Source organism: Ammospiza nelsoni, chromosome 1 (genome assembly GCF_027579445.1).
Source record: "Ammospiza nelsoni isolate bAmmNel1 chromosome 1, bAmmNel1.pri, whole genome shotgun sequence".
NCBI classification, from domain to species: domain Eukaryota; kingdom Metazoa; phylum Chordata; class Aves; order Passeriformes; family Passerellidae; genus Ammospiza; species Ammospiza nelsoni.
The window spans coordinates 55,072,815-55,356,026 of NC_080633.1; the positions used below are offsets into that span (position 1 = coordinate 55,072,815).

A 283,212-nucleotide genomic window follows, 5' to 3' on the forward strand; every position below is an offset into this window, starting at 1 on the left:
GTTTTAAAAGCTTAGCAAATTTGCATAATTGACAAAAATCCCCAATTAGAGACATAAGTGGTGAGGTAATTCCCACACGGTTCAACCTTTTCTAAATTCTCCCCTCTTAAAAAGGAACTAAACTTAGTTTATAAAAATATGTCTCAAAGAGCTGGTTTCAACCTTGGCTCCCAGTAAGAACAAAGATGGGATAGGGGCCTTGGAACCCCCAGCTTGGAGCCTCTAAAATGTATTTTGTCTTCCTGCCTATCAGGGTCAGGAAAAGTAATGGGGCTAGCTATGACTACAATAATGGGCTACAGAGCTACAAATTTATGTGTAAAGAATATACAGAATATATAAAAGCAAAAAAGGCAAAAATCAATTTGGCATCAGCTTGATACTCACATAAGGCCAAGATGACCTCATAAATGATGGCTTGCTGTTAGGATTAAAATAAATGCATGAAAAGTGTAGAGGGTCCAGCCAGTACATAGGCCTTAGGTCCTCTTCATGTGCTTTTTTCAAACAAGTCAATATAACTCTTTGCAACTTTGTTTATGTGTTCAATTTCTTTCTATCATGTGACTGAACTGTAAATCTAAAATCAAGAATCAACTAAAAATAACAATAATTTTTAAAAATTTTGTAAAAATGCGGGTACAAATACATAACACAGAACATTACTGGAGTGATGTGACAGTGGTCACAATGGTTCTTGGATAAGGAAAGGCATGAGAATGTTGACTCCATGTTCAGAAGGCTTGATTTATTATTTTATGATATATATATATATATATATTATAACTATACTTAAAAGAAATAGAAGGAAAGGTTTCCTCAGAAGGCTAGCTAAGAACAGAATAGAAAAGAATAATAACAAAGGCAGCTGGCTTGGACAGAGGCTGAGAGCAGCTCTGCCATGAGTGGTCAGTAAATCCAAACATCCACAGGAGACCAATCACGGATCCACCTGTTGCATTCCACAGCAGCAGATAACCATTGTTTACATTTTGTTTCTGAGGCCTCAACTCCTCAGAAGGGAAAAAATCCCAAGAAAGGATTTTTAGTGAAAAGATATCTGCGACAGGGTGAAAGCAAAATCTCTGTCTTGCACTCTGACCTTGGAGCAACCATACCAGAGTGAGGTGGCAGAAATCCATATTGTGGAGTGATTTCTTATTACTGAAAAACAGAGAACAGCTAGGCTGGCATCAGAAAGCTGCATAGTGTGAGTGGAGCAAAGCAAGTAAAACTGATGATTCAGTGTCTACTTTACAGATGCTGTCTTACCTGTCTTGCTTTAGAATCAGTCTAGTTTGGTTATTTGGGCTGTGCACCAGCAGTCAACTGGAGCAAAAAAAGAAGTCAACTCTGGAAGCACATTTTCTGGTTTAGTCACATACAAAAGGAATCCATTTTGCATGTTGTGACTGCTAGAGGCATGAACTGAAGCACTGTGAATGGGCATGCTTGAAGAATAACCTACAAGAATAACACAGGTGAGTGACAATCTGTGGTTGAATTCTCCACCTATGAGGACAAGATAACAAAACTCAGCCAGAACTGTGTGGAAACTTGGCTTGGTTGATTTGTAATGCTTTTTAGGGAAAAATGGTAAGGTAGATTCATACCTTATATGGTAACATAGTTAATTTGGTTTTATAGATGTGATCTGTTAGATGTATTCAGTTTTATGTCTGCAATTTGTTGTTTTTCTGGACTCCATTTGTACAGAGTGTTAAGCTTGTAAAGCAAGAATTACGAAAGCAGAACCTCAATAAAGCAACAGTTAAATTCACTGCAGCAATTTTCATATTCAAGATTTCATCCTTATTTTCAATACAATACTTAAGCCTAATTTAACTGTGAAAAGCAACAGAAAAAACCTATACTGTCTTACTCAAAATATATTTGATTGCTTTTCTCAGTTATGTATTTTAAGAAGCAAAAGGGGGGTGCATAACCAGCTATAGCACCTCCTCTTAATGTTAATCTGTTTATGAGATTGCCTCTTTGTGTCTGCAAAACACTTACACCTCAAGCTGCCAGTGAGTATTCTGCCAGAGTGCAGAATTAGCCCTGATTTGCAAATTAAATCAGTTTCAGTTGAATATCTTAGAGAAAATAAAAATAAAAATGTGTAAAAATATTCTCGTGATGCATCTTTCATATGATACGTTTTTATTCACACATAAATTCATTTTTCATTTAGTAACCTTTTAGCTTCTCAATTAAAGCAGAAATGGGCAGGGGAAAAGCATTGTACAAGCATTGTCATTGCTTCCAGGATTTTAGTTTTATCTTACATTTCTCAATGCTCAGTACAATTCAGGTGGAAATCAAATGATCAGATCTGGAGATCCTCCCTCAAGTGATACTTCTGCAGTTTCAGCTACTAGCATTAATGAATGCATAATGTGCTCTTTTCAGAGCAAAGGGTGTGTTCCAAAGTGAACTTGTTTTGTCCAGTTTATCCCGTCATTCGAATCCTCTCCTCTGTTACCTGCAGTGCACTGGTCAATAAATACATTGACATCAGTAGTTCTTATCAGCACGTGCCTTGTGTTCTTATCTGCACAATACTCAAAAAAAATCACTGGATTATTTACAAGGTAGTTCCAAGAGCCTCACTGCCAGTAAACCTCAGTCAATAAACCTAAGATCAAATTCACACAATTTTAGATAACTAATAAAATCTTTGTGATAATTCAACTTTTCAATTTCTCCATAGGCAGATGAATTACAAAAGACTGGTATGAAGATTTTCCTAACGAAGTTAATTATGCACTTTAGAAGGATCTCTGTAGGGATAGGAAAAATAATACTGGTGATCAGCTTGCTGCCTTTTGTTGTCTTGCTTATTCTGACATCGTACCAGTCCTCAGTCAGCTGCCTTTCCTTTTTCTGTGGTAAGTCATGCACAGCATCTCTCAGGATTCATCACAGCTGTTCCAAGGATGTTCCTCTCATTTCTGATGTTCCAGTATAGTCATAATCTGATTTATATACAGTTATGACCTGATTATTAAGATATTACAGTTATATATTGGGACTGCTTCTATGACTACCTTACAAGGGATGCACAAAGTATCTGGAATTTATGAAGGCAGTGGTGTAGCACATGTGAGGGTCCACCAATGTAAAAACCATGGCATCAAAACTATGTTGGAGATCCTGGGACAATGAAAAAAAATTTTAAAAATTTAAAACTTCTGAACTGCTGGTCTTCTACAAAATTTGTATGGCTTCATGTTGACATCAGCTTTACTTCTGCTTCCATTACAGTTCACCTGCTATATCTCTTTAAATATTCATTGTGGCCATCACCCTGAACTGTGCTGACTGAACTAGACACCATAGCCTCACCTGATATGCATCCCAACCTCTCCTCTTTCTTCCCTTTCATGCTCTGGTCTCTCGGGCATTAAGCAGCATCTACCTGCCTTTTACTTTGAATTGGTGACTTTTCTTGGTGATGACCTTCACTCACCATTTTAAAATGTTAGCTTTGAAGTTCACAGCAGATATGCCATAGGCAACTGCTGTCATTTGCTTTAGGAGTGTCCACCCATCCACTTGTCTAAATAGAATCTAAATAGAATAATTTCTATTCAGAGGGCTGCAGGGAGGGGACATGAGACCCACCATGAACAATTTGTGTAAAGGCTTACAAAAGGAATTTGATTTTCTCAATAATCTTAAACCCTGGCCTTATGCTTTAATTTTGTTCCCTCTAGGATGTGATACCATTGGAGGGATTAGATTTTTACTTCTGTTTCAAACAGAGCATGTTTCACTTTTACTTAGTGACACTGTTTTACTAAGATGTGTCTTTAAACTCACATTAAAGACAAATTAAAAGCTGCAGAGAAACTTCAAAGCCAAACTGTTCATCATATTTCCAAAGGCAACAGCATTAATGTTGGGTAGTACCAAAGCCTATGTTAAAATAAAGTGGAGTTGTGTTGTACAGAGCCAAAACACATGGATGTGGCAGCAGCTCTCTGGCCACAGAGAGCATAGGACAACTTTCCCAGGCATTTTCCTGGGGAAGGCTGTAAGAGGATCAGAGAAAAGAATTAGAAAAAAATCTTATCTCCACTTGCTGCACCTGTTGCCGAGCACATGTGGAATGTGTAATGGAGATTTGTTTACCAAAGGGTGATTTCTGAACTGGACATTGCTGATGATGTTTTGATTGATTGACCAACTGGATCCAGCTGTATCAGACTGTCTGTAAGGGTGATGGGTTTATTAATAAGTATAGTATGATATAGTATAATAAAGCAATGGATCAGTCTTCTGCAATTATGGAGTCAATGCTAATTATTACCCAGCTGGGGGCCTGCAGCGACACATAGATAGATGCATCCTCTGCCTCAGAGAGTGAGATCCTAAACCAAAGCATATTCAAGATAAACATCAGTTTTAATTTACTTTGACAGCAACTGGGACAGGCCTTGAAGCCCCAGAACTTCAAGGAAGTTTTGTAGTCCCCTATGACTGAAATGAAAAAACCATGAAAAGTGTAAGCAATTCCACCTGGTCCTCTACCAAGGGCTGCCTCTTGATCATTCCAGATTACAAAAGAGACCAACATTAATAGGGCATTGATTTGGTTTTGAGAATCAGGCAGTAGGTTTGACACTCGTAACGCTCATTCATGTGATCCTGTAATTTTCACTCCCTGGGAAAGCTTTTGGGAAAGTTATTTTCCTCTCATTTTAATTTTTTTCTAAAACAATATTCATACTATGCCAAAGCTGTGTATCTTATTTAGAAAAAATTATAATCAATACAGAAAGCAGATCATGTTCAATTGCATTGTGATATGCTTCAATAATAGCATAGACAACTTCTCCCTCTCTCTGGATGAGTGCTGTTAACCTTCTCCAAACTCTTTACGTAGGGGAGATTTTCCAAAGTAATGATGTTGCAAAAGATTATGTCAGCAGAGAGGTTTTGTTGGTTTGTGCTTAATGATAAATGATACCATCTTACTGCTCTTCTGACATCCACAGGCTAAATTTAGAGCCCTGGAATTGGTAGCATTTTTGGATCAAGGTTTGAGTTATATCTCAAAGCATGTGGAAATGTGTCATGTAAATTCTACATGTTGAGCAATATATTGATGAGTCATATAATATAAAGCATGACTTAAAATATCTTTTCAAATCTACATTACACCAATCTGGTTCAGTTTAGGTCTGCTCATCTTTATCATGTTCCATTTCTCCCTGAAAAATCCTGCATCTCCATATGTTGCCCTCACCTTTCATTAGGCCCAGATGCAAATAAAACCTCAGCAGCTCAGTCCTGCAAATCCTACACCGCATTGCAAAGTTGGATCTAGAGGGACTAAGACAGTTTCTGAAATTTCCTGAGCCCTGATGTGTGAAAAAGGAAGAAAAGACCCAATAACTATGCAGCCCAGACTCACTCTCTTCAGGCAGCTCTAACCATAAGCAGAGGGAAACTAACAGCAGGGTTAAACACAGAATATCCCACACACAGAGGACAAATAGCAAAACAGTTCACTGCTGTCTAATTGACTGGGGGGTTGCTGAGCCACCACCCCAGTAAAGCACTGGATGAATCTTACCAGGCCAAGAACAGGCCTCCATTCCACCTTTTGAGGGGCTGAACCTTCACTTATCTTTTCGTAGTCCTTGTTTTTTCCTTTTATTTAATATCTTTCCAGGTGACTGTTTTTCCAGTGAAATTTCCTTATTTGCTGCTCACCCTAGGCTCAATGAAGTTGTCTTTGCCTGATGTTTTCTTTTGCATATCTCTAGCCAATGTGCTTTCTCACAATGTCTCTTCACATCTCGAGAGCCTGAGCCCAGATTGTGCAGCTGGACTTCATCATATTCAGACTTCAGGTTCTGCAAGGCCCCAGCCTGGGAATGAGGATTGAAAACAGGCTCCTCACAGAAACTCTGACTGTGGATGCATTTCTGCCAGTTGCTAAGAAATTCTGGAGACGGGGATGTTTTTCTCATGTGAACATGGGCGTAGGTAGGCGTCTTTGTGAAACCAGGACTCAGCACCTGATGCCTTAAATCATGATTTTTCTTCTCTGGGTAGGAAGAGCAGGAGGTGAGATTGCTACCACCCACTTGTCTAGTAATAGTCTAGCATTTGGAGCATCTACTCTGCAAAGGGCAGTACGAGGTTTGGGACTTGCTTAAAACCTTGTCTCTCAGATCCCATGAGAGCGCTGTAAGCGGCAGTCTGGAGGACAGTTATTCTGCAGTCTGTGGCAACAGCTGTTCCTGGATTTTCAGCGGGTGCCTGCACACATAGGGCAGCCTTGACAGAGCTCATAAACAGCTTTAAAACAACCCGTGTCCCAGTATGGCGCTCTACAGGGCTATGGTGAAGACTATGAGGGAGTCTCCTGGCATTAGGCAGATCTTACTTCCCCACTGTCCCAAGGAAATCCTACAAATAGACCAAAAATATGCAATCAGGCTAGAATTTCTTGAGTTTTACAGTTTAAGTTTTACATACTCAGAAATCTGAGTATGTTGGCCTTCCAAGTCTATTTGACAAAGGTTGGAGGGATCATTTTGGGGGGAAATTCAGTATGAATGGTTAACAGCTTTAGTCCTCATGAACAAAATTGGTATCCCTAACTATCCCATGAATTCTTAAGACATTAAAATATTATTAAAATATTTCCTCCAAGTTTTTAATCCTATTTCTGTCCCAGGGTTTAAACTGAAAGGACAGAAGTGCCTGGTCATGCTATGGATTTCTTCCCATGAGCATCTCAACATGGGTCTCAGGGCAGGTTCAGGCACTTGAGTTCTTCCTGCAAAATGGAGCTCCAGACAGTTCAGTTCAGTTCTCTCTGCTGCCAGCAAGGTGGAGTAAGAGAAAGTCAACTTTACACCGAGTCTGAGGAGATGTAATGAGAAAATAGATTTCCCAAGAAGATTTCTTCCTTTTCAAAAATATCCTTAACTTTTCAAAAATATATATTTCAAAATATTTCAAAAATATTTTCAAAAATATCCTTAACTTTTGGAAAAGCAGAAGTAAACAACAATCCAAGCTTGTTTTTGGATTTTATTTTAGCAGATACTAGCTAACAGGAGGAAGGGTTTTTTTTTGGCAGACATGTAGAGAAAAATCAGAAGAAACTTGTTTTTTCCTTGATATACAGAAGAGGTGCAGGCTTCAAAGACTTTTTCATGGGTAGAATACAAAGTATACTGCAACAGTTAGCTTTGTGTCTGTCATGGCTTTGATCCACACTGCTGCACCACTACTCAGCAGTCCTTTCGTTCTCCTTGTTAAGGTGCATGTCAACTGGTGCATGTCAGCTCTGATGTATTGATTACTGACAGTCTACTAACACTCCTAAATTTATTTATTGCTCATCTACTATTCCACTAACCTTGATTAAAATTTCTTTCTTTGACATTGAAAATTTTTCCCTTGAATTGAATTCTTCCCTTGGCATGATTAGATCTTCTGCTTCAAAAGAAAAGTAGGATGGTACTTGAAAATACTGGGTTTGAACAAAGCTACACTGAGGGGAAGAGAAACTTGTGCACAGTGAAAAATATTCCAGCAGGTTCTGCTCATGTATTTTCTGCAAATCCTTACCTCATCTACAGAAAACCCTTATTCTAGAACAGCACCAAGAAGAGCTGCCTCAACCTTCAGTCTGCTTTTTAACCTCGATCCTCATTTTCCTTGGTATGACAGATTTTATTTTAGTTTCCCTGTTTTACAGGTGTTCAGGGACTACAGAGTAGTATACTAAGTCCATGACCTTTCTCTACACAGCAATGCATTCATTATTGATTATACAAGATGCATTCATCTAAAGGCATTGCAGTTAAAAAAAATTAATGGATATGTCAAGGTTATTAATTCATTGGTAGTTAAGATTTACCAAAAGCTTTCCTTCTGAAAGCCCATTTTTGAAACCTACAGTCAGGAGATATTATTGTGTAGTTAGCTCTCTCGTCTTCTGCATGTCATTTCTGAGATACAACAGAGAGAAGAGTAGCAATCTGTGAACATTTCTCAACACTGTTTTGAAGAGGGGAAAAGGAAAAGAGAAGGTGTTGAAATTCAATTTTCATTTTTAACAAGGCTGCCTCTGGTAAAAGCTGCAAGAAGCTGCAAAAAGATGCCTCTAAAATAAGACTAGCATAAGATTATTAGCTAAAGACTTCTTTTCAGTGTGCGAAAAATCAGTCTTGCATGCCAAGGACTAGGAAGAGTTTGGTTCCTATAGCGACTGTTATAGCAACTGTTAGCATCCAAAGTGTCTTTTCATCTAATGATAGAAATAGTTCAAATTTCTTTCTGGAGATAGTCACTGGATGAGTGGAGTGTTTATTATGCATACATTTACAATAAGGTGAAACAGATCAGAAATGGAGACTGGGGGAGGACCAAAGAAAGTTCTGCTCTAATCCTGATGCAAAGACTATTTTGCCTCCACTCCCCGCTGTTTGTTTGTAGCTCTTCTAAATGCTGCAGAAACCTTTCTGGGGAAAAAGAACAAAACAAAACAAACAAGCTAAAAAAAAAAACAAAACAAAAAACCCCACCAGAACAAGAGAGATGTGGAACACAGCTTTTCATATATGCTGAGGACTACACTAGCCACAGCTAAATAAGAATCTCTTAAGCAAGCCAGGCCACTTACAGGTAAGACTATTTTATCTGATTCCATGGATTACTTCTCACAGCATCTGTCTAGGACACCACTGGAATGAATAATAATAACAATAATATAGCTGGAGCCGCTGTAAATGAAAGATTTTCTTTATGTAAAGAGACATGTATGTTGCAACTTTTCAGTGTGCTGCTCTTCCTAATTTTGATAAGGGAAGTGCTGGCATTCCCAAAGTCTTGATGGAGGACAGGCATCAAATTCAGTTTGGGATTCCTTTGAAAAATTTATGGATTGTTGTAAGAGAAGTCAGGACAAATCTAACTCAATTAGAAGCAAATAATGTACTGAGAAAGAAGAGTGGGGATAGTTGAATAAGGATCCTTGATAATCAACAGCTGGGATCATCTTTGGAGAATGCATAGATTTAAAACCTGACTTTTGACTACATGATTTAAAGCAGCAGAACCTACAACTTGACAGAGTCTCCAGGGGTGCCTTTCTGAAGTTTGGATTAACTCTTTGCTATGTTATATGGTATTCATGATGAAAGTGCCTCTCCTGTAGCCAGAAGTCACATTATCCCTTGCAGATCATGGCTTTTTGGGACATGCCTGATGCATCTAGCACTAGTAGCAAGAGTTGGGCAGTGCTGCTTTTGCAAGCCATCTTCTGTATCCATGCAAGCAGGTCCCTGGTTGCTCTAAATAGTTATTGCTTCCTTGAAAGCAGTGAGTGGCAAGGCCAGAAGAACTGCTGCAGGAGGGGAGGCCTCCACAGTCTAGCTTCAAGTGACTAGGAAGAAAAATTTCTGATATTTAGAAAATTACATGTCAGACACTAAACCAGCACAATCAACTCACAGTGGTTTACATGCATCTATCTTCTTGAAGAAAAAAAAATTAATTGTATGACCTTCATGATTACATAAATGTATTCATTATTTTACATGTATATATTATCTTTTCATGGCCTTTCTAAATTAGGGACACTCACACAGAATAGATACAGTTAGTCATTTTTCTCCAAATTCTAAAAAATTCAAGATTAGGACTGCACATCTTTTTGCTACATCCCTCCTTCTAGCCCATATAAGTGGTGGAAGCAATGGCACTCTGTAAGTGTGTGTTAGCACGAGGAATAAAAGCATAGAGGCTAGATTATGCTATGTGATGTGTGCATGATGCCATTAGCAGCCAATTCATGAGCAAAGAGTAGCTTAGGGAATCATAGTGGTGCCATGCATGCCAAGACCCCTTCTCAAGTGCCTAACCTGAGAGAGAAACTCACCACTGGTGAGGCATTCCCCAATAAAAGGCAAGATTGTGCTGGAATGGCTTTAAAGAAAAATGGAAAAAGAGAGAGACTAACTGTCACAATGTTAGTTTTTATTGTTATGAAAACCAAAAGGTGTGCATTTCTAGATAATACTGTAAATACTAGGAATTTTGTAAATGTACTTGATGGGAAAGAGAAAAAGAGGGAAATGGAAAATTGCACATGGACAAATAAACTTTTTAACTGAGACTGACTTTTCTTTCAGGGAAGATCCAAAGGATGTTCTACAGAAAGTCTGTCCCTTTTACCTGACAGTTAAAAAGGAAGATATTTCTGGTTCTGGCCTGTGTTCTTCTGACTGAGAAGATAAAATGTGCCAAGCACATTTAAGTCCCAATTTTTCAAAAGCAATTTTCAATGATCTTTTGATGCTGACCTCAGATAGACTAAGGAAGCCTGAATTTTGGCTAAAAGAGATTGGTACTTATTGTGTGGTGGGTGTCTTTCCTATTTAGGTGGAACAGCTCATGTTATCAGTATAATTCTCCAAAATTCATCTTCTATGTAGCTCACTGTACTTTTAATCACAAAGAGCATCGGGAGGAGGCCGGACAGAGCACAAGTATCTTGATCAGCATTCATTCCTAATGCTGGAATCAGTACTGTATGCACAGCCTATCAAGGCACTGTTGCCATCTAAATGATGAATAGAAAACCAATTTCTTGGCACAGGCCCCTTTGCAACAGGTCCAAATTGCCAGTTATCCTCGCTGAGGGAGGGAGGGAACTGCGGATCCTTGCAGCTCTGTCCATGCTGAAACTCATTTCCTGGATCTCAAGAAATCTTGTCCTTCTTATCACCCTAGTCTTTTCCTTAAGTTTGTATTTTATTGACACCAACTGTGTCAAAAGTAAAATAGGCTGGTATTAACTAAGTGATATTAGTTATTCACTCCTCCTAACCCCACCTGCCAATCCTAAAGGATTTTTGATTTCTTGTCATGTCTTCTTATCTACTTGCACTGCTCCATACCTGAAAAGATTCACCCAAAGGCAGCAGTAATTCCAGGAATTCTCTCTCCAGAAGTTTTGGGGTTTTTTTCTATTTGAAGTTAATTTATCTACTTCCTGTGATTTCAGGGAAGAGGACGTGGAGGAGGGAAGGAACACAACCTCCTCCCCCAGAAGTCCAGCATGTACATCCATGCCATGGAATTAATTTCTTATGGAAACATCACTGGTGCTCATTCTGTGAGCGAGCTCTGCAGCCCTTCATTACTCATACTTTCCCAACTAAAGCTCATTTTATGTAGTTTCGGAGCCTGGGGTGTCAACCCAGAAATTTGCTGACTGAAGTCAGCAGGACAGACTTTCCAGAGGAAAAAAGTGAGGCCCTTGCTGAACACCACCTACCTGTATGTAGCTATATGAAGCCAGATACAGATTCAAATAATAAAAATTTCAGATTCAAATAATGAATTTGAAAGCAAAGGGTACCTTTCAGGTAAAATGCTTTCCCGTGATGTAACTGGTGTTCTGTGTGGAATGTAAGTACCAGTTCAACATATGTTAGCACTTTAATGGATGAGAGGCGTTGATCTGAAGGTAGGGTAAAGAAGGAAAATGTAAAAAAAAATTAAAAATCTGTATTTGTCTTCAATAAAAAGAATTTTTATTAAAAATAAGGGTCTAAATATTAAAATATAGAACATGTATGGGTTTTAATTTAGGATGTTTATTAAAATTTTCCTAGATTTTTACAGGATTTAGAACTACATTTATTTTATGAAAATATTTTTCTTTTGATGCATGTTTTCCACTGTGTTCCTTACTTTCCTTTTCAGTGAGACAGACAGCTCTGCCCTCTCTGACTCACATCCAAAAGTCAGCAAGACTTACAGAAACTGCCCAGATAATTTAGACAGTCTTTTGCTGCCCATTACATGCTGACCTAAATCACAAGTATAGTACCAAGTTGTCACATGTAAAAGATTTAAAATTCAAATCCTGTACACCTGAAACCTTTCATTTTCTCATATTGTTTTCCCACGTTTGCTATTCTATTAGTCCCATCTCGTCTTGTATTTTTTTCCTTACGTTCTGCCTCCCCAAACCACACTACAGTGTGACTTCAGCTCCCAGGCTGTCCTGCAATATCATTTCCCACTCCAATTTTCCACTTCACCGAATACTAAAGTGGTGTGCTTATAATGGGGATGTCTTTTATTTGCCATGTCTGTAGTGCGAATTCTGAGTGTCCATATGCTGTTATTTGTAAAGGTGCAAGTCTCTTGTTACTCTGCAGCAATTGATATCTGTATTTTAATTATTATTGCAATGGAGATGGCTGCAAGATGCCTGCCATTTTTTTCTATCATCAGTATTTTAAAATTTACTCCTATGGATCAGTGTCTTTTAATTTTACTGCTTTATACAAATAAAGAGTGATCAGAATAGGAGAAAGGTTGCAGGAGAATGGATTGCAAGTAACTTTGCCCCTGATGAGTTGCAGCTGTTCTAATTACCAAAGAGGAGGAGCAGCCTTGCCCTTAATGGGTCACAGCTATGTCCAGTGTGGATGGGTGTTATAGAAGAGTGGGTTAACCAGTTGAGAGGAGGGTTCATTGTGAGGACAGTCAGGGCCTGCTGGTGAGAGTCTGTTGGCTGTGCTGTGAGGAAGGGTCAGGTGGTTGTAGAAGGGACAGGAAGGATTAGGCTTGCTGCTTGAAGAAACAAGCATCCCATCTCATTTCTACCTCCAATGTGAGGTCTACAGTGACAAAATGTGTGATGAGAAACCGTGTTGTTGATGAGCCAGAAATTATCCAGATTTCTTCTTTTTCTGACTAGCATTTTGGTTGAACAGGAATCAACAGCTGGAAAAAGTGGTGACATAGCAGTTGTACTTACATTTACTTTCTTCCCTTCCCTTTTAAAGATTTTATATTGAAAAATCACCATTCCCTTAGGAGCGTTTTTTATGAATGACTGCTATTCAGGAGGGAAACTAAAGTAAAATTTCATTTTAAAATAGCACCAAATAAGCAATTACAAGAAAATAGAGAGAAAATCGGGTAAATTGTAGTAAAGGATTATTCATTTTTAAATATCATCTATTTCAGATTAAAGCATGAACAATGCACAGAGGAAAATTTGCTTTGAAAGACATCTTAATGGAGAAATTTTCTCTGAAGTATTAATTACAATGAATGTTATATACAACAGACAGAGAGTATGGAGAGAACATTCTGATCATTTGCTGATAATTACTTTCCAGAATCTAGTTGATGGAGAGCAACACACACACACTGATAAACTAGCTGGTGAAAAAGCATTGGCTGTAGTCAAAGGCCATTAAATGTGGCAAAGCCAGTGCAGGACAACTGACTGAGGAGGAAGAGACTGGCTGTCTGACTGAGTACACATCTTCATTTTCCTCACCCACTGGCATAAAAAACCTTTTTTGGGCTTGGTGATGAGGGTTGTACTACTATATCAGACAAGAGGAATCTAAAAAGCACAAGAGAGTTTCCTCCCTCCCTCTCCTAACCCAAATGAAACCAAATGCACTCTGTTCTGCCAATACTTCCTTTGTTACCCTTTGGTGAAGAAAATGCATGAGTAATCAGTTAAGAGCACTTCTTTTCATGATTTTTTAAAATAATTCTTAAAGTGGTGGAATCAGAAGCCAAACTTCCCAGAAAGAGATACTCTGAAGATGTGAAAAAATACTTCAAAGAATTTGGGAGCCCTATGCACACAGGGATTTTGTTTTTTATCTTTCACCAGTTTAACAGCATTGTAAAACACTATCGTAATCTTTTAGACAAAATTATTTCCTTGATTGCTGTGATATGTTTTCTTTGGTTTTCTGCATTAGTTTTGGGTTTGGAGTTTTGGTGTGATTACTTTTTTCTTTCAAAATAGTATTAACATGAGAATTAAGTAAGTACCTACTCTTAATAAACATTACTACTGCTGCAGTTGGCATGCTAAATCAACTTCTTAATAGTACAGGAAAATGTGTCAAGCACATGTGGGACAGCACATGTCAGAAATACATAGGCTCAGGAAGCACAGCTGGACTCACTAAATGTATGAGACATTTTCTTTTGGCAGTAGAAGACGTTCTGATCTGTGTTTTGAAAAATCAATGAAAAGTATTATGAAAATAGGACAGTTCCCCATAGAAGGATACAGGCTCAGGGTAACAGAGTTGAGTTTCAGTGTTTTGCTTTGTCTTGCTTTGCTCTGTTTACTGCTGGATTTCTACTCTCCCTATCAAGGAACTCCACATTTGGGCAAACAGCAGAAATAAATGCCAGGAGTGAATTTGGGGCTTGGTATCTAGGAAGGATGACTTTGCCAACCTTGAGTGACAGGTGCTGTATGATCTCAAGAAGATTTTGGGGTGCTTGAGTGTCAGGGAGGACAGAGTTTTTTTTTTATGACTGCCCTTCAATTTTGACTTGAAGTTGTAATTTCAGAAATAAGATCAAAACCACAAAACCAGTCTGGAACCAGTTTACTGCTGTTGGTTGCTATACTGAGAAATGAGTGAGGAATGGATGGAAGGAGGATGTCGAGAGCAGAAGAACGGCAAGGCAAGCGTAGCACATTCAGCAGCACGGGCATGGTAACCGCAGAACAGCTGATGGCTGTGCTAGGAAGCCCCGTTCAGGCCGAGCTGGGGGGCGCAGGTCCCTCAACCGCAGCATCCATTACTGCACGTGATGCTGCAGCCCCCAAACCAGGGAAAAGTGTTAAAGGAGCTCAGACCTGGGAGTGACTCTGACTTCGTGGAAGCTTCTAGGGAGTAAGCAGGTGCCTATGGTTCTCCGGCTGTACAAGGAGGCTTGTGCCAGTAGTGGACGCAGCCATCAGCTGCGCTTCTAGAAATCCTCATCCCCATTATCCCTCTGGATATGTTTTACAATCTAGAGGAACTGCCTCACCTCCAGCAGACACCGGTACCCGCCCTGCGGGGTCCGACAGCCGCCTCCCCGGGGCCGGGGCCAGACCAAGGCGGGGGACCCGCGCCTCACCTGAGGCGGCGGCGGTGGCCACGCCTCTCCCTGCTGTGCCTCTAAAGCCCTCCTCCTCCTCTTCCTCCTCCTCCTCTCCATCCCTCCATTCCTGCCTCGCCGCTGCCGCTCGTAGCTGCCGGGCTCTGCCTCGCCCGCCTTCTCTCCCCACCCTCCTAATCCCCACCACCAGCCATGGCCGACATGAAGACAGGTATCTTCGCCAAAAACGTCCAGAAACGCCTCAACCGCGCCCAGGAGAAGGTGCGCTCCGGGGCGGGGGAACTGCTGGGAAGGGGCGGAGGGGGATGAAGAGCGCGGCGGCGGTGCCCGGGGTCGGCGAGAGGATGCGGCTCCGCTCGCCCCCAGCGCCCGCCGCCGCAGCTCCCCCGGTCCGTGCCCGCGGGGCGCCGGGCCGGGGCCGCCGGCCTGGTTACGTAACTGACCCATTTCACCCAGCGCTGCCCCGGCTTCCCCCGGCCGCGGCTCCCGAGCGCGGGGCTGCGGCGCTGCGGGCGCTGCCGGCGGCACCTGCCGCAGGCCCAGGCCGCCGCTGCTCCCTCGCCCTTGAGGCGGCGCGGGGCTGCCCGCGGGGGAGGCGCCGCTCCGCGCCCGGCGTGGCCGCGGGGCTGCCCCGGCCCGCGCGGGGAACGCGGGCTCGGTTCGCCTCGCTTCGCCTCACCGCCCGCCGCCAGCCCTCCTAAGAGGATTGCCTTTCCTTTAATATCCGCGCCGATTCATCCCCGGCTGCGGCGATCCGCCTTGCTGCAGCCGCGGCGTGACAGACACCGCTGCGTGTGATGACAGGAGCCCGCGGGGGCCGGGGGCTGGCGCAGCCCGCGCCTCCTTCGGCGGCTGCTGCGGTTTTGGGGAGCTGCTCAGGATGTCATGGGGCTGGTCGAAGTGTCCTGCAGCTGACAGACAGCTTGTGCTGCTTATGACAGTCGGTCCCGATTCTAGTGCTGTCGTAGCCTGGAAATGACCAACGGGCGAATCAGGGAGAATTTGCAGGAGTTCCTGATCAAAGACGAGGGCTTTACGAGCCACTTTTTGTTTTGTTCATCTTCATTAATGAAAGCTGATAGGTATAAATGTTCCGCACAAATAGCTCCTGTGTAGCTGTTGGGTATCTCAAAACATAATCATAGATACAGATATTAGGCCCAATAGAAAAGCATTTGTGTTTGACTGTGTGTAGCAGGTGTGTCTGCTGTTAGTACAGTTTGCAATAAAACTATTGCCAGCATGAGTTTTGCAGACATAGTTGTCAGTACGTGTTGCAAGTCATCTCTTTTGAGGGTTAATAAAACCTTTATACCCCTCTATCATATATCCTGTATTGTTATGCAGCTTAGGAAATAGGGCTCTTGTGAATTAAGAAAGATTATTTTGTTAGCATATTTCTTGTACTTCACTGCCCATAAATCCGCACTTTCTTTTTGGCCACACATTGAATTCTGTGGAGCTCCAGCGGCAGAAAAAAACGCAGTAATTAATATGTCTTATTCATAATTGCGTTATTATTTAAAAATCTAATAGTTGAGGCTGTCACAGACTAGTGATTAATTTTCCCTTTCAAATACTCCTGTCTAGCTCACCAGGTTATAAAGTACTAGACTTTTCAACACCAAAGTCATGATGCGTTTCCATTCTTGCAGGTTTGGCCTGTAACTGTTTTCAGGTAAAACACGTAAAGCCTCTGTAATAGTTCAAAGAGATCTGATGACTTTATGGTGTGATTGAATTGACTTGAGTTCATAGTTGGAGTCGAGGCCTAAAAATACTGTTTGTTTCCTTGTGTCTTTGTCAGTATGGTTATGATTAACCATCTGGAAAAGCACTGGTGCAAGTTGTAATCACATGTACTGCTTCAAGCTGTGTCTGTTCCAATGTGTGGAGTCCTGCTCACAGAAATGTGTGGGCATACTAGAGAGAACATCTTAATGTGAATATCTGAGATACCCTGTACTTCTCAAAGGTTGTTCATGCACCAGCCCCAGGACAGGTGCCTTGAGTCTGATGGGTGCCTTGGGTGCAAACGAAAGATGCTGTTGGGCTCTGACAGATGGTCTGCTCCACCTCCACTTTGGTGATCAATCATGCTAACAAGGGGGAAATTTGTCTGGTTTGACTTTCATGTATCAGTCAGGCATCTGGCAATTTTGGCTTCCTTATAGTATCTGTGGTGTTAATTTCTTATGTCAGTGGTCTGCAAGTTGCTTATTGACAGGGTTATTTACAAGACATTAGTGGCCTCACACAGTCATAGTACCAGTGGTCTGACACAGAGTGGGTCACAGTACCATGTAGCTCTGTATACTTGCCTCCTCCTTCTTGGCCCATGTGTTGTTATTGCATGAGCTGTGCATGTATACTCTTTCATGTCTATGTTTCTGGTTAGCTTTGAGTTCATGTATGTCTGTATAACATAAAATCCTTCATTATTTTTGCAGAAACTTTACCAAAAAAAACCAAAAGAAAACAGGCCCCAAATGGGAATGATTGAGTTTTGTTTGTTTGTTTTGGGTACTTGATGACAACAAGTAAATTTTGTCTAGGAGTTGAAAATGTATGATTGGTCTGATTCTTGATGGTGTGAATAGGACAGCATTGTGACAGTGCTGTCCAGTGTAATATCACACTGGCTTAAAGAGATTTTAAATACATTGAGTTGTTTTTATCTTGATGCTTATATTGGATTTGTGCACCTTCAGTTTACTGAATGTATTCTTATATATCAATGCTTTCATAAAGCATTTTTGCATTGCTTTCTATTATTTATTGATGCAACAGATGTATTAAAAATATGGAGTGGCTCTATAACATAGACCTTCATTTTGGATTTCAGTAAAGCTTTTGATACTTTCTCTCACAGGATCCTGCTGGATAAAATGTCCAGCCCATAGCTGGATAAACACATTGTGCAGTGGGTAAGCAACTGTCCCACAGGTTGCTATCAAAGGGTTACAGTCAATGGGGTGACAGACTGGTGAGCTGTCACTAGTGGGGTTCCTCATGGCTTCATCCTCAGCCCGGTGCTCTTCAACATCTTCACAAATTACTTAGGCATAGCACTGTAAGGGATTCTAAGTAAGTTTGCAGATGCTAGAAAACTGGGAGGAGCTGTTGACTCCTGTGAAGGCAGAGAGGCCCTGAAGAGAGAACTTGACAAATGAGAAGGCTGGGCAATCACCAACCATATGAAATTCAGAAAGGGCCAGATTCTGCACCTGGGATAGGACAACTCTGGATGTATGGACAGACTGGGGAAGAAGAATCTGGAAAGCAGCCCAGAAGAAAGGGACCTGGGAGTCCTGGTCTACAGGAAGTTGAATGTGAGGGCCATGAGGGCCAAGCATGTCCTGGGTACAATCAGGCACTGCATCACAAGCTGGGCAAGGGAGGGGATTGTCCCCTTTGCTCTGCACTGCTGCAGCCTCACCTTGAGTCCTGTGGGTGGTTTTGGGTGCCACAATATAAGAAAGATATTAAGCTATTAGAGAACACCCTAAAGGAGAGTTAACAAAGGTCATGAAGGGCCTTGACAGGAAGTTTCAAATATGAGGACTGGATGAGGGAGACTGGAGCCTGGAGAAGGGAGACTGAGGGGAGATCTTATAGTAGTCTATGACCTATTCATGAGGAGGAGAAGGGCAGACACTGATCTTTTCTCTTGTGGTGACCAGTGACAGGAGCTGACAGAATGGCCTGCGGTGGCATCGGGGAAGGTGTAGGTTAGATATTGGAAAAATGTTCTTCCCCAGAGGGTGGTGGTTGGGCACTGGAGCAGGCTCCCCAGGGAAACAGTCACAGCACCAAGCCTAAAAAAGTTCAAGAAGTGTTTGGACAATGCTCTTGGGCACATGTGACTCTTGGGGATGGTCCTGTGCAGACCTGTGAGTTGGACTCAGTCCTTGTGGATCTCTTTGAATTCAGTTTATTCTGCAATCTCTGATTCATTTTTGTAAACTATTTTTCTAATAATGCCACCATTATCTTCAGTATCTTGCTGTCTAGGAGAAATTTTAGTTGTACAGTGAGGTAGTGTGTGTGTCTAGTCACTATTTATATGATAAAAGCTAAATAACTGCAAAATCTCATATTGGCCAGATCTTGTTCTTGCATTAGAAGCGTTAATCTAAGAGTTATTTGGAAATAATGATTGGACACTCTATTTTTCACATCATCCAGGTGATGGTGCTCTATGTGGTAGCATATGTGCCCTGGCACCCTGATTTTGAATCAGAGTGTGCCATCTATTAAAATCCTCTGGTCATCACATTTCCTCAATTACTTTTGCCTCAAAATGCAGGAAGTGTGGACATGCTGAGCTTTCAGCATCTGTTAAAATCTGCCAAAAGTCAGCTGAACAAACTGGATTAAATTTTTATAAGGACCAGATTGATTTAGGAGACTACATCCCAGCCATAAAAGTTAATGAAATACCAATGTATTTAAAATGAAACCAGAATACATGTTTTGGTAACCAAGGTTGACTGAGTCAATTCTAAAGACAAGGTTACTTGAATGAAAAGGCTGAATTTGTATCCCCAGGTTCCTCTGGAAAAATCCATTTAAGCTGATAACCCAGTGTATAACACTAGTTATCTCCTTGGCCTCTCTTCTATAACGTTGTGCTGGTTGAAAGCAAACCAGCAGGGGATCCCAAGTCAGAACTACAATTTAGTAGGAAAATTAAAAGAAAATGCAGTAGTACAAAAACAATAATAGAGTCAGTATACAACTTGACTGGGTTGGTCAGGGTGTTGGTAGCAGTCCTATTAAATGGTGGCTGCAGTCCTCCCGGAGTGACACATGTGGTTCTGTTGAAGCAGTGATCCTGTCGAAGGGTGTAGTTTTCCTCTGAAGGTCCAGGGTGGTGTAGATGGATCTGGTCTTCCTCTGAGAATCCAGTGGGAGAAGGTGGACTGTGGTGTTCCAAATCTCAGATTTTATCTAGGTAGGATTGCTCCTCCCCCTGGCTGGAGCATCTCGCAATGGGATGATGTAATTTTACCAGTCCTGCAGTGAGGTACAATGGCCCATTAAGAGAAGATATCCCCCTGGAGGGAGGATGGGTCATGGAAGAGTTAAAGAATGCTGCCCCACTTGGTTTTAACAAATGGTAATAGAATACATACTTTTGGTTACATCTTGCATTGCAACCTAAGACAAGCCCAGCCACTGTAATTGAATAGCATAGAGACCGAGTGACCTCCTAGCCCTAGTGCCTGACCATTTCAGGGCTGACCAAAATTAAAGCTTGGCTTTAAGGGTACTGTCCAAATGCCTCTTCAACAGTGACAGGCATGGCTGGGGGAGACATCAGCTACCTCTCTAGGAAGCCTACTCTGTGTTTTGGCCACCCTCAGAGTAATGAAATGTTTCCTCTTGTCAAGTCTGAACTTCTCCCAGTGGGCACAACTTGGAGCCATTCCCCATGTGTCCTGGGACTGGGAGAGAAAGAAGATCTCAGCACCTCCCATTCTGCTTCCCTCCTCAGGAAGCTGTAGGGAGCAGTGAGGTCACCCCTCAGCCTCCTCCTCCTCTCCAAACCAGACAAGCCTAGTGCCCTCAGTGCTCCCCAGAGCACATTCCTGCCAGCCCCTTCCCCTGCTTTGGTGCCCTTCTCAGCACATGCTCAAGGACCTTCACATCCTTTTTAAATAGTGGGGCCCAGCACTGCACCCAGTGCTCGAGGTGAGGCTGCACCAGCGCTGAATTCAGTGGGATAATCACCTCTCTTGGCTGGCTGCTGATGCTGTGTTTGATGCACCCCAGGATGAGGTTTGCTCCCTTGGCTGCCAGGGCACACACACTGCTGATCCCATTGATCTTCCTGCCAACCAGCACCCCCAAACCCCCTTCTGCAGGGCTGCTCTCCAGCTGTTCCTCTCCCACTTCAGACTTGTGCCTGCAATTATTCCGTCCAGGTGCAGAATCCAGCATTTGCTTGGTCTTGCTCAGCTTCATGTCACTGGTGACTGCTCAATACTCCAATCAATCCAGGTCCCTCTGCAAGGCAAAGCCTCTTATCCCATGGGAGAGTCAGCAGCACTTGCCAGTTTGGCATCATCACCTAACTATCTGCACATTCCCTGCAGCCTCCAGATCACTGATGGAGAGACTGAACAGAGCTGCCTCTAGACCTGAGCCCTGAGGAACACCACTGGTAACTGGTCACCAGCCACATGTCCTGTTTGCTGCAATAATTTGAGCCCTGCTCTTCAACCAATGCTTCAGCCAGTGCACTGCATACCTGCTCATCCCACTGTTGGAAAACTTGTCTGGAAGGAGGTTTTGAGGGACAGTATCAAAAACCTTTCTAAACCGCATTAAAACTGGGGGTATAAATCCCGTGTCTTCACTTCGTCCAGGCAGATGTGAAAAACACACCAATCACTTGTTTTTAAAGTTTTAAAAGTTTATTAGTAATAAAATGGTTATAAAAATAGTAATACAATTAGAGTAATAATAATTTGGACAATTTGAATCAGGACAATATGAGACAATAGAGACAAAGAGTTACGGATGTCCGGGTACCTCTTTCTGGGCAGCATGTGCTGGGAGATGGTTATGGGTATTCAGTACCTTCTGCTAGTGCAGGGCTGGAAAGAATTGTCTTCAGAGATTTCCCCAGTGTGTACTGGTAGGGAAAGGAGCAGGTAGAAGAAGATGGATTTGAGTAGAATAAAATAGTTCAATTTTAACAGACCTACAACACTCATCCGGTCCCACTACCTGATCACTTCAGGGCTGACCAAAAGTGAAAGCGTGGCCTTAAGGGCACTGTCCAAATGCCTTTTCAACACTCATATGTTGAAAGCGAAGGGAGACGACCCATCCTTGTTGATCAGCATCGAACTCCAGATTTATTGATCCAAAAGGCACGTTTTTATAACCATGTTAATTAAGATCATACATATTGCAAAACTTGAGCTCACCATAGGCTACAGAGCAAACACTAACCCCTCCCTTTGTTTTCAATACCTGTGGTTTGTTTATTGAAAACAAGATTTGTGTTCTCACCCTGATATGAAGGGTTCTCAAAACCTCCATGTCTGTTCCCAAAACAGCCAAGGACAGAATGTTTACCTGTTATGAGAAGACTGTCTGAGAATCCTGCTGTTTATAAAAATGTGCCTGAGAACCTAGTTATTTACAGAAACAGGCTTGGGAACTGCTACTTTACAGCTGCCTTTTACTTTTCCATCAGCTGTATATTTTCATGGCCTCTTTCTTTAAGCCATGTCTGAGCAAATTTCTCCAACGCTCATAGACATGGGTTCATTGACCACATCTCCAAGAGGTCTCTTCCAGGGTTTGACACCATCTCATAATAAACCCAGCTGGTGCTGTCACAACATTTCCGAAACTCGATTTCAGTAAGGTTTGTTCCTGGGCATTTCTTGCATAGCTCCTGAAAATCAAGCTAATGTGGTTTTGGTGTTTTAACGTCTAAGTCAGTAGTGTATGTGGTTTCATCTGAAATTTAAGCCAGTACATACTCCAGTTTATGGGAACTTGGGAGGCATTACAAGCGTTGTAAAGGAAGAGATTCTATGAAGGAAACAGTAAGCTTCCATTTGGAAGGAAATTTTGTGGTTCTGTACAAGTTCTGTTCTGTAACTAATAACATGTGCTCTGAGGCAGGAGACAAGTATGTGGAAGAATATTATTGTGAAAGGCGTGCTACATCTATTATAGCTGTGCTGACCTGCTTGCAATGTAATGACATGGTTCTGGGAGCTGCAGGTCCCTAACAGCCAACTGCTGTCTAATGATTTAAAATGTTGGCCACACAGATATTGTAAAATGTTTTGTACTCAAGTCATTACAGTATTAAGACAGGCCTTGACATTTGGGGCCCTGCTGGCACAAGTACACAAAATGATGAGGAAACTCCACCTCTGAAGAGCTAATTCTTAATCTCTGTGTTTATAAACAAAACCAATAACAAGTCAATCATTTCTCATATGGATAGAATGGTCTAAACTATGCAGATGATATTTTTCTATCTTCAGGGTCAAGTATAATGAAAACTTGAATTTCGTTTTTTTAAAGGAAATTTTTTTTTAGTTCTCTTTTTTTAACATAGAAATTATAGAAAGAATGGAGTGCAGGTGGTCATCTGGCCATCCTACTAAATGAATGTGGAATCAACTGTACTTAAAATTATTCCTCAGGAATTATTTTCTTGCCAGCCTTTTAAAGTTTGTAATGGTGGAGATTTTGCAGGTTCCCTAAATTGACCTGTACCTTTGTTTAGGCACCTCCAATCAGAAAGTTCTCTTCTCATAGAATGTAAATGTCTTTTTTTGCAGTTCAAGTTTCCTTGTTGTAGAGGAACGTGTTCTTTCTTCTTGCCTCAAAATTTAGAAGTGTTTTTCATCTTTTGTCAGCACTCCCTCTGATCTAACTGGAGTTATCACATGACTCTTTCAATCAGGTGAAACAGTAGCTCTTAATAAAATATTGATTGCTTTCACTTATTTTAGTTTCTAATGTACAGGTTAAAAGGTAGAGGTAGATTTTGGTTTTCTGGGTACAAAGCATGAAAGAAAGGGGAGAGAAAACCCCCAAGGCTCCTTCCTGTTAGGTTCTCTTATGATATTTTCCCTGCTTTGTAATCTTTGTAAAGGAAATCTATTTCTTGTTTCCCAGTTTTCCCCATATATGTAGTATTAACCATGATCCTGCAAGTTGTTACATAATACACTCTTTCTCATTGTTACTCAGTTTCCACAAGACAAGGAAGTGCTGATTCTTAAGTGTTAAGGGGGTCCATAGCTCTGTGTTCATTGGCTGAAGCATTATTACTATCAAGGTGGCCTCATCCTCTCTTCTTGCTTGACAGTTTCATCTTTTCTCTCTTATTCTTTCTCATTTCCTTTTTAGTTTTTTAGCATGGGTCCCTTCCTCTACTGTTCTCTCTAAACTTCACTTAAATCCTATCTTAAAAATAAAGTAAATTTTTTTAAAATCTGCTAAATTGTTTGGTTTGGTTCTGGACTGCCTTCTTCACTACATCTTGCCCATCTAGCAGATCATCTGTTTGTCATTGTTATATTATCTAAAACCTAATGTTTCTGACAAGCACTGCCCCATGGTAGCTGTCAGTGGTCTGCAGACACTGCACAGTGCATGCCACCTTCCTGTTGTGATACTATTAAGAGTGAGACTTTATGGGCACATAGAGGAGAAATGCTGAGGTGGTGATAACCTGTGTATCTGGAAATTGCTGGAATTTCTGGTCTGGATTGATCACCAGTGCCTGCCTCTTAGGATGTGCTCTGAACCCTGGTGCAACCAGTTGTTGTAGATGGCAAAGGGTGAGAGAGCAGTAGATGAGGGCAGGAAAGGAGAATACAAGTTGCTTTTCAGCTCAGTGGCCCAAGTTTTATCCACTGGCTAGGAGGAGCAGTGAAGAAAACTGGCCAGATCTGTCATAGCAGGATATTTCAGTGGAGATAAATGGCAGAGAAAAGCAGGCTAGGTATAAGGTGGGGGTGAGCATGGAGAGGAGAGCAGTATGCCTGTGCTTGCCTTTCCTGCAACACACCTGTCCAGGCTGTGGGGAGCCTCTCTAAATGGCTTGTCAAGCCAGTGTGGGATGATGGACAGTATACTGACCTTGGGAGAAAACAAAAATAAAGAGCGAAAAATGCCCTTTAACACATTTTTTGCAGTTGCCTATGTGAAAAGGATTGTATCTCCCTGAACTCGCCTAAAGATGGCAGGATTTAGGATTTTTCACTTGCCTAAAGTTTGCACAGGGGGATTCAGCCCCACCCAAAGCCTGATCAGGCAGCAGTCACTGCCTGCTGTGCCAGTACCCTCACTCACCTCAGGGATTGCAGTGTGCAGGGAGAAGGAGTAGAAGAAGGTGGCTGTGCTGCTTCAATACAGAGGGCATCTTCTCTAGGGAGCAGTTGTTTGGTTTAGTTCATTGGGCTCTGCTGCAAACTCAGCTGCTAGGAGCTTCCAGTCCAGAGGTTTCGAGTGCTGGGTCACTCCTCCCTAAATGTTCTGTGGCATCAGCATCAGTGCTGTGTGACACTGAATCTTTGCTGTTCTCGAACTCTAAATCATTTATTCCAGAATTAATGAGTAGCTAGTTAGTCAGTAGTGGTCAGAATGATAAACCAATGACCAACTCTGGAAAGCAACTGTGTCATGTTTGGTCATGTTGAGTCTCTGCTATTCGAAATTTATTAATCTGTTTAAGAGGGCATGGTAAAACTTAGGCTGCCATAAAGACACATGGAACACATTTCTGCTTGTGCTGTGAGAAAGCTAAGCAGGAAATACCCTGTTCCTCTTCCTGGTGGCTCTACCTTTCTTTCTGTTGTCTCAATAATTATTCTTCATTATCTGTAGGACATTAGCACATGTGAGATTCTGCAGAACTGGGGACAAAACCAAGTGAATAATGGTGTGGACAAGCACTTAGTTGGTCAAATTCTGTATAGCCAGTTTCTCAGAATGTTGGTAGGATAGTGGGAGTGCTCAAAGGCCTTTCAGTGGGCAGGGTCACAAAAAAGTCAGGGATCGTACCACACTTCAAGGCTCTGGGCTCAAACTCCCAGTGCCCTGCTACTACTCTTTATTGTTATACCTTCTTTTTCTTACTACTTCTTTTCTGACAAAAAGCTCCTGCTTACCCCCAGATAAGATCCTCTGCCTTGTTCTCCCTGTTTCTGTAGCAGATTAATTCCTTTGATGCTCCCTGGAAGTCTCTGCTTTCTCACTTCCTAACCCCACTTCTTTGTACCCACAATATTGCTAAAGCTCTGATTTGTACAGATACAGAGGCCAGTGCTACAGTCTATGAACTGCAGTCTGTCCTCTTTATCTGTGATATGAAAGTGGAGAAAATGTACATGTGAGCCTGCACATGCTTGAAAGACACTGACTATCCTACTTTTCCCAGGATAAATTGAAAAACATGCTAGGAGTTAGGTTTTATTTTTAATGTTTTTTAAAGCATTAAATTAATACATTAAATTTAAAGCATTAAAAATTAATACATTAAAACACTATTTTAATGCATTTTTAATGAAGTAGAGGTTTGAGAAAATAAAAGTTGCTAAAGAATACCGATAATCTGAATTTTCTTTCTAGATTGTGATAATTGGTAAGCATTTAAGTTGTGTCTTTATAGAAGTATAAGGGGTTAGCAGTATGTAGCAGAGGTAGGTGGTCGTCTGTAACGCCATGAGAAAGTTATTTATACTGATGATTCATGCTTTATGGCTCACCAAAGCCCAGTTAAAGGACCTACATGTACAAGGGTTAATACATATTTAGCATTAAGGAAGGAGATGAAACACTGCATACAGAGAAGATTAAATGTAGGCAGTCTGTTTCCTGTGGAGAATACTCAGACTTTGAGAGCTGAAAAATGACCCTGATTTTTCACATAAAATGCATGCATTAGTTTTTAGATCCAGGAAAAAGTTTAAAGACTTATTTGCATGTAGGACATGCAGAGGAATAAATTAAAATATTATATTCCTTTTAAACTTGCACAGATCTGTGTGTGGATGCTGTTGCTTATATTTAAACTAGGCTTCCTGTTGTTCAGCTTGCTATTGTAACTGTGAAAAATGCCGATCATTTGTTTTTAAAATTTTAAAAGTTTAATAGTAATAAAATGATTATAAAAATAGTAATACAATTAGAGTAATAATAATTCGGACAATTTGAATCAGGACAATATGAGACAATAGAGACAAAGAGTTACGGATGTCCAGGTACCTCTTTCTGGGCAGCAGGAGCCCGAAAAAGGACCCCCGTTAACAAAGGATTAACCCTTAAAAGCAATAGCCTGTTGCATATTTATACACTTCATACATGATGCATAAATTCCATTCAAATACAGGATTCTGTCTGATCATTGTCAACTTCTTCCTCTGAATCCTAACAGCACCTTCAAGGCAGGAAGAAGTTAGTTTCTTCTGATTAGAGGGCAATAAATTTTTTTTCTTGGAAAGATTTAGGTGCCCTGTGGCTCCTATCTTGCTGTGAGTCCTTTCTTAGAAAAAGTATCCTACCTAGCATAGTTTCTATTGTAACATTTTTTATAACCTAAAACTATATTTAGCACACTACTAAAGAGAATTAATACAGCATTACTTTCTAACACAATGCATATAATATTCATTTTAATATTTGTGAAAAGGGAATCATAAAATACGCATTTTTCACAGTAACCTAAATCCTTGTTAGTTTTTGTGGGTGTTATCTTTTCACACTGATAAAGCCGCCCTCTGCAGTTTGAATGAACTTTTTAAGTACAGAAGAGAAACTGCTGAAATGGATCTGGAGAGTACGATATATTTTTTTTCAAAATAATGTTGCCAGTATTTTTAACTATGGGACAAATTTTAGTCCTGTAAAAATCATAAGGAGTGGTTAATGAGGGTCATCAGAAGGGAAATAATTTAATTGATTGCCTCATGTTTTTCAAATCTCTACTAACAAAATTCTTATCACAGGGGAGACAGAGGCTGTGGATGAAAGGCGGAACACAGAGGAAACATAAGCCAAAGTTCATAGGTATACTGAGGCCTGAAGAGAGGCACAAGAGCATGGCTCAGTCTAGAGGCAGACTGATCTGGGGCAGGCTTAGGACAGCCATTCCCATGGTTTATCTTGCTCAGGAGAGAAACTCATTGAGAGAAAAGTGCACAGTAGTAACTGAAGACAGGCAAAGGATGGTTGGCTGCTTCTACCACAGCATCGTCCCTGCAGAACACATTCAGGAAATGGTAAAGGAGTGGATTCATACTATGTGAAGCAGTGAGTGGGAAACAAGCACAACAGAATAAGGTTAATGTCCATGGTTAGCTGAAGGCCAAAAACAAGCAGTGCTTTGGAGATGCATTGATATGAATTGAAAATTCGGAATTTGGATTTAAAGAATTTTGGAAATCTTAACAGTGCAAGGAAATTTCTTTGATTTTAAAAAATGGCACAGACCTCCTTCTCTATTCTCCAATGGCTTCTAGATTTATTAGTAAAGAAATGAATATACTCCTTATGATGTGACAGTCTTGCAGACTACCAAAATATGATTTTATTGATAATATATCTCTAAACATTGTTCTGTTTAAGTCTCAGCCAAAATGTGCAGGCAGAGTTAGTATCAGGAAAGTTGTGTCTTCATGTTTGTTTAACTTCCCTTTTCCTTCCTTATCTCTCTCTCTTCTTCTGTCGTCCTCTCCTTACTGCTTGCTCTTTCCCTTTCTCTTGTACATCTCACCACACAAGCTGTTGCAGACATAACCACCAAAGCCATTTAAAAAATTATTTGACTTCTGTTACTTGATAGGTGAGCCCAGCTGCACACTTCAGATTGTTTAAAAATCAGTTCTGAGCCTCCAAACGTTGTAGGCTATGAAAGAATACCGAATGTTCATTTTGTTTTATTTGTCTCCTGTTGTGCACGAGAGGAGGGACAGATGGTGCTGCTGGAACAAGGCTTTATCCCCTCAGGGTCTGCAGGGCTGACCAAGGTCCTCCCTGCGTGGGGGGAAAGCTGGGAATAAAGTGACAGCACCTCACACAGGTAGTGCTGGGTATCTGGAGAAAAACTAAAAGACAGGGAAGGTGAAATGGAGAGCTAAGTTGCCCAATAATTAAGACAGTGATTAGGCACTCTGAGAACTGCAAATGTGCAAGCTGAAGGAGCCTGCAATGGGCTACATTCATAAGCTATGTTTTTATCAGGACCTCCAACTAAGTTCACAGGAACTTCACCCAACTTGTCACCTTAGGGTTAAGCCCAGCAGTGCTGTCACTCCAGATTCAGTGAAGTCAAGGTGCTGTTTGTATCCCAGGGCTTTTCAACTTACTCCTGCTCCCTATGCTTGTACTAAAAAAAAATTCCCTCATATGAGATTTGTGCTTCTAGGGTCTGAAAAGCCTGTTTCAGAGAAGACCAGCTTCACTTATATTTTGCAGAGCTGAACAGGGTTTTATTCTTAACACCGCCCTGGCATTATGTTTTCCTGTACTATCAATCCAAGAACATAGCTGTTGTAAACATAGTGTCACCATTGCTTATGCAAAGTTTCATATAAGGGTAAAAATAAACAGTAATTCAGAAGCTGGCTGAGAATCTGCATTGATTTGACAGCCAAGCTGAGAAGCAAATCAGGAAGAAATTCAGGCAACCCTTAGGTGGCAAACACACACATGCCATTTGAATGGCATCTTAACTCCTAAACAAGTCATTCCTCCAAAAGTCATGACTTAGCACTTTCTGAAGGAAGATGGAGGGGAACAAGCTCCAAATATGGTTCAAATATGGACTGAAAAATATTTTGGATGAAGAACACATGTTTACAGACTGCAGGACAAATGCAAACTTGAGTACAGTGTGTTTTTCTCAGCATTTCAACTCGGATCATACTGATTTCTGTAGTGAGGGCTTTTTTCTGTAGGCCGTGTTTATCTGGAAAAATATTTTAAAAGTATACCCCATGAAAAATGATATTTTAAAAGAGGCACTGTGCAGTATTGGGATTGCTAAGTCACTTCTCTGAAGGCCATGTTTTTGTGAGCAATAAATAATTTTTTCCCTCTAATATCCCATTTCCAGTTTGTCTCAAAGTACTTACACCAATATTGTTTTGCTAATGCCCATCAGTAGCCCATCCTACCAAAGCCTTACCATGAAGTATGTGATTAATACTGGTGTTGGATTGCTCAGTAGCATCTGTTATCAGAAGTGTTAGTGGGATTCAAAGTAGTCATACCAACCTGACTCAGACTTTTCCCTTCTCTGACTCAAAGAAGGATATTTTTTGCACTCTTTTATACAGAAAGATTCCTTACTTGCATAGAAGCAGTCACCGATCAAGCAAATTTTATTACATATTAATGCATCTTTTGCACATTGAATGGATCTAAAAATGAAGGCAGTGTGAAGTCATTCTCAAATGCCAAGCACTTGCTATTCCTCCTCTCTCACTCTGAAGCATAGGTTATTTTCAGTTCTTCAGAGGGGTTGTTATCATTACATGTTGAACAAAAAAAACCAAGATCACATCTGATGGATTGTGATGGATCTCTGTCTTTTTTTGTTAAGTCTTGTGAGAAAAAAAATGAAAATAGCAAAGGGTTGTAGAAAGGCTTTCTGAAAGTGTCACAAACCCATTTCCACCCTAAGATATGTATACTATCACATACCAACAGGTTATGTCTACATTAAGCCAGCTTTTGCTATACCAGTAGTGAACAGATGTTTCCAATCGCACTTTTACTTGCTGTACTAATAGAAGTGTTAAAAATACAGTAAGTTTTGTCCAAGGTTTTTAAGCTCTAGGACTTTCAACAGAGCTCAGTTCTCACTGCCTTTCTATTTCAATTTCAAGTTGTTGGTAAGAGCATGCCTTTCTATGCTGCTAGCACTTATTCAATTGTGATTTGGAGAGTTTCCGCATTGTACCCTTCACTTATCTAGAAATCATGACTCTGGGGAGACACAAAGAGTACAGGTTTAGGTTCCTCAGGAAAAGCATGCTCTGTTGTCTGTATCTTATCTCCATCCAGTGTCTCCCCTAGTGAAACGAGTTCTCCAGGCCTTCATTTGGTGGAAGGTCCCATGAAGGATGGAAAGTGCCATGCCTGAGCAGGTGTATATCTCTATGCACTGCAGGACAGTGAGTTAGCACTTGTGTTCACCCAGATCTTCACCCTGAACACAGTTTGTGTGGTCCTTATGGTATAGCAAAGTAAGTTGTTGAGAGCACATAATTTTCCTATCCCTAACCTAATGCTTTTGTGCACAAAGTCTTTGGGGCCAGTCTAGTTTGACACACAACAATAACATTGTTAACAGTTACAAATCAGGGACATGTAAAAGTCAAACACTTGATACTGACACATGGTCAGACTGTGCATCCATTGAAGTGAAAGAAAGTAGTCACTGGAATCATTGGGAAACTAACTGGATACTGCTCTGCCAAGGGATATTGGGTGCAATGGGAAGCTGTTAGAGAAGCAATATATGGTTAAGATAAAAAACCATTGGGTAAGTTCCCTGCTTTTACCACATTTTCTTGAGGTTCCTTCTGTCCTGGATGGGACACACACAAACTTTTCTTTGTAGGTCATCCCACAACAAAATACAACTCCTATCTAAAGTTTTAGTAAAACATTTCATATCCTTTACAATTAACTTTTTCATATTATTTAGGTACTATGATTTTAAAAAAAGTATTTCACATAATTTTATGCCAATATGGAGAGTAAGCACACTCAAATTTAATATAAATTGAACCCAAACAGATGGCTGGATAGCTGTTTGATGCTATGAGAATTAAAGAACTCAGCCTTAAAGCACTTATAATTTATTATACAGTTAAGAACCTGTGTATGATACCCACAAGATACTACTGATAAAGGACTAAAGTGACACAATAGTTAACAAGGGCCAGTGCCTCCATATGAGAATTTTATTTTTAGTGGGGCTACGTGTTTAAAATTAAAGGGAAAGCATCTTACTGTCTTTCCACAACCTAAAAAAGAGGGAGAAACGACTGGTTGTTCAAATATGTATCAAAATCAACACTGATGTGTTTGACATAAAATATTTTATAGCTGTATTAGAAAAAAAAAAAAGACAAAATTGTTAAGATTCACAATTAGTGTGAATATTTTTCAGAAGAGTATGTCTATTGTAGAATATCAAACCCAGTTACTCTTTATATTATGTAAACCTGAGTGATACTAAAGAGCATAATAATTTCAAAACCTTTTTTTTTTCTAAACCTAGATATGTGAGTGTGTATTGTTGCTTGGTCCATAATATCTGCAGTAGCTAACTTTACTAGAGACATGAGAAAATGCCTGTACTCTCATCTGGGAATCTCACTGGTCTTTTGTCCTCTGACAAACATAGGAGTGATAGAGCTCTTCCTTCCTCACCCCTCAAAAGAAAAGACAGTGGTTGATATGTATTTCATAAATCTGGGGGACAATCCTTCATTGATTTGTTTGCTTGTGATTCATACTTATACTAAGAGGTATTTTACTCTATCAGTGACCTTATGGAGATATACAGAACTATGTGGATTATTCCCATCTACATATAGCAGGAAGAAATGTGCCAAAAACAGTGTCAACCAGCTTTCCACTAAGGCTCCATTTATTCCATTTTCCTTTTTTGATGTTTTAAGTTGTTTCAATACAAAACCTTTTTATTTTTAAAGAATTCAAATCAGAGCCATGTATTAAGAAATGTCAGTTACATCCATCATAATATTTTAGGATTTATGCCTATTGCAGATTGTGATGAACTTGATATCAAATTTTAGTAACATAGTGCTTTTAAAGATCTGATTTTACTCATGCCAATTTTATTTGTAGCAGGGTGAGGCTCTGCAGGTTAAATATAATCCAGTTCACTGTGCTAACACAAGATTTATTACTACATATACACTCTGTACTGGCTCTGTATGGGCCTGGATTTAAATTGTTGCTCATTGTACAGCTTTCTGAAAATCACACTTGGGAAAATCACACTTACAGGTGTAGTAGTGTGTATACATATATTCTGGGGCAAGAGGAATTTTTACTTTGAGGATGTAAGAAGACGTCATGGCATCTGAAGCAGTTATAAGCTGGGGTTTCTCATTGCTTTGAGAGAGTTTACCTGGCTATGGCAGCAGCAAATCTATTCTGGGATCATAAATTTCTTGGCTGACCTCTGTTTCACCTACCTATGGCCTGCATAAATCAATACTTTCAATTTGCTGATACTTTGAATTTTGTAGCTAATTATAACTCCTTCAGCAAATTTGAGTAAAGCTGCAAACTACAGCATCCACTTGAGGGGAGATGCCTGACACTGACTTGTGCCAATGTTTTGCAGGGGTTTGCTTGTTCAAGCCTTTTTCTTGCTCCCCTTACAACAGCCCCCTTTGCACAAATAGAGAAGGCTTAATAGATCAGTCTGGGGCTGTCTGTCACTGGTTTTAATCTCACTAATTTTTCCTTGCCTGTTTGTACCATGCAGTTTGAGTGCTCCCTTTCCTTCTAGCTCACATCAACACCTTATTTTATCTGTTCGACTTGAGTTGTGGCTGAATGTGTGCAATATGTAAGCTAGACCCAAACAGTTACCAGCCTAAAAGACTGGTAAAAGTCTTTCTTCCCCTCCTTTGCTATTTTTTCAGAATAATTGTAAACTGTTTATGTTGATTTGTTCAATTAAAAGCAATAGAAAACCCATAAAACCTCCCAGCATTGTCACAAGATTCAATAAAGGACAGTGTACCCGGCTGTTTTATTCATATGTGAGGGAAAAAAAAAAGTTGGAATTTTTAATATTACAAAATAAAATGACCTTAAATGGGCTTTTTAAAAATGACAGCAATTAGTTTCTTCTCCCTTCTCCTTGTTGAGCATTTCTCAGTGCATTCCTCAATCACTGTACAGTCCCCATTCTCCTGTCTCTTCCTCTTATTTTAATTAAGACAAGCAAGTGATCCTTTATTCCAAAACAGAATAGTATGTAGAATAAAGTATGTTGGATGAGATCAGGGGATGGTGACTCATCTACCTCCCACTCAGAGCAGGGACAATCTCAAAGCTTGGGTAGGTTGCTAACAGCTGTGTCCAGTTGTGTCTTCACTATCTCCAAGGTTGGAGGTTGCCCAGCCTCTCTGAAGAGTCTGTTGCAACATTTCACTATCTCATCGTGATTTGTTTTATCCCCTCATATCTGCTCAAAATTTCCTTTGTTGCAGCTTATGACTGTTGCTCTGTCCCCTTCTCTTGTGAGCCTTTGAGTAGGGCTTGGGTCGTTCTTTTAATGGGTGGTAGGGATCTGAAAATAGAAAGCAGGTTTCCTTCCCTTATCTTTGTCTTTTCCTGGCTGAAGAAATCCAGCTCCCTTCCCATGCCCAATGCTCTGCTCCAGCCTACCGAGCATTTCAGTGGTCTTCTGCTGGATTCCTTCTAGTTTTCTCATGTCTTTCTTTCACTGGGTAACCCAGAAGTGGAAGCAACAGTACTCTCAGTTCCAGCTCATTAACTCCAAACAGCAAAGGGGAACTGTTGCCATTGACCCCTGTCTACACTGTAGTTCTGAGTCTAATCCTTGCAAGGGAGCTCATAATTCTCAGGGCATGATCCTCAGCAGTGGAGAACAGCAGCAGTTTTCCTTGGTTAGAAGAACTTAGAGTAAGGAGAGACAAATATGGAGGAGGGAAAAAGTTACTGAGTACCTCAGTACATCTTTGTCATTCATTGTTTTTGGGCTGACTTACTGAGAAAGATCCCTGAAATGCCTACATGAAATCCAGGGTCTGTGCTGCCCCTTTGCCAGCTTTTGGCTCAAGTATGCCAGTTCTCTGGAATAATTTTGAGACAACAGAAGTTAATTCAGCTGTCACACTTGTGGGTTTGTCTATTTTTGTTTGTTGTTGTTCTTTTATTTTCTGTTGGGTTTTTTGTTGGGCTGTTTGTTTGCTTGTTTTTTTAACACGTCAGTTCATCTCAACAATACCATTTGCTTAATCAGGGGCTGAGTTGGTCCTTCTTTATTAATGGCTTCATTAACAGTTCCATTGAGAGGCAAGGCAATAGACCCGTGGAGAAGGTCAGGATTCAGACACAGATCCCCTTATTAGTCAGCCTGCAGGGCAAATTAGTAGAGGGACCATGTGGGGTGGGTCAGTAAATACTGGGACACGCTTTGCACACTGACTAAGTGTCCTGGTTTAGGGTAAACTTGTGAGAAAACGGCAATACGAGCATCACAAAGTCACTCCAGGACATTAAGAAATCTTAGGAATTACTTCAAGGTATTTTCAGCACCTATCAACTTTGCAATGTCTGTGGTCTCATAAGGTTTCTGGAGAGTCCAATAACAATAAGTAGCATCCTTGCACATATGATATACCAGGTGGAAATGTTATTGTTTCCCACGGCAGGGAGAAAAGGCTCTCCCTACATACACTTCTTTTCCACAAAGATATACTTTATATGGAGAGCTAGAGATATTTTACATTTTATTTGAAATTTCCTGGAAGCATTTACTGTGTGGGAGTAAATTTAGGCTAGATTTTTTTTCTATGTGTACTGTATGGCTGATTGGTAAGTGTAAGCTGTATTGATGTATTCAACTCAGGAGCACATACTTTCCTTCCTGGGAACTCTGGACCCAGAAAGATTGTTTCTTTAGATCTTGCCCTTACCTGCTGTGATGCTAGATTTCTGCTATGGAAATGTTTCCTGTGTACGTTATATATCAGAATTAATAATTTGAAGGTAACGTGGTGCAACCTGAAGGGGAAATACAGGAATATATTCTCAGATGCTGAAAACTCATGTCAGCCTGGTGGCTTCATTGGCTTTATGCTGGTTATCTTACACAAGTGAAAACCTGGCTGACTGCTGGTGACTTTACCTACAATAAGTGTAATGTTCTTGCTGCAGCAGCTTCTGTGCCCTGGGAGAGTCCCACAGACATGTGGAGCCTTGTTGAAAATTTATTTAAGCATCACAGAGGTAAACACAGCATTTATAATTATACATATGACCTGCCTACCTGATTTCTAAGAATCACGCTGCCTTCAGAGATAGATGTTCAGTTATCTGGGGCAAGCACTGTTTCTGATTCCAAAAGCATCAGATGAAAAAAAGGGAAATGCAAAAAGCATCCAAACAAAAAATATAATTGTTTCAGAGTAATTCACAAAGTCACATCTGAGTAAAGACTTTGGAAACATGTTTATCCATCTTTCATGTGTGGCTACCACTACTTGCATTATTTTCATCTTACCCATGTGGACTCTGGGCCATCTCTTCACTGGCTTCTTTGTTGACAAGGCATTTACAATATTTAATGCAGTTGCCATGGTACTTGATACATGACTGATTATGTTTTACAATGTGGCAGTGGATTGCATGTAACTTCAGCTGTCTAAGGAGGGAATGTTACTTAAAATTGTCATACAGAGGACTCAAGCTGCTACTGATATACCTGTAGTCTGTTATAGAGAAGTCTTCTCTGGAAAGGGGCATTCTCAGGAAGGGCTCCAGTCCATGATCAAGGATGAATCTAAGGTAGCAAAAATTCATATTGGTCTGCTTTCTTATATGGATCCCAAGCACAGCCTTAATAAGGTGTGCTTTGCTTCAAATTAGAAATAATAAATCAAAATACTAAAAAACCCCAAAACTGTCTATGCTCACGTTCGATGAATTTAAAGCTAAGTGCAAACCAAAGAGTTTGGCTGAACCAAGACTTTATGGCTCACAATAACTGTGTCTTTGAGAGGATCTTGATGCCAGAGAAAACACATGCCAGGGGCATTAGAAGGCTTGTACTTCCTCTTTCATTCTTCTCTTTTGGCAGGTAGTATGACTTCATGTTTAACTATTTACATGTCTAGATTTTTAATATATTCATGCTTTTGTGGTGTATTTTTCTCTCAGTTCTATTTTACTTTTATTTTGGTTTACTTTATTTTCCTGAGTAAACAGATACACTAAAGCACATGACAGACCCCCGTATCTTCTTTATCTAATATTTTTTTACTGACTTTGCAAGCAGCATGTACTTTGCAATTTCTGTTCTTTTGAGTGTTTAATATGCAGTTAGCATATTGAATGCCAAAATGGAGACCAACTGTAAATCTACTGGTAAAGCTCTCTTCTGCTGCAGCAGAGAGGTCTGGAGATCTGCATTTAAATAGTCTGTGGCATCCTTTCACCTTCAGGATGTTAGCAAATGAAATGGCTATACATTATCTTTGAAACGGTTTCAAAGATTTGTTAAAATTACTGGAATATTTTGAAATATTAAGAGTATGCAATATATGGTTTTGTCCCTTTGATCAAAGCATAAAAGAGTACATAGCATATAACTATGTACTATGTCATATTTATCTTACGTTTTTTCTCCACCCTCAAAATACATGGATGGGAAAGAGTGGGCACAATACCCTTAAGGCTAGGGCACCTCAAAAAACAATGTTTTTTATTCCTCTCTTGAGTAACGCTGTCAGTCCTTCGGTGAAGTTTCATATGAAAAGCTCAGGTTGATTCCAGTGACAATCAAAAAATGCCTTTGATATTGTGTGCTTGCATGCATTTTCATTAGGTGTCAATATTTTTCTCTGTGGACAGAACAAAAGAGGCAACAGAAAATTGTTAACCCTACACAGCTTACATGATAAAAAGCTAGTGTCAGCAATTTTGCCCTTACAGGGCAGACATGTCAGGAAATCTTTAGATGTCACCAACTTTAGAAAGACTTCATCTTTGTTACCACTTCCCCGCCACCCCGCCACCCCCTCAGTTCCAAGCCCTATTTTTCTAGGGTTCTGCAGGTCATCTTTTGAGATGTGCGAAAATTTTTTCTTTTTAATTGCAATTTCAAATCACAGCACAGTGACAAAGTAAATTGAATATTCTACAAGTAGTTCTTGTGGTATATGTTGTGAGGAGTACAAAATTACTATGGGTGGTACACCTTTTCCCACTGAAACTCTTTTCTAAGTTGAGAACAATGTTTTAAACTGAAAAGGTCCCCTTAATGCATAAAACATTGAGAATATTTTTTCAATTAATTTCATCCTGTCCTGAAATTATATTCATTATACTATTAATTCCCAGCAAAATCAACAAACTAATTTTACTTCTCACTGTTTTGTGAGCCTGAGCCTAACCCTAACCCTTATTTAAAAAGCCTGAGTCTCTAGTATAAAGTTAGGTATTTAATTTTTCTAACTTTAATAAACCATTTCTACTGGAAGTTAATCTTCCATTTAACTTCTATGCATTAAAGAAAATACTTCAGCACCATAATTTAAAGTCCAGAATAACATCTATTTTCAAAACTACCAAAAATACTATTTTCCCCTTTCAAATCAGAAAGTTTCAGGTAAAAAAAAAAATCTCTTATCTTTTCAAGTAAGGGATACTGTTAGGTAAGCAGCAAAAGCTCAACAAAGGCCTACTTCAAAATATAGGTAGCTCTCCTTTCTTTGCTGTCTTATGTTATTTTGTGAAACAAGGTCTGCCATTTTGCCCTTATTGATTATTTGTCTTACATTAAAAAAAAATAATTTCTATGTTTACTTTGCAATTTGGTTCGCTCCTCTGTCTTTACTGTTGTCTCACGCTTCCAATGGAACTTCAGAGTGCTTGGCTTAGTGTTCTGAGCAGTGTTCAGGCAGGAGGCTTGCCCATCACAGCTGCCCTACAGAAGAATCCAGGTGCAACTTTGAGGGAAGTTAATTTAAAAATGTAGATATGAATAGGGAGTTTCAAGCAGGGAAAAAAGTAAAGATTAACCAAATGCTGAGTTGCAACATTATGAATCAAACAAAGGTTTTAATGTATGCTGGGCTGGATGGCATATAGCTTAGATATGGTATATAGTATCTTGGGCAAATACACATGCTTCTTCTAGAGCCCTTTTGGCATGAATACTCAGAAGATGACTTTAAATTGCCTCAAGTTATGAGTTACAAGGGATAGGTGAGCTGGTATAGGAGAACAAAGTCTGAATATCGCTTCAGTACCTTTGAAAGCCACCTGTGTATAGAAGTTATTGAACATATCTCAGAACTACTGACCAAAAATTTGTGTTTGTTGTGAATACAAAAGCTCAATGAAAGAAACAATATTTACATCATGTACCTGTGAAATGGAGGCCTAAAAGAATGAGTGTTGGTTAGTGAACTGTAAAGAAAACATCAGCTGCATTACAGGGATGCGGGTAAACTCAGGGATATCAGAAAACCATTGTTTTAAGGAGGGGAGAGTGAGCAGAATCAAAGAGGACATCTGTGTAAATAAATGCTTGGTGCAAACATGCAGATAGATCTGTCTCTGGCTAACATCTGGCTGATATCTCCAACATCATGCCAGCTTGGCCCTGCAGCTATCAGTCCTTGATGGAATAAGCAATCTGTTTGACTGACTTAACACTGCTGCAGGTTTCCCAAGGTAGAATGGAGGATGGGATGAGAATCCAAAGTAATCTTGCAAACAGAACCAATAAAGTCAAATTCAGTAAAAATGAACCAAAGCCAACAACAGTACAAGGTGATACCAAGGAAGAATTTCACTTTGTCATGTCCAAGAGCTAGTGGAGAAATGTTTTTGGAAATATGGGAGATTAATTACTCAAGCCAGAGATATTGACATCTCAGCTGTTGTCCTTTGTATAGCTTTTGGCAACAATTCTTTGAAAATACACAGAAGATGTACACAAAATTTCAGAGAGAAAAATGATAAAGTAAAGGGTTGAGGATATTGAGTTGTCTTAGAATGGCAAATACCAAGTGCAGATATGGTAAGTCTCAAGTGTGAAAATCCTTGCTTTTGCTTGCTTTTACAGATGGTGGTGATCAACTGTCTTCATCTAGCTGTAGGACAAGGTGTAAACAGCTTACTGTGAAGAAAGATTTGGGATGCTTATTACAAAAAAATGTTCCCTTTAATGATAACAAAGCACTGAAATGGGCTACTGAGTCATGAAATATTTAGATTGTGTTTTACTTACTTGTGTTTTATAGAACAAGCCTGGCCAAGGTGTCAGAGTTGGTAGGGATATGTGTTTCCTGTTTCAGTGCAGAAGTATGGGAAAAAATTAATGTCTTGAGGTCTATAATTCCGTATGATTTTGAGGTACAAATTAATCTTTAACTGAAGGGAAAACTCAGAGAGCAATAAGGGTAATTTAAACATAAGTCTTTTCACAGCTTTATACTATTTAATTTAGAAGACCAAACCTTTTTTACAGTCTGTCAGGATGGATCAAGCTCCCATATAGGAAGGTAGATCAGGACCTCTTCCAAAGTGAGCTTCTCTAAATGCTGTAACCTGCTACATAATATAAAGTATAAAAAGCATATTAGCAGCAAAAATCAGATTCTTCATATTTGCCAGTGGCAGGAAAATCAGGCTAGTGGACATATATGAGGGATGGCAGATACCACTGGACTCTGCCTCAGTTCAGGACAAGATTTGGGAAGTGGGTGAAAATCTTTGAATTCTCTGTGATTGTATGTTTTATTTAAGAAATATTTTTTTTTTACTTATTTCATTACTTTTCTTGAAATATCAGTATTGTTCTCTGTTGGAAAAGATGTTGTGAGGCAAAGTTGTGATAAGATAAATGTGCTCTGGCAGCCTGCTATTTTATTTTCTTCAAAGCAACATATGTGCAAACTCTAAGCCACCTAGATGACATGAAACAAAAGTGAGCTATGCATACAATGTCTGAAAATTTCATTAAAATATAAGTAGTTTTCCCTGGGAAGGGAAAATTGCCTGAAAATACAGCTTTTGACCAAGCAGGTAAAAAGCAAAATGGTATCAGTAGGACAAAACAAACCATTTAGTTCAGGCACAGAGGTTCTGTCATAATGCCACAGATGGTAGCCTTGCACCAGTGGCTCTCGAGTTCTGCACATACCTCAGATGTTTATATACACATATATACATAAACATACACATACACACATATATAGATATACATATGTATATTTATACTTACTTATTTAGCCAAAGAAGCTATACTTAGCTATACTTATTTAGCCAAAGGAGAAAAATCAAATTTTGTATTAATTATTGCTTAGTAGTGTGTGATGTGGTAATAGCAAAGCCTGAAGAAATGCATCCTCATGTGCGTAGGATCAAAGCTGCATCGCAGCTTTTAATGCATGTGAAAATATTTTCTTGGTGAAGTTATTGGACCTCTGGGGTCTCACAGTCACCAGAAATACTGAAGCTTCCTTTCCAGAGGGCTTGTGTCTCTTGTTCCAATTCATTGGTCTGTGTTGTGATGGATTATGCCAAAGTTCAGCCTGCAAGAAAACCTTCATTTGCACCACCCAGGAGTCCAGTGAGTCCACTTGTACAAAAGACCTTGACTGAAAAAGGAATTGCTCTGTTTGTCATAGCACAGCTGGCTTGTATCTGGACAGATAAATCTGACCCTAAACAGAAATCCAGTTTGGCTCACCTAGTTCAGGAGTAAACATAGGATAGATTTGAACTCAACTAGGATAGATTTGGGAACCTCAGCCAATCCCACTCCATCCTGAATGCAGGCGGAGAGCTGGGCAGTGCAGAGACCCCAGCCAATCAGTTGTTCAGGCATGGGAATTCAGAACCCCCTATAAAAGAGGTTTGAAACAACAAACCAGGCTATTTGTCAGTGACTACAGGTGAGTCCTGTTTGTCTCCAACCTAATGTAGTATCTATTAATGGAAGCAATAGGGATATTGGTAAGGGAGTTTCTCTATGTTGAGTGTTGATTCTTTGCTGTTTCTAAGAGGCACAGTTGCACATGCTCTTTGCTCCCTTAGGAGAGCTGTAAAATTTGTGTCTGCTGTCACAATGAGATTCAGACTATTTTCATTTAATAAAGAGTATTTCTGGTTATGGTGTTTTCTCAGAAGTCTTCTGGTTTTCTTACAGAAGCAATTGTGAAACCAGAATAAAAATGACAACCTCCCCAAAGTTTGACACCTTGATTGCACACTTTATACAAGCTAATGAGTCTGTCAGATGACATCTCAGTATCCATTCAACCCATGGGAACTCTATACATAAAATTTAATCTTCACAGAAAGGTGAAATTTTGGTCCATAAGTTGTGGCATAAGGATTGTATTCACTGCAGTGATTTTAAATGGGAAGGAATTAAATCTCATCAGTTTGAGACTGAAATAAAATTGGAGTTCATTCATAGCCTGAACCATTTTGTACGTTTGATGGATTCAATATAGAAAATAGAGAAAATCCCATAGTAATGAAAAGTGCATTTCTCTATCTTCTTAAACTTCAGATTTTTCATTCTCTAAACCACTGTGGTGGTTTGCTAATGAAGGCCTGTTTTACAGTATTGCAAGTTTCAAAAGCCAGTTTATAAATATTTATCTTGCACAGTCTTGAATCTGAATGCTGGCATGAATACATTTATGAACAAAGTTAAATTTTTGATACTTTTAGGCAAAATGTGAGCCACTGGAATTGCTAATGCCTGAAGGGAAACATTTTTTAATATTGTTCAAGTTCTTTGATTTCTGCTGAACTCTTTTCTTGCTTGGATGCAATGCTCGTTCTTGCTAGACTGAATTTTTGAGCATCCACAAGGAGGCTCTATCTTACCTTGCTCCTGTAGAGGGGAGAGGGATAAAACAATAGTATAACATACCCTGTCATTTATGATACTTTTGTCATTTAGAGACAGACTGTAGCACTTATTAAATAACACTATATTAAATAACACTTATTTCTCCCTAAATTTTGCTCAGTTGGGCAATATTAGTATCTCTCACTACTTGTCACATACAAAGCTAGAGAACATGTAACACACCTTGATCTGTTGTGACATGGCATAATAATGTTGTCAAGGTTTATTCAGGGGTGGAAGTAGGAGGATCCAAATAGAAATTCCCAACCTTAAGATGTCATTTTCTAGAAGTGCTATCTTCAGTTACAACCAGCCTCAGTAGTTTGCAGGTGGCATACACTTGGTTTCTTATTCACAGAACAGTGTAACACTTCTAATGGCTGTTTGTTTGCAGTGTCTGGACTGTGGGTGAGATTCTTTCACACCAGTAATGAGGAGAAAAGGACTTCTTCGAGCCTGGTATCAGCAGCTTGCTCTACTCAGACAGTCCTCGGAGGCTGCAGAAGGTGCCAGGCTTGGTGGAGTACTGTGAGCTACTCCAAGGACAGGACTCTGTCTCAAAGCACAATATAGCCCTTAATTATTTATATTGAGCACTACTGTCTTCTGCCAAGACTGGAATGATTTTATGTGTTGATTGCTCACAGCTTTGCTCTCAGTCAATGATGTCAGAATCCAGGGAACATATTTTCATTTCAGTGAATGTGTAATTCCCAGAGAGAAGTGTGTGGGCACCAGTAACAGGATGAACCTAAATGCCTAAGCTATAGACACAGCCAGAGGAGTGAGGTATTTATTGAACAAATTCTGTCTTTGTTGTAAAGACCACGGAATAAAGCCCATGGAATAAGCTGAGGAAAAGCGTGTGATGGAATACTAAATACATGCCCGTATTGAGTCTCATGTTGCTCTGAGGTATCTATGCTGCTTCACTAAAGCACGCTGGTGTGATGTGGTTATGGGGGACCACCCTATCCAGCTGATAACCCCATGTTGAAGGCTGTTAAATGGCTGTGGTCTTAAGTAGAAAACATGCTCCAGACATTAAACTAACATGTTTCTCAGTACCACCTTACTTAAGGACTAGATGTGCTTGCTTGCTGACCCCAGTATGGTCTTGCTAAGTCAGGCCCCTTACAAATGAAGTTTATTTCACAGCTCCTTGTTACTCATATTTTCCCAGCATTCCTGTAGTTTCTTTCCTCCTGAATGGGAAAAGGAGTTGAATAAAAGTGCCATGACAGAAGTCAGGTGGAAATAGTAAACATAACTGGAACAACTATGCCTTGAGCAGTGGTTTGTATAAAACCACTGTGTGTCTTATGTTACTGCATATGTATTTTCTGAAGTGAAATATAATTGAAAGTGTAAATTTTCACTGTAGTTTACAGTACTTACCACCTTCTCCCCTTTCTTGTAAATGTCAAAGGCAAGTGAGTCAAATTGAAAAAGTTCATATGAATAAAACCTTGTGATCTTGAAACAACTATCTGTAACGATATTTGTTATTTCATTTTCCACTAGTTTGAAGAATTTTGTAAGCCTCTCTTCAAATGCCCAGGTCTTTATTGATTTGATTCATGTGGATTTTCTTTATGTTTTTAAACAAAATTATTCAGAGTCCAGTAGAAAATAAGGAGGAATAACAATTCATTGGTGGGATGCATTTAATGTACAGATACGCACTCTTGAATCAGCACTGAGCCTCCAGTGAACGCTGACTGAGCAGTGTGGGTCTGTCTGGAGCACTGTGGTTCCGCTGTGCCTGAAATCAGAGGTGTAAAACACAAAGACTAAAGCTGGTGGAGTTAAACAGAAGAGGAAAGTATCACCTCCTACAATCTATCTCCTCATTTTGCATGTTCTTTCCACCTGGCATCCCGAAGTTGAATTATCTGGCACCTTGTCTTCAGTTTTTTTCCAGAAGCCTAAAAACATCCAGGGTTCTGTATGTGTCAAAACATTTCTAGTAGGCTGCAAATACAATTTGTAAAATTGTATTCAAATGATTTCATGGCAGTTTTTCTTCAATATCCTCACATATCCAAAGTGGTCCTTGCTGGTATGTGTCTACCAAACACTGGAGTCCAAGCCTGCTATTTCAGGAATGTGTTCCTAATACCTGTTTGGGATTGCATTTCAGTTTGATTGTTTTTCCTAAGGCTCTTAACACATTGTTCAGTGAGTTTTAAGATAAAGCAGTGATTTTGTCTCTAGGTTTCTTTGGAGGTAGCATCTGTATTGGAAGAGCATGTTAGCTAGGCCGTTTGGGGATATCTGCTGTGTGCTCTGCAGCATTGTGTGGTGTATCCAGCTCTCTTTACCAGTGTCTGGGAACCCGCTGTGCTGTGGTGATGAGACACCATGCTACTGGGTCTCTAGGTTTGCTCAAATACATCAGAGTGGAGTTACGCAGCTGCTCGTGTATTCTGCTCAGTATAATCCGCCACTGATGAGAAAAGGCTTACATTTTTAGAGTGTTGGCTCACATCATCCATAAATTCCTAGAAAGCAAAACTATTATCTGAAAGTATATAAACTTGAGTCACAAGTCTGTCTCCCATACCCTCTCTTCTATGCTGCCTCAAAACTTTGGACTCTGATGTTGTCTTGGTTTAAGAGAGTCCAAGGGGAACAAACACTCTACAATGAGTTCTCCCTAGTTTTTCAAACCAATCCCTTTCCACCAATAAGGGGAAACAAAATCCCAGTAGATAGAAGTGAAAAGAGTAACACTTTAAGCAGCAGAAACAGCAGCAGGCAAAAAAATTACAGTAAATAATTGCTGGATTCAAAACTGCTAAATTTAAATCTCCCAAACACCGCGGGAACAAAAAGAAACTTAAAATGCTGGAATATCCCTCCCTTCCAAGACTGCAACCTCCGCAGGTGACCACCAGCAGCAGCAATTCCATCAGCAAATGCGACTGGCACTTTCTAGTGGCTGGAGCTCAGCTGGGGGCTAGGACTGGCTGGGACCTGGCATTCCTATCACAGCCAAACAGAAGCAGCCTAGCTGGGACTGGCTGGGACCTGGCATTCCTATCACAGCCAAAGAGAAGCAGCCCAGCTAAGACTGGCTGGGACCTGGCATTCCTATCACAGCCAAACAGAAGCAGCCTAGCTGGGACTGGCTGGGACCTGGCATTCCTATCACAGCCAAAGAGAAGCAGCCTAGCTGGGACTGGCTGGGACCTGGCATTCCTATCACAGCCAAAGAGAAGCAGCCAGCCAGGGTGGGCCGTGTGCTCCTTGGGGCCACTGCAGGCGGAGGCAAGAAGAAACCAGAGGCAACCCGAGAGATTTTGCCTGGGTTCCTCCACATTTAGAGAGCATGAAACACCCCTCCACCACCCCACCCCCGCACACCTTGTTTTAATTTTTCAACAATAGGATATTAAAAAGACAGTGAAGATTTTTGGGCGCAGATAGATACGGAATAAAACATTTTGGGTTACCTACAAGAGATGGGCTGTTACATGGTTTTGCAAGGGTTCCTCAGGGTGAGAGACATAGACGAGAATCTTGCTTCATGATCAGAAGGCTGGATTTATTATTTTATTATATATATTACATTATGACTATACTAAAAGGAATAGAGAGAAAAGTTCAGAAGTTGCTAAGCTAAGAATAGAATAGGAATAGATCAACAAAATTCTGTGTCCAGGCAGAAAGCAAGGACAAACTCTCCCGTGAGTGGTCAGCAAATCCAAACACTCACAGAAGACCAATCACAGATGCACCTGTTACATTCCACAGCAGCAGATAACCATTGTTTACATTTTTCTTCTGGGGCATCAGCTTCCCAGAAGGGGAAAAATCCTAAAAGAAAGGATTTTTATGAAAGAATGTCCGTGACAATGGGCATTGCCCTGCACATCTCCTCTCACCATGCTGTGTTCCTGTTGGGTTCGTTGTTAAATTTTAGCTTCCATGAAGGAAGAAAACTTGCCAGGAAATCATACCTGCATTTCTCAGAAAAGACTGCTCACTTGAACCCTAGATGTAATTACATGAAAAATATTTATAAAAATATAGTATGTGGGAGGCTAATGTATAGACAAACCTTACTAACAAATAGCAGTATTTTTTAATTCTGTTTTAAATAGGTTTAAATATTCCTCTGTGTTTACTAGGGTTTGAGGTTGTATTTAAAGGAATAAATGCTTTTTGAGATGCAACTTAGGCTATGTCGAAGTGAGATAGTAAAATGTTGAGATAAGCCAGGAAAACTGAGATAAGTTAAATGGAACATTTTTAAAAATTTATTATTATTTACTTTTTCTAAACTGCTCCTGACTGATTTATACACTGCTAATAAACATCTGTGATTAATTAGCAATTAGTGCTTCATAACTTGTTAATGAGGAATAGAAGCTGTATATTGCTACCAAGGATTTGAAAGCCTTGTGCCTTGGTCATTCTGAGACGTGATAAGTTCAGATAAAGAGCCTGAAGCTCTGATTCTTGTATTTATAGTCTCTACTTCAAAGGAGGGGGGAAAAAAAAGAATGGTGCAGGAAATGAAAAATAATGCAAAGACATTCTTGGATAAAGTTTTCACCACAGTTTGTAATGCAATTCCCAGATCAGGCAGTTATTATTTGATTCTATTAAGAATCAAATGTGTTGATCATTACTAGGGGTGGATTGATGCTTAAGCTTTTTCTTTTAGAGTTGTCTTCACTGTCCTTCCCAAAAACTTCTTTGTTGTTCCAATGTGTGGTGAGAGATGCACAGCAAGAAAAGCACTAAAGCCAGATTTCCTCCTTAACTTTAACTGGATCAAACAGTAGCAGGCTATTCCTGAAAAGATGCAAGCCTCCTGTGACTTATTCCCAAGAGAGGCCTTGGTAATATGAAACTGTTTAACTCTTGCATCACTACGGGAGTGATTCTCAGTCATGAGAGGCTGGCTGGGGATGCTGTGATTGCACAGGGAGGAGGAGATGACATCAAAGGCTGAGCACATATCTAGTTACGGCTGAAGGAATTATTCGTGTGAAAATAATGTATATTTCTGAATTGAATCTAAATTTTTTAATATTTTGTGTTTTAGAACAGATTGTAAGGTAGTTATTGCTCTAGTGCACTTTTAAAAAAGATCTTCAGTTATTTTTCATTCAGGTTTGCTAACCTCCAAATTAAAAATCTCTCTGTTGTATTCCATGGTCCCTCGCTTGCTATAAACAGACAATAATTTTTTTTAAATCAATTTAAAAAATAAATAGTTTAGCTAGTCATGCAGCTTTAAAATATTTAATAAGAATAAATTAGCAGTGGGAAAAATATACTGTAATTAAACTGGGAAGAGATGTTTATTGAGCTGGATGTGTTATTAAGAGCTAAACAGTTATGTCTCTGGTCATGAGAGGTGCTTTTGTTTAATTGAAGCAATGGATCTAAGAAGTAGTACCAAGATAGATTGTGTAGCAGAGATTTTTAGTTGGAGGTCAAGAGCACTTGTTCTAAAAGAAGAGGTGATTCAAAGTAGGTAAAAGGAAAAGAAGCTGAGAAACTACTTCTTTGGAGAGAAAGGAAGAAGAGTTGCACTAAGGACAGAGCATGAAAACAGAAATCTCGGGAACACTGCTACAAAACAAAAGTGTCACACAAAGAATAAAAGTGAAAACGTACGAGAAACAACACTCACTTTTAAAATTTCAAAGGTTTTTTAAAGGTTTATTAAACCTCAACGAAAATACAACAAAGAACTGAATAAGGAAAAGTTACAGCACTGGGAGCCTCCATGACCAGCACCCACATGCTCATTTAGAAAATGGATGCTCTGCCTTTATACCTTTAGTCCCTCCCAAAGTTGTTTCAGTCAACTCCTTCTCTGCTGTCCATTGGTAGAGATACTTTCTTACATCTTGATTGGAGGTCAGGTGCAGTTATGCTGCCCCTCCTGGTAACAAGCTGGCCCTCCCCAAATGCCCTGACTACCAAGGCTATTACAAGGGGGAGAGGAAAGAGGACTGTGGGAGGACATACCACAATAGCATCACTATGCATCTACAAAACTTCTCTTAACATACACATAATACCTATCTCTTAACTGTGAGAGCCAGCCATCTCATTGTTCATCTGTAACAAAACCTAAAGGCAATGTTTCAAGGGAAACTGTTAGTGGAGCTGCAGCTGGAGAGAAAGGGGCCGAGAGCAGAACAATACATCCCGTGCCCATCACTGATTACTATCTGTATGCATGTTTAATTTGGGAGGGTGACAGTTGCTGTCTCTGAGAAATGCTGACTAGTTTCAGTTTTCTCTCACATGTTATACTTTAGGAGCTTGATGCAGTATTTCACTCTTGCATAGGAGTATTTATAAGAGGACAGAAAATCCTGATGTAACCTTGTATACTACCTGTTTGTCGTCAATAAGACTTCTAACAAATAAAAGTCGTGATTCACAGGAACAATTGGTGTGCTGTATTGTTAAGGGCTCCTTGAAATATAATCTGTGTTAGCAAAGGTTACTTTGCTAAAACCCCAGTCATCATAGTTTCCTTAAAGCCTGTTGTAACATAAAATGTTAATTTCCAAAGGACTTGTATCTGCTTACAGTTGCCTTTATTTTTACACTTGCCACTCCTTTCTATAAATACTTCTATTGCTAGCATTTAACCAAATTTGTACCCAAGTGTGCCTGTGTAGCAAACTCAGTGCAGTGATACCAAACTATGTTTCAGAGAGCTGACAGCCTTGTAGCAAGCCCACCAGAGCTGGAGAGGGATTTCATTAGTCAGGATGGAGCTTCAGCTCTATCAAAGTTACAAAAGCCCACCCAAGTCTGATGTCTCTGTGCACACTTGCCTGTACGCTTTTGCATCAGCCATCTGGCATTCATTGAGCTGTTATATCTGCCTCCTTCCTTTGCTGCAACACCTTCCAATCCTCTAAGTCAAACAACAACTTTAGACATTTGACAACGGGATAATTGAAATATCAATTTATAAGCAATTAAAAAAATATATATATTTGTAATTGTAATTTTCTGCAGCAATCTGGTCTTTCCAATGGCAGAAATAATGGGATTTATTTTATAAGAAAACCAAGGGATCAGTTCACAGATGAGTATCAATTGAATGCTACATATTGCTAGCAGTACAGCCAGTATCTTTTTTCAGGAAGAAAATGCTCTCATGTTCTTGACAAAAATCAGTGTGAATATTTCACCCTGTGAGTCACTGGTATACCATTGTGCACGAAGGCTCTCAATATATGTCTGGATTTGTGCTCCCCTGTGCTTTTTTAAATATAACTAAGATGCAGGTAACCTTCAGTGAGGGCTTCCAGCTAAGCTCAGCTGCTCATAAATTTTCTTCCTGACAGCATCCTCCTTCCCACAAGATTCCATAATCAGTGACAGTGAGTAAATTTCCATTTCCATACTCAGCCTTTTCCTGAGCTGGCAGTGAGGGGACTCACCTTGCCCAGGGACACGGTGAGTCAGCAGAACAGCTTGGTGCAGAGGAGCTGAGCCACAGCAGCAAACACTGGGTGGGCATAGTTGTGGAAAATATGTTTATTTACAAAAAGCCCTCTCATTTTTCAAGAAAGAAAAACAACTGAGCGGATGTTTCAGTCCAACAAAATTTCCTTTTCAAGAGTACATTTGACTTACATCTTCCCATCAGAGACTATATTATCATCTGGGAAGTGATTATCTAAAGAAAAGATAAAGAAAATTAAGATACACTGTTCTGATACCAGCTCAACCACTACAGATGTATCAGAAGACCCTTCTAACCTGGGGTCTACAAGAACAGTCCTGTAAATTACCCAGTAAATGTTAAGAATGCATAATAGAGGTTTCACTGTATGTCCAGATGTATTTTCAGTTTTCCAGTAACATTCTCCTGTATCTGTTTTCTCCCTCTACATGTGAAAAGCTCATCAATTTGGACTAATCTGAACAAGAAAGAAATTCTAGAATTTCTTTCAAAGTTTTTCATCATATTTCTCAAGGGTAACCTGTCTCAATTTACAATTTTAAAAAAGGCAAAACCAAACAAGAAAACAAAAGCACCAAAATTTTCCAGGACTAATATATTGATATACACAACCCAAACTATAGGAATTAAGCATTTGTTGTCATACTCATTGATGATAAAATAGACTTTTCAACCAGAATTTATCTTTTGAAGTCTATGGGGAATTTTAATGTAAAATACAATGCAGTTCCCCACTGGCACAGCAATTCTAATGAAATGAGATATAATAATTATATTTTAGAGGGCAATGTTAGACATGCTTCTAGAAAGGCATTGGAAATTGTTCTAAATAAGGAAGTCCTTTATTATAATCACATGGTTTTAATCACATGGAAGCTGCACTTACTGACTAAAAGGTTGATTTAAATAAAAGTGGACTTCAAAAGTGAAAGCCTTGTAGAGAGCAAAGAAAATAGTATCCAGCATTGAATAGGGGAATCCTGATTATCCTTCATTATGGACTCTTGATCGGTTTTTTCTAGATTACTAAACTACATTATATTGGAGGACCGGACAGATTTGTTGTTCTCAAAAGAATGTCATCCCTGAATTACTCAGCTCTCACCTCAAATTACAGTTAAGATTTGTATATGTCACTGTAATGACCTCTGTGCAGCATACAAAGATCAAGCTCTGAATCCAATGGAAAAAGATTATAGCACGCAGTAATAAAGCAGTGTGAGTTGGCACTTCAGGACAGTACCATGTCCATCATGTCTCTCTCACCTAACCAAAGTTGTTCTATGTCCCTCATGTCTCTCTCACTTAACCAAAGTTTTTCTATCCTTGGGCTTAAGGGATCTTTTTAAGACTGTAGTTTGCTTGATATGTAGCAGCATATTTATATCTGATCTATGTACACTACAGTGCTTTGCAAAAAGAGAAAGGAGGAACTCTGACTGCAATAGGAGACCTAGGTCCTGCAAGCTTGGAAGAAATGCCGGTGCTGGTGGTGAGCAAGGACAAGATAGAGTTTCTCCTTATCCCTTGCTGTGTGTATAGGATGCAATGTATTCTCCTGATGTGGGCATCTTGTGACTCTCTTGAGGAATATCTATTTCCTTTAATTTAGGCAAGTTAAAAAGTGAACTCTGAAGAGTTGAATGTTTATTACCTTTCATACCACAGCTATTGCTAAGGTTCTTTAACTGTTTGAAAGCTGTGTATGAGTTTCCAGTTTTGTGATTTGGAATGATGTGGTGAAAATGGAAGAAAATTCCTCAGATAGTAAGTTTCTTGAAGGTGAATATTTAGGATGGCTCTGTTATTTCAGATTAAACCTTGTGAAAAATCTCTGTTCACAGAATATTCACTTTCTTCATAGCTAGTTATCTACAGTAAGTCTCACTGAAGTATGTTCTGAGTATTAATTCACCTCACAACAGAGAAAACTGGCAACACATGTTACACCTTTTGTACAGGTAAAGGGTTCCAGTTTATCTGATGGTCAAGTTTTTCTGTCAATTACTGGACATCAAGCTGCCTTCCATTTAATGTCTAAATATTTATTAATGCAACTCAACTTCAGGTCACAGAAGCGTGGGTATGGAAGTGTCTAATTATGTTTCAGTCCTCATCTCTTTCTTTTGGTGTCTTTACTGGCATCTTTTTATAATGTAAAATCTGCTCACAGGAGAAATAATTGCATTGAAATTATCTGGCAGTGATTGCGTGGTTGTTTGGGCAGAAATTAGATGAGGTAAATGTTGGAAAGTTAAAGCTTAACATTTAGTGACATGTTGTGGAAAACATACTTCATTCTTTCACTTAATAATCTCTCCACTCCTTTCTGGACTTTCTGTCCTGTAAGAGGGTAAATTCCCCTGCCGCTGCCTCAAATTCTTCTCTAAATTGTCATGTAGGCAGAATTGCCTTAATATTCCTAATCTCTTTGATTACTTGATTGATTCCCTTATGATACCCCTTAAATGTAATAGTGATGGCTTTCCAAGTTGTCCTGATGTGGAGGTGAAGTTTTGCAGGGCCCACTCTATGCTAAAAATACATTTGCCGGGGTTTTGTGTTTTCTTTTAAATTTTAACAGTATTCCCCAGAGGAGTTTTTTTTCTTTTTTGGTTTTTTGGGTGTTTTTTTTTTCTTTTTTTTTTTTCTTTTGTTTTTGTTTGTTTGTTTGTTTGTTGGTTGGTTGGTTGGGTTTGGCTTGGGAGTTTTGTTTTTGTTTGGTTGGTTTTGTTCTTTGTTGGAATGGACAGACTCACTGCTATGAAAAAAAATATTCTTAACTACTTTTTTCCTTCTGAAAGGATATATATTGACAAGAACTCCAAAGCATGATAGTGTTGAGCGTGCACTGCATACTAGGAAGGGGAGGTGTGGAATTGTTGGAAAAATCTTCTCTGACCAGAGACTAGTAGACTTCCTAAGGGTCATCATATCCTAGAATATGCCCAGCACTTCCCAACTGCTCCTGAACAGCACAAGAGCCATCCTACAGGATGCAGAATAACACAAGAGCCACTTCTCACAAGGAAGTGCCTATCTGGGGACCATGCTTAGGCTGAATCTGAGACAGGTAATTTAGTCTGGATGTAGAGTGCTTGATTTTGGAACCCAAATTCTACAGTAAATTGTTCTTATTTACACATTTCCTCTCTCAAAAGAAGCAAAGAAAAAAAAAAAAAAAGGAAAAGTAAAAAAGAGAGAAAAGAGAAAGGAAAAAAGACACAAAAGCACAAAAAAGGGGGGAAACAGAGGGGAGGGGTGCGGGGGGAAGGCAGCAGCTGCTGGGATCTCTCTGCATTGCACTGATCCTTTCTGTGGATTTTCCGTGGGCTGTTAATACCTGACTGTGGCCACTGTGACGAGGCTCCTGCTCGGCAGGGTGAGGGGAGCAGGCAGCCATGGGCAGGTCACTTGGCGCCGAATCCTCAGAGATTTGTGCTCAGCAAAGCTGCCTCTGGCTTACGTCCTGTGAGCGCAGAGCCCAGAGCGGTGCGCAGCGTTGCCTGCAGCAGCAGCATCACCTCCTAGTGAAACTGTCAGTGTTTTTTCTCTCTGTGGAAAGCCTGGTAGATGTAGGAAGGTGGTTTTAAGGAAAGAAAAAAAAAAAAAAAGCTTTTTGGTTGACAGAGCTTGACTCCTGTTAAGGATAATTGGTTTTTACAAGGCTGCTGCTTCAAGCAGTAAAAGTCGGTCTATTTATATGATTTCTGAACACTTCCCCATCTTTTTCAAGGGACTGAGAAATTCTTGCTCTGGTCTGTGATTTTTAATAGATTTCATATACTTTCAAATGTCGCTTTCATAGCTGGTAAGGAAAAATATTCCTCGTCTATATTCATAAGGAGTATTACCACAGTATCACTGTGGTAAAACTGTCTATTTTTTTCTTACCCAAACATGACCCTGAAATGTTTATATTTAGACCAGCTTTGTAATCCATGTGCAGTGATTTTTCCCAGAAGTGTGCCACTGTGATGCTGAGAAAGATCTTCGGGCATTCAGAGATGCATATTTATTCTGAAACAAAAGTCTAAGTCGCTGAAGGTTAGAATGAGAAGTTCTCTATCAGCATGCTTCTTTGAATCTGAAAAATTTACTTAAATCATTTCATCCTAAATTCAGAGCAGATTTAGAAACAATTTAGTTAGTTATGGGAAGAGAAAGCATTATGACTTGTATTTGTAGCCCTGTTAATCACAGGTACTTGTACTTAATTACAGTTTTACATTAATCACTGGCATTACATTTATATTGTCTTACTGTCTGCAAGGACTGCAGTGCTTTGTGCAGACACCATTTCAGGCACTACTGAAATGCAACTTCCTTTTGAAGAATGTGGCAAATGTATCACAGTCCATAGGACTGCTGACGGTGGCTGAGGGCAGGAAGAGAAAGACAAAGTTAAGAATAGTAGAACATAATTACTTGAACCATTTTATTCTCACTGCTATGAAAAATATGCTGTGAACCTGAGATTATCAAGATTTAGTTTTGCTACTTTTATAAAAAGACATCTCTGATTACCTCCTAACAATCTGCTGAGATGCTGAGATTAATTTAAATTTGAGAAAACGATGGCCAAACATCTATCAAACAGCTAACATGATTTCTTGCAGCACCCTGAATTTCCATTGTAGTTATCAACCTTAGTAGGTATCTTGTTCATAAAATTCCTCTCACAAGGAAAACAAAAAGATAAAAGTTATAAAAAGACATAAAGCTACAATATAATAAATAATAATAATAATTATAATTATATAAAAAATCTGTCATTTTACTACTTTGCATTCTATGAGCTTTTGATATATAATCCTGGGTTTTAATAAAGAGGAGCATGGGAGTAACTTGGCAAAGGGCTATGCTTAGAGGAATAGTGTCATTATTCAGGAAACCTTCCCTTTAGGGGGCATGTTTTCAGCTTTAATTGCTTTAATACTGTCACAGTTTAGGAGTATCTCACATAATCACCTTCCCTTATTTTCATTGATCTGCCTGCAGGGCTATAGGATTCATAGCAGTCAAGAGCATTGCATGGATTACATTAGTGTGAGTCACATTGAAATTACAGTGGAGGGGGCATAAATATACCTGGAGTCCTGATATAAAAGTCTTGTCCTAAAGGTTTATCACTTAATAGCATGAAGTCTAAAAGAAGCATGAGATTTTAATGCGTATTTCTACGTAATATCACAAGAAATTTGATAATGAGTCAATGTAAGTTCTCTGTCTCATAGCTCTGTGATTATTAGTAAGAATTAGGAAATTACATCTCTAAAATTACATTTACTAACAGCCGATTCCTTCAGTTTATAATGTGTATTAAATAAAGCTTTTCCCACATTTTAATTTATTAATGGAGTCAGATGAGGCTTTTGTGTGGTGAAGTTACATTTCCTTAATGTCAGAGTTCAGGTTTCAGTACGAGTGGAGTTCTTAGCATTGCAAAAGGAAGTGTCATTCTTTTTTCTCCAGGCTAAACAACCCCAGCTCCCTCAGCCTCCTCATATGACTTACTCTCTAGACCCTTCATCAGCTCCATTGCCTTTCTCTGGACTCTCTCCAGCATCTCAATGTCTTTCTTGAAATGAGAGGCCCAGAACTGAGCACAGTACTCAAGGTGCAGGCTCACCAGTGCCAATCACAGCGCTGCTCCTGCTGGCCACACTATTGCTGATAAAGGCCAGGATGCCATTGGTCTTCTTGACCACCTGGGCACACTGCTGGCTCATGTTCAGTTGCTGTCAACCAGCATCTCCCAAGTCCTTTCCCATCAGGGAGCTTTTCTGCCACTCTGTCCCCAGCCTGTAGTGCTGCAGGGGGTTGTTGTGGCCCAAGTGCAGGACCCAGTACTTGGCTTGTTGAAGCTCACATTGCTGAATTCGCTTCCTCTATCCAGCGTGTTCATGTCCCTCTGCAGATCAACACTTTTGCCCAGTTTAGTGTCATCTGCAAACTTACAGATGATGCAGTCAATCCCCTCATCCAAATCATTGATAAAGATATTAAACAGGATTGGCCTAAATACCAAATCTTCAGGATCCCTACTAGTGACTGGCCACCAACTGGATCCAAGACCATTTACTACATCTCTCTGGGCCCTGCCATCCAGCCAGTTCTTAGCACAGCCCAAGCCACGGGCTGACAGCTTTTCCAGGAGAATGCTGTGGAAGACAGTGTCAAAGGCTTTGCTGTAGCCCAGGTCAACCCACAGCCTTCTCTTCATCCACTAGGCAGGTCACCTGGTCACAAAAGGAGGTCAGGTTGGTAAGGCAGGACCTGCCTTTCCTATGCCTGTGCTAAACTGGGCCTGCTCCCCAGTTGTCCTGCATGTGTGCTGTGATCACATTCAAGATCTGTTCCATCACCTTCCCAGACACCAAGGTCAGGCTGACAGGCCTGTAGTTCCCTGGATCCTCCTTCAGACTCTTCTTGCAGGTGGGCATCACATTGGTTAACCTCCAAACATCTGGAACCTCCCTGGTTAACCAGGACTGATGACAAAGGATGGAGAGTGTCTTGGCAAGCTCTTCTGTCAGCTCCTTCAGTATCTTCAGGTGGATTTCATCCAGCCCTTTAGACTTCTGAGTGGCACAGCAGGTCACTTTACTACTTCCTCCTGGATTACAGGCAGTCTGTTCTGCTCCTGTCCCTGTCTACCAGCTCAGGGAGCTGGCTGATAACCCATGTTTCTGTTGAAGACTGAGGCAAAAGGAGGCATTAAGTGCCTCAGCCTTATCCTTGATTACAATATTCCACTTTGCATACAATAAAGGATGGAGATTTTTCTTGGCCATCACTTTGTTGTTAATGTGTTTTAAAAAAACACTTTTTTTTTAATCTTTCACAGCAGTGGCCAGAATGAGTTCTAGCTGAGCTTTCCCCTTTTTAATTTCCTCTCTGCATGACCTAATGACATCCTTGTAGTCTTTCTAACTTGCCTGCCCTTTTGTCTTTTTTTTTTTTTTCCTGAGTTCCAGCAAAAGCTCCCTATTCAAACAGGCCAGTCTTCCCTGAGAGCTTGCCTTTTGGCACATAGAGACGGCTTGCTCCTGCACCTCTACAATGTTTCTCTTATGTCCAGCCTTCCTGGATCCCTTTGTCGTTAAAGGCTGTTTCACTAGGGAATCTCAGAACCAATGTCCTGAACAAGCTGAAGTCTGTCTTCTGTAAGACCAAGGTAGAGGTTTTGTTGACCCCTTCCTTACTTCACAGAGAAGGAAAAAGCATCATTTCATAGCCACTGTGCCCAAGACACCTCCAACCACCACATTTGTCCCCAGCCATCTACTCTGGTTTAGCAGAGCACCACCCATTGTTAGGTTCACTTACAGGCTCTGCCAGGAAGTTTCTTCCACACAACCCAGGAACCTTCTGCAACCTCCCAAAAGAACTAGGGCTAGTGATATTGGAACTTCAGCCAGCTGTTTATAAAATGTTTCATCTGCCTCTTCATCCTGGTTGGGTGATCTATAACAGACTCCCCTTAGGATGTCTGCTTTGCTGGACTTCTTCCTGATTCTTACCCAGGGACTTACTCAATATTACCCTCACTTTCCTGAAGCTCTATCCAGTCAAAACTCTCCTTAATCTACAGAGCCACCCACCTCTCCTTCCTCACCTGTCCCTTCTGAAGAGCTTATAAACATCCTCTGCAGCAGTGCAGTCCTTGCAGATTTATAGCCTTGTGTTTACACAGTCTATCCCACATGCAAAGTCAGAGCAGGTGTGATCCCAGCATCTTGATCTAGAGCAGGGACTTGCTGTAAAGTATAAAAGTTCACTGTTTAATATTCAGACTTCTCCTGTGACAAGAAGTCTGTGTAATGACCCCATTCTAAAGTTTGCACACTTTTAGCTATCTCAAGTACCTGTTGTTTTGCTGAGAAGAAAAAATGCAGTCTTTGCAGAAAGGCATTAAATGCTGCTCATTTTGAAGGAAACTGGGTGTCAGAGTACTGCTGCAATAGTTTCATTTCATGGGCAAGGCAGGGATTAGTTAATTGGACAAAATCCAATCCAACACTTTGCACATTTAACTCATGAGGAAAGAGCTGGCCTGACAACTTTTTGAGACCTCTGATCCATGATCTTAAGAGTGTAAACTGCCTGCAGAGTAAGCAACTTTATCACTGCGAATACCTAGAAGACCTTTTTTTCCTCACACAGAGAGATTTGGCAAAGAATATCCCATGGTCCTATGATCAATGGCTCTGATCCTGTTTCAGTTTGTGTTTTGAGGGTTTTTTAAGGAAGTTTCCTTCCTTTTCTATAAAGTTGTTCATTTTCCTCTTAACTTGCAACAGCATAAGGCATCTGATAATCAGAATATTCATCCTGAGTGTGAATACTATGAAGTCTTTGGTGTAAGATTTGATTTTCTAGGTGCCCCTCCTGCAAGACTGGCAGACTTTGATTCTGCTGCACACGGGCTGAGGCCCAAACACCATTTCTCTCTACATGGTTCATCTCCTTGGTCAAGAGACTCCCGAAGCTACCTGAGATAAATACCTCCACACAGACAATTTACCTGGCAACTTCAGTTATTTTATTAAACCAGCTTCTGTGCTCTTACAATGCATGAAGTCATTCATCTTTGTTAGTCAGAAACAATGTATCTATATGTTAAAATAACAAAACCAGTAGGTTTTAAAGTCACCTAAAAACGTCATGAGTTTCCTAGTGCTCCTAACAGTCTTCAGCACCTGTGGGTACTTCTGTGTTCCTAGAAAAACTCACTTATATTTATATAAATGAACAAAATGTTATGACTGTGGTGCTTTTCTAATCTTTTAGTAGCTGCCAGAAGTTAAATTTAGATTTATAAATGCCTACAGTTCTACTTGCCTTTTAAAGCCATTATAGTTCATTACGTGAAAAGCATCTATTTTGAAAGCATTTAATAAGAAGCACTTAAAACATGTCTTTGTTAAGAAATTACTTGCTGCAGGAGCTATTTTACACAGCTGAAAGTTTTAGAGCCAAAGGAAAAAAAAATAAAATCAGTCTTTACACTTAGAGAATTTCCAGTAAGCTTTGATTAAGTTGGTTTTGAACCAGTATCTTTAAATTTTAACTTTTTCCTACATGAAATATGACAGTTTGAGTAGGTATGATAGATAATATTAAGTAATAGCTGCCATATGTTTCAGTTTATTTTGGAGAATGGTAAAGAAACTAATCCTGCTTCTCTTTCTCACACATTCAGATCCACAAATTTAATTACTTGAGTGAAATAAATGAGATGTGGACCTTCTTATATATTTCTTATATTTGCTTTTTTAGTTCTTTTTGTTGCTCAGTAGTTGTTCAGGCACAGTGTTGATGCACAACATCTCCATTAAAGCTGTCCCTTTGATATATTGCATGATTAATTAAAGGCTGGCACAGCTGCTTAATCAATTCCTGTACCTCAGTTTTCTCCTCCAGAAATTAAGGTGTTATAATCCAATCCTGAAGTGATTTTCAAAGGTGCTTGTACAACAGTTATTTATTCTGGTGATCATAGTGGATAGGGTATATAGACTGTATATTTGAGTGCCAAATAAATGAGACACTGAGGAATGGGTAACTTTTTCATTAGACATGTGCAGTGGTTTTTTTCTTAGGATTTAGTTCTGAATATCAAACTGCTGTAGTTTAATATTTTTTTCAGGTCAGTCAATATTTTCTGATCCATTTTCACATGTAAGCTGATTTTCAGTGCTTAACACATTTCTTTCTACCTCTGATTTTAAAATGTATCAAGCAGTTTTAGGCATATTATTATAAGAGAAGCTGGAAGGAGTCTAGACAAAAGCCAAGAAAAGAGTTGAACATAAGTAAACTTGGCCACAATGGAAGGTTGAAGTCAAAGCATTTGGCTAGTATAGAAAAGCAGTGACTGAAGGCAGAAATGACAACACTCTTTAAAAAAGAATGGTGATCATTTTTTCCAAATTTTTGCTGCTGGATGTAGGACACGAGAACAAGAGAAAGACTAGAATTCTTTGCCACACTCCCATGCTGTTCCATGACACTTAATGTGCAAATGAATATTCACTTAGCAATCTGCTCCCCACAGCTGAATTCACTATATACCAAATTCCCAGTGGCTTTCATAGCCTCTAGCCTGTGCCAATTTCCTTCCATGTTATGTGTGGTGAAAGATTTCTGTTGAGCTGTTCATTGACACATAGCTTCAGTGTCAGTTTGCTTCTGAAGAGCCTAACAGGGCTTGCAGCACCACACTTGCTGATAAGGGTTGCTAAGGCTTGTCTTTGCTGCTGCTGTCTCACCAGCATGCCTTGGTGACCACACTAACAAGTTATAAGGCCACAGCATCCCACTGTTATTTTATTTTCTCTCAGTTATGGAAGTTATGTTTTCCAAATCTCCTTACATCTAACTGAATTTGTGGCATTTTTTCTTACCTGTCCCAGTCCTCTTTCTGTATTGAAAATGTTTTTTGTCCAGAACCTGAATTTTTCTCCTTGTTAATCTTGCTCTCACTATGGTATATTCCTCTGACTTGCTGTTTGTCTTAATAAGGACCATCAAAAGGCATCAGAATGTTGCTCCAGATGAACAGTATCCTCAGAAGAACATTGCTTCTCTTGCAGTAAAACAGTGTTCCTCCTACCATTTATTTTCCATCATAGGCAGATAGGCTCCTTTTCTGGACCTCTTTTTGCCTGGAAAGTGTGACTGTTAGAGAGCTCTTAAATGGGTTGTTTTCACAGCAGCACAGGGGACTGATGTTGCCTCAGCAAAGAAAAGACTTCTCTAAAAAGTGGACCCTATATGTACTGTGCATGCTGCCGATGTGAGCATCTACTTCCATGTTCAGCAGCTCTGAAGGCTAATTCTGGAGCTTCATTCCCCAAGCTCCATGGGAGAGGATGAAGTCCTACTTGTCTGCAGTGTCTCAAATGTCAAAGCTGGAGCACTGGCACCTCCACTGCTGGTAGGCCTTGATGATCTCGGCATCACTTCAGTGCTTTTTTCCTTTTTGATAACTACAAGTCCATGACCTGGGGTCAGCATGAAGAAATGATACACATAAACTCCTGAGAACAGGCAAGTTTATCCTTAATAGAACTTAACAAGAAAAGTAGAAATATTCTATGTTGGCTGAGCAGCCTTAGATTACGATAACATTACAATATTTGATCTTCAGTAATGCAAAAATGCTGAATAATTCTGAAAAGCAATGAGAAGGAAATACGGTCACTTTCTTCAGAAATACCTGGCTAGCACATAATGCCAATTTAATTATTTCTTCAGAAAAAGAAATTTTAATTTAGATTCACCACACTGTCTGTTAGGTATCACTGCAGAGGACTTTGGTATAATAAATTGTCTTGGTTAAGTTGCTCAAGGATGAGTCTTAGTGGCCCTTCTGTACAGGAGAATAAATTGTTTATTGCATTGTGGCTGCTTCCAGCTTAAAAAGATTTTTGTTCTAAGTGGTTTTGTAGTTGATTTTTATGTTCCTCTGACAAGATCTCAGAAGCATATTTTTAAGAAGTTCTATATAGGCAGTTATTTAATTTTAAAATAACAATCCAAATCGAATTTGAAAACTTTCTAATTGAAGTTTTGTCAATGGCAATAGTTTTGTATTTGATTCTGTGCTTTTTATTTCTTGCAAATATGGTGGAAGAAAGTTTATCAAGGGGCTGCTTAAGCCTTTTTTTTCCTCAATCTTAAGGACTAGGAGTATCAAGTAAATAGCAAAAGGACTAGCTGGTCACCAGGTAAATATAGCCATCAGAGGTTGAATTATAATTAAAGTTTTTTGGTAGGATCTTCAAACAAGTTGAGAGGATGGTCTCCTTGTCTTCAGTGCCATAAGGGGCAGAAGTTAAGATAGACAGTCTCTTGCTTTGAAAAGCTTGCAGCTCAAAAGTTAGTAGATCAGGTAAATTAAATTGTCATGTGAACAAACTGAAACGCTATCAAAGGCAGTAAATAAAGTATTTCTTGTAGTGTTGATGTTTATTGGAGGAAGCGGTTTTAAGGAAAGTGTCTGCTCAACAGTAAGGGCAGAGGACATACCAAAGGGTGGTAGGAAAGTGGAGGAACTGGTAAGAGGGACCGAAATAAGAAATAATGAGGAGAATCTGAGTGCACAGCTAGTATGGCAAAGGCTGAGACACACTGGTCACTTTTGGGAAGCTATCTAGTTACTTTTCAGCTACATTAGTAAGTGCAGGCAGAAACAACAAATGACAGTATTTTTCTTTTTCTTTTTTTTTAATTCAGCAGAGTAATTTTTTGCTTTATTTGGGATGCAGTAAAGGACACGAAATTCAGCTGAGGATATCACTGCTAAGTTAAATTTTGACCTTCAAATCATAAGAATCATAAGAAGTAATCAATCATAAGAAGTAATCAATTTTTTCAAGAAGTATGAGAGCAACTCATATGAAGCAGAGAAGGGCAAAGAGATTGTCTTTGCAGTTCTTTGAGATTCCTTTTTGTCTCATTCTTTCTCTTCTGTATAGCTCTAGTGCAGATATTCTGAACACTGCAGATTTCTGTACTGCTATTCACAGGAGGATGGCCCAGAGGTTAACATGCTAGTCTAGAATAATCAGATTTTGCCATATGATTATAATTCTCTGAACTTGGTGTAGAAGTTCCTTGCCTTTTCTGTACTTTTTTTGCCCAATGGTAAAGGGACCAAAAAAATGCACTATTATTGTATTAAGCAATTTTGTGAGGAAACAGAAAACTCAAAAGTTTGAGGAGCGTAGGTGTTGCTGTGCTATTAATAGTTCATTTCAGCAGCCCACACATAGGCTGCTTGAGTTATATCCTGCCTTGCCTCAAGCTGCCATCCCATGTCATGTTTGCCACCTGCACAGAGGTGTTTGAGGTATCCTGGGTGATCTGAGATGACCATGGGAAGGCAAATGAATCAAACCAGTGATTTCTCAAAGTTGATTGTTTGTTTTCAGCTTGGTCTCTATTCTCTCATAATTGTTTCACTTCTGCTTAATTCCTTCTTTGATTTCTCACTCTTTTTTCCTCTCTGTATTTTGATCTATGTTGTTTATTGTTTCTTTCCATTTTGTTTTCCTGTTTAACCTACAATCTATGAAAACCACCTGCCATGCACCATTCCAGCATCTCTACCTTGATGCTGTCCTCTGTTATATATGCTATCCTCACACACAGTCTAGGGAACGGCTTCTTTATTGTTCGAACCTGTACAGGTTTTCACATCCACTGGAGATAAGCACTGTTCAGGATACAGACAGAGAGTATCTGATGAGCCATTGTATCACGTGGGACCCCATAGCATTGTCTTGTGAAGTTCTTGAGAGAAAAGCAGAAGTCCCTAGCAGTATACTGACATAGCTGTCAGTATTCCTTCCCTTCTCATAAGCAAAATGAGGCCTTTGTAAACTTAAAAGCTCATCCTTCCATCTCCTTGTAATTCTACTGCCCAGCTAAGTTTTACTGCTGCACTTCTTAGGGTCACACTTAATGCTGAACAGTAACCATCTGCTATTGTGTTAAATTTTGCAAAGGTGCATACTTCCAGTAAAAGAAATTATTTGCTGAATGTTGCAAAGAAAATATTGTGGTACACTGCAATATGCAGGTCAGCGTCCTCTGTAAAGTTCTTTCTGCTTTTAACCAAATGACCAAGGACTAAGGTGGGAGTCTGTGGCTTCATTCCAAAAACAATCATAATCTTGTTTATTTTGTGGATCTCTTTAGAGAATTTTTACATTATTTGGGCAATGACGAACAATTAGATTCTGTGATTTGCAGAAAGGTTACTATGATCATCTCTCATTGCATAATGTTCACATTTGTCATTTAGGCTGCATTTCCCTCTTAAATTTTTATTTATGAGAATGTAGCTTATCATAGTGGTTAATGCTTGTCTGGATATTATTCAGTATTCTTCTCATTTTTTAAGCAAACTGTTCCAATGCGTGATGGTATTTTACAATACTCAAAGCACCAGCAAGCAAAAGCTTACAAAAAGTTAACAAAAGAAAAGCATTTGTAAGAGAAGTACACCTTTTTGCTTCTTTAAGCAGTGAATACCTTATCAGAACTTCACAAATAGCATAACAGTCCTTCAATAAGAAAAATCCACTGGGTCTATAAAATGTGAAGAGACAACATCAATTCATTTAAATTCAGTTTTAGTGAGAGAGAGGAGGTTGGGAGAAGGTTCTGAAGTAGCATCGCTGTACAGTTGTCATGTGTCTTCCCTAGTCATCTTCTTTTGAGGGGGTTTGGAAAGAGGTTCGTTAGAGGTTAGATCCATATTACATGGACAATTAGTCTGACCGGTAGAGTTGTCTTTATGCTCTTCCATACTGGAGAATGCCTAGTACCTTGCAGCTTCCCTCTTCCATTACTTGGGCCATATTTCATGCATTTGTGCAGTTCAGGATATGACTTCTCTTTGACTTTGTACAGCAGAAATTGCCTATGTTACATAGTAGAATAGCAATTGTGGAGCTGCATTAATCTACTAAATGATACAATCCCAAATGCAGTTTACTGTGATGGCCTTTATTCTAGGATATGATCCACTGTGTAAAACTTGAGCAATAAACCTCAACTGTAAACTGTGGACAAATTAGCATTATTGTGCCCAGTGTAAGAGAAGATCTAGGAGGAGTCTGGGGGACCATTACCAGGACAGTAATAATACAGGACAGTGAAGATTTTTCTGTAATTTGATGAATATTCAGTTGTTCTGCGTGTCATTAGTAGTGCCAATGTGTACAGAAAAAAGAACTGGTAACCACAGATGGCCTAAAGCTGATCTGGAAACCTGAGCTAAGGTAAATAATTTTGTAAGATTAGTAACAGAAACCAGAACGTCACAAAGTAAGTGATTCTAAGTGAAGAGCTTAATTGTAGTGTCTTTTCTTTGGTAAAAATTTTATAGGAAAATGCTCAGAGTTCTGTATTAATCAGGTTTTCAGGCTTTTGAGAGTCTGTCAATGACAAAGGGATTTTTTTCCACAACTTTGCAGCAGATATTAATGAGAACAGAGGGTTCAGCAAACATTTCACTGTCAGCTGTTGTTTTTGCAGTAATGCAATGGTGAAATAGCAGCAGGAGTACAAGGGCAAGGCTGTGGTTTTGGGAAGTGTGTGACTGTGTAGTATGGAGAGTATGAAATTCAGTCAACTGCTTAGAGAAGAAAAGCCATTGAGCTTGTTGCATTAAAGCTATGCTGAGATCAAAATTTTCATAGCAGAACTGAAACTGCACAATACATTATGGTATTTCAGACACAGGAATCTTAACTCTGTCATAAAATGGTAATTTATACTTACTCGATGTGTTCAGCACTAGAGAAAAATTAACAGTTTTTTAAAAAATCTACTATTTTTCTAATAATGAAAATCCATCCAATTTTTAATCCTACAATGTAACAGTATTGAAAAATATCTTAATGCCCATCTTCTTTTACTGACCATATTTTGAGATTTCAGTGCTGAAGTGAAATGGACACAGGAGACTGTAGACTTCAACATCATGACAGAAAAAAACTGTTTTTGTTTTTAAATGCCACCCAACTAGATCTTGAGTGGTTAGATATGAATGTTACCTCTTTGGAGAGGAGGCTTTCTATTAGCTGGACTAAACAAATAGGTCCATAAGGTTAATTCTTACATATGTGTAATCTACTGCACTGTCTCTTCCTGTCCCTCTTTGCAGCAGAACAACTAAGCAGCATCTTTGCAATGATTCTCCCTGTTTTCACTTCAGCATCCAATGTGCTAACTTGTGAGGAAGTCGGAATCTTGTGTGGCTTCAATGACTCTTGAGTATTCTGTTTCTTGTTTTTAACACCTTGCTGTCATGCTTGAGTGAGAGCCAGTATATAAGTTTTGAAATTATTTCTGTACTGGGGTTAATACTTCTATGTTCTCTTCCTAGATAGCTTGTATTTCTGCAACAAACAGGATTTCTTAAACTTTGTTCCCACACTTCTCAAATCCGGGCTGAGAATCATGGACCATTTCTACTTTGACACTGTTTTATAGTTTTGGATATTGGTCACTTTGTGTAGCATCCCACTGAATGAAAATAATTGTCTTTTTAAACATGGAGGTGTTTGTGGTGCTTGGGTAGGGTTTTTTGGTGGGAGGAGATGGCTGGCTTCTGGCAAGGCGAGTGGTGGGGTGGAGTTTTTTGTCTGTCTGGAATTACTGTCAGGCTCTGGTAAAGCTTGGGTCTGTGAGAAACAAGGCTCACTCTTTAAAATTTTTAGAAGTTTAATAAGGGATAAAAGGGACAGTATCCAGCACTGGGGTGCTCAGCAAGCTGCCAGAAGCACACCTTTAATTATAACAACTCTTCTTATGTACTTTCTTATTGCATTGGTCAAATGCATATAAATGAAGTTTACACATATTCAAACATTCCTTTGAGTTTACATGTTCCAAGAATTCTGTATCTTAGTTCGACCCCTGACCTTATCTTCTTAGAGCATGTGCCACAAAGCAGATGTGATTCTGAGAGTCTTGTACTTTATTTCCTCACCAGGGTCTGTGGTTCGACAGTTACTGAGAGCCAAAGGGTCAGTGTTAGATTCCTTTTTGCTCTTTGGGTGTTATTTGCCTAGTTTGTTCACTGTTATCATACAGACATTCTGGCTGTCTTTACAAGTACTTTCAATCAACATTAGCTATTTCACTATTGTCAGTTAGTTACAAAGATAAAGGCGTTAGTTATTACTTCACAAATACAATTGCCTCTGAAAAAGTTAATAAAGTTGATGTTATTATACACAGTACATATCTTTATTTTAATATTTTGCAGAAGCCTAAACTATAATATATATTTATCACACTAAGATATACAATCTATACAGAGATTAGGGTATCAACCATAAAAGGCTGACAAATTATGCTATATCAAAAGCAGTTGAAAAGAGATTGTACTATATCAAAATAATTTACAAAAGCTAATAATAGCAAAAGATAATAACTACATAGTTGTTTATAATAGGGCCATGAATTTTTCCTGTATGAGTTGACGTATACTACTTCATAGCTGATTAAGTTAAAATACAGTCATGCTTACTTCAAACTTAACCCATTGTTTTTCTGGTTTTTTTTAAATCTCAGATAAGCATTGCTGTGTATATAAGAAACTCCTTTCAAAGCTTCTATTTTATATTGGCCAAATGCTTCTTTAAATTTTGTGAGCATTTGCTGATATCCATATGATGTTTTGCACTAGGGTAACTCTAAAATTAATTCTCCTGCATGGCTGGTTTTAATTTTAACCAATTTCTGCCCAGAAGTACCATCTTGAAACTCCTCTGGAAGATTGCACATATTAGTCATGCAGCCCTAGTATTTCTTTTGCAGGTTAAAGAAGAGTATGGTATTAGGGGAAAAAAAATGTTATGGAATGGTGTTGTAAAACTGTTGTGGAACAGTGTTATAGATGCATGAGTATGCTCTTCTTGAGATCCAGAGCACTTTACTGTTCTCAAAAAAATTTGGACAGAGAGTCTATGACAATGGTTTTGAACTCCTGTGTTTGTCTTGCTTTTCTGGGGTTATTCTGTTATACCCTAAATTGTGCTACTTTTGGCAAATTAGTTTTTTCAGGATTTTAATGGTCCTGTGAATTTCTGATGAAGTCTTCTCCTGAAGACTTTTCCTCTGTCTGAGCAGTCAGATCTTCCTGCCCTGAGTGGTTTTAAGGATGTTGGTTGTTCTTTAAGAGTACTGATGTGTGCCTGAGGGTGATGTATCTTGGGATGTCTGATGAAGTCAGTTCCTGCCCACCCTGCTGCTGCCCTGCAGGAAGCAGAGCTGCCCTTGAGGCAGCTCCTGGGTGGCCTCAGCTTACATCAAAGAATCAGTTTCAGCATTGGGTTTTTTCTTTCTTTTTGTTTTTTCTTTCCTTGAATTGCCACAGTCTTAAAAACTTTTTTAGGAGATGAGGCTAGGCCTCTCAGGGTGGTAGTTTCAGTAAGTAGTAAAACACTCATTCTTGCCTCAAGGCAAGAGTTTTCAGTGTAATCAAGCTTTCTCAGGCTAATCTGTAGTTTATTTTACTCTATTAGTTTCTTCAGTATGTTGCACACAACAACATTCACATTACAATTATTCTAAAATTGCTCAGTTGAATTCAAGATCCTCATAAAACTGAATGTATTATAAGGTAAATAAAGGCACTTAAGATTAAAGGCATATTGTTTAATCTTACATCATCTGAAAGTTCTTTTGCAGATGCAGCAACCCCAAATGGAAGTACTCTTGATGACATTTATAAATTATATCAGACATGATTGATGTTCTTACTCAAATTGTGTGTCTTAGTGTAGAATCTGCCCTATGATATGCCAGTACCACATTTCCTGGCAATTCCTCTCTACATGTTTTTACTTGACCATATCTAAATTTACCATTGTATTAAATTTAGCTTTAACTTCATTCTCAATGCTAATTGGAATTAACTATTTAGTTCATATATTCTTAGCAACATGCTGGATGAACACTGATACTCATTTTAGGTACTTTTAAAAAAATCTTTTATTGTCAGTTTAAGAGAGAGCTTAGTGGTAGCTGAGTTAATTTAATTATATGAAATTAAGTAGCTTTTATCCTGTTTTATTTTATTAGGGTGAACATATTCATCAGCTATTTCATACAGTCTTCAGAAGGTGACAAAAACTTGAATATAAAACATATACGGAGATTCAGTTTGTGTCCATTTCTTTAATTTTTAAATTTTATTTTATTGTAAATGATACAGACTGTTCATACACATTGATAAGATGTTCTCAACCTCAAATTTTATTTCTCTGTATGGGTGTACTAAGAAAAAAAATGCTAGCCACTTGCCTTCACTAAGTTATAGATTCACTCAAGCCCTTCAGGCCACCACATATTCAAAATCTTTGATTCCTCTGCTTTCTTTTTTTCTAAAGGCAGACAAGCCTTCATCCAGCTTTAGCCCTACCCCAAAAACACCCTATAGGTTCTGACCTAACTGAGCAAAAGTAAAATATAAACTATAGACTTCTATTGACAAGCAACTTCCACTTTGGGACAGAAGAGCACAAACAAGAGCTGAAAGGTGGGTCATTTTCTACAACTGTCAACCTGGCCACTTTTCTGTTTAACTACCAGTGGTAAACTTGTGAGTAGGTTGGTTCTAAAAGGCTGAGCTACACATTCATTAGTCCATGGAGTTATATGGGTGGGATCTAAAAGAACCTGTGAGGAATAGTTTACTTTAGCCCCAGTCTGCTCCACTGTCTCTATATGGAATTGTGGGGATGGGATTAGGATTGCTTTTAGCAAAAGAATAAGTGAACCCCAGTTATCTGTGTACATGGCATGAGCTGCAGGACTTCCATGAGGGTAAGTTTCTTTAGTCTCTGGCTTGGAACTTTTAGATCCAACCATATGACATATATATTGTTCTGATTTGGATTGGGAAAATTGAGAAACTGTGTTATAAATTATCAGTATTAAGATTAGTGTTGGTGTTTGTAGAGGCTAAATTGTAAGACTGCATCTTGGTTCAGCTAAATATCTGTATACAAATGGAAAGTTGGAGATAGGATAAAAAAATCCCAAATCATAGGATGTAAGTGCTGTGGGAGGTTGTTCCTTCTGAGCCTTGCACTATTGGGCCTGGGTGCACATTTGGAAATGTGGATGTGTGCCATTGATATGAAAAGAGTCCATCATGACAACTTTTGAGGCTTTAGTCTGTGATCTATGTTATGAATGCTAATGCTACAGTTAACATGCTGCTTGCTCCCAATGTGGTTTGAATGCATTGCCATGGTCAGGAGGCTTACCTGGCCACCACCTCTTTGAAAAAAGATGCGTTGAATTTTCAGCAAGCCCCCTGGTGCAGATCAGAACTGTGCCACGGTTGTAGGCAGCCTGTTTGGCTCATTGGTGACAAGGAGCAATGTGAAGGCCTGTGATGATTCAAAATATTAAATTATTTCTCTTTATAATTTTCTGTGATACTTATTAATATTTTATGAAGAGGTTGGTGATAAGAGTGTATGAGGTTTTTTTGACTTTTAACTTTCTTACAAGCAACTAAAAATGAACATAGGTATTGGCAGCAAAAGGCTAGTCTATATCTTTTTTTCTTCTCTGATATCATTCTTTCAGTCTTTCTGCAGTAATTATGACAAAACTTATTTCATATGCCATGTCCACAGGTGGCATTGCATCACCTTCATTATTATCTTGACCTCTGGTTTCCACAGTAGCAATGCTCATCACTCCTTTGTGCAGCCTGATTTTGTGCTGTGAGGCTGGCTGGACTTTGGAGAAGAAGAAAGAGGTCTGAGAAAGACTGGTAGTACTGGAGCTGTACATTCTTTGTTTTGAGAAGAATACATTATAATGTTTATATGTGTATTCATAGCATCTGCTAGTTGCTACTGTTTCAATTTTGTGGGACTTCTGGGTTTTGTTTTGGTTTTGTTTGGTTTTGTTATTAACTGTGCAAATAGATAGTTTTGTCAATTTGTAATGGGAGAGCAGTCAATCTGTGGGATGGTTCACTCCTACAAGCAAGTACTCTGCAAAGATTTGGGGATTGCTTTATAAATAGGGTGAAGCCTATTTGCAGCTATGTTTAAGTCTTCAGAATTATAATGAATGGATAGCAATGGGATTTAATAATAGAATGCATTTATTGTGGTTAAATGCAGTGCAAGGCGTCAAATTGCTTTTGAGATTGCTGATTGAATAGCCCTTATTGCTGAATTATTGTAGCATGCTTATTATGTAGTGGATGACAATCTACTCATGAATTAATGAGGGGAGCAAAATGAACACTATGTTTTAAATAGGCATCAGCCTTACAGTTCTTTAATTTTTATGACTTTATGTTGAAAATCATGCAGATAAGAATAATGTTAATACTGTTCAATGCAATGAGAAGAAAAAACTGATGAGGTTTTCTTCTTTCTTTCTCTGAACTGGAGGACAATTTGTAGTGCCAGCAGAATTCTCTCATTCTTTCTTGCTTTGAAAAAACAAGAACCATTCTCCCAAGGACACCATACTTGGAAGTATATTTACACACAAACACACACACACACTCTCCATACTCCTGCTTTCATCTTTTTTTTTTCTTTTTTTTTTTGACAGAATAGTTTCTTGTGTGAATTTTGGAAATAGTAGAGCACAAAACACTCACAAAAGTAAAATGCTATTTATGTCTAACTGCAAGAACAGAATGTTGAAAGTAGCAGATGTTTTGATTTGTGTCATAAATATTAAATTATTCCTGATTTCCTTCATTCCAGGTTCTTCAAAAATTAGGAAAAGCAGATGAAACTAAAGATGAGCAGTTTGAAGAATACGTTCAAAATTTCAAACGGCAAGAGGTCAGTTACTTTTTCACTTTCTTTAATTGTGTCTTAAGAATGCAATATATTTAACTTGCTGGTTTTGAAGGTGTTGCAGGGAGCAGATAGGATTCTATTTTTTCTTGGGTACAAAATTTTGTTCTGCAGTTTTCAAACAGAGGTGACAGTTGCATTTGTCCATGCAGAGCGCTAAAATACGGGCTGAAAATAAAAGGACAGTTATTGTCATATGTAACATCACCACGCTTAAACCGCTTGAGATCAGAGTGTCAGTACAATTTCACCAGTAATTAAGAATAGAAACCAACCTCAACTAAATGCAGCTCTGTGGTTGCCTTGTTACAAAGCAAGAGAAGTATTTATATGGTTTCATTTTGTGAATTACTTTAATCAATGCTATATAATAATTCTGGTTTTATAAGAGTGAGTAGATTATTGTTTCAGACTGCACATATGTTGTGAAGTTCCCCATGGGTGCTGAGGTCTGTGGTGGCAGTGCTGATGAAGCATAACTAGGCAGCAATGCTCAATTACTCCTAGTGTTATAAACACAACACAGGAAACCAAAGGTGCTCCAAGGAGTTTATAACGTAGTCCCAGTGCAATCCTAAATTCTAACCCAAATTACTTGTTGCTTTGTTGGACACACTTTTTGGCTCTGAGGTGATGAGTTGCAATTTAATATACAGTACACCTTTCTAGCACAAATTAATACCTCCCATGAACTGTGGTAATACCACCAAGAAAATAGTCTTGTTACATAAGTATGAACTGACCTATCTGTCGTCTTTGTGAGCTGTTATTTAGAGCTTCTATAGAAAAGAATTGGAGAGTGAGAACTACTCCCACACGTTTTACACAATCTAAAATTTGGCTCATGTCAGTGTTTGCAGTTTCTGCTCTGAATCAGTCCTATTCTACCAAATGCACTTCCCTCCTTTCCATGTAAACATAAAGCCAGCATCCTGACTGCTAGAATGCTTATTAACTCTTCTGCATCTTATTGTCACTTCACCTTTATGTTCCTCTCAGTGTAGAAGAGAGGGAGGTTTCAAAATCTATTGAGCTTTCCTTTTCACCAAAGAGAAGAATACTGGGAAGTAAAAGAATCTGTATCTCTGAGATGGGTAGTTCTTTCCTCAAATTTCCCAAGGTCAGGAAGATGGTGGGATTTAATAGAAGTTTTGAAATCCTACAGAGATGTTATATTTTCCCTTTTCTTCCCTTTCCACTTTTCCAAGTCTTCTTGACTTGACCTTTTGATTATTTGATGTCATGGCTTATCCTTGTTGTCCGTATCCCAGCTGTTTCACAGCTAGTGACTGTGTAGAAATATGGTGCATCTCTGAGGAGTTTCTTCAGTGTAAGAGCAAATGGAGCATCTCCATGAGGAAACTGAATTTGTGGTATTTTTTTAGTTCAAAATTCTGAGACAAAAAAGAGGGGAAAGAAGAAAAAAAATCCTTTTAAGCAAAATGATATCTCAAGTATTTCTGTCCTTTACCAAGAATTTTCTGTAATGGTGATTTTAAGCTGAAAATCTTGCTTAGATCTAAGGAGGATATTAGCATTACTTTCTTTTTTATTTCCTCATCCTTTGATGTACATAGAGGCAGTAATAAACAGTAAAGGACTCTGCAGGAACTGCATGATGCTAAATCCTAAATGAGCATGTGAGTTGCGACCAGAGAGAGAATTGGGTAGGGAGGGGTGACTGCAAAGGGAACTACTACAATTGTCATGACAGTTGCACTGACACACCAATTGAGAGAGACTTTATTTACTGAACTAGTCACACATGCTTACTGTGCTTTCAAGAAATTCTGTTGTGCTCAATTCTTCAAGCAGGGAAAATGCTGCAAAAGCACTGTTTCTGCCATGTTCACCAATAAGAAGCATATAAATAGTTTAATTTTTCTAAGTTTTGTCCATGCTTTGATCTACAATTTAATGCAAAGATATGAAGCATTACAATGTACATCTGAATTATCACTCATACTGATTAATGTCGTGCAGAACTGCTGTCTCCTGTGAACTCAGGCAGCCATCTCTTCTTGGTTTACATTCAGTCCTGCTTTCAAGTTCATTCTGCAACTCTAGAGGCTTTAGATAAAGTCAAATTCTAGATATTAAAGTATAAAAAGACAATCTGGTGGATGTATCTCTGTGCTGAAGCTCACCAAACTGTTGCTGTGGGCTGTTCAGGAAGCTTGCAAGAACAACCAACCCTGTTAGTTGTTGTTGTGCCATCTTTTCATCTTTTTCAGTTTTCCCCAGGATTATTTATCTCTGTGATGGTCACTGACCTAACAAGGCCATGGCAGAGGAAGTTGGAGAGGAGGTCCAAGCATTACTTTGTTTCTTGCAATCTCACCAATGATTTGTGTGTTCCCTGGCCACCCCACCTGCTGTCAGTTCATTCTGAGGAGCACTATCACTTCAGTTCTTTGTCTCTTTACATGTTCTTTGTTGCAGCTGGTGCTATGTGTGCCCTGGAGATCCTGGTAAGCTGAAAGCTGTGAACATGATCTGTCTATCTTGTTTGCCTGCATTACTGAGCATGCAACCCTTGAGAGGTCAACTAACCTTAAGGATAGAATGATCTTTTTGTTACTACTCTCCAAAGATAATAAATAAGGACTCCCAGTTTAGCCCACTGAAAGGATAAAGGAAAGAGCACAGTGCTCATTATCCAGGAATCAGAAAATTGAAAAGCTGAAATCTTTGCCTGACTAGTAGATTAGATGGTGGGCCTGTACCAAACTCAGAAGGCAGCTATTTGTAAGGATACATGCATGTCATGGTTTGATACAGGCACCCACAAAAGCCACTCACTCACCCTCCCTTGCAACAGCTGTGCAGAGGAGAGAAAAATTTAATGAGTGCTTCATGTGTTGAGATAAGGACCAGGAGAAAACACTCCAAGGACAAAACAGGCTGAGCTTAAAGGTACAAAGTGAATTTATTGCTATCAGAGTCAGACAAGGAAAACTAGAAGTAAAATAAACCCTTAAAAACATCTTTTTCCCCCAACTCCTCCCTCCTTCCCACCGACAGCACAGGGAGACATGGGGCTGAGGGTTTTGGTTAGTTTGTCACCTGAGGTTTTCCTCCACTACTCAGAGAGAGGAGTCCTTCCCCTGCTACACCATGGGGTCCCTTCTCATGGAGACAGTTCTCTGTGAACTTCTTCAGCATGGCTCCAAATCACACAAGCAGCAGTCCTGCCAAAACTACTGCAACTTGACTCCTTCCCATGAGCAAACAGTCCTCCTAAAACTGCTGCTGTGTAGGTCACTCTTCCATGGGGTGCAGTCCTCCAAGGACAGGCTGCTCCAGCCTGGATGCAGGGGCCAGCTCTCTCCACAGTGTCTCCCGCTGGATCACAGCCTCCACCAGGGCATCTCCCCATTCCAGTGTGAGCACACCCCCATGGGGTGCAGGTGGATCCCTACACCCCCTATGGACCCCCATGGGCTGCAGGGGCACAGCTGCTTCACCAGGGTCTTCACCACAGCCTGCAGAGGAATCTCAGCTCTGGTGCTTGGAGCACCTCCTGCCCCCCTTCTCCACTGACCTTGGTGTCTCCACGTTGTTTCCCTCACATGTCCTCACCTCCTCCTCTTCTCTGGCTAGGACAAATCTGTGCATGCACACTTTTTAAACTTTTTTTCCTTAAATATGCTATCACAGAGGCATTACCAACATCTCTAATTGGCCCAGCCTTGGCCAGCAGTATGTCCGTGTTCAGAGCCACCAGGGATTGGTTCTGCAGGACACAGTGGAAGCTTCTCACAGAAGCCGCCTCTGGCTGCCAAAAAGTAGACCATGTAAAACCAATGCAGTGCAGCAGATCTATAGGGGGAAAACAGTCATTTAGATTCCCCACTCATCCATTCCCATCTCTTTCTGAATACGGTTGGATTAGAGCCTCTTCTGGACTTGACAACCCAGAGTTGAATTACCTAGATGAATCACCATGAAGAAACTGAGTCATCCCATGTCCAGAGAGAACAGAGCACAGTTGCTTTGCAGAGCCCCTGGACTTTCTCTATCAAAACCATTTAACTCCTGCAGCTGATGACAACAGAAAAACATTTATACTTTAAACAGTGAACACAACTGGTTTTCGTCTTCCACTTAAGCTGTAAACTGAAAATTCCCACTCTAAATCAAAACTTGTGGAACATATAAACTCATATATGACATTATGACAAACATTTTCATTTTCTTGTAAGAAATGTCTTGAGATTTAAACATTTATCTCTGCACAGCTAATTGTAAATATGCTCAGCCTCTTAATCGACTCTTAAGTTCAGAATGAGTGAGAAAAGAAGAGAATTTCTGCATAATTCTCTCATTTCTGTTGTGAGGTTATCATCAAAGGCCATTGAGGATTTACCAGAAATTCCGTCTGTATTCTGTTTTTCAAGCAATTGCATCTTACATGTTCTTCATTTTTACAGGGAGTACAGTAGCAATTACCTTTATCTCTATGTATATTTTAATGACTCATGGTCATTAAAACATTTAATGACATACTTTATTGTTCTAAGAGGGCAATATACTATTTCATGTATGTGCATATTTGCCTCTATTTTTCTTCTTGTAGTTATGAGACTTCTTTTACTTTACATGTGACAGTTAAAATCTATTTTAGTGCTTAAACCCATAAATGTTATGTACTATATATATACACACAGGAGATAAAACAGTTACTACTACAAAAGCAGCTTCCCATGGCATGTTGTCAGAAAAAAAGCAAAATGTCAAGGGCTGTTGTCGATAGCTTATAGAATTAGGTGATGAAGAACGTTTTTTACTGTAGTTGAGTGATCAGTACCCGTTGCTGCAGATCAGTACCCGTTGCTGCAGATTGTTTTACTGACGCCATTACCTTGTGCACAGGTGGCCAAAACTCACGCTGGAGCACCCCCTGCAGCCACGGGGGACTCATTGCGCCCGCCCTGCCTGGCCGGGAGCCAGCAGCGCCCCTGCCGGCTGTGACCGTAACTGCACCCAAGGGGAAAGCACTGCAGCCCAGTGAAGGCTGTTACTGGGCTCTGGCTCTGTTTGTTGCCACTCCCACTGTTGCCTTTTTATCCATATACATACTAGTAAGGAACTGTTATTCTTTTTCTTATATCTTTACCTGAAGGCCCTTTAATTTCAAAATTATAAGAATTCAGAGGGAAGGGGGTCATATTGTCCATTGCAAGGGAGGTTCCCACCTTCCTTAGCAGACACCTGTCTTTTAAACCAACACATTGATGAATGGTAAAATAGAGTACTCTGGAAAGAAGATAGACTTTATATTGAATTACAGATTTGTCCAAGTGCTGTCATTATAGTGCAAGAGTTTTATTGTCATTACATTGCAAGGGTTCCACATTGCTAGAATTTCATACCTCCTTAATGCTTCTTGTAGGCAGCCCCTCTAGGCACTGACTCTTCCTTGTCCTCACAGTAGCCAGCTAACTCCAGCTCCCCTCAACCAACCAATCTACTCTTTTATAACACTCTTCTTATTGGCTACAGCTGCGGCCTGTTAACATCAGGCTTGCTCCTAATCCTTAATAATTGGCTCAGCTGCAACTCTTCAGGGGGTAAGGTTACTTTCTATATTACCTTTATTTACTTATGTTCTATCCTCCTACATCCAAGTAGCCTTTTATTATGTTAAGCTTCTCCTAATTTAATAGTTATTTTCATTCATACTACATAGTTCTGGGAAAGACCTAGCAGTAAATAGTATCTAAAGTGTTTATGAACAAGAGATAGCACTGCTCAACACTGTGTCAAGTAGCAGCACATTATAATAAAGCATATCTCCCAGGTGATACAGAAAATGTTTTCTTTTCAGCTATTTTTCCGATGTCTTAGCGATAGAATGACAAAATTCCGGTATTAATCAGAGCTGCATTAATTGTAATTTTTAATTGTTGTTGTTATTACTATTGTATTTTTTATTAATTACCCTGTGCTCCAGTTTCAATATTATTAATGCTCTTGCCTCTCACTAAATTGGAGTGATATATTTGGGCTTTGTATGTCATTCATGTGCTGACCTTTCCTGGAAAGATGTATTGTGTTTACATCCTGTATGTGACATGATAGAAAAATCAAACTCTTCTGTTCTGACTGGAAAGCTGTAAATTTGTGATTCCTAGCAAATAGGACATCCAATTACAACTCTTATAGAGGCAAGGTGGTCTTTAATTTTTGAGTGGATGCAACAGATTTTCTAATCCATCCAGAAGCAAGAGCTGGTTAGATGGAAACTATGGGGTTTTAGTTTTCATCATTAACTTTTTTTAGGTCTTGTCAGTCTCACAGCCAAAAGTGTTGTGGCTCTTTTTCTTAACTTCCAGTGCTAAGATATGCTTAAATACTACAAAGTTAAAAGAAAACCGAAACTAAACATACCCAAGAATCAATAGTACTGAAAAGGCCTAATGCTGCTCTCAGAGTATGTAAGGCCTGTGGTTGTAGAATGCTAGATCCCTAAACACTGAAACTTCTTATCTCACCGAGTGCATATGTCTTTACCAGCTATATAATACTGACTGTATGATGAGACCAGAGAGTAGAAAGGTGATAGGCTACATTGATCAAAGCAACAAACTATTATTTGGGACATTGTTGTGAAGAGCTGTGTTGACTTTCCCAAAAATGGATGTTGGTTTGGGTTGTTGGCATGCTTCCCTTGCTCTTATGTAAAGTTAAACAGGATTATGTACTAGATTTTTGGTGATTTGTGTACTGAGTTTGATCAGGTGAGCTAAGAGCACTGATTTTTGGTGCTGGAGTCTGGTAGAACATGCATAGTGTTATCAAACAAACTGGTTGTAAGAAGTTTGTTATTAACACTTTCCTCTGGAGTTTCTTACATCTTATAAAACTGACTCATTTTGCTGACTTACGTAGAATAAATGAAAGACATTATGAAATTATAAAGGAAGCATCAGCACTCTCTTGGGAAACTTCTTTTCAGAGGGATACAACGTTGGTGAAAGGACAGCTACCTTTCATTCTTGTCAAGAAGCTGCATCTCATTTAACAAAATTCATGGCTTTAATGAAGATACTTGGAGCAGTGGTTTCAGAGCTACTGGATGTTTTCATTTGATAGACCAGAAAGTAGAAGGAGTGTACCAGTAAACACTGTAAAGGGACAACATTACAGTCTTTCAAGAAGTACTTTTTAAAACCTGTATGTAACAGTTTGCATGATGCCCATAGTCAGCAATGCAGTATTTTCACCTTATTAATCTGTTAGGTGACTAAAGTATATCTGTCTTCACTAATAATGAGTTTACTATAGAAAATGTGTAGACCAGATGCACATTTTTCAGAATTCACAGGGCTGAGGGCTTTTGATGTTAATTTTTTTCTGATATTTTTAGAAAGGTCTAATTTTGTTGCCATTGAAGCTGAGAGAATATCTCTTAGATTCAGTAGGAGCTGGCCCTTGCTCATGGATTTTTCAGTGTCACATCACACAATTGATAATGAGGGAAAAGTCATATGACTGTATCATGTTTAGATATTTCAGGTGTTTGTGGCCTGTTAATAACCTAGACTGAGGGAGATCCATATTAAAATTATTATTTTGAATGAAGTGTCAGAACTCATAACAGCACAGATGGCAAAATGTTTACATCATGTTTTACTACTTTGACTTTTTCTTACACATTTCCCGAACAGCAGGTCCTGATGACGCACAATGCTAACCAAGCAGAACAGATCTAATAGTGGTTTAGGGTAGGAGTTGTAAAGCTGCACAGCAGTATAGTTATAAACACAGTGTTTGAGCAATGTGTTTCCCTGACATTTGTGGTGTGCTGCTTAGTCCTAGTGACAAAACATCATGTGTATTAATAAAGCTGGACATGAAATCAGCTAAGGAGGCTCTCACCCTTCCAACTGTGGTTTGCTGCTCCTAGAACACCAGAGATTTTTTTAATAACTAAAAATTGTTACTATATGGTCACCTATTCAGCTGGACCATGATGAAGAACCAAGTTTCTATACCTTTGATTTTTTACCACAATAGGTCAGGCCAAAGAAGGTACAAAATTAAAAGATAACTTCTGTGCCTTCATGTGACTTCTCACAGTACAAGGGATCCCCCCAGGAGGAGACTGGCATGCATGAAAGGACAACTTCCATCTAATTTCTGCCAAGTATTTGCTGATCCTCCTCTTCAGACATGAGATCAAGAAATTTGCTCCTGGGTACAATCTCCTTTGCTCTATGGAAGCATCGATCACTTAATGTCTTGGTCCATGGAAAACAGTCAACTTCTGATATCCCCATGCCTACCACTTCAGCACAGAATGAAGTTAACTTCTGCTGTGTTATGTATCATGAAAAAATGTGTTGTAATGACACTTTAGGGTAGTAGCTCTTGCTAAAAGTACTAAAGTGTAGTAAATAAAACACCAAAGTATTAAAATGTATGCATAATATTTTCTTAAAGGACAAAACACCAAGCTACTACTCGAGAACTTTCAGTTGTTCTATAAGTAATTAAATCTGAGGTTAAAGCCACTGATACTCACCCTGCACTTGTCTGGCCCTTGTTTGGATAGGCAGCTTTGATTCCAAAGCAGGGGAAGAGGTTGCCTTTCCTTGGAGCATCAAATATGGCTCCAAACCAGAGAATGGCTGGCTGCTCCTTCATACCTGCTGTTACCCAGCAGCTTTTCAGACACCATCCTGGTGGGTCTATTCCTGTGCTCAGACTTTAGTCGATGAATGGATTTGAGAGCTGTACGTGACTTGTTTCAGATCACATTGGTGTAAAAGCAAGCTTCTGTTTGTTGAATCCACAAAGTGAGTTCAGTCAGCTTTCTAGGCCCACATACATTTTTACCTTAAAAATTCTTTAATATTTCCAGGAGGTTAAACAGTTGTTCTCTTCTTAAAGTGCACTATAGTTTGAGAGATGGGGTTGGGGGCTGTTGATGATCCCATTCTAAAGGCCTACAGTTCCCTTCAAGAAGCTGAGAGAAGTGGGTTTGTGGGTGTGACCTGCATTGTATTCTAAGTACTGGTGAGACAAGTATTTTTTCAGAACTAAAAATACTGCAGCTGTGATGGATTTTAAGCATCAGATAGCCCCTATCAAACTGAATTTCTTATGATCCTCTGTGTCTGAATTCTCTGAGCATTGAAGTTGCTGATGGCAAATCCTTTACTGATATCAGACATCCTTGGAATTAAGTGGAGTTAAAACAGCTTATACCTTCTGCCTTCTAAAATATTTACATTATTCACATGCACCCTTTAGGTTCTGTTTTTCACATGGAAAATATGAAACTCCAAAGTAGTCAGTCATATTTTGAAGCCATCAGTCATATTTTGCTTCTGATTTTTCCATATGGTATAGCTGTATGTGAGAAAATGTGACTGCAAGCTGATACTCCTGTAGATTCCAGCTGCTTAAATAAATTATTTGAAAAATATTGGAAACTGGCAAATGTGGACTCTTTCAAAAATATTCAGGCTATTGAAGGTGTCCTGGACAGCATCTTTTTAGCAATAAGTATGTGTGTAGCACAGGTTTCTTTGCAAATCCTAGGAACTGTGAAGTCCAACCTGTTGTACAGTCAGAGATAAAGTAACAAAATCCATTGTTTTCTCTGTTCTGAGAAGGTTGTTGGTGTAAGAGAAAGAAAGATAATTTTGATGTATTTGCCAAAGAAAGTCAAGAATTCACAGTAGACTGCAAGATGCACTAATCAAGCAAAACAAAGTAACTAACATTTTTATTATATTTTAATAGTTATTTGCTTGCAAAATGTTGAAATTTTAGAATACTTTGGAAATTGTTTGCAAATAAAGTAAACAACTTGTGTAAGGGTAGAACTTTCTTCAGGTCCAGACTGGCCTCATTTGAGTGGTTTCCAGTGGAAGTTCACCAGTTTTGATTATACTTCTTTGTGTTTCAGATTAGGCCATAGGCCCAGCTGACTTGAACTGCACCTTAGCTGTAAAATACACCTGTCATTCTTTGGGCAGAGTTCTTCCCTCTACAGATGATTGATAAAATAAACCCAGAAATTCTAGCCTAGAGAGTACACTATGCAAGTTTCCTTTGCCAGGCCTTCTTTTTTTATGAATTTGTGCATGCTTTCAACATCTGACACTATTAATTAGATAGGTCCTGAAATTGCTTTTAGTTGTTGTTAGACATACTGCATGCTGTTTCAAGGCATTAAACATAACTGACATGTATTTTCACTTCCATACTTTTTTTTTCTTCTTTTTCAGGCAGAGGGTTCCAGACTCCAGAGAGAACTGAGAGCATATTTAGCAGCCATTAAAGGTGATTTTTAAGTTTTATATCTTGCTTTCATAAAGCAAACTTCTTTAAAAAATTGAGACAAGTAAGCTTGTTTAAAGTATACAAAGACAGATACAAGTAAGATTCTCTTTAACCTGATGCTAGGGATTCTGTACCTTCAATGTCAACTAATGTATTGCATCCTCAAATGTCCTTTGTGTGCATCCTCCACTCCCTAGATTCTCATGTTGCATGCATTTTTAGCACCCACAAAGTCTACACACCTTGTTATTCATCTTTGCAAATGCTAGAATATTAAGTATCTCATGCAAGGCAAGGGCTTCCTTGATCTCCACAAACGGAACATTTCCAGGTTATTACTAGTTGGATGATGAGCTTCCTCCAAAACCACACTCCCTGTGATAATGTGATTTCTCATCTATTTCTGGCCGCTTAATCCATTTGTTTTAAGTTCAAAAGTTAAATGTGATGTCTCTTGATACTGCATTGAAACTCTAAATAACAAGTCACTAACCAGTGCTTAAATGTCAGAGACAAGTAAAAACTCATTTAAATCCTACTAGATATTTGTAAATCCAGCACATTCAACAGAGCACTGTATGCAAAGTGTTCTCTTTCTCATGCCACCGCTTTTTGGAGGAATTGGAGGCTAAAGGAAAAGGAATAAGAGGCGGTGACAGATTGAGAGACAGTAGCTTCTTAAGATAAATATAAATATATGATAAATATGTCTCTGTGTGTACATTTTTTATCCGGCTCCAGTCCAGTAGGGAAAATTTTGCAAATGAGTATTAATATCCCTGAAACTCATTGTCATAGTAACATCATCAGCTGTTCACGGGCAAGGAAGAAAGCTCTTTTTAATGCAAATTATAAAATGGGAAGCAAAGCAGTAGCTTACTGTCTTTGACCATCTATTGTTTTCTGGATGGGCTGCCCAAGAAAAATTCCATACCAGACAAACTTGCATACCAAACAAAAAAGCTGATGTCTTTTGTTCTTAGAGGAAATTATAGCATTGGTCTTTTGCAGGGAACACACTGAATGCTAATTTTGCTTTCACAGTTTTTACCCTTCCATATTATATGGTGGTTATTCAGAAGCAGTAGGATGATGCTGTCTTGCTAGATGTCTTACCTGTCGAGTAATCTGACTGTTTACATGTGCCTTGATTTCTGTATTGGTGATAACACTCCTCTCTGTTTCATCTTCTTTCTCCATCCTTCTTCTCCTAGTACTCTACACTCATGGTCCTTTTGCTCTTGTGCTCTCTAATGGACTACTTTTTTCACTACTTTTTGTGTTTATCTTGGTGTAAAATTTTCCATTGTTTTAGTTTTGCCTTTTTAGCAATACTTTTCTGTTAAACATTGTTTACTTGTTGCTGCCTTTCAGTAATTTGGACTGACTTTCTTACTCAGAATGAGAAGTGTTTGCTAGCACCTTATTACCTACATGTCTTAAAAAAGATCCAGTCAAAAGCACTCATGAGAGCCCTAAAAATGTCAAAGACAACAAGCCAGCCAGCAGCGGGCATCCTTGGCACACATATTGGCACACATTACTGCTGTGGAATGAGCACACAACCTGAGACAGTAGAGCACAATACACAGCTCTGGCTAAGGCTTCCTCAAAGATGACTAGGTCAGTAGTGCAAAAAACCAGATTTTGGATAACTGAAGCACCTGCTACAGTGTCTTTTTTGCAATTCCTTGAATGTCTGCTATCATTACAAGATTTTCGAGGTATCTATGCACAAAAACATGGTAACTCTTGTATTTAGGCACTTGAGTGGGATTTTTGCACCAAAGATGTTGCAGACTTGGAGTCATGCTGTCATTGGGGGCTCATTTTGCAGAAAAAAAGGTCAATCATATAACCACATATATTGGAATTATTGGAAAATAAGGCACGTGACATCCTAATATTCTTGGATGTATGAGAGAAGCAGTTCATGTTAAAGGGGTTTGGGATTTTAACTTCAGTAATAAGTTTCATTTTGCTCCATGACATCTGAGTGACTTGATATTGGAAGTAGGAAGTACAAATCCAGGTATGATTTCATACAATCATAGAATGGTTTGGGTTGGAAGGGACCTTATAGATTATCTAGTTGAAATCCCCCTGCCATAGTCAGGGATGCCACTCACTAGACCAGGTTACTCAGAGCCCCATCCAACCTGACCTTGAACACTTCCAAGGATGGGGCATCCACTTCTTTGGGCTGCCTGTTCCAGTGTTTCACTAGCCTCTAAGTAAAGAATTTCCTCCTAACATCTAATCTAAACCTCTGCTCTTCTAGTTTCAAACCACTCATTCCCCTTTGTCCTACCACTGTCTGCCTGCGCAAAAAGTTGCTCTCTCTCTTTCTCACTAAGCTTCCATTAAGTACTGTCAAGCCAAAGGGAGGTCTCCTCAGAGCCCTATCTCCAGGCTGAACAATCCCAGCTGTCTCAGTCTGTCTTTGTAGGAGAGGTTCTCTATTTCTCTGAACATCTTTGCGGCCTTCTCTGGATCTGCTCTAACAGGTCCACATCTTTCTTGTGCTGTGGACTCCAGATGTAGACGCAATACTACAGGTGGGGATTAAGCAAGGAAAAGTAAATTAAGCCTTATTATGACCCTCTGTCCCCTTCATTTTAATATACTTGACAATTTGAGGTTTGAGTTGAGTATCACACATTCTTAAAAGAATTTTTGCTGTATTCAGACTCCTTCTCTTAATCACTGACAGTCTTAGCTGGACCTTGATCTTTCTTGTTGGTTATTCAAGGACTCAGAGGAACCATGCCATAAAAGCTGTTGAACTTGTGAATGGCTTTTATGTGCCATTTTATTTCACCTGCATGATAGTTTAATGTCTGTTGTATATCAGTGGTGTTTGTACTGATGAGACTGTGCTATCCCCCATAGCTTTAGTCATCTCATGCCTCAGTGTTGTGTGTCTTCCAATCTCCTTGGCAATATGTATCTGGGTTTTATACTTCATGATTTGTTTTTTAAGCTTTTGAGAGCTATGAGGGACTTGAATGGTTTTATGGGCCAATTGTTATAGAAACCCTAAATCAGTCACCCATTTTCTACCCCAAGCTCTTTGCAAGTACCAGTGCAGATGGGGAAGAATAAACCTGGATCTTCATGCAGGTGACAGAGGTAACAAGTAGTCCTGCATGAGGAAAATAAAGCACCATACACTTCAGGTGGCTTAATGTAGTGATAAAGGTGTATAGGAAGGGGAGGGCAGATTTTTCAGGTCTGTAAGCAGTTCTGTTGCCTAGTTGTCAGTCTGTTCTGTGGCTGACAGAACTGCACATTCCCTTCAGATACAGAAATCTTAAAATCAGAAATGTAATTTCTTAAAAGTCATATAACTATTCATCATCTTTCTGCAAAATTTATTAATGAATAATGAAATTATTGGCTTGTTCCAGTGGAAACTCTAATAGATTACTAGCAATAACAAATACAACCCCCCCTTATGGCAGGGCAGGTAATTTCCCTGAAGAACCACATAAGTAATATTAAGAGCCAGACCAAGGTGTCTCACCCCATCAGGAAAATGCAAATTTCTCCATCCTTCAGGCTAGATTATCCTGCAGGGGAGTGAGGAGACCCCACAGTATATGAGTTTTAGAGTCAACATGCTCTTTCAGGTCTGTCTCATTCTCCATGGGAGCTTGAGTACATTGGAACTGTGATGGTAAAGAGTCACCTACCCTCTCCCTTCTCTGGTGTGCTTAATGGGAATGTCCCTGCACTGCCACCCCCAGGACCCCTATCACAAGGAGGCCTCTAGAATTTTTTGGAGGCTCCAGGGACAGGGACTCTTTCCCATAGAAATAGGGATCATTTAATCAGAGAAGCTCAATCTTCAGTAACTGGATTATTTAGTAACATTTTTCCTAAGTGATTCAAATATTTTAGCACTTTTAGCTATTAAATAAAGGACCCAATTACCAAGAATGAAAACATTGATACTGAATATAAATTTCTGACTGTTCGTCAGCAGTAAAAATTCTTTTCACATTTCTTAGTACTTTTCATATTTCTTAGTACTTTAATGACTTGCTTTTGACAGTTTCTCTCTCTCAGTGATAACAGTTAAAAACAGCCAAGAGAGAGAGCCTGCAGTCTATGACTAGGACACTAATTCTCTTAAATTTAGTGCTGAATAACACATAAAAGGTGTCAGTGTGTAAGAAATAACTCTATGTGAAAACCTGCCCAACAAAAAATCATTGGACACTGTAAGTTTATATTCAGAGGTATGAAAAAGAATGGGAATTCACTGGATTGGTATTTACCTTTTCCCTCATTTGGTGTATTGCAGTAAACCTGGTGTAGATACAGTCAGAGGGAGTAGGATGTATGATATTAGCCTGGAAATTTCAGATTGAAGCCCCTGACTGAAAAAGCCAAATACTTTACTACCCACTTACGTGACACTGCAGCTGGATTTGACTGATGTTTTTTACAGGAATGTGGTGGAATGAAGGATTATCCAATTCTCAGAACAGAAAAAAAGTGTAAAAGTTGGTGCAGTTTTGACATAACTCAAGCATGGCACATTAGGTGTGTTTTACTTATTCTCTTCAGCCGATATATGCCTGAGTCCTGTAGTACTTAAGAAAGAAAGTCTAGGAAAAAGTGTCAACACAGTCTGTGACCGAGCTGAGTGCAAGCTGCAGGAGGGATTATCCAGCAGTTATGCTAGCCTGCCTGCCACAGGAACCTCTGCCACAGGTTTGCCACTCAGAGTGCTCAAGGGCAGATGTTCAGGTGTCACAAAGGATCAGGTGTGAGCAGGGATGAACAAACCCTCCTGGTTTGTATGTTCACCCTGATTGGAGAGAAGCAACTTTCTTAAGCAAAGAGATACTCTACTGGTTTTGCCTTATCTCTTGAGTTGATTAATTTGCAGCGACATTAAAGATTTTAAATGAGTCCTGCCTGAAAATATATGTGAAGATCATCTGTATTTTATTGTAATTTGGTAACTTCTAAGGCAAAATAAAACCAAAAAAAAAAAAGTCCTTTTTATTCAGGAGAACACTTTCTTAGCTGGACATATATCATCCTAAGAATTAACCGCGAAGGAGAAAAGGAAGAAATACATCTTAATTCTTGTGCTATCCTAATAGTCTAAGATGAGCTCTGTCATTAAAAACCACCCCCAAGACAATTTCTGAAGAGATCAGATATTCTGTTTTGCCTCAGTACCTTTTGATTTAAGGGTGAAAGCTTGTACCTCCAAACACCAGTATTTCCTTTGTACTTGTTCTCCCCCATGCCATTCTCTCTTTTGTACTCAAGGACTGAGAACAAGCATGTACTTTCAGCTTTTTTAGTATCTGTTTTCTATCCTGTCCCTTCCATAGCGTACTATTTTCTTTTAAGTGTGCATCCCTGTATTTATTTTACTCTCAGAGTAAAATATTAACAGCATGTGTTTTGGGAGTGCATGATGGAATAGCAACTGACTAGATCAAGTCTGGTTTTCTATACACTCAAGTTTCAAATTAGTTTTCCTTTTCTATTTGTGGATGTTTCTTTGTGCAGAAAATAAAAATATTGATGTTATTCCTAAATTCATTCACTGACCAGTTAAATCTGAATATCATACTTAGAGATATTTTCAAGATAGCGAACAGATTTTGATTAGAAAAAAAGAAGTGTTTTTTTAAGGAAAAAAAGTTAATGGTACGTAGGAAATTGAAGTATTGAGATTTTCCAAGGAAGTTGAAATAAAAGTTGTCATTTTAAAATTACTTATTCTGAACTCTTAGAATGTTAGATGAGATGAGTTTGGTTTCACTGGATTCAGAACTATATTCAGAATCTAATGGAATCATGCTGTATCAAAATGCAAACTCCAGTGCCTTCACTGAGGGTGTTTATTTATTCACTGAGGTCAAACTGATCTCATTGAAGATAGATTTAGGCCCTTTCTCATAATGTCATTGAAGCTATTTTACGTTGAAATCAGTGATAAGCATCAATAGTCCCTATTCTTGTTCCACTGTTGAGCAAGAGCTCCCATAGTGACTGATCAGTTTGGCTTCACACAATCCTCTGCAGGCACCACCCTGTTGCAAACATAAATAGGCACTGGGCTCCACAAACTTCTAAACATACTGGTGACCATACAAGACTCTTCATAAAACCACATCCATTACAGTGCTCTCCCCAAGTTCAGGTATCTCTTTTCTAAATTTGCCAGAGGGAATAGCATAGTGGGTACATGCAGCTGAAAATAAAGATATTTAGCAACTACTTCTTGTAGTTTGCACTTACATATTCCTTGTTTTGCCTAACTGCAGGAATGCAAGATGCCTCAAAGAAGCTTACAGAGTCTCTCCATGAAGTGTATGAGCCAGACTGGTATGGACGTGAAGATGTGAAAATGATTGGAGAGGTAAGATGTATGGAAAGAGGGAAAAAGTATTTTGTATGCAAATGGATTAATCTGAGCTGTTGAGGAGAAGTATGCATCCAAAATTTACCTTAGTCCTTCATGTCATGTTAAATCCTGTTTTCTCAGCACATAAATTATGGATCTTGTGAAATGCTGCTGGCCAGATGCAGCACTTGCAGTGTCTGTTGTATGAACTAGCTGATAAAAGCTCCCACTGAGATAACTCAGTGTGAGCAGCATTGGTCCTGACAGCATTTGACTGACAAGTTTTTACAAAGGTATCTTACATGCAATTTTATAGTCAGGATTCTCAGCTCAAAATAATGTTAAAAAATTATCAAAGATGCTTATTCTTTTGTGCTATGTAACAACTGTTGAGCCAGTGGTACTAAACAGGATATCTTATGGGACACTCACCTCTCTCTGAGAAGAATACGGAATTTAAAGGCAAATTAGGGTTCAGGACATTATTTAATTTTACTTTTTGCCTTCTTCCAGTGATTAGAGAGGAATAGGCTTTTCTAGACACCACAGAAGGAATTTACCTTGAGATGCTCTGAAATGCCTGCTTAAAGAGCCTCAGTTCTGGAGGAAATCTGTCAGCAAATGTGATGGTGGTGACAAGAAAGTGCAAATGGTTGTCAATGAAGCTTTTAATCACCTGACATTCAGTTTGCAAAGCCTCCTTGATAATATAGTTAACAGTAAACCGGAATACAGAGCACTGTACAGATTGCTTTTTTTTCTCTATGGATGTATTCTCCTATATTTCCCTGCTGCAAAGGGTTTTAATTTTAAAAGTACCCAACTTCCAAACTGCCTAATTTAAGATACATACTTTTTTGTTTTATTGATTTAGGGTTTTTATATTGTTTTATGGGCAATATTACAAAATCTCCTGATTTATTTTGGATACAGAATCACAAAGGTAGATTTATGCATCAATTAGAGTGGCAAAAGCTCTAATTGATGCATAAATCTACTTAGCTCTATAAGTTAGAACTTAACCTGACCACTTCTGTAAAGGATAATAAAAAGTGGTTTTATAAACATATTACTATCAAAAGAAGGACCAAGAAAAACTTCAACTCCTTATTGGACATGGTGGGGAATATAGTTACCAAAGAGGAAAAGGCTGAGGTACTTAACGAGTTCTTTGCCTCAATTGCCAACAATAAGACAGGTCATCCACAGGACAGATGGCCTCTAAAGCTAGTAGGTTGTGCCAGGGAGCAGAATAGATCCCCTGTAAGATCCTCACTGATGGGAGCAGTTAGTGACCTGCTGAGCCACTTCGATGCTCACGAGCCTGTGGGACCAGATGGGATCCATCCTGAGTGATGAGGGAGCTGGCAGAAGAGCTCACTAAGCTGCTTTTCATCATTTATCATCAGTCTTGGTTATGTGGGAGGTTCCAGTTGACTGGAAGCTGGCCAATGGAATACCCATCCATAAGGACTGAAAGGAGGATCCAGGAAATGACAGATCTCTCAACCTGACTTCGATGCCTGGCACACTTATGGAACAGATCATCTTGAGTGTGATTACACAGGACCTACAGGCATGGCCTGAGGATCAGACCCAGCCAGATGTGTCACTCTTGCACCGAGAATGACACAGGAACAGGCGAGAGGAGGCAGTATTGTAGAAAGAGTAAAAGAAGGTTTTATTCAAGAGAACTGTGTGGTTTATATAGAGTTATACAATACATTCTATTTGATTGGCTAGTTAACAAAAACACTTTCCTTATACACTGTCCTTGAGAAGAACAGAAAGACTAAGTAGAAAAACACCACTTGCAGGTTGTTTATAATAACAAGTTATCACATCCTTACAACTTCTTGAAAATTCTCACAAGCTGCTGTGAGAAACGCTTGCCGTTTCTCTCTCTCTGTCCCATGGCATCCACACAGATGAATTTAGGAGAGGCAGGTCCTGCCTAACCAACCTGATCTCCTTTTATGACCAGGTGACCCACCTGGTGGATGTGGGAAAGGCTGTGGATGTTGTCTACCTGGACTGAGCAAAGCCTTTGACACTCTCTCCTATGGAATAATCCTGGAAAAGCTCACAGCCCATGGCTTGGACAGGTGCACTCTTCACTAGGTTAAGAACTGGCTGGATGGCTGGGCCAGAGAAGTGGTGGTGAATGGTGCTGTCCCCAGTTGGTGGCCCGTCACCAGCGGTGTCCCCCAGGGATCTGTGCTGGGCCCAGTCCTGTTTAAGATCTTTACTGATGATCTGGATGAGGGGATTGAGCCTACTATTAGCAGATTTGCAGATGACACCAAATTGGATGCCAGTGTCAATATGCTGGACGGTAGGAGAGCTCTGCAGGAGCAGCTTGGATGGGCTGGATCAGTGGTCTGAATCCAACGATATGAGGTTTAACCAGACCAAGTGTCAGATCCTGCACTTTGACCACAACAAACCCCTGCAGCACTACAGGCTGAGGACAGAGAAGCTGGACAGAGGTCAGGCAGAAAGGGACCTTCGGGGTACTGATTGGCAGCAGCCTGAACATGAGCCAGCAGTGTGCCCACATGGCCAAGAAGGCCAATGAGATCCTAGCCTGTACCAGGAATAGTGTGGCCAGCAGGACTGGGGAAGTGATCCCTCTACTCAGCACTGGTGAGGCCCCACCTTGAGTACTGTGTCCAGGTCTGGGCCCTTCAATTTAGAAAGGATGTTGAGATGCTGGAGCATGTCCAGAGAAGGGCAACAAGGCTGCTGAAGGGTCTGGAACAAAAGTCCTATGAGGAGCAGCTGAGGGAGCTTGGGTTGTTTAGCCTGGAGGAAAGGAGGCTCAGGAGGTCTCTACAACTGCCTGAAAGGAGGTTTTAGCCAAGTGGCGGGGTCAGTCTTTTCTCCTAGGAAACCAGCAACAGGACAAGAGGACACAGCCTTAAACTATGTCAGGGGAAGTTTAGGCTGGACATTGGGAAGAATTTTTGCACATGAGTCGTGGCATTGGAATCACCTGCCCAGGGAGGTGGTGGTACCATCTCTGGAGGTGTTTAAGAAAAGACTGAATGTGGCACTTGGTGCCATGTTGTAATTGATAAGGTGGTATTTGGTCATAAGTTAGACTTGATAATCTCAAAGATCTTTTCCAACCTAGTTGATTCTGTGATTCTGTGAGCTCAGCCTAAAGTAAAAAATAATTATGTATCTGTTCAGTTTAGGTTATAAATGATCATTCCAAAAGGGATCCCCTTAAAAGACCTTATTCTGTATGGCAGGAAAGATGATGGCCTAAAGAATCCTTCAGCAATGTTGTTTAAGTCCATTAGCTTTCAGAATCTCCATTATTTTAATTTGTTCAAAATACGTTTCAGTAACATACAAAAATAGGCAGTTGCTTCCTACGATCTAATGCTGTGATGCTTTGTAGACCACTGTGATTAAAGGCTGTGTTAATAAATTAGGGTTTTTTTAAACATGTTTAATAGATTCTAGTAATTCATTAGGGACTCTGTTAGAGTAGGAAATGAATGAACTGAAAGCTGGCATCACACAGCATTAATAATATGCCACATAGTAGGTTATGATAAAACAAACACTTGGGAATAGTTTTCTATTACACAGGACGGCCATGTGTTTCATGGGGTCAGTGGTCGGAGACAGGGACAACACACACTCCAATGTCCATGTGGCAATAGAGAGAGTTTATTATATGAACCCCTCTTTATAAAGGGGGTTTGAAAAACCCTGGTCTGATCTTTGATACCGCCCAGCTCCCAGATCAGGGAGATGTCTACAGTTTAGGATGGAATGTAATTGCTTGAGGCTTCTGTCTGTCAACCCAGGGGCTAGTTTACGGAACCGGCTGGGGTTCTCATTTGTAGCCAAATTAATTGCCCAGTACAAGCCAGCTTGCGGTGTGACATAATGTGACAGTTTTGCAGACTTGTCAGTGAGGATAACAGCCCTGCAGAGCAGTGCTTACATCCATTAACCTTCCCTTTGATGGGAAGGATGTTAAGTGATTTTTGAAATGTGCAAAGAAAGGGGGAATCAGGATGTTTAACATGTGCTAATGATTTATTCAGTGGAGAATCCAGGACCTCAAGCACTATGTCTATATAACAGGATTTGCTTCTAATAAGGAATCTTACCCATTGAGTCCTTGTGACCGTGGTCACAGGGGTTCTTGAATGAGGGAAGAGATGAGAATGTTGACTCCATGATCAGAAGGCTTGATTTATTATTTTATTATATATATATATATAAAACATTATAACTATACTAAAAAGAAATAGGAAAAGGTTTCCTCAGAGGCTAGCTAAGCTAAGAATAGAAAAGAAGAATAACAAAAGGCAGTTCTCTTAGACTCTGTCCGAGATAGCTCTGTCTTGATTGGCCATTAATTATAAACATTCAAGATGGCCCAATCAAAAATCCACCTGTTGCATTCCACAGCAGCAGACAACCATTGTTTGCATTCTTTTTCTGGGGCCTCAGCTTCCCAGAAGGGAAAATCCTAAAGAAAAGATTTTTAGTGAAAAAGATGTCTGCGACAAGTCCTTGTCACATGAGCTGCATTAATATGTTCATGAAAATCAGAAAACTACAGGAGGTTTCTCCTGGTGACTAGCCCAGAGCTCCAAAGGGGACTGGGGAAAAGCACTGTACCTTCAGGGCAGAGAAGGGTGGCAGAGGTGCAGATTTTGTTTATTTTGCCAGCTCATGTTGAGATGTTTCCTGTCTGTAATTCCAGTTCTCCAGCAGCACAAGGTAGAGTTGTTGTCTGCATCAGCCATTCCATCAAATGTACTGTAATGGCACAAAAAGAATGAGATGGAAAGACCTTTCCCTTTATTTTCTCTTCTATTTTTTTGTTGTACTTTCTTTCTCTGTAAGCAAGGTTCATCATCAGGGAACATACTTAGACATAAAAGCTACACCAGGTACAGATTCTGTGTTGCTGACCCTCAGGGACCTGAAACCCCGAGGAGCACCCTGAATCCATAACATCCTTATTTTCACATAGCACTTAGTATTTGAAATAATGAAAACACCAACTAATTATTGTTTAACCTTAACTTGTTGTGAATTGAACTTGCAATATCAAGGTATTCCTTTTCATTCACCTTATGTTTATGCTCTGATTTATTTCCATAAAGAACATTTTAAAACTTCAGAAAGATGAATCTTTGCCAATTACATTTGTATTTCTCCTTAGTTTAGAGTGGCATTAAACTACTAAGTACATTTTTCTCCTTTCTACCTTTTCAGAAATGTGATGAACTTTGGGAAGACTTCCATCAAAAACTGGTGGATGGGTCATTGTTAACGCTGGATACATATCTAGGACAATTTCCTGATATCAAAGTAGAGTAATGATTTTCTGTAAAGGACAAGTTTTAAAGTTCTGTTGAGTTGCAAAATAAATCGAAAATGAGATTACAAGCAAAACAGTGAAAAGGGGTGGGAGGTGAAAGTCCTGCTCTCCTGTAATGTACAAGATACTGTTCTGTAAGTAAATTCCTGACATTAGGCAGGACTGATTTTCCAAGTGAATGAAAATATTTCTCATGCAGTAGTACATGGAAGTAAATTAGCCTTTGTAGAGGCAACTTCTATGCTTTTTTCTGCTCCTGTTTCTTTGGTATGAGATAATTTTAACCAATTTCAATAAGGACACATTAAGCTCTTCAGCTGTTAAAATGCCAGACAAATTACATGGAAAGCAGGCTTTCTGTTATTGGCTAGATGGATGCACCCGTGAGTATCTTTCTTTTATCTAAGCCATGGTTCCTGTATTTTAATTAGTTATAAAAAGATTTTGTAATACACATCACGAGAGAATGTTATACAATTCTAGCCTCTGCCACAAGCCCATCTAGTGTACAGTCCAGAGAAATGACTGATAAATGAAATGTGTGAGGATAAAGAAGCACCATAGGTGAGAGGAGATACTTTTATATTTCAATATGACTATATGGGCATTGCTGGATTTTTTTCTGTGAGGGTTTATAACTGAGCAGGTAACACACAGTCATCCCCTTTGTAGTTTACATCAAGGACTAAAGAAAATATAATCAAAGAATACCAACATTAGTGATATACAGTTCTAAACTCACTTTTAAATCAAGCTGTGATTATGCCCTCTCAGCATGTGGATTACATAGCTTTGTAAAGTCTATATCAAAGTATATCTATATCTATATCTATATCTATATCTATATCTATATCTATATCTATATCTATATCTTGAACTCCAGTATTTTAGGTATGTGTCAGAACAACTATACAGAGAAGTATATATTAGCATTTTTCCAACTCTAGAAAAAACGCATTAATTGCTGAATTTTCACACTATCTATAAGGGGAAAAAATAGTATTACCATGAGTTTAACAGGTTCACTGATTCTAGAGAATGTGAAAAGTCTTATATAACACTGATACCTCAATTCTAAGGCCTGTAAGCCCTATACCCATGAAAACCCTTCCCAAACTAATTCTAAATTGATTCCTTATTTAAAATAATGTGATTCATTTGTCATTTTTACCATTTCCATGTTCTTTCTACATGATGTAATAATTCAGATATTAACAACAAAGAAGGGAGAATAAAAATTTGTCGAAAACTAAATTAACAACATAAGTAAAATGGCTTTTTTAAAACTGCTCCTCATATTTACTTTCATTTCTACCCCTGTACAGACTCGCATTGCAAAACGAAGCAGAAAGCTGGTGGATTACGACAGTGCAAGGCATCATCTAGAAGCCCTGCAGAGCTCAAAAAGAAAAGATGAAGGCAGAATCACCAAGGTAGAACAACCAGAAACATGCTGGCAGAAGACCAGGGGAGATTGGGTGGTATTTTTTTCTGTACAGAGACAGAGCACGAAACTTCTTTTCCTTTTACTCCCTTGGAAATAATGATATCTCTAAGCAAAAATGTGTATTGAGTACTTTGGTTCATGTGATACTCAGACTCACCTCTTTCACTAAGGAGTCCTGTTTTGGACCTAACTTCCTCTCTTGATGAGACTGAGGGGACAGCAAATCCTGTATTGGCCTTGATGGTCTAAGAATGAGTAACATCTTTTGTTAATAAAAATTATAAAAGACCCCCCCAAGAAAACAACACAAAAATAATTTTAGTTTTGCTATGTCATAGTGATTGTAGAAGTCATCTGTTTCATTTTGGTTTAGGCAGAAGAAGAATTTCAAAAAGCACAGAAAGTGTTTGAAGAGTTTAACACTGACTTGCAAGAAGAGTTGCCATCTCTGTGGTCACGGTAAGCCTAGAGAGATACTGCATGCAAGGCTTCAAATGGGGAGTAAGGAAAGGGAATCAGGGGATTTTTATGAGCTGACAGAAAATGGATTGCTGGATTGTTGAAGATTCCATCCATTACCTTTCTGAATAATAAAAGGGAAAATGTATGCAAGTGCTTCAGAAATATATGTAATGTAAGTGTATTTATGCTTATTTTTTTCAATGTATGTTGGCACTTAAGATTCATTAGCATGTCTTCCTTCTGAGATGCAAAATATTTCAATTTAGTGGGTAAATAATTATGCTAGAGCACAGAGTAGTCTGTGGTGATTTGGGTCTACTTATAGGTCATTTTTTATTATAACTACACCAGAAGACACATTTTATAGTTCTGCACTGATGTTAAATAGTTGTGATGTTAAATGATTTGATGGCATAGGTCATTCAGTCAAGATGTTTAATTATTAATTGTTTATACAGAAAATGCAGACTATATGAATGGGAGAACAAAAGCAGTAGAAAAATAAGCATATCATTAGAGTGTTATGTTCTTTAACAGCTGACAATCTGGAGTGAAAATGTGAAGTATCCTTTGTCTTCTCAGCCTTCTAAATTAAATCCTGTTAATTTCAGACCAACAGAGGATTTCCCTGCTGTGTTTCTCCCTATTTCAGTGTAAACTTTCTTAGCATTTAGGGATATTTGTTTTATGGGCCTCCTAACAGTAAAACTGCATATGAATGACTTAGAGTGAGGGCCCTTTTACTTCAGTAAATTTTGTGTAAAGAAGCAGTAGCTAGTCTCAGGGAAAGGTAGAATTTAATTTGAGCAATATGCATAATTAGTAAGCAATTGCTTTCAAGTCCTTTATTTTAGTTATTAAAATTCTTCAGGAAGAAATTATCTATTGAGTTGACATTTTTCAGGCTTATACTTATTCCAAAGACAATTTTTGTTTATCAGAGTTGGGAGAAATTATACATGGAAGTTTTAAGTAGGAAAAAGAGTAAAACAAAACATAAGAAAACAGCTTCTACTTTTGAAATGGAGAAGTATGTAATAATTCAGCCCAAGTAAGCAGATACTTGACAACATGCACAGAAATGTCTAGTCTATATTAAATTCTTTTCTTTTATATACATGTGCATGTGTTTCTGAGCTGAGCTTGGGACACCCATCTCTGGGCTGTACTGGGCTGTACTGAGCTGACCCAAGATGCAACTGCATCACCTTGATGCTGTGATAAGATTTGGGCACAGGGGCTCACAGGGCTGGAATGGTACCTTTCTCCTTTCAAGAAATGGTTGTGTGCTGTCTGGCGGGAGATGGAAGCCCAGAGCATCTTGCCTTTACTGTGCTTGTGCTGTAGTTGAGACCATGCTTTTCCACTCTTCTTAAAAAAAAACTGAAGACATCTGATGTGAACTGGTTGACTGGATGGTGTGAAAGACATATCTTAGCACTAATGGAAATAATCATTACAAATTAGTCTGAAATTTTGACATTTCATCATTTGTTTTGCTGAGGGTAATACTCAAGAATGTTGTTTGTAGTCCAGAAAACAGTTAATTAATCTGCCTTTGTGCCCCTCCCACACATTCCTTTTATTCTCTTTTTCCTTTCTTTGTGCCATCCTTCGTAGACGAATTGGCTTCTATGTGAACACCTTCAAAAATGTGTCCAGCCTTGAAGCCAAGTTTCACAAGGAAATAGCTTTAGTGAGTAAAACTGACTATCTCATGTATAATGGATTATGATATGCATGACAGCTGAAAAATACCTTATAGTAAAAATCCAGCAGAGGCACACAGGAGAATTTGCCATAGATCCAGATTTGTACTCTAATCATAATATTCATTTCTACTTGCCATATTTGTTCTCTCCTTAAGGAAGGAGCAGCCCCTACAATTTTGGACTGCAGTGCATTATCAGTTGTAGCACTAAATTCCCTTTCTATTTTGATAATTTACTGTTGCCTTCAGTATTTTTGCTGTGTCCAATTGCTAAGTACCTCTTTGATTTAATCAGCAGGAAAAAAACATGTCAAATATTCCCTTCAAGTCTGCTTTATGCATTGTCAGCAATGCAGTATTTTATCAGTGACTGTCAGGCAAATCAAGCAGTTTCATTGAGGATCTTGTGAATGTACCTGGCTAAATAGTAACATATTATCTATAGCAACCTTCAAATTGGAACCAAAATTTTTTTGAAAACTCACTTTACTGAAGCTCTGTGAAAATTTGGATTAGATTTTTGAGGGGAAAACACAGATCTTCTTGGCTGCCCATGTTGCTTTAAACTTCAGATGACCTCCTTCATCAGAGCTCACATAGCAGTCAGCTATACTTATGAACCTGTTCTCTAAAAAACAGCTCATGTTTTTTAAGAACTGCTATTATCTTTGATTCTGTGGATTTTGATGGGTTTCTGTTTAGGCTTTTGCTATGCATGGCACTCAGAATTTTTGGAAGGTTTTATACTGTAACATAAAGTTATCAAGTTATCATGTATCAAACCATATTTATAATTTCCATCATGTCTTTTTAAATCATGGTTATAGTTGTTCACATAAACTCAGGCAACTGTTTTGTTTTCACAGTTATGTCACAAACTATATGAAGTGATGACAAAGCTGGGGGATCAGCATGCAGACAAGGCCTTCACCATTCAAGGGGCACCAAGGTGAATTTATTGCCTTTCTAATGAATTGCATTGCTGTAGACTTTGTGGGTTTCAGCATAGGCAGTAACCACCTACACCATGTGTAACACCTACACATGGTCACAGGCATTATTTGTTCAGGATGGTAGATGAACGTATCTGGGATGAAGTTCTTCTCAACAGGAGTAAATATGTAAAACTTCCTTCTTCACTGACTATTTTTCTAGAAAGTCCTTTCAAAAACAAACAAGAATGAAGGCTGTTTCAATGTAGCCAAGTTCATTGTAGAGTGTTACATCAATTTGCACCAACTAAGTGTATAGCTCATTTATTCTTAGCTGCTCAGAATGTCAGAAAATCAGCTATGTTGCTAACTCTCATAACTTGTTTAAAGCCTTGAAATACTGAGATATATTTTTAGCTCCTATTATTAGGTGAGAATCCCAAACTTTGAACATAAGCTTTTATCTCATCTACTTATGAGGAAAAGTAAAGATCTGAGGGTACATCATAAAAGGAAAAAAAAAAAAAACCTGAAATAAAGAGAATGTCACAAAATACCATCTTTTTAGACTTTCAAGAAAAATCTTGTTTTAAAGCACAAAACCAAAAGGAGTTTAAAATCAGATGGTGCTTTCTAAAGGTCAGTGGATGCCACTACAGTATTTCTTGTACTGGCAACAGAAATGTACTTTCTGTACTTACAACAAATGTAGCCTTTCTGCCATAATTTTATTTCTAATACTGATGTGCAAAAAATGTTGAAATGTAAAACAGTGAGACTTATAAAGACACAATGATATTTAGAGTTAATATATAAAGCCTGAATTTCCATTTAATCCCAGCTAGTCAGATGCAATCCAAACAATAATTTACAGCTTTTCACATCCCACTCTAAGGGAAACCATAGGGGATTTTTTAAATGGATTTCTTGGAGAAAATGAAACACAAACGAGGCAAATGTTATATCTGAGAACTATTTAATGATTAAGAAGGATATGTGTCCCTACTGGAGAGGGATAGAAAGTTAAGCAGAGAAGGGAAAGGAAAGACGGAGAGGGAGGAAGGAGGCCCGCGCCAGAGCGCTACCGCCATGGCCGCGGCCTCCACCGGCGGCATGCACCGGCAGGTGGCGCCCGCGCTCCCCGCCGGGGGAGGCTGCCCAGCTCTCGCGAGAGCGCGGCTGCCATGGCCGCAGCCGGGATGCGATGGCCGCAGTCGAGGGGCGGCAGGACGCGGGGAGCGAGCCACGGGGCGGAGCGGCGGGCAGGCTGCGGCGGGGAGCCCGCGAAGCTTAGAAGAGTAGACGGAACAGAGGAAGACACGGCGAAGAGTCAGGGAAGAAGCAGGCAGCAGGGGCCGACCGAGGCAAACCTCTAGACGAGGCACTCGGCTCAGGAACAGGCAGCGGGGGGTGGTTGGACCGCCGTTCAATGCTTTTATGTGCTCAGGCGCCTCCCACAGGCCGCTCCTTGTGGGACCACCATTGGCCAGTGAGGGAAATTGCGCCGGGCAGCGGGGATTTCTCCCTGCAGAGGGAGGCTCTGGCAAAGCAGCGGGGGAAGGTTTGGATGCCCTGATTGAATGTCAGGCGAAGTCCCCGTTCTTTAAAGAGGTTGCCTGCTTAGGGACTGTAATGTCAGCGGTCTCCACCCCTCCTGTGTGCTAGGCACTGTGAAAAACGTCAATCACTTGTTTTTAAAATTTTAAAAGTTTAATAGCAATAAAATGGTTATAAAAATAGTAATACAATTAGAGTAATAACAATTTGGACAAATTGAATCAAGACAATATGAGACAATAAAAACAAAGAGTTACGGACGTCCGGGTACCTCTTTCTGGGCAGCAGGAGCCCGAAAAAGGACCCCCGTTAACAAAGGATTAACCCTTAAGAACAATAGCCCGTTGCATATTCATACACCTCATACATTATGCGTAAATTCCATTCAAACACAGGATTCCGTCTGGTCTTCATCAACTTCTCCCCTCTAATCCTAATAGCGCCTTCGAGGCGGGAAGAAGTTTGTTTCTTCCGATAAGAAGGCCATAAATTCTTTTTCTCTGAAAGAACTAGGTGTCTTGTGGCTGCTATCTCGCTGCAAGTCCATTCTTTTAAACAAAACATCCTACATAGCATAGTTTCTATTTTAACAATTTTTATAACCTAAAACTATATTTAACACAGTACTTAAGAAAATTAATGCAGCATTGCTCTCTAACACAACACATATTATACTCATTTTAATATTTGCGAAAAGCCAATCATAAAATACATGCATTTTTCACAGGCACCTTCTGCACATCTTAGTGCTCAGCCCATGTAGAAATTTTCCACCCAGTGTCAGAAAATCGGTTTATAACACAAAAGCCAGATAATGTTTGTGGGATCTCAGCACCTCAGGATGGAGGTGCAGAGAGGCCGAGACCGCCCTTGGGGGGCTCGGGAATCCTGGAATGTTGCCAGAAGTGTCTGGTGGCAGGATTTTGATCCTACACAGGAGATGAGACCTGTATGAGGACTGGGAGGAATTCACTGGGTGAATGGTGAAGGGATAAGTTAATTAAAGTGTAAAACACAGGGTTTAGGATTTTGGTACAGGGGGGTCTAAAGAAGTAAGATGGAGGAATTGGGGCGTGTCCTGTTCTTCTTCTTCTTGGCCTCCATCTTCTGTGGTGGTGGTGGCACTTTGGGATTGGTTATTACTAAAAGTGCACCGGTTAATAAGGGTAGAAGGTATTGGAGTAAAATGATAAATATTGTATACGTAACTTCGAGTATAAAGATAAGTGACCGCCCCGGGGGCTCGCAGTGTGCCCATGGCTGGCTTGCTGTGCAGACCTCTGTCGGGCTGAAAGAAAATCTTTTAGATAAACAATTAATAAACACCAAGACCGAGACAAGATCAGGAGTCTCTCCTCGTCCTTTGAAGCGTCGGCTCTCCAAGGCCATCCCTGGGAATTCCCTGAGAATTGCAGAGCACCTAAAACAGCAGCAGAAAACCTAACAAGCCTAAACAGCCGAGAAACCCAACAAGCGGCCTCCCGGAGCTATCTCCGGTAATAAATCAGCCGGACATAAATCAGCAGCGAAAAGAAGAACGCCGGAAAATTTACAAATGTTGAGGCATAAATAAAAATTAAATTGGTTCCTGACATAGTTGCTGCTAATTTGCCCTCGAGATGGAGGTAGATTAGCAACAATTAAGACTAACCAAGCAACATAATATCTGCCTCAAAAATATGGAAGATATTCCTCCATTTGTTTTAATCTCACTTTGGAAGAACAAAGAATGAAATCTGAAGCTTCTGACATAATGCAAAATTCAGAACTACTTTATAAGCACATCACTAGAATTAGTATTTTAGATTATTTCAGTGATAATCCATGCTCGTATGTTACATGTTGCCTTCGGCACTGTTAACTTTGGCCCATTTAGGATGGACTCACAGTCTGGACTATGTTACCATAAAGGATTTGTAAAGCACTTTTATGCAATGTAAAATAATGTAGTGTTGGAAGATTTCAAGCACATTGTGTAACCAGCAGGTATTTTATCCGCCTCTGTCTTTTAGACCATGTCCAATATGCACATGCTTGTTTCCACTGAATTATTCCTTCCATCACTGGGAGCAAAAGAATTATGCAACAAAATTATTTTTGCTGGAAATTGCTAGATGTCATTTAATGTAGTGTTAACTTACTTTAAAAAAGCTTTCTAAAAGTCCATTTTTTCAGTTACTTTCAGTTACTTCAGTTACTATGTTACACATATCCTTTTGCTGTCCTGTTTGCAGAGCCTTGTGTGAAAATCTGGATAGATTTTGACTTTCCTTATTAGTGATGATACTCTAAAAGATTCTGAAGTGGGTCTTCATGAGATAAAATAACTTTCCATTTTAGGTGCATGAGAAGTTGATACTAGACAAGTACAATATCTAATCTTTCCTTTAAAGAACTGCATAAAAAGAAACATCTTAAGAACTTGTGTGCTACTCAGTACTCTGTCCTGAAGGCAAAGATTGCACCCTGGAACGTAAATTTCTTAATGACTGCTTATTTTTTCTCTTTTAATATTCCCACAGAAAGAGGTGGTGAGTGTGAGCTGAGTTTGTCCTTCCAAAGAACGGTTTTTCTTGTGTTAGCATTAGGATCATGTTTATGCTGTGGTCTCGATCGGGTAGTGCTTCTGCTCTCCCTGCGTACGTGTACGAGTCGCTTCTGCTGAGTACTGTGGTTGTTGAGTACTGTAATTCATAGCCTCCCTCACTGTAAGCTTTAAGCATATCTAGGTAGCTGAATATGTTCTCAGTGTTTGCACCAGGTCCTTTCATGGGAAGTGCAGATGCTTTCTATTACTTCATTAGATCTTTTCTTAGTATCAGCAGAGCTCTGTTGAAGTCACTAGACTGCAGCTTGTTTTTAATTGTTGTGATTTGTCCTTCTAAGTAGTGATATCTTTATAATAATCTTGACTGTGTTCTGTTTTATTGAAACCTTTCTGAAGTTGCTGAGCTTTTAAAATTATTTGCAGTATTCATTATGCCTTCCTGTGGGTTTTTTATCTTCAGAGTGTTGTGTTCTGTGAAATGAAGACAGTAAATCCATTTCACATTTTATAATAGTTATAAATTTATAAGTGAAGTGGTATTTCAAGTACAGAATCTGAAAAAATGCAGGTACTCATTTTCTTCAAGTTAGAATGACCAGGCAAACAGATGTTCCAAAAATCATGATCATTCAAATTTAAAACTTCTTTTGACACTGAATCTTAATTGTCTTTAATTGCAATTTTAGTTTTAGTCACTATATAGTGGCTTCATTCATCTCCAGTGTGTACTGTCTTTTGTGGTCCCTGACATTACATCAGGGATGCAGTTCAACTGTTGCATCCGATTTTGAAGGCTATAAGTCAACAGGATACATATGTCCTTGCCATTCCTTTGCTTTTGTCTAGTGATTCAGGTCCACTGCGCTTTGCAAAAACACCGTCCCCACCAGAGGAGGTCTCTCCCCTGCCCAGCCCCACTGCTGGTCCCAATCATATGCTGGCACCAGCGTCTCCAGCACCAGCTCGACCTAAGTCACCTACACAGGTAAGGAGATACCTGGCACAGGGACCCGACCTATTGTGCAGTGAGAGATGGCTGAGATGGTGGATGTGGTGGATTTTTCATCAAGGCTGTGCCTGGGTAGTGGCAGGGAGGCTACTGGTTCTGTTGCAGTCTGTTCTGTTCATCAGCTGTTCATGTCTGTGTCAGAACATGAATAGAGAATGGTTTTTTATATTAGGGGAATGAAGAAAATGTTAGGTGACTGGTGAATTCGTGGGACTTGCAGTGACAAAGCAAAACACTTCTTAAAAAGTTGCATTGTCGCTAAGGACCTATATACCAGCAATGACAGTTTGAAAATCCTATTTCTAAAACCCCCTTGTGAATTTTTGTACATTATATATTTCTGCTCTTCATTCATCTTCAAATTTATGTTTACCTGGGGAAAAATTAGCCAATGAGTACCGCTGATCTGGCCAATCTCTAAAACAATGAAAAATAAAGCTTGTTGAAGTATTGCTCTGCTAATTACTGATTGTTAAAGTCTTATTGGTTGTTTTAAACACTGATTGGGAAGTTTGACACTGTTGTAATCAATGGAGTAAGTTCTATTCTCACTAGTATTGGTAAAATAAGAATTGGTTTCATTCATCGGTTCCATCTGTAGCATGAGTTGTATATGATACTTCAAAGACACATGTTGATGTTCTGGATGATTTTGGAATTGGGATAGCTTCTGTGCTGATTGCTGTTTCTATGCTGTCTGCACATCAGAAGAAAACTAATTTTGTATCTAATGAGCATGTTTATTTTCTCTGGTCTCCCAAAATGTGACAACTTACTGCCTGAGTATTCACCTGGTAGGACTCAGCCTTGCTGGTGCCAATGGTGTTATATCCCTATACCACCTGAGGATTTTTTTTTTTTTTTGTGGATTTATTTTCTTGGGGTTTTGATAGATTTAAAAATTATCCAATACTATTTTGTATTATTCCAAGCAATTAGTTTGTCATAGGTATGTGAATCTCTGGAGAGCAGGAGGAATGTAGTGAACTAGGCACCTTTGAAGTGCCATAGGTCCCAGAGATGATATGGCCCTAGCATTAAGTACACTCTGAGGCTAGCAACAGGTGGGCAGTGACAAAGTCCCAAAGCTAAACACAGATGAACTCAAGAAGCCAAAAAGCTGCAGAGGCATTGTTCCAGCTATGGGCCACATAGAAGAGCTAGTGTCTTGCACTGGGTGCCTGTTGCAACAGAAAAAACCAACCAGGACTTGCTTTTGTATCAAATCTGAAACCTTGAGTTTTAATGACTTTGAAGCATAGGGTTGTTTTGCTCTTCCCATAATGTTTATTTCCAAGTACTTGGTGGTGAACAGCTAAACAGTTCCATTCCATACATGGCTTATTCCCATGGCTTATTTAGGGTGAAGCAACCAAAGTAAAAACCTAAGACAATTTGTTTAGGTCTAGTTTAAAGATTTTCTTTTATGCCTGAACTAGTTTGTGACATTTTTGCTGTCTGCCTAGCTGAGGAAAGGTCCGCCAGTCCCACCACTGCCTAAGCTCACACCCACAAAGGAGTTGCAACAGGAGAACATCATTAACTTATTTGACGACAACTTTGTCCCAGAAATCAATGTGACAACCCCATCACAGGTAAGCCTCAGTGAATTGTGTAGCAGTCCAGCCATGTAATCACCCTAAGTTCTCCAAGACTTCAGCCCTGGGGGCTGATCTTCATGGGGGGAGGAGGAGGAGGGCGAAGGTACAAGGCAGAGGCACAATTACCACTTTCTGTTATCATGAAAGAGTTACACATATGATGTTTTGCCTTTGAATAGGCCACACATAATCACTCAAAAGGGCTGACACTGCTAACATATTGAAAAAAAGAGCAGTTTCTGAGAGGTCTGACTGAAAATACTGTGATACAGTCATGTTTGAGATTTAAAGGCATCCAGGTTGTGTTACTAGCTGAGAGTTGATCTAAGATGCTTTTTTTTAATGCTAAGCATCTCAAGTGAAACTTCAGAGATCCTTCATTACTTCTGTTTCCTTCATCAAAATCTCTTCTGTTTCCTTCATTTAAGAGTATTCTGTCTTTCTGTTGAGTGATTTTTAAAAAATGAAACTCGACTGATTTTTATAGGTATAAAAACCAGCTAGATGTTTCATTCACTTGGCTTTGCTCATAGAAACAGTAGCTGTGCAGTAGAGAAGGGTTCAAAATTCATTTTATCTTATAATGATATTTCTAAGTTACATATAATAAACAGAAAAGCCAGAATTGTGCAAAATAAGTCCATAAAATTTGTAATCAGCTATTCAGCTTTTACATAATTAAAATTATTATGTTTTTTTGCAATAATGGACCCTTTCTTTCATTGTAACTGTGACTCTGAAATCCGAGCCTGCATCTGATAGATTGGATAGTATGTAGATCTGAAGCTTATGCAGAATGTAGGAATGTCTGTTTTCATTTGAATTATTGGTTTCTTCTAACTCATTTGACAACACAGGAGAACAAAGGCAGAGCAATGAAAAATGCATTTTATACAATTAGAACATGCGATGCTTTGTTTTCTTGTGGTAGGGAGAAACAGGCATTGCTGTGTGTAGAGATCTATTTGGAAAGGACTTCTTTTCCTTCAAGTTAAAATAAACAATTAAAGAATTAAAGGCTACTCCCAGAATGTAGCTGCTGGTAGGCACTCTTTCTGAAGGGAGATGTCAGGCATCAATGTACCTTGCCTTCATAGGAATTAATTACTGTAGGAGCATGAACCTTGAAATCAGTGGTAAGAGTTGGTGTAACCTGTGCTAGATATTGACCCCTTGCATTAAATACTGTATCTAACTAACATGTGTACGTCAGGCCATCCAAGGAAGCAGAAATGAAACTGGTTTGCTTTTCCATTAAGAGATGACACCAGAACAAGGCTTTAAATTAGTGTAAGTCACATTTCCAGAATCCTTATAGCCTTTCTGTGAGAGATTGGCATAGAAATGGAATGGCATAATTAAAGTGGGCGTGCTTCTGAGAACTGAAATATTTTCCTTGTCTCTCAAGGAAAATGGATCTCCCTTTAGTGAGTGACTTATGTCCTTCCCTCCTCCACAGTCAATGACCAGGAAGTATCCTAAGCTATTCCCTGACCACCTTCTCATCAATCATTTGCACTTCTGCCTCCACAAAACCCACCTGCATCACTAAAGCATCTTTGCTATATTTAAGATCTCTGAGTATGTACAGGCATACTCAAATAATGTGATGTATAGATTTTGTATCCTTGTGTATGTGAACCAGTTAAGGAAAATATAAAGCATGAATTCCACAGGAAATATGGGCTTACTCCTCTTATGTTTAGGGCTCCTCCCAAACTCTCTAAGCCCTTGTTGAGCAGTATGGAGAAAGCTATTTGGCCTGCAGAGCCTGCCAGTGGTACTTCCCAAGGGACCACCACTGCTCCTGCAGACACTGGTCCTGCAGAGGCACAAAACCAAGAGACAGATGAGAAGAGCTTTGCTGCTTTAGTACAGTGTTTGGGAGAGGATTACAAATAGGCCAAATTTTTGTTTCTTGAAAAACAAATATCCTGTAATTGTTGTTGTTCCTCCTTCTTTACTAAGCAGTACTGATGCATTCACTGCATTAGTGCAAGATGGTGAAAGGCAGCTCTGCTTGGTGATGTTGAATATTTGTGCACTGATTCAACAGTTATTCACATTATTCATTGTCAAAAATGGACTTAATTACTGCCTAGTAAAAGAAGGAGGTGAGAAGATGAAATATCTGTTTGACCAGATGAAAGGATGATTCAGAAATGTGTGTTCCTTGCTTTATGTCTCCTTTTCTTCATATCACATTCCTCCCTACTGTCCAGTTACTAATTTGGACATTGTAGGCCTTTATATGCTCCCTACAGATACATATTGTGTCTGAGTGTACCTGACAGCTCTAAAGTGAATGGTCCATGACTGCTAAAGCTATTTTAAGGCTTGTACAGAGAGAGGGTAACGTTTCTTGTAGTCCTTGAAGGTTTCTTTGCCTTCTTCACACCTTGTATATACCTCTGAGAGGTACAGCCTTGCTTCTGCCACAGCTGCCTCTTTCAAATGTTTAATTTATTCATGCTTCATCATGCTGTTGTGGAATAAATACAGTATATTTGGCAGTCATAGCTTTGTCCCTTATCGAGGGATTTCCTGAGGTTCCTGTTTCTCCTGCATCTCCGAGTAATGCAGTATCTTAGGTACTCTGTATGTTTATTTGGGGCTTTGTCATTAAAGTCAAGATGAGCATTCTCTTCATTTTGGTCTGAGGGGCATGGGTAACTTGGCAATCAGTGATCAATACCCTGTGACTTCCAATACCTTATCTGGTCTGTGGCCTAAGGAAGACTCCTGTTAATTTGATTCAGTCCTGAAAGGTAGCAATTTCATTCTCAAACCTCAGTGAAAGGAGATATCTTTTATGTCTCCATCCAATTCTGATTATATGCCAGCACATGCTGTTGTTTCATCAAGTTGTATGACCATATGAGTATTAGTGCCTCAAGAGCATATGTGACAAAATCTAAATACACTCGATGGAAGGCATGAGAGAATAAATGTAATGTTGGTCACTGGTCGGAGTGGTGGGTTTGACTTTTTAAAGTGTGAGACTATAATGCTGGCTTCAGTGTATCAGACCAGTTATCCTTCATCACCAGTGATGCCAGCAGGCCAAAGGAAGAAGACAAATGAGGGCAAGCAGTGTTGGTACTCCTGACACCCTCTTCTACTAGTCTCTTAGCCTCCATTCTTTTGCTGCTCTGGGGTTTCCTCAACATGATTTCTACCAATTTAGTAAGCAGACTACTTTGCCACAAATTTATTCACTCTTTCAGCATGTGTACATTTTTCACATTCACATTACCTGAAGCCAAGAAGGTCCCCAGCTGGACCCTGTGCCACATGGAGCAGCACCACTTCTTTATTTTACATTTTCCCCCATCAACTTTGCTGCCAACTGCTTTCCTGCCTCCCTGAAGAATCAGGGAGTAGCCAAACCTCTCTGCCTCTCACACTGGTGTAGACATCACCCCATATCACATCACCCCTTATCACATCACCCCTAGCACCTCTTATAAACTGAAGAGTTCTAGGTCACTCTGTCATTCCCAACATGGGAGCTGAGTAGCTCTGTTGACCATGTTTGCAGATCACACAGAGAGTTAAGGTGTTTTGTGGCATAACGGAAGCCATTAATTACCTAACTTTGAACATCTGTTTACCAATAGTAACAGTAATTTGGAACGTTTATACTCTTAAATGTTTTAATAACAAAGTCTTTGCTCATTAATTTCACTATCATTGTCATCATCACTATGATTATTATTATCTCCTAGTTTTGCTGGGTTTATATGTGCCACATTGCAGTAGACTTGCCCAGTCATACAAGCTCTCTCACTGTTTAACTGAACAACTAGCAGTAGGTAGTACTTGTTAGCAAGACCAAGATGCTTGCCTAGAATATTTACAATTAATGATTATTAAATCTCAGATATAGTTTCACTAATAACTCTATGGTGAAACACACCAATAGTTTTTTCAGGTTAATTTATAGCAGAAAAGACCTGTAGCCCATTGAACATATATATGTGTATATATTTTTATAGTGACCTCAGAGGCCTTGGCTAATTTATTAATTGCAAACCAAAAAAGACTCTACCATGGTAATCTGGTTTAATAAGAGCATATCATAGAATCATTAAATGGTTTTGGTTGAAAGAGACCTTAAAGATCCTCTAGTTCCATCCCCTCTGCCATGGACAGGGACAGCTCTCACAAGACCAGGTTCTTCAAAGCCCCATCCAACTTGGCTTTGAACACTTTTAGGGATGGAATATCCATGACTACTCTGGGCAACCTTACTTAGCAGCCTTTCAGTGGGCAGGTTTACTGGGCAACCTTTCAGTGCCTTACTGTCAGATGTTTCCTAAAGTTTAGAGCCAAAGACAACATTAATTGTAAATTGCTATACATGTTCAGAATTAAAACTTAATTCAAATGCCTTTAGATCCTTCTGTATTGGCTTTTTACTAATGTTTGTGTTTGGGGAGAGACTAACTTATTAGAATGTATGGACATTGGGTGTCATTTATGTATTATTTAACTTTGATGTATGTCTCAAAGCCCTTTAAAAGGGCCTTCACCATCAAGTGATGCACACTCAACACTTCTTTGAAAGGGCAGTGACTGTTTAGCCTGAAAAGGCAAAGCTCTACTACAGAGAAAACAAAGACATCATAAGAGTGAATCTCATAAAAGTAAGACTTGTGCTAAAGCTCAGGAAAATCTTCAGAGCTTCCTCCCCTTTGTGTGCACCACAGCTAGTAAATCTGTGGAGTGTTTTATTTTTTTCTTGATCATTTTAATATTTTACTGCCCATAGCAGCTTTTAAAAGATAAGTTTTTCAAGAATTATATTTCTCTTCTGAAAGAATGAAGTACCTGAAGCTAAGAAAGAGGAATCGTTACTGGATTTGGACTTCGACCCTTTCAAGCCAGAAGCAGTATCTACAGGAGCTGGTCATTCACCCATGTCTCAGGTATCTCTTTGCCTCAACATACTCAAAGTGTATGAATGCAATATACTGTGTTTGGTAGAAAAGCTTTGTCTCATGAATTAATAGGAAGTATCTGAAAATTTTATCTTCCTGAGAAGCACAAGTCAGCCTTCTGTCTTCCCGTCAGTAACTATGTACTTGATGATGTATTGGAAGGAGAGGAAATTGTTAGGTGGTAAAATGAGATGTCTGCTGATGAGAATGGTTGCTGGTATCTTGGCCTTGACTTTAGCATGCTATTCCTGTCCATCGTTATAATAACTCTTAGTGTAAACATTATTATTCTCCAGTGCTTGTTTTTCTGGCAACTTTTCTGACCTGACTTTGATTCTTCATGTCTGGAAAGATGCCTTAGAGGACCTAGGTCTCATGGAGTCAGCATGTAGTTGCTTTACTGTAATGGAGTTTCTGTATCAAGCAGTGGTATGATCTGAGTGCTTTTGCTGTTAATCTACTTTAGACCTAATCTCAAGGAAAATTAGAGTATGGAATAGGGTGTTTTCTTGTAGAATGTTGTGTTATTAAAAGTCTACATTCAATAGTAATATTTCTAATGGTAGTTTTTGCAGCAATATGAAAAAAAAGATGAAAACCAAAAAAAAAAAAAAAAGAAAATGCTAATATATCAAGTTGCTGATATTCATTGGCTTATCCTGCAGGATATGCTATTTTAAAATGTAGAATTCACCCTCACTACCCAGAGGGCAGGTAGCAAAGTAGGGGAGATCTCATGGCCAGCATGTCTGTATTCCTGTTTTGTACACAAAGAAACGATGTTAATACACTGTTAGCAAGACCTATCATTAATCTGGCTTGTTCTGTGAGACATGAGAAGACTTATCAGCTGTTCAGAAATGCAGCACTGGAAAGGAGTGAGAAGACAAGAAGCTTTAAGGCTGAGATGGTCCTGATTCTCTGCTGATCTCTACCTCAGTTAATTTCTTATTCAGTGTGAAGCCCTAGTTATGTAATGAGATCTGTAGTGATCTCTGACAAGGTATGTGCTGTCAGAAAAGAATGTACTGTCAACACTCTGAACATTAGCTGAATTTTCTTATTGAGATTTGCTACGAGAAGTTTTCCATTCTAGCACAAGCTTTGTGCATTTTACTTATTATGCTTTTTCTCCCTTTAAACAGAGAAAAGGAAGGGGAAGGCAAATGACATTCCATAGCATTCAGCAGTTACAGAAAAGACTAAGTGAGACTTTGCTAACTACTCCTTCAGCTTGTTTTATAATAATGCTGATTAGAGTAGTGAGATCATTAAACAAAAGATACTTTTATGACAGAACATATTTGTTCTGACACCATATTGTACAGACTGTAGAAAAGTTTATTACTTTGGTGAAAACCAGTTATTTTATATTCAACTATGCCACAAAATACAGAATATAATTTTTGTAGAAAATTTATATTTAAAAAGTTACATAGTAACTTTTCATCTAGAGCCATAGGAAGAATTCACTGAGCACCTTTACTCGCTCCTTTCACCTTTCTGCAGAACAAAGGCATATGAGAAAGAATGGCCCACATCTACAAGAGCTGTGGGTGGGTCAGAACACCGTGATTTTAGAAGGGAAGACAGCCCTGCAGTCTGGGTCTTGTTTTCCCTGGTGCTGACAGGGTCATTACTATGGCAGTATAGAGGGAATGAAACCTGTGGCTGCAGAGCCCTGTGCTTGTAGGGAGATTAAGAAGAGAGCCTTATATAGTATTTCCATATGTGTATAGTTTTTGCTTCAGTCATGGATATTTTCCATTCAGCAAACAGCTGAGGTGTGAATGTGAAGACAGGCGTAGTCATCTGTGCATGATGCCTTGGAAGGCCTGGCATGACTTGTCTGTTGTTAATTTAATTAATTACCTCCCTCCACTGCTCTGCCAGGGTGATTCAACCACCGTAGGTGAGCCCTGGTCTGTCCTTCCTTCAGCTGCTTTTCTGTTTCTATGGCTGCATTAGAAGGGACCTTTCTAAATCTGTCTGGTTCTCTTCTCTTTTGATACGAACCAGCAGAGTTCCGTCTCATGTGGTGGGCTATAAATATTTGGCATGAAGTCTGCTGCTTTTTTTTTCATTTGTCTGTTTAGCTCTTCTGTTGAGAGGTCACTAGCATTGATTAACAGACTGGACAAGAAAAAGAAAATATTAGTCAACTTTCTTATTTCCTTTCACAAATAGTATGCCATTTTCCTTTCTAGTGTCAGTGTTTTGAGGAAGGCTACTTTCAGTAGATAGCTCTGTCATTTTTGACTGGCTAGAAAACCCCAACTTTGTAATCTCTTTAAGGCTGACACCTTGCAGAGGCTCGTATACCTATTGAAAGTCACTCAGTCCCCAGCTCCAAACCTGGCCATTACTCATGCACACAGCAATGTGAGTTTGCTGGAAAGCAACAAGTACTTTGAAGTGGAAAATACCACAATGCATTGCATACTTCCCATCCTTTATAACCAAAAGTATTATGCAGATATGTACAGACACACACACACACGTGGACATGTGCTAATATATAAAATATGTATGTACTATAAGCATGCTTATAAATAAGTTCTCCTCGTTTAATGAGCATTGTTGTGTAGCATGCTGGACATAGTGTACAGGGATGGTATTTTTCTGACAAGCTCTTTTTTTCACTACTTTTTCTAGACATTGCCATGGGATCTATGGACGGTAAGCCTGACATGCATAATAGTATTTCTGTGCCTCTGATTTTGTAACTTAAACTCAGATTTACAATTCTTTTGCCAAAATCCAAGATAAAGAATTCACAGACCATGAAAAAACTCTTTCAAGTATATGAAGCCACTCAGTATCTTTTAAAACTAACAACAACAAAAAATAATCTGTTTCTTAGCCTACAAAACCTAAAGGATGTCAGAAATGTAGGCTAAAAGATTCATAATCACTACAGCTAAGTGTGTTGCTTTTATTATGCCCAAAGTATAGCTATTAGAAGGTAATAATGGATATAAGTCACTTGTTTTAAATACCTGACGGTGTCCATTAACCCAGTGGACAACCATTTTCTCAAAACCAGGAGTAAAGACAGAATTTGTCTTTGTGGGAAATACAGTGAACTGGAGTTACTCCCAAAAGAAAACACTGCTATAGGAAACTGAATGAATCCTTCCTTCTTCCTCCTGGTGCCAAATCACATTAAATGATCTGCAGGAAGAAAACAACCCATTTTTGTGAGCTTTCTTTTGACTATATGTAATGGAGTTTCCTGGGTTGACTTGACATGGAGCCTGATATGTTCATGTTTGACCTTTTGTAGCTTCAGCCAGTACAGAAATCTGTGAACATATTCAGATACACAGCACTGTTTTTTTCACATTCCACGTATGATGTACATTAAATGCGTATGTCCTTTTATTGAGTGAGATTAAATAAGGCTTGATAAAAACAGTCATGTATGTAGTCTAGCCAAAATTTCAAGGCTGCAAATATCTGGACCACATGAAATAAACCAGAAATGTTGAGCATGTATTGCTCTAAACTTAGATTAGATAGCTTTATTAATGTCTTCTTTCTGCACAGTTTTATTTATTGTTTTTAATGTTATGTATTTATTTATTATGTATTATAATTTTTTCATCTTTTCTCTCTTTTTTAAAAAGTCCGGTGTGCTTCATAGCTAAACATTTGAAATAAAAATGTTGGTGACTCACAGGGGAAAGCAAGAGGTGATCAATATTCAACATACATGAAGAACTTTTTTTATAATGTAATTCAGAGGTTTGAAATTCACAGGCCTAGAATTAGTCTTGGGTGGAGTGGTGGGAAAGGACCTGCCGCTCCTTCCCCACTCTGATAGGTAACTGCAGCTGGTAAGAGAGCTCCTAATTAATGAACTGCTGCTGTATCAAAGTAAATCATGTTCTTCTTTTCTGTGTTTTATGTGTATGACTTCGTTCTATACAGACAAGCAGCGAATTGGTGCAGCCGGTAAGCAAACCTCCCTCCAAAATCACAACCACTCTAGAGACTTCTTTAATCATTGTGGTGTAATGCATAGTTTTCTGGTTTTGTGTATCAGTGCTGCTCTTTTGCATTACAATTTATTGCCTTCAGATGTTGCAAATCACATAGCTTTTCCTAAAATTGCCTAATCTAGTCATTTCATTCTTTAGATTTAAATTGCTCTTGTAAAATATAGATGTTGTGTTTTGTCATCAAGTCCGCCTTTATCTTTTTCATCTTGTGTTTTTTCTTTGCTTTTCTGTCTGCTTAAAGCCTGATTCTTCAAAAAGTCTTTCCCTGTGTAACCTGATCATGGAGGAAACCCCAAACAGTGGGTCATCTGAAGATACTAACAGATCTCAAACTGATCTAGGTTCACTCAGCTGGGGCCTAGATGTTAGCACACCCAGTATCAGCCAGGAAATTACTGCAGGCAGTTCTTTGCTTTTCCCCGGGGCAGAGCAAACCTCAAGCGAATCCATGGGTACTCTGCCTGCTAATGTTTGGCCTGCGGTAGGTGAGCAGGAGGATGCTGCACCAGGGCCAGCTTCTGTAAGCGAAAACCAGAGGACTTCACTGGAGGACCAGTTGGATGCCAAAAGTGTCGTGTGGAAAGATGTGGTGACCAATCAGCCTTTAGAGAATGTAACCAGTTTTGAGGCACCCATCCTGGGAACTGATAGCTTGTTGGATGAACCACTCCCATGTGATGTGCAAAAGGCAGAGGAAGAGCATGAGGAAGACGAGTGGGCAGGTGTCAAGCCAAGTGAAAAGGTAGAGACTGGAGCTAACTACAAGGAGGTAGAACATACAGAGGAACTGGAAGAGCAAGGCTATGAAACCAAAGGAAGCAGTGAGGCAGAATTTCATAACGGTTTAGCAAAATCAGATCTTGAAATTCTAGTCAGCACAGAGGTAGAAGGTTTACATGAGTTTGAAGATAATTATGGGGATACTGGGAGAGCTAGTGGCGCTAACCTAGAGAACTCTACAGAAGAAGAATTCAAACAGGTCAGTGTCATTGAGGAGACGGATAGAGAAATACCATCGTTGAGCACAGGGCTGGAAAGTGGGGACAAAATAGGGGTGTACAACTGTAAGACTATAGAAAGCACTGGCTCTGAACCTGAGAGAGTCCTTGGTATCTGGGATGAGGACCATGAAAATACATTTGAGGAGGCCTTAGATCAAAGTGACAGTGGTAATGGACAGAGTACATCCATGGAGTGTATTAACATGAGGGCACATGTTGACCTAGACCACACAGGCAAGTACCCTCCAGATACTGGAAGTGATCTATGTGATGCTGAATTATTCAATGCAGAAGAGTCTGGTAAAGGAACTGAAGATAATAGCATCTCCCACCTCCCAAATGGTAGTACTGGTACTAAAGATCAAGCTGCTGCTGAAGAACAGTGGACACTGCTGCCCAAGGCAGCTGATGCTGCCAGCACAAGCTGTGATAATCCTTGCCTAGATAATGCAGATGACCTAGTGACAGATAGGACAGCAACAGCAGTCACTGAAGTGATTAGCAGTGGTGTCCCTGAAGCCTTGGAAACAGAGCCCTGGCTGGCAAACTGGGATCCAACAGTTAGTAATGATTCCTGGGGTTTTTCTAGTCTGTCAGATAGCCAAGCCAATGGACTGGACAATTGGCCCTTTTTCCCCAAGCAGGAAAACTCAGAGGAAGGTAACATGGAAAATGCTTGGTTAGGCATTAGTAATAAATGGTCTACAGAAGACCTAGGAGCTGCTGATAACAGCTGGGGGGAAGTAGGTGCAAGCACAGGCCATGTAATTCAGGAGGCGCTAGTAAAACAAGGTCTGCCCGGGGAGCAGGCAGGCATTAGCAATCCTGGACCGAGCAAGGACATAGCTAGACCCTTGTCTCTGTTTCAAATGGGAAATTCCAGAAATGCTAGCACCGAGAGTTCAACTAGTCCTAAAGACAATGAGACCAACAACTCAGATTTATCTGAAGATGAAATTGCTAACCGGAGATATGGATTGTTGTACCAGGAAATTGAGGCTGATAAAGAAGAGGTACCTACCCCAGTGTGTAGTGTAGTCTAGCCAAAAAGTTCCTTAGGCCATGCATAAGCTTGTTGTTTAAAAACATTCCATTTGTGTGTTTCCTTCCTAAGTCCATGCTATTCTTTTTTTGAAAAATTGCCATGCAACTCTTCATGGTGTGGTGCCCTTCAGCCCTTCAAGCAGGCTGAAAACAATGCATTTCAAAATGGTGAATGAAGCATTGAATTGTGAAGACACATTGTGTCTGGCAGCTTTTGTGTTTTATCTGTAGATGTTTAAATGCACCTGGTCTTTTTTTTTTAATTTTTTTTTTTAATATTTAAGGTACTCTGCTTTTTCTTTTTGTCATTTTCTTTAAGCCTGTGACGTCTATTATCAAATACCACTGTTGTAAAAATTTCTTACTGGCTTACCCTTCTTTTTTTTTTTTTCTCTTTTTTCTTTTTTGTTCCTTTTTTTTAATGTCTGGCCTACATTTTTATTTTGTGAATAAAAATGTTTTAACTCATGTTCAGATTTAGTAAACAAAAGATAATTTGTTCTGATCTTCACTTCTACTTAGGCATCCACCATAGCATTTAATGGATTTGCACAGGTAAGAAATAAACAAGTTTTGAGATCATTTTTTTTTTCTGTGCTATTGGAAAGGCACTAGAACTGGCTATACAAATTCAGGAAATCTGTTCTACAGACAAGCTGCATTGAGACATCATTCTGTCTCAAATCCAGACCTTGTCTGTTGTCAGAAATTCTTAGATGTTGCTGGAAAAATTCTAATACCCTTAGGACTCTTGGCCTAACTGAGTCTAAAGCAAAAAATCTGATTACCTTGGTAGGACAACTATTTTCTCCTAAAATGGCTAGTCTAGCTGTTTTATTGTGCTCTTTTGTGGATTATTTTTCTCACAATCCCAAAATGCTGTAAAGCACACTATTTTTAGTACCTCTGTATGTAAATTTGTAGTAGGTTTTATTTTTTTCTTCATTTTCACTTAAGATACATTTTACTCTCAAAGTTTAACCTAAGTTATTTATCTGCTGTGGTGCTGATGGTGAGTCTGTGGTACTCAGTACAGAGATACAGCACATAAACACACCGTGTTTATGCTTTCAGATTACCGGGTTGTATTAAGATCCCAAATTTCTGGTGGATTACCTAGGGCCTCATTATTTTCCAACATTCTCTTAGAGACTGACTCAACCACAGCACACCCTGTACACCAAATTTTAAAAGTACCCAAAAAGTCTCAGCTTACATGAGGGTGGAAATGAGTCTCTCCATATGATTAACCGTTCTGTTCCAGGGTATTTAGTGTAGTAAAGGATCCAGATGGAAGGGGCAAAGCACAAGGATCTGATAATCAAGGCAAAATGTTTATCTGGAGAAAATATGTATTTTCTCTCTCCTCTGTGGTAGGAAAATAATTTGGCCCAGCAGTATTTTGCAAATTAATTGTTTTGAGTGAGCGAGATGTTGGGAAACACCTCCATTTTTCTACTTAGTACAGGTAAAATTTTGTATTTGTAATTGCTATAGTTATTATTCAGATGATAATAACCCAAGCCCATGATCAAGAGGGAAGTACCTTACAGCTGGTGTACTCTGCAGGCACAGCCATGCGTAATCTGGGATTCAGAGTTCTTCAACTTAGAAGTGCATTGCACCTTAAATTAAGTCCTTGTGAATCACATGTATTTAATGAAGGGTGTGAATCACATATATTCACTACCTTTAGTGAGGTGAAAAATGTTGGTTTAGAAACATTGAATATAAAATTGAAAAAATAATAGTGTTAGTATTAATAGTACTCAGATAATCTAAATAAATATAAATATCATATTAATTCCATTTATTTGCTATCTTTATTCGATGTAAATGTACTTAGTGATTTTATCTGAATAAACCATTAAAAAATCAGGTCTTTGATGGACACCTGCAAATATACTGTCTCAAATATTTTTACATTATTGTTTTTCATTTCTATGTTTAGGATATCTCTGCATTTACAGTTCAATCAAATGAAAATGTGGAAGAACCTTTGGTAAGTTGTGGCTTTTAGTTCCTTTTAAAATGTCTTGTCAAAAAGGGTAAAATTTTGCCTTTTTGCAAAGATATTTTCACTTTTTTTTTTTCTGTTTTCTATCCTTTGAATCACACCACCTTATGCAAGTCTTCCATTTGGAAGAGCTGGTGTTACCATTGTAGTTGTAAGTCCATATTCACTGAAACAATTTTTTACAAGGATAGCACAGAGCAAAAGAAAAGAAAACCAGAACATTGTAAGGTATGTTTATTTTATAAAGATGTAGTCAAACAGTTTGGTTGTTTATTGCATTTATGAAAATACTTGAATGAGTACTAAGGTCCATTGTAGAGCAAGGACCTGATAGTATGTGATGGCTGTTACAGATCTCCAAAATTGCTGTAATTTTATCGACTCACCTCCATATCAATAGTGAGCACAATCTACTTCTAAGGAGGCCACAATCTTCTCAGAATTGATCATACCTGGGCAGTTTCTTAGCTCCTCTTACAGTCTTTGCTTAGCCTGGGACAAGGATGAGAATAACAGCGTTGCTGGGTGAGTGCTGTAGTTACTTAATAGCAGCAGGGTGATACTTAATGTTATTTAATGTGGTGTTTGTGCTCATGATGGTTAGTGCATATCATGAGAATATTTTTGCTCATAGCTGCAATGTGGTAAGTCATCTGAAGTATGCTTTTCAACAAGTGACTCAAAGCGCATCGATGTAGTCTGCTCTATGTTACTTGTGATTTTAAGTCTCAAAGAATTTTCCAGCATTAAATGTCAGGAAACACATTACCTGGGATAAATGTACTTTATGTTTCTCATTTCAGTCCTATTTCTTAGGAAATTCTCTAGAGTTGTCATTAATGTGCATTAATGCACATAGAGAAATTTTTGCAAAGTATTGTATAATATACGAGTGAATGCTCCTTAATGCTGTGCCAATTCCTGAAGGCATAGGCAGACTTCTCTGTACTTCATTAAAAATCAGACTGTTTAAGGAGTATATGCAAAGAATTGAGAGGCTATGGTTTGTTTGTTTTTTTTCCTGAAAAATATCAGGAGGAGAAGGTCTTTAAGATGTTAAAGAATTTCATAGAAGCTGTCTCTTCATCACTGGAGATATCACATTCTAGCCAGCAACCTGTTATCATCTGCAAAGCAATTGTTTTTGAGCTTCATATTATGCTGAGCAATTTGTTAATGGCAAATAATCAATTTGGCTTATGATAATCTGGTTGAGTCAGCCATCTTTATAAATCAAATCTGCTGAGCACAGCTTGGAGCTCTCCTCTTGTTAGGTGCATGTATTTGCAGAGTAATGTCTCTATTGGAGATCACTCTTCTGCTGCGAGCTGTTTTGCCACAAGACTGAACATGTTGCAAGGCTGGTGATATTTTATAGGTCCTCTTTTTGGAAAACAACCTGAGGCCAGAATTTAAAAGGGTGGGAATCTCAATAGTACGTTGATAAATGAATGCCTCAGAGGTGATTAAGAGCTCAAGAGAAAATGCATTTTAATAAGAAAAACAGCGGTGGTTGCTAGAATTCATTGCTAGTATTCAATCAGTCATTGTGCAAATAAAAACTGTTTGAGTCTCACTCTCTGTTCATTCCTTCATACCCTCACTGGAGGAGGGTATATTGTCTGATAATAGACAGAACCAGGGAGGAGGAGGTAATTTTTAAAACTCATGTTTGAAGACTAGGGTTGGTACACATGGGTGCCAGTTTCAATTTCTGGCCTTGCCAGCAGTTTCTGGAGCATTTTTGAGCAAACTGGGTGCTTTCCCCACTTCCATTACCTCTCACTATAACTCAGGAAGCTTTCCTTGTGAGGGAGGCATGTAGGACTGGCTCATTTTACATTGATTATGAAAATGCCCTTTTCATGCTGTCTTTTACTGGGGACAAAGCCTGGCAAGACTGAGCCTGAAGCAACACTGTGCCAGGCACCATTCCCTTTCTCCCTCTTCCTCCCCATCATATGCTCCTCAACAATTTTTCCACTATCTACTTAAAAATCAATAACAGAAGACTGAGGCTGAAGAAACTCCACCTGGGGAACCTAAGGTTGAGGAAACCCCTGCTGCTGCTGCTGTTGTAGAAAAGGAGGCCGTCCCTGCTGAGCCAGCAGAGCAGGCTGTGGTGAGTGATCTGTCCTCCATGCCACCTCCCAGGCCTCGCTGGAGCCACTTTTTGTTATGGTGAATGTGCTTGCTGCATTTCAGCCATTCCTTCCACTGTCATCCTCCATGGATAGTTTCTCTGCTGCCTGCTATGGCACAGCATGCCTCTCCAGCATGTGCCCCTTTCAGCCCTAAAATGTCATTCCTCTTGCACTGGGCATCTTAGACTCAAGTTTGGCTGAATGGTTGTGGTTTCACAAGTTGTTTGATGTCAGATGAACTTCAGAATGGGAAAGAATTGGTGCCATTTTTAAATTACATTATTAGCAATTTTCTCATTTCATTTCAAGTACTAGGATAATGTATATCTTGTACGGTCCTTATTACAGCAGGAAAATTCAATTAAAAAGTTATTATAGTAGGTCTACAAAGCTCAGAGTTTTAGAAGCCAGTTGTGAGCCAAAGAGAGGACACCAAACACCACTTGAGAGACTTTTTACATGTCAGAATTCAGGAGATGAAGAAGAAATTACAGCTCTGCATGAGGAACAAAGCAAGGCATCCAATATCACTGAAAATAAAGAGATGGTCTGAGACAGTAGGCATGGAGTTTGCCTGGAATGCCTATAATTCCTTTTTATACAGGTATCTCACTGCATATTCTTTTTATCCAACACGCTAGTGTCAGAAAGTCCTGGTGATGGATGATACTCACAGGCTAAGAAACCCTGGATGAAAAGTGCATTTGTTTTTGTAATCTGACATCTTTTATGCTTTTCTGAAGACAGTAACATGTTCAGAGACTCTAATGAGTTGCTGGTAGAATATGAAGATTACTACTGAAAAACTGGAAAAAAAAGGAGTTGTTTTGTGTGTCAGTTCCTCTGCCACAGAAGCTGGTGGAAGATACATAACTGTGCTCTTTGTCTATCAAGCACAGTTCGGTGTTATAAGTGTTCTTAGAAGAGAAGGTTTAAGCTTGCTGAGCTGCACTTGGACTTGGGGGAGACCCTGTTTGTCTTCTGCTTCTAAGCAGGGATGATGATACCCAAATGACCATGAAATTAGGTGTTTTTCAGTAAGCGCTTGATAACTGCCATATGGATATCTGTATTAAGCTAATGTACATGCAAATTAGCTGAAGAAAGTGGAAGTATCTGTAGATGCAGCTATAGATGTGGCAGCAGAGAGCATGGATAGATATCTAATTATCAGATATCAAGCTACTGAGCTCTTTCTAACAGAGGGAAAAATAATTTATTGTGTGAGGAAAGTTGTGCAGGACTAGATGGGCTGTTCTGCAGGACTTTGGGGGAAAGAGCAGATAATTCCTGGCTCTGGCCAGTCTTACCTGTTCTCTGGGGACGCCTAGCAGCATTGGACCTATGGAGGGAAGCAGTCACAATGTCTTCCCCAGAATTACATTTAGGTTTAGTTCTAATTACACTTGCATGATTTTTGAGTATTTGTTTCATATTTTAAATCACTTTTGCTTGGCTCCATGGTTCACACTGGAGTAAATTATTTCAGTATCATCCCCTTCTACTGACATAACTAGATGAAGAAAGCTTCATGGTCTGTATAGACCAGGCTCTCCTCTTCTATGTGTTTCCAGTTCATATTGTCAGCTCTGTAGGAAGGCAAAAAAATTAAATTACCTATCTGAGGCAGGCACATTTTTTTTGTCAGACTGTTGATAAAAATGCCTCATGTAAATGTGATGGTTTGGAATAAAGGAAGTGGGAGAGAAGGTGGAGAGAGAAGAAATGGAAAATTGGTCATTGATCTGGAGCTCTTCTCTTCCCATGAGTGCATGGCAGGGAATAATGTGGAAGAACAGATATTAATGAAGCCAGAAAAGTGGTTTTATTTTGAAAAAAATGTAAAAGAAGTTCCCCATTTTTCCAAAAGGAGACATTTTTGTCCTGCACTAAGACAAAGCAATACTCTGAAGCCTGTTGCACATCTTAAGCACTAATTAAACAGTCTCTGTCTGCAGTACCATGCATTTTCTTGCTGGCTGGCATGACCTTTTCAGTTGATCCATTTTGCTGCTGAGGAGTTCTGGGTCATGTTGTCAGCTGCTCTGGCTGAGTCACAGGAGTGCAGAGCTATTGGAAGAGAGGCAGAGATAAACAATGCAAGAGACAGGTGATTTAAGAGCAATCCAAGAGGAGGAGCGTAGGCATTAAATAGAAGTTAAACAGTTTTGATTAGGTTTGTTCTTGGTGTTTTGTTGCTAATTCAAAATCATATTGTCTGTACTAGTTTGGGAAAAAACCCAAAGTGTTGGTTTTAAAAATGCCTGAAATGGAGTGACTGCATTTGTTTCTGAAAGGTTTTTATTTCAGAGGGGGTTTTCCAAGACTTGCAAATAAGAGTTTTGATGATTAGGATTAATGACAAATATGTTCAAAGCTAAGGAAAAGTACACTGAATTTCAAAAGATGAAAACATGTCATTTCCCAGCAGCACTTCTACATTCATTTGCTTTACAAGTGACAGTTTCCTTTAAAAGTAGAATTGTAAAATTTTGTCAATCTTCTATTGAGTTTAATTGCTTCCAGTTTGGAGTGACAGCCAGTCCTCAGCTGAGTTTTTCTGTGGTAAGTTTCTGGTCACATCCCATTAACCCAGAAAATTTATGACAGATCCCTCATTGTAGGAACTTCACAGTAAATTTTCTGGCAGGGTGTTCATTTAAATTATAGATAGAATGGTCCAGGGGATAGGGTACTATTTGCCCGTCTGGACATTTTGGATTCAGTTTGCTGTTTCATAGTCTGCCTGATCAAGATTGGCAAAACTTCATTAGAAGAGCTCATAAGAATTGTTGCCTAGGATCTCTGCATATCTTTGTCTTGGTCCTTCAGATCTCCAGTGCCATAGAACAAATAAAGGTTTTATTAGTAGCTCTCAACAGTTGATCTTTTTTGGGGAGGGGATAAAAGGGTAATTAAAGGGACAGGATGACCATGTGTGCCAACAGAAGAAAAGTTAACCATGGTAAAGAGTTTATGCATGGAATTCTCCGCACAGAAAGAGATTTTTTTCTGTTTCTAAAGCATCCCCAAAGGCAGCTATAAATCCAAAGGATAGTCTGAAGGATATAATGCCTTAACCACTGGCTTCTTTCTTTTTCAAATAATACTTCCCTTCTCACCACAATTTTTCACATTCAATCAAAGATATCATGAGGACATCTCCACCCTTCTCAATTTTTCACATTCAATCAAAGATGTCATGAGGACATCATACTAAAGTGAATGCTTATGAAATGTTGCTATTTCCCTTTCTTCTTTTCCTGTATGTGAGACATAATGCTTGAGATCAGCTTTTCTACTTCCACTGCACTTATTAGTTTGGAAGAAGCTTCCCAGTGCTTTGGGTCTGATGCCTGCCTGGACTCTGATGTTCTCCCATTAAAGCAGTCAGACACTCAGCTAAATGCTGTGGTTTTCAGAGTAATATATTCAGAGTAGTATAAGCATACATGAAGCTACCTCCTGATAAGCTCTTTGCAGACAGAGTGAGTGCAGCAGAGGCCAGGGAACAGCCTGTAACTAAGTGTATCTAATTAGGGTTCAATCCCACTTTAGGTACTATTCACAGTGCCCAAATGGTGGAATGTGTAGTTTGGGAGAGCAATACAATGATTAGATACAGAAGAGCAGTCAGCTGTGCCCAGATTCTGAGCATGAAGCTAAGTGCAGGTAAAAAATGGGAGCATAAGGCCATTAAAAATATATTACTCTCTTTTACAGGAGAGAACTGATGTAGAATAGTGTCTTTCTGTTGAAGTCTCCAGAAGCAGATTTTTCTCTCTGAAGCCAGGGGTTAGTTCCCTAATGTTATTCCAGTCGTCCTTTTTTCTAGGGCTTCATGCTCTAAAAGTGATACAGTTTATCATGCCCCTCTTCTCAAACTCCATTAACCACAAAATCCCAGTTTACAGCTAATCAGAAAAGCAAAATCCTACTAAATTGACTAGTACACAATAGTCAAATTATCTTCAGGAAATCTCAAGCTTTGGGAAATAAAAGAAACTCTCCTTACCTTCCCCTTTCCAACTAAAATTGTGCTTTTAGTTAATGAGAAAACAGTTATTATTCAGAAATATGCATATGTGTATATTAAATCATTCTGCAAAGATACCCAAAGCTGGGCTGGTGGGATTCTTACCAGAGAATATTGCTGGGGAATTACTAAGAAAATGAGAAAGGCCAACACGTTCCTGACTTTGAAGTGCAAGATTATACTAATTTCTGAAGGCAAATTGTAAATACAGCTACTGGCAGAAATTCAGCACTTTTTAATAGTACAATTAGGGAAGTCATCTGTGTATGGACTTGCAGTTGGACATAATGCTTTTATGGGCAACAGTTTGCTCTGCTCTAGGAAAAAAAAGTTTCTCTGTGTGGCTGTGTGTATACATACATTACTAGAGTGTGAAATATTTATATTTTGCTGCTGATATTTGTTTTTTTCTATTTAAGACCCTCTACAGCCTCCTCAAACTATAAAATTGAAGACCACATAGCAGAGGCTTGGCAACTTAAGAAAAAAAGGAATGAATCATTTTTTAAAGGGTTATATAACACTGCGATTTTAACAGGGATAAGGCTGTAAGAGATTTCTTTGGCAACACTACTGTCAGCAGCTGCCCTGTCCTGGCATCTGAGCATATTTGAGGCTTATGACTGACTGCAAGCAATGCTAGGTTAGAGTAGAAAAAAAAAAAAGAGTGATACGAAGTTTGCATGTAACTCACCATTCTTTTATTAAAAAAGAAATATGCAACCATTTCAGCTGACACTTTAAGGAATTTTGACGTGACAGTTGTGTGTGAAGGCAGGCAGGTAGCTGAAGCCCTGAGTATGTGAGGTTTCCTGCTCCTGACTGCAAAAGCAGACACTCCAATATACCATGCCCCCAAGTATGTTTGCATAACTTCTCTTCACCCTTACAGCTCTGTAGAAAAATCTGACCTAGCTGTGTCAAAATTTATTAGCAAAATTGATTTCCATAACAGGGCTTTGACTTGGTTTTGCTTGGCAGAGTGTCTTTAGAAATAGCCATGTCTGGCTATTTTTAGCCAAACAGCTAAAAAAGCACTTCCAACCATTCCACACCAAACCTGAATATTAGTGGTTTTGACTGTTGACCTTTTGTAGAAAAGGACCTGGTGCTGGTAACAAGTAACAAGTACTATTTGGGAGGAGCTTGTTACTGATCAGTGCGTTCAATCGTTTGAACACCTAAATAAGTGTCAGATTTGGCAAACCACTGATGTCTAATTTTTTAATGTCAGGCACTTGCTGCAGGTACCACTGAATATGTGTGATTCTGAAAAATAAAAATAAATAAATATGAACTTTGTGACCCATGTCATTTGAACAGCCCCTTTAAATGAGCTGCAGTCCAACATGAGTGGAAGTAGTGCTTTATGAAGTTTACCCTGAGGCCCTGGTGAATTACAGAAAGAGCAGCAGGTGATAATGGAAACAGTTTGAGTCACCAGTGGCAGAAATTTGAGCTTGGTGGAGACTGCAAGGTTCCTTATTAAACAGTTCTTCAAAGCTGGTGCTGTTATGAGAGTGGTAGTAGTCAAATTGTCCTTAACAGTTCCAGTGGGATGATGATAACATATGTAAAGGGTTTGTTTTAGCACATAAATACTTCTATTTCAGATTATATGGGCCAGTATCTTTCTGCTCAATAGTATATACTAGCTCATTTAGCCATTCATATCATTCCATCCATACATGGCACACTTCCATTAGCTTGATTAATACCAATTTCTCTGCAGCCATTGCTTCAGCATGTGCAAGGTGATGACCATATTTCCTTTTTATACAGGAGAATGTTGAGGCAGGAGATAAGGAGTCAACTGGAGCTGCCGAGAAGGAAAGCGAGGTACATATGAATAGACTCAAGTGTGGTTGTGCTTTAATATTTTGAACCATGGCAAAAAATTTGTCATTTGCATGTCATCAATAGGCAGGCCAGTACCATGCAACTGTGACTAGCTGTGGTATGTAAGTCTAACACTGCACAGATATATCTCCACCCATGGCATATATTCTAACGTATCACCTCTCATTCAATGCAGGATTTATTTTAGAAGCTGCCTGTTGCAGCAGTATAGAGTGACAAATATTTCAGGGCAGCAGATAAAGCAGCTCCATGGCTAAAGGAGGTATAATGCTGTTTCTATTGACATTTGGAAATACGCTGCATAAATTCCCAGTAGCTCCTACAAATTTCTGTATATTTGTTTACCTAGCCTTTCTGTAAATTTCTTTATTAAAAAAATCCTATGGTTAATCATTTCTTTTTCCTAGCACAATATGCCCTGAGCTAAAACAGATACTTGGAAATAATCATGTTATAATTTAGTTTGCTAAGCATAGTCTGGCATTATAAGATACAGTTAAAATCAAATTACAAAGCAAATTAAAAGCTCAGTGACATACTTTAGGCTGTGCATATGTGGACTTGAATGATTGCATGTTGCTTATATTTCTTTAGGGGTGATTAAAGTATTTACTCTGAATCCTTGTGTACTAAAGTGAAACTACAATGTGTTCAAATGTGCACAAAGGGCAGCACAAAAGGATTGGTTGCATATTAAACTCAGGAATAGAAATAGGGACTGGGAAATAACTCCTAGTTATTAATCACTCAGGATTTGTATCTCAAGACTAGCAATCTGTCTCTCAGTGCTAGCAATCTGCTTTTTTTGTGGTTACTCATTTTGATACCATGATATTTACAAAAAGGTAATGAACTGGTTTCAGAACGTGCTACATTCATCTGTCCAGGCTTAGGTTCATTGTCCTGCTATAAAACTGCATTAGGTCTGCTAGAGCCAAGGATATATTTGTGGCTGTAGGGCATACCAGTGTCACTTGGAAGTGAATTTGGGACTCACTGGTGCTGTATTCCTCACCAGCACTGCCACATCCACATGGAAGCCAGTGGAATTGCATTGGAAGAAAGTGCAGAGTGGGAGTAGTAGATCAAGCCCAGCTTGATGTGGACTCAGTGCAAGAGTGTTGTGTTGTTCCTCAAGCATTGCTTTGTCACTCCCAACAAGTCTGGTTCAAGAAGAAATATGCAAGAAATGCCTCACAGTTGTGCTAGCACTAAGGCTAAGTCTTTGAAATCTTCCCCCTTTATTCTGATACTACTTGTTCACTCTCTGAGAGTGAATTTGCACATCTTCTGTTTAAAACAGCTGTTTAAAACAGTATTACTGTATGCAGAAGAGCTGCCATAAGAGATTCAGTTATTTGCTAAGCCAGTATTTGACTGTTAATGGAGTGTGGTCCCTTTGCTACTCTGTAACTTGCATAACCAATTATTGAGTACTACTTCAGAATTTTCCAAGACTGCAACTGATGCATTCCCTCAAACTTGATGATTGGTCTCTCTTGACATTAGATAGCTTAGCTGTGATTATAACCAACTGTCATAAAAATTACCCATTCCTGTTCTAAATCCTGCCATGGGGCAAGAACTTCACCTCTGGAAGATGAATGTATCTGAGGGAGCTCCTCTGGAATACCCCAGCCACAGGCTTGGGCCCCTTCTCCTGGGCTCATTATTGCTACTGCTGAATCTGTGGCATTGTGTTGAGCTAACAGTAATGCTATGAGAGTACAACTGTGTGGATAAGCTGCATCCTGGGTAAAGAAAACTTCACATCTGTGCAATTAAAACAGTTGAGTGGTTCTGTCACACCCCTCATTATACTGGATGATCCTTTTTTTCTTTGCCCCTGTGTGCTTGGTGTAATGGGACAGCTGTCCTAATTTCAATAATTTGAAATTTAGACAGCCAGAGATTGCTAATTTGGAGTACTATTTGACTGCCTAATGTTATTAATTATCTATATAAAAGAGATTTGTAGGATTGGTTTTCAGTGTGAAGTAAGGTAATACAAGTAGCTGTATCTACAAGGATGTGGTTCAACACAGCTGGTTATGAATTCAGCCTTCTGCCCTTTTTTTTTCTCTTCCGTCCTAATCAGATATTTGAGACTGATAGTGAGGTTCATTCTGTGCTACCTCATATGCCTTTTTATAAAAGCTTTTTTTTATAAAAGCATCTAGCTTTTAATGGTTTTGTACTCTAAGACACAAGAAAAATTATTGTGATTGTGAACTATGGTATACATTTAGTGACTCATGACTGCATGCTGTGAGAGTGTCACGCTTTCACTGTGGGGCATTTGTGAGCTGATTCAGGTAAATTAGTATCCTCCTCCTTAGTAAAATAAAATGGTCCATAGGAATCCAATAAGCAGAAAAGAAGTTGTTGATCTTAATCAGAATAGACAGCAAGACCAGTTTCTGCAGCATGCTTTTAGAAATGCATGGTGTCAAGTCAATCTGATGTGCACTTTATTCCCACTATTTCCTACTAACTTCTTCCAGGACTTTAACATTCATCATTTATTTGTGTATCTTCTTGGATCAAGACTGCTAAAATTGGTAATACTATATGAGTGGCAGACTTGCATGCCTTATAGGAGAAAATGTCAACATCTGACCTTCTCTGTTGATGTTATTTCCTCTTACAATAGAGCATGCTTCAGCAGCAGCAGTTTCAATTTAAATTGAAGTTGCCCAGTGATTTCTATAAATCCATACAATATTGTCTGTCTTCATGGGTTCCAGGAGGATTTCTTTATCACATCAATTAATAACAGCGAATAGGAGTAGTGGTGAATATTTAATGTTGCTAAAAAACAATGCCTGAACGGTGCCCTTGAACAGTTGCTGAGTTCAGGTAGTGAAGTTAGCTTCATCCACAGGGGAAAGATCAAACTGAGGAAATAAATAGCATCAGACTGTTCACTGGATATCAGAGAGATTACTACTAACTGTGGCTTGACATTGGTACCTCAAAAAGAGTTTTCCTTCAGTGTTTTTTCTTTATCCTTGAGCCATCTGCTGCAAGGTAAAAATTCTGTCTTGAAAATTAGATTAAAACAATGAGTTTCATAATTTACCTTCAACAGTCCAAACCTTAAGATTAATCCATTTTAAGTATACACCCAATATGCTACCATAAGCAGTATATAGCAATGCAAGTGTTAGGGGGCTGCATGAATTACAAGCATCTTGGTTTAAGACAGTTTAAAAGGAGAACACTCTGGAATGAGTTACCTCCCTTTATAGGTTCAACCAATCCCTTTCCGCCACTAAGGAATGAATATGAGTAGATACAAGTGAAAAATAACAGTTTACTAATAAATTAAATAGCAGCAAGCAAAAGCCAACAATAAGTAACTGCTAGATACAAAATAGCTAAATCTTATGAACCTTGAGAACAGAGAGATCCAAAATGCCAGCAAACAGCCTTTCCTGAGATAGCGCCCGACAGGGGCAACTGCATGGGAAAGACAAAGGGACAGGATGGCGTCCAATCCCTCCCAGGAAGGCAGGAGCTCATGGAGCAGTTCCAGTGGTAGATGAAGACCCGACAGCCCCTCTGGGGTCAGTGCTCTCCTCACAGCCGGAGACAGCAGGGCAGGCAGGGCCAGGCAGAGCAATTGGGCCGGGGCACTCATGGCTCACAACAGTCTGGGCCAGCACCAGGGCTGCTGCGCTTCTGTCAGCGCCAACTGCAGATGGGCACCTGTGGAATCCATCCCAAGGCAGCTTAAAGCCTCCGACTTCAGCCTCTCCAACACAAGGAAGAAGACAAAAATACAAAAAGATAATCCAGAAAGGGAGAAGCCTCTGCTTAAGCAAAGCCCAGGCAGCTAGCAAAGAAAAATCACACAGCAAGAGGCAGACAACCTGCCCTGCTAGGGCAGACTGTAACAATGCCCGCGATAGCATCCTGCCCCAGTTTTTCCAGCTGCAGGGTCTTAAAAAGACAGTAACAATTTCGGGAGCAGATAGATAGGGAATACAATAATCTTTTGAGTTATTTATACTTTACAACTACAAGTAACAGTTTCTGCTGGAGGAAGGATTTAGGCAGTTACTTTTCTATGCGCTTTTCATGAGTTTGAATAAATCATGCGTTAACTTCTTAACACAGACTGATCAGAAATTATTCAGTCACAGCCAGACTTTAAATGTATCTTTTTATGCTGACATATGTATAGATCTTTGTGGTTCATTTTTTTCTGATACTTACCTAGACGTAGAATATATTTACTTCTCCTTACATGACCTGATTTGTAAGTCTCTCTGTTAGAAAAGAATGTGTAACTAAGAATACAAGATTTTTGAAGCCAGGCAAGGTCTGTGGTGAGGTAGGTGACTAGCTGGAGAAGGCTTGAAGGCTCTTCCCAAGAACAGACTCCATTAGCAGGGTCCTATGGACCCCTAGACAGTTTGCAAGCTCCTCCTCCTCTGCAGAAAAATCAGTGGTAAATTTCTTCCACAATACAGCTGAAAGACAAGGGAAGGAAAACAGCTTTGACAAACAGTTACTCCACTCAGAACACCTGAGGACTCAGGTAAATGTTGCCTGGTGAGGTTTCATAAATCTCTCTCTCCCACCTTTTAATCAGTTTTTTCTGTACAAGCTTGTCCCCAGCCCTGCTCTTCTCCATAAATCAAGAGGAACACCAGAGAACTCAAGACCATAGGTCAGCATCACACAAGGAGGTCACATAGCAGAGGCTGGCCCATGTTCTCTCCAGCAAGTGTGTGTAACTCGTACCCTGAAAGGTCACTCCCTTCTGTTGTTTTTAGGTGATGCCTGTTGGTGAGAGCACTATGGTGTCAGAAGACAGTGCAGCTGTGACAGCAGGAGCTGCCACCACTGAGCAGGAGGATGTTGCTGAAGGTGACAAACCTCAGGGAGAAGAAAAAGAGGCTGATATGTCTCAGGTAACTCATGTCAGTGCATGGGAGAGTGTGTTAGGGGAATCAGGACAGATTAAACAGCCTGAGAGAGGCAAGGCTACTGCAGCTCTGTGCCCCCAGGTTCAACCAGTACAGGTTCAACCAGCAGCAAGATTGATGTTCTCTTGGGATGGCCCTAGAAAGGTCTCACACAGGGTATCCTTTCTTTGAAGTCCTTACTTTGGGTTGTGCTGATAACATTTATCACATAACAGGGCTTTCTGGAGAAATAGGCAGAGAAACAATTGGATTTTTCTTATATCCTGGCATCATGTCCTATCAATAGCATTACTTTGTTTCCTCTAAGTCATGGTGGTCAAGCCATGTATCCATATCTGGCCTGCTGCCTTTTCCTCTGCAACCTCTGAGGAGCTGACAAACACCTGCTAGAGCAGACCCTGTAGCTGAGCAGCCAGTTACCACCTGATTTCATTGCATATTCTATTTCATCTGTGCTCCAGGATAAGATGGTTTGGAAGATGATCTATGAACATTTTTCTTTTCAGGTTGGGTGCTACAAGAAGTTTTGTTAAATGCTTTTTTGCTGGGATTCATGATTGGTCAGATGCTGCTTAGATTTTTTGCTTTCTCTGTTCCCAGTTACATTGTTGTAAATCAGGAGAGATCCCTTCAGTCAAAGAAATAGGTGATATTTCCTTCTTTCATCACCTTCTATCACTATTATCCTGCTGACTTGAATTTCCAAATAAAAACAGTACTGTGATTACTACTACTGGCTTCACTCAAACTTGCTGAAACTAAAGAGCAGAGTGAAGGAAAAAGGTGTAGTGATTTCCAGGAATGCTGAAAATAATAAAAATTCTCTGTAGGTAGCTCAAGCTACCTACAGAGAATTTTTATTATTTAGTGCAATAATGTATAAAGTAGGTTTAGGAGGACTAAGGGGAGCAGTGATAAAAGGGAGGGGATTATTCCTTGACATTCTTGCACAAATACTGTTTTCTGTCTTAAGAATTCATGGTAGAGAAAAATAGAAATTCTCATCCCCATATATGCCCTATGCAATAAACAAACGATAGTGTTTTCCTGCTCGAAATAGAGCACTAAACAGTTTTATATTTCTTTTCTGTGGGGGGGTTGTTTTTTGGTTTTTTTTCCCCCAGGAAAAGGTCAGCAGCATCCCTGCAGTAGTAATAGATCCAGCATCAAACAACGAGGGGGAGGGAGAACACGAAGTCGTCATGGATGAGTCCAAAGATGCCACAACAGAGATGGGCGCTCAGGTCACCGACACTTCTCTCAGTGAAACTTCCCAATCTGGAAATGATCAGAAACCTGCTGAAGAAATCCAGGCTGTACTTTCTCAGGATCAGCCCGTTCCAGCAGAAGATGCAACTTCAGCAATGCCACCTGGTTTTCTCTATAAGGTCTGTTTCTCCATTCTTCTTTTAGATATCCTTAGCTTCTGTGGATGAGTCTTGTCTGCACAGGTAGTGTTGTGATTTGTTGAGGGCAAAGGATTCTTAGTTTATCAGCCACATATATGCACAAATACATGCAACTACAGGTGTAATATTGTGTTGTTGCTTCATAAATAAAGTCTGAGAAGATACATTTTCTGCATGCTTGTTGCTGTGCATATATTACGTAGCTGTAAGATTCATTGAAGTACAAGAACACTTGAATCTCACCAAATGACTGCTGAAAATTAATATATGGAATAAAACTGCACTGCTGCCTAGTTAATCAGGAATATTGTTGATATATGCTAATTATGTATCTGATATGCTAACAGTATATTTGATCTCTAAGGTCCCTTGCAAACCCAAAGCATTCTATGATTCTATGATTGTTAAAAAAATGGCCTTTTTTCTGGCCTGAAAATCTTTAGTGGAAGTACTGACTCTATTGAAACCCATGGCTGCAATTAATGGTAATGAAGCCAAAATGTCATTCAGTAACTTTACTAATAATATAAACTATTATGGTAATCAAACAGAAAAATTTAATGAGGCATAAGAGAAGTTCTTTCCTTGGCTGGCAAAACCCCCAGGGTTTCCTGGTTCACAAGATTCTTTGAAAATACTTTTCATTTAGAATCACTGAGCAGCAGAAAAACTCCTTGAGGATGGATGAAGTTTACATGCTTCCTACTATAATTTGCATAGCTCAGACTAATTAGTCCCATAGCACTCTCTAAGTATGCCATTCTTTTTGTTCTATTCTCATTGCTCAATATTTTCTGGAAACTTTGTGGATAACAGTAGGGTAAAGGTAAACACTATCATGCAACTCAAACATGCTGTCATAGTTAATCTTTTGCTTTTCATCCCACTCTCTAGGGTCAGACATAGAGAAGGAGAAGCAAAATATATGCTTTCAATCTGGTTCCCAATGCCACTTTCTTTCATAATTGCAGAGTTATCGTGGAGCTGTCTGTGCATTGAGAAAATTAGACTAGCTATCTTTTAAGGAGATGAAACCATTTACTTAAAATGGTCTGTTACAATGACATGCTGATCTTGCCAATGTTTGAATGCTCAGCCCTTTGAAATGCAGATATTTTTGGGCATATTATGGGCATACCCATCTGCTGGTAAGTGGGAGTTCCAAGGCAATCATGAAGTAGGGTTCCCATTACTCACCTCTTGGATCATCTATTGCAATGGGTACTGTATATCTGACTCAAATGTTTATAGATATTCACAAGAAGAGTAATACAACAATGGCCACAACAAGAGAATGAGAGAATATAAAGTTTTTGAGAATATTTCTCAATTTTATTTGTAAAATCCTGCCACCCCTCTCGCAAATCTTGTCATGATAATGGGGAATGGAAGGCAGTTCCTTACATGGGAAAAATGACATTGACAGGCCTTGTCCAAGAGGCAGGACTTGTGGAATGTTGCATTATAATCTGTCCTTGAGATCTTGTAATCTTGGGGAAGGATCTTAAGTTTCTTCTAATAGTCTCAGGAAAGGAAATTATCCTTAACTTGTCCCTGCTTCTAAGGAAATGCATTAAAAGCTGACATGAATCAATGTCTTTATTATCAATTTATGCCAGATCAAAGGAGGTGGTTCTGTTATTGTGAGATCCCACCTGGAGTGCTACATACAGTCCTGGTGTCCCCAGCATAAGAAGGATATGGAATTGTTGGAACAAATCCAGAGGAAGGCCAAGGTTGATAAGAGGACTTGAACAGCGCCACCTTGAGCACAGGCTGAAAAAATTGGGGCTGTTCAGCCTGGAGAAGAGAAGGCTCCATGCAGAACTCATGGCAGCCTTCCAGTATCTGAAGGGGACTACAGGGAAGCTGGAGAGGGACTCTTCATCAGGAACTGTAGTTCCTTGTAGGACAAGGAGCAATGGGTACAAATTGAAAGAAGGAAAATTTGGATTAGGTATTAGGAAGAAATTTTTACTGGGAGAGTGGTGAGACAGCGGAACCAGTTACCCAGGGAATTGGATGTGGATGCCCCAGCCCTGGCAATGTCCAAACCAGGTTGAATAAGGCCTTGAACAACCTCGTGTAGGGTGTCCCTGCCCAAGGCAGGGGAGGTTGGGACTAAATGACCTTTAAGGTCCATTACAACCTGTTAGCATTCCATGATTCTATGATAATTTGAATGCACTTGTCTATAGCTATATGTTTGCATAAAGATGATTTTTGTTTCAGTCCAGATTTAACAGGTAATTTTGTTAAGAAAATGTCTTCATTTAGATCACATCTATATGTGTGGTGTTTTTTTTCTTTAGGTTGAAGTTTTACATGATTTTGAGGCAGCTAACAGTGATGAGCTTAATTTAAAACGAGGAGATATTGTGCTAGTGATTCCTTCTGAGACCACAGCTGATCAGGTAAAAACATGGTTCTTCCTTTTGTTGCCACTTTTCTTTGTCTCAACTTTTTTTCTTACAGGTTATAGTTAATGGAAATGTGTATTCAAAATTATGTTCCTGTAAGAAAACACAAAGATTTTACTTATGCCTTTGTATGTAGTTTCATTTGAGCTAAATGGCACAATTGACTATACCTGAAGTCACAGATACATGTTATTAGCAGGATCTGACCTCTGCATATTTTTTAGGACTTTTTTGTGCTACATTGCATTTTATACTGTATTGGAAAAAAAGGCTCCCAATATTACCAGTTGGATTGTGCCTGGGCCAGTCTGACCCTCGCTGCTGGGCCAAAGGCAGCAACTGCGGTGTATCACCCCAGAGATACCTTGGCTTGCTGGTGGTTGCAGCTGGGCACTGAACACGTCCAGGCTTGTTGGAACCCCGTTTACCTCAGGAGGAATAGCTTCAGGCGATGGTGAAGAGAAAAAGGATGGATTCTGCTGGAGGGTTTAATGTCCAGAGGTTTATTCCATGGTTACAGAGGTCTGAACGTGAGCAACTGCTCCAACAGAATCCCCGGCCGCATGGTCTGATGACCTTTTTAAGCTCAGGGACAGGGGGAGGGGAGGTACAGGTGAGCCATCAACCAGGTGACAGGGGCAGGGTCTCAGGGGAAGATGACACCCAGAAAGGCCAATGACCTCTGGGCATAGGGGCATCCTTTGAACTCGACCAACCACACGACGCCTTGATGGAATGTTAAACCTGATTGACAGCCCAGCAGGGGGCGAGGGGGGAAGGGGAAGAGAGGTATTGGCACACCTGGGGAAGGAAGTTTACAACACACTGCAACAATACTGACACACAGGTACACAAAGATTTCATGCAGAGGATGACCTACAAACTCTGTTACATTGTTCTGTATCATCTTGTCATCCTTCCAGTAGAATTGAGTACATGCTCCCTAAATGTTCAGTTTTTAATGTGTGATTTGTAGAAATAGTGCAAATTCACCCACAGAGAGCACTGAATGCACACAAATTGGGGTGTCCTACAGCCTAAAGGTATAGAGATGCTGCTCTGTGTTAGGTGCCTCTGATAAAGATAACTTTGCCCCTCAGAAGCCTGAATCTGAATTAAACAATACTTTAATTTAATTTAAGGCATATAATTTTGTTCTAACATTGTATTTCAGGTGAATTTTTAAACAATTTTATTCCTTATGTTAAATTGAATTGCAGTGAAGTATGTTGATTTTGGCTGCTGCTTTAAAAGAGAAGACTGTAATGTACCCTATTAGCACCAGCCACTCCATGGGCTTCTGTTAGTGCCTGTAGTGTTGGTAAGAAGTCTCCCAATTGATTTGGGGGTTGAGGAGTGGGGGACTGGATCCTGCCTGATCAGGTAGCCAAGAGCACTGCTCTGAAAGAAGAATATCACTTAAAATAGGCCTAAATGCTAATGCCCTAAGCATATATGAGCCCTGAGAACTGTGTTTGAAATTGTTTTGCTGGTTGATGCTGTTCAAAGTTAGGTAATTATCAGTCCTCTCAGCTGTGCTTTCTTTAATTCAGGATACAAATTCTTGGCTTTTGTGAGTGGGGTTTTTTTACTTATTTCAAAACAAAGTATTTACACTACAGCAGATACATAACTCTTTTTTTTGGAATGAAATCTATTGTCCCGACTCAAATTATGCTGTCTTACCTCATAGGCAGTTCAATTGATTTCACTGTCAGTGTTTGCAGAATAGGACACTACTCTAAGGATAGAAAAATATGGTCTCTGACTTAGTCTATTTTTTGCTAGGATATTGGGTGTTAAAAACATGATAAAGCTTGGTGAGTCCATGAAGTGTAATTCTTCTTCTGGTATGCACTGAAATTCCCATTAGCATTAATTGAAGTAAATTGTGTGCAGTGATGGAGAAAATAAACCTTGATGTACTCATGTTTCCGAAGCCATTCTTTTCTTATATTTATTGCGCATTACATATTTCCCCTTCATGTTTAACATCACCATAAAGTTCAATACTTTTGTCTTTTGCCAGATACTTGGTTGATTTTTATGAATATATTCTTTATTCTCCTTTAAAAATGACCTGTCTAAAGCCTTAATTCCAATACATCTGGTAACATCAACCTCCATTTGAAGAAAACCAGCCCCACACAGTGGCTTTTTCCATTAGACTTGTGTTTAAGTTATTATCCAGTAAAACTGTGTATTCCTTTCTACACTCTATACTGCCTATGCTGAAGAGCTGCAGTTCCTCTGCCTCTTAGATATTCCACATGCCTCACTTAAATGTACACAGTCAATGTCACAGATAAGCTTGATCTGCTTTAATGATGCTTATTTGGGGGCAGAGAGCCCCCACCAGCACACAGAGCCCCCCCATAATCATGATTTGATGGTGTATGTGGTGATCTGTTCAAGCTGTTCTATCTGCATATGTACTGTCTGTACAGTAATAATATGACAATATTAGAAGTTCTGTTTGCCATGGCTTTGCTTCAGTTCCTTTTCTTTAAAGGAAAAAGATACAGAGTTTCTTAGTGAGATGAGAGTAGATTGGTCATTTTTTAAAATACCAAATTATTTTATTCTAGGTAGAATATATCACACTTGAGAGAATCCAGTACTTTCCAATATGAAATCTCTCTTTTGTTTGCTTGGACAGCTGCTGATTTGTTGAAATTCTGCTTATCAAGTCCTGGTTTATGTTTCCAGGAGTTTTTTGAAAAAGAATTACATACTTTCTAGACATAGTAACTCCTGAGACTGCAAGAACTGTTGTTTCTTCTGACTGTTGATACATGAATGAGATAAAAATATCTCAGAGGAGAAAAATTAGGATTCAGAACTATTCTTCCCCCACCTAGATGGGCTAAAGGCTATTGTGTGCTTGCAGTCACTTGGTCTCACAAAATTGTAGTCTGGTAGAACAGAGAAAATTATCTGTGCAAAATTAGAGGCAGCTTTTTAACCAAAACACCAAATCCTTTTAGCCATGTTTTTCTGAAACATCTTCAGTCTGAAGATCATAGTGAGGAATGGGATACCTAAAATTTAAGTCTCTGTCTTTTACGTTGCAGGAGGCTGGCTGGTTGACTGGCATTAAGGAATCCGAGTGGCTTCAGTACAGAGATGCAAACAGTTATAAAGGACTTTTCCCAGAGAACTTCACACGCCATCTGGAGTAGTTCTCCCAGGCAGACAAATGTAGTATGAAGCTCAGTGAGTAGGTTTTTAACCTCTTTGAAAGACAGGAGCCCACCTTTTTGTTGTTTAAGCTGTTGATGGTTTACAGACTGGTGCCAGACAAAGCTAGTTGAAACATATCAAATGAGCATGAGTGCAAACAGTTAAGCTGTAATTTCTGAAGCAGTACATGGGAAAAAAAAAAACAGATAAAAATGAAATGTCCTTATTTGTTCACAAGTATGTGGCGACAGGTTTGTTTGTGCTTCGTCAGAGCTATGGTGATCCTGTATTTGATCCTTTCCCAAGAAATCTGAAATTAGCTTCCTCAATACCAAAACCTTAACTTCTCTGCACTAAGTGTATTGTATTCCGTTGCACTGCAGAAGATTTAATTAATGATCCTGTAGTTATAAGGTCAAACTATTACAAGTTCCATATGTTAAAAAGGTAGTTAACTACTGCAACGTTTTTCAGTGTTGTTTTTGGACATGCATAATATATATACACAAGGACTTATATGTGTATATATAAGTGCATATGGCTATATGCATTTTCACAACTTCATTGTAGCTCTTTGGCTGTGTAGTATCATCCAGTACATGCATTGCTTTTTCATTGTCTGGCATTACAGGATACAGTTTTGTTCAAAGCAAAACTAACTACTCCATTGCCAAAACATGATACAATATCTGTGTTTGTAATGTGGAATTTTCATTCTTAGATGATGAATAACATCATGTTCAAAGCCGCTAACCTTTGAGAAGGCATGGCTCAGTCTCCTCTTCCAGCTGCAGTAGTTACAATGAGATAACCTGGAGGGGGGAGTTGTTATGATGCTAATCTATACTTTTTTATTTAATTGGCTGAATACATTTTCAAAAAGAAACAGAACTAATCTCTGAGAATAAATAAACACAATATATTTTCACTATATGTATTTATGCAGCATACCTTCACAGAACCTTTTAAAGTAAGATATATATATCCTGTATCAAAAAGTCATCTGTAACTTATGTTTTCCAGTGCTGTGTCATTAAAAATAAACCTTTGGTCCAAAGAAGCTGTTTCTTCTGTGGTGCTTTTGAAGTTTTGTAAGTCATATAATCCATACAATCTAGTTATATAATCTAATCTTAATTTAATACCTCTTTTTCCAAAGGAATATAGCATAACAGGTGCAACCTCTAAATTCTTGTTCTCAACCCAAGTTGTGGCTAGAGTTCCAAAAAGTCTGAACCCCAGCTCAGTATGTCTCTCTGCTGCTCTTCCTGTTCCCAGCTCTGACCACCAGCTAATATCTGTGTAGTGAGAAAGGGAGACTGTCTGTATTTAACCATCACTCAGCTGAAGATCTCTGTCTCTTATTGATTCTTCATTTGTCCACTTTTTTCATAAGTAAGTTTTCTATAAATCTGCTCCATTGCATTTGCTGAGGCATGGAAGCTACAAATATTTGGGAATATCTATATTTTCCTAGGAATTCAGTTATTTTTCATTAAACATTTGTCATCTCGTATGCAAACAATATCTGTTTCTACTCCATTCCTAATTTGCTAAATCTCAGTTGAAGAAATTGTGCCTCTTGAAGAAGAAGAGGGTTGATTTTTTTCTCTGTTTTTCAGGGTCTCTCTCAGTAGGTTTTACAGGTAAGTCCAATGATAGCTGTGTTTTGTGAAGAAGCTGAAAGGTTCAGTTGTGATAGCTGGGATTTTGGATTTGAAATATCCAGTGAGTCTAAGGAGGTTACAGGAAAGCATTCTGGTTTTCTGTTCTTTCCTTCAACAGGTTTGATCTAGGACCAATAATCTCTCCAAGGACAAAACTTGCTTTTGGTTTTCTTGTTACAATAAATTCCAGACTTCAACACGCCATTTTGAGGTGGTCATAATAACCTATTACACTTGGTTTACAGTGATACTCATGATCACCTCCAGGTAGTTTCTTGCTTAACTGCATCTCAACACTTACATTTCAGTAATGGCTGCTTTACATATCACTGGAAAAGCCCAGCACTGTACAATGGAGCTTCATTTTCCCTGTGGACACCATGTCACCACCTCTTTGAAAGGGACCTGTGTCAAGTGAGATTGTTATGTGTGACAGTCCTAACCCTAAGGTCATCATGATCAGACCAAAGCGTTGCTATGATCAGCCAAATGTATTGTTTTACCAGGTGTCCATCACATGCAGTTACTATTATTAGGGGCCCTCTTGGTTTTATAAGTATTGACATCAAATTCAAACACCTTTGGTCTTGATTCTTCTAATCTCCTTGGTCACAGCACAATGTGACAGATCCACAGAGGGTTTTGAAATACACTTAAGATTATACATAGATAGGAAAGTTCTCTGCCCTATAGCAAAGAGCTTTCATGGTACTGTCATCATTTGTTGGCAACAAGATGCACTGGTAATGTTCCAAAAGCTGTGGCATCTCTCATGTTGTGTAATTTAAATGTTGCAGGTTACTGTGTACATGGCATACCATTCTGACATTATGTCTTCACATCTCACATACATAACCCAGAGCCACAAGTGTCTTGCAGAAAGGATGAGGAAAATTATTGTTTGCAAAATTCCATATACTAGGATGATACACTCTTATGTCTACAGCTCATGAGGTGAGTCCTGTGCTGTAAGTGTATTTCTCTGTGATCTATAAAACTTTATTCTATGACAAACAAGGGAAATACTTTCCACTATGTACTGCTGTTACATACATGATACACTTGTGTTACACTGCATTAACTGGAGTTACACTCTATCTGAAATTATATTAGCCCAAAATTATTTCTCCCTTTACTTGGATTTTTTTTTGATTTACAGTGTTGCATTTGTCAAATTACTGAATTTTGTGCTTTCCGAATTGTAAAACTCATTGTTTCTTGGTTTCTCTAGAGGCTTATTTATGCCTAAGAGAGCATATGCTACTAACCTTTTTGAGCAGGTGCAGTTTATAATTCTACATAAAATAAACCCTTGAAAGATTTAGAGATCCAATCTCCTGATCCCACAGACTGATCATTCATAGTATGGTCTTTAAAGAAAGACAAAGTAACTGAAGATAGAGGACTATGCAACATGTTGTGTGAGTAAACAAATAAATTTTGTGTATTTGCAGCTCATCTATCTGGTTAACTACCTTTCCTGAATAATGAAAACTGCATAAGCTGAGCAACACTTCTGTCCTTTCTCTTCTCCTCCTCTCCCTATCTTGCTTCATCTCTTCCACTAGGCGCATCTGTCCCTGCCACAGAAGGAGAGGAGGCTGAGGGGTACAGTCCTACTCAAATAGCATGGTGTTCAATTCCAGGATGTTCTGATTACTGATGCCCTAATTATCAGAGAGATGTTAAATAAATCAAAGTCTCATTAAGCTCATTCTTAACAAAAATTCTGTAGTGTCTTGCTGCCACAGAGAAAAAGGCCATCAAAAGAAAGCCACTGTGATGGGTATTTTAGATGGATGGGATTGGGAAGGAGCAACCATTGGCTGAAGAACACTTTACAAGGTTGTCACGTCTGCTCTGTGCAGGCAGAGCATAAGCAAGTAACAGGCATAAGTACCACAGTAGCCTCAAACCCACCACAGTTTGCTGTTTGAAGTACAAAATCATATTTTATTGTCAGTTTTTAAAATAGATTTGAAAGATCTCTCTTTTCCCAGCTGCAAGGTCACATGAGCGAATCTACCATCTTCACCATTCTTTGACTTTTAACCCTTTTGTCCCAACAGTCTTCATCCATGTAATTTGAGCTCTGATGCTTTGTGCATCTTGTCTCTACCAGCATCTCAAGTATTTCCCTCTTTTCACTCTGGCCTGTTTAATCAGCACAGAAGCATCACACAGGGAAAAATGCAGCACTTTCCAAATGGTTTCTCCTGTAACCAACAGGAAGACCTCTTAATTAGCATTAATTTGCAAAAGCTGAAATTATCTGTAAGAGGGTTGTACTGCATATTCAGATGCTTAATAGCAGTTAAAGGAAACTTTCATGAAAGAAAAGACCCAGACAGTAATAGAAGTACCACTCTGTGTGTATGCAGGCTTTCTATCCAGCCACAGGCACTAAATGCAATGCAGATAACAACAAAGTACTGTGTAGCCACCAAAACTTGAGTCTTCAGGAGCCAATGGTACTCATATCTGCTGAAGACAGTCCAAAATGCAAAATCCTCTATGTTCTCAGCCTGGTTTCAGAGGAGAAAAGAGGCTGGGGTTTCTTTTGGTGCTGTCAGAGCACAGGCTTTGATGAGAACCAGATGAACCCCCGGTCACTACTAGTACCTTTGTATTTGCCTAGACAGACTGCTTGAGGTACAAGGTATCATTGGACCAAGAACATCAAAGCACTGGAAAGGTAAGTAGTTATTTACTTAAATTATTACATTTCCAATGTACATGCTGCAAAGGAGAAGGTTAAGATAGTCCAGATTTGCAAATTTAATTCATAAGAAAGTCAACATTTCTGTATTAAAGCTTTTTAAATTAAACATCTTGACCTGCAATGGAAGGAAGAATCTGGCTGTATGTCAGTGAATGAAAAAAGAAACAAAACATGCAATTTTGAAGAATTAACTGTGCAGGTTAACACATAATTGCCAAATGAGGGGGTATACTGGGGTTGCATGGCCTGCAGGCTTCTGTAAGAAGCTGCTGGAAACTTCCTTCATGTTTGGCAGAGCTAATCCCTGGTGGCTCCAAAGAGGGATGTGCTGCTGGTCAAGACTGGGCTAGTTGGAAATGGTGGTGATGCCTCTGTAATTACAGATTTAAGAAGAAAGGAGAAAAGTTACTGCACAGTTGTAATTGTGGCCAGAGATGAGTGGGGTGACAATATGGGAGAGGAAAAACTCTGCAGACACCAAGGTCAGTGGAGAAGGAGGGGGAGGAGGTGCTCCAGGCACTGGAGCTAGGATTCCCCTGCTGCCTGTGGTGCAGACCATGGTGAAGCAGCTGTGCCTCTGCAGCCCATGGAGGACCAAGGGGATGCAGAGATCCACATGCAGCCCATGGAGGAGCCCATGCCAGAGCAGGTGGATGCCCGAGAGGAGACTGTGACCCTGTGGGAGGCCCATGAGAGAGAGAAGCCCATTCTGGAATAGCCTGTCCTTCAAGAACTGCACCCTGTGGAAGAGTGACCCATGCTGCAGCAGTTTGAGGACTATGGGATGGGCTCACATTACAGCAGTTCACAGGGAGCTGCTGCCCATGAGATGCACTCATGCTGGAGAAGTTCCTGGAGAACTGTCTCCTATGGGAGGGACCCCACAATGGAGCAGAAGAAGCACTCCTCTCCCTGAGCAGTGAGTGAGCTGACCATAACCCCTATTCTCTGTCTTCCTGCCCTGCTGGGGAAGGAGGTACAGCAGGGAAGGAGGGAGGGTAGGGGAAAGGTGTTTTTAAGGTTTTATTTTACTTCTCATTATCCTGGTCTGATTTTATTTAGAAATAAATTTAAACCAAATCTCTATGTTGAGTCTGTTTTGTCCATTGCCCTATTCAGTGAATGATCTCTCTCCGTCGTTATTTCAAGCCATGAGAAAAATTTAATAAATTTTGTTAATTTTTTTTGTTACATTTTCTCTCCCCTGTCCAGTTTGTGAAGGGGAGTATGAGACCAGATTTGGTGGGCACCTGGCATCCAGCAAGCCTCCACTACACAAGGTCATGCAAAATTCTCTGAGTGGCTAAAATCTGACAGACCTGTCAGGGTTCTGTAATTCCCGTGGTGTCATAGAGATACACACAAAAGTGGAGGTTGTCAATAGTCTTTAGCAGAGATTCAGAACCCTGTGTTTTAAGTCGGTAAGATGCTTCACATGAGAGGCTGTACAAATACTGAGGATCTTTAGGCATCTCCTAGCCCAAGAAAGAATATCAGACTACTGTCCACCTAAAAAGAACTCATGCAAATTTAAAAGACAGATGTTAAATAGTTTTTTGCTTAAAAATCTCAGAGTAGGAATCCCTAGCATCCATCCATGCCTATGGATTGCAAGCTACTCACAAAGAGCTTCTGAGAGTTTTACTCCTTCACACCCAGCAGAGGGTAGTAGATGCTAGAATTTGCATTGGCCAAATGAACTGTCATTTGGCTCAATCTTCAGCTATGAGTTTGTTTCATTAATATCTCTCATTATCTGAAGTTGGCTAATGTCTGCAGCCACATACAGCAAATTCAGTGCCCTACCAGAAAAAAAAAATCTGTTTTATGCATGCTAACTGTTCAATCTGCAGGCAAACAAAGACAGAAAACTACTTTATCAAGCTGCAGGTCAAGTAACTAGAGTAACACATCCTTGAATTTCATGCATGTTGAAACATGTTGTGTACCAAACATGGTAAATCTGCACCAAATAAGTTGTTCAGCTGGTTCAATTCAAAGTGACAATGTTGGTTTTAGAGAAAAAATAATTTTACATGCTACTTCTGCTTTAAATAGTTTTATAGTCTACCTGTGGTTAAGTAAATAACTAAAATATTAGTTGCAGGAAAGTATTTTATTGCAGAAGGTCCTAGGAATATTTAAAATAAGCTAAAGTGCCCAAGGGCGCTTTATACTAAAAGATGCATTTTATACAAAGGATGGAAAGATCAAGAGGGGGCAAACAAGCCAGAAGACACCCCCTCCCCCCAAAAAAAATATCCTTAGGGGCTGGTTCCCAAAGGGATGCTTCTCTGGATGCCTCTGCAAGTCTTCTGCTCAGCAAAGGCTATCATCATCCTGTCAGCAGCAGCCTCATTGTGGCAGCTCACAACCATGTACCCCCATTTCCTCCTAGCCCACAACCTCCATGCTGGAGCCTCAGTGCTGCTGTCCTGACAGCCATCCCAGCCATCCTGGCCTCTCCAAGCTAAGAAAAGCAGTGATGCTGAGGCTGGTAAGAAGATGAAATTCTAAAAACATATTTCCAGATGGCTTGCCTTAAGGTTGTCAGGCCTGGCAGCAGTTCGCTTTGCTCTGCTACAACTCTGGAAATATTGGTAGGTAGTGGGCAGCAAGTCCTATCAGCATAGTAAAGAATGGACTGATGAAGTAACTTGGTTTCCAGTGTTAAACACTTTGAGCAGAGCTTAGCAGGTTTACTGATTTGCAACTTCATACCATTTTTTGACAGACTTAAAACTCTCCGTAATAAAATGGCAGGGGAATGAGTTTGAAATTTAATGTAATTATGTTCTCATCATGAATGATCAGATGAAAACAACATCTGCTTTACATAACTTTTCTTCATCTATTCAAAGATTTTGCTCTTTAGAAATGACCTTTTGAGCAAACCCTCACACCCTGTGAAACTACTGAAAGATTTATTTTTGTGGTCAGTTGCTTTGAGCTTATTACCAAATGGTCACAAAATGCAGTGACTCTACAGGTAGATGCAGGGGGTGACACCTTAGCAAATGCTGTGATAGTTTATTAACATGACAGATTTCCAAACTGAGTCTTTTCTTTCATCCAGTTTGAATGCTTGAAGACTGCAGCAATTTGTATTCACTTTGAAGGGGGTAGAATTAAATATTTTTGCTTTCAGTGCTGATGGAGAAGCTGACAGTCATACCATAGTCATGATTGCTCATGGCTGTTAATGTGCCCAGGTTAACACAGGATGTCTTTCCCTGTAACTATGAATGTGGCTAGAGATATGTGCATACGCTTTTGGTACACCTTTTGACATGCTTTAAGGTGTAATAATATTTTTCCTACATCTGAGTAAGTATCAGCACCTACATCAGTGCATCTGATCTGCACTGATCAGATATTCTGCTTTAGTCCTGAAAAGATCCAAACTTTGCTCTCCTATTAATTTTATCATACAATGAAAATAGGGTTATCTTTATGTTCAATCTGGCCCTTTGTCATTAGCCTGCTAGATACAATCTCATTAGTAGTACTCCAGGCAGGAACCACACTGCTCTCCAAACAGAACAGAGAACCAACTATCTTAAACAAAATCCCCCATGTCATAAAAGGAACATTTAGCAGGAACTTAATTCAGTTGTTGTGTTTGCTGTCATGGTTATGTCTGTCTGTGAGTGACCCACTGCTGTGTTTGGTGCTTCAGAAGTAATGTCTGTGAAACCATGCCTACCTCTGGGCAGTTATGCTCCCAGTCAAAAGACAAAAGAGATGAAGGGAAAGGGAAAGGGTGCAGAATTACTAATTTCTTTCAAGTGTGGCACTTCAACACAGAGAAGTTTCTGGCAGGGTATCATCAAGCCAAGGTGAGCTCATGGCAGCCTTCTCCACTGCTACAAGTCCGAGATTTTGCAACTGACCTGGGAGTAGCCAGAGAGGGAGAGGGGTCTGGAGGTTAGGCTCCAGCAGGGCTCTTTTATTGTGGCAAGGTGTCCCCAACACAGGGAATAATGAGCCTTGACTCCATGATTGCAGAAAGGTGAACAATTGCATTACTAAGCTATGCTATACTATAGTACATACTAAACTAATAGTGTACTAAAGAAAAACCCGTGACCCTTACAGACAGTCACGACACAGTTTTGACCTAATTGGTCAATCAATCAAAACCACCATCACCAGTGTCCAATTAGGAAACTACCTTTTGGTAAACAATCTCCATAACACATTCCACACATGCACAACAACAGGTGCAGAGATTAAGATAAGAATTGTTTTCCTTCTCTCCCTGAGCTTTCTCACAGCCTTCCCCAGGAAAAATCCTGGGAAAGTTGTGCCTGCTGCTCTTGTGAAGAGAGCTGAGGCCACACTCTTTCTCCAGGTTGTTCATGGGCGTGCCTGGGCCATCAGGGAGGAAAGAGCCAGATCATTAAGCCCTTCCTCAGGAGGAGGGAGATGTTCTGGAGAAACATCCCTATTCAATACATGGTCTGATGAGACCACAGCTGTACAGCATGTATGACCCTCCTTCACCATTGCTTTACTGTAAAATTGTAAAAACCCCTTGATTTGTAAAAACTATATCACTTCTCACTCAAACACAACTGATGTGTTCACTGATTATGTCTCAGACACTGGGTGCCGCAGGAGATATAATGGGGTGGGGTGAAGGCAGGTTGCTTATATGCTTTATAAGATAAAATGGGAGGAGTATTGATGCCTTGAGAGGCTGAACATGGAACAGAGACTAGACATTGGAAGGCTTAAAGGATACACCTTGGGCAGTACAAGAGCCTGTCAAGGGCTACACCCAAGATGGATCCAAAATGGTCACAAAATGGACGACCAGTCACAAGGCCTCACACTAAGTTTTGGTCCATTTGCATATTGGAGTTAGTTGTCCAATTATAGCTTCAGGTTATGAAGTCCCATCCTCCTTGTTTGCCTCTTCTTCAGTTCCCTGTTGTTTATACCTTTTGGCCTGAGGCTTGTAATGGTACTCCTTGGTCTCAAGCTGGAAAAGGATTGTTTTGTCCACCTACCCTGAGAAGAGAACCTACCAACATTTAATATGATGCTAAGAGCTATACCCCTAAGCAGCTCAAAATCTGAAAAATATGAAAGCTAAAGCTTAAGACATCAGTATTAGCCATTTGGAGCTGTGCTCTCTGCCCATGATGAGAGGAAGTATGCACAGGAAGAAGTGAAATCGTATTGTGGAGAAAGATAAGACCCTGGGCACAAAGTATTGCTCCCAGGATATAAGGACATTGTTTCTATTTTTATTTATGATCTCCTACTCATATCCTGGTACACTGGACGCCTTACCACTGTTATGTCATCACACAATATCAGACTAACCCGCAAGCACGTCAACTATGTTAAGTAAGTTTAAAAACGCCTAGGCTAGCTGTCTAAATACACAGATGTCTGAGCACTCACTATCTCAGGCAGTGCAACAAGCAAAGGACAGAGGATGGGGAAGAGGGCACGCTCATACAAAGGTACATGTAGCCAGTTTGGGTTTGGGAAGGTTTGCTAGCTGGATGCCAGGAGAATAAAGCACATCTCTGTCCAGTAAGACCTCTGTGGGTGCTTCCCAGTTCTCAAAAACTTGTCCCTCAGTCAATTCTCTGTTATTAGCAAGAAGAGTCATGGGGGTCTCAGAAATAGCCATAACCTAGCACAGAGAGGCAAAGCAGAGAAAGATGCAGGTGCCTAACACGCAAAACATCAGCATAGTGACTTGTTCTGATTTCAGTCTTCCAGGCACAGGCAGCATTTGTGAATGACATCATCAAGTTTTCATATCAACACACATCTCTGTGTCTCTTTTTTAACAGGAAATTAGGCTAACATTATTTAAAAATCACTTGTCTCTTCATCAATTAATTTGACTTTTTGAGGGGGAAAGTTATATATCTAGGGGGTTTCTATCTCATCACTGAGATAAAAATAGAGATACTGGGATCACATCAGAGATGCTGATCCTAGTATCTCTGAACTTCCTTTTCTGAGGAGCCACAGCAGAAGCAGATAAAATTACAGGCTTCTTTAAAACCTTCCAATCTTGTCTCTGGCCTTGTAAGTATATGGTATTTATTAGCTATTCATAAAGGTGTCAGAATATATTTCTTCTTGGGCTTATATCACACTTCCATTGTCACCCAGCCTACTTGTATATTTTAATATCCACAATGTCCTATTACCCAAGCCTCAAATTCAAATTACACTTGGCAGATAACTTGTGCACAAATACCTTGATTACCCTGTGTGATGGTTGAGAAATGTGTGCAATATAAGCCAAAAGGTGGAGAAAAGCTTTTGCATTTCTCTTCCTCCTTATATTGTGCAGCACTCTGTCTTTACCAGCACAAGCAGGAGTAAAGCTCAGATTCTCTTCCTCATGGATGGGCTCCCTGTATTTGAGGATGCCTCCTTGAAGTCAGAGATGGGGATTTCTTAATGCAACTTCATCACTGCTGCATTCTCTGTGCTCTGCCTTCAGGTCTGTTCTGGGCCCTTTACCAGCCCTTTACTAGGAGCCAGCCTCCATCACACAGCCCAGTCACTCCCAGAGGACACTGTCAAGTTTATCTGCAAAGTAACTGGTGGTCACAGTTCACCTACGTCCACTGGTACCAAATGTCACCTGGGACCCCCTCTACATACACAGAGATTGGTCTGTATCACCCTTTCTGGGTCTGATATTAATTGGAATCATAGATTTCCTCCAAAAGAAGTGTCTACCCACACGGATGCCTGCATGCTGCTGGTGCATGAGCTGGATGACCAGCTCAGCAAGAGTTATCACTCACTGCATGGTGTGGGACTGCACCCACAACCATTCCCTCAATCTCTGTCATTTACTGCATCTGTAATGTGTTCGCAGAAGAATGATCAAAAAATGACATGAACTTTTTGCATGGAGACATGCCAGCTTCTTTGTCTGGATATGGGAAAACAGCAGCCAGAAATGTCAGGAAGTGCTTGATAGGGAACTGGGGACGTCCAAGATGGGGGAAAGGAGGAAGGGAGAAAAGTAATCCTAAATGACAAAGGGGAAAGACGGAGTTTTGGATGAAATTGCTGAGTTTACATGTCCTGTGGCAGCTTCCAAGTTTTGCTCCAGGATAAGCAACTTTATGGATGTAAAACCCAGAGAAATGAAAAAAGAAAATTATGTCCAGGTGTGAGTTGGGAAGGGCAAAGTAAATGCTGGGAAATCCTTATGAGAGAAATCCACATGTAACTGAGAGTCTTTCCCAAACTATCTTCAGTTGAAGACCTGGACAGGAGACAGAAGGGACTGCATATACCTGTGATTTCCAAGGGGCCATTCTAAGAGCCACATAGCAGTGTTTGCTGCAGCCCCCTCTTGCCACTCCAGAGCAATTCAATACAAGTGCAGTCTTTCTGAGAGTTAATGAGAGTTATCATTAACTAGTATAGTACAAAGTATCCTACTTTGTACTGTGCTGTCTGTCCCTCCCCAGGTTGTTGCCTCCTCCCTCTAAGGCTGTTAAATGATGTGAGGTAAGCCACACAATTAATGAGCAGCTGGGAGAAGATGCTAAGCTGTGGTATATTTTTCAAATAAAAGTCAAGTATAAGCAAGACCTATTTACAGAAACATGGGACTTAAACATACACTCTTAGCAGACACATAGGAAGACCCCTTAGACTTTGAATGTGAAGCACAAATAAATTTGGGAGCTGAATTACAGAATGTGGAAGTGTGGGAATTACTTCATTATTCTGGGAAAATTATAGCTTGTATAAGCAATTTATTTCTACCTTAAAAACAAAGAACCCCAATAGCAACAGTATCGGTAAACTGTCATACATTTTTTTCAGATTATCTAGATGAGGAAGCAGTAGAGATGGGAGATAGCCATGTAAGACAGCTGCTCATTAGCAGGTTTTCAGATCTCAGTACAGACTTTTTTTTCTGGTCTGTTTGATTGATGCCAGCTGATATAAAAATACTTAGACCCATGTACTGCATCTGGCTTCAGAAGGACCAATCTCCTGTTGAATAGTTCTAATCACTGTTTTGATTTAAAAATCAGATAATAAACTACAATAAACGCATAAAAAGCATGTTCTAAAAAGGGGTCTCTTGCTGATTTAAAAATATAAGAACATGAAAATGAGTGTATTACTACTGATGACATGTCATGTAAGTTTATACAACAAAACATCTCCATTTAATCTAGAGAGCTAAGCTTACATTTCAGCCTGCTGAAATGTGTAAGGGTAACAAGACCATGGGAAAAGCCTGACTATGAAGACAGTGGTCTTGATAGGCAGAGAGAAATCCCACCTATTGAGTAATGTGAAAACCAGCAGCTGTAAGGCCAGGTAATGGAAGATGTTTGTTGGTCTGGCACACTTTTGATGTATATTTGTGATATTTTAATTATTGGAGTCATCAGTAAAAGTTTGAAAACACTGGGACTTTTTTTTGCTGTACTGGATAACTCCAAACAATGACTGTAAGAAGAGGGATTTCTGGCAGAAGCTGTATTACAGGATCCTATTTGATGTTCAATATTCAAAATAAATAGGACAAATTGTTAAAAGAAACATTTTGGAAGTATCGTCATGGGATGAAAAATCATCCTACATAACCTCGGTCTGTAAGAGAGGCAAGAAATTAAGCTGATCTCTGTCTAGTACCTTATCTGGCAAATACATCTTGGAGAGCAGGGCTTACAGTTCAACAAGCAAAGGAAAAAAAGGTGATTCTACTCATCATCCAGGCAAATTCCCTGTGTTAATAAAAAAGAAGGAAAAAAAGAAGTTTTTCTCAGTAGTGAGCTCTGTTCTTACAAAGGTGGGTTTAGGAGATGAGTGTTTTTTGGGCTTGCGGCAGGGCGAGTGGTTTCCTGGTTTTTGTTTTTTTCCCTTCTGTTTCAGTTAACCAAAAGGAAATGGCTCATGCATCATTATTTGACCTGTAGCTGGCACAGCCTCATTGGATAGTTTTCAGCCACCCAGATCTGCTTCACCCCCTCTTGAGGCTGACCCTGACCCTGTGCCTGTAAGGAAGCCCTAAGAAGAACAGTGGTGATGTGTTTGCTGAGCACTTTCTTACTGGCAACTGTTTTTTCTTGTGCTTGTATGTGCCCTGCTCATCCTGCTGCCTGCACAGTCACCAGTGGAAAAGGGGATGTTCTCACAGCTTCTCTGTTTTTTTCTCTTTTATTGCCACAGGTGGCTCTGCACAAGACTTGCAGCAAACCCCTATATCCATCACCAAGCCAGAAGGCAAAACAGTGCTAATTAATTGCCATGTCTTCAGTCGCGATTTTAGCAACACTTTTATTCACTGGTACCAAAAGAGGGCCCATGCAGCTCCCAGGCGTGTTGCCTACATGTTCTCCAGGTTTTTCCTTGAAAATCAGTCTGATGAGGGGAAGTTTACCGTTGTGAAGGATCCCAGCAAATCTGTCTGCACCCTGACAGTGAGCAAAGTAACGCTGCAAGATTCTGCCACCTACTATTGTGCCAGTTGGGATGCACAGTAGTAGAAAGCCACAAGGGACCTGCACAAAGACATGCTCTACTTTCCAAATAGGAACCTGAAGTGTTTGACAACACACAAGAACACTGCTTTTCCCAGAAGCCACAGACAGCCAGATATAAAAGATGCTGCTGAGCTTTGCAGATGCACTCTGCAGCCAGAACCAGCAGACCTGTTATTTCACTTCGCCAACAAAAAGGGCATTTTTTGGGCCAGGATGGATTGCCTCTTGAGTGGATTTATAAGATGGTAGGTTTGGCTAAAAGTGGGGTCCCGCTAAAGGCAGGCAAAATCTTTCTATTCTCACTACCCTTCAAGCTACATCTTTGGAATAAAACCCCTGTTCTGTCATTTGTGTGACAGAATAGAAAGTTATACATGAAAATAAACTTGAAGCACCAATTAAGACTGCAGATGCAATATTCCCATTTTGTACTTGTCACTTGAGAATCTGGGGGTTTTTTCTCTTTGTTTTCTTCTTGGAGTTGATCAAATTTTCATTTAGGTTAATACACAAGTGTCCTAATTTACTTCAGTGAGGCTTCTCATCCCACATAGCAAGACGATAGCTAGGGAATAGATATTTTTTTTGCAAACAGAAAGACATTTCTTTGAGTTATTTCAGCTCTTTCTGTTTATGCACATATAGATATAGTCATAGATAAAGCTGCAGGACCATTGTGTTCCTATCCCAAAGGACCCAGTATTGCCAATCACAAGTATGGCGTCTTCAGAGTACACTGAGCACTGGGCCACCAGCTGCATTTCACATGAAATTGAAAAAACAGATTCCTAGTACAACTGTAGGACAACAGTTACTGAGTCTGTGTAAAAATGCTTGGCAAAAAAAAAAAAAAAGCTGGCTAACATAAGTAAAATGACATGATGACAAGAGGAAAAGGGGAATTGGTTTTGTTTTCTTTTCAAGAGAGCTAGAAGTGACATTGTGTCTGAAAAATAACTTTGAATTGCACAAAATAATTTCTATGTTTTGCTTCACCTAATTGTCTTTTTTTTTAAGCTAGCCCTATGGGGATTGTAAAGCATTTGTGTTTATTTGCATTGTGATTCTTTCCAGCATTTGGAGAAGCCACTCTGCGGTGTAGCATCTCACCTTACCTGTGACAAGAAACAGTCACAAACTCAACAATCCTGCTTTTGAGCTCCCAAATGTCTGCTGTATATTTTCCTGGTCTTCAATATTCAATCTGTGTCATGAGCAGTAATTTCACACCCCTCCAATTCATTTAGCTCCATGACTTGAGTTTTATTTTTTTATGTTTTATTGGCAGCCAGCCTGAGGAAAAGTCCATTTCTGTTGGAAAGGATGAAAATTTGACAAGCAAGTCTCACAGATATGTATGCTTAGCAGAAAGATGATTTTTAAATGTAGAGTCTGATGAAGAAATAGAGATGGAAGCAAGTTTTGATACAGAAGAAAAGAATCGCTGAGCCAGTCTTACTGGATAACCAAGGAGGCAAAGGATATGTTAGTTAGAAGCGGTTTTTATGACTTAGAGCAAAGGATAAACCCAAAACAAACAAGAAGATGTTTTTACCAAGCAGAAAGATAGCACAGGCAAACAAGTCAGCAAAGCTGCAAGTAGAATAAAGGTCTCAGAATTTTCCACTGCACAAAATCTGAAAAATAACTTCTAGCTTAAACTGTAACATACTAATCACTTTTAGTGATTGAAAAATAGTAACATGAATATGGTAATTATAGTAGCTATGATAGGCTATAGATAATAGTTAAGGTATAGATTGGTTCTACTGTATTAAGATGATAAGCAAAGAAAAGTATATAATGCATTGTAACCAAAACCAAAGTGTCTCCAGGCCTGCCTGCAGCTGGAGTGACAGCTGTAGGCACGGGCTCTGTGCCCACAATCCTGGACTGCTGTAACCTGTTAGATGGAATAAACTGCATTTTGGAGAGCCTCCTTGAGTCCCACATCTCTCATTTAGGCTCTTACACATTTCCTTGGTCCGAAAGACCAAGAGAAAGTCCAGTCGTTGTTTAGAAGATTTCAACTAGTCTAAAAGCAGTGGTAAAATTTGCTTCAGACTACAAAATTTCTTTGTAGATGAGTTAAGGTAATTGGAGCAGGGAGGGAGGGAGGGAGGGAGGGAGGGCTTTATGCTGCTTGTGTAAAGCTATAATCTAACTGTTAACTTAGCAAGGTTCAATCAGGCTGCATTATCTCAGACAACACTGGCCAGGACAACCTCTCCAAAGGCCCAAGTGATAATTTCCTTTCCTCAGTTGCTGTGCTCTGCCCCTGCTGGGAGTGGTGTAAACTTCCTCCTGAGGGCAGACACAAGCAAGAGCACTCGGGATGCTGCTGCCTCCCCTCCTGGCCCTGGCTGCAGCCTGGTCTTGTAGGTTCCATTTGTCACCATGACACAGGGCAGTGGAAGGCAGCATCCCACGTTTATGTGTGTGAATGAATAGCAAGCTAAGTGTATTTGTTCTGTTTTCTCTCTTTGTTTCTAGATGGCCAAGCACAAGTGATTCTGAAGCAGAGAGAAGTGTCCATTACCAGAGGGCACAAGACAACTGCATCAATGGACTGTATAGCCGAGGGTATTCCTGACTTCCAGTACGCAAATATACACTGGTACCGACAGGTAGCTGCCAAAGCTCCAGAACGGATTCTGTACATTGGACCCAGTGCAGTTTCTTATGATGACAACGCCTATAGGAACAAGTATTCTTCTTCAAAGAAAGGTACAAATGTCTGCACTCTCACAATCAAAGACATCAACTCCAATGATGTGGGTTCCTACTACTGTGCCTACTGGCATTTCCACAGAACCAACAGGTGACAGGCAGCCAGTACACAAAGCTGCCTGCGCCCTGAGGGGCAGGCTTTCTGTTCAACACAGAGAATCATAATTGTACTTTCCTACCTCTAAAACACTCCAACATGTTTGTGCTGAGTATGTTTACATGAACATCAGACAAGGAGAAAAGCAAAGATGTTCTACAACTTAGGTGCTATACAGCTCTGTGCTGGGGAAAATGAGCACTCCTGTGGGTGATGGCATTGCAGCTAAATTATATAGTAACACAGATAATCTCTGAACAATATAGGTTCTTTCCCAAATATAGTCTGAGAAAGCAAAAATGAAGAAATATTGGGGCAAGTGCATAGGAGAAGGATATTTGCACTCAAGATATAGCCTGAGAGGCTTCAAATACAGGTGATGGTGAAGATACAGGTGATACTTATCAGTAGTAACTTCCAACTGAATGGTTATGACGACAATGACTTTCGTAGGCAAGGATATTACACTGTGCAACACCTGAAAAGACTGTTCCAAGAAAGAGTTGTGAAAACCATTTACAAGGACAAGCTGCAGATTAAACCTGGGAACATATAGAAATGATGACACAGCACTGCTCAGTCAGCTCTGAGGAGAGCTGCAGTGAAATTTCATGTGGCAAGGGTATTCACAACCCCCGTCCATGTAAGTTCTTTTTTTGTTCTTTCATTGCAGATATATCTGCACTACAGGACCTGACATAAACTCATGTATTTATCACAAGGACAATAGAAGAATATTAAGTTTCTGTACCAGTTGTAACATGAGATTTTTTTTTTTTTTTTTTTGTGTACAGTGCTATTGACAAAGTCCTAAAAAAGCTCCAGAGGATTCTCTCTTTTGGGTCAGAAAATGTGAATTTTTTTTCTCAGGGAAGAGCATGATGTATGACGGCTGCTGCCCATGGAACCATTTGCTATAAAGCCTTTGTGGAGCACATTTTCAGCCTTTGAAATCAGGGAAAGTACAAGAAAAAGCAAGGGGCAGCAAATAACTGTCTGGTAGAAATGCATGCTTCACTCTGGTTTTGCCACAGCCACTGAGGCTGCCTTGTAACAGGGTCACCAGCTGTATTTTTCCTGTTTGGTGCTACCACCCCATTATCAAGGAAGCCAGGCACTTGCACAGAGGTCCAATCTCCTCTCTGCTGGCAAGACACTGCTGCCGGAGGAGCTCCTGATTTCATGAAATAGAAAAGCAAAGATCTTCAAAAGAAATGTGTCATGGCTAGTCAGTGCATTCAAACATTTACACGGTATTTTCTGTATCTTCTGCACAGTGAAATTAACAGCTGCCTGTTTTTTTCTAAGATACACAGATAGACAAATATAAGTATTCCTAGGCCTGTTCCTATGCAGTTGGACGTGCAAAGCTAACCAAAATCCTTCCCCTCAGGAGAGACACAGTCCATAGACCAATCTGAAGCAGGCAAAACTTTTTTCTGGCCCTCCATCTCCTTCTGCCTGTCTTGTTTGAAAGACAGGTGTCTGCTAGGGAAGACAGGACCCTCCCTTGGAACGCAGAACGGAAACTCCCTCCTGCCGAATTACTATAATTTTTAAATTAAGGGGCTCTGAGGCAAAGATATGGGAATAAGAATGACAGTTCTTTACTAATATGTGTAACAAGGCACACAAAACAGCAACAACAACAACTACAGCCTCAATAACAAACAGAACCGGAACCGGCGCAGCCCGCCTGGCGCCGTCTCCCCTTCGCTGCAGTTGCGGTCACGGCCGGCAGGGGGCGCTGTTGGGGGGCTCCCGGTGGGCAGCGCGCATGCGCAGATTCCCCACACGGCCGGGCGGAAGTGAGGCTTCCCTTCACGGAAGCCGCCGGCATTGTCCGTCCCGGGGTGCCACCAGCACTCTTGGAAGCAGCAAGCTGGGACGGCAGCAATGAGCAGAAATCCCGGGGTGGTGGACAAGATGCATCAGGAGCTCTGCAGCAGTAGCTGGAAACTGTCCCGGCAGGGCAGGGGGTGCGGGGCCCAGCAGCAGAAGAAAAGAAGCTCCCAGCTGGGTTATGGCAGTGGCAGCCAATTGCTTTTCCAAGCTGCAGGTCCAACCATCCTCCTCCAAAACACCTTACCTGTGACAAGAAACAGTCACAAACTCAACAATCCTGCTTTTGAGCTCCCAAATGTCTGCTGTTTTTTTTCCTGGTCTTCAATATTCGATAAATATTCGAAAAACACATAGCGAGAGAGAGTTCCCAGCTGCCCCAACCCCTGTCCTTTCACCTGTCCTTTCACCTGCCTCTATTCTCGCAGTATCTCTGGCCCTCTGGGAGAAACTCCCAAAAAACCAGAGGAGTTCCCCCTCCACACCTCTCAAGCACCCCGCCATCAGTGCTTCTTAGCAACTCAATGGGAAAAAAAAATCCACAAGTAACAAGGAAAGAAAAGAAAAACCCAACCCCCAACACTGCCCCAAAAGCCCCCCCACCCCCTTTATACTATAAATTTTGGGCCCTTTCCAATGAGATGGAAAAATCACATGCTGTAGATGGGGTTTGGTAACTTTGCTGATACATGTTCTTCATTTGCATTCCAAGGAACATGAAAGTTAAATATGTCAATTAGAGTGTCACTTACTTTTGGTCAGAATTTATTAACACAAAAGGTAAAATAAACAGTTTGGTCTCCCTCCAATGTCTGAGGCAGCCTTTGTTGTCTGATCTTTTCCAGAGAGTTTTTGTGTGCCTTTTCTTCTCATCAGACCAGATTTAGAACACAGCTCACCTTTCAGGTGAGGGGAGGGTGAGCACAAGGGGTGCTACATAGGCACAGGTGCTTCTCTGTGCCACTGAAACAACACAGCGCTGTGAGACCTCCACTTCGCCCCAGGCATCCTTGGGTTGTGAGACCTTGCTCAAGCCAGATGTAAGGGCAGCACAGAGCCCAGGTCACCCTATCCTCAACCAGCCTCATAAATTCCACGCCTACTTAAAGCAACACTGTACAATTCCGACCATTTGCCACGCTGTTGCATGCAGATGCCCTCAGGTGGGAAGTAGCCTGACTGTCTCTCCATCCTGTCAAGATCCCTGTGAAGGGCTGCTCAGCCCTCTGGAGTATCAGCCACTCCTCCCAGCTTCATGCTATCAGTGAACTGAGGAGGCATCTGCCCCTTCCCCTAAGTCATTGGTGAACAAGTTAAACAATACTGGACGCAGTATGGAACCTTGCCAGACACTACTAGTGACAGGCTTAGTTAAGGCTTGGTTGGGGCTGTTCAGCCTGGACACAAAAATGCTTAGGGGAGACCTTATTGAAGCCTTCCAGTATCTAAAGGGCACTTACATAAAACAAATCTTTACATGGGTAGATAGTGATAGAGGAAGGGGGAAGAGTTTTAAACTGAAAGAGCTTTTGAGTAGATGTTAGGAGGAAATTATTTACTCTGAGAGTCGTGAGGCACTAGAACAGACAACCCAAAGACGATCTAGACGTTCCATCCCTTGTGATGTGTTCAAAGCCAGGTTGGATGGGGCCCTGAGCAACCTGACCTAGAGGGTGACATCCCTGCACATGGGGTAGAGGTGAGAGCTTGATGATCTTTAAGGTCCCTCCCAACCAAAAGCATTCTGTTATTCTGTGATTCTTCGAAGTTCTAAGGAAAGGTGAAACATTCTTCTGGGACAACTTTGAGGTCTCTGAGGAGAGGACAACATTCTTGGGAAGGGCCAGGCTGAACAACTTGAATGGGCTTAGTAGGTAAGTCTGATGTAAGTCTAGTAGTAGATAGAGGAAGACTTTTTTTCAGATTGAGTATTTTTTGTCCTTTCTATGCTGCTCCTGCCATGGTTTAGCTTGTCAGTAAATTTAACACCCTCTGTGATAGGGTGTTGAAGAACGACCATTGGATGTGCTGAATTGAGTAATTTCCTCCTCCCAGTCATTTGATGATTTGTCCACCTGAAGGGCTTTATAACATTTCTATTTATTTCATTTTCAGGTCTAATCTGCACAGGCAATATGTTGCTGTTTCCAGTCCTTCTTGCAACTTCATTTTGGTCCTGTAAGACCTTTTTCCTCTTCTCTCTCCTTTCTGTCTACAGTGAACATAAGCCTTGTTCCAAACTCCAGGAGTTTCTCCGCTCATGCAATTTCTCTGCTTTCACTTCCAGGTGTAGACATGCAGTCAGTGCCAGTGCAAACCCCAGGGGTGCAGGTGCAGAGGAATGGCATGCCTGCCAGCATGTCATGTCAACTGGGAGAGAAGAATGTTGTGCATTGGTACAGGCAGCTTCCCGGACAGCCGCCAGAGAGGATACTGTACGGGTCTGTTTTTGATGACAACAATGAAGGAAAAAGATTTCAAGTTCGGAATCATCCTTCTCAGCCTGTGTATGAGCTTGTGATAAATTCTTTAACTCCGAGGGATTCTGGCACTTATTATTGTGCGTACTGGTACTACCACAGCATAAGTTTGGCAAAGATAAGCCTTACAAAAAGACTCTTTGTGCTCTGAACCGCAAGCTGTGAACTCTGCCAAAAATTCAAATACTTCCTTACTCCGCCCCTTTCATGATTTTCTGCAGCAGGAGAGGAAAAACAAAGCCTTATGACAAGTGTTAAATATCTGATGTTGACAATAGGTATATCATTTCAGTGCTCATATTTTTCTGCAATATCCAGAAAGTGAAGCCTTCCTGTCACTTAAGATAAATATATGAAACGTTGCTCCTAAAATGAAGGCTATATTTTACTGAAAGCACCCACCTGACAGTGACACAGTCTCTGTGTGTGAGTTATAGATTTCTCTTCTCTGTTCTCTGCAAGCAGAGCGACATTTTTTCATCCCTTAGTATTTTCTCTTGAAAAAAAGCAGGAATAGGAAAGAAAGGGGGAAGACCAGCTGATCTTGCACATCCTCCTTCATATTTTCCTTTTGCCTTCCTTTGCATCTCAGTCGCTAAAAAGTCCTACAACAGCACAGAAAACCTAATTTTTTTCACCACAATTCCTCATTTGATATGTCCAAGGCATAAATTGAAGTCCTCAGCCACGAGCTATGCCACAGACAAGCAAAGACTCTCAGAGCCTTTGCGTTAAGTGTGCTGAGTTTAAGAAATCAGATTCTACAATCAAAGACTGGTTCTAGGAAAGCTGGCGTTTTCCTGAAAGCTAGGTCAAAACACTGAGATGCTTTTACGTTTTATGTATACTTCTGAATTGGAGTGCACATGTTCAGTATCGTTTAAAAATGAGCACAAATACCTCCATGGTGACGGATTTTTAGTTCTACAGGCTCTGAACTTTTTTTGCTAAAGCTTCTATGTGATTTAAGTATATAACATCTTGCTGTGGATGTTTCTGTCTTCCTCAACTATTTGAAAAATAGGTTGTAGTACATGTGACCTCTGATGTTAACTTAAGTCACAACTTTTGTCATTGTATTGTGGGATATGAGGAATCCTCACAACCAGTCTAGGAGGTTTCAGGAGTGAGCTGGCAGCAATTTTCTGACATGGATGATTGGGCAGCCAATAAGGACCTTGTTGTGGATGGAAGGGTAAGGGCAGCCTTGGCTGCAGTGACTATGAACCAGTGGCATTCAACTCCTGAGAGAAGGCAGCAGGGCAAAAGGCAGGACCTCAGCCCTGGACTTCAGGAGAGTAGCCTTTAAAATTCTTCAGAAATCTGCTTGGAAACATCACAGTGACTACAACCCTGAAGTGTCCAGGAATGCTAGTTGAAATCCAAGAATCTTCTCCAAGTTCAAGAAAGGTCCAGTCTGACACCTAGGAAACCAAGTAGAGGCAGCAGGAGTATCTCAAGAGTGAGCAAAAAGCTGCTGACTTTAATCAGGCATAAAAATGAAGTATAAAAGAGGTGTAATCAGGGGCTGGCGATCCAGGAGGAGTATGGAGCTGCTGTTCAACCATGCAGGAATGGACTTAAGAAAGCAGTAAACCAGCTAGAATTGAATTTGGCAAATGAGGTAAAGGGGAGCAAGAAAGGATTCTAAATACAGCAGCAGCAAAAGAAACACTAGGGAAAGCTGCTGGATGGGGCAGGGAAACTGGTGATGTATGACATGGAAAAACCTGAGGTACTCAGTATTTTGTTTGCCTCAGCATTTACCCATAAAATGGCCTTCAGGTATCCCAGACCCCTGAGACCAGATGGAAAGTTTGGAGCAAGAAAGATGTAGCCTTTGGTGGAGGAGGATCAGCCTGGGCTCATCAGTCACAGGGGAGACCCCACAGCATCAAACCCACTCATCAAGATGTCTCTCTGCAATGGCTGTTGACAACAGATGTTCTCTTTTCCAGCCTTTTTTCCAAGAATTGTTTGCATCTCAGCTAAGCTATGAAACTGAAATCCTGTGGCTGTGCATTTCCTCCCACACCCCAAATCAAAGCAAAGGCAAGTCCCAACAGTCAAGCTTCTGCAGTCACTGCAGTCTCTGCAGGTTGATGGTCTTCAGCTTTGGTGGAGGGCAGTACCAGCACAGGGGCACCCTGGGCACTTCTGCACCTTGCATCTAGGTGACTAAGCTGGAGCAGCAAAAGGCAGTCCTCACCTTCTCTGGCACTGTGCACCCCTCTGCACCTCTCAGGTGAGGTATGCAATCACTGCCCACCAGGGTAACCTCCAGGCTGAAACCTTCATTCCACCATACATATCTGGACCTCCTCTTGGTTGCAATCTTTTCTCAGTCACTTTGACTGAGTTTTATAGGGCCACAATCCTTGGATTTTATCAATATTTCCCATATTTACTTGAAAAGCAGACAGGACTACAGCCTTTGTACCAATTTTAATGTTTGACAGTCCGGAGAGGATTTTCTGCAAAAACACCCCATCTGCTTGCACTCAGAAAGTTCATCACTGAAGACTGTTCAAAAGAGCCACTTCCTCCTTCCGTATAAAACGGCTCCCATTTGGAGTCCCTGTCTTCCTCCTCTGAATCTCAATGAGAGCGAAGCGTGACAAGAAAACATGCTGCTGCTCGTAGTGTTTGTGGCCACAGCCTTTTGGTCTTGTAAGTACTGCCTTAATTTCCTACCTTTCCTCACAGGCACCCATGGCTTTGCATCCATAGCAGGCATCTTTCCAAATCCCTGAATTCCAGGTAATTACATAATTTATCCTCTTCTCTTTCCTAGATGGATTTGCACAGGAAATTCCCATGCAGAGTCCTATATCCATCACCAGGTTTCAAAAAAGTGCACGGATGACATGTGAAATTCAAACATTAGAGGCAAATTTTGATGACATCGTCATACACTGGTATAAGCAGAAGGAGGGTGAAGCTCCAGAGAGGCTTCTGTTTGTTTCAGGAGGCAAAGTTGCCATTGAAAGTGGCTTTCAAGCAAACAGATACATGACTGAGATAAGTTCTGTCCAGAAGCGGTGTGTTCTTACAATAAAAGATGTAATTCCAGATGATGGTGCTACTTACTACTGTGCCTACTGGGATCCTCACTGTGATAGAAACACAAAGATCATCAAGGCAAAAAAACACCCGCAACATCTGAACCACCAGGTTGTAACTGTGCCACCTCACCAGTCTTCTCACTGCATCTGAGTGAGCTGCTCAACCTTTTTCTGCTACTCTAAAAGAGTGGGTAATCCCGCACAGATGTCCTTCTCAAAGTCTGGTTTATCATTAGCAGTCCTGTCTTCAACACACACCTAATATTTTAAGGGCAAAGGAAATCTTCACTGCCTTAAAGCTTAGCACCTAAATACTGGACACTTACCTGCTTCTTTGGTGCTTTTACACAGCCATGGCATAATTCTGGCAGTCTTTAGGGGAGCAAACAGAGAAGCAGTAATCTTCTAGTCTGGCCACTTTTCTCCATAGGAAAGAGTAGGCAGAGAAGAAATACAGTGTGCTGAAGGAAGTACCTCAGTGGTGGGAATTATATGCCTGCCACTGCCTAGCACTTTTGAGAAAAAGCTTCGCCGTGTGATATTCCCTGCTGTACATGTAAGCAACTGTAAGATGTTGGAAAAACTGTAAACCCTGTCTACTGTAATTCAGTTACCACGAAATTCCATACAGACCAGTTCAAATTAGAGATTTGCAATGTCTTACCTACCAGAACTGCTGCTTATAATCATTTTCTTTGTCCATTTCATGTTAAAACAATTAGGATTGTCATGGTTTAGGAATGGTATCCCCCAATTTAGTGTTCCCACTGAATCACTCCAAACCTTGTGCTGCTCCCTCACTCCCACTTCCCCTTCCCCCTACCACCTGCAGTGAGCTAGAGAGGAGAACTGAAGGCAGAAAAGTAAGAGATCCTGGTTTGACATAAGAACAATTTACTGGAAACAGCAATGTGATAAGAAAAGGAACAGTAACAGCAACAATACTAATAGTAGTGTTCAAAAAATAGGCAAATGTGCAGAAACTCACCACACAGAGCCATGCAAAACATGAACCACTGCCATGCTTCCCCAACCAAGAAAGACCCCCTTTTCCCCTGCGCCCATCAGTGACACAAGGTGGTGTAGAACACAGGTGCCCCTCCTGCTACTGCAGAAATTGACCCTGTCTTGGCCAAAGCCAGGACATTATCTGTTCCTGATTCTATACCATCTATATCATATTCAGATCCTACACCTTCCAGCTATGTATATATATACACATATCCATATAAATATAAAAGTATGAATATAATTTCTATAGTCAATGGCCATCCCTCCAAGATGTCTGTTGAGTTCATTTAGTCCGTAACTGTGGATTCTATCTGTCCTAGGTGTCTTCCAGGGCAGGAGGGCCGGTGTGCTGTTGGGTAGTTGCAAGCTGCATCAGGAGATCATGACCTGGTGTACCTGGGGCAGTCCACGCTCGTTGTCCATGGTGGCTATGGCATACAGTGGCAGTGTAATTCAGCCACCAATATTATACAATTCAACAGTACAGACTTTTCTTACCAAAAGATCAAATCCCCTTGAGGGACAAATTGCATTTCCCCATTGCAGCGAGGTGTATGTGGCCAACAGGGCAGCGTCCGGCTAGCAGAGGGTCAATGGCCGACACCCCGCTGCATTAACTGCCAGCCCCCCTTGGCGTCTATAGGCCTCGGGCTGAGCTGGCTTGCGGACTGAGCTCACTGCCGATGGGACGAGAAAAAGGAGTAGCACACTCACTGGGGGAGAAGGTCAGTTTATTGATGAAGCCATCCAAGGAGCACCAACCAGGGAATGGCCACGAGGGGAGGGAGAAGTGAGGTTGTAAAGGAAGGGGGTGTATATGGGAGGGATTTACAGGGAGCCAATACGGAAGGGTGAAGGGATGAACTTAACATAACTGACATAACGGGGAACCCAATAAATACAAAGTAAAAGAGGGGCCCCGGGACCACAGCCAACCACAACCCCCAGAGGGAAGAAGATTCTGGAAAGCTAGGAGGAGTGGGGGGTGATTGACTGGGCCCAGGGAGGAGGAAAAGCTTACGTATAAGGAGATAAGGGGGAGGAGAAATTATATAACTTAGGTGACAGACATTACCAAGGGCAGGGGTAACCATAGTAACATAACCCACGGTAGAGCTACGGCGGGAAAACTGGGGAGGGCAGAACCATTTACATTAAACAGGGGGAAACAATACATAAAATGGGGGGAGTCATACAATAAACTTAACAAACACACTACAACACCCCATCCCTCTGCATTACCCACCATGTGCACCCAGGCCCTTCTCCAGAAAAAATCTCATGGATGGCTTTCCCTTTGCTTGAGGCAGGACTAATCCAAATTGTCTACCTCTAACACATATTCCTCATATGCACCATGAGACTTTATCCCCTTCTCTGATATGTGGAGGCTTTGATATTCCCAGAGGCTGATGCATGGGAGACAATACGATACACCCACTCAATAATACTGTGCTCTCTGGCCCAGCTGTCTGTGAGGCCATTTTTAGAATAAGTCTGACTCATTTCTTTCTGGGATGCCGCATTGCCATAAAACTTGCTTTTCAAGGCCCAAGATGGTGGTCTTGTCAGTGGTGTGAGGCACAGGGTAGGTCTCCAGCCATCCAGTGGTTGCTTCCTCCATTGTAAGAATGTAGCAATTGCCTTGTTGTGTTTGCAGGAGAGTGATGCAAGCAATTTGCCAGACTTCCCATATTTATATTTCAACCACGGTTCCCCATACCACAGAGGCTTTACCCTCTTGGCCTGCTTTATTGCAGTGCATGTTTCCCAGTTGTGGATAAACTGTTAGACAATGTCCATGATTAGGTCCACCCCTTGTTCAAGAACACATCTGTTTGTTGCATCTCTTCCCTGATGACCTGAGGTGTCATGGGCCCAGTGAGCCAGAAATAATTCATCATTGCCAGTCAAGATCCATCTCAGACACTAATTTTGGCAGCCCATTCCACCTGTCTGTTGTTGTGGCCAACTCTTGGGCACTTGTGCATTTACATGAGGTACTTCTCCAACCAACTTCTGTACCAGTGATGTCTTGCCACAGTTCAGCAGCCCAGATGTGTTTACCTCTGCACTGCCAATTGTTCTTTTAGCATCTCTCCATCCACCCCACAGAGCATTTGCTACCATCCATGAGTAAGGGTTGAGGTTGAGCACAGGCTATTTCTCTCATTCAGTGATATCTAAACCCAACTAGACAGCTTTCAGCTCTGCAAATAGACCTGATCCACCCTATGCCTCAATAGCTTCTGTGACTCACCATGTAGGACTCCATATATTAGCTTTCCATTTTCAGTGTATCGCTACAATACAGCAGGAGCCATCAGTAAAGAGAAGGTATCACTTTTCATTTTCCAGTAGCTGGTTATATGGTAAGGCTTCTTCCTCCTCTTCTATTTAAACTTCCTTTGCTGTGTTGCCCCACACAATAATGTCACCATTGTATTGCAAGTATTCTGTAGCCTCATTCTTTTCCAATACAGTCTGGATCAGTCCATGGCAAATAGTGGGGCTGTTTCCACACCTGAGGCAGCCCATTCCATGTTTACTGGACACCCCTCCAGGTAAAAGCAAACAGTAGCCTTCACTTTGCTGCTAAAGGAATGGAGAAAAACATAATAGCAATGTCCATGGTGTCACCACTTTGCTGCCCCGTACTCCAGTTCATACTGAAGTTCCAGCCTGTCTTTCACAGCAGCACCCAGTGGTGGTGTGACTTCAGCCAGGCCCCGATAGTCCACTGTCAGTCTCCACTGGACTTACACACTGGCCATATGGGACTGTTAAAGGGTGAGTGAGTCTTGCTGACCACTCCCTGGCTCTCCAGTTCATGAATCATCTCATGGATGAGGGTCACAGAGTCCCGGCTGGGGCAGTATTGCTGATGATGCACTGCTGTGGCAGTGATCAGTACCTGTTGTTCTTTGACTTTATCAGTCCCACAGCAGAAGGGTCCTTTGAGAGACCAGGCAAGGTGTTCAGCTGTCTAATTTCCTCTGTCTCCACAGCAGCTATCCCAAAAGCCCAACAATGCCCTCTTGGGTCCTTGAAATACCCTCTCCCAAGGTAATCTCTGCCAAGGACACATGGGGCCTCTGGCCCAATTAGAATGGGGTCTTTTTGCGTTCTGTTCCCATTCAGGCTCACCTCAGCTTCCAGTACTGTCAGCTGTTGGGATGTGCCTATCACCCCAGTAATAAAGACAGATTCTGTCCCTATAGATCTTGATGGCATCAGGGTTCATTGTGTGCCAGTGTCAATTAAAGCCTTACAGTCTTGCGTGAGGCCATCAGATTCACACAGTCCAATAGATCTGATTGTCCCTTTTCTCCACCTGGCTGGAGTCCTCTCTACTTCTGGTCATAGTACTCATTTCTCAGTTCTTGTAAACATGAACTGGAGATCCCTTCAAGAGGATGAGAAGTAACATCAGCCCTCCTGTTTTGTCTGAGGATTTGCCCACTGTAAAGTGGAGGGGCATTTATCCTTGAAAAATTTCCTGCAGAGGTTGTCCTGAGTAAAAAGCTAAAAAAGAAGGGTGGAGTTTCTAACACTGTTTAATTCCATACCATTTACATCATGGCTGGAGTTTGGTTGCAGCAGAAAAGGCTGAGCAAGCTGCATCAGAAACTGGAAGCAGTCAGTCTCACCTTGGGCATGGGAAAGAATAAACTGTTCCCTTAAACACAAGGCCATGAGAAACCCAAAAGGGGTAAATGCTGCTGCTGCCGCAGCTGCTGCTACTGTTGCTGTTAATTCTGCAGCTGCCAACAACCCCAATGCAAGCTGCAGTGCCCACCAGGACCACTACTGGGATAACCACTGCCCTGGGGAAGGGGACTCCTGCATTGGGACCACTGCTGCAACTGATGGAGCCAGCATTTTTCAGCAGCATAGCTCCCATTCAGACTCCCTAGCTAGTTTCCCAGGAGCTGTATGGCCCAGTGCATGGGAGGAGGGGCCAGGTCTCACTTTCTTTGTCTCAGGTTGTGCAGGGTCTTGGTGAATAACCTTCTGTATGTAAATCACCTTTGTTTTGTGTACTTTAATATAGTTACTGGTAATTTTTCTTATTTGATTCGTGGATTTTTCTCAAGTAAATGTTTTTTAACTCAGAATCTCTGCTTTTAGTCTCTCACTAAGAGGGGGTTTGGGGGGAAAGAGAAGCTTAAATGGGGTTTAATTTTCCACCTGTGTTTTTAAACCAGCACACTCATGTACTTGTGCTGCTAGGGCAGAGGTGCTTCCTCATGTCCTCTCTGTAGTCATACAAGTAAAACCACCTCTAGGTTACCTTGTGGTACGTACCTCACTCTTGAGCAGGGAGCTGCATGCTCCCAGTAGAAGAGACTGTGGTCCATAGTGGCAGAACATCAGACATTTCCTCTCTAACATGCTTGAATCTTTTGAGTCTGTCCAGAGCCTTGGGCAATGTTTCCACAGCCAAGGCTTAGGTTGGAAGGGAGGAAAAAAGAAGAACATATTGTTAGACTCAGGTAATCACCTGAAGCAGTGTTTCTTCTTCTTTCATTGACATCAGTGAAAAGGATTTCAGAGGGTTGGTGTATGATGATGGCAAGCTCCGTACAAGAGCTTCTGCCACATACATTGTGTACACTGGACAAGAGACTGCTTGTTATTTGAATCCCTAAAGGTTACCTTCAGCACAGCTTATTCGCTCAGGTACTGGATACCTTTTTCCATGGTATTCCAGCTTCTTGGGTACGCTGTTGGATCATCTTTGAGAGAATGAAAGAATCCTTTCCCTTCCACTTGACAGGAGATGCCTTCAGAGGCTGAAAGTTTCTGTCCTCTTCCCAATCCCCTTGCCAATGCTCAGATCCCAGAACAAGGATCTCAGCTGCTTGGCTTCACTACCTTCTACTTTTATGTTGTGGGCCAGGATTTCCCAGCATCAGAGCAGGAAGGTCACCAAGGGCTCTCCTGACTGGCAGCTGAAATCTTTTCATATATCTCACAGCTCACCTGGAGTAGGGATTAGTGTCTATCTCTGGCCTTGCTTCTTCCTCCTGTTGTGAGCTCCTGTAGGGGTTTTGCCTGAGAGGCATCTACAGATATGATGTAAAAGCTTTCGTGTAACTGACAGTCTACCGAACTACTGGGAAGCTGTACACACCTCTGTGAAAAACACATGTTAAATATGGAAAATTTTGTAAAAACTTTTTTTCTCTTCTGGTCGGTAAAGAGGCAACAGGCCCCAGCCCCTGTCTTAGCTAGGCCAGGCCAGGCGGGGCCACCTCCTTTCTCCCGGCTGGACGCTTGCTGTTTTTTTATCGGCTGCTGATCAGGGGAGGGAGTGTCGGAGGTCAGGCTGTGGATGCAATTTCTAACATCTTGGTACTATCCTGGGGCTGAGCTGAGTCTGTTAACTTTCAGGAACAGCCTGGGCCGAGACGGCTCAGATTAGATTCTACTAGTACAACTATTGGGCAGGGGGAAAGAGAAGCTATACACCCTCTCCCTCCTGTTTTGGTGTGTTGCTGCTGAGTTTTAGACTGACTGATTACATTTTAGCTGCCCTTCTAGTGGTAGTTTAGGTAACTGTATACAAACTTCAAGTGAGATGTTAACTCTTTCAGTTCCTTAATCCTCTCTTGAGTAAAAAAAAGAGCAAGATGCAAATATGTAAAAGAGCAACATAAAAACACTAAAGTTAGTGAAGAGGAAGTCAAGTCCCAGATGGGAGGGATGAGAAAATGCCTTGATCTTGGGGCTGAAATCCTCTTATAAAGCTATAGAGAAAGAATCCTTTTCCCTATAACACATAAAGGTATAGAGAGATGTTCAAATTGTAGATATTGAGCAAAAGCTTCCATACTAAAGTAAGCAGATGTTAAAGTAGCTGTGATCCTGAGAAGTTTGAACAGAGGAGAGAAGAGTAGTCCTGTGCCCTCAAGAAGAAAAGAAGATCTCTGCTCCTAAAGATAAAGATAATTTTAGAGATAGATAATGAGACCTTTTACCTTTAAACAGTTGATCTTTAAAACAATACCCCATAAGTTAACATAGCCATAAACACAACTGTGAAAAAAGCTTATAAAAGATGAGAGAGAGTTCGCAATTACAAATTTCTCCAAGAGGCTGCTATTCACTAGAGCTATGAGAGAACAGTTTTTCTTGTAGAGAAGTCTCCATGACATTAACAAGAAGGACTTATCTCCCTAAATAAACTGAAGAAAGACTATTCTAGAGGTGGTAAGCTGACTGAAATTTTAAATTTTCTTTCTTTTCACTGTCAGCAAGAAAGAAAAGGTTGTGAGAGGATGAGAAGTGTTCTGAACGTTTTGTTCTGATTACTCTTTCTTTTAATTACCGTTAATAAGTTTTTCTTTTTACCGTTTTAAAGTTTTGAGCCTGCTTTGCTTTTCTCCTAATCCTATCTCACAACAAGTGAGTGCATTAGTGATTAGCCAACACTAAACCCACCACACTCCTTAGTGCATTAACCAGAAAATCTCATAATTAGCGAAATCTAAAATTAACAAACCACTACAGGGCCCTATTTTTCATCCCTCACTAAACAAACTGATTTTGTCTTGGATTTCTTCTTCTGTACTAGCATGGGTTATTCCTGTCATTCAGCTGCAGTTTGAGTGGCCACAGTGCCTGTTGGTCTGTTTTCCTCCTCTCCCCCCTGAGGGTGCTGTCTGGTGTTGAACTATGTCCAGTAAAGAGTAGGCAGGGCACATTGCAGGAAGTTACACCTCTGCCAGTGTCCTGCAGTGTGGCACACCAGGCCTGGGTGGCATGTCAGGACTATTTGGGGATGTCACCTCAGGACTACTCGGAGAAAGTTCACATGGCAAATAAACAGAGACGGGCATGACTTAGTGACCTGAAAATAAGAGATAGTTTCAATCAGCAAAAACAACAAAGAGCAGAGACTGCAAACAGGGTGTAGGGTGCACTAAAAAGGCAAGGGGCAGGGTAGGATCAGTGATATATATAGGATAGGTTAGGGGAGGAATATGAGGGACAGGGTACCAATCACAAACTGGGGTTAGGAATATTAATATCAATGCAGCAAATAAAAACCAATAACAACAGGAGGAACAAAGAACTTTCTAGTAATCATTTTACATATGAACTCACAGGGGACAATGGGGGTGAGTTTTTGCTCACCATAAGGGGATTTCTCCCACAACCTTAGAGCAAAACCTTCATCTCACTCTAGCCCAAAGCTGTAGATGTCAGGGGTGGGTGAACTTACAAAACATTGGAGCAGAGTAATCCTTCAAAACTGGCCCATTATCTCCTACCTTTCATGGCACTCATGACTATCCACTCTCAAGTTAGATCTCTGAATAACCCCCTATGTATCTCTGTCCTGACTCTAAACATGGTGCAGGCCGCACTGAGGGGATCTGGCAACAAGAATATGCTTTCTTTAACACCCAAGGGAAATTCAAAATTCTCAAAAGCTGTTGTAACAGGCCTGAAGCAGAAAAGGAGGGTGAAAATCTTGGGAAAATCATCTTCTCTTCCTCCTTCCACAAACTGGCTATGATTATTAATAGAACCCCAAAGGCTGTGCCCAAGGTAAGGGTAGGAGAGCAACACTGAATACACATCCCAAATGTTCCTCATTGACTTTGATGTTGTCATGTCATTAGCTAATATCGCCCAATACATGAACAAAGAAACCCTGATCCTTTTCCCTGCTCTGAAAAAGACCACACAAAGGAGCACATACAGTGTTAGGTACCACAACCATGTGAACAGATTGAGCAAATTTGTTTTTAACCATCTCTGGACAGACCTGTCATTATCTCAATGTTTCATACTCCATTTGAACACCAAGTAAGGCTGTCATGGCTTAGGAATGGTACTCCCCAGTGTAGTGCTCCCATGCTCTTCAATCCATGTTATACTTGCTAGCTCCCCCTACTCTCTTGTGGAGAGCTTGAGATTAGAATTGAAGGCACAGAAGGCAAAAATCATGGGTTGAGATAAGAGCTATTTACCATAAACAGCAATGAGATAAAAACCAAACAATAACAGCAACAATGTTAATGATGAAGTGTGTAACATACAACATGATTCTCATTTGATTGCTTGAAACTGGCGTTAGCTGACTGCTCCCTCCAGCCCAGAACCAGTATTACCTGACTGCTCACTCTGCCACATGTCCTTGACCAGAAGGACATATTGTCAGAGTCAAGTAATCACCTTATCCCCCAGAAAAGACTTCATTCCCCCACATCCAGCAATAAGGTGAGGTTATGTAGAGTAACTTGTGTCCTAGCTGTGCACTCTCCCATCTACTGCAAAAATTAACACTGTCTGGCCAGAACTGAGGTGGTTTCCTTCACTGCATGTCAAAGGGTGAAGCAGGAAAAGCACCAGTAAGTGTAATTCTGTCTACATCACTCCTGCCCTTGATTTGTGGTTATGATTAGGATGTTTCTGTTCAGAAGATTTCAAAGTAGACCACTGGGGTTTTTGCACCTACTTCAGGTGAAAGACCTTCACCCTCTAGTTCCTCTCTCTCGCCACAAATAGTAATTTCTGAACATAATTTTACAGTCAGTATGCTACAAGAGATCCCAGGAGTAAACTCTAACTCAGTTTATTTTAAATGCCGAACTAAGCATGTGGGCTGTTTGATTGACAGTAGTAGTGACTCCTCTGATGTTATCTTGGGCTGTTTTATAAAAAAACCCACTCAAGGAAAAGCCTCCTTTTCCCACCGGTTGTTATATAAAAAGCTGCCAGTGAGTTGCTGCAGCAAAGCCTGGAGTGATTCCAAGAGATGGGCAGACAATAACCACTTTCTTGGGACCACATGCAGCACACAGACACTTTCACAGTGCTTTTGGCTTTCCTTCCTTTCTGTTTTCTGTGTTCCAACAATGAAAATTGACTCCATGCTAGTAGTACTTGATATCATGTAACTGCAGGTGGACACCTTTGGTAAAGAGCAGAATTTTCATCTGAAGGTACATGTTTATTTTAATGCAGAACTTTGTGTTCTTTTTTACTGTCTAAAATCGAAGAGAATTCATAATCTAGTTCTAAGACATTAGGTGGAGGGTTATCTAACAGGAAAGAGGTTTTTTCTGAAGGACATTAGCTATCGGCTGAATATCCAGATGCACATCTGAAATTCCTGATGACCTCCCAGCAGCCAAGGACCTGGTCTTCATGCAGACTCCCATGGATGATTGGGAAAAGTTGGGATTTTCTTCATCAATGGTACATCAAGAGAGCATGCTGGCTTATTGTAAAGTCAAAACATAGTGTGGAGCACCTGGATCAAATACTTCGGCACAGGAACAAAGCTAGTTGTCTCTGGTAAGTACCATTATCATTGAACAGATTTTCAGATAATCATTCAAGTTCTTGGATAATCAAGAATGAAAGACTGTGGGGAAAATTATTTTGTCCCTGTTAAATCATATTTTGTTTGTGAACAGCACATGGTGCCCCAGTTGGGTAGGTAGATTTATATATTGGGGTGGCTTCATCCTGTTCTAGGAAACAATAGTGAACTGCTTGAAAGTTAACTCCTAGAACTGCATGTGAGAAATGAAAAAGTTTCTTATTGACAGAAGTGCTCTAAATTGATTGGGAAGAAAAATTCCCTGAGTGCAATAAATTTCTAAGTCCTGACTGTACTGAAAGCAACTGGTTTACTTTTGTATTTGTATTATTTTCACTTGTGGTGAAGCTATGCAATCAAAAGGATGAATGCTGTTTTCAGTATAAAGCATATAGCAATGCCAAGAATATGTTACTCAGAAACTATGTGACATTATCAAGGTGGCTATAATTAATTCAAATTGCAAACTGCTGGGGAGAATTGCAGAGAAATTTAAAATGTTTTCTATCCATGCCTCTGACCAAAAATTTTCAGAACTTTTTACTCACTATAAAAATTAGAGTATTTCTAGAAATGACACTCTAAGCAAAGTTGAAAATTCAGCTAAAGCGCTCAGTCAGATTTATCACCAGCCTCTAAACCAGAGAGACTTTTTCTGTAGCCTATGCAAGAAAAGTGCAGTGCAGGAGATATTGATAAGCATTATCAGACTGTGGGATCCTGATGTCAAAATATTTGGAAGTGGAACTGAACTTAGAGTTTCAAGTAAGTACGAAATGTAAAACTTGACTACTTCTAAAATGCTTTTTAATACAGCTAGATATTGGCTGGCATGAAGTGCTCTGCTATTTTAATTCTATCTAATTCTAACTGTTCTGAATACTTTGCAGGATTTCCCCTTAAACAGCATTTCCATTTGCATTTGCAGAACACAATGTAATTGTTCTGTATTTATGCATGAAATGGGGGAAACACAACAGCTATTGCAGCAGAGACCTATAACTTATCCCATTATGATTTTCTATGTAAAAATGAATTTAAATATGGCAAAGACAGCATTTGGAGAACAGAGAAATGTTTTTTATCTCTAGATATGCACATTTGACCTTCGTGATATTCCTAATTCATTCTGAAAATAGTATGTCCAACCTCTGTGTTACACATATTCTTTGAAAAGCTAAACATTTTTCTTTTGGACTGTATCTGACTGTGAATGAAAATGAGTTATCTCAGATATGCCCAGAACAGTAAGTTTCACCTTTAAGACAGGCAGAGATGGAAGGCCGTTCTCTCTTCCTAGGTTTTGCAGAAACTGCTTATCATCAGTTATTACTACTATTCAAAATATTTTGCCTCAAGTAAACCCTAGGTGCTGTGATACTTGCCTGTAATCTGGCTCAGCTAAGCATCTGAGATGAAAATAGTTTGTCTAATTTTGTCCAGCTGAAATGGTGTATCTTGTTAGTGGGAATTTTGATTCCAATCAATGCAGTTTTGCTTCATGTTACTGGTAACAAAAATATTGGTCAATAGTCTCGTGCTCCTCAGATCTCTATATAATATTCACCAGCTCTGGGTCTGATCTTACGGGGGTGTATAAGGAGCAAATTACTTTATTTTTCCATTTTTTTAAACTTTCGTTTATTTTGGGTGACTGCTCCTTTTTCGCTTCCCTAGCATCTAAAAATTGATTATACAGCAAATCTGATTCTCTTTAAAGAGTACTATATACCCATGCAAACACAGCTGAGCTGCACTGATATTGTAAAGGCTTTATTCACTGTGACTGGTTATTACAACAAGGTGTTCGGCTCAGGTACAAAACTCATTGTCTCAGGTAAGTTGTACATTTATTGTTCATGAAATAAGCTATAGGAGCTGGGAGTGGTCATGTAGATGAGTATTATACTGTCTCAGAGGTCACTCAGTCCACTTAGAACCTCAGCCAGCACCATTCCTTGTGCAGGATTTTCCTTCCCAGCTCACCGTTCCTACACTCATCCTTGTATTTGTAATGCAGTGGTTTAGGATCACAAACATGCCTAAAAAGAACCTATTTCAAGCCACTTTTGATCATAGTTCTCCTAGAAATCTGGTGGAAAATGGTCTGTAATAATTTTCAGAGACCTCATTCTTTCCTCCAGCTGTACTGAAGGAATTAGCAGTGAATCAAGCAGCTGAGAATTAAGCATGAAAAAAGAAAACCTCTTTCTAATACAGATACAAAGAACAGTATGCAATGGACATTGCAAAAAATCCTTTTGGAATAGGCTGGAAAAAGATAAATAACTTATTCATAAGTATTTTACCACATACACGACACTTCACCATTAGAAATAAATTAGTACCTCCAAATGTTCTTCTCATTGCTTGATAACTGCTTAACAAATTAATTAATTATTCAGCATTTATTATGGTGAATTACTGCTTAATAATTGCTTAATGAAGAAGTGATCCTTTTTTTTCTTTCTTGCAGAGGCATTTATATTAATGGAAAGTAGCAGACAAAAATATTTTTTCCCATTTCCCGCATGTGCTTTAAATGCCATAATCCTGAATCCTAAACAAATACAAGGCAGAGGAAGAGTTTTAAGCCTGGTTAATACATAAACCTGTATTAACATATCAAGCAAAGATTGGTTTAATGATTTACTCCAGAAGGACTAAGTAAATCATACCTATAATTCACTGGAAATATCTGTGGCATGATAAGCGTGTTGCTTTTAGTGGAAACTCTTACCTACCTAATCAGGTAGTTGCCATGCTTTTCCTATATATAGTTTAAAATAAATTATTTTCAATCATCACTATAATTCTGTAAGATTTTGTCTTTATGAGCCCAAGGCTTTTGAATCATTATTGAGTAAAAGGGCTGTAGTTATTTCATATTTAAGAACTTAAAATAATTAAGAAATTGAGGAAACCAGGATTTAAAATGAGGGTCTTCATGAGTAGCAGCATTAGGTGAGATTGAATCCAGATATTTTACATTCACAAAGCCAAATCAAGAGAATCTTGTTGTTCATATTATAATTGTTAAATCTGGTACTTTACTGGCCAAAATCATAGAATGGCTTGGGTTGAAAAAGATCATTTAGTTTAAACCCCAGTGCTGTGGCCAGGGACTCAGAGCTCCATCCAACCTGGTCTTAAATACTTCCAGGGATGGAGCATCCACAACTTTTCTGGACGCTCTCTTACAGTGCCTCACCACCTTCACAGTGGTGAATTTCTTAGGAAGAATTCTTTTAATTTAATTTGATTTCTTAGGAAAAATTTCTTCCTAAGATCTAATCTAACGCTACTCTCTTTCAGTGTGAAGCCATTCCCCCTCGTCCTATCACTACAGGATCTTGTAAAAAAGTCTCCATCTTTCTTGTAGGCTCCCTTCAGGTACTGGAAGGGAGCAATTAGGTGACACAAAGCCTTCTCTTCTCCAGGCTGAACAATACCAGTTCTCTCAGCCTTTCCTCATAGGAGAGGTTTAATCAATGTGTTGGCTTCCTGTGGGCTTGTTCCAATGGGTCAGTATCTGTCCTGTGCTGGGGACCCCAGAGCTGGACCCAGCACTCCAGGAGTCGTCTCATCAGAGCAAAGTAGAGGGGCAGAATCCCCTCCCTTGCCCTGCTGGTCATGTTGTTTTTGATGCAGCCCAGGAACATTTGTGTCTGGGTCATGTCCAGCCTCTCATCCTGCAGCACCCCCAGGTCCTTCTCAGCAGGGCTGCTTTCAATCTGTTCATACCTCAGCCTGTGTTGATACCAGGGCTTGCCCCAACCCATGTGGAACACCTTGCACTTGGTCTTGTTAAACATAATGAAATTTCCATGGACGCACTTCTTGAGCTTGTCCAGGTCCCTTTGTATGTCATCCATCCTTCAGATGGCCGTTTCTGTAAAGGAATGTACCAGTGTGGGAGGGAACTTGGTATTCGGTTCTGGCACAAAAATCATTGTCTCCAGTAAGTTTTTTCACAGTCTTATGTTTTAAAAGTTTTGCAATAGGAAAGCTTTGGAAAGAAGGCTGACAGCTCTTTAAGGTATCTGGAAAGGCTCACCATAGGCCAGGACTATACTGTATCTTTACCAGTTATAATCCCTGAAGTGGCTGTCAAGTAGGACAAGAATGCTGCTTATGAGCTGAGTGTGCTGAGTGCCCTCAGGTCCCACTGGCTTGGAGTGGAACAGAGGAGCTTTGAGTGTCAGTATAAAATTACTCCATTTTGTAGGATCATCCGGTTAGTGAGAATTAAAATTTCAGTTTAAGAACACAGCGACTTTTTTCATAAATCTCATTTATGAAAAAATACTTATAAAGAAACTGTCGAGGAGTTTCATTAAGAAAACTTTTGACAGCTAATCTATATAAACATATATTTTGAACTTAATTTTTTAATAGCTCGTTGGTTATGAACCTAACTCCAGTATATAGTTTGAATAGTGTTTTACAGCCTTGCTGCAGTGTTATACAAGAGAAAAGACAAATCTTAGCTTAAGAAATATCTGGTCATATCTCTATTTTATGTGTAAAAGTAACATCTATATATCTCTTAAAACCTGCCTTAGAAAACTGTTTAACAAGGTAAACCACAACATTTTTCAATGTTTACCTGAATCAAAACTGACAGAGGAGTGCAAATTCAATACTTTAAAATTCTTCAGAATCAGATAATTTGCCTAGAAAATCCAGTGTCAGCTATCTTGCTGACTTCAAAGACTTTGCAGATCAGCCTGAAAATACATCAAAACCTACAGCCAATTCTACAAGTTTTCATTTTTTTTTTTTTTTCTGAAACATGCATACAAAGAATTTTTTCTCACATAAAAAGGTATAGATAGGGAGATTAGATAGATAGATAGATAGATAGATAGATAGATAGATAGATAGATAGATAGATAGATGATAGATAGATAGACAGATAGATAGATGCAAAACTTAATTCTTTCAGTTCTCCACTGCAATCCATTTACCCATATACATACAAGCAACACTTCAATGCATGCACACAGCTGCAATTATTCAAGCAATGCATTTCCTCAGTATTGTGGCACAATGTAGGTGTTTCGTGTAAACTGCATACCTAGGGTGTTTTTACAGTAAATGGAATGACAGTGGCAATTCCAGAGGTGGAAATTATTCTATGATAACAGAAGTCTCTAAAATGAGCAGGATGAACTAGCAGTTGGAAGAATCTCTCTCACCTCTCCGTTTAAACTTGATATTCTAAGAGAATAATGTCAAACTATTATATGTACTGAAATTAGCTAGAACAACTTACTAAACTTTGAAAATCTAAAAGAAACTTCTAAAATATTCATGAAGCTTTGCAGAGTGCAGTATCATTCAGACAAGAGCTACTTCATGATCTTTTGAACATATATATGACTCTGGAAAAAATAGATAACTTTAGAAATTAATTTTTCATCCTTGGGAGGACTGATGCATAAAGAAGATAAAATTAACTCCTAAATTAATGTTAGAGAACCATAAATTTGTCAGCAACTTTATTTCTGGTACAACATAACTCAGTCCACAATGGCATCTTTAAAATGAAGGAAATTCTTATTATACTGAAGGTAGACACTCTTTGGAAGGTAGGTAGGTAGGTAGGTAGGTAGGTAGGTAGGTAGCTAGGTAGCTAGGTAGGTAGATAGGTAGGTAGGTAATTTTTCTCTTTAAACACCAAGTTTGAAATACTTCAAGGATCAGTTAGTTGTTTCAGGGAGAATGCAATATAGAAGATTTTTCTAGAACAGCCAGATCATTTAAAGAAAAGTGAAAGGTTTTTGGCAAAAATGCATTTTATAGTAACGTATTTTCTCTTAATGCATTAAATTTGCATCGATCAGTCAGACCACAACTTAAACCCCATGCATCTACTTGCTCAAATTCAGTGGCAGAGACTTATATAGGAATTCAAGAGAAAAAGTGGGATAAAGGGACACCTAAAATGTCTCTGCCGCCTTCAAAAATAGTCTTAAGCAGTACTTTCTATGCAGTAACAGTCAGTTTTGAAAACTGTATTCAGCCTTCACTTGTAGTTAAGCATAGGCAGAAATGATTGCCTATGAGCACTGCCTATGCACTCACTGCAGAAGTTAACATTTACCTATATCAGACCCTTAAATTTACTATACATTTAAATAATATCAAAATGTCATTTCAATGTGGACAATATCTGGATTGTTTTGTCTCCTCCTAATCCAGAGAGCATCCAGGCTTAATCCAGAATGTCAAATGAAATGGAGATTAGGTGAAATAAACTTGTGGAAACACACAAGTTTTAAGTTTAATTAATTTTAAATATATTAATCTATATTCATACTGAGCATTTTCCCCAAAGCACAACATCTATGCAGACAAGTCTGCCTAGATTTACTGTTTAGATGTGACAATGTTATCCTGCTATAGCATGTACTTCTGCTTTAGTTTAGTATTGGTTTTAAATTTTCAGATGTTTTAATTCAATCATTTAAACAGATCTAGTATGGCAGAATAGCATTGCCAGCCTTTGGTGTCTAGGGCATTTTGTGATTCCATTCTCTTGTCTTGATAAAAATCTTCACCTGGCAAATACATGGAATGCCTTAAAAACAGAGCAATCATTGTTATCTTCCCTTCCCTCACAACCTAAAAAATATTACAAAATTAGTATTGGCTTTTAAAAAATTAATGGATGTAGCAGGTGTTCATTATATAGCAGTGGGGACTTATACTGGGGTCATGAGACTGCTAAGATTTTTAAGGTAGGTGGTCTATGTTTAATATTCTGTGGACAAAATTTTAATGTACTTGTTTTGCATAAATATTGTAAAGCAATAATAAATTCTTCTTATTGAATAAATGAAGCTTGTTCAGGAAATATTACTATTACTTAATAATTTTCAGAGACTTAAACAGTCAAATACACTCTGACAGCAGAACTGCTTGGAAGGTTGTGGGATATAGGCACTTCAGTAGCCACCTGAAGATTTCTAACTCAGTTTTAAGTGACATTAACAGCTATTGACATATTCAACAGTATTACAGTTTCTTAATGTTCCTCAAAAGAGCATTTACATTTTTACAAGCATATTAATATTTGTTAATAAGGCATTTATTTTGTTGCTCTTCAGAATTTGTATTTTTGTCTGTGTATTTATTTGCTGTACACTACTAATCTTCCAACTTTCTGTTTTGTTAATTTTCTTCATCAATAACCATCCAGATAAAAGAAGTTCTCCCCCAAAGAACTCTGAAATCCTGCAGACAAAACATAAAAATCAGATCATGTATGTTTGCTTTATTGAGAAATTCTACCCAGAAGTTATTACGGTGACATGGACTGAAGACGAAAAGGAGGTAACAGACAACGCAGTAAAAGGTGACGCTTGGCAGGCCACAAAAGAGGAGGAATACTCAATTGCCAGTTGGTTAACCGTGCCAGCAGAGAGTGAAGACAAGAAATACTACTGCAAATATGAGCATGAAGGGAAAAGTACTTCACTGCCAACACAAGGTATATTCCACATGTTAAAAATGTAATTTGGTGTACTATTATAAACATCATCTTTCTTTTCTATGAAATTAGAGTAATAATGCTTTCTATTATTGATGAAGACATCTGTGCTCCTAGGCACAATAGCTAAAGTACCCAACTTGAGAAACTACCAGAAGTTTTCCCAGGAAAAGTATGTCAGCCTGTGTTATGGTCCACAAGTAAGCATCCCATTGTAACAGAAAAATAATAGTTATTTTAAAGTAATGAACCTCATCAGATCTGCAGGTCCAACAGATCTACACTGAAACATGTCTGTTACTTTCCATATTACAGAAGTTTCTGGAAACAGTATTACCTCTCATAGCTTACAGGTTTAAGTCCCTCAGACACCCTCTGATATTAGTCACAGCTATAAAAAACTAAGAAGTTAAAAATTAGGTTACTTATAGCAAGTTTAAAAATGTTACTTACCCACAATCCAGAAATAGTAAGTTAATAGCCACGTATAAAAATAAGATTTTGTTTTTAATTGTGGAAGGATTCATTATGCAAAGCCAAATCTGAAAGACAATGCAACTTTAGAGAAAAATTAACTTCTACCCAATGAAAATTTTTCAAATCATCTATTAAAAAAGTTGTCTAAATTGGTTTAGATTAATCTTCTCTCCATACCCATCTCTGCTTAACTTGCTAAAAATTAGCCTAACTCCAATGAGTGAGACCATGGCCATAAACAACAATTATATTTCAACCTTCAAAATATACTCTGACAAAAATATATTTTAAGCTTATTTAGATTGAGGATGTATTTAGAGATGCAATATAAATGTCTTTAATGTTTGTATCAATGCATACAAACAACATGACCAAGAACAAACTCCAATTTGCTACTTCAGGAACAAAAAGGATGTATTTTAGAGAAAAAAAAAAAACAGCACCAAGATTCCCAGTAGGGGAATTCTCAGTAGTTCTTTTCTGTTAAACAACCACTAAAATATTAACATATTAACTGAAGTCTCTTCCAATGTAAATGATTCTTTGTTTCTGAGAACAGCAGGTTATGAAAGCAAGTGGACTTCAGCTTCTTCACTGACAAGGTCAGGTGGTCAAACTGACTCCTGTTCCAAATAAAAGGACTTTGCCAAGGAACAGCCTAATGGGCACACTCCTGAAAGGGCAAAGACACTTCTCCCACTTATGGCAACAAATACCCAGCCACTTCTTTGAGCATTTCTCCTCTTCAAATTCTCTCTGCAAATAAATATCTTGTGAATATCTGCTTTGCCGACCCATCTTAAGGCTCCATTTTTTTATTTAATACTAACTTCCCATTTTCCCAGCCTTGTTCCTGTACAGCCTCTTTTTTCCCTTATTTCTCAATTAATGTTTGTTAAAATTAAAGAAAAGCCTAACTGAGGCATTTAAACTCTCTTTCCAGAAGATTCTGTGAAGACTTCTCAGGACGAGGACTGCAGAACAGTTTTTAGTAGAGGTAATTTAATGTGTTAAAAGGTGGGAAAGTGATTCGTGTCATGCAAGAGTTAGATTTTGCTAAATATTATGTGAACATCACAAAATTTATCTTTCTTAGTAGTATGCAGGAAATCTTTCAAGCATGGGATTGGCGATTCAAAAACATTTCAGCGCTACTCTTAACTAACTTCTTATTAGGGGCTCTCCTACCTTTATCAGATAGCTTTAGTAAGATGCTACAGATGCTGTTTGGGCTCCTAGATTATTAGCCTGCATTAAGCACCACCAAGTTTTTAAAAACTTGGAGTAGTTAAACACTTTGGCTGATGCTACATCAGCCTAGCAATTGCCCAGAACTTTGAACAATTTTTTTTCTTTTGCTTGAATGGTATTTAGGAAGAATCATCATCAGCAATTATTTTCAATAAATACAACACAAAAGGATTTAAACAAACATTGTACTAACTGCTGGAAGCACTACAGTTATGCTTTTGTCTTTACAAGGAAGTACAACCCAGTGACACTGAGAGTCAGTTTAGTGCTGAAAGCCCACTAAGTCTAGAACTCATTAGCAGTGCAAAGCCATTTAAAGAACAGAACAGATTTTGTATGTGTTTATGCTGTGCACTGGTGTCAATGTAATTGCAGCTGTAAACTGACTGCATTGTTCCATTTCTATCCATTTTTAGAATGCTATACAAGGTTGACAAGACTTTTCTGTCTATTTGTTACAGATCAGTTAATGCACAGGACAGCATATTTAGTATACATCATCCTTCTTCTGAAGAGCTCCATGTACAATATTATACTCTTCTTCATCTTCAGAATGTGGGCTTACACCAAGCACCGAGGAAAGAAAGCATAAATGCTGTTTTAAGAAAGGCTACAAACTGATCTTCAATTTGCTTAGCAGTGCGTTTATCCATATAGAATCCCCTGCTCTCAGTGTTAGATGTAACGGCAAAAAAAAAATTCCAAAATAATTTTACGTTATTAGTGCATAAAGGCTCATTTTGCTTTACTGCTAGTGTTTCTCTATCAGTCTTGTTTTCTTAATTTTTTTCTGAATATTGACTAAAAGTAGGCAGTAGTAATAATGCATTTTATTCCAAGTCCATATTGCAAAATGAAGAAGGTAGCCATGTCAGAAGTAGCTATGCATCCAGAAGCTTGGGGGTATAACAGCACTTTTGACATATAAAGCACAGATGTGTTTTGTCATTGCATTTAAGGCTTAATTAGGAGCATTCCTGTGCAGTAAATTCACAGGTTTGGTTAATTTTTACTTTCAGTGACTTGTTGCAACTCTCATGTATCCAACAAATGAGGAATTAATTTTTCTGAAGCTGTATGCTGTAATAGACAATTAAACTAAACTTTAAAAAGTGAACAAAAGAATTTTGAATGAAGAAGTCAGATGAGAATAAAAGCAATTCTAAGGTGCACATGTGCAGAAATTGAAGAAATCCACCAGTGACACAGTCTGAAAATCTGCCTATTGTAATTAAAAAAAAAGAAAACTATCACAATGCTCATGATCATCACCTTGTTTAAAGACACTTTTAAAACTGAACAAAACTACAAGTATGAATCTCTGATTTTCACAAAGGAAGAAAAATTCTCAGAGACTTTGAACTCTTAATCTCCCAGTTCCACACATCAATTCCTTTCAAATTTATGTGGAAAAATAGGAAGTAGACATATTGGGATAAGTCACTTGCTTGGTTTTGGGCAAAACACTGCCCTAGGTTTTGGAGATATGCCCCAGCAGCATTTACATTCACTGTGTCTGTAATTGTGATGGCAATAAAAGCTTTCCTCCAGCTGTCTTTATGAGGCCTGTGTTTGTTCTCCAGCATTTCCACAGCCTGTACAAAGATGTCTAGAAAACCTGATTAATTTCTCTGTTCATATAAATTTCTCAGGAAATCAAAAGTCCTTAAAACATCACTTTTCTGCATTTCAATGTGTTATTAGGAACACTTTGACATGGAACAATAAATGTTTGTGACATCTTTTCTGTTATAAAACAGAAAGCTAATCTTTGTAACACAGCTAAGCCATGCCAAAGGAAAATGTTGTTACAACAGGACTGCCTCCTAGGGCTCATATGCCATCATAAGGGAAAGAAAACATACGAGGCTGAGTTCTAACAACTACAGCTATTTTACTAATGGCAAAGCAACTAATTACTGCCTTTAATGTCGTGTTGCTCTTCAATGTGAAGAAAGTTGTGATTTGCAGTTTTCAGTTAAACTCTGAGAAATACCTGGGATCTCATGCTGTTATTTATTAAGGTTTGGTTTCAATCAAAATTTTAAAAAAAACAGCTAAAAAGGTATTTTTGGAATGCAGTAACTGTAGATTTCAGCAGCATCATGGATTTTACCTGGGTATTACATGGATCTCCTCTGTCTCTGCTAGACAAATGTTTGACTGCATTAAGGAACCAAGCTCTCTCACTATATGATCCCCAAGTCCACTCTTTGTGTCTCCTACACAAAACTGAAAAATATTGTCCATGCAGTTCAGAAAAACAGAGAGAATACACAGGAAACCCCTTACCTATATGCAACCCTAAACCATCACCTCTCGGTTTCAGGGGTTTTTCAAATATTTGGTTGCAGGTTTTACACCTTCCAGCAGTTCACATGTGCCTTAAGTTTGTTTATACAAACATAAACAGCTCCTACTAAGATTTTAATTCTTATTTATTTAGCACAAATAAGAGGAAAAGTAGATTTTAAAGGCTTCTGGGTGCTGGGGCATTTGTTTACAGGAAGGTTTGGTTATGCAGTGGAAAAACCCTATAAACTGAACCAGTCACAACTGGTTCAGAGGAGGTGGGCTGTGATGAGAGTGGCTGATTAGCTGAGGACAGTTAGACCACAGCCTTTAAACACAGTAGGCTTCTAAACCATTTCCTTTTAATACAAATAAAAAGTTAAGAAAACCACATGCCTAAGTTACTTCTGAACACCACGGTGAAGCTCACTGACACACCCTGGCCTAACTGCATGTTTAAGATATGTAGGGACTATTGCTACCCCATAACTCAGGGGCTGCAGGACCTCTGTCCTAAAGGCAGGACAGAGTTAGATGTTATCTATCAAGTGTAAACTTCTCTTGTTGGGACTTTGCTAAAACTTGAAAGACATGACTTCTCAAGTACTTATCTTACACAACTAATTCTCATTGATTTCAAGCTTCTACAAGCATGAGCACTACTACAGCTGCTCTACTGTTATAGAGTTGCAGAATTAATGCAAGTACTACAGAAATGGTTACAGGCAATCTGGTACTTCCAGAAAAGAGGAAAAGAAGATAGAACACAATAGACTTTTGCCATGAGAGTACAAAGAAGTCATCAGCACAAATGAATTTATTTGTGTAAAGACATTTGCATATTCTTTATCGTGTTACAATAATTTTGTGTTCTATATTGTACTATTACTTACACATGCTTGAGAATAATGACTTCTCAACAATCAAAACGACCTACAACAGGTGATACAGAAACCCTCTCATGCATTCTTCTCACATGTAGCTGTAAATGAGAAAGATCTACATAAGGATGATTGCAGTCTGCCAACAGCTAATATCTGTTGATACTAGGTACCAACACTAATAAATTTTAAGAGACATTCAAATTGTAGACTATTCAGTTTGGGATTTTTGAAACTGCTAGAGAAGCAACATGCACTTAGAAAGTGATGAGAAAATAAAAAACCTCAGAGGAATAGTCCAAGCAATTGTATCTCTGCACATATGGACAGTTACAGGGAAATAAATCAAATGACAATTAACAAGTACTTGTCAAGTTTTGACTAATGAGTCCAAACTGTCATTAAATACAGTTCTACAACAGATAACTTTTACTTCTTTCATTACTGGTTTCCTCATAAGGTACATGAGAACACAATTTCCAGTAACTTCCTAGTTCTTGAGATTAACCTCAGGAACAACAGAATACATTTCGGATAAGTATTTTCGTACCAACAGGGAGGCAACCTAATACACACGTGTCAAGAAGATGCCTCGTTGTGAGATACTACAGCATATGGGAATCATTCTGTTTGTTTTCTCATTAATGAACTCTCTTAGCAGCTCCACTAGCAAGTCCAAATAACTTCTCCCAAAGATTTCCTTTTACAGAAGTGTAGATGAATAAAAATGAGATTCAAACCAACAAATATGTGGTAGGGGGCTCAAATATGTGAAAATGGGGGGGCTCAAAAGGAAAGGTGACCTACTGTTCTAAATGAACACCAGAAGATTTCAAATCAGAAGCTTCAGCTTATAAAGAAAATTTCATTCTTATGCCACTTGGAGCTTTGTCATTAGTGGAAAAGTGAATGCATTGAGCAAGATAATCCTGAAAATAAATGAAGCATTTCCCAAGATAAGGAAATTATCTCTACACAGAACCAAAAAGTGCTACAAAAAGATACAGGTCTCTGCTGTGACAAAGTGCTCAGAGGCCTCCCCCAAAAAAGTTTAGATGGTCACAGGACAGTGTGTCCAGAGACAGTTCCTGCATGAGGCACTGCCTTGCAGGAATGTGGCTTGATGAATTAGTAACGTCAGGGAGATTTTTCCTTTCTCCTTCTAGAATAACATAACTAGCAATCAATTTGAGGCTCAATTTGTAAAATAAAAATAGGAATAAACTTCTTCCTGAACAATTTTGAACTTGCTACTAGGAGAATGATTATTCAGCAACCAAGATTACATATCTCATCCCTTCACTTTTAATATGAAGTCTCTAAATCTCTAACCTTTTATATACTTTAATGTAATTTGATTTCTTATACCCATAAAGAGTGAATGAACCAACACTTTTTACTTGCCAGCTACAGCATACTAGCAGAAAAAAGTACTCAAGCTGTAACTGAGGCCCAAGCAGCAGCTTCTCTAGTCAGAATGATGGTGGTCACAGGCCCCACGCCACCACATGGAATATGAGGCATGATACCTGAATTCACATACAACATTAACCTGCTTAAACTGTAATGGACCGCAGTTTGTTCAACTCATGCATGTGGACAGGGAAGAAAAGAAGGAGTAAAAGGAGGGAGAATCAAAAACATTCCTACCTTCAAGTACAGTCACACATATAGGAACAAAAGGAGAACACTTCCAAAATTAACATAGTTTTTCAAAACTTACTGAATCTGCAAGTTTGACTGCTACACCCACAGCAAAAGGCTGGGCCTCGTCATTTTTAAGACGAGGCCCAGCTTAGGTCCTGCAGTTTCAATTTGCTTTTTTTGGTGAAAGCACTGTTTCCACCAAGAGGCCTTATTAAACCAGCAATCAAAACCAGATCACTGATTATGTTTAACTAAAATACATATTTTTTTCCTTTTGAGTCATTAGCTTTTTAGTCTACGGTATTCCCAGGGATCATGCCACTGCATAAAACATAAAATTTAAAGAATCTCCACGCAGGAAAGACTGACTGTACCTGGAGCCTCATCATCCTGCCCAGTAAGTAGGTTGTTTAATTCAGGACCTGTACTATGGTAACCCAAGTTTTTCCCCTTCCATTTTCTATGTCAAAAAGAGACCCTAATTCACAGTTCACTGGTACTGCATAGCGTTATACTCTTCGTCATCCTGATGCCTTGTCACCCCAAGGCAGAGCTTTAAGACCCTTACACTAAGACACTGTAAGGTTTCTTGCTGTTTTATCAAGTTCTAATTCATCTTGAGAAAGCTTTTAACATCTGTCTTGAATATACTTGAATACACAATGAATATCTTGAATAGGTACAGAGCATACCTGCTTGTCTTCACACAAGTTTGCAAAATCCCTCAGTGCAAGGAAAAACACATAGAATTTGCACATAGGCTTACAAATGCATATAGAATTTGCACATAGGCAAGCAAATCCCTCAGTGCAAGGAAAAACACATAGAATTTGAACATAGGCTTACAAAGGCCAATGAAGGGTTATGAAGACTTCTGCCCTAGGCTGACAATTCTATTTCTGCAGGCTTCTACTTTTTGGGGGAAAAAATCCACTTCCTTCAGAAAGCTTTGCAAAAGGCCATTCTCTAAACTCTGACACACTCCTTTAGGCAAATTTAAGGACAGAGCAACAGCCAGACAGCACATCCATTCTGAATGTGCTTTCTGAAGGAAAGATTTGGCAGGAATAAAAATCCTTCCTTCAGCAAAGGTCTTCCAGTGAAATCCTGGGTCAGAAAGCAAAGGGCTGTCAGGTTTCAGGAGTCAAATAATCTCCAAGCAAGAGAGGCAGCTCAGACTCCTGGCAGATTAGCTCTCCACATGACTCAGACCAATAGTTTTGCTTTTCTTTCTACCCAACACCATTAAGAGTGCTAAGAAACCTTGGTGAACTATCAAAGTGATTATGATTAAGGTATGAGACAGTGCTGTCAAAAAAAAAAAAAACACTTAAAGCTGGTAATGCATCAATTAAACTGTGAAAAATATCAACTTTTAGAACTCTAAAAGGTGCCAAAGGATACATTTAGTGTCCAGTGGTTCTTCCAAAGCTGAAGGCATAATATTCCTGACTGCAACTCACCAGTCACTCCTATACAAAGAAGGGAAACCTGTTCATGTGTCCCCTCCAGCTAAGGACAGGACCATAGAGGACGTGCAATAAGACACAAATAGCTGTTCCACGTTTGAAAGGGGCCACATTTCCATTGTAGAGGTCCCACGTCTGCAATGCTTCACTGAAAGCTGTTCAAGCCATGTATTCATCAAACACAGAAGTGTTAAGGCCAGCTGCTTCTTCCTGCAATATGGGCTTTTTTTTTTTTTTAATTACCTCACAGCAAATTCCATAACCATTCCTGCCATGAATTTCTGGGGAAAATGTTTTCTGGTTACCTTACTACCCCACATCCCAGTAAGTTCAATGGGCATTACTTTGGGTTAATATGTGGATTATCCAAGACAAAGTAATAAGAAATGTAACAGTCTGCAAATGCAGAGACAAAGCACAGCCTTGGAACATGTGTAAAAGCAACTTGGCTGAATGTTTTCACCACAGGCGTGTCAGAACACAGTTGGTCCCTTATCTCTGCTCTGTAGATGGCTCTCTGGTACAATATTTACTACTGGGAGGGAGACTAGGGCAAGTGTAGACCTTAGGTACCTGGGTTAGGTGCTCAGGGTTTAGGTGCACAGCCTGGAATACAGTCCAAGTGCCTGTCCTATGTACTTCAGAAGGAAAATTGGCTGTCTGAGAGTGAGATGTGACAAAGCCAGTGCTCAGACCAAGGAGCTAATCTAAAAGAGAGCTTCCAGTCCCATTCCCTGGCTTTTAGACTGACATCGGACTTCTGTCCAGCATAACTCTCACATTATGGAGAAACCTCTCTGGAGAATGAATCTTTGGTCTTTCGTGTTCCAGGTACTCTTCATATGAGCATTGATGTCTGGTTGTGTTTTCCCTTCTGATGAGCCCTCGCCACATTTCTCATCTACCCAGACAGTGCTCCCTGCTGGGAGGCAAGGAGGTAGCAAACCCTGCCACTAACTCCACAGTGGACCACTAAATCCACAGTTAAAATGGGTACAGGTGTCAGGGTTCTGGGAGTTGGGGACTGTAAGGGGTTCATGGTGATGAGAGGCTGGGGCTTCATCTCACAATAGCTTTTGTTCTCATATTAGTCACTCTGCAATCACTTTTGACTGAGTCTTCTCTGCTTCAAGAAAAATTTTCATGGGTGTTAGCAGACTACTGCAACAAAAACAACAGATATAATGGACTTCCTACTACATTATTACCTATTATGGGTTTAGGCTTTCTAGAGAATTTTTCCCATTGCCATCATGAAGAAGCGGGAGGCTCCTCGAGGATGGATGGTCGGTGATAAAGTTAAAGGGAGGTGGCTGATAGCCCTGGCATACTAACGAAATCCTTGTGACGAGAGGAACAGGGGTTTGGCAGGGGTTTTTTTCTCATCCGCTCTGAGACCGGGAGCTGTCGCGTGGTGTGCCGCGGGGAGCCAAGTAGTCTCACTGGCTCCTTGTCCATGCAGCAACTCAGCTCGCGTTCCACCTGCTCCCCTGCCCGCGCTCGCTGCTGGCGAGAGCATTCTTACCCCCGGCGGACTCAGACTTTTCAGCAATGCCCAGCACTAAGAACCCCCGCCACCAGCCTGAGTTTGCAGTACCCTTTTAAAAGACAGAGCACTCCCTGCTACCGCCCCATGGGCAGCTCCGCACTCGCATCCCAGCGCTCGCATCCCAGCGCTCCCATCCCGGCGCTCCCATTCCAGCGCTCGCATCCCAGCGCTCCCATCCCAGCGCTCGCATCCCAGCGCTCGCATCCTAGCGCTCCCATCCCAGCGCTCCCGTCCCAGCGCTCCCATCCCAGCGCTCGCATCCCAGCGCTCCCATCCCAGCGCTCCCATCCCAGCGCTCCCGTCCCAGCGCTCCCGTCCCAGCGCTCGCATCCCAGCGCTCGCATCCCAGCGCTCCCATCCCAGCGCTCGCATCCCAGCGCTGCCGCCGGCCTGGGTCGGGCTCCACGGCTTTGCCGCCCGCAGCGCGCCGCGCCCCCTGCCGGCGACAATCATAACTACACCCAGAGAGCAAAACTGCTCAGCGCGTCGGAAACTTCTGTTACTGTGTCGTTGTTTGTCCTGTTCTGCTCTGTCTATTTTCTAATAAAGAACTGTTATTCCTTTTTCTATATTTTTCTATATTTTCTATTTCTTTATTTTTTCTTTCATCCCCATAATTTCATAGTTACAATAATTTGGAGGGACGAGTCTTCCTTCTATTCCAGAAGGGTTTCTGCCTCCCTTGGCAGACTTTTATCTTTGAAAGATATTACCTTAATTGTTAAGGTATTGCCTCAATCCTCCTAATGAACTGAGACCGCCTGAATTCCACAGAATAAGTGCTCTTGACAGCATGAACTTGCTGTATTTTAATACATTGGGGAGGGTACCTAAAATAGACTGCAAGTATGATTACAAGTTAGATGGATAGAATTCTAACTGTAGACTCCTAATTTCAAATTGAAAAATACTTTAGCTATAGCTTTTTTATCCCCAGGGTAAACACTGTTTTGCATGAGAAAGTGCTGGCATATAACAATTCAGAGACAGAGGTAGTCAGGCTCCCTAAACTATAGTTAGAAGTGTTATTTACTAAAACTAACACTATAAGGAGAGTATATTATAGGCAATCTTACATTGCTTGAGATGGCAGGAACACTGGGCACTGTAGCTTTGAACAGGCCTCTGATCCATCATGCTGGACAGACCGTGTCAATTGGTGAGATTCTTCTTTTTTATTTGATCATTTGAGTTATCTTATAATTTTTTATAGGACAATAGCTCTATTCATTACGGATGATCACAGAAGAATTTCTTGCTGTGTTTATAGATGACACCACACCATGGAAGTGGCGTAACCACTGCTAACAAGTGGGAGCTTGCCTGCAAGCTACTAACTTACAATGAGCTGGCTGACTTCATCTTGCAGTCATGGAACCTGTGCAGGACACAGGCTGAGGCCATTTTGTATCTGTAGAACAGGCCTGCATCTGCTGAGGTTAAGTGTTATATAGACCAATGTCAAGGTTTTGCATGGAAGACATTTAGGGAAGTGACGCAAAGCTTCCAGTCACTGGAAAGCTGGACACGCCTCTGCGAAAAACACACATTAAAGATGAAAGAAACCTGGGAACTGCCTCTTTTCTTTCTGGCCTGGGAACAGGTAACAAGGCCAGCCTGGCCCGTCTCTCAGCTGCGCTGGGCCGGGCAGGCTTAGCCATGGGGCCAGGTCCCTCTCCAGGGAGCCCACCAAGCCCCATCCTGGCTGGGCCAGGTTCTGGAAGCTCCAGGAAGGGGGATGGCAGGCCGCAGGGGGATGGCAGGCTGCAGGGGGATGGATGGCAGGCCTCAGGGGGATGGCAGGCCGCAGGGGGATGGATGGCAGGCCGCAGGGGGATGGCAGGCCACAGGAGGATGGCAGGCCTCAGGGGGATGGCAGGCCTCAGAGGGATGGCAGGCCTCAGGGGGATGGCAGGCTGCAGGAGGATGGCAGGATGCAGGAGGATGGCAGGCCTCGGGGATGGATGGCAGGCCGCAGGGGGATGGCAGGCTGCAGGAGGATGGCAGGATGCAGGAGGATGGCAGGCCTCGGGGATGGATGGCAGGCCGCAGGGGGATGGCAGGCTGCAGGAGGATGGCAGGATGCAGGAGGATGGCAGGCCTCAGGGATGGCTGGCAGGCCGCAGGGGGATGGCAGGCCGCAGGGGGATGGATGGCAGGCCTCAGGGGGATGGCAGGCCGCAAGGGGGATGGCAGGCCACAGGGGGATGGCTGGCAGGCCGCAGGGGGATGGCAGGCCGCAGGGGGATGGATGGCAGGCCTCAGGGGGATGGCAGGCCTCTGGGGGATGGATGGCAGGCTGCAGGGGGATGGCAGGCCGCAGGGGGATGGATGGCAGGCCTCAGGGGGATGGCAGGCCTCTGGGGGATGGATGGCAGGCCGCAGGGGGATGGATGGCAGGCCGCAGGGGGATGGCAGGCCACAGGGGTATGGCAGGCCGCAGGGGATGGCAGGCCGCAGGAGAATGGCAGGCCACAGGGGGATGGCAGGCCGCAAGAGCATGGCAGGCCACAGGGGCTCTGGCCGAAACAGGGCCAGCCATGGCTGTTAACATCTTGCCACCAGGTCCCCTCCCCGCAGCGCGGCCGCCACACAAGATCCTGCGGCTGAGGCCAGAGGCAACCCCACAGCCCATGCAGAGAAAACCAATGACTCTTTGGCCATGCAGCCAATCCTGACGCAGCCCTAGCCACAGTTCCCACCATCACAAGCAGTGAGTGACCATCTGCCCAGAGCAAGCTGTTAACTCTTGCAGTGCTTCAATCCACCCTCGAGTGAGAGAAAGGAACAAGATGCAAGCATGCAAAGGAGCAACATGAAGACATTGAGGACAGTGAAGAAGTCAAGTCCTAGAGGGGAGGGATGAGGGGATGTCTTAATCTTGGGGCTGAAATCCTTCTGTAATAGCTATGGAGAAAGACACTTTTTCCCTATGATGCATGAAGGTATGGGGAGAATAAAGTGTTCAAACTGATATCAGGCAAAGACCTCCATGCCAAAGTAAGCAGATGATAAAGTAGTTGTAATCTATGAGAAGTTTGAACAGAGAGAGAGAGAAGAGTGATGAGACCCTGTGCGCCCAGGGAGAGAAGAAGAGGACCTCTGTTCCCAGAGATTAAGATGATTTTAGAGATAGATAATGAGAACTTTTGCCTTTGAGCAGCTCATCTTTAAAACAGTACCTCAAAAGTTGACATGGCCCATAAACACAGGTGTGGGAAAAGCTTGTGGAAAATGGGAGGGACTTCATGATTGCAGATTTTCCCAGGCAGCTGCTATTCATGACAAAAAATTGAGAGCCATGAGAGAATTTTTATTTCTTTGTGGAGAAGTCTCCATAATGTTAACAAGAGGGACTTCTCTCCCTAAGTCAACTGAAGAAAGACTATTTTAGAGGTGATAAACTGACTGAAATTTTAGGTTTTGTTTATTTACATTGTCAATGGGAAGAAAAGGTTGTGGGGGAGGAGAAGTGTTCTGAAGCTTTTGTCCTGATTTTCATTACTCTTCCTTTTAGTTATTGTTAATAAATTTTTCTTTATACCCGTCTAAGGTTTTGAGCCTGCTTCGCCTTTCTCCTAATCCTATCTCACAGCAAGAAGTGAGTGCATTGGTGATTGGCCAGCACCGAACCACTACACTCATTGGTGCATTGGCCGGGAAATCTCAAAATTGGCAAAATTTTGAATTGGCGAACCAAAACCACTACCACTCCACAATGCACAGGGGTCTCTGGTCAGGATCATTACATTCCACATATTGATCCACATGGAGTTTACCTTTCCCTAAGACATTAGAGACTGTATGAAGAATGCTATGCACTTCTCAGGCTTCAAGTACAAGGTGCAATAGAGCAGACATGGTCTGCTCAAGATCACTAGTTCCACAAATAATATATCTTCTGCAAGGTTATCACCATCCTCTCCCAAACGAACAGTCACCTCCTGCCATAAGCAAAAACCTGCAAGCATATTTTTCAAATCATTATTTTACGGGTACAGTGCTCTTTGCTAAATGTATATTTTACCCACTAACTGCCCCTTTCTAACAATACACAATGAGCAGAAATAACAACCACTCCATCTAGAGTTTGAATGTACCTACCATCATCTACTGATATACAAGTTATTTTTGGCACACTGGAAGGAAACTCTCTAAAGGATGCAGTAGAGCTGCATCTCCCCAGTGTTAGAGAGGCATACCAAAAAATATGGAACAATGAGAATTATTCTGTACCTCCATCACCTAAGAGCAGAGAAAGTATATGATACAAGATACTCAGCATTTGCTAGAGGTTCTACAGCAGTTTCCAGGGAGAGATCAGCCTTGCTTTCTTGATAGTCCTAGGCATCCCAACACAGAAATGAGAAGCAGCACCACACTCCGGTTGAAGGGGCTTCCTATGCTTAAAGCAGGCTTCACACAAAGCTTGCTTTCTAGTTACAGGAAACAGTTACTGCAGGCTGCAGGGACATTAAAGTGACAAAAGGAGGAAAGAGCTCACCCTGTTTACATCACTCTGATACTACAGACAGGTTTACACCCCCCACTGGAATTACTGATTCTCAGGGTAAGCCTGTAAGTTTTAGGTCAATAGTCCATTGTATTATGGAGGAACATAAGAAAACATTCAGCAGATACTGAACTGCAGAGACTAACATGGACAAACTAAGCATAAGAGTGTCTTCTGTTTACCAAGTACAGAAAGGAAGGAGTCTCATGCCTCTTCACATGGGACAGATGGGGCTGTGAATCTTTCCTCTGCCACCATAACCCTGGGATGCACTTGTCTCTCCATATCCTCACAATGGAAGAAGCCACTTGTCCTAGGGTGACGTTATGTTGCTTGTATCCCCAGTCGTCATTCTGTTTATGCTGGATATTATGTTCTATACTTTCAAAACTGGCTCTGAAGAGTGAAGCTTTATTTTGTTTCGTTATCACTTATCAGTCTACTCACTCCTCCAACAGTCAGCAGGACAAAAGGACAGCAGTACACAGTGCAGCTTTTGCTTTTCACACTTGCTTTCACTTTGCTCTTGCTCCTGCTTTGCTCTTGCTTTTGCTCATGCTTGTTAGTTAGTTTAGCTAGGCAGTCCAAGTTTTCCCTGGACTATTTATCTTTCCCTTTCTTGAAACCACTTGAGCCTGCTCCGGACTGGGACCTGGGAAACACCGAGAGTTTGCACTTTGTGGCCTGCAGCAGCCATTCCCAAGGCCAGAGGGACCGATAACAGAGTGACCACTCCCAGGAGACACTTTTTGAATTTGTCATCTTTTTCAGAGAGGTGAAAGAGTGTTGTCATCTGGTATTGTTCATTTTGTGTGCTGGGGGGTGCTGTGCCTGTTAAATAAACAGGTTCTTTCCACTTCTCTCCAAGGAATCCTTCCCGAACTGGTTGGGGTAAGGGGCTGTGTGGGTTTGCTTCCTGGAGGGGCCCCCTTTGGAGGCTTTCTCCCAAATTTGCCCTAAACCAGGACACCACTTCAAAAAGTAGCATCGGGGGCTTTCTTTTACAACCTAAAGTTTGTCAACAAGAGTCAGGTGCTGGCAAGATGGCAGCAGGTGACACTGTGTTCCACCAGCGCAGTCCCTGCATCCTCAGGGATGCTAGGCAAGGGCAGTGTGCACCTGATGAGTTCCATCTGCATCTCACAGGAAAGCAGGCGTACAGCCCACCTGAGGGGAGGATAATCTTCCTCTGCTACCATGGATATACAGTGCTGATCTGGTCCCTGGCCATTCTGCTCTATGACATGGTCCACAGGTTCTATCCCTTAAACAGAGATGAGGACAATATTCTGGGCCATTATCTTCTTCCTGCCATGGGTGTCTTGAGCTGGTACCTGGTTTGCCTCACAGAAGGAATAACAGTGTTAGATTACAGGTGGTATACAAGCATCCTCTTCTTGCAACTACAGAGGAGACTGATTTCCCATGGAGGAGCTGGCACATGTCCTACAATCCCGCTCTGCAAAACAGAGATTGGAAGGTTTGGGCACAGCCTGGGTACTGCAGACCCTTGAAAAGAGGGGACCACTGTCCAGCAGCTTTTTGATTGCTCTTCCCACAGCGCCAGCACCTTGTCAAATGGTGTTAATCCATTTGTCCCTGGGACAGGCCATCATTGGAAGACCTTTTCAACCATTCATGGCTACAGGACATTCACCTACTCCAAGAGATGGCAAAGATCCATCCCTCTGCACAGTAGGACACAGCAAGTAACAGCTCTACACATCTCATGGCATTAAAAAGCCAAGAAAATTAGACTCTTTCTCTGCAAGCGTAGCCTGGAGTAGGAATCACAGCTGATGAGACGCTTCTGCTAGTCCTGGGGGAAGTTGCAGAAGCGGCAAAGCACTCTCCACGGTATTTGAGAGTGGCAATCCAGTGAAGTTTCCATAGACCAGAAAAGGGGAAACATCCCCACTGCAGATCCCTGACTTCGTGGTCTTCCTACAACCTGGAGTAAAACTGTAGCATCCTGTGGCACAACCATCCTTGGCTTGGCCACCAGCGGGACAAAGCTGATTGACTGTGGTTGCAGCACCTTCCTTGAGAACAGTTAAAATCAAGGTTGAGTCTACACCTAGTAAGAGAGGGAATGCTCCTGGTCCCAGGCATTGCATAGTCTGGCCTGGCTGGGCAGTGGAGGTTTCCTGCTTTGCTGTGGTGCAGCAGGATTAATTTTTCAGCCAGTTGCCAGGGTTTTTTTTTTTGTAGGGGAGGGCATGAGTGCTGTGGAAGGGGAGCTAGTTCCCAGCCTTGCTGACAGCTTTCACCACCCGCCCTGGCATGGGCTGGGGGCAGCCTGACAAAAACCTCTACCCCTGGGGGTAGCAGAGGCAGAAGTTCTGAATCCACGCACCAACAGGTTTGCTTTGCAGGCCCTTGCAGAAGGGCTGGGAAAGGCAAAGGCAAGTTTTTTCCTGACCTGTGGGGAAGTTTATTCCTTGAAGATAATGGTTCAGTCTTTCTCAGGCCTGTGATACAGTGATAACATTTTACCTTGTAACTGGTTCCAGGATTTTAGTTTTAATTTACTTTCATGCATTTGTTATTTGTTTTCTGAAGGAAGATTCTAGCTGGTGCCTGGACTGCATCGGGAAGTGTTGTGACTGTCTGCAGAATGGATTCACTGCCAGTGCCACCCTGGCAGGTACACCTCCTACAAGATGGATGAGAACATCCTCTGGGATCATGGCCTCTTCCAGCAGCAAGTCTCTTAAGGTGGGTACCTGGCCTTGCTGCATGGGTAGCATAGTGGGCAGTAAAAGACAGCAATGGCACACATGCTTCCCCTCTCCCTTGCAGGTGTGAAGAGGTTGATCTCCTGGTTAATTTGAGGAAGTGACACTAGTCCTGCCATCCTGTTCTCTTTCAGAATGAAGAACGGATTGGTAGGTTTGGGTGGAGTTCTAAGCACAGCCACTAACATGGCTGGGCACTACGAATGGGCAAGGCTGGACAGGAGCATTCTCCAACTGATCATTTTCTGGTTTCTCTCCCCAAAGTGCCAGAACTTCATCACAGCAAACCAGCATCACTCAACCTATCAGTTTGGTGGTGGTGATGTCTATTTGCTGTCAAAAATAAAATTTTTTGTAAGCAGATTATTTGTTTTGCCCTTTTCAAAGCTTTTGATCTCCTTCCTCTAGCATAATTTTTTGCATGCTTTACACACAAAAAATTGTGCCTTTATTGGAATTGGATGGGGGTTAAGCAACCAAAAAAATTTTTTTTTTTTTTCATTTTTAAGCGTCAAAAAATGAAACAACAGCTCCTGTTGTTTCAAACCAGGGTGGCTACTTCAGTGCCCCTGAACTGCCACTCAAGCACATACCTTTTTGGTGCTGCTGCCTGTCCCATAATACCACACTCACCAAATCTTTCACTGAGCCCTAAGAGCCCTCCACAGACTAAACAAAACCCTATAAACTTGAGGGAAGGACAAACCATGCTGGGTGTTTAAAAACACACCCTCAATAATGGTATAATGTAATGTTAGTTATCTTTATGCCTACCTTGTACTGACCTCATGCCTTTTTCTGACTAGTAATTTGGTATAACCCTACATCCAAGAGCTACTAAAAATTGTCCCTGCCACCTTGCAACCACCAATAAAATCACCAGAGTAATGTAATTAAACATTACCTACCCTTTTTTCAGTAACTTCTTCCATACAGTAATACAGTAACTTCTTCCATAAGCTTTCTGTAATTACACCTAATGCTTGTCTCTTATTTGGCCAATAAGCAATGGGTGGTCTCCAGCAATACTGGCACTGTCACATTCTATTCATTTGCTCATCACAGATACAGTGGTTCTGCAGTTCTGATTATATGAATTGTGCATTGGTAAAAATAAATTTTAAAAAGTTTTCCATATTGCTATCCAATTGTCAGTCATAATTACTTACATTTTTTCTCATGCCCATACTGGATCAAGACAAAATAATAATGCCCTTTTTTTTTCTCCCTTCTTATTGCTTTTCCTGGTATCTCCCATTAGGAATCTTGTTCTAGATATTTTGTTGAATTTAATTTTCTGGTAGCAAGAACTTATGAATCTCTTCAATTAATATGCCCCTGCTAACAGAACTGTTAATAACTTTTCTTTAAAAAAACTACTAGAAACCTTGACTTTAAGAAAGAATGTACTGATACTTTACCTCTACCCCAGAAAAAGTTCTTATCTGACTCTCACAGTTTCATATTGAAGCTGCAGTTTTCCCTTTGCCATAAAATGTCCAGCTTCAATGGAGTGGGTTTGAGGAAGTGAATGAAAAGTGAATGAACCAAATAAGGTTTTAGCAGAGTTTTGTACATACTGAAAACCTCCAAAGTATCTTCAGAATACCTATGATTAAGAACTAATCAAGAGTTATGGGTTTCTACTGAGTAAGTACACAACAAAAAGCAAAGAGTTAACAGCACAATGATCTATGTGATCACCAAAGTGTGTGTCCTATTTAATAAACAGGCCTAAGTAGACCTGCTACTTACAAGGTATCTCAGCAGGGAAGGAATTTTATTTTCCAAGTCCAGAAGACATCCAGAGACAGAAAGCTTTAGTTTTGTGTTGTCAAGATGGCTGTTCTTTGAAAACCGCTCTGGTGAAGCAAAGGTACTAACTCTCAGGATTGCAAAGGTCCTGAAACCTGCCTCGCTTTGAGAAATACTCCCAGAAGAGCAGCAATTTCAAAGGGGAAAATACCTGCTACAAGTCCAAAAGAGTGATTCTTCTCAGACCAATTCTCCTTGTGCCCTCATGAAAAGTTCAACACAGGGGCAGTGCCACTGCAGGTGCTACTGATGTCCTACTTGTGATGTGCCAGCTCAAAGAGTCAAAGTTCTTAATAGTATTCACTGTCTACAGGGAGTATGCCATAGACAAAAAACCACACCATTCCAGAAAATACCTTCTTCCTTCTGCAGCTCCTCTGCTCCATGGCAGTACTGTCAAACAGTAGCAGACTAGGTTAAGAAAAAAAAATTCAAACTCACTCTTTCAAAGGCAGAAAGATACTTGTTAAGAACATGAAGATCAGATCTTACTATTCTACAGATTTTGCTCTGTCCTGTTAGCATCTCCACATTCAAAAGAAAACACAAAACACCCAGTTTTGGTCAGTAAAGTGTCCGTTTAATAAACTCCTTAGCCATATTTCTCACCCCCTTCTTCCCCTGTAAAATTTCAATTCGTACTTAAGCAGATGACACAATCTGATGGCATACAACTTCAGTTTTTAAATTTCTGCTCTTAATGCTTAGAGTATCAGGGGCTAGTATTTGACAAAATTACAGAGAAGTCAGATGTGCCCATGCAAAAGAAGCTGATCTTTATATACAGTCCCTATTTTTTCTTATAAATTTAAATATTTTAAAAAATGTATTTTCAAAATGTATAAAGTTCAGGGAATACCCCAAATGTATCTTAAAATAAAATGCTTTCTGGTTTCAAAGGTTATTTCAACAATGAAGACTAAATTGCACCAGATAAAAGGCACTTGTGCTGTGTGATGTCTTAGGCAAGTATATGTTAGTTTCATAACAGTGTCTTGAATTCATGCAGCTGTCTCTGAGCATCAAGCATCATTAAAGCAGCCAAAAGAGATCATGAGTAAACTTGATTCCACAGTTGTAAAAACATACAGCATTGTGCTCCGTCTTTGACTCTAGAATCAAACACTACTGAAAAACTGCTGTCATTCACATGGGAATTCAAACTACATTTCATTCTCTCATAAATTACAAAAAGTATGTCATTTAATTATGAAACTAAACCACCAGTGAACAGCTCAGTGTTCAAATAGTTTGTGCCACTGAAAGTCTGTATTTATAAACAAGCTAGGGACTAGTTATTCAAGGAGCAGTGCATTGTATTTTCAATTTCCATTTCACTGTTGAGATAAAAGCGCAGTCCTATTTGCCTTCATCTTCTCCAGCCTTTTCATTAAATGGCTATTGGTCATCTCCATTTCTTCTATCTTATCCAGTGCTGTTCTTAACTACAAAATGAAAAAAAGTTATTATCACTCCAGTTTATTTGGACCTTGTGCTGTTCTCAAGGTTGGTAAGAGGAATAAAAGTATTATGTTTCATAAGAGTGCCACAGATGTTAAGATATAACTTCCATTACTGCAGGCAGATGAAACAGAATGAACTGTTAAAAATAATTATGAAGCAACTGAAACATGAAGTATATTCATTCTAAAAGATCTAGGTACCTGCAGCCTCCCATTACAATAAAGAAATTTACCTAGAGCAAGGTAAAGTATTCTCCACCATTATTACTTGCATACAGATACATATTCCCATCACAGGTAGCAGGCATCATGCTAGTGGTGCAGCAGCTCTTAAGCAAGAATGATCAACAGCTCAGTTAAATACAGCTTCTTCCCAGAATCCTGTGAGATCCAAGCTGGAAAATTCCCAGGCTGTCACTTGACTTAGGGACCACTTATCTCTCTAGCAATATTTTATAGGACTACTTTAAAATATTACAAGCTATCACATTTAGAAAAAAATACCACTTAGATGCTTCCTTTCAAGGAAGTACAGCAGTGAATCATAGTTAGCATTACTTTAACATGCTAGATGTCTTCTGAATGTTATATTGAGACTTGAAAGTCATCTTAAAAAACAAAAGATGTAATCAAAGATTACAAAAAATCAGAGCTTGGAGGCAAAAGACAGAGCAGCTTAAGACAGAAAGGAACATACAGCTGGAAAAGAAACCAAGTTAGTTACCTCTCGCTGAAGCTTCCTTTTTTCAGCTTTGAGTTCATCTTCTACTTTTTCTGCATTTTCTGCTGCACTTTTATACCTTGCAACCTGTCCCTCAAGTCGTCCAATCTGCAAACCCAAACAAGACAAAAGGAATATAACTCAGGTGTTCCACCTGGAGTTCACCTGCCACCAGCTGCTCTTCCAAATACACAGCTGAGAAGACACAGAAGGTTAAAGAACTAAGCAGAGAGAGAAGAACTGGAATACAAAAAAATCAAGAATTGGGAAACACATGGGATTAAAAATGAAAGCAGAAAGTTGAAAAGCAGAAACTGTATGAAAAGATGTAAAATATAAAGCAGACTGTTATCAGGACATGATGAAAGAGGTCTTGAGCCCAAGCAGAGTTCAGCAGTAAGGAGAGGACTTGAGACAAAGCCTGATTGCAACCTGCAGATGCTAAAACCCACTGGCTGGATTGTTCTATGTACAGCTCCCTGCTACCCCTAAATCCACATGATAGGCTACTAGACTGAATCTGTGCAAAAGAGAAAAGATACGCATCTGTGATTTAAATTACCATCTTTCATTTAATTCTTTAAGTAATTAGCTGTAATTCAGTTCCTACAATACAAAAGTATGGCAGATTATAAAGAAGAACTGAAGCTACTAGTACAATAAAACCCATCTATGTAACTTAATGACTAGTAAGAAAGTTGTACTGTGGAAGATACAAAATTTACTCTCTAAAGCGAGAGCTATATCTCTATGAAAACAATCACTCTTTGTAAGTCAATAACATGATTTTATAGCTCAGCACCATAAGATTTTATCTTATGGTTAGGCTGTGCATAGGTACTTAATTGCAGTGCCCAGGTATTTAATTGCAGGAAATATGAAAAAATGTGGTGTCATTCTATGCAAACTAAATACCAAACAGTAAATCAAATTATGAAATGTGCTTTCATGGTTTTTGTTGAAAAAAGTATTGCAAAAGTGTGCAGTGTAATAACAAACATGAAAAAAGATACTTACATTTTGTTCCAAAGTAGTTATATCTTGTTCAGCTTTTGAAAGCTTAAATTTGTATTCACTAATTTGTCTGTTGGCATCTCCTAGACAAAAATTGACATAAATATATTTGTCAAAGCAACTCTCTAACTCCCTTTTAAATAAAATTCATTAAAAGACCATTCTATTGAGAAGCCCATAGCCAGGATCATAAAGAGGTAAATGTTCTTTCAGCAATCTACGAGAGTATGGAAAGCAAATAATTTTCTTGTATTTAGAGAACACAACTACTGTCTCTATAAAGTGGGCATTAAATTTCAGGTGCACCAATGAGATACATACCTTTTAAAACACATGTTTAGATCAGCAAACTAATTCCTTAGAGAACAGAATCAACATAATAATCAACACACACTGCAAAATCCCAGACCACAGTAAACATTCAGCAGCATTCAGCTTAGACATTTGTAGTAATATTTGAATAAGGAGCACAAGGCTTGAACCTGACAAACTCTAAGGAGCTTTGCAAATTACTTTGGTGTAACATTTGAGCCCTCATACTGCCAGTGCTTTCTTCATGTTCATTATATACAACCATACTAAGTGACAGTCTGTCAAACGAGTTTTCAGCTGAATAGCTTGCTTGAAATGAAAAGCATCTTATGCTTCTATGAAGCAACACTAAATATTAAGTTAAAGAAATTTTCATGTTTTGCTTCAGGACAGCAGTCTTCTAGATTAGGTTTCTATATCAAAGATTGAACAAAATCATCCCATAGAATATGTATTTTAAAAAATCTTATCTGAAATTCTGTTGTCTAAAAATTGTATCCAAGTAGTGTCACGCACTCTAGGCACAGTTATCAACTGAAAAATAACTTCCCAGAATGTTGTTCTTCAACACTGAAAGAGGCAGATTTTGAAGGTATTCTGCAGTAAGAATTCCATGCAAGGACATATACCAACAAAAACCTATCTGCTCAACAATACAGTCACTCATACCACTAGTGCACAACAAGAGGAGCTGGAAGTCCTCTCTGCAAGAAGAATAACTTTGAACAGTAACCATATACCTACTTTGCATTTCAATTAGCTGCAAGTCAGAACCATTCTCCAAGTCTATTGTATCTGGATTCATGCTATCACTTTTAGAGTATTTCTGTCGTTCCTCTTCTAACTGCATCTTCAGTTTTCTAACCTGAAAAAGGAAGTGTTTCTTTATGAAAAAAAGACTCCCAAAGTTCAGTAGTTGTGTATGTAAATGTTCAATGGTAAAAAGGCAGAGTAGTCTTGAGATGCCACTGGCTGAGAAGGTTCTGTAAACAAGAATAGCAGAGCAATGCAGGGGAGTCAGTCCCCGAGGTCTGTGGCTGTAGAGCCATCCCCATCACTGGGCAAGTGCCCTCTGCATGTCAATGCACAACCCAAGCCCACCAGCTTGGTCAGTACTGCAGGGATATCTGCACAGTGCAGGAGCACCTTGTAACTAACACAGCTCACTTTTCAGAAGAGGAGATGGCATTAAACTCCGTTTACGGATTTCTTCTACTGTGTATCTTTCCCACTCTAAACACACACAAAGATATGAACACTATCCTAGTGAGTTTACAGACAATAATCCATGGCTTTTTCAGGGGGTCATCTCTCATACTCCCCCTGGAAACAATGGTCCTAGGCAAGTCGGTAGTGCACATTAGTCTTTAATAATTCAATTTCATGCTACAGCAGCTGTCTCAGTTTTTCCAGTAGTCAGGGAACATGGATTTCTCAGCTATGTGCCCTGCGTATGGGCATTATGAAAGAAGTAGCAGCTAGTTTTTGGACACTCTTACAAAAATATTGTTCTACAGATTAGCAGTATGTGAGTTAAATTGCAAAACCCCCATTCATGATACAAATCAAATATATAATCAGTGATTTTTAAATTATACAGTGATAAATATGTGCTTACATATTTGTATACATTTAATACTATAATTTATTGGCAGTCCAAAAAAGTATCTATAATATAATTAAGGTTCATTCACAGCAAACCCAAATGTTGACAACAATGGTTTAAATTTGCAATGTCTTCAACTAAGAGAGCAAAAACTGTAGTATTCTTAACAATTCCTCAATGGCTATATGTTTGCTTGAGACCTTTCTTCTCAAAACAGAGCTGTATTTAAACACCATTATTTTAATATTAATTTTCTCTGAGTTACCAAAATGATCAATGAAGTAGTATCACTCAGCAATTTTGAAGAAAATGCCACTTGAGTTTATGAGAGTCTAATTGTACTGACTTTAATATTTCTGCATAATACAATTATGCAGATAAAAGAAACTAAAAGAAAGAGCTTTAAGGATATGCACTAATAGTAAAGTCAGGAACAAGTTAGATTTCAGCTAACCAGCTAGTGAAATGAAATTTCTTTACCCACCAAGATCAAAACCCCATGGATAAGAACAACATCAAGAGGAACTGCTAATTCCTGATAGTCAGTGAGGTAAAATGAGTATTTCATTTTGCTTTAGTGATTACATATCTGATTAAGCACCTTTGTGCTGAAAAGTTGTTTATTACTTACATATAAATAATCTGCAAAATGATACACAAGGGTCTACTTCTGAAATGAGTAACTTATTTTACCTGTGAGAGTAATTCCTCCTTTTCTCCAGCCAGTTTTCGTAGCCTGATATCTAAAACCAAAGAATCCAATTAAAAATCAGAGAAATCTGTAACTAAGAATATGTTTTTCATAACTTTTTTGTTCCATTTCAAATGAAATGCTCATCAAGGCTAATAGCACTGGAACTGCAAAACTTTGATATCTCACTAATAACACAAGAACCTTCAGTTAATAGCAGAAAAAGGGAAAAATACATCATTCACAATGTTTATTAGTATAACAATTCTAAAAGCAAGACATCAGAGTTTTTAAAATAGCAAAAGAGTTTAGCAAATATTTCTACTTAGTCAAAAGATCAGTAATGACTACAAGCCATTACTGCAATCAAGCAACACTGTGCTAAGACTAGAGCAGCTCCTTAGAAATTGTAACTTTGACAGAAATGAAGCATAATATCATTTGTACTGGGAGGCTACAGCAGAAATATGTATCAAGTCTAATTTCTGTCAATATAAAATTATGTAACTATTATCTATTATGTACAAGTATAATTCAATTATATAGAGGGTTTTTTTCTACATGTTAACAGAGATTTACAGAGGATTGACCTTGCATGCAATAACTTGCTCAACCTAAAGATAAAAGCAAGTTAAAGTAACTTAACCCGGAAACCCCCAATAAGGGTGTCTGTTGTCCCTATCATTTTCTGAATGCTTTTAAAACTTCTTTTTCTAATGAATGTGATGGAAGACTGCACTTGATGTTCTTTCATTGATTACATATACCTCTAAAGAATTATTTTCATGAAACACAATGGAAAACATACTAATCCAAAAAACAACACTTTTAAGCAAGATGTTTTCCATCAGTATTAAAACAGAAACTGAACCAAGAGAACTAATCCATTTCAAACATCTACGCACATATTTTTTCTTACTCAGAAGACAGATACATCTGTCTTTTTACTCAGAACAAACAAAAACTTAAAATCAATCCTGAAAGTTGTGTAAGCACATATTCCAGAAGCATCACAGGCGCTTGCACCTGCAAATGTAAGTCACACTCACTGTGAACGAGAGGAAACAAAGCCCTCAAAAACTCTATAAAGTATGCTACGATACTTTTACCTAGTGGTCCTTCTCCTGCAGATTCCAAGACCTGAGCAGCTTCCTGGGACACAACTGTTATTGTACCAACCACTGATTCATGGTTTAGATCACCATTTGGTGTGCCATCTGGAATTATAACTAATCCATGTTTCTAAAAATGCAAAACAAAAAATAAACTTGTCATACAACAGAAGTGCTAAAATATAAACCAACAGATAAGTTTTTCAAGAGCTTTTCAAGTTCAGTGAAACAATTAAAATGATACGAACCATTTGTCCTACCCTAAGGTCAGGTTTTCAGAGTGCACAAGAATAGTAACCATTCTTCCTCCTTTTTACTGACCTTGATTTCATGCCCCATTCCTGGATTTGTTACTGTAAAGTAACTACTACCAACATACCTGTCCTCTCTTCATTGTTTCCTTCAGGTCAGTCAACTCCTCTCTGAGCTCATCTCGCTCATTCTTAATGCAGTCAAAGTAATCTTTCTGTCTTTCTAGGGCCTGGGCTCAGGCAGATAGCAAGAAAAAGAATGGCACAGAGAAAAAGCATATGACAGACAGCAGAAAGATTTTCTACAAGTAAATGCAAATAGCTCAATACAAATAAAGAAATTAAAAGCGCTTTTTAAATATGTAGTAACATACGTCTCTGATAACTGCCTTCTACAAGTTGCATATCTAACTTCATGCTGCATTTGTTATTACTTTTTTTTCCAGACAAGTCTTAGCTTTTTAAGGTTTTTTTTATTCAGTGAATTCTATTTTTTAGTAAATTTTGATAAACTAAATTGAGTACCAAAAGAGTAATTCTTCTTCATACAGGCACTCTGCAGCAAGAAATAAAACTTGCTGTAACTCAAATGGCAAAGATCCTAAAACATTACATCTATTGAATTAATTTCTCTGCCTTTTATAAGGAACAGAAGTAGAAATCATACATCATGGAAGACCTTGAATGTATCCACTCATGAATAGTAGTTTATTTACTAGTTGCTTATGGGTTACAACACCATTTGCTAAACCCAAAGCAATCAGTTTTAGAGAAAAAAAAAAGCAGCAAACACCAGTAGCACTATTTTAGACAAAAAAGTATGGGAGCTAGAATGTGGGTGTAGATGGGTGTGCCTAACTAAGCTGGAGAGGTTATTGGCAGTTAGTTGGACACTTCTACTTGACTGGCCAGCATGCAATACTGCACGCATTAAAAAAAATCCTCACCACATAGCAAGTGCCAAAGTATACGGACATTTTGGCCAAGAAAATTATCCAACTAAACCCTATACTATGCATGAATGTGTAGGAATAGACTGATACTATGAAAGAAATGAAGGTGTACACATTTGTACTGTACTTGCCTCATGTAACTTCAGTATGCTGAATTTTAATAATAATCTAGAATCTGCATACTAGAGCAATATTTTAAAGCATTACCAAGGTTCAACAGAAAATTTTGACAAGTGCTGTTGCACTTGATTTATTCATATGTAAATGTAACATTTAAAATAAAGGTAATTCAACATGAGTGAAAACAGTAGCAGACATCTTAATTTAAAAATCTGTAAGATGTCCTTTTATTTCCTAGCACACACTAGATCTCTAACTACATTATAAATAGCATGAAGAACCTTAATCATTACATAATTTTGTGCTCTACTTGAAAGACACATACATCTTTTTAATTTTTAAAGAATGGTGGAAGAGATGGAAAGGGAAGTAAGCTCACCACTTGAGAGAATGGACACAGCAGCCCAGAATCACAGACAGAGATTGTGTGTACTTGAGAGTGTCCTGTGATGATGCTGACCTTCCCCAAACATATTTTCTATCCTTACCCCCAAATAACACAAATGTTGGAAATCAGAAAATTCTGTTGGGGGAGGAAGTGAAACCGATACAACTATGTATTTCTACCTATGTAGATCTAAGTAATCATTATTCAAAACCAGTAAAAATCTTAATGTTTGTACAGTCAGGGTTTAATTTAAAATGACATGGATTTTGCAGAAAATCTAACTCTGGAATTCTTCTGTTGGGGCAGGAAACAGAAATCAGGACAACAAAGTTCTGCAGACAGATTTTACCATACTTATATGAGCAAAATCTGATAATATGCCAGAATCCAGAGATGTCTGTAATCCATTTTTCTAAATATTCCAAAAATCTCAGTAACTTTTATACCAAATTCAGAGCTGCCATTACTAAATGAAAAGCTGGAGCCACTGAACAGTGGAATGACTGTATATTTCAGGAATATAACCCAACGCTGTAACTCAGTGTCCTCAAAGTGATTTAATTTAAGATCAAATATAACCACAAATTTCAAGCACTGTAGAAACAGGACAACATAAGAAGGCAGGTGTAAAACAAACTTGTGCTATTTTGTTCTGTTTGCCTCCTTTTATTTTCCTGACACAGCTAAAATATCTTATATACATTGTAAATTTAGGTTACAATTTTAGTTTTAAACTACATTGTGAAGCTTTGCAGAGACATCTAAAGCTGGAATAGAGTAAAAATTAGCAGTAGGAGGAAGAAAGGCTCAAAGACTGTGAGCTAAGAAAAGTATGTAAATATTTTTAGGTATGAGAAAGAAAAGAGTGGCATTTTTACATTTTCTTTTCTAAGAGAGTTCAATTCTGAGAATTAAAAAAAATAAACTAACTAGAAAAATAACCAGTTATGGTGTTTACAAGAACACAAACTTGCAGGGCAATTTTGGCTAAAGGAAACTACATCTATCTTTCTTGTCATTCTGGCTGGTAGGCATATTTGAATATCAGATATACTCATACTGATTCTGGCAATGTATTTGAAAGAGCACAAAAATATTGCACAAATTGAGACGGTCCATTATACAAATGTGAGAGGTAAGTATGGAAAGAATAGGGTAAATTAAAGATAAAAAGCTTTCAGAAGAATGTTCAGAGAATTTTACAATGATGAAATTTTTTTGTGATGGAAGAGAAAGACTGAAACATGAAAAAAATAAGACAGCCTAGTTTTTGAACTGGCCACCACCAATTAAAAGGCAACTTTTCAAGGTGACTTGAACTCCAGCAAATAAAACAATTGTCAAAGAAATCTGCATATACTGAAATATGGTATAAAATTCAGGTAGAGAGAAATGACCCCTGAGCTGTCAGGAGGCAGACAATTCCTTTTTAAAGACAATTCCTTTTTAAAGATTGCCACCGGCAATCTACTTGTGTCCCTGAACAGCCTCAAGTTCAAAGACATGTAGTCATCAGCAATGGTCAGGCTGACTCAGTTCTATGACTTCTGCCTGCCCAGAAGCAAAGTTGACAAACCCTGCCTGACCTACATTAGCTGCATAGGATCAGCACAGTTCTTTCTGTACCACCCTCCTTCCTACACAGGAACCTCATGGATGCTTCTCAAAAGGTCACTTACAACCATTGTTTCAATTATGATTCTCAATACTCGAACTATTTCATGTGTCATTATCAGAAAACCAGCTTGGTTCAGTGTTGCATCCAAGCTAACCAATTATACAAGGATCAGAAGTGCAATACAGGAATGCACAAGTTGGTTGTAGAAGTCAATTCAAGATCACATCTTTTACTACTAGGCATGCCATCAAAATGTTGCAAAAAATATTGTAAATTTGTATGTGTAACAGTTCATGTTACAGATTTAATTAGTCCTCCTGATCATTATTCAAGTAAAGTGTGGCTCATTTCTGAAGAAGAGAAAGACTGCAAAATATTTTATTCATTTAAGTTCGGAGTGGCCTTAATTTCTTTGGAGAATTCCTTGGGATGTAGAGGGCATTCATCTACTTCTAAATTTAAAAAAATAGCTTTCCTCCCATATTTCATTCATACCCCTATTTTTTTATCTTTCCAATTAATTGTCTCCTGGAGATCAAACACTTCCTTGGTTATGGAGTCTATATTCTCCTGCATACGTTGATTCGCCTGTGGTAAATAGGATGAGGGAAGAATAAAAGAGGAAAGAGAAGTAAGGAAATGGAAAAAAAATCCCAAACATTAAAATAGATAAAGGAAACTAAGTAATAAAAGTCAACCAAAGAGTTTATGAGCATGAAGTTACAGAAACAGTGTGCAGTTTAATGTAATATATTTCTCATTAATTCATGCAAGAGAATGGTATTGAATTCTATTCAATCACTGCAGTTGGGAAAACTTACTGCAGCTAGAGTTACTTGTCTTTAGTGACTGTTCCCACTGCAGTCTGTGGATAGAAAAAATTACCCTGCTGTACTTTCCAGATACCTTCAAGTCCTCTTTGGAACTGAATATTATTGTTAACAATTGGTTTTATTAATTTTTTGCAAAATAAAATAATCTTCTTGAAAGTATAAAGAAAGGAGTTTGAATCAAACATCCAGGAAGCAAAAGACAATTGCTGACTGCTTTCTGATACTATATGAATATGTATCAAGTGCAGTCCTACTTTTTTAGCTGACTATCACTGCATTTTGTTGCTTCCCCCGCAAACATAATTAAATGCTTAACTATGAAGATGACGTAAGAATTTTGAGGGCTAGAGACAACTTTTTTCCTTCTTAAGGAGTGAATTTGATTTTACATCTGGGAACAGAAGACAATGTCTTTCATTAGTGTTAACAGATGAGGAAAAGACACAATAGGTGGTAAATATGAGTTGAACCTTCAAAGGGACTGAATGTATTTGTGCCTATTTGACACATGCTACATTCTACCAAAGTAAACACTCCAGAAAAATCTACTGGATATTCTTGGTTCATATACTTAAACCCAAGCAAAACCCCAAACAAGAATAAGCAAAGCTGTTCTTTAATTCTCAGTGAAGTCAAAGATAACAGAGCAAGCAACAGAGCCACAACAAAACTTTTTAGGGCTTTTGGTTGTCAGCATTTGTGCTAACTCAAAATGCTGATACTTAGGATAATCTTAATCCTTTTCTTCTCCTATTAAGTCCTAGCAACTCCAGTTCATGAAGCATAATACTTCTAAAACAGAACAGGGACTTTTCAGAAAACATTTTGAGTTACAGTACCTACCACCTAGAGAGCACAAGAATATAGTAAAAATAAAGGATCAATGAACTGTTACACAGCTTTTGAAAATGACAGTAGGACACTTTGGTCTATACACCTAAAGATAATAAATTTTTACTGCAATGAAGAGATAGTGGGAAAATTATGTAATAATCGAACTACAAGTTCCAACTAAAATAATTGGGAAATGGGCACCCAATATACACTGACAATATACATTCATATATATATATATATCTTTGTGGACCATTTTAAAATGAAGACTGATAATAACTCTGGGATTTCACAGTGGGTCGATTTGTTTCCAGAAACAAAAGGGAAAAAGGGAAAAAGAACCAGGTGAGAGGGGAAAAGAACACACTGCACACCCAGCAACATGGTTGTGGCCCAATAACATGCTGACCAGTATTGCTGTGTATTATGCTTGATGGGTAAGCAAACAAATATTCAGTATGGTAAACTTCAATTGTTGATACTCATAAAAATCTGAAATAACTGAAATGGAAACTTTTGGGAAAGGCAAAGAATAACATTTGGTATTATCCATGCATCAGAACTTTTAGCTATGGAAAATTATTTTGGCCACACAAATATTAATTCTGCCCTCAAAACAAAGAAAAGATACTTGGAACATTCATGAGAGAACCACAATTTCTCACAAGAATTAAAGGCTTTGCAAGATGTAACACATTTGATAACCTTGCAGAGACATTTTCAGCTTCATAAATTTAGGAGGATCAGTAGCTTAAATTCTACACACTAAAACAAGATAAATTATTCCTTAAAAATGCAAGATAGTATTTAATACTGTTTTGTGCATGATTCCCATTCAAATCTTACACCACATTTATTTGCACAGGTTCTAGCCTACACTCATATGAGCATACCTCTATCAATTCATCTCTCTGTCGAAGGCCCTCTTTAAGTTCATCCAGCTTATGCTGCAGAACACTGCAGTTATGTTTCTGTCTTTCCAATTCCTGTATTAAAGAAATCAATTATTTATATTTATTTTGAGTTATGTAAGAAATTGTTGTAAGGATTTGAGAAATTATACCTACCAAGTAGTTCAAAGACCACTGAAGTGGTCTAAATAAGTTGTCCAGACACTTAGTACACAGAAGATTTTATTTAATAAACTTTAGAGAGAAGAAATGCCATAAAGACTTAAGCCCAATACTAGCAAGTAAAGCTACTCTGAGTATTTTCAACTGTTCTTACTAAGTAGTCCAGATTTCTGTACTTTATAATTAGAAAAAAAAATACCTTTGTCTTCTCTTCATTCTCCCTATAGAACTCCGCTATCTGTTCTTCTTTCTCCTCAATAACATCCTTTAAAGTATCCACTTGGTAAATCAAATTGTTTTTCTCGTTGTCTAGTTGAGCATTGGAAACCATAGCTTTCTTATACTTCTCTTCAACTTCAGCTAGCGAATCCTACAGACAGCAAAAAAGTTGGCATTAGTCTAACTCTTTGATGCATTGTTATAATGTTAAAATACCACCATAATGTTAAAGTATGAGATGTTAGACATTAAAATTATGCAACCATTTTTGTTTATAAAAGATATTCTTTAGAGATAACAAGTAACAGTTTAGTTCCATTATTCAACTGCAGTCATACACAACAATGAAAATTTATCATTACAAAAGCATGAAAAATACAAGACAATATTCCACTTGCATTTTCTACCCTGCCACATTCACAGCAACTCACAGGGATACAGTAGTAATATCACAGCTTCACATTCTAGTGAATACCATGTATCTAGCAGTGATATCATTACTCAAGGCATGCATGAGAAAACAGCTCAGAATGAGGCAACAAAACTAACAGGGAGAACGCAGACAATTAAATCAGTAAAAGAGACCACAAAAGTAATTCCAAGAGTAGCTTTAACTTAATGCTTGTTATTTAAGTAGTGCCCTATGACCTTAGATTCGAAACTTTAAGATAGCGACATTATTCCAGTAAAAAGGACTCACTATTTGAACAGGTATTTTATCTTTGGTTTACTTACTAAATTTTTTTTAAAAAAGCATGTAACTTGTTTCTTTACCTAAAAGTGTACCTTGCTATTCAGCCTCTTAGACAAATCTCCCCTCTTCACCATTTTATCCTGTTTTTAGTTATAGTTTAGGTTTTTTGTCAGAGTTGTAACAAATGTCAACCATTTAAACAGTCAGAAAACTATCACTTCAGGCACTTTTAAACATGCCTTTATTTCAATATGCATTATATAGGGGTTGGGACTACATGGTCTTTAAGGCCATTCCAACCTCTTAACATTCTATGATTTAAAAATAATAAAAATTGATTTTCAGAGTCCTAATTTTAGAATTGAAAAAGAACTATTAAGCTAATCCCTGGACCAAGTAGATCTAAGTCCTAAAAATCTCCTTGTACTTCATGTAATCTGTTCCTTGAAGAGATAAGTAGCATTATCTCCATTTTTAAATATTTGTATTTTGACAGTAGAAGCACTAGCACAGTAAGGGCATGAAGCTTGGGTTTCCAGAAAATAGAACACTACAATTAATATATTAGGAGGGAAGGTGGCAACAATCTAAGTTTTCAAGAAAATATTGAAGATCACTATCTGTTAAACAGTAAAATTATGCAATCATTTTTGTTTTGGAATTATAGTCATGTCTTCTCTATAGAAATACCAAGTCACAGTTCAATATTCTGCTATGAGAAAGTAAAAAAAATGCCTATCCCCAAACACTACTCTACATTGTAAATCTCCAGTTTTGGAAGAATGTCCTTAGAGAATGTATTTTATCTTTTATAATTTTATCATAATCACATATATTAAGTTCACTGAATTCTGGAAATCTCTGCTGGAGAAATACTTTTTGAAACCACAGAAAAAGAATTACAGAAGAATTACAGAAGATCAGAAAATAATTACAGAAGATCAGAAGAAACAAAACAGTGTAAGTTGTGAAAATATAAGACAAGTACCACTATAATCTGGGAAGTGGTAGCAAACAGCAAAGATAACTCAGGATAAAAAAAAAGAAAAAATATAAACATAACTGTGTGCAAGTTATTCTTAAGATTAAAACCAGAGAAAGCGTTTCTTTTTGTGATGCTGTAAATACAACAAATCTTGTAAAGATTGGCAAAACAAAATGCTAGAGCTAGCAAACCTAAAGACTTTCAAAGAATAATCTATCTTAGAGGTAAAAAAAAGGAAATATTAGGATTATAATGAAAGCTATAGTAATTTCACAGGGAGGTAGGAAATGTAACCAAAAAGAATGCAACTATGGAAAAAGTCCAATTTGATTATTTTACGAGTGTGGTGACTGGAGTCATGTAGTAATTTAGTTTGGCAGAGACCTCTGAATGCCAGCTGGTCCAATCTCCTAACTAAAGGGGGTCAGCTGAGATCAGGCTGCTCACAGCTCATCTCCATTTTAAGTATCTCCAGAAATCTAGACTGCAGATAGTCAAACTTATTGGATGACCTGCACCAGTGTTTGCTTTCCTTGTGAAAACTTTTTTCTTGAGTTCCAATTGGATTTTCTGCTCCTACAACTTAACTTTTGTCTGTTTTGCCTTTCTCTTGCAAAGAAATCTGCCATCTACTCTCCACAGCCTCCTATCAGACGTGCTAAAACAGCAACAATATTGCCAGCCACAACTCCAAGATTTATCAAAGCCCATTGTCTCAGCCTCTCACTGAATGCCATGTGTTCCAGGACTCCAATCTTAAAAGACAAGACTAGGCTAGGGTTTAAAACATTGTATTATAATGTCATTAATTAAAAAAAATAATGGCAGAGGAGGATGAATCTGCAGTTACAAAAGAGGAATAGATCGATTTGTATACTAAAGGGTGAAAACTGCTTCTGAGACAGAAACTAAGTTATGTCTAAGTCTCTGTTGGGTTGAAAAAACTGAAACATTGCTACGACTTCTTTGCAAGTGTCTTCTTTTCAAGTATTACACATGTTCCCCATGGTTCAAGAATTCCATGTAGCTTCAGGGAGCCTTCCAGTTTGATTTTAAATAATTTCTAAACACTTGAAGGAGGCCGTAGGATTTTTAAGGACGAAGCAGATGGAATGAAAACACATAAGGCTCTGCACATAGCCTAAAGCTATGAAGAAATACCACACACAACTTTATCAGTAAAGTGCTATAAAAATTAGCTTGGTCAGCTAGAACAAGATGATTCGAGCCAAGAGATATCAAGAGAGTGCACTGTTAACAGCATAAAAGAAAAATTTTGAGGAAAGACACAGAATTCCTTTCCAGCTGATGCAAAGAAATACATAAAGAAGCAACAAAACAATCAAACTGAGACAGCAAAAGATTTGAAGACCTAACGAAACCAGAAGTAGCAACATTAGAGTTTATCCTGCTGTTAATACTGACACCCAGTATATTTGTAGCCAGGTAAAACCCACACTTCTACCAGCATAAGGGCGACCAGAGAGCTCAGAAGGTAGTGTGACTACAAATCTCCATTAGTCCAACACTGGAAAAAACCAAACAACCAACCAAAAACCCCAACATTTAAACAGTGTAAAGCAGGTATTCTGGTAACTCTTCTATAACATACACAAGACAAAAATGATTAAGTACAAGTTGAGAAAAAGGCAGTACCTTCCTAATTTAAAAAAAAAAAAAAGAAAAGGTTCCCAAAAGAATCTTTATGGAATGTGAACTAACCTAGGAACACATTATTCAGTATTAGCAACAACATAAAATGCAGAATTCTGAAAGCCAAGCATAGATTAAGATCTTACTATTGCACACTGCGCTCTTTGGTAACTGTAATGGATTACAATAAATAATAATTCATTAACCACGAGTCAGAACAGTAATCATGAGATGCTGGCAAACACATAAAGAATGAGAGTTAGATCCATTCTGAAAATATGAAGCAATCTCACATTACACTTGATCTATGCCTCATATGTCTATGTCTAATAATCCTGTCATCTACTACTCTTTGAAGTCCTTTTAATATTCATATAACTAAACCAATATAACCAAACTAAAACATACTTCATCTGAACATATTGCTATCAGGTTTAAAGTTTCCTTCAAAGGTAAAGTTATACTTCCAAGAGGAAATAACTTTTGCTACACTAAACAGCTCATATTACATATTTTCCCCTTACTATATAATCTAATATATTGTTAAATTGAAGACATTCAAGTAAGCTGATAAATACATCACTATTACATTCTCTACTACAAGAAGCATTCATTTAATTCAGTCTCTATATGGATATAAAATATATGAAAAGTTCTCTACTTTTAAATGAAACCATTCATAATTAGACAATAGAAAAAAGAACAGAACAAATATCCTAGAAAAGATTTGCAAGCCCCATCATTTTTTGAATTCTGTATCCCTTCAATACAAAACAGTAAAAAGGAGGATTATTTTAAATTTACTGCACTGTTAATTGTGTGAAAATGTGTAAAAGAAAGGCATACATACTAGTTTAAACAAGTCAAAATACAGACAAATCTCATGTGGAAGACTGCACCTAGTACAGGTAGTTAGCTCAGCTGCTGCTGCAGTACAAACTGCAGATTGCACCCTCGGCAGGGGGAAAGGACTGGAGCTTCCATCAAGAGCAGTGATCGGGCACTGACCCTTTGCACAACAAGGTGCATGGGAACCTGTGGCACCAGCCAGGTAAGCAGCCACTCTGAGATACAACGGGAGCCAGTGGCTCAGCAGGAAGCCCCCACACCCCTGTGGGCATGGACTGCGGATACAAAATGGGTTTCTTGGTTCAGGGTCTGTTCTTGGCAGCACCCAGCTTGATCTCAAGCTAGTTTTGTGTGACCCTGCCATGAATAATGTACTTACAAAAATCAGATGTCTGAGACTCTGTTACGGGAAACCTGTGGCCAGGCCTGTAAGGAAACCCTGACGGACAGTGTGAGAATGATGTGTGTAGCCAGTCTAGTGCAGCACCCATTGACTCACTTGGTGATTCACTGGAGGGTTTTGCTCCCAGCAGTGAAAGTTGGGGTGGTGGGAATATGACTACTGCAATGGATGCAGGACTGTTTCCTTACCACAGACAGGAAAGTTTCCTTAGCACTCATTAGCCTAATGCTGAAAAAACCAATCTGTGATTCAGAGAAAATAAAGGGAATATAAACCAGCATAAATTAATTTTTTTTAAACGGCAAAAAATTAAAATAAAATTAATTTTCTCCTGCAAGCAATATGCCTGCCGAAATTAATTGCAGTACATCTTTCAAAATTATTATTTTGCTTTTGCTTTATAATATGATGTATTTGCTGAAACCTGGAGGACTAATTCTCAAGTTCTTTGTCATAATTATCTCCCATTTCTTTGTTCCCTACCTAACACCTAGTAATTATTTTGTATATCTGTTTATTTGCTAACAAACCTCTAAAAATACAAACTGAACACCTCATTATCTTATCAGAAAACACCTATGTATATCAAAACATCAAAAAGTATTAACTCTTCTAACTGTAATCAAATAATAAACATGCAATCTCATATAGATTTTAAGCTGATGCTCTTCATGCATTAAAAGTTAGATACATGCTTTAAAGAAATTTTAAAATTTGTTAGTGAAGCCACTATACATTAGTGAAATTGGTGATAACTCCATTATGCAAAACACCCATTCAGAATGCATGCTTGGGAGGAGCCCTGATACCTTTAATTCTTTAAGTCCCTGCATGTATCTCCCTTCTACATCATGTATCTGGTCCTTAAGATCATAGATATCCTGCAGGACATAGGAATGAACCATTGCATAAGAAGTATGGGGAAATAATTTAAAACTGAAAAAGCATTAAAAGGTTTACATGCACTTCTGTCAAATGACAAAGCCTGCAATAATTCCCAGAAATTAAAATTAATTCACAACCAGTTGACAGAAATTAAGGTTTTGTTCATAACCCTAGCTGCAAGACAACTCAAACAGGACAGAATTGTCTAAAATTCAACATAAACAAAGTCTTATCTTAGTAAGCTAAACTCTTAAACCATAATTATGAACACAAACCAAGATAAAATACCAAGAAAGTAAAAAAATATTTCATGATTGAAAATTACATCCTCATAACATTTTCCTATTATAACAGAAGTTCTGTATTAAAAAACAATCTTCCTATTTAAGCCCCAAATTCTCTATTTAAGCTCCAAATTCTCTAAAAATGCAATTCACCCGTAATTCACTGAGGGAGGCATCAGGATCCACCAAACTACTTGCATCTCCACTTCCTCTCCTGGATGAGTTGCCACTCTGAGGAGCTGCACTTACTGAATTGCGAGATGAGGGCTTAAGAAAGGGAAAAACATTGTGTCAGGAATCATATGGTTATTTCTGGTATACTTGATGATACTCTTTATAAATTTCTTCAAAGTCACAGAACGGTTTTCTCTCTGGTTTTTCTTAATACTAGCTTACAGACAGTATGTTCCATTGGGTATTTTCCAGCACCTGTGCATCTTCTTGGTAAAATCTTGGTTTCTTGTTGATGACTTAGTGTACCAGAACATTAGAATTTTGAGTCACCTATCCAGAAGATATTCATAAGATGGCTAATAGTGCTGAAATACTGTAGACATTTACAATATTTCCTAACTATTGTAATTTCTGCCATCCAGGATTCAGAAGAAAGCCTACAATGAGAAGCTATCATACATATTTTTATAGCTTTACCCTCCTATATTTTAGCCTTACCTGGTAAGTATTTCTCACACAAAAAATAAATTTTATATAAAATTATTACTGGCCAAAAGAAAACTAAAGAATAAATTTTTTCCCTCAGGAAATAAAAGGCATAAACCATTAATTCTGGGCAATAAAAAAGTTTATCTAAAATTATTTTTAACCCTGACAAAAAATACAAAGAATACACAGAATGTGTACTTTTTGAATTAATTCAACACTTGTGATTTGGGAATGAACACTGACTTTAAATAATTTTAAAAGTTTTGAAAATTAAAAACTCTTACCCTTGAAAATATTTCTGAATGTGATTTTTCACTCTTTTCTTCCAGCTGAAAGAGAATAGGGAACATGATTACCTTTCGTAATAAGGAACTACCGAATTGGCATCTTCTGTTCAAAGAGACTGAGAAATATTTTTAAATGAACCCATTTCAAAAATTTCAGATGTTAGCATAGATCAAGACAGGAAAAATAATACTTAGCTTAAAAAAACCAGTTTTTACCTTAGTTGCAACATAAATGTAAAGAAAAAAGCCAGAAACCTTTCTTTAAAGTTTTTAAAACATCATTACCAGTACTAAGCAACAAAACACACTCTTTTAAATTTTAAGTATATTTAAATATATATTTCAAGTAATATTTAAAATTAAGAGTAATCACTGCAAAACTAGATGGCATAACAAATGCAAAGCTTCATGCAGGTACTTAAGCACTCAGTGACAGCAGGGTGAATGTCCTAGTAAACAGAAAACACATCTGTAAGTTCAATCTCTTTAGTGTCACCTGCGATTAAATCACAATAAAACTGGTTCAGGTAAAAGCCTATAACTGAAGTGTACTAAGTAAAAGCATTCTACAAAATAATTTCGATTCATATTTTATCTACTGAAGACTAAGGAGAAGAACTATCACACTCCCTTATTACTTAGGAAACTGCTATTGCAAAATTGTATTGTAGATGTCCACATTTTCTGCATTTCTGTGAATCAAAATAAGTGGGATTAGACACGTATTTAGTATGGTGTCTCACATGTCCTGCTTCTCAAAGAATACCTGTTTTTCTCTGTGCCAGAGAAAACAGTTTTGGAAGTCTATTGCCATCACAGAAGAAACAAACATTACTTTATAAGACTTCTTTTTCCTCCTATTGTGGTTTCTATAAAAGCAACATTGCTTCTTCATGACAAATTCACTACCTCCAATGATGTACTGAAATTATAGATTGCAAATATTCGTTATTGATCTGGAGGATACATTTAGACTAACCTAAATAAAAATATAAATTTCAAATCTAATAATAAATAATGATGATAACACAAGCAACTGAGAAGGCAGAAAAACTACCAGTCTCAGCCTCCACATTTCTTTTAGCACAGCATTTATTTCAGAAAGTCAGCTTTATTATGGGAAAAAAAGTGCTAAAGTTTAAGCTGGAGAAATAATTAGTCTTTCATTATTTGAGAATGTACAGATGATAAATAATATGAATTATTACAACTTATACAGCACTGTAACAGTATTAAAATATCATCCAAATGCAAAGTCAAAGAACATGATTATGAGAGTAGTCTAGCTCTCAGTCTCCCATTGAAAGCAAAACCACAGCCAACAGCTGTGGTCTGAACACAGAGGTTCTGCAGCTCTGCTGTGACCTGACCAACTGCAACAATAACATCCTTGTGAGGCTTCTTGGAGTGTCTGGTCTGAACTCCTGAACTGCAGTGTGAGGTTGCTGGCCCTTCCTGCACTGCTTGGCAAGGGTACAAAGAATTTGGCTCTCACCTAAGCAAGCAATTACACACTGCTGATCACCACATACCATTCCTTTTGCTCAGCTAAATAAGCACAGGGCTCTCAGCCTCTCTGCCTACCTACTGTATCTGCTAGCCCTAAATGCTATTTCAAAAGATATACTTAAGAACAGAAATTAGCCTTTTACTCCATGCTATTAAAGACAAAAGTTTTGCCTGCAAGTAACCAGAATTTTTAGAAGTTACAGCATCAAGAAAGAGAAGGTGGCTAGGTTTGGTAAAAACAACGTTCAGCCTAAAGGGAGCTGCACAGGAAAACCATCATGATAATTTTCCCTTAACATGATCTGTTGATTGACATGGGATTCTGTACAAGTGCATAGCCAGCAAGGAGTGCTTCAGTAATGGATTCTGAAAAAATCTCATATGGGATGAAGGAACACTAAAATGCACTAGTGCGGGTACAGATCTAAGTATTTTTGTCACGAAAAGAAGTAACAGTATTCCAAAAGTACATAGAAACCTCCCTAGCACACCTTATTTCCATAAGAAAAAAATGTAAAATATTTGGGTCTTTAAAAGATTGTTAAGCTTATCACACACACACACACAATTGTGAAGTGTTACACTTGTCACATGCTTCTAGCAACGGGCAAAATCTCCTTTAAAATCAGGAGCATGCTTTTTAAAATTTCACGCAGTACATTTTTATATGAAAACAAGCCCCAAATCCGCAATAAACCAATTTGCAATTAAGTAATTTAGAATGCTTTAACAGTATTTACTCTTTCAGAGTATGAAAAGAAAATCCATGGTTTTGCTGTATTCACCACAGTGTAAATAAAAGCATTACACTCACACTATTCAAAACTTGGCCATAATCTGCATCGGAAACAATGCTTCCCCTGTGGTTGGAACGACTGAAATAATCAGCAGTAGTTTCACTTTGAGGAGAAAAATCAGAGAACTTCAAAAGATAAGGAGAAGGTGAAAGAGAACTGAAGATGACACCACTGAATGAACAAAAGTTTATTAAAAAACCAAAAAATCCTACCTTAAATCTCCATTCTTGCACTAAAAACAATTAACATTTATTATTGATTCATCTTCCTCAATTAGAGTAATATAAAAAACAATAAAACCAGATACCAAAGGGTTTAGTATTAATTTAAGGTCAAACACAAACTACAAACATTAATAAAAGTTTGCAGATCATAAAAGACAGATTATATAAACGGATAAATAAAAAATATAAAAATATTTTTATCTGCAAATGTTGTCTTTTTTCAAATCAACACAAATCCAACAGTGCTAGCTATAATCTGGGCTTCTTCTCATTGCTAAGTTTAAGACATCTTAGACTAGAAGGCAAAGTTACTCCCCAAAGATATATGTCAGACTAGCACCTAAAAAGCTGGGGGAAAATGCTAGTGCTCCACGTTTCTTGTTAGAAAAGGCAAAATATATCTAAGCACAATTACATCCGCCATGGGAATTCAAGTGAAATACTCAACTGAGAAACATTATGCATGTAAAAGACAGTATTAAACAGCAAGAGTAGGTTTATCATAACCTTATTGATAACATTCTACTTCAAAAGGCAGAAAGTTAAAATTAAATACAATCTTCACAGTGAAAGTGATTTTAGGAAGAAAATCCTTCTATGAATAGTCTGAAAAGATATTGTCCTTATCCAATTCTCACCATTAAAAAAAAAGTTCTTTATACTTGATGCATGTGATTAAAAGCTGGTAAGATGTCTAAAAGTTACATATATAACTGGTATACAAAAACTAGTTTACTGGTGAACACCTGTCTCAGATTATGCTACTTTAGAACTACAGAATTTGTATTTGTTGTCACTGCTATGTTATGTTCTATTTCTCTGACAACAAATTTTCCAGCTATTTTTCAGCTACATCTATATTTAAACTAGTATCTTAATTTTCATTAAATGTAGCTATCTAAGTAAATTTTGATAGCTGGAAATTTGGCTAAACTTTCCTATTGCACTTACATTTCACAAAGTACAGAGATACTGAAGAGAATTCTTCTTATTTATTATGATTACAGCAAAAGAACAACTCGGGCTACAATCTATGACAGTACTGGTCAATCATTCAAAATCCATTTTGCTGTTGAAAGGTCCATATACCTAATAAACCTTGCTGTCCCTCCTTCTATGCTTTTTGTAGTCCTAGTATCTTTCCCAATGGGGTCATCAAAATGGATAGATTTTCAGATGGAGAAGCATCATACAGTTTCTCACAAGCATTTTCTACCTTTTAGATCTCTCCTACTTGCTCTTCTGATTTTCAGAGAGAACTAAGCTGATTTCAAATGCGTTATCCAGAGTAAAACCAAAACACAAGACACAGAAACAGTAGGAAATTAATGTTAAATTATTCATAAGATTTTTACTCATTTGCTTTTCAGGATTATTTCATTGAACAAATGCTCTGAACTTTATTAAGCATTCACTAGTGTGAGTGAATGTACCTTGGCATGACTGGTATAACATATACACAGTGAGATCCTATATATATATATATATATATATATATATATATATATATCTTAAAGTATATACTTTTAAGAAATTATCTCAATGTTAATAAAATCTAAGGAGACAAGCAGCATTTTCACAATGCAAGAGAATATATGTATGTCAATACCTGTTACATTTTAGAACTTCATAAAGCAACAGCAAAATTACCTTTTTCCTACCCCCTCAAAAATTTACTCTGATATCTCTTGTAGCTAAACATTTGTTTCTGATAAATGTGGTTTTATTTGTTTAGTACATATAACAGTGTTCATATATGTGAAATTTTAAAAAGGACTGAACATTTCAATTTAGCCCATACTAGAACATTGATAACTTATTTTGTTTTGTGTGGCGTGACAAATGAGCAGCTACATAAATGAAACTTAGACAATTGTTCTGTGGCAGAAGCAAAATAAAACTCTTTAAAATCACTTTGCAGCACAAAGAGCCAAGTTTAGAATGATACTTTTAATACAATACAGACCCAACCCCAATTTTTTCTCATTTTGGATACTCATTATCATAAAAATGAGCAAACTTCTTACTGCATGATATAACAGTTTCCATTAATCCTCTTCCCCAAAGAAAGACTTTTCCACATGTACTGTGTGTGTTTCATGTGCTTGCCCCATCTATGACATAGGGTGGTAACCCCAACAATGTGCTGTACTTCAGTTACTAGCTGTTTATTACAAACATTAAAAAGATATTTAGAAAAACAAATTCCTTCTACAGTTTACTGTCTTACTGCTAAAAATGTACATCTTGCTAAAAATCACATCTCTGACAAATCAAAACTTCTTATGCCGAATGGAAAAATCCAATCTGCGTGTTGGTCAGTGAAACATCCCAAGTGGACATGCCCGTAACTGCTGATGTGTTAATATCAAAGCATCCATCAAATCGTGCATAGGAATGCTCACCACAGGACTACTTCGGAATGAGCTTGCTCTTGAAGAATAACTGCATTCAGATGGCTAAAGAAAAGTTATGAAGGACACTTTCACAACTTTCATAGATTTTTGTCTGCAGAAAACAAAGATAATGAAAGAAACAACCAGAGGCCTATTATACTAAGAGTGCAAGAACCATTTGAGTTATGTCATCCATCACCACACAACGAGGCCTGAGAAAGAAGGAATGAAGTAGCATGTATATCCAGTCTCAGCCATTATCATGCCACACTCATACACTGTAATTCCTATGCACAGTCACATACTCTCTTATCCTATCTATGCATTTCCAGTTAGTAGCATACCTTTTGTGAACAAAAAAAAATTAAGGTTCTCAGCAGCATTTTTTATTGCTTTGAGACATGTCTATTTCCACTAAGAATTCCCTTTAAAAACAGTCAAATACTTTTAAAAAAATCAAATCTTAACTAGCTGCATAATTAAATTAAACATTTAAATTTCAATTTGGTTTTAACTGCTCGGAAGCCTGCAGAAGTTTTAACACACCCTGGGAACTGAAGCTATGCAGTACACTTAGTGATTTTATTTTACAGTCACTCATGCACATTCTCCTGAAAGAGTTATGTTTAAAGGTGAAAGGCTGAAATCTATTTATGCAGTGAATAATAAAAGCAGCTCTGAGCAACACAACTTAGAAAAAAAATTGCCATTTCATGCTGCTTTGCCCCTCCCTAAGAAGAAATCTCCAGCAGAAATTATAATTATATTTGTATCAGAGCTATACATAATAGCAGTCTTTACTGTATTGTTCTCTCACAGAATCTTCTAACATTTTCTTGAGAGCATATGCAAAGCCAAAAAAGGTAAATCATGCATTTGTAATGCAACTGCAAAAGATCTCACTAACTAATTAAAAATACTTCATAATATTTAAGGTTTTATAACATAGGTTTAGCATGTCTCTAGATTTGAACTACTATATGCAGCAAAAGGCATGAAGTTTCAGACGTTCATGCCAGTTTTTAAAGACAACTTTTTGCAGAGCTACACTAGCCTTTCTTATGGCACTACTAGCTACTCTTGATTTTGTAAAGATGCAGATTAGGTTTTCATGCTATTGCATTTTTTCATGTTTATTAAATTTAAATATGGCATCCTATTTAAAAGTATTCAAGGTGTATTTACCGCAAACTTCAATAATCTCCTGATTTCCATCCAAATGCTTAACTTTTTAAAATACTGGTTTGGTATTATGCATGCAGTTGTTATTTAGTATGCTTGAATTAACTTATTCTAACCCCAGTGCTCTTCAGTGTCATTCACCAACTTTATGCTTGTCTGTAAAAAGAGCAGTAAAACAGCAACTACTAAAATTCTTTAAAGAGGCAACTTAACAACATTAAGAAATTTAAACTCAATGCCTCCAGAAAATTATACACAGAAAATGCAATATAAAAATATTTTAAAAATGCACATGTAATACTGTCAAACCCCATGACCATACAATACAAATTTAAGGCAACCATGCATACGGTGCTTACAAAACAAACTGATACTTCTTATCAAAGCAGTGTTTAAAGGAGACACCTATGAAGAAAAGCGTAATTTTGTATTTATACCGGGCCATTCAAACACCTAAAGATAAGTAAGGTATTGTTTTACATTGTACTAACCCTGTAGCTCCTAGCTGGTGCCACTGGATCACTGTATAGAGAAGATGACTACAATGTGAAGAACAGAACAAGTCAGAAATACTTTTTCTGCATACACACATTTAAAAATGTATGTTCTATATTCCACTAAAGTCCTAAAGATTTAAATACTAAATTTTAATCTATCTATAGTAGACAGAAACTTTCAGGAAGGGTGGGAGAGCCTACAAGAAAACCTCTTTGAAATCAACTTAAATATTATCAAACTAGTCTAGTATTTTTTCAAGTAGATTTGTGGAAGAGAGTGAAGAAATTAAGTAGCTCTCAAATAACATGTCAGTTTTCTCTAGCTAGTTATTTAAACCTGGGCATGACCACAGCTGCAAGTACTGGAAGATATTACTCATCTCATGATATATCAGTATTTTATAATTTATATTAAGATGGGAAAAAAGTACTGCAGTGGTGTTAAACACTTAAGGCTTTTTTGTTGTTTTTAAAAGACAGGAATTTGAAACAGCAACTGTCACAGCTGCTGGTTGTTTTCTGTATATCATACAGAATCGTGAAACAGAAGTTATTTTAAATTTAAAACCTCACATGCAGAATAGAGTAATCAGCATGCTACACAATGATATAAAACACAACCCTTACAGGCAAAAATACAACTGTTACCGCTTTTCACTGTAATAATTGCAAGTGTCATAGAGATAAGTTAGTGCCACACAGCATAAGTAAGGAAAACCACATACACATATTTTATGTAAATAATTAAGGTTATATAGAAAGAGTAGACAGACCCAAACATGGTAGGAAGGAACTGGTTTACTATATCCAAGGCTGCTATAATTTCTTTGATCATAGTAACTTCCACTCTAAGGGGTGAGGAAGGAAAGAGAGAAAACAAAGGTTGTATCTGTAGATGTTGCAAACAAAAGTTTTATCTTAACATTACCCAAGTGTTCCCAAGCTTAGACCTTGTGCAGAACACTGTAAAGTTTTCCCTAATGCTGACCCCAAATCCATTTAGCTTTCTTAAGCAAGTAAATAATAAAAGCCTCAAAACTACTACGTACTTTGTATATCAGCATTAACTGTATTTCTGATGCCATGCTCAAACAGAATAGTACATAATTTTGTTATTTTTCCTCCATAATAAAATAAAAATTCCAAAAGCTTTTAACAAGTGCAGCAAGAAATACATGAAAAACATAACTGAAAAGACTTGCTAATCATTAGTACAATTATTTACTTTATCTTTTTTACATTAGTTACCATTATGAATCAAAGCATTTTGGGGAGAGAGAAGGACAGAAATCCCTAATAATTGAATTGGGGCTGGATGTTTATGTGACACTAGCATAGCCTGTACCCTACCACTATTCTTTACATCAAGTACACATACTGAAAGTCTAGCAATTATATTTTGGCTTATTTCTGTTGGGTTTTGACTATACACAAATTGCATATATATGAACATGTAAGGCAAAAATTCATACATACATAAATAAAAGAAAAACAAGACAGATAAAAACATGGCAAAAAGCAGTGCCTGCAGAATAAAGCACTTCTTATTTTAATAGGCAACAAAAAGCAGAAATACTCATATTGTTCATTTGTTTAGGAACTAAGGGAACAGGAAAATAGCCCTTCAAAAGCCCATGGAGAAATGCTGTAATACAATAAGTAAATACAAAATTACCTCAGCCTAGTCTCAACACAAGCATCCACTGCTGTTTTGACCCCTCCCCCAAGCCCTAATGCAGTTGCTAATCCATCCGTACTAAAAACTGTTTGAAAAATTACATCCAAAATATTTCATTTATTGACACTATATTCACATGTTAAACTTTCTGGAACAGTTTTTGCACAATCAAAATAATCCTCATGCCTTTCTCAATAAGTCACTGGATTAACATCAAGGTCTATGGCAAATTCAATCTGCTGTACATCTACATTTAAAATGTTTCTAACTATCTGGTAGAGGACAAGTAATAGAACATGTATCTCCATCCCAACTGAATAAACTTTAATCCAGAGAATCCAGCCACCTTTAAATAGTTCCAAGAGCCTTTTCCAGGCCTCCAGCAAACAAGATTTCTATTCAGCTGATTCCATTGATGGTATTGCAGTGACACAAAAACTGTTTCACACACAAATTGGAGGTCAGAATCTGGTCAATATGAGGGAGTTTTTTTTCCTAAAAACATTTATGAAAATGTCAGGAAGCTAACAATTTTATCCATGATGTTGCATACTTAGTATATTTATAAGGAATATTATACTAGAAAACTACCCAATAAACCCTTATGGGAATAAAGAGCTTTCTCCTTTGGACTTAGAGATTAACTGTAAGCATGACTCTAAGAATGAATTAATACCACTATATAACAGCATCTTGAATCTTAAAATATAAAGAAGACAGACATAAGGATTTAAGGGTTTTATCACCTGAAGCAGTAATAACACAGAAAATTCTAACTACCTAATTAGAAAAAAAAGCGTGATAGCCACGCTTCCATGACTGTGTTAAAAAAACCTGGCAATTGAAACTATAATCAACCCTATTCTCATTAAAATAGGCTTGGCTTAAAGCTAGTGCTCACATCTCACAGAAGAATTTCAATCAATAAACAACTAAAAAAGCTTAACAGTACAAATTTAAGCACTATATTGGGCTTGCCTATCTGCTAGCTAATTCACATTACACTGGTATTTAAACAAATACAACTTTTTAAGCTGCTTAAATACTCCTTTTGGTGGTACTTGCTGCTTGCCTCTTCCTAAGAAACACAGATTTTATGTGGCATAATGCCACTGAGAATGTGATGCCATCTACTACCACTCCATAAAAATATGACAGACGTCCTTTAAGTAAAGATATACAAACTAGCTGCTTATTCTCCAGACTGAAATAACTTTCCATTAGATTACATTAAAGTTTCTATGTGGTAATGTAGAATACAAACAGATGATACACACTTTTTCCACCACGGATGTTCTCCAAGTCTAATCTGTATGAGACTTCACTACAAAGTTTAGAAAGAACAATACTAGAAAGTGCTTGCTGTAAGACAGGTGTCTTTTCTCCCCCAAAAAAATTACACATGTAGGCTACAGAAAGTGTTAGAACTGTATAACTATTCTACATCTGAACATATGATAGTACGAATTTATATACTTTTTAAAGTCACTAGTTAGTATCATTACACCTTAGAAACAAAGCACAAAAAGAGTCTTCCCTCAAAGAGATGCAAAGTATTAACATACAGGGACCAAATATCTTGCAGATCTATCCTTAGTGTTGTCATACTAAAGTAAAATAAAATAAAATAAAATGGAAGTCATAATGTTAAAAAAAAAATAAATTGCTTTTACTTCAAAGAATGACTAAAAAGACTTACAAAAAAATTACAAAAAAACCATATTCTACTAGTAATGAAAATTTAAACATGAAGGAATATGCATTTATCCAGATCTGAAGTGCTTTCTGAGGCTGGACCACTAAATAAAAATTAATCTTTTTCCCCAACAGCATCCCATTTTATGAAAAATGAGATAATTTTGGACAGCACTACGCTATGTGAAATATTTCACGTGATTTTAGTAACAGAATTTTAAACAGTTAAGCCGAGTCTTATATGGTAGATTTCATTAAACTGAGACAACGTTTACAAGGTTATGTAACAAAGGGCTCATCTCCACACAGACAAAGCACTCAAAAGGAACATCAGCCGCGCTGCTTAGCTGTGCAATTCACCATGATGCAATGACCTTCCATGGCCCCTCACAGGCTCAGGAAGGTCATTGCCTATGGGGTACAGGGCATGAAAGACTTCACAGGAGGAAAGAGAAATAGTATTTTGTGATCAGGGAGGAATTAAAGGGAATAGAGGAATTAAGTGTTTTCAGGAGGAGCAAATGTGTGAAAAAGAAGGAACAGTGTGATGAAAGGGCCAGCTATATGTAAAGAGAATGGGAGTCTACCAGAATTGGCAACTCTTAAGAATACTAATAAAAACAGCCTTGTAATAATAGTTTAGCAAGTGTCTCATGTTTCCTGTCACTCAGTAACAGCAAAATTTGTGAGGTTTATATGTCTTTTTTTCAACTCAGAAAACTTATATTTTCACATCAGGCTTATTTTTTTCCAGTTCACTAAAAAATTTCACAGGTATTTTGACTGTAGGCAATGTGCAATACAATATACAATTTAATATCAACCTAAGCCAACAGAAAAAAAACCCTGACGGTAGTTTAAAAATATGACATTATATAGTAGTAGCATGCTGGAGTATTGCCCAGTACAATTTCCAAAATGAGGAGTAATGAGAGGATTTCAAGAAAAAATATTTTTATCTATTGTTACATCTGAAAATGTCTTCTAGACATCAGATTAACAACACAAATTCCCCAGATTTAGATTTTATATTTGTTTATAAGTTAATATAGCTCAGATTTAGTTAATATTATTTCATACTGTATTCATAGTATCTCAATAGTTCCAACACATCCAGTATTACCAATATATTAAATGATATTTTAATATTGTAGATGTAATTTATAGACTATGGCCCTTTTTGTTACTGAAAGTATTACCTACAGGACCCATAAGTCACTGGATCGTTTTTAATCAACTTAACTATTTATTTTTTCAAAACAATTTCTGTCTCTAATTATTACCTCCAATAAGCAACCTTGCTATCAGAGAATGAAGACATCACTCAGACACTTATCATCCCGACACTTAAAGTGCTAATAGTTTAAAAAGTTATAACAGTCTACTAAAAAACATTTAACTTGCCTAAACTAGGAATACCACAAATATACAGAAATACCCATTACTGAAAAGGCAAAATTTCTACATTTCAGCCTTGTCTGTTGTTCTAAAATCACAACATAAAAGAGAAAAATGTCTCCTGTTTTAACTTTTAATAACATGTTTGTACCTGTCAAGACTGATGGACAACCTTTTCCATTTCATTACTTCTCTACTGGGGACATTGGGAGAGAGCAACTGAAGAGATGAATTCCCTTCACACCTGTAAGTGTTCTTTCTTTCAGCGCTCACATTTGCTATCACAAAGTACTTGATTACATCAATCATTGCAGCAATCCCATTAATACCGTGCTCTATAAGCATGCTTTCACCAAACTACTGCTTTGGTAAGTAGACACAGAAAATGTTACCATGTGAACACCTCACATTAAGTAAAAAGCGTGCTCATTCCAAGTTACACACCACAAGAGCTCTCCTTTTGGAGGTACTTGCTCGGCTCCTGTGAGATGCACTGACATCTGAGGAACTCTTGAGAATGAAATTATAAAAATACATTAAGATATGAAATACATTTTTAAATTTAATTCTATTACTCTTCACTGAATGACAGAAAATAACCAAGGCAGTCAAAGAAATTCTAAGTAAGCCCTCCAAAAATGAGCTTAGTTATCTGCCCAATTCAAACTCTCTTGTTTAGACAACAGCCAATTACTTAATCTCTCTCTTAGCATATTTGCTATGTCAGCCAAGACAAGAGCAGATCTGAGCAAATCTATATCAGCTCACAAGTTTCTAAGAGCTGCACATAGCTATTTTACATGTTTTCTTGATAAAGCATTTACTGTTCAAAATTATTTGATAAAAATACCTGTGCAGCAAATTGCAGAAATACTTAACACTATGACTTGCACGACATTACATAAAATTCAGTTAATCAGAAAATACATTTAATTGCAAAGACCTCTTAGCAAGTGACAATCACCTATTTTTAAAGTCAGACAAAGAAACACCTCATTCCAACTTCCAAAATACATAAAACCAACCCTTTTATTTTAGTAATTTGTCCCTTTCCTGACCTGTATACCCAGATCAATAATGAGCTGATTTCTACGCAGATCCAAGACAAGGAAAATGTTACCATTATCTCAAGAAAACTGCTCTTTAGCAACATATATATGGTCTAAAGATGACATAAAAGAGTCTATACAAAAAGTATTTCTGTTAGCAGTCTTCAGGATACCTTACATCATTTGGCTAAATATTTTGCCATTAATGAGTAATTATTCCCACCTCCTCCAAGAAAGAGAATCCTGCATCATACCAAACTCTTCTTCAAATTGTATCTTAAGGTACTGACACCTTTTCCTTCACAAATACTACAGACACACAGTAATACTCAAAGTGCAAGAAAAGACTAGAAGATTGAAACATAAAAATAAACTACCTTTTTAACACTGATGGAAATAAAACACCAGATGATATTAAACATTATATGTGACTTAAAATTACTAAAACTGCAAATACTTATGAGACTTGCAGCGTCATCCTCTCCATTTGAAAAAGGAACCAGAACCCAAACCCTTTTTTTCTTTGGTTTGGTTCCTGAAGGCTGTGATCAAAAAGGAAAACTATAAAGTTTGAACACAAACCAAATGTGAATATCGACTGGACTGGTGAGAGTATCTGGCTCTCTCTGCATCTTCCTGAGAAAGAAGAAATGCAGAATTATTTCACAAGGAAGGAATAAAAAGCCTGACACAATACCAGGAAGCCAAAGTGAGCAACATGCTTTTAGCACTTTTAATGCTATGTGTCATTTTGAATAATCCATGGTGGCAAGTAAACTCATTCAAGTTAGAAGAGCTCATTTCACCTGATCCGGGTAAGTATGCCAAGATATCACATTAGGGAATATAAGTAAGGCAGGTTAATATAACTAATAATTAGTGTTCAGTAGTCAGTTAGTCTTTCTTATGATTAATATATTAATGCAGAAAAAAAGCACAAAACTATTTAAATTAAGAAATAAAAGTAAAAATAGAGAGCTTTACGAAATTTAAAGAATGCCATTAAGAAATGTACCATATAATTACCACATTCAGATTTTAAGTAATTTACAAAGTTATTTGAAGCCTAGGAGAAATTATTATTCTTGGTTGCCTCATATATATTTTGCTTTTTTTTTTCTCTATTAGACAAACAAAGCTTCTTAAGCAAATTGACTATTTTTAAGTTCTACAGCTAGTTTTGCTATACAGTGACAGTGAAAATAATAATCCAAACTCAAAATCTGAGTGATGACAATAGCTAAGGCGCCTTAACAGCTTTTTTTCTGTTTAAGGATGAGAGGATGTTCATTTTGGTTCACACAAGAGAATATGTGAAAGAAGCAAGACAAAAACCACAACTAATTTAAAATCAAAACATATTTCACATGCCATAAGCATTTCAAATTGTTACAGTATGAAAACATGTTAAGAATAACCTTAATTTTAAAACTATCCCATTTGGAGGCAACAACACGGTTCGAAAAGTAGGAATTGCTCCTTAACTTAGGTATTTCTTACAGTTTTCAATATATTGAACTATTCTAAAGATTGTAAGCCAGTTATTTATAGAATTAAAGGCTAGGTCTCCAGATCATAGATGCGTATCTAAAGACTAGATTTCTTCTTGTTTATGGTCACATGGTTATCATCTGCATTTTCACTGGATACATTAATTTGTTTAAAACTATTTTACAACTATTCAGTTTTCAATAGGCCTATTTAAAACTCTGCCAGAGAATTGCCATGGGGAGAGCATAGGTTCATTTCATAATTATATTTTAGTCTTCCTCTCTATACTGTTTGTTTTGAGGTTTAAAATGAATGCTCAAGCTATTTAACTTTTCAACACAATATAGTTAGCTCATTGCCAATTTTAAATATTCTTTGTATCTCTGGTCTAAATGGACAAGTATCTCTTAGTAACATCTGCAGCAGGCAAGAAGAAAGTTTGCTACTTAGATAAGATTCCTCTTAATTGCTGGGTAACAAGTCTCTTCCTGACATTCCATCAGAAAACAGAAAGTCTGTATTAAACGTTCAGCATATTCAGGTCAAAGGATTATGCTCTACATTGTGTACTGCAAACAGACAGGTGCTGCTGCTATCTCAAGCTTGATTTCTAAAAAGTTCAAGTTAAAATTATGCACGTTATCCAATACAGAGGTTACATCTCTCAACCCAGGAAAGGAGTGCACATCTCTTTAGACATCTCCTGCAGCAGATGTGCCCCTTAGGACTGCAAAAGGAAGGTGGCATTAATTTTGAGTGAGATTTCTCGCAAATACCATATTTTAAAAAACCCTTGATCTCAAGCAAAAAAAAACCTTCAAAGGTACATTCCACCAAGAAATACAGAAACTATGCTGATCTTGAGAACATGAGAACTAATGTATACACAAATATCAGATAGGCAAAGAGACAATAATGAGTGAATACAACTTGGCAAATAAAATTCTAATGACAGTCTTAGGATTTCTCAACAGATATTAACTGCCATTGTAGTTTTAACTATTTTAAATGATGGCTAGTCTCAGCATGTATTACTTAAATCTTGGTGATTCAAAACATTCCCACAGTGAACACTTTCCTAAAAGCCAGAAAAACCCCTGACATCTCTCATACACCCTTTTAAGAAGCACATGAATTTTGTGAAAGGAACCCTCCAAAGAAACTTTGCAATTAAGTCAGTCTCACTCCAGTGCTAGGTAAAATCATGGAAAATCCTATTCTGGGAGGTACTGAAAAACACCTAGGGGAAACTCAGTCATTGGTCACAGCCAGGATGGCTTCATGAGGGAAAATTCCTGCTTGTCGAACCTCATTTTGTTATACAACAGGGTAATCCACCTAAGTGACCTAGGAGAGTTGGCAGATTGTATCTTTTTTGACTTCAGCAAAGCTTTTGATACTGTCTCTCAAAGGATGCTTCTAGACAAAGTGGCCTGCAAACAGCTGAATAACCATATTATGTGATGAATGAGCAACTGGCTCACAGGTTGGGCACAAAGGGTTGTAGTGAATGGAGTGACAACAAACTGGCATCAGGTCACTGGTAGGGTTCCACAGGCTCATCTTAGGTCCAGGTCTCCTTATAAATTACTTGGATGTAGAACTCAAGGAATAGTAAGTTGGCCGATGACACCAAATGGGAGGGGCTTGAGGCCAGGGAGGTCCCACAGCAATACTCAACAAATCAGAGAGATGGGCAACCACCAACCATAGTGTCCTGGTCTGAAAGACAGCTGCCTACCAAGGAAGATGGGAACCTCCCTGGGAATGGAAAATGTGACCCCCTTCCCTCCAAATTATTATAACTTTGACATTACAGGGCTGTCAGGCAAAGATATGGGAAAAAGAATAACAGTTCTTTACTAGTGCATGTGTGTACATATATCTATATATATATAGATATATACAAACATATATATACAAACATATATATACAAACATATATATATATATATATATATATATATATATATATGTGTGTGTGTGTGTATACACACATAAAACAAGGTAAACAAACACCAACAACACTGGGAGCAACAACAAACAGAACCAGTCAAAGCCTTCTCCCGGCTGTGGCATTTTGCCCTTTGGTGCAGTTACGGTCACAGCCGGCCGGGCAGGTGCGATGAGTCCCCCACAGCCGCAGGGGGCGCTGTGGCGTGAGCCCAGCTGCCTCTCTCCAGGCGGGTAATGGTGGCACAGCCAGCGGGAGAGACAGAAAGCGGCTTCCTTTACAAACTCATAGGAGGCAGCTGGTCCTGGTTCCCCTCTGGATGATAAAACAGACGGCAGTAGGAACCCTGAAGCAGTAGGCTGGAAGGCAGGCATACCTGGGGTGGTGAAAAGTGTAGCAAAACTCCAGAGCCGTGCCAGGATCTGCAGGGTATCCCGGCCGGCAGGTAGGGGCAGGGAATATCGGTTAAAGTGTAGTAAAAAAGCGGAAGCAGCAGCAGAAAACAGCAACACTGGGCAGCAGCAGGTGGCTTTCTGCAAGCACCCAAGAGACACTCCCTCCAGAAGGGGGAGAGGGTCAGGGTCCCAGGTTTTCCCCCACAGCACCCAAGTAGATGATGAGGGTCCCTTCCAGTGAGATTAGATATTGAAAAGGTCCCAGTTCAACAGCTGCTCTTACTAGCAAAGGCTCACCTGTGTCAAGGAAAAGCAGTGCACAACATAACTCTGCACTGACAATGGATTCTGCCCACAGCAGCTGCCCAACTGTCTATACTCCAAGAGTGAGAGAGAGCAAGGGACAAGCACAGCCCCTCACCCACCAGCCAAACTCTCATATTATCTCTGCTCTTCCCAAAAGAAAGCACCCCAGCTAAGAGACTGCAGCCAGCTGCACCCCTTCCCCCCATCTTGGACACATGCTTTGTTTCTCTCAAGTATCCATTGTTCTGGTCTCTTAGGCAACAAATGGGAGAGAAATTCCCTAAGAAAAAAATATTGAACAAATCCTAACCTCCAACATATATGAAGTTTAACAAGGGCAATTGCTGGATTCTGCACTTGGGATAGGTCAACCCAGGATGTACAGACAGACTGGGGAACAAGACACTGGAGAGGAGCACCACGGGGTCCTGACTGATGCAAGCTGAATGTGAGTCAGCAGTGCCCGCACAGACAGGAGGGCCTCCTACTGTGTCGTGGGAACATCAGGCACTGCATCACCAGCTGAGCAAGGGAAGGGATTGTCCTGCTCTGCTCTGCTGTAGCCTGAGTCCTGTGTGCAGTTTTGGGTGCACAACATAAGAAACAAAACTATTAGAGAACCCCCCCAAAAAGGGCAACCAAGACAGTGAAGGGGCTGGAGGGCAAGCTGAACAAGGAGCAGCTGAGGTCACCCTGTCTGCTCAGCCTGGAGGAGACTGAGGGCAGTCCTCATTGCAGTATTGAGCATTCCCACAAGGGGAAGTAGAGAAGCAGGACCAGTGATAGGACCCATGGGAACAGTCAGTCAGGGGAGGGTTGGACTATGTACAGATATAACTGAACCGCATACACATATAGTTTGTATGTCTGTGTGTATATGTAGTTTTTATACATAATTAGACACTTTGAAATAACACACAGCAAACCATTAGTAAATTACTTCCTCCAAAATCCTGTGTTAGTTCTCTGAGTGGCTAAAACATGCACAACAGGTGATTTCAGCCTACCATCCATTTCTGGATATGAGCCCATTTTCTATCATATAAATGCTGAGAAAACTACAGAATGGAAAAAGAAAACCAAACAAAAAGTTTCAAATATAAATTAGAGTCACCACACAAGACTGGATTCCTGAATTGAAAACTCAGAAAGATCTACATTAATTACCATGTAATCATCAAAATAATAGCAGACATCTATAATTCAAAAACTCAAAGTGTGGTACAATGAGAACCATATAAAATTGAGGCAAAAAATGTTCTGCATATTTCACTTATTACACAGGAAAAAACCCCACAACCACCAAGTATGAGCACTACATGAATTTGAGTGCAATCATGATAAATAATAAATTTGTAATGTTTTACATTGAATTCCTAATGTTTTACATGTAATGTCAAAACCTGAATTAAATGCAACAACTATGCAATAACCAGACTGCTGAAAACCTAGTTTCTAGGATTTTTTTTCTCAAGAACTGCAAACTTTTTCTAGGAGAAACGTGTGAAGCAACACACAACTGTATGTGTAAATATTACCCAATTTAAATTATTTTCTTAAAAGAAATATCTTGACAACAGGTATTTACTGTGAATCCTTTTAGTATAATCCAATTCTAACGCTGAAAATACTTGTACAAAACTGAATTACACTAAAAGACAAAATCTTATGGAAATACAGAATTAAAATACAAATTTTTGTAAAGGTCTGCAATAATCCCTGGTGAATTACACTACCTCTTTTTGCTGTCGCTCCAGCTCTCTCATACGTATATCTCTTGCTTCTGCCCGAGCCGCCCGTTTTGCTGCAAGTCTGGCTTCTGCCTACAAGTAAATGGAAAATAATTAAAGTTTAAAAAAGTTTTTTGAATAATGGCTTGAGTACTCAAATCTCTTCACAAATACACATTAAGATTTTAACATCATAATACAGAAGTGATCAATAATGAAATTTCAAAAATAATATGCAACTAAACTCTTCAAAGATAACATTACTAGTTGAAAGAATTAGATGATCATTAAAAAAGTCACAGAATGGCTTGTGTATGAAGAGATCATAAAGATCATCTACTTCAATGCCCAGATCAGGTGCCATCAACTAAAGCAGGCTGCTCAGTGCTCCATCCAACCTGGCCTTGAACAGTTCCAGGGATGGGACATCCACAACTTCTCTGGCCAACCTGTTCCAGTGGCCAGGACTCACCACTCCCCGAGTAAGAATTTCCTCTAAACATCTAATCTAAACTTACTCTCTTTACTTCAAAACCATACATTCCCCTATGTCCTAACGCTATCTGCCTGTGTAAAAAAAACTTACTCTCCCTGTTTTTCATAAGCCTGCTTCAGGTACTGGAAGGTCACAGTGAGGTCTCCCCAAATACATCTCTCCTCCAGGCTGAACAACCCCAGCTCTCTCAGCCTGTCTTTATAGGTGAGGTGCTCCAGTCCTCTGAGCATCTTTGCTGCCATCAACAACTTCTCCCAGTCTGGACTCGCATCTGAGGTTGCCCTGACTGACATGCAGTATATTGTATTTGGACTTGTTGAACTTCAAGAGGTTCTCATGGGCCCAAATTCGTCCATGTGGCTCTGGATAGCATCCCATCCTTCGGTTGTGCCAACTGAACCACTGCGTCACAGATCTGCAAACTTGCTGAGGGCACACTCAATCCCACTAACAGTGTCATTGATAAAGGTATTAAACAGACCTGGGAATATGAGGGAGTAAATTTTGCCATATAGCTGAAGTTTGAAGAAAGCACAAGCTCAATTTTTTCATGATTGAATACTGAGCTGACAAAAATTCTCTCAAATTCTTTAAATATTAAACCACTGAAAACAAGTTTTCCACCAAAGATTCCAGCTGTCTATGTAATGCCAATTAAAAGTCTTTGGAGAATCAGCAGCAGCTAAACATTCAGAACTCCTAACAAACAACCAATTAAAGAAGTTCTTAAAATGTAAAATCCAATAGATTTTTGGTTTTTTGCTTTTGATTAAGGATAGAGTTTTCCTTGCTTTTGCCACTGTCACAGCAAATGTTTATGTAAAACATTGGAAACCTATAAAGCTGTTTTACTGTGCTTCAGGAAAATGAAACAGGTATATAACTTGGGAGGTTAACTTCAAATTATGATTAGACTACAAGCACAAAATATCAAATAATGACAAGACAGAAGGCAGACACAGTATAGCTTTATTACTCAAAACAGTTTGTCTTAACTCCAAGTGACTCATGAAGACTATTTTTTCTGAATTTTGCATATGCAGATAAAAGAATCCGGGCTCTGTCAACTCTCCTGACTGCCATAATGCAATCTTCCTTCAAGGCAGCTTAAAGCTACTCTTCTCTCTACCTGATGATAACACCACAGCAAAGCAAGAAAATTGCCATGCAAGTGGAAGTACTTCCATTTGTAACCCATTATTGCTTTGTCTTATATAAACTGTCACACTGACAGGTATGCATCACAGAAAGAAAAAGGACTCAAGCTGATAAGTTTGGGTTTAACTTTGTCTATAAAGTTGTAGATATATGCATTTGGCCTTATGCTCTGGCAAGGTTTTACGGTTAAGTTACAAATTTAATACAAAGATAATACATTAAGATACAAAGTCAATTTACTGATTCATGTTAAACATCAATTTACATTTCACCACTCTCCCCTAGTCGTACAACCAGAGACCTAACTTTAAATGCCTACAGTAAAAGGGAAACTCCATTTCTTAGCATTTACTAAACTCTTGATAAAATACGTTATAGGTAAAAGTTATGTTAAATTAGTGTATAGCTCAATTATATTGTATTAATTATGTTATATTAATTGTATTATGTTAAGGGGGGAGCTTATTAGAATGTTCTAGGAGAAGGATGCAGGGTTTGGCGGAAGGGCGGTCTGGCGGGGCAAGGCGAAGTCGAAGAAGGATTGGATGGAAGACCTGGCCAATCATTCGAAGCCCTGCAGAAATGATTGGTCCAGAATGAACGGCATTAAAGACCAATGAGAAGCCTGGAAATGGACCAATCACCATGCAGATCCAGAATGCACCAATCCTGGACTCAAACGGCGCTGTAAATGGGGGCAGCTCGGTTGGGTCAGGGTTCTTCTTTTTGGATACTTGTTTTGTGGAGAGAACCCAGTGCACTTGGGGTTAGCACACTGTTTTGTTTTTGGCTTGCTGTGTGGGGGCTTGGGCTTATCCTGGCTACTCCATTCCTTGTAGCTATTTTAATAAACGAGAACCTCTTTCTCCAGAGAAAGTTTGGCCTCGTTCATATTCGTAACAAATAAAAGTGAATTTACAAATATTTGTCATAAAATGGGTGCCAGAAATTGAAGAAAAAGAAAATCTTATCTTTTTAGATTTTTTTTTAAGAAATGGCTTAATATTACATTAATTTTTAACCTGAGCAACCAGATTCCTGTAAAAAGCCCACAATCTCAAAAAAGACAAAAACCTTGGCAAATTAACTCAAAGGACAGCTCTCAGGCTTCCTTCACTATACTTCAGAGCAAAAGACAAGTTGCGGTACCATTAGAAAGGCCATAATACCAAATAATTCTTAATTCTCAGTAGATGTGTTAGAGCACAGGCCTCATTCTCTTGACATAACAGTCACACAAGTCTTCATAGCTATGTTATTGAAATTTAAAATTAACAATAATAGAGAAACAACCATAATTCAGAAGGACATAGTTTTCTTCCCGGGTGCTGCTATTCACTCTGTTGCCTTACTGAAAAAGCCCATGTAAGCTGTGAAACAAATCAACACCAACAAATCCTTAACAAAAAATTTCATCTGCTCCATTGAAATAAAGTCTTTAAATACCTGCTTAGGAAAATGTAGAGCCACAATAGCTTTGGATAAAGTCTGGACTATAGGAGCAGAATGGAAACACTAGAATACTCATTTTGTTTTTTGTTTTTTTTAATAAACCAGCAAAAGCAGAGGGAGTCATGTTATCATGCTTCTCAATTAAACTAGTATTTGACTTCAGAGAGCGTACCAAATACATCCCTATTCATTGCTCATAGCAGCTTGGGAGCCAATACAGATTGCTTTCTACAGCCTGCATTAAACAAAGTCCAGTCTTAGAAAAGAGTAGACTGTCCACCACAGCCTTGATTTCAGTTTCACTGGTCATTATTCTCTATACAGTCTTTAGACCAGACACATGAATAAAATATATTATGATAAATATCCATTGTAATATTATCTAATTGAAGTACAGCTTATTATAAAGTGTTATAACATACCAAGTTTCTATTTTTCTGAAGTAAAAATTCAACTGTGTATTGTCCAAGATCTAGCAACTCTGACACTATATCAGAAGCTTCCTAAGAGAACTTTCAACTGATAAAAAGAAATGGGATAGCTGAATTTTCTTGAAGAAATAAGATATGAGGTATTTAAACCTGGTGCGCTTGCACTAGTGGCTTAAATGAAAAGAATGTTATAAAATCTGGAGGGAAAACAGCCATTAGTTAAAGATACAATAATTCAGCATGGAATTTATTCAGAGAATTGACCACAAAAGGACATAGAAGACTACAGAGGAAATCTTTGTAACAAAAGAAATTGGGTAGGAAAACAAGGAAAAAGTCATTGAGAATTTACTTGGATAAGAAAAAAGGACTAATTAATAAATTATTAAATTATAACTAAATCTCTGTTTTCTTTTTTATATGAACACACTCATACTATTTATATTTACCTTCCACTCTGGGACAAATTTGTGTTTTTAAAGCAATCCTGTATTTCTTTGGTTATTAACTCTGATCTAAGGAACAAAACAAAACAAAGTTCACCACTGAGTTCTGGAATTCCTCATTTCAAAACAGATAAGTAAAATCATTACTTGAACAAAAAAAAACCGTGTTTCCTTGTAACTGTACAAAAAGCATTTCATTCTAGAAGGTTATTATCCTGGCTGTTTTCAAGCAGTTAGGCAGTACCTTACAGCAGTATTCACTTTGATTGGTTTATTTTATTGCATATATTTAGTAAATACAGAGGTAGCAAGACAATGTTCTTCTTCTAGGAGGTCACAGTTTCCTGATTTTCACCTAAAACCCAGTTATTATAAGCTATTTATAGTCATTTAGAAAGCCATCTCTACTTCTTCAATTTTTTCATATTTGTTTTTAAATATGTATTCTACCACAATCTTTGGAAAACTTAGCTCAACTTTCAAGGATAACATGTAGTTCTTCAGTTATACCAAAATTATTTTTGGCAAGAAAGAAAGAAGAAAAAAAAGACGAGACTCTAACTTGAATGCCATTGTAAAAATTGAGTCTGGAGTCTCTCCTTTCTGATGTATTTTTCTTAGTCTCTTCATAGTAAGAACCATGTTTTTTCCCAAGTAAGCAGTATAAAATTAACACAGAATTTATATGGTAGAGGCTTCCCTCCATGCTGAGCAAGGAGAAGCATAATATCTATCTCCATAGTGTAGATAGGCATCTTTTTCCTTCCCTTGCCTGCAAGAAGGAATTCACTAGAAAGCAACAGTGTTTTATTTTTATATTCTGGAGAAGGTGATTCTTTATTTAGGTTGGATTCAGCATAAAAGCTTCATAAGGTTAAAATATAGGCCATCTCAAAATGCTATTCACCTCTGGAAAAATGTGAATTATTTTGTCATCATGGGCCGACGTATACATATTACATAGAACTCGTTTCTCTCTCTGCCGAGGGATGTGCAGTCCTGCAGTTTCCAACGCAGGAGGCCCGGGTAAGGAGCGTTTTACTTCCTCCACCAGATGGTAGCAGTGAGGGAACGGAGTGCCCCTGCTGCGGGACCCGCTGCTCCCTGTCTGCCACGGGTCCGCGGAACAGCACTAGGACACCCTGCCAGCTCTGCTCAGCATCAGGGCGAGTATGTCAAAAATGCTCACTGTGATTCTTAAAAGAGAACTACGTATAGCAACTTCATTTCACCTTTTCTCATCAAGCAAACAGAGGAGGATTCTGTGCCAAATTCCAACCCCCCCATGGCATGAGGGTTGGAAATGGATGATCTGTAAGGTCCCTTTCAATTCAAACTTTTAGCTCAACTACGATTCCTTCTGCTGCTCAATTTTTCTGTATTCTCATTCCCATGCTTTTTGCCCTTATCTCCACACTGTCTCATGAAATCAAGGCAACACCATCACTTATGTGCCAAAAGTATTTCTTGTGGCTCCTCAGAAAACTCTCTTCCACTTACTTCTCATCTCTCTGCCCCAGTTGCCTACAAACAACAAAATCTTACGTTTTTACCATGACTTAAAGTTTTAATAGTCTTTATTTTTGATGTATCATTCTTTTTCCTTTTATTGTACAGATTCACATATATATTATAAAATCTCTAGAATATCTTACATCCTATAAAATATCCTTAATCACTTTTAAAAACAAAAGCAAACAAGGCTTTGAATTAATACTAAGGTAGAAACAGCCAACTGAAAAATATTTAGTGACCTCTTACCAAAACAAAATTTAAAAATCACCTAGCATCTACAAAGACAATATCCATGAGGATGGAATTCTTTGGGACTTTGCTTGTTTTCTGAACAGAAGCTGAACCTACATGAAGAGAAAAGCATGTACAAAACTTTAAATAGATTCATATGAAAAAGACTGTTGTTAACTGTTTCTAAATTCATTATATAGCCCTCAAACATTTAAAAATATTCAACTCAGCTTTTTCTATCATGGCAATTCAGTAACATTACATCTCTACCAAAGTAAGAACAACTGCACTCTACTCACAGTTGAGCTACTACAAAGTGAATTTCAAATCAAAATTAATCTTTATTCTCTCTCATGAGAAAACACCTTAAGAGTTTTCCATGCTCTTGCTATATAGTGAAAATAGGCATGGGAACAATTCCTGAGAAAAAACCCCCCAAACCAAAACACAGAGACAATATTCTACACAGTGAACATTGTTGCAATGTTGCTTGTCCACAACCTCTAGTTCTCTGTCACCTAGTTACACAGCCCTGAAGAACAGAAGAGCTGCTGATGGTAACACTCAAAAAAAGGCTGTGAATGGTAAATCCTGATTGTGCCTTCAAACTCCTGCTTAGCAGGTTGAGGACAGTGAGATGATATGTGTCAGACTCTTATCACTCTCTGCCACGATATTCATTGTATCTGAGCATGAACCACAGGCAATGCAGGAACACAGAAGTGACTGAAACCTCTGTTCTCACATAATTAAATTCAACTGGCTCTGGAAAAAGAGGTCTCATGTAATCCTAAAAGATGGTGATGACAGGTTACTGCTAAATATTTAAAATGAACAATGTGTCTGAAAACACAGACAAGTGAAGCAGTGATGCACAACTCAGCCAATGATATTCCGTCTGCAAAGGAATTTAATAAGGGGAGAATCCCCACAATAAGCACACAGGGAAAACATCTTGAGATCATATCAGCTGTATTCAATGTAGACTGTGAACATAACCTTGAGAATATGAATCTCAATTTTCACTTATATAACAACGTGGGAATTTTCAAGCGGTTAAGTCTTTTTGTTTAACAAATGAGACTATAATGCTGCCAGGAGCCTGAAGTTACTCTAGACAATCATTACCTGTACTTTGGGAAGCTCAAACTTTGCACAAGATACATGAAACTGTCTTCTACAACAGGTGACTTTTTCTTTATCAATCTTAGAACGCTAACAGTTTCAGAACCCATTACAAAAGCTAGAGAAAGAACCAAAAGGTCATATTAAAAAAACTCTGTATTTCCAGGAGATAGGCTTTTTTATTTCTTTTAAGTGATAAGCTGACTTCTAATTGATCTTGCTATAATTAGAATACACTTGTCACTACTCCATTTTAATGTAGCTGGGTGCTTTTAAACCCACAGTTCTGTTATCTCCTTGCAGGAAACACATGGACAATATATCTACACCTGCTCCTGCAGCTTTTGAAAAAAGCACATGTGTTTTAAGTTTTGTCTCTTTACATTATCAGTAGGAAAGAAAGTGTTAGGGAGGGAGGAAGAAGTGTTCTGAAGGTATTATTATTATTATTCATTTAGTTTCTGTTAATACAAGCTTTCTTTATACCCTTTTAAAGTTTTGAGCCTGCTTTGCCCTCCTCTTAATCCTATCCCACAAGGAAATAAGCACATTCTAGTAAGTGCACTGGCGTTTAGCCACCACTGAACCCACTACATTAATTAGTGCATGGGCTGAGAATTGTCAAATTGGGGAACCAAAACCACCACACAAAATTGGTGTTCAAACTAAAACCACCACAGCCTGATAGACTGCTGTACCAGGGTAAGACTGCCAAACTAATCAACTATGAGTAATCTCACTTCAGACACTGTGAAATAGGCAAAGTGCATTGCTTCCAGGAAAGGATGCACAGATAGATCCCTGTCCCTGGATCACCTTTACCCTTCCTCAGTTCCAGTGAGCAAGGAAATTCAATGTGAGAAAAAATAATACACCATAGTATAAAAAGTAGGTCCCTAAGAAAGAGGTTTAGCAACTCAAAAGTTCTTGGAATAAGGCAGAAATTCACTCTAGTGTTGATGTGTTAGCATATTTGTGTGTAACACAGAGACACTGTAAAAATGCTTGTCTCAATGCATAGTCCCACACCAAGGAAAATAAGTGGAAGAGCTCTCTATATAACAGAAGTACAAGAAATAAAGGGGAGGGGACAGCCAACAGAAGAAAAAAGTTTTCTGATGCGAAGGAAAGATGGAAAAAATCAAAGAAATATCAAAGAGGAAGCAGTCTGACCAGGTACCTTAGATGCTTACAATAGTGCCCTTATTTTCCATTAAATATTTTCATATAAAATGACATCAGATTGAACCAGTGCAGAAAAATGACTATATGGAAATGATTAGCGGATCAGTGCCAAAGAATTTTTTAAACCAAATTTCCTAAAAAGCAATGTTTACTGGTACTAAAAGGAAGATATCTTTTTTTTTGACACATGCCATAGAACAAGGAAATCACAATTTTGTCATATTAAAAGTGGTAACAAAGAATAAGAATAGCACTTTCTGAAATCTGAACTTTTAGAGAAAAAGCACCTTGAAATGTCATACACTACATTAGAGTCACTTTATTATAGCTCTTTGTATTACAAATTCCAATACTTCCTAGTGCCGTTTTGTGACTGCTCTCAATCTCAGAGCACTTTATGCAGTTTCACCACACAGATTTTACTGAGTGCAGCCTTTTCTTTCTGCATTTTCTGTTTACCATCTCTTAATACCTAGAACACCTTTTGGAAGCTTTTCCACAGAAGACACATGGATTACAGGATTCAATTCATTTCTAGTAAGTAATGTCTTCTAAAACAATGGGATGTAAGAGAACTAAGCCCAACAGTAATTTTAAATAAGATATTATGTACAACTTGTTACTACTGAGATCCTTTTCTAGGTTAAATGACAAGTTGATGTTATGGAAGCATGCATATACTCAAAGAAATTTAAGGCCATGTTCTTTCTTTTTTACTCACTGTCTTCACCAAAGAATGAGTGAGGGAACTTGATGAGTGAGATCATATATTATCCAGAGTCCCACACAGGACTTGGCTGATAGTGTGAGACCTTCCAGTAGAACTAGAACGTGACTGAGAACAAAACTTTCTGAAAAGTTACCAACTATTTAATTTTTTTTAATGACAAGGCATATATTTTGCCTACAGTCTATGATAGATACACTTGAAAATGCCTAAATAAGCTTTCTCTTCAGAGACCTAACACCTCCCTACTTTGTCTTACATACACATATACAGACAACTATTTACATTACAAAGCCAATTAGAATCTGCATTTTACACTCCTTTATGTTAACTAGGGCAAGCAGCTTTGTAGATAATGTAGCCCCAAAGAACCTGAATTCACTTGTATACAATCAGTACTAACATTTTTGTTCCCTAGTCACAGCATCTCCACCTAGAAAAACTCTGGTCCAAACAGACATTTATAAGACTTCAAATTCCAACTGCCAAAATCCCATGGGACAAAATTCCCCTTTGTATCAACTTTTTCTTAATTGCACTTTTTGCTGGTTATCTCCAGCCCTCTCTTTTTGGGTGGTGGAATTCCTGGTACAGTGTACATATTAGGCTTATTTGGAAAAAAATTGACTTCTCACGTTTGAAATAGATACTATAACAAATATATTTTAATAGTGACTACTGCCCATTCAATACTAATACACTATACTTAACATCTTAAGAATACTACACACTGTAACAGGATAAATGTGTATGTTGTTTAGTTTTACACTTGAAATAGCAGCTATATTTTTCATTTCTCTTCAAGCATGTAAGTATCTGTAGAAATAGCTGCTAGGCTTAAGTGTAAATCCATAAGGTTACACTAATCATACAGTTAATATCTCACTATGTTGACATTTCAGTTAATGTAATTTTTTGATCAATAATCCTCTTAGCTTATATTAATTGTCATATTTTTGGCTAATTACACTTTTTTATGCACATTTATAAAAAAATTAACTTTTCCTAGATAATGAGTTTACTTTCATCTCTATTTCTGAATTCAAGACACTTTAAAATGAGCAAACCTCTCTGGCAATGCTGCTTAGTGCTTCATCTTCTGCAGAAAATCTGTCTTTCACTGGAGTTCTCTTCCGTCCTGATCCAGGAGTTCCCATTTTTATTCTCTGAATCTGTATTTGAAAACACAGATAGGACAAAGCTCAGTTTTAATTAATATCTGGAATTAAAAAAAATCAACCAACCTACACACCAAAATATCCAAAGTTTTCCAATCTTTGGCTACATAATACTCAAGACATCTGTATGCAATTGGCATGTAATGGCCACACAAAAGCTTGTGGCAGCATTACAGAACACCACTGCATCCTTCAAGGTGCACAGAGAGAATTTTTCTACTGAACAGAACCCACGAGTTTACCTACAGCTTCAAAGTCAGGCACAACTGTAAACTGCTCCTGGCTCAAAAAGAATGCCTCTGTTCTCTGTCAATTTATTTAACTCCTGAAAAGATATATTCATTTAATTAACAGATGTTGAAAAAAAAACCCCTATAGACAACAGTGTTCAAGAATTACATCTGCATGATCATCAGAGGTCTCCTCAACACAGAAAAGTCTCAGAAGACAAACTTTACTAAGCATCAGAGTAGGTAGAAGTGACTGACTTACATTTTAATGCAGCTGTTCTCCTGCAACTGAGCTGCTGTCTTCTAAAGCAAAAGTTTTACTATAGCAGAAATAGACACCTTTACGCAAAAAAACCCACTCTTTACCTAACAAGATTCTCAAACTGGGAAATGAAGAGAGAAATACCCGTATTTTTCCTCCAGAAATCTCCTATGAATTGCAAGCATATAAAAATGACCAACAAAACAAAACATAACATAGCCCATGTAGACACAATCAAAAAATGTTACACCAAAAAAAAAAAACCCTCAAAAAACACAACTATATAAGTTTTTTCAAATATCCTAAAGAAATCCTACTTCCAGACATCCAGATCCTCTCAAATGTCAGACTAGAATTTGGTGGTATCCCAGCTATTTGACAAGGTAAGTATCCTACAAAGAGTTTAAGAAAACACCTTAGTTATAATAAAAAACTTCTATTTGCAGGAAGAAGAGATCTAAAAGGTATCCAGTATTGGCTATCCTTTGGAAACTGAACTGGTACAATCACTGCCTTTCTTACTGGATCTAACTAGCAAAGACTCAGTAATTGATTATAGTTTAGTCAAAAAGGAAGGAGGAAAAAACCTCAAAGTGATAGCTATTTTTGTACAAGCAGAGTTTTTACTTTATTACTTTTACACAGCAATCACATAGCCAAAATATATTGAGGTATTTTCTGACACTGAAAGACACCAAGTAGCATCACAGGCCTTTTTCTTTTTTCTCTTATATTTTAGCTTCTACACCTTTTCATCACCCTTCCTTTAATAACTTTATACTATTACTGCTTTCTTTTCCTTGCAAGCAATAAGATTTTTTTACTCTGCTTCAAATTTTACAGGTATTTTACTGTTCTTCATCTGCTCAATACTGTCACTATTATTTCATTTGGTAAGAGTCTGTATATTTAGTCTTAAAAACAAGCAAGTAAACTTATGTCTTGTATTCAAGTAAATTTAGACAAATATACACACAAACAGTGGAGATCTCTGTGGCAAAGGTTTAAGCCCAGAACTGCAAGTTGCTGCCCACATTCTGAATGTCTCAAAAGATCTGCATCTTTTTTCAAATTACTTATTGGCTGACTTCACATATTAAAAGCAGACAGGGCCCAAACTAAAAGTTACATGGACACAAAATAATACCACCCATACTACAGAAGGCTTTAACAATGTTATACACTAGCCACAAGAAAAATCATTAAATGGTTATTACAATAAACAGGTTCGTATAAGAACAGAAATTCAATCCATCTACTAAAAGTCACTAAGCATAAAATTATTTTAATTGACACATTAAAGGCCATATTTCTTTAAAAAGTATTTACCAAGTTAGAAAAAACTGCAGAGTAACTGCACATACCATAGACTTGAACTACATTTCTTCACATCCTCTAAACAGCGTACCATTTCTAATACACAACAAACTTTGGTTTGTTAACTCAGTGAAATGCTCTCAGCTGGCAGACTGACTTGGGGAATGGAATGGTTTCTAGCTAAAATACAGCTAATTTTAGTATAGTTACGTTCAGTTTACAGGAATACTAATTTACAGAGTAGTAATTTCATAAAAATTAGATACTGATGCTTTAAATGAGGAAAACACACTAAATCTCAGTCGCTGTGGAGGAAGGCAAGTGTGGCATCCCTGCCAGCAATCTACCACACTTCTCACCTAGAACAAGCACAGAACTCCTGACTGAGCCCAAACACAAGACAGAACATGACAGGTTACCCAGAAGGTATACAGAGATGTTGTCTTTGCCTACAAGGAGGAATTAAGAAAATCAAAGCCCAGCTGAAGCCAAAACTAGCAAAGGCTGATAAGGACAAAGAGAAAGGCTATTCTAAGGGCATTGGGAACACAAGAATGACTAAGAAAACATTAGGGCCACTGTTTGGTGACACAGGTGAGAGTGGTGGGTGCTTGCCAAGCCCCACCCTTGAAAGAACAGTCTGGATAATAACAAAGGGGAAGATGGGAATCTGTGTGCGTGAATCAAATAAGCAAAACTGTCTGAGAGGGTACAGGCCCAAACCTGGTCATGTTACAAGAGAGCAAGAGGCTTGTCGGTTACATTAAACAGAAACTAGGAAATGAGACAGAAGCACTTGTTTGAAGTAAAGGAGTCATCTTGAAAATAAAACCCATATCAACAGTGACAGTAGCAGTAACTTTGGAGGGATAACAGCATCAGTCAAACCCCAGTTTGATGCTGTCAGAAGCCACCCCACTGATTGCATGGTATCTGCCCAAGCTAAACCAATACAGCATCCCTACTAGTGGATGCAAGATCCTGCACTCCAGCCAGCAGGTGGTCAGTACACACCTCAGGTGTGTGAACGTGAGCTGGTTAGGTATGGTCTCACTGGCATCTGCATTGGGACATATTAGAGAACAGCACAGACACACACAAATCTAGAGTGTCCACATCTCCAGCAGAAATCATGTGCACATAGGAGACCCTAGAGTTGAAGAACAGAACAGTTAAACACCAGCCTAGAGAGGCTGTGAAATATCCATCCCTGAAGATGGTAAAAACTTAGCCTGACAAGGCTCTGAAAAACCTTTTCTAATTGACAATGCTTTGAGCAAAGGATGACCTCCAAAGAATCTTCCTAAAATAAAATATATGGTTCTACATTTATTATTGTTCGCAATTTTGAAATTACACCTCAATAGAAGTTTTCTTTAATTAGATGTTTTAATATTTCTTCAAAGGTCTTGTCACAATTTCTTCCATTCCATTTAACTTTTAATGTGGCTGATGTATGTCAGAGTATTTAATTTCTTGTCATTAAGTTCGGTACTACAGAAACCTAGATATATTGCTAATATGCTAATTAGTCTAATACTATAAATATAATTCTGTTACTTCTCAGGAAAATATAAGATATCAATACTTTACATACATGCAGAAATACTTTTGAGATGTTTCACTTCAATAACTTTCTGATTACACAAAAAGTTCCTTTCCTGCATGGGATAAAGAATGTTGCTGCAGCATGCGATAAAGAATTTAATACACGCCGTGACATTAGAATTTTCATAAAAAATAATTACAGAGAACACCAAAACAAAATCGGCCAAAGAGCAGATTGCTATTGTCTTTCATGGCTTAGAAAGATAAATACAAAAGGAAGGAACACTATAATATCTGCTGCATTTACACTTAAAAATTCCTGAGGCACGTCTATTACATGCCTAGTTCCAACAGACACGGTAACACATTGTATTACACAACCGATGAGTGACATCCTGTTGCATTTCATTCCAAAACACGGAAGTGTCCGAAGTCCCCAAACAAAACAGAAGACCTGAGATTAAATCCTTCAAATGCCTTCTCATTTGTCTTCACTTCAGGCATATATACATTTTATCTCTTTCACAAGTCTTTGCTGTCCTAGTCTTCTTCATTTTACCCTCCGACTAAAAGCTCTCCTTGTTTCTTTTTGCTTCCTAGAAAAAGGTCTGATTTGTCTCTGAGGAAAAAAAAAATTTGCTACACTACAAGTTCAGGGCCTATCACTCACTATCTCCCATGGCACCACCTGTTCCAAATGCCTGGGTCATATGCCAGCATACTTGGCATTACATGCATAGGATCCAGATATCTTGGTGTGAACAGGCTATAAATAACAGCAAAACTCCCCTTTTCTCTTTCAAGCAAGACTACAAGATCACTAAAATTCACCTGTGTAGACAACATCTCTCTATAATTGATTCAACAACAGAGAAGAGCAGTACTGCTCTAGAACTAATGTCTCTTAGAAACAGAATCTGAATGCAAAAGTATTAGTACTACAACAGTTGCATTCATAATTGAGAAGGAGCATAATCATATTGGAAACCACAATCTTGTTTGCTTGATCTTCAATCTTTGCCCAAGCAAACTTCAAAGGATACAAAGCAAACAGGCATTGAAAAATTTTAAATTATGCAAGACAAACACAAGAGTCTTCCTCAGAAGAAAGACCCCATAAAAGGGTACTCTCTCTGCAATTACTGTTTGCTCATAGGTCCAAAACCACCCATGCAGGCAAAAGGGTTGCATGAAACAGGGTGACCATGATCCAACAAAGGGGCATGTAGGAAGAGAGAGAAATACATCAGGTTTTAATGCACTGAGAAAGAAACAGACTGAGTTTTAAAGCAATAATTTTAAGGACTCATTTGGAATTTTCATTCAGAATATTAACTGAAACAAGAACTATTGCCAAAAAAGAGCTGCTACTATGAGTGGAAGAAGCTAACATTAAAGGGAAAATGCAAAGACTGAGAAGAGCATATAATTACAGTCTGCCAAAAGATTACAGTGCTTACCACTATATTGGAGAAAAGTTATTCCAGCTGATGAATAATGTTTCTGTTTTAAGAAGCTGTTCATCTCTAATCATGGCCCACTTCAAAAACTGTTAGCACAAAGTTTCTGCTCTGAGTGGACAAGCTTATGTCAGCTTTTTCAGGAAAATAACCTACTCTTTAGACAACTGCACGACCCACCCCCTTAATGCAGTATATTTGCAGTTTACTTGCAGTTTTAAAATCTGAGAAATACAATTTCTTATGAGTTCATGGTATTTAGCAATTGAATTGTAATTCCTTAGAGGGAGTTGAAATCCCACAGTTTGTTGCTGTTATGAAGTCAGAGACCAACAGAGAGTCCCCAGTTAAAACAATTTAAAAGCCATTATGCAGCTTACAAGTGTCTGCAAGTGCCTGATGAATCCATGAAGTGTCCAGTGCCTATCACTGACTGTCATGCAATGCTTTACGTGTGCCAATGCACTAAAGGCATCCTACAGCCCTGCAGAACCATGAGACACCTCCAGACCTACCGAGCTATCTCTGGTGATCTTCACCACTCTCTGCAAATTACCAAAATTCCAAAACAGCGCCTTGCAGTTTCAAGTAGTCTCAACTTAGTTTATGATGTATGAGTTCTCTGCCAGTCAGCTGCCAACAGCTGCAACTGTAGATACCAATACTGCAAAAAGTACATTGCATACACAAAATCATCAGTTACAGGCAGCATCTGGAAAGCTCTTATAATGGTGACTCACCAGAGGATCTCTAGGGGCACAGCATAAAGCATATATAACTTTCAGAAAAGCAGTGTTACAGGGATTGACTTTTCTAGAATCAGTGCGACTATAAATGCTGGAGATCCAGGAATAAACTAAGAATTCAAATAGAACTTTAAAACTTAAGGGGATGACAGTACTAAAATGAGCACTATAAAAATTATGAAAATGCATAATTAAAAAAACCCCACAAGGATCTTTCAGAAGTGTTTGCTCTAAAATGAAGCAACCATCATTTTTACACTGTCAGCTTTTTCAAAATGAGTGCCCTTTCTGTCATTTTGGAAAAGAATGATTCATTGCTCATTAAAAAACCAAACACTGCTGCTATATTGAGGCTCCACTTTTTTTTTTTTAATGAAATGGAGTGCCCCATGGTAACAACCCACACACTGTAGCAAGCTGCAACTATTTAAAATATTTTTCCCCCATCAATTTAATACACTCCTACACTCTTTCCTACTCGTCCTACAGTTACAGTAGAATGAAGAAAAGCTACTGCAGCAAGGGAAAGAAATTGTCCTGGGTACCCCTTAGAAGAAACAGCATCTGAAGGAAACTATCAGCTGACATCATCCCTGCTGACTAGTTCTCTGCTATGGTAGTGAAGTTTGTAGGCTCAGAAACACTGATGTCCACCTGACCCTTCTTTCATAAATACCCCTTCACCTCCTCCCTTAAAGCAGATCTAACACTGTTAACTTAGCTCAAGGAAATGTGACCTTTAATATCACCTTCACAAGCAGACAGTGTTACTTACATAAACTATTTTGCAGAGCATGTAATGCATAAACACAAACTGTCCTTTACCTACAATTACACATTACTTAGTTTCCAGGTATTAAGATAATAAAATTTAATTACTTTCTCAGAAAGTAGTTATAGCATTTTTTTTTTAATGCTACTGGGCTGCCCTAACTCATTAGTATCACCACACATCTTCACATTAGGATCTCACAAACAACAACACAGTATCAAATCTATTATCCTCTGCTTACATTACATACCAGAGCTATTCAATTATGTATGATACTGATCTAGGTTTTTTGGCATATGCACATGCCAACTTGTGTGCTATATGAAAATCTAGACCTTAATAAGCTCTATATATCCCCACTACACAGAGTCTAAACAGCACTTTCTGAAAGTTTACATGTATTAAAATATTGTGCCATCTTCTGAGAGAATGAGACTTTTAAAAAAGCTCCTCTGTAGTCAATTCACAAGCAATACTGTTGTTTAGGTCAACAAGCTACACTTGACACATTTCACACAACCGTCTTCTATTCACAAGTTTCCAGTTACAGCCAAGAATTCAGTTCAGGTAAGACTGACTTCCCAGTAAGCTAAACACCTCCAAACCCAAGTAACAGGAAACAATAGGAAAATTATGTCATGTACGTCAAACAATTTTGTACGGCTAAAGCACCTTTTATCTTTCCTTACATCATCACTAAGCAATTACATTAACCAAGGAAGCAGATGTATATTAAGAGGGTAACTGTTTCTGGGCCGCAATACATTTAATTACATCATTTCGCAATCAAGACACAATGAACGTTTAAAGAGCTCAGACAAACACTGATTAATATTATACTTTGTAGCAAATCTCCCGCCCCACATCTCTAGAGATGTTTTACCCCAATAATTTTGAAGGGAGAAAATATTTTGAAGGGAGAAAATTCTTCTTAGACCTCCCTCATTTCAAGTAAAAAATGCCTGTAGCTCTCTAAAATGCGAAAAACCACTGAGTATATCACATAAAAGTCAACACAGTACTACTTCATCTACAAAATATTTTTATTATCAGTGAAACACATAACACTGCCCTTCAAAGAGTCACGCTCGGATTCAAACCGAAAATCACTTAAAAACACATTGAGCAGATCACAGTCCGAAGTTGTTTTCGGCTACTTCCAAACTCATGAATATGTTCATCTCTCTTATCACCCTCAACAACGTTTTTATAATTATAGCAACAGGGTATACTAAAAATAAAACAGCGTACTCCAAAATAACTTATTAAAAACCAAACGACTAAGCATCAGAAGAGTGACCGACTCCCATCGCAGCCGCTGCAGAGGGGCACGCCCTGCTGTTCCGGGAACAGCGAAGCCGTGGTAACGTGCTCCCAGGAAGTAGGAGAAAGGCACCGAAATACACACACCGCTGCGATTTCAGCACATCTTCCTTTCTCCGTCATTTCGCCGTTCCCACTCAGCCCCCAAGGGGCGCACGGCAGCTCCCCGAGGAGCAGGAGGAGGGATCGCGCCGCCGAGCAGCCGCAGCCCGCCGGAAGGGCTCGGGCCAGGCCGGGCTCGGCTTCCCCGGGTCCGCCCGCACCAAGCCCAGCGCGGCCACACGGAAGGAGCCGTACGCCGCCGCCCCAAGGCTCTCCTGCTCGCCGACCTGACCAACGAGTTCCGGCTGAGCCGCTCCTCCAAACCTGAAGAACCGGGTTCCCGCCCCGCTTCGTCGCCCGAGTTTTGTGTCTATGACTGATACCCTTCCTCCTCCCGGCCCTCGCCCCTACCCTGCCTGGGCCCCAGGGAGTCTTACCTGCGGGCCAGCCTGCCGCAGAACCGGGACGCCTCAGGAGGGAGGGGGCAATTGTTTCACTCTTCCCTCCACCGTTTCCAGGGGCGTGAGGGGCCCGTGGATCCCGGAATCACTTCAGGCTCCTTCCTTCCCTCACTCCCTATGCCCAGAGATAGGGGAACAGTGGCAAAAGCCGCCCCAGGGCAACCACAGTCCGCACACGGACCGCCCACGGGCCGCGACAAGGGAACTGCCACCTCACTTAACCCTCTCCACCGTCCCCTACCAACCGTTCCCCGTGAGGGGCTGGGAGAACCGGAGCTGCAGGCAGACAAGCCGCTCCGCTCCAGGCCGCTTTCCTCTTCCCCGCCCCGCACTCTTGCCTCCTCCCCTTCAGCGCCAGGCGCTTACGGCCACATCGAGAACTCGAGTGAGAGACTGCGGTAAATTTCAAACCGCCTGCGGAAGGAAGAAGGGGCCGGCGCTGAGGAGGACAGAGGGCGAGAGCCCGACAGCCGAAGCGCAGGAGATACCGCGACCCACGCTGGCACCGACAGCCACCGCATTTGCCCGGCCCCCGCACAGGCCAGGGGGCAAAGCGCGCAGGCGCCGCGGAGGAGAGGACGGGAGGGCGGTCCGCCCGCGTGCGCAGAGCGGGCGCGGCTGCGGGGACGGCGGTGAACGGTGGTGGGCGGTCCCGCACCCGCCCCGCCCGGCTCCGGTGCCTGGGTCCTGGCCGCCTCCCGGGCGGATCATGGGCTGCTGGGGATTTGGGCCGGCGTGGGGCACTGCGCCCTGTGGCGGCCTTTCAGCCCAGGGAGGGCGAGGAAGGCGAAGGAGCAGGGCGCTCCTCTCGCCTCGCTTCTCCTTTCCTTAGCAGGCAGCGAAGGGAGGGAGCGTCGTTCTCTGTAGTGTGTCGTACTGCAGCGCACGCTCCCGCCTCGCCCCCCCCTTATCATCGGGCGGGCCGGCTGACTCAGTGCTGTGGTGGGTAGGGTTGGTCTGACACGGCCTGCTTTGTGCTTCGTTCTGGGGTTTAGCTAGGGCTAGTTTTTGTTGACCGGCCTTTCCCAGGGAACGGGCATGCGAGAGCTCCGGGGGACCGTGGCCGCCGCTAAGGAAGAACAGCAGCGCTCCTGGCCTGCATCGGCCTCGGCCGGGCCGCTGAGAGTCGCCGTGCTCGTTTGTGTGCCCGGTTCCCACCGCTTCCACACGGCACAAGGGCATTTCGGAATATTTATTGCATGGCTATCAGACAAGGTTTATGAGTAAAAATCGTTTGCAGACATTGGCACCTTCGCTTAGACTGGCCTAAACGCGACCAGACTTCTGTAACACCAAAATTTAAATACGGCATAATCCCTAAGGAAAAAATACAAGTAAAAAAGAAATTACTGTACCATATTGTGGTTTATACACAGACAGTCATGAAAATTGATGTGAGATAGACTTGAGATCACACTGGTAGTAATTTGCTTTCCAACACCTCTGGAGTTAAGTGCAGGGTGTTTCTTAAGAGTGTAAAGATAATTAGAGGAGATGGCATTTTGTATGTTGGAAATCACATGGAAATGAAAAAGCAACTGTTAACATGACAAGCATAGTGATAAGACTCAAAAACATGCACCAGACACAGTTCAAATGTCTTACTAAAAAAAGCTCGAGTGAATGTGCACAAAGTAAAGGATATGCAAGTGATTTAAATCTATTAAAGCAGATATATAACATGTTTCTTGTGTTTCATTAGTATTTTATAATTTTCTGTGTGAAAAACCTACACTCTCTCTGTCTTTTTCCTCATCTGATCATACAGTATAGCCTCACCATCCTTATTTTTAACATCACATTAATTTCTGTAGTAATAGAGGATGATCTCACTGGAGGGAGGTGAAGTAAAAAGTTTCTCATGGACCATCTATAGAAAAGACCAGAAAAAATACTGGCTTAAAACCTTCATTTTTATTTGACATTTATTCCTGCAGAAGGACTCGCCTGCTGAGAGATTCTCTTTGTAGACAATCATCATTAAAAACATTTTGGGCTGTTTTGGTTTGCCCTAGTTGGTGGGAGGAGTCTTTTGTTAATTCTTGAGTAGAGGGTTTGTGGAGAACTTTCTGAAATGTGGCATGTCCCAGGTCTTTATGGGATCTCTATTAATGTATTCCTGTTAAAGAGGAATTTTTTTCGATCATTTGTACATTTTTCTACAATGAAGTGTTGATTTTTTTCATACTGCTAGTCTTTTTGATATCGTAGACTGCACATTTTTCTTTAATGATGCAGTAAAATGCATATCTCCTGGAGAGCAGGAATGCATTTTTGTCACTTGAAAGAGCAGTTGTTTACTTGACTAAAAAGCAGTGTACAGTGCAGTTAAAACAGGCAGTGGTACAAGATGGCACAGTAGCAATTCTGAGTTCAGCATTTTTAATGAATTGCTAAGCATGTTATATACAATTTCATTATAAATCTTCAATTAGAAGCCAGAAAATGAAAGTTATGTTTGAACTTTTACTATGAAATGACTGCAGTTACAAAATCATCAATTATTTATGAATATGCCTTGATTAAATGATTACTGAAGCTAGTATAAAGCTTGCTCTATTAATAATGAGTTTCAGCAAAAAATAAGTGAATGAATGAATGAAGTATCACTGGATGTGCCTTTGAATATTTTTTTCTTTACTGTTGTTGTTTTATACAGTAGGTTAATATATATCCCTTACCATATTTAATTGAACTTGCTGATTTACTGTCTCCCTTTTCTCTGGAAATCTCTCTGTAAAACTGTTGTGCTCAATTAAGGTGTTCCATGGGTGGACTCTTAGTCCTTTTCAAAGTGATTGTCACCTAAGAAATTATTTCTAGGATGAATCTGTAAATCAGTTAAATTAAATACTTTGAACAATGTCAACGTCCTACAATAATATGTGTACAGTTTTAAAAGATTTTGTCATTGTAACAAATTATATGAGAGAAAAATATATTTACCTCTGCAATGTTTTCTCTTTCTGCAGTTCTTAATATCTGTTATTTTGGTCCCACACTTTAGCATTTCTAATTTGAATCTTTTGTTTCATGATTATTGCACTTTCTGATTAAGAATGTAGTAGTGTTGGCATAAATATAGGATCATAGTGTAACTTAATTCCTGATGTCAATCTGTATTTTCTCTTCTGTGTCCTCCCTATTCTTCTCTCTCTTTCTCTCTCATCCCTGCCAACCTCCCTTTGTGGAAAGAATAACTTCCACGTGTTAATTTAAGTGATAGATCGGTTTACTGATGAAGACTCATTTGTTTAAGAGCATTTTAAGAAATTCTGACAACCTCATCAAATTGTTTCTGTCATTTCCATTTTGTGTCCTTCCTTTCCAGTAGTTTCCATCTCCTCAGTTCAGGTACCATTACTCAGCAATTCATTTGACACAACTGAACATACTTCACTTTTTTCTTTTTCCTCCCCAGCTGTACTCGATTAAAGCTGTAGTACATCAAAGCTCAAACTCACCAAGAAACTAACCAATGAAACAGTTTATTCCATGTCCACTTTTTCACTTATCTTCCACAATCTAAAGGTAGCTCTTGGCAGTTTAAGGAGTTGAAAGTATCCAAGTCTATTTGAAACCATATTGCTTCTGAAAATATTTTGGCCTGAATATTGTTTCTAATATGATTTTCTGTTCTAAGTAAGTAGCAGTGCTTTCTTCTATATGTTATAATTGAAAATATTACTTGTAATTATTTCTATGGTTTTAAGCAACTTAAATTGTGCAAGATGGTTTGGTTATGGGAGTAAACTACTCCTCTTTGTTGGTGTACATATATAGATGTGTCTGTATATGATTGTACAAATCAGGTCAGTTTCTTTTAATTGGTTTAATTTGTTTAATAGACTTTTCCTATGCTCCAGATTTCACTGGTATGTTTTGGCAATAACTTTGAAAACATATTGCTGAAGAAGCAATCCTCACAATCAATTCCTAACAACTTCCTTTGGAAAAGTGGATTTTCTCTGAGTCTAAATACCCAAGATTAAATAACCAAATTTTCCCATGGAAAGTCAAGTTTTAAAAGGATAAAATAAAGGCATTATGGAGAACAATATTTATTCTAGTCATTCATAGGATGTATTGTATATTGTGATAGACGACTTTACTGTTTCTGATTAAAATGTTTTAGATTTTCGAGAGAAGAAAGGAAGAAGGATAGTGGGAAAACCACCTACCTCGAAGCAAAAGAAGTCACTACTTAGTGCCTCTGCAGTCTGTAGCATAACTTCTCCATATTCTAAAAGAAAATAGAAGGAATAGAAAATCTGGAGAAAGCGACTCAAATACGTCGGCTCTTAGTCACTATTTCCATTAAGGTTCAAATGAGCTTCCAGCTCAATAGATTTCTGCCAGATGAGGACAAAGAGTTGTAGTGATGTGCAGCAGCCCAGCCTCTGCTCTATTCTCTTCAGTGATCAGCCTTCTAATAACTTGTCATTTCTACCTGAATTTATAGTGCACGCTTTGCATAGATGTCGCATATGCTGTATTTGCCTCTCTGTAGGAATGGTTATGTTCTTATTTTACAAGCTAGAAATTATGGACAGGGCACCATATAGGCTCAACTTATTTTTTTATACCACATTCCTTGAAATGATACTATGGTTCCTACGTTTTAGAAACTTGAAAGTACTAATTGGGAAGGCTTGATAGGAACTTTGATAAAATAAAAAATGCATGTCGTAGGTGTGTGCTAAACATGCCATGGATGTCTTCCTGCAAAATATGGTCAGTCATCGATGTAATTATTCTTTAGCTGCCATAATACTTTGAAAAAAAATTGTATGTAAGCAACCTAAGTTAGAGTAAATGGTTCACATGAAGATGCAGTTAGGACAGTTTTTACCAAATATCTAATTAATTTTATTACTTTCTAGGTAATAAATCCAGGCAATAGATCCAGGAAGAATACCCCTTGACTCTGAGAACCAAAACCTCTTGAACAGAAAAAAGATAGACCCTTCTTTGAGACATGTCCTGGTTTAAAAAGGAAGTGAGATTTTTGGGATGCTGTGGTCAAACCAATGGGCGCTCATATTTGAATATTAGCACCTGGTGTGGCCACCGAGGACATGGATACGCCTCTGAGAACACAGGGGGTTAAAAGCAGAGAACGCCCAGGGGGAAGCTCTCCTGGATTCTGTCCAGTCCATGAGGGAGGTCAGAGCTCCCCTGCCCGGCTGCGGGCTGGGCGGGAGAGGGGAAGCCGTGCGGCCCAGTGAGGTAGGCCGGGCCTTGGACAGAGAAGGGAGGTGAAGGCCCCTGCAGGACGGAAGGGTGGAGGAGCATCAAGAGGCATCGGGCAGCCACCCACCCACCAGGAGAGAGAGAGAGAGAGCTGGTGTCTGTTTGTGTGCCACCTTGAAATTTGATAGCACGGCCGTGTGGAGAAGGAGAACGGAGGGCGAAGCCAGAAGGTGCCCAGCAGGGCAGCCATGGGAGTTCTGGACAGGCAGAGCCTGAGATTTTTAACCCTTTCCTTGCATGATGGAAACCTTACGAATGCTGATCCTCCTGGAGTTCAATGAGAAGAGACATAGAGGTGAGATAAGAGGAAATGGGCTACGAGAGAAGTTGAGAAAAATCTTGGTGGCAGGAGATGATGGAATGGCCTTTGACTGGACTTTTCTTGTATAGACATGGACAGAACCATTTTTCCTGTGACAGAGACTGCATTTAGGGGGAGGCAATGGCTTGGAGCCAAGAGAGTGCAGTGATGTTATGTGAAGGAGTGCGTGAACAGAGACAATGGGTGAGGAGGGTGGTGGTGCCCTCCGTCTACAGGGAAGAAGAACATCTTTGTTCTCGAGACCCCTCAGTCCCAGGGAGTGAATTTGGGGGGGACAACTGTGAGAGACTGTGCTTTTTTTGGAACTGGGCAAAGCATCCTTAAAAGGGAAAACCCTAGAAGCAGCTCTGGCCCATGTGCAGTGGTGAAAGCACTGGACATGGAAGGAAGATGTCACGATGGCAAATGATCTCTGGGCAGTGCCATGTGTAACAGGAAACACAAGAGGTCTCAGCTGTGTTTGCAGGGGAAGCCTATGGCACTCCTCACTCCTTGATGAACTGAGAATTGATTATCTAAAGGGTGGTGATGGACTGAGAGTTGGTGATCTGAGGGGTGGTAACTGAATTGAGAATCCAAGGTTTTGTACTACTGTGATGTATTGGGAATTTGGTGGGGGGAGGAGGAATGTTTTTGGAAGGTATTCATTCTGAGTTCTGTGTGTTTCTTTTCACATATAGTGGTAGGTTAATCAAGATTTTTTTCTTTATTCCTAAACTGGAGCCTGCTTTGCTCTATTTCTGGTCACATCTCACAGCAGACACCAAGGAGAATGTATTTTCATGGGGGCGCTGGCATTGCACCAGCATCAAACCCTGACAAGACCCAATAGCACACATCCATGTGCAGGGGGAAAGGTATATCTGTGTGGGTGAATGACAAGTGCACTCACCCACAAAACAGAGCCAATATTTAGTAAATCAACATATAGTAAGTGTGGATGCATATAATTTCCTGATCTTTCTTAATCTTTTTTCCAATGGTTAATTTGTAAAATTTTCAACACAGTTGAAAAATTCTTCTGTGTTTGTGTGAGAATAGAAATCTCCATAAAGCTTACTGTGTAAGGGCAATCCTTTTAGATGATGAAGATTTAGAATATTATATTTTCATGTCCATAAATCAATTTCCTTCTTTTGGAAATATTATTGTTATTCAAAGTAGTAACTTTCAAGATATAGTTTTAGAAAGTGTAGAAATGGAGATCATCATTTCTATCACAAAAATACAAAGAAAATTCCTTAAAACCATCCATTCCATCATTTCAATTTTGTATTTTTGAATTTTCAATATCTAACTCTAATTCTCACTTTAAAATCACTTTTAAATTCTCTGTCTTCACACAGTTTTCTTATTTATCCATTTCTAAGCTTCAAAATTATATTTAGGGAAGAGTCATTTACTGTAACTACTTCACAGTGTGCAAATTAACATAAAAGGGAGGGAGGAAGGGAGGGAGGAAGGGAGGAAGGAAGGAAGTGGCGGAAGGAAGTGGCGGAAGGAAGTGGCGGAAGTGGCGGAAGTGGCGGAAGTGGCGGAAGGAAGGAAGGAAGGAAGGAAGGAAGGAAGGAAGGAAGGAAGGAAGGAAGGAAGGAAGGAAGGAAGGAAGGAAGGAAGGAAGGAAGGAAGGAAGGAAGGAAGGAAGGAAGGAAGGAAGGAAGGAAGGAAGGAAGGAAGGAAGGAAGGAAGGAAGGAAGGAAGGAAGGGAAAGAAAGAAAAGAAAAAAAGAAAAGAAAAGAAAAGAAAAGAAAAGAAAAGAAAAGAAAAGAAAAGAAAAGAAAAGAAAAGAAAAGAAAAGAAAAGAAAAGAAAAGAAAAGAAAAGAAAAGAAAAGAAAAGAAATTCCCAAATGTCAGAAATCTTGAAAATTATAAAATAGTTTTGTGTAAGATACTTAAGTGCTGGGACTGTTACTAGATATAGTAATGCTAAATGGAACATATATGTGATACCAAAACAGTTAAACTCATTGGATGGCAGTTTCTCAGAATCAATAGTCTGTTATTTCTATCTTGAGCTACATACTGCTTCTGCACAGAATGAATATTATGATAGAATAATAGAATGGTCTGGCTGGGAAAGGACCTTAAAGTTCACCTAAATTCACCCCCCATGTCATTGGCAAGGACACCTTTCACTAGACTGCATTAAGCTCAAACACCCATTCCACCAGGCCTTGAACTCTTCCAGGAATGAGTCACCCACAACATGTTCCAGTGTCTCACAACCCTCCTGGCAAGGAATTTCTTCCCAATATCCAAAGGAAACATATACTCTTCAGTTTTTAAAGCCATCAACACTTTTCCTATCACTATGTGTCCTTGTGCGGCTCATCTGCTTTCTTTGTGGTAGGCTGCCTTCAGATACTGGAGGGCTGCTCTAATGTTTTCCCAGAGTCTGCTCTTCTCCAGGCTGACAAGATGCCTGCAGGACTCTGGCTTGATGACAGACTCCGTGTGCTACACTGGGGGCTCAGGCCATTCTTCTTCTTGGAATTGTTGTGGGATGCTCAGCCACTGTTGATTGTTCTTCTTTGTGGTACAGGTAATAAATAGTTGATTGCTTTCATAAAGACACACTTGAAATTATAAGAGCTACATTTTAAAGCAAAATTAATTTGAGAAAGATTCCTAAACCTGTGGCCCATTACCTCAGCCCATATATTGATTGTAAATGACATTCCTTGCAGATGTTATGATCCATGAACCAAAGGCAAGTGAAGTATACTACTTAAGACAGGTGTTATACTGCTTACTGGAATATGTTCTTATCGTTCTAAAACAGTCCCTTGAACTTTAAGAACAACAGATTACATCATGAAGTAATGGAGTGCTTTGGTTGAAAGTAAAATGCATTTGAAGGAAATGGGTTTGGGGGCTAGCACAGCAAGATCGCAGAAATGCCAGCTTAGTTCTCTGGTTCAGAGACAAGTGAAGCAATTCAGGAGTGTCCTCCCGTGAAAATACTTGACAGATCTTTTGGCACAACAGTTAAAACCAGCATCAGAAATGTGTGCAAATAAAATACTAGCCACTACAAGTGTGCCATCCATGAGTGGTAGGGCAACTCAGACTCATAGCAGTGGTTTTGCTGTTGTGCCTGTTAAAATAGAAAATAATGAGGAGAACAATTTTTTCCATCTATCTTGTTTCAGTATTGGTACAAAGACTGTTTTCCTGCCCTCAGGAGACAGCAAAAACTGTCAACAACTGAAATGCTTCAGAAATGGAAATTATCTGAATCACAAATATTTCTTTTCAAATAAAATTTAAAACATAAGTCATAACTATAAAACAGAGCTATTTAAAGATGAATACACTATACATACTAAAGTATTCCCAGAGATAACTATTGCGTCCTAAGTCTGTTTAAAAGTCTACAGTTCCTGGTAAAAAACTTGAACACAGCTGAGGTACCTAAATTATATTCTCATTTCAGCTTAATTATACTCTTCAGTCTCACCACCTCTACCAATTGAGATTGTTAGGGCTAAAACAATGCCTAGGGCTGTTACAACCAGGGCAATTATTTTAATGGAGAGTAGTATGGTTGTTGGAGGGGTTTTTGTGGGGATGATAAATAAAGTGATGAGGAATCCTGCTAGGATGCTTCCTAGTGCAAGGCGAGTAATTGGAGAGTTTACTGTGGGGTTGTTTTCATTTAATGGGGTTAAGGGCAGAATTCGAACGAAGCCAGTTTGTACTAGTACGGTCATGCAGATTGTGTATACTGCGGTGAATGATGTGGCTCATAGGGTTAGGAGAAGGGCTCAGCAACAAAGCTAATGCTGTGTAATGTATTTTATAAATAACCAAGTGGAATAACGGGCAGCCAGATAGAGAGAGATGCTTCGAAGGCTATAGATTACAAAAGTGGAAGAATCTGTCTTCAACTGTTTCTAGTCTGAACAAATGTAAAAGCAGATGTCACTCTAAGTATATACTGGACAATTCTACTTCCAGACATGATTTAATTCTGAAAAGTGATATGACAGTCTTGTTTAACACTTCTGTAGAATTTGAAAGGAGAGACAGGGTAACTTTTCTTATGATTCGTGCCTGAGTATTTTGGACACTTACTGTTCTGACTAGTTCAGTTTAAATAGTGAGGGAGAGCACACACAAACCAGATTATAGGTGCTTGTGCAGACTGGTTTGTAAGCATCCACTTGAGTGACGGTTGTCACTGATCAAAACTTTAACAGATGTCACCAAAGTCATACTTTTAAATAATGGGATTACACAGCTGTAATGAGGATACTATTTTGTAAGGGAGGACATTTATTACAGGAAGTGAGATGAGAGCAAGAAATAATGCTGGGTGATTAAAGGAGGCTGGTTTTGTATGTCTGGCAGTTTTCTTTGTAAAAAACCAAAAAAATACCTGCTCAAAATACTCATCCAAAAAAACCCAAACACCCAAAAAAACCCAAATCCCATCTCTCTACATGACTATGGAAAGCATATGTGATGTCAGAATCAAGGCAAAACGAATTTTTCATGCTGTTTTTATAGGAGTTTTTCTGAACAAAGCTATAAGTTGAACCATATCTTAAGATTTTATGCAACAACTTGGCTTTGTTACTTTGTTACAGACATCAGTTTAATCACTTAAGACTGAAAACAAAAACTTTTAGGATTGGTAAATAACAGAATGAGTTAATCCACCAATTCAAGAGTCCTTCACACTACCCACTGAAATTGTAACTTTTGATTTCATATATAAAATACAGATACATGCAAAATCTACAAACTAGAACATCATATGCTAATAAATTAAGTATTAAAACTGGTAGAATCTAAAACTGAGCAGAATCTAAAACATGTCCCAGTATCTAATGACAAGCAATTACTTACATAACCATTTATTGTTGTTAGGTTGTTACTTCATCAAAGACGTTACAGTATTCTCCTAACTCTCCATAGCTGCTTTGTGTCAAAACTTTTGAGAAAAGATTCAAAGACACCAGACCAGTTTAAGTAAGATGTGTACTGACTTTTCAAGCTTGGCCTGTTTCCTGAAAGCAATATTACAATTCTCAATTCCTGATAAGCAAGACAGCCATGCTTATTTTTAGAAAAACCAGTTCTGCATCTACATTTGTCTACTTTTTATGTTATGGGGAGAACATTTGACTGGGTTGCTTGAAAAAATGGTACCAAGAATAACCAGTAGGATGAAAACTGCTTTCTAAACATAGAAGTATGAGTTAATGGAACTAGAATTTAATTGATTGGAACTACATAATACTTGTTGTGTTTCTCACAATTTGTCATTGATAAGTGTAGAAGTAATATCTGCAGTATACCCTAGAACAGGAAAAAAGTGGCTTCCTACCTACATGTTGTTAGTGAAAAGACAAACACACCTTTCTTAAAAAAAAAAGAAAAAAGGCCCCCCATTGCAGTTGAGACAGAAGGAATGACACAAAATTCCATTTTCATGTGACCATAGCCAATTTACTGAGAGCTGTTCACCTTATACAGCTTTGAAAATCTGCACAGTTATTTCTGATTGGCTAAGTTAGTTGCCACCGGGCTAACTGGCCAATGGCTGCCTGTGTCCCCATCAGCCTAGACCTGATCCCCAGTGACCCAGACTGGTCAAGTGATATAATTAAGGTAATTATATAATTACTTACATTTCAGTTATAAAATTGTAATTGGGATTAATTAAAAATGTAAGGCCTCCAGGCCAGTAGTCAGCCATGTGACCTTGACAGTTGGCACAAGAAGTTAACAATGTTGCATGCCTGTGTCAGTAAGAATTGCCTTTGTAATGCTCTGACACCCTGATGAAAAAAGGCATAGGATGCTCTTGCCTGTGTCAGCATGTCAGATTGTGGTGCTGTCCAGGAAGGGCTAGCTAACCAAACCCTCTGCTATAAAACCAGGCAAATTAGTATGACTCCAAATCTATAAAATATAATAAGGACATATTCTGACTTTGATTGTATGCCACAAACTTTTAAACAGTTCAAATAATGCAGCATTATTAATTTCTTTCAGTAAAGCTTGGTCTAATCTTTGTGTTGTATCTGCGACATAGGCAGAATCAGTTACAATATTTAAGGAAGTGGGAGGAAATTGTTGGAAAGCCATAGTGATAGCATGTAACTCCAGTAATTCAGGTAGTTCAGTATCATGCCCTTTGAGTGTTTGCCACCCATTGTCCTCCTTCCAGGCCACAATGGCTTTCTGCATTTTCTCAGATCCATCAGTAAAGACAGTGAGACATTTCAGTGGTGTCCTGGTCTCAGTGACAATGCAGTGGACCCACTTAATTGCAGCGGTTTATGACTAGGTAGGTGGTAGGTGATTTGTCCTGAATAATTTTGTAAAGCACTTTGCAGTGCTGTGTTGTTTGCAAAGCACCATTGAAAATATTCCAGTGGAACAAGTATAGTAATTTTTGCAGGATCTTTGGCATTTAATTGTATATCTTTGATGACACTTAACAATTAATTGAGCAATTAATTCAAATACGGAAAGTGCTTTCTTTTTAGGTTGATATGGTAGAAAAACCCATTCCAGAATAAGTAGTGGGTCTGACCACTGAGAGTCCCGTTGCCCAATGATACTCGTAGGATGTAAATCAGCAATAACAACTAATACTGTAACACAAACCTTTGGACATATTCAATACACTTGTCTGTTATGCCCATTCTACTAATTCAAGCACAGTTTTTGCCTCTGGTGTTAATTTTCTTGATGAGATTAACTCAAGGTCACCTTTAAGGATGTTAGATAAAGGTACCAATTGTGGTGTGGTTAATCCTAAATAAGGTCTTACCCAATTAATGATACCCAAAAGTTTCTGTGCATCATTTGAAGTCTGATTTTTCATTGAAAATGAAAGTTTTTGCAGTTATATGATTTGATCTAATATTTTGACTCCCAGGTATTTTCATGGTGGATTTTTTGTACCTTCTCTGGTGCAATTTGTAAGCCAAATTTTTGCAGTGCCTGCATCAATTCTGGCCATATTTGTAAAAGGCCTCCTTTGGTTGGTGTTGTTATTAGGATGTCATCCATATAAATGATAACAATATGCCCCTGGAAGTTGTTCTCTCAGTATTTAAAGTGCCTGTGCAACATACCGCTGGCAAATTGTGGGGCTGTTCTTCATTCCTTATGGGAGCACTGTCCATTGGTAACCCTCCTGTGTAGCTCCTGCTTGAGCACATGGTAAATGGATTATACCAGAAGACCCCAAGCCCATACAGTTTGCAGGTACTATATTACCCAATGAGTCTTTCCGACATTGTTCATATCTATAAGAAATTAAAAGGTTTTAACAGAGGTTGGCAAGAAGGAAAGCAGTATGTTATTTGCTTATTTATTCCTAATGGACTAGCAGAAGTCTGGACCGCTAGACTGTAAAGAACAAAATATCCAGAAAAATACTTTGAATAATAAAATTAGTGAATGTGTGATACTTCGTATTGTGCCTATATAGATAAAATTAAATAAACCGGTTTTTAATATATGGAGGAAGAAAAGAAAATACTGCATGAAACATTTTCAGTGCGTCCATTCAGATACAGTTTGAACAAGAATTATATAATACCTTGCTACAGTACAAGCTATCTTGTACTAGGCAATTAATTTGGTTACAAATAGGAAACCCAGCCTGGTTCCATGAACCCACCCCGGCTTGAGCTATGATAGAATGGATTTAAATAAATACAAGAACTTCACCCTATCACATTTCACTCTAAGCTGCAGACATCTCACTGGCACAAGATCTGGGTGGTGTTTAAGCCAGACCAATGAGCTATCTGGAATGAGAGATTCAAATTCTCCTATTTAAGGAAGGTAGGAACAATAAAACACACTACTGTCATATGAAGACCTGGGGGCATGTGTCATCTCTGTTTCCAACCCACTTTCCCCCTCATTACAATACATGATGCTGGTTAATGCATTATGAGAGCATGTGAACACTTACCTTTCTTCCAGTATCTGAACAGAGCCAAAAGGAAGTTACACCTTCCTTTTAAGAATTCCAGTGCATGTTTATAGTATAATCATGAAATTTTAACTGTTAGCAACATTTTTTCTAATAATAATAATAATAATAATAATAATCATCATCATCATCATCATCATCATCATCATCATCATCATCATCATCTTTTTCTCTTGGTTAACCAACACCAATATTATCTTTGTGCTTTGGATCGTGACATTTTATATTGAAGAATGAGGTGAACAGGGGTCTAAGGACTTACATGTCACAGTAATAACGTTAGTAACTATTTTGAATAGTTACAGGGATGAACTGAATAAGATAGGATAATAGAAGAACAATAAATAACAGTTTACAGTTTTATATCAGAGACTATTCAAAGGCTATTCTAGTCATTACTGGTAGGAGACAGAACTACATCTTGGTGTATCCATGAATTCTGTGTATTTTGATTCAAGAAGCCACAGCAGGCCTCCCTGCTTGAGAATGTCTGCTCTTCATCTCAGGTAAATAATTCAGTGTAGCACTTCTGTGAGGAAGTAGTATCACATGTTTAATAGATAAGAATCACAAGAGTAGAAATCATACTGTAAATTCTTCAGTGAGCAGTGACTTCCATCATACTTCTGAGTTTCTTTGGCTGCATGCAAATTGCTGCTAAATCACAGTTGAGAAACTCCCAATATGATTCCTGGTTTCATAAGGACTTAACAGTAATGAAAGTATAAAAAGAAATTGCCTGCAATTATTTAATTTAGCCAGACAGAGTAATAAAATACAGTTGTCTTGTTCTTTTTATGCCTGGCTAGCTCACTCTATCTTGTAGTACTAAAAAAACCTGTAAAATTTCTAGTATCTTTCTAGAACTGAACTTTCTGATTGTGGCCTCTGTCTGACCCAAATATACTGAATACAGTTTATTACTGAGACAATCATGATCAACAAAGCATCTGTTTTATTTCCCAAAGTTGCTATTCCAAATGAATTGGTGATGCAGGACAAGCTGAGGTCAGCCTAGTTTTTCATAATAGAATAATCTGAGTTCATATTTGATTTATTAAAAATGTAACTGTGTAATTGCAACCCTTAAGTTAAACTCCCTTCCCCTTCAGTAGTCTCATGGAAAAGTTCAAGTGGTTTGAAGGAAATTACCAGAGGAAATACTTGCCTGAAGACTCCTCACTGTTTTGTGGTGATAAGGGTTTTTTAAAAGTGTTTCTTTTTCTTGAGTAAATATAACATTGCAATACTTCAATTGCAGCCATCAGAGTTTATTTTGAATAGTTCGAAAACAGTTATCTTGCTACTTAGAAATTATGTGTTCCGTTTTAATAGATGAACTCATCAATAAGTAACATTTTATATTAGTAAATCAAGATGTTATATTTTATATTAACAGTTAAGCATAACTATTCTATGAGCTGTACCTGGTTTTTAACCCAATATCTCTGGCCTTTTCTGTATAAGCAGAGAAAGACTTAATGTGTGAGAAAGGAGTATGGAATCAAAGTGACAAAGTGAGCAAAGTCTGAGAGAGAACAGTTTGATTATTAGAATTTTAATTTAATTTGAAATAGTGCATGGTAAAAGATGAAGATGCGTAATGTCTTGGGATGATTTTATGATGATACTCTATTCCCTACTCATCTGCTTTATGCCCAGAAAATGGCTGCTGTAGCCTTAAGATGAACCAGCGGCCGGAGCCCGAGAGGATCCCAGTGATCAAACTCTCCTCACCCCAGTGTGGTCAGGTGTGGCACAGATTGTTACTTCGTTGCCTTCACTGGATTAGTTTTTGTCAATTTAAGCAAGGAGCTTCTGGTATTTTTCCTTGCCGTGGCCTGGAGGCTTTTTACCAGCAAATCCTCTCAGCAGCCTTTTGTTTGTTTTGTTGTTTTTCTTTGTTTGTTTGGTTGGTTTTTCTTGACCTGTTTCAGGTTGGCTCTTTTATTTTCTTCAGTCCCTTCAGGCATTTGGCCAGGGGGAAGGTGGCCCAAACCTGAGATCTCGGAGAAGCTGAACCAACACGAAAAAGGACATTAAACTCTACGAACTTCACCTGCTGCAAGGAAGAGATTCATGTCAGAAATCCATCAGGTTCCCAACTGCTTTGTGAGCTCTTTCCTCTCCTTCCCTGAGACAAAGAGGGGCAGCCACCATCTTTGCCTCATGGCCATGCAGTCTGGTGGGGTGTGGGGGTTAAGGTTTTGAAATTGAAATCCTTTTCTTGCAGGCACACCCCCCCCCCCTTTTTTTTTTTTTTTTTGGTAAGAAACAGTTGGTTGTTTTTTTGTTGTTTTGTTTGGGTTTTTTTCCCCCACATGCTGGTATCCATTTCTCTCTATGGCAGAATAAAAGGCACTTATTAAAGTCCTTTCCCTTTAGAGAAGATGCTCATTCCAGGGAGTTTTCTCATGAAATTTGTCGTGATACCAAAACACAGACTCACATACCTACAGCATTCTGAGCAGTTTGTCAATTGCTTTCTTTTATATATATTTTCCAAGTCAAAGATTTTCACACCTCAAGATTCTCCATTTGCAGTATTTCTTTGTAGACAAGGGGGAGAATAAAAAGGAAGCATGTCAGCATGCCATCCTTATATACAGGTGAGTTCCTAGAAATTATAAAATAGCAAGAAAATGCAACAAAAGAAGCATCTATTTTCATAGTGGACTTACAGAGTTACATAACTGTCTTCTAGCTAAAGGATTAAAAATATTTTAAATTATAAATTTTGAGAACAGTATCAAATAGTCCACACTTCAATTCCATTGCCATCACTAAGTTGCTGTGCAGTATCTTGTGGTTTCCAGAAATTACTTTACTCACCTGTAAAATTACTTGTGTTTATTTTATGGGCATGCCATCAGAGCTAGCACACATTTGTTTATAAAGCACTTTAAGAAAGCCAGATATTATATGAGCAAATCAATACTGAATAATAACTGTGGTTCTGTTTTAGTTCAGGAGAGGTGATGAAGTCTGGTATTTTCAGGGTCCCCAGGATGAAGGAGGAATTGAGAATCTGACTCCATGTTCTTAGAAGGCTAATTTATTATTATATGTTACTATATTATATTAAAGAATGCTATACTAAAACTATACTAAAGAATAGAGAAAGGATACAGAAGGCTTAGCAAGATACTAATGAATTTTGTGACTCTCTTCCAGGGTCCTGACACAGCCTGACCGTGATTGGCCATTAAGTGAAAACAATTCACATGTTGGATAAACAATCTCCAACCGCATTCCAAAGCAGCAAAACACTTGTTTTTAGAATTTTAGAAGTCTAATAGAAATAAAATAGTTATAAAAATAGTAATATTGTCGCAGACATTTCTCCACAGAAATCCTTTATTTCACATTTCTGTGTCTTCGGGAGCCAGAGGCCCCCGAAGAGAAGGTAAACAATTGTTATCAGCTGCTGTGGAATGCAATAGGATTCACCTTGATTGGCTCATTTTCTATGTTTATAATTAAGAGCCAATCATCAGTTCAAGCCAGGGGACTGAGTCCTTGGCCACAACTTTGTTGTGGGTTCTTTTCTATCTCTTCTTAGCTTAGCTAGCAGCTCTGCAAACCTCTCTCTATATTCTTTTTAGTATAACTATAATGTATTATATAATATATTAATAAATTCAGCCTTCTGATCAAGATACAAGATTCACCGTCTCTCTCTCACCAACTGCGACCCACACAGGTCGCAGTAATATCTGGTGACCCCTCGTGTAAGAGCAAAAATTAATCTGATAAGACCAGAGGAGCAAAATTGCTGCACTGGGTAAAAATCCTGTATGTGTGGCATTTGAGGGTTGCTTTGAAGTGACCTCAGAAAGTGGATTCAAGCCAGGAGCTGAAGAACCGAAGATCCTGATTTGGACAGAGTTCACAGCCAAGGCTGACCACAAGAGAATCTTGCTTCTGGAAAATCATCAGGAAAGATGATGGAAAAGAGCAGCAGACCTGTGGAGCTGGCCAGAGCAAGCTGGACTCTTTCAAAAGGTACTGTTCACTTTTCTATCCCTGATGAACCAGCCCTTCGTAGCTTGTGGCTGTTTGTATGGCAGACCCATGCCTTGCCAGAAGAGATTCAATTCTCCCCTTCAGAGGAGAAAAAAATAGCCCTCTGGAAACATTGGTGCAGGGAAGACGGTTTCTTTTTGTCAAAAACAGATATCTATGAATTCTTTCGATGGGCAAAGCTTTTTGGGTTCTTTGCTGATGTCTTATATGCTTTGGATGTTTTTGTCTGGGAGTGCATGGACTCGATTATCCAGTGCGTCTACCTGGAGGGACGCGTGTTGCCTTCTATCTACCCAGCATTTATAAAGCTTTTCCCAGTCCTGAAGCGCAGAGCAGCTTGTTTTCAATGGATATCTAACTGTTATGGCCAAGCTCCGTTTCCACCACCCTTGGCAGAAGACCCCGTGGGTGACGACTTTGGGCTTTTTCCCCCCCCCTGCTTCGCGGCGGGGGGGGCCGAAACTTCGCGGCGCGAAGAAGTTTTTTTTACTCTTTCTCCGGAGCATGCTCAGATGGAGTGTTCTCCTTCCCCCCCTTCTCTCTCTCCAGGGGGATGGGAGTGGCCGCTCAAGCCAGCGCCGGCCTCTCAGACTCCGCCTTCAGAAACGGGGGCGGCACCGGTCTCCGAGGTTTCCTCCACGGCCCTGCTAGAGCCGTCACTCCAGGAGATCCCGTCTCCGCCTCTCCAGGAGGTCCCGCCCGCGGTTTCACCGGCCTCCCTGCCCCCGCAAGAGCCTGCGTCGGAGAAGGCCGAAGAGACAGCACTTCCGTCGATTGACCTGTTGCTAAGCAACGGCGACGCTCCGCTGTCTCTCCCAGCTCCGCTGCTGTCTGTTTGCACTGCGACGGCGACTGCGACTGCGCCTCCGCAGAGGACCCCAGAGTCAGCAGCAGAAAACGGAGTTGAACCTGCAGGACCCTCGAAGCAGCCCGCGGCTGATCCCACGCTCAGCGTGGTTCCCCCCCCGGTTCCGGCTCCCTCCCCGGTTCCGGCTCCGTCCCCGCTGCTTCCACCGGACGTCCCAGCAGCTGCCCTGGAGGCTGGTCTCTCCTTCAGTGGAGCAGGGGCTGCCCGCCAGCTCACTTTTGTGGCAGTCCGGCTGCCGGCTTTCAAGCTCGGCGGTTTGGGGGGTGGTTTTTCGGGGATTGTCCCATGGAGGCCGCCGCCTCTCTTGTGCCCTAGCGGCGAGGGGGAGGGGGCTCCCGAAAGTTTTGCCTTTGGTCCCCAGCCCAGTGGGGGTGGTGCCGTGATGCTGTGGGAAACAAACATTCCCAGACCCGAGATGAAGATTCTCGGGGCAGCTTCCATTTCCCTGCTGCTGGCATGCCTCAGTGGTTTAGGGGAAAGGAAGCGTCTCACTACCCGTGCTGCCATTGTGCTAGCAGCAAGGTTCAGGCCTGCGGGAATGCAGAGCCTTCCTTATGGGTTTGGCCTGGGATGCTGGGCTCAGGAAATTCCTGGGCCGGGCCCACTGCGAGGCCTCTTGATGTTTTTGGGGATTCTGGTTTGTCCTACCGGTCCGGGTCCCCCTGTGTGAGCCAATTTTGGGGTTCCTGGTCCAGTATGGGCCAGGGCCCCCAGGGCCTTTCCTTCTCTGGCACTGCTCTGCTGGGCTGCTGCTCTTTTGCTTTTCGATCAAAAAAAAAAAAAAAAAAAAAAAAAAAAAAAAAAAAAAAAAAAAAAATTAAATAAAAAAGATTGAAAATAGGCGGGCAGCAGCTCTGAAGTGCTGAAGCACTGAAGGGCCAGAAAAGGACATTCTAAAAATTGTTCAAATTGTTTCAAATTCTTTAAAATTGTGTTATGCTGTTTCAGGACAAAAAGGACTCTAAGGACTCTCAGATGTCCAAAAGAAACAACTTCAGCTGATGGACTGTTCCTGAAACTCAGCTGCATGGACTTGAATTCTCTTTGCATTGTTTCTTGCAATTTTTCTTATATTGTAGGATTGTTTTAGTGAATTGTTAGTATTCTATATTTTATAGGTGAAGGAATTTCCTGTTCATTCCACATCAGCATTTTTCTTTTATTTTTATACAATTTAGAAAAGTGAGATGTCGCAGACATTTCTCCACAGAAATCCTTTATTTCACATTTCTGTGTCTTCGGGAGCCAGAGGCCCCCGAAGAGAAGGTAAACAATTGTTATCAGCTGCTGTGGAATGCAATAGGATTCACCTTGATTGGCTCATTTTCTATGTTTATAATTAAGAGCCAATCATCAGTTCAAGCCAGGGGACTGAGTCCTTGGCCACAACTTTGTTGTGGGTTCTTTTCTATCTCTTCTTAGCTTAGCTAGCAGCTCTGCAAACCTCTCTCTATATTCTTTTTAGTATAACTATAATGTATTATATAATATATTAATAAATTCAGCCTTCTGATCAAGATACAAGATTCACCGTCTCTCTCTCACCAACTGCGACCCACACAGGTCGCAGTAATAGTAATATAATTAGAATAATAAAAATTTGGACAATTAGGATTTAGGACTATATGAGACAATAAAAACAAAGAGTTACAGACAGTCCGGGTACATCTTTCTGGGTAAAATAACCCAGAAAGAGGACACACGTTAACAGAGTGTGTCCCTTAAAAGCAATAGCCTGTTGCATATTCAATACACCTCATACAGGATGCATAAATTCCATTCAAACATAGGATTCTGTCTAGTCAGTGTCAATTTCTTCCTCTGAATCCTAACGGCGTCTTCAGGGCTGAGCGAAGCGGGAAGAAGTTTGTTTCTTCTGATTAGGGAGCCATAAATTCTTTTTCTCTGAGAGATTTAGGTGTCTTGTGGCTGCTATCTCCATGTGAGTCCTCTCTTAAAAAAAGCATCTTATATAGTACAATTTCTATTTTAACATTATGTTATAACCTAAAACTATATTTATCTCAGTAAAGAAAATTAATACAGCAAAACTTTCTAACGTAACACATATAATATTAATTTTAATATTTGTGAAAAGGCAATTATAAAATATGCATTTTTCACAGGATGCTATTGTTCAATCATCTCAGGTATAGGGAGAAAAAAAAATAAGGCTGAAGGAAAGGAATGCATCCACAAGAAAGCCAAATTTAGCAGAAAATCATCCCTGGCTGGGTTTGGTGTGAGGATACCACAGTCCCCAGAGACCCGGCTTACACAGACCTCTCCCAACTGAGGAGAAAGGAAAAGGCTTCGCAGTAGGGCGTAAACTCTGGTCAGAGGTGCTGAACATCCCTCTTCCTGTATACGAACCAGCCCAGCTGTGAAACCCCCAGCCCCGCAGGCCACATCCACAGGACATTCATGCAACAGGCAACTGAGGAGGTGTCATAATCAATCAAAGAGCCCCCAAGGTGCTTCCCAGACTTATTTCTGAGGTCATGCACCACAGCATTGCTTGTGATGCAAAGGAATGCAACCAACCCAGAATCCGCTGCAAGAGACTCTGTCAAACTGCATTCCCCCAGGGGAGGTACCTGGGAGTTCCCACCTGGGCCAAACATATACTAATTCACTGGATTCTATCCTTTTTTGGGGGGATGCTCATCACCCAGAAGACCAGCTGGAGAGAATCAACAGAATATAGTTGGGATCAATGGAGTATTGGGATATTAGGACACAAAACAGACAATGGACTTTGGGCCTGGTTAACATAAGAGATTTGATAACAGGATGCCTTGGCAAAAGCAAACAGAACTTTGAAAATTAGACCTAGATTGCAAGAAGATTCAATCAAACAGGTTTACCGGAAAAAGAAAATCCCATTAAGCTCTGCAAGCAAAAGATGTTTTCAAATGCATAAGTTTGTGTATGTGATTTTAACCTAATCATTGTAGTACACATTATTAGTCTCCCTGAAATAGTATGTAAGCACTTGTGTTCCACAACAAAATCGGATTCTGATCACTGAGCCAGTCTCCATCTCTCTCCATCACTGTCATAGTGGTGATATTTTCTTTAATATGTCTCTCTTTCTGTCCCCCACCTCTTTTCTACTTTTTTTCTTCCTTTTCTTTCTCTCTCTCTCTCTCATATTTACTATTAAATAAAATTAATACTATTAACTTTGGCAAACAGTCTCATTTGCACCTTAATTCAGGCAGAAGCATTTCTAATAACCTAAAAAATCTAGACTGTAACAATTCTGTTTCATAGATTCCAGAAACTGTGATTCAGAGAAGTATTCTAATTTATTCCTTGTTACAACAGAAAGTTTAACTTTCTGTGTTCTGCATACATCGGTTTGTTATAGATGGATAATGAGATGATTTGCTCTTGCAATTAAGGGATGAATAAAACGTGAATATTAAGAGAAGCTTTATTGAGGTATAGTTATGTTACTGTAGTTTAGATGTCCTCTGTTTTCCCCATAGTTCCTTTTTCCACCTCCTTCTGTATTGTTGCCATCAGACAGCTGGGGTTGCCTAGCACAGGTAGAGAGAAGGTGTGCACATGTGTCCCTTACCTGGGGCAGCTGGGAATGGAAAAGCTTGGTGCTAAAGGTGGCAACGCCTGATCTCCAATCAAGTTACAAGAAAGCAGTTTCCACTGCTAAATGGCAAAGAGCTGACTGACAGACTTTGGGAGGAGACAGGGCTGGCTGATGCAACCCCCAGGAGTATAAAAGACTGACCATCTATCTTGAAGATGAGCCAGCCACGTGGTGTACAGCTATGAGGGCAGGTTCCAGGCCTGTTTTTTCCTTATTGAGTCCTTGTGTTGTATTTTTGCTAAGGTTTAATAAACTTTTTCAATTTTTGAAGTGATTAGTCATGTCTCACAAGTTTCATAAATTTGATGCCATAGAAGGAAAGTGAGCATTTTCCTTAATGACTGATCAAATTATACATTACTGTAAGTGGGAAAAATACTTTCTGATTCTCCTTAAAATAGCTGCTTATTTTGATGGTGGCAAATGTTATTCAGTACATTTCTTTAAAAATCTATTACGCTATAACTTAGTGACTTTTCTCAGCTCTTTTCTGCTTGGTGCAGCATCTCCAGTGATGTGGTTTTAGATGTTCTGTATTTTAGCTAAAAGAATCATACATATTAGGGGTTTTTTTTAGCTCTTCCCAAATCAGTGTCTCAAGATCTTTTAATGAATTCTTAGCCCTGCTGGCTAGAAATTATTAAGCAAAATAATTTGCTGTTTCTTAATGTTAGTGTTTAGGGAAAAATATTATCATAGAATAAGAAAAATCCCAGCAGTCCTAGTTGTGTTTTATGGCTCTAGATCTCGCAACAACTAAAAAGCAACTAAATAAGCAGTCATTCCTTTGAACTTGTTGGGATTTAGGATTCCTCCTTTTGTTTATTTCTCTCAGGGAATTTTCTCCCATATGTGCTGCTAGGAGAAAATAATGAGCAGGTATTTAAGAGAGACAAAAGAAGTTGCTAAGCTCGGGGTAGAAGGGCAAGTGGCTTCACTCCTCTTATTTGAGGGTTTCTCTTGGTGGGGCAGAGATACATGAGAACTGGGCTAAGAAAAAAGTGGCTGGGGCAGCTTCTAGCTCCCTCTTGCTCTCTCAGCATTTGGAGGGGAATGAGGCTGCAGTCATTGCGGGAAGAATCCACCACCATTGCAAGATTCTGTCTTTTGCTACCTTCTACCATGAGTGGAGCTCTGCTCCTTAGACCAGCTGTTGCATTGGGACCTTATTAACACCCTACCTCACTGAAAAGGACTTTCATCATTGTTATAAATGATCAATTGAAAGCCAAATTATCAAAAATGTGAAAAGATTTATTTATCTTTTCCGCAACTGAATGGTCCTCAAAACCACCACAACCAAAGAGACGGCGTTGAGTCCCGGTTCAGTGCTGGGTGAACCTGGATCCACCCTCTATCACATAGGACCCTCCCCCTTTCACAAGAGTCGCTTCTAGCGGGGATGTTTTATACAGTTTATTGTGCCCGAGGCAGAGGAATCCCAGTTTCTTTTGTAACTCTTCACATTCATAGTTGGTTCTTTCACTGTGCAGAGCTGGACAATCGCTGTTTCCTAGTTGATAACCAGTGTTGATTGAATCCCGGGAAGTCATGTATTCACACGCATCTTTCTGACGACTTCGGCAATCTTGATCGATGTTATCAACAGGGCGATGATCGCTCTTAGGTCTGATGGATCGGGATAGTGGTGATCATCGCACTGGGTGCGTCTATCCATAAGCTAAATGCTGATTGTTCTTCTGCTGCCTTCAGGAATTTCAGAATTTGAATAGACGTCTGCCTCTCAGGCTGCTTGTGGTCAGCGACTCGTTTGGATTTCACAATCTTTATAAAATACATTATTTTACAGCATGCATTATTTCCCAACATATATTACACCATCCACTCAGGTGCCTCAGGGGAAAACCCAGGATCCCCGAGCCCCCTCCCCCTCCAAGGGAGCCTCTTTCTCCTGGGTATGTCCAGGAGCCCAGCAGCCACTGCCCAGCCCCCAGTGGTTTTTGCCACTGCTCAGAGCTTTCTTTACTACACTGTAACTCACACCCCTGCCCTGCAGGGAGGCCCCGCAGCTCCAGCTACAACTGTTGAGCTTGATACATCTCATCTACCACCCCGGGACTTTGCTCATCCCTGCCTTCCTAGCTTGCCACTCCGAGGTTTCTGCTACAGCTCCTTTTGCTATCCAGAGGGGGAAGAAGGTCGGGCTGAGTGAGTTTGTAAGGGAAGCCCCCTCTCCATCCCTCTCTGCTGCCTGCGTCCGCCATTGTTGTGTGGAGAGCGCCCCCTGCAGCTGCGGGGGAATCATCGCACCTGCCCTGCCTGGCCGGGAGCCCACAGCGCCCCTGCCGGCTGTGACCATAACTGCACCAAAGTGGAAAGGGCCGCAGCCAAGTGAAGGCTGTTGCTGGGTTTCTGGTTGTCACTCCCATTGTTGCCTTGTTATCCATACATACTAGTAAAGAACTGTTATTCCTTTTCCCATGTCTTTGCCTGAAAGCCCCTTGATTTCAAAATTGTAATAATTTGGAGGGAAGGGGGTCATATTTTCCATTCCAAGGGAGGCTCCTATCTTCCTTAGCAGATATCTTGGTCTTTCAAACCAAGACAGACCTTTCTATCATGAGCTGGGCAAGATAAGAGGAAAACTAACAATGTGTTTGCAGCAAATTGGATAGAATCACTGTTTCTCATAAAAATACCAACAGAAGCACAAAGATGCAAAATAGCTTTCCCACTGTGGGTGACCAGAACACTGGAAGATCTAGGAATAGAGCCTAGGTTTCCTTCATAACCAGCCAAGTCCTCTACTGTGAAGCAGCTCTGTCTTCAGGAGCAAGTTATTTTCTCTTTTTTGATCAAGGTCCCTGCCTATATAGATTTGTCTGGGCGGGGGTATGGAAGGGGAGAGGAGTCACTGTCATATTTTCTGAAAAATCTCCTCACCAGAATTTCTTCTCCTGGGAAGCTGAGAAGCCTCAGAGAGAAATGAAAACAATAATTACCTGATTGCTTCTCCTGTGTTTGCTGCTTTGAAATGTGGTCTGGAGATTGTTTACCAACTGGTCATTGTTTGATTGGTTTCATGTGAATTGTTTTAACTAAATGACCAGCTGTGTCGGGACTGTGAGGAGTCAGTAATGAATTTTTAATCACTATCTTGTTAAGCCCTCTGATGTATCCTTTCTCTATTCCTTAGTATAGCATTCTTTAATATAAGTAACATAAAATAAAAAATTAGCCTTCTAAGAACATGGAGTCAGATTCATCAATTCCTCCTTCATCCTGGGGACCCTGAAAATACCACAGGGAGGCATGTTTGGGGGTTTTTTTGCTCACAGAAATAAGGATGAAGTGGTCAGTCAAGTGACCATCTTATGTGAAGTAATTTAAAGTCAAACTCATTACTTGTATTACTGTTGATAAAAATGGTTGCTGGTTTATTGCATCATTAGCTCTCTTTCCATGGTGTTCAGAGTTTTAAATATAATTAAATTAATTAAAGTAAAATAGAATTTTTAAAAAAAGGTTCTGAAACTCTAGAGAAAGCACAAAGGAAATATCACTTAAGGTAGTGATAAAATTAATATTTTTGTTTTAGAAAAGTCAGACTCTTGCAAGATTACACTATGCCACTCAATTTTAAATCTCTAGATCTCTTATATTCCCATTCATATAAAAAAAGGTGTATTGAGTGAGCCAGCTTACTGCAGTGGTTCTTAGTAGTTTGTCTTTACTGGCTGAGCTTGCACTTTGTACTTTTGGAAAGACAGGTATATGGCAATGTGATCTCAACTTTCCTGTTAAAACAGAGAGGTTCTGCTCCCTCCCAAGGTGCAAAGCAGTGATGCCTATCATTTTTTCTTCTCTCTGAAGTTACTTCATTCCTCTCATCTTCTCAGCGTAAACAATTTCAGCCTTTATGGTACCTTTCAGCATTTTCAGACAGTGCTCTTGCTCTTTTCATAGCCTTGTGCATTTTGAACATGCTCACTGACTTCTCTCTCATGCCACTCACCATCTTTATTCAATTAATTAATGAACCTCTTTCCTCTGTTTTACTTGCACTGAGTTCAGGCCACTATCTGGGCAGGTGAATATATGAATGCATAAATCAACAGCATGGACTGTTTGCTATGAACTCAAGCATGTAGTAAAGAAATTTTGAATTTGATATCCAGTAATTTACTTAGAGCAACCTGTACTTTGTACAGAGAAGGATTATACAGCTGACAAAGAAACCCTGGGTTTTGTTTGTTCCTTGACCTGAATGGTGTTCATTCCTATCTTGTTGATATGGTTTTGCATTTGTAGTATTGACAATGACTCTGCAGAGGCATAATCTCCTAGAACAGTGTCATCTGGTGGTGGTTGTAAGTCACAGCTTCTAAATAGAAAAGTAAAATTAGCAATCAGATCAGGCTAGAAAAATGCTCTGATCACCTCTTTTATTTAGATTAAAGCTTTTAGGGTTCAAATCACAGGACTATAATGAACTCACTTTGCACAACTGCTTCTCATTTTGTAGGTTGCAAGTATAATGGGTTGCCACAATTTTCACTGTTAGGAAATGTGCTGTGTTTTGTAACACTTGTATTGAAGCAAAGATCAAAATACTTCTGAACTGAAAATTATTACCTGTGTAACTGTGCATGATATACTCCCTGACTACTTTAACATCAACAGTAGTATTTTGATTTTTATGAGTAGGAGTAGAAACTGCAAATATTACTAAATGCAACATTCTGTAAACTGTGTGCAAAGAACAGTAGTTTGTACATAAGCTCTGGAGAGAAACTCCTGTTACATGATCAGTGCTCCTTTATTCTTAGCTTTTTTTACTCTATTACCAGTTCTTGTTAATTTATTTTTAAAAGAATTCCCTCAATGTCAAATATTATCCAGGTGGAATAATAGGAATGTTTAACAGTGTTTTAACAGCATGATGATGAAGTAAAGAAAAATTCAAATATGAAAAACTTCCTTCCCAAAAAAAATTGAACCAACATTTAAAAGTTGGTTTTTATGTTACACTTTTCTATATCTTTTAATATTTGTGTTGGATAACTGGATTGAAAGAACTAGCTGCTAGCATATTCATATGTCTGTCCTAAAATATTTCAATTTGAATGTGCAGGAAAATGTATTGAGAGCCATATTCATAATTTATGCCCATGCTTTTTTGTCACTTCCAGAAAGCTACAATCTTAGACAGCATTTAAAAAATTAGATTAGATTGGCTAAAGACTTTATGCATCAGTAGGCTGAAGGCTAAAGACTTCAGCCATCAGTAGGGACTAAGATATTTGAGATACTTCCAGTAATAGAACAATACTTCCAGCGATAGAATTGCTTGTTATCTGAACTTGAAGAAGAATGAAATGGGATTACTTGAGTTTAAAGTTAAGAAAATTGCTCAGCAAAGAGCAATCTGAATATTTGTGAGCAATCTGAAATAACTTGCAACATAAAACCGTCCAGCTCCTGACTCTCTATATCTCCCTTGCAGCAGCTGTAGTTCTCAGGGGAAACTCAGCACAGTAAGTCAGCAGAAATTACTTGCTCTTTTGCCAGGTCAGTTTTCTGCAGACTGAACTTGCAGAAATGACTAAGGAGATGGTCTCACAAGCACTGAAGTTAAAAAAAAAGCAAGGAATGAGATGGCAGGCATGTGTGGGCTGGTGTTGCTGACAATTAGAAAAATCTAGACTGGCAAAAGAAGAGTCTTTTACTCAATACCCTTTCCCAAAGAAATACCTTAATGACTGCTATAGACTGAATTTAAACAGACCTTTATTCTTAATTATCTGTCATAACCAGTGACTTTTGCAAGTATACAGTTATCTTTTGCAGATGGTACCATGATGCCACATTTATCTTTTTTAATCTGTTAACTGGTGTACTTAAGGACTATAAAAAAGGAGGGGCATATATTCACTTTTAACTACTTCTTTTAATTTTTCAAATAGGATCAGATCAACCCTTTAGAAATAAGTTATCATTCAGTTAAGTATGGAATTTTGGCATTCTGTGTGTAAGAATGTAATTAGAGACATTTTCCCCAGGATTTCTGTGGGGTTTAGAGTAAACACTTTGTTTGTTTCAATATGTTTCAATCAAACCTGCTCAGATGCTAAAACATTTGAATCCCATTTAGAAGGCTTATGATAGAGTTTTGCAGAGTTATCACACATATCTTCAGAATTTGGATACTGCTGCTTAATGTGGGATTCCACGTTGTATTATTGGAGCACTGCTAGGCACATAGCTATGTATCACAAAAGATCCCAATTCAGGAGCACAAAAATTCACATTAATGTTTTTTAAATGACACCCATCTATATATGATTAAATGACATATACAAATATTATTTAATCTCTTTCTACAACCCAGGTTAGGCATCTCCTGTGAAGAACAGGAGGTGATTAAGTACCTTGAAACTGACACATCAAAAGACCTTGTTGTTGTAAAAAAAGTCCCCTAGAAAATATCCAATTATCACGTGATTATCAGATTACTGTTTTTGCAACCCATTATCAGAGTTTCAACTAATAAATCCCCTTACCATTTTCTGTAGTAATTAAGAATTTAGTGTAGGAAAAATTTACCTATTTTGTCATAGTTTCTTGTCTCAGATTTGTTCTATTCCACACAGCCTTTAGTCCTACAAAAACATCAGTACATGAGAAACACTCACAACATACCCTTTCAAGCTTTAAATTTTCTAAGGAAATAATACAGAGCTCTCTTTTGTGTAGTATACATTTTAGGAATGAATTAAAAAAGCTGTGCTTTTCTATTTGATACCTACAGGAGCTAGTGTCCTTTCAATTATGCATCTGTCCATCAAATTCACATACTACATCTAGTGACTTAGGTTTAAATCAGAAGAGTAATCTGAACAGAAAAAGAGAATATGAGCTAGCATTTGTAATAGAGAACATAGGTATGAGAGGGTAATGGATTTATTAGGTTATTGAAGGTTGTTAAAATGTTTCCCAAAGCATTCATCAGGCAATGTTCCCCTCACTTGATAATCTCTGCATTTTACCA

General features: G+C 39.3%; 4 protein-coding genes across 10 annotated transcripts; 3 read left to right on the forward strand and 1 right to left on the reverse strand.

The window, feature by feature from the left end:
• Positions 1 to 15,031: 15,031 nt before the first annotated feature.
• AMPH (amphiphysin) lies at positions 15,032 to 138,298 on the forward strand. 2 transcript variants are annotated; one of them, XM_059483504.1, is made up of 22 exons: positions 15,032 to 15,189; positions 70,841 to 70,921; positions 81,181 to 81,235; positions 87,535 to 87,629; positions 92,868 to 92,963; positions 94,299 to 94,406; positions 94,794 to 94,879; positions 96,503 to 96,578; positions 97,460 to 97,542; positions 102,477 to 102,615; positions 104,106 to 104,234; positions 109,064 to 109,171; positions 111,839 to 111,862; positions 113,117 to 113,140; positions 115,755 to 115,787; positions 117,184 to 117,234; positions 119,258 to 119,371; positions 125,212 to 125,268; positions 130,074 to 130,211; positions 131,351 to 131,614; positions 133,948 to 134,049; positions 137,130 to 138,298. In XM_059483504.1, exons 1-22 carry the CDS (start codon positions 15,121 to 15,123, stop codon positions 137,235 to 137,237), a joined length of 2,040 nt encoding a protein of 679 aa, XP_059339487.1. In that variant the 5' UTR covers positions 15,032 to 15,120; the 3' UTR covers positions 137,238 to 138,298. The 2 variants fall into 2 exon arrangements, with proteins under 2 accessions (XP_059339487.1, XP_059339495.1); XM_059483512.1 differs by lacking the exons at positions 119,258 to 119,371; positions 125,212 to 125,268.
• A 15,129-nt stretch (positions 138,299 to 153,427) lies between these two features.
• On the forward strand, positions 153,428 to 182,479 carry LOC132077096 (immunoglobulin lambda-1 light chain-like). Its single transcript, XM_059478567.1, has 6 exons — positions 153,428 to 153,511; positions 153,627 to 153,938; positions 173,482 to 173,538; positions 178,909 to 179,199; positions 180,620 to 180,673; positions 181,389 to 182,479. The coding sequence occupies exons 1-6, from the start codon at positions 153,469 to 153,471 to the stop codon at positions 181,517 to 181,519; spliced, it is 888 nt and encodes a 295-aa protein (XP_059334550.1). The 5' UTR covers positions 153,428 to 153,468; the 3' UTR covers positions 181,520 to 182,479.
• Positions 182,480 to 198,389: 15,910 nt separating this feature from the next.
• On the reverse strand, positions 198,390 to 254,669 carry LRRFIP2 (LRR binding FLII interacting protein 2). Of its 6 annotated transcripts, XM_059467506.1 has the most exons (17): positions 254,394 to 254,669; positions 254,125 to 254,263; positions 245,877 to 245,981; positions 236,050 to 236,136; positions 217,740 to 217,784; positions 216,946 to 217,059; positions 216,433 to 216,504; positions 211,020 to 211,190; positions 210,641 to 210,733; positions 208,576 to 208,668; positions 205,130 to 205,231; positions 204,748 to 204,880; positions 203,641 to 203,690; positions 202,086 to 202,206; positions 201,033 to 201,112; positions 200,019 to 200,123; positions 198,390 to 199,276 (listed from the first exon to the last, which is right to left on the reverse strand). In XM_059467506.1, exons 3-17 carry the CDS (start codon positions 245,964 to 245,966, stop codon positions 199,166 to 199,168), a joined length of 1,467 nt encoding a protein of 488 aa, XP_059323489.1. In that variant the 5' UTR covers positions 245,967 to 245,981; positions 254,125 to 254,263; positions 254,394 to 254,669; the 3' UTR covers positions 198,390 to 199,165. The 6 variants fall into 6 exon arrangements, with proteins under 6 accessions (XP_059323489.1, XP_059323499.1, XP_059323509.1 ...); XM_059467516.1 differs by lacking the exon at positions 216,433 to 216,504 and having other exon boundaries at positions 254,125 to 254,669; XM_059467526.1 differs by lacking the exon at positions 208,576 to 208,668 and having other exon boundaries at positions 254,125 to 254,669.
• Positions 254,670 to 271,617: 16,948 nt separating this feature from the next.
• Positions 271,618 to 276,224, forward strand: LOC132070087 (proline-rich protein 36-like). The gene is made up of 3 exons (XM_059466720.1): positions 271,618 to 271,698; positions 272,269 to 272,665; positions 276,119 to 276,224. Exons 1-3 carry the CDS (start codon positions 271,638 to 271,640, stop codon positions 276,222 to 276,224), a joined length of 564 nt encoding a protein of 187 aa, XP_059322703.1. The 5' UTR covers positions 271,618 to 271,637.
• The last annotated feature ends 6,988 nt before the right edge of the window (positions 276,225 to 283,212 follow it).

Coding starts and splice junctions, on each gene's coding strand:
- AMPH (XM_059483504.1), top strand. CDS start 15,121: ATGGCCGACATGAAGACAGGTATCTTCGCCAAAAACGTCCAGAAACGC. Junction 15,190..70,840: donor TCAACCGCGCCCAGGAGAAG/GTGCGCTCCGGG, acceptor CCTTCATTCCAG/GTTCTTCAAAAATTAGGAAA. Junction 94,407..94,793: donor ATGAAGGCAGAATCACCAAG/GTAGAACAACCA, acceptor ATTTTGGTTTAG/GCAGAAGAAGAATTTCAAAA.
- LOC132077096 (XM_059478567.1), top strand. CDS start 153,469: ATGCTGCTGCCTCCCCTCCTGGCCCTGGCTGCAGCCTGGTCTT. Junction 153,939..173,481: donor CTACTGTGCCTACTGGCATT/TCCACAGAACCA, acceptor AGGCTTTATTCA/CTGTGACTGGTTATTACAAC. Junction 180,674..181,388: donor CAGAACAGTTTTTAGTAGAG/GTAATTTAATGT, acceptor TATTTGTTACAG/ATCAGTTAATGCACAGGACA.
- LRRFIP2 (XM_059467506.1), bottom strand. CDS start 245,966: ATGGGAACTCCTGGATCAGGACGGAAGAGAACTCCAGTGAAAGACAGA. Junction 211,191..216,432: donor AGGGACTTAAAGAATTAAAG/GTATCAGGGCTC, acceptor TGCTGTCTGTAG/GATTCGCTAGCTGAAGTTGA. Junction 201,113..202,085: donor GCAGCTAATTGAAATGCAAA/GTAGGTATATGG, acceptor ATTTTTGTCTAG/GAGATGCCAACAGACAAATT.
- LOC132070087 (XM_059466720.1), top strand. CDS start 271,638: ATGATGGAAAAGAGCAGCAGACCTGTGGAGCTGGCCAGAGCAAGCTGG. Junction 271,699..272,268: donor AAGCTGGACTCTTTCAAAAG/GTACTGTTCACT, acceptor CTCTCTCTCCAG/GGGGATGGGAGTGGCCGCTC. Junction 272,666..276,118: donor CAGCCCGCGGCTGATCCCAC/GCTCAGCGTGGT, acceptor TGTTGCCATCAG/ACAGCTGGGGTTGCCTAGCA.